General features: G+C 40.1%; 2 protein-coding genes across 3 annotated transcripts; one reads left to right on the forward strand and one right to left on the reverse strand.

Moving 5' to 3' along the window:
* Positions 1-13591: 13591 nt before the first annotated feature.
* htr4 (5-hydroxytryptamine receptor 4) lies at positions 13592-237899 on the forward strand. Its single transcript, XM_033973967.2, has 7 exons — positions 13592-13987; positions 89317-89395; positions 132808-132921; positions 146404-146604; positions 182467-182620; positions 193710-194269; positions 237740-237899. Exons 2-7 carry the CDS (start codon positions 89340-89342, stop codon positions 237822-237824), a joined length of 1170 nt encoding a protein of 389 aa, XP_033829858.2. The 5' UTR covers positions 13592-13987; positions 89317-89339; the 3' UTR covers positions 237825-237899.
* LOC117377521 (E3 ubiquitin-protein ligase TRIM39-like) lies at positions 229595-233648 on the reverse strand. 2 transcript variants are annotated; one of them, XM_033973964.2, is made up of 2 exons: positions 233550-233648; positions 229595-232098 (listed from the first exon to the last, which is right to left on the reverse strand). In XM_033973964.2, exons 1-2 carry the CDS (start codon positions 233561-233563, stop codon positions 230529-230531), a joined length of 1584 nt encoding a protein of 527 aa, XP_033829855.1. In that variant the 5' UTR covers positions 233564-233648; the 3' UTR covers positions 229595-230528. The 2 variants fall into 2 exon arrangements, with proteins under 2 accessions (XP_033829855.1, XP_055080977.1); XM_055225002.1 differs by lacking the exon at positions 233550-233648 and adding an exon at positions 232873-232895.
* Positions 237900-270639: the final 32740 nt, after the last annotated feature.

Consider the following 270639-nt stretch of genomic DNA (forward strand, 5'->3'; position numbering starts at 1 on the left):
TTAAAATACATAAAGATTCACAGGCTACCTTTGTTGATATTTCATGTTTTAGAGGTTTAAAAAAATTATACACGGTGAATTTCAGAGGATTTGATGTCATAATTTGGAACAGAGCTTTATATTTTACAGACGAATATACAGGATTCCTCATAAAACAACACACAACCGCAAGCATATGATAAGACATCACGACATTACAACAAAAAAGTCAATTTTGTCACAGTTCTGCCTGTTTGTCCCCGGTCCAGCTTTGTTTCCCAGCCTATTCCAGTCCTTTGTTTGCTGCCTCCCTGTTTTCCTTAAAGTTAATTGCAAATCAGGGGTGTAGCCTTTATGTTCTCCCTGTGTTCAGTTTGGATTGTCATTTGTTCATTTCGTTTGTTCATCTAGAAGACACGCAGGCTCCGTATTTCCAGTAAACCTGATGTATTCACCAATACAAGGAGTTTGGTTGTGTTTTCTTGTGTTGCACGTGAGTCCAGTGTTCACCTGTGTGACACATTTACCTGAGCGACAATGAAATGTTCTACTGTATATGACTTTTAATGTAAACTTATTTCCACTGAGACAGGCAGATGAAGCTACCAGGCCAAGTTACTGATCAGATCTGTGGAGAAGCACTCGCCACCCTCACAGTAGAACACATGAATTTACTGTATGTATAGAATTCTGAATAATAAAAAGTCTTATAATGAAATCAGTTCTACATGCATACACTAAATGCTTGTAATGCTAATCCATCACATAGGCCTAAGCTTAAAGTAAACGTATGTAAAAATGACAAACGTTTATTACTTAATTGAAATTGTGTCTTGCAGTTAAAGTGACCTAACAGAAAGAAGTGAGTATAACAGTGCCGGTTAATTGCTTGTAATTTAACTGCACATATTCTAAACCTGCGGCTCATCCACGACAGTTTGGCTCGTTCACATCACTCACATTGCTCGTTCATGTCGTACAACGTGACCACTCTAACAAATCACATTATGATCTGAAAATAGGTAAAAAATGGCAGCAAAATTGGACCTTTGTGAAATCTGTAGGTGCACCGACAGCAGTTTGTGAAAAAACCCTTTCTGGGCAGGAGGGATTTTTTCGCTGTAGTACCAATGAGTGGCCACTAAGCCAACTCAAGATAACTATAAGCAGCAATACCCTGTCCAGATATTTTAATAGGTCCATGATTTTTACTTGGCTCTGTTGTCTGCCATCTTAGGTGTTCTCGCCAAAAGAGTCGCTGGGGAACCGGAGTACCTTTGTCATGATCCCTGTCCTGCTCTCCCTGCACCCTGGTCTCCCCCCTCCCTCACCTGTCTGTCACCGGAGCTGGGCAGAATCCTGACTCCTCCCGCGCGCACCTGCCTTCCATCAACGCAATCAACACCACCTGCCGCGGATAAGAGGGGTCTGGACGAGTCACTCGGCGCCGGAATGTCCGCGTACTCACGTGAATATGCTCTTGGCTTTACACGGCTTCTGATCGCTATATGCTCATGCTTATCGGAACTTTTTTACCCTCCTCCAGGAATCCGCCGAGAACCAGCTCCGGATCTCCCCTGACCCTGCACCTCAGCCCTGGTATGGTCTTGTCTCGTCTTGCTCACCGTGCACCTCTGTCTCTCCACGTCCACGATCCCGCACCTACGCTCCCCAGCTCCTATGGATTTTGATTCACGACTTGTTAAAGATTACGGACTAAGCTTTGAACTATTACCTTTGTTATCACGTGTGTGACATTGTTAAACCTTCGTGAGTCTGCACCCTTGGTCCTTACACCACGCTGGTTACGACAACCTCTTAGAAGGTTCTGGGGCAGACAACAGTGTGCTGAGGAGGAAGGGTGTCCAAATATTTTAGCTTTTTGAATCTAGTCTGTTTTCTGCATGGTGCACTGCTAAATGAATATAGCTCTATTTTTGTTATTAAATTTGATTGAAAAAATGTCATCTCTGTTGTGCTAAGGATAACTAAGGATGACTTTTAAACTTACCTGTCCCGGGGTATGGAGGGGCCAATTAAATGAGGGCTCTATTGACGTTATTCTGCCAAGCTCCACTTTTGCCGTAAATGCGACTAAACTGCACTTTCTTTGTGGTGGCATTTCCGAAAATTCCATTCATTTTCATGACAGAAATTTTTGCCTCTAAACTCTGATATAAAGTAGATTGATTTGTTTAAAATGTTCAGTATTCATGAGACCAACAAGTCAACACTGCACTGATTCTCTGGAGGCTTTAAAACAGCTCGCTATAGAAGTTATTTGCTGTCAGGATCGGCAGCCACATGCAAAATAATACAAGCCAAGTGACGATGGTGGAGCCCAAGGCAACTTCCGGAAAAAGGTGAATAAAAGGAGTCGACCTCAGTCTGCTGAGGCTGAGGTGCTGTGTGTACAGGATGTTGCTTCCATGCTGTTTTTAAATTTGTCCCTGGGTTTTTTTTTGTTGTAAATAATAGTCTTTTTTTTTTTGTTGGTGAATAAATGCACTTGGGCCTGAACTGGATAAATCGTCTCAGCTCTGCTTTGCTCCTTGTTAAACCGCTAAGGTAGCTACCCAGGCTATGACAATGCTACACGGTGAAACAGTTTTGATTTGAATTTTGAGCAGACATTTTCTCAACATTGAAAAATAAATAAATAAATAAACGTGTGTGTGTGTGTGTGTGTGTCTGGTTTATGGAGTTTCACAGCCATTAAAAGTGTAACAGCACAAGTGTTAAACCTGGGGCACTTTCACCTCTTGCAGAACACAATGATTTGCCTGTTTCTGTCTGTTCATTGTCCTTATCTGATCTTTTGAAAAGTTTAAAGAGGTCATAAAACCAAAACAACTACTTTCTGTTATTCATTATTATTTCATTGAAGGTCCCCCTACCTGCGTGTCTCCATGGAGATGTTATTTCTTTCACTGGAATGTTCCACAGTATTGCATGAAATGTGTCTTTATTGTATTAATTAATTTTCAGGTGTTTTTATGACTTAAAATTATTTTGAAAAGCAAGGATTGTTACCGTGAGCGGGCTTGCCTCTCCATAGATCTGAACTGTAACTTTGCCTAGTTCCATGATGTGCTTGTCTCCATTAAGATAGACAAAGTTTAATTCTATACTGCTGAATATTCTAGACAAAGCAATGGCATCTCCATGGAGAGCAGCAGGTAGTGGACCCTCCACTAGAAAAGTTACATGTTGAAACTTTAAAAGCACAACAAATGCATGAAGCTTTCAAAGTGAGTGAGTTCTCAGAACATTTCTTTTTCCACCTAGCCCTTGTCTCCACTCTCCACAACCCATCCATTTCTATTCTATTAATTCTATTTAAAAACAAACAAACAAAACACAAAGCAAGTTTTGTTCAGTTACCAGAATTCAACTATTATATTAAATATAATTACAGTTGCATATTAGAATTACTCAGTTGCACATACATTTTTAAAAATCTATAGATTTGTAATGTAATTACATGTACTTGTAATTAAAATTGTATTTGTGGACTTGTACTTGTACAACTAAAGGTGCTGTACCTGATTTTTACTGTCTTAAAAACATAAGCTCTTTTCATAACTTTCAGAGACCAGAGTGAACTTTTGCCGTCACATTAATACTAGTATTAACAACTAGCATGCTAACAATGCACTTCCTGATTCTTGAATATTAAAATGCTTTATAATTAGATGTAGACAGCACACAGTGGATTATTTCAACATCAAGAGCTGCTTCTACCATATATCTGCACTGAGGCAAGAACATTTTTCTCAAATACATGGGGAAAAGATACAGGGCCTTTAATGTGAGTATTTGTAATCAGATACTTTCCACCCTGCCTGAGGCCCATAGCAGCAAGATGTTAGGAGTAAAAGAACAGTCACACAATCAAAAGTTCATTGTCATTTGCCAGGGTGACAAGGTTCAACATCTTTATTGCTTTATTGTTCCTCGAAGGCAAACAGGTGAATGGCGATGAATATCACATCAATAACAAAAGACACTTCCACTGTGGGCCATGTATTTCACTGAGGTCAAAACTCATTAAGACAGTACACGATTTTCCCTGGTAAGAGAACACTCTATCGGGTTGGGTTAGGTTAGCTAGTTTTCAGACAGAAAGTGAGTCCTTTGGTATCTTTGTTGATAGTGCAGTGTCTCAGTTGGTACTTTTGCAGCTGATGTCATCAATATTTCCTGGAGGTGTGACGCTAACTCGAGGCACGGCTCCTTCTGAAGTTCTGTTAATCAAATTAGACTTTAATCTGTGTTTTATTTTAACACAATCTGACTGGAACTACAATAAATTAGCTGATTTGTGCTGTTAAACAAGTCTCTCTCAAATAACATTATAGTCACAGTTTTGTAGTTATTCACTCTCTCCTTTTTGTTGAAAATCAAACACCTAAACAGGACCATGAACAGTCAGGTTGATCACAGGCTCCTGAAAATGTGTTGTTTAAATAAGTTTTGCATTTTTTCTTGTTATAAAATGTCCAAAAAGTAAATTCTATTAGTGACTACGCCATGAAATGTATTACAGTCCAACAAAAAAACTGCATTTTAACAATGTACATTTTAACTGCCCCTCCATTAAGTATAAAATATTATTAGCCTATTGAATATTGTGATGTAGGTTGGGTTCACTTCACATCAAAACATTCTACACAAACACTGACTCTAGATATGTTATGAATCGCCTTATGGAAATGCAAAGTAGATAGGTTTGATGTCACATTGTGGACCATTCCAGGTAAACTCCCCATAGATATATACAGTTTATGATTGAGCTGAAGGGCAAGTTGGACTTCTTTGATCCAACCATTTTCCTCGGTGATCTTCAAACTGTGAATTGAAATTATTTTTGTGATTTTTATTGTGAAGATTTTGTAAGAATAATTTGACAAAGGGAGTCATAATGAAAGTGTCTATTGATGTGGCATTGATTGTGCAATCACATGCTTTATCTTTGTAATACTGATAACAACAACAACAACAACAACAACAACAACAACAGCAAACTTCATTTATAAAGCGCTTTTCATACAAATGTAACACAAAGTGCTTTACAGTGCATTAAAATCAGTCCCAGCCACCAAACCCACCCAACCACCCCACAGCCCAACAACCCAACCCCAACACATCAATAAACACAACCAGACAACCAGTCACCCTCTCCTCTGCATCTTCTGTTCCATCTGACCCTCTCCTCTGCATCCTTCTGCCCATATATTCACTCCCCCTCCTCTGAACATATCTAAACCATAGACTTATCTGATTCACAGTGTCTCGTATTGATTGATGCAAAGAGATTAAAGTTAGGATTAAGGCAGATTACATCAGATTTATTTGAACTATACAACTGCGCTACTGATTTCTCTATAAGCACAAGTCCATAAGGTCTCAAATGTTATGCCAAACCTTTTAAGTGACTTTTTGTCCTTTTTACTATCTAAAGCATGGGGTTGTTTTTACATTCAGGCATGTGAGAGAATTACACTGGTCAACACTAAATTTATTGTCTAAGATTTTTTAGCTGAGTTAGGATCATTTTGATGTGCTGAATCCAAAAATCACATTGGTTTTGCTCAATCAGGTCAACGTTCTGAACTAAGCTACATATTTGTTTTTGGACAATTTTGTTTACATGTGTGCATGAGTATTTTCAAGTCATATGATGCAAAATTCTGTTATATTTCTCGCTATAAACAAATTCTGAAGATTTTGCATGTGCCAATTTATGACTAATTGTTTTTTTATATATTACAAGTGAATGAAATGGCTTCGACTAGAAGCTCTTGCAAAAATAAGCCTGACATATTCTGCTACATCTGCGGTGAATACACCAATGTTCCTAACAGGAATCAAGTCACAAGTTTCATAAAGCGTGCTTACCATGCTTGATTTGGTATTAAACTTGGTGACCAAGATGAAGCTTGGGCGCCACACATGGCATGCAAGTCATGCACCGAGTATCTGCGTCAGTGGACTAAAGGCAGTTTGTCTGAAGTTTGGAATCCCCATGGTTTGGAGGGAGACGACATCAATAGCTACTTCTGGGCTATTGATGTGACTGGGATCAACAGAAAGAACCGAAGCAGCCTCAAGTATCCTGACCGTGAATCAGCACGTCGTCCTGTAGCTCACTGTGATGAAATTCCAGTACCTGTCTTTGTAGAAGTTCCTGACATCAGTGACAAAGATTCCTCCAGTGTGGTTTTAATGATGATGCTCCACATCCTTTTTCCCAAAAGGAGCTAAATGTTCAGGTTTCCTGAGAATCTGGGATCACTGAGTGATGAGCAGGTGGAGAGATTCCATCAGGACATAAAAGAGATGGAGACCAGGTATCAGGGACGCTGGGATGCAGTCATGATGGCTGATTACTGTTGGACTCTGAAGAGAGACATCCCTGCTGCTGAGCATTCAAGGGGTTCATAGAAACAGAAGTTCATGTCCTGAATTTTGCACAATGATAATGCAACATTCCAATTTACATGTACTTACCTTTATCAATTAACATAACGTAACATTTAATTAATACATTCTGTTAGAAAACTATTTTTTATCTCCTAAAACATTTTTTGGATGAGAAATATTAAAGAAAATCAACTGATAATGTCACAAAATTGTAATCAATTTAGTCAGAAGATCGGATTTTCAAAATCAAATTAGCATAAAAACCTGACCTGACTGAGAAAAATGGATATAATTTTTGGATTCAGCGGTGCAAAATGGTCCTAATTCAGTTGAAAAAACACAGACAACTTTCAAAAATGTTTTTTTTTTTTTTTGTAACCCAGTGTTATATATATCTAGAAATTTGAGATATTTTATGACTGAAAATGTTTATTTTTTATATTATAGTATAGGTAATACAGTTGATTCTCCCATATGGGGCTTACTGCATAGCCTATTTTTGCCTCTTTATTAAAAGTAAATCAAAGCCATCAAAACTGAGCTGTATACCACCAGCTGTCGCCATTAAGAGCCCATGATACTTTTCAGTGACATCGTACTGAGTGTGTGCTGCATGTATGTCTATGGCCAAATGTTCAGCAATTTCCACGTTGACGTAATGCACACATTAGCTAACACAGCCACACACGTTTGACACATTTTACCATACCATACCAAAATGAGACTTGTTTAACAGCACAAAGCAGCCCAGTTCTTTATGATCAGATTGTTTTACATTAAAACTCAAAGTCTAACATGAGTAATAGGGCTTCAGACAGAGCAGTGCCTCCAGTTAGGAGCACACCCCCAGGGAATTTTGATGACACCAGCTGCAAAGTATCAGAGGATCATTCTGCTTTCTGATTGGACTGATTGATCACTTCTGCACTGATTTTAATACAGGTTGAGCTGTTTTACTTTGACTTTTTGTGTCTTTTGAATGGAACATTCTTTTCTCTTTATGTAATTATGGATTTGTACCGAACAGCAGTTTGGGCGCCATAGGTTACCAGAGTTTTCTTGACAAACGAAACACTAAATGTAAACATGAACAACTTTTACACCATATAAAATTGCACGTGTAATTGTGAATACGTTTTGTGTGAAAAGTTTTGCTGTCAGGTAAAGTCCATATGACATAAAACATAGTTAACTTCATTTCATATTTGAGAATTTACAAAAAATTTAAACTCATTTTTTGTAGGCTAGTTTTGTTTATTCTGGTGATATTTATCATTTTACTTCCTGATTGGACATGTTCGGCAAATAGGACAAACACGGAGGTAATTCCATAACTGTTACCTAGCAACCATAACATTAACAAAACTAATTTGCACAATAGTTATGAATAGACTAATAAAAATAAATGACAACACATTTCCCACAGGTACTATCCCCCCAAACCAAGTAATAACCAGAATAAACATATTAAAAATGTAATATGCACTTTAAGACATTATTCAATCTTTAGACACAGATAAGTTATGTTTATGAAATATTTAAAGGTTCACTATGTAACTTTTTAAAGGTGTGTCTACATCTGGCATCACAAACTTATATCTCCAGCGACAAGCAGATGACAAGGTCTTATTTACTTATTTGTTCCAATCAAGCAAAACACTTCTAAATGAATGAATGCAGTAACATCTCTATATATACATATAATAAGCTGCTGTCTGTCTGTGTGAAAAGTACATTTTATACTTGCCGTTTGTTTAATGTTGAAATAACACAACCTATAATTTGTGCAAATATTGAGAGCTGACTGCAAAAAAGTCCCTGATTTCTCTCTTTAACCTCACAGTCCCTCTTACATTTGAGCACATTTATAATAGTCTCTCAAACATGCGTACTGTACTTTAAGGACCTGTCATTCACTCAGTCTAAAGCACTCGACTGCGGCTTGAGAGACAAAAGCTCATTGTGTTCTGGCCTTCAGTTGTAGGGAACAAAGAAATGAAATGATAGACTGAATATATAAATGGACATAGCTAACCCGCTAGCCGCCGTGTTCCATATAGGAAGTGAGCATGGGCTAGGTCCATCGACATCGACTCCAGCTCACTTTCTATTGAAAAAACAGCTGCCTGTTACTGTAACTGTCAGGCTTTGGTCTTGGTCTTGTTCAAATTAACCCGCTCTACATGATCCTGGTATTTTTATTTCGCTACTGTGTCCATAAATCAAGATATAAACATTAATTATAGAAAAATCAAGGAGCTAGAGGACCCACTCAGACACAGGGAGGACATGCAAACTCCACACAGGTAGGACCTGGGACCTTCTTGCTGTGAAGAGAGAGAGCTACCTACCTCTCCACCATCGTTTCCTTCACGAGCGAATCCACCAAAACCACAAAAATGTGTGTTTGTACTTTTTTAACTACAATGTTAAAATGATACGGAAATGTAAGTTTGGCTTTATTGTCCTGAGTTTTCTGAAGTGAGCTCATTGTTAGGATGTTCAACTTGTGGAATGAGATTTAAAGAGTCTTCCTTCTCGTTACTCTCCATGCTAAGTCACTCCCCCTTCAGAGTGTCATCATAACACAATCTACCGCACATTGCATCAGATTTGTGAAGTTGTAGTGTATTTTTTTTATCATGCTTTTGTATTTTTCTGGAGAATCGTCGTGTGGGAGCGTGGATGACATGGATGACATGGATGATGTGGGTTTGTGGGCGGAGCATTGGACATACTCTTATTGCAAACCATAAGGAGAGTTAGAATAAGGCTCAGAAGAGATCGCTAGATTACTCAAACATGTGTGGATGACAACTAAAAGCTCTTCAGGCATGTTTTTGATGAGGGAACAATGTTATAGTATGGTAGAAAACATAAAAAAAGAGATGATTTTGCCTAATATTCACTCATTTAACACATCACTTTTGCTTTGATGAATAAATAAATAAATAATAAAATAAATATATTCTCCTTTCCCTGTGTTGCCTGTGTTTCCTGTGTCGCCGTTTCATTTGCCTGCCTGTCCTGTGTGTCCCTCTGTAAACAGTTTGCTGTCTCCACACGCCACTGCTTTTCTGACCCTTCTTTGACCCTGTCACACTCGAAATTGACCTTTGAACTCTGACCCTGGACGTGCTGTGAAACCGGAGGCAACGTTTGACCCGTGAGTCTGACTCCTGCAGGCTGTCTCATGTCACTGCAAGTCTCGTCACAACCTCCTTGGACCAAAGCAGCAACTGGCGTCTAACCCGCAACCTCCTTATTGAGAGCGGACAGGATAACCACTCTCAGAAAAGGTTGATATTCAGTTTTTTGTATTACCTCGGTTTTGGTTTGCAACGTTAAAGTTATTGCATTGCCTGGAATATTTCATAGTATGGCATTAAATGTTGTTCAAATGGTAAACGGTCACATTTTTATACCGCTCCTTTCCACTTTCAAGGCACTCAAAGTGTTTTACATCAAGGAAACACTCACCCTTTCACGCACCGATATACACGGACACTAGGGGCAAGGGGGGTCAGGGTCTTGCCCAAGGACACAACAACCGCATTCATCTGTGGGAGCTGGTTTGAACCTCCAATCTTCAGATCAGTGGACAAATGGTCTACCATCAGAAGACGTTACGGACGACAAAAACGGTCACTTCAATTCAAGAAAGACAAGTTTAATGCCATACTGGGGAACATCAAGGGCAAAGCAGTAACATCTCCGTGGAGACGAACAGCTGGTGGACCCATCACGCAAAAAGTTACAAAGTTCACCTTCAAGTACGTTATTTTTACAGCCTGATCGTAAACCAGGACTTTACCGTATTTGTACAAATCGTAAAATTGCCCCCCAGGAGACAGTGGTTTGATCGAGGCTACTTTAAATTTGATTAGGTTTCTTGTAAAGACTTTGTGACTCAGTTTTGATCCTTTTTGGACGCCCCTAAGTGGACATTTGTTTCGGTTTTAGTGAATTATTCAGGAATGATGTCCAGTGACAGACCTGGGTCATAAAAACAAGACTATACAGAGAGGTTTGGTCATCCGAAAACACAGGATCGTACAAAGGTTTACTGTTATGGGAAAAGAATGGACCGTAATGAGTTGTAATATGATTGGTTTTATAGCGGTGACGTCAAATAGGTTACTTTAAAGTCACTCTACCTGATTTTTACTGTCTTAAAAACATGGACCAGTTCATTTTCGACGGTTGGCAGTAGTCCAAAATGATTCCTCGCTTATGAATTCACAACATTCACAACAATTAATCACCCCAATGAGTTTATAAAGGCTTTTCACAAGGCTCAGAGACTAGAGCAGGGTTTTGCAGCCGCGGTAAAACTAATAACAACTAGCATGCTGATTCACACTTCCTGGTTCTTAGACAATAAAACGGTTGATAATTAGATGCAGACAGGATGCAGGTGACTTATTTTGACCTCAAGAGCTGTTTATACCATATATCTGTGCTCGAGAAAACACATTTTGGTCAAATACGTGAAAACATGCGACACAGGCTCTTTAATGTCTTGTTTTTTGCGGAATAGTATCTGTGACAAATATTTATTTTACAACAGTTAGTGGAAAGTGAAGTAGCGCTGCTTTCTAAAATGTAAACCCTCAATCTACGTCATCAATACACAAAATTTCAGACAGAATGCAGGAATAGTTTGGCACGGAACACAACTTTCAGACAAGTTTGGGTTTAATTTAGCAAAATAAAGTCAATAACAGACACATTTTGGCCCGTGTTTACAGTATGGTTGCTAGGAAACAGTTATGGAATTAAGTCTACATATGTCACATCCGCAGCCCGTGTCAAATTAAGATATAAACTTTGCCAAAATTGTCTAACTAGAGACTCCGTAGAGCCAACTTTCTGTCTGTTTTATTTTTATTTTAATTGCATTTCTTTGAGGAGTGTTTGCCCGCCACCGTGAAAGTCAGCAATCCCAAGCTCTAAGTGCATTCAGCTGTTGTGTCCTTGGGCAAGACAATTCTCCCACATGAATTAATAAATCGTGCGGTACATCAGCTGAGTAAAAAGAGACCCAATTTTCTAATCTCCATTGGTTTAACATTAGGCTAAGTGGTAGTTCTGCTGGTGGAGATGGTACATAACCCTGAGCTCTGCAGTGCTGTTTAGGCTGATGAGCGAAGACACTGTCAGCACAAACTAAGCAATTTCGTCTTTGGTTTTATACATTATCTGTCTGCTTCCATTCGACACGCCCATGTGCCTGTTGATATAGAGAAAATGCCCTTTTTCATTCCTCTATAAAAAAAACATGGATGAATTACAGACTTAATTTTTCTAAGTGCATGTGAAGAATTGATTGAATGTGCAGTATATCAGACTGGAGGTTATCCATCAGCCCTGCCTCCAAACATGTGAAAAAAGACTGAAAAAGCAACTGTATTTTGAGCACTACGGCAAGTTTCTGTTTCAGTTCATTTATAATATTGCCACATGTATGGACCCAGCACAGTCCCTAGTGCTACATGTACAAAATCACGGTAATTCGGAATGTTTATTTTTACCTTAATGTAAAAAAACACTTTATTGTCCTTTTAATTCAATTCAATGTATTTTTGTAAAGCCTAAAATCACAATATTAATCACCTCTTAGGGCTGGACAGGAGAATTGATTTAACAACAGAAAGTTAGAAACCAACGATGAAAGAGAAACAAACACACAAATTAATCAACAGAAAACAAGCAAACGGGTAACTGCCCCAGAACATCCCCCGTCCTTAGACACTCCTTCTCGGCAAATTAAAACTGTAGGAAAAAGAGAAACCTCGAGCAGAACCCCAGTGAAGGAGAGATCCACTCCCATGAACGGTCAGGCTGCAGATGTGTCCAGGACTAATGCGCATTCATTTGCAGATAGAGTTCAATTCTGTAGGACCAGAGGGACAGAGAGGGGCCCACACTCGGCAGGACAGGAGCCACCCCAGCCATGCCCCGGATCAACCAGCCAGGCGAGGGAAGGAAGGGTCCGGGTCCACAGAACAGGATCAGGGCACAGGACGGCATCTAGGGTCCAACAAGCGGCCAGGCATCTGAAGGGAGGGAGGGCAATTCAGCCTCTGCATTTGACCCATCCTTGAATCAAATGGGGATAAACCTGTCAGGAGCAGGTTGCAGGAGCAGAGGCTGGGACCATCTCCAGATCTCGACTTTGTCAGGATCATCAGAAAGATTTTGTCTCTTATTGGTTTGTTTTGTTGACTTTGGGGTTTGTTTCATCATATTTACTACAGTTTTTGTTTTCTTTCAAATAAATATGTTTTGTTTTTTATTTTTATTTTATTTATTTAATGCAAGATACACACACATAGTGATCATACATATACAATAGTGACAAGTGGTGGTCAGACATACAAGACATACAAGACATGTAGAGGCAGGTAAAGTGGAGATGGGAGAGGAAAGTGCTAGTACTAGACATTTGTAAGTGATAAAGGAAGGTATAGAGAATATAGATTGGAAGAAAAAGGAAAAAAAAAAAAAAAAAAAAAAAAAAAAAAAAATAATAATAATAATAATAATAATAATAATGGGCAGATGGAGCAGGTGCACCATCCGCCCCTTCAAATAAATTTGTTTAATACAAAAGCATGTCCTCATTGTGTATTAGAATAATAATAATGCCTTGCACTTGTAATACAGACTTGGCATAGCCTCTCAACACTCTACACTTTAGTCATTATTCACTTCACACTTGGTGGTGGTGAGCTGTTGTAGCCAAAGCTGCCCAGGAACAAACTGAAGCAAGGAAGCAAATCGGCGCCATCAGCCCCTGCGACCACCATCAGTCACACACACACGTACACACCCGAATTCATGGGCTTTCTTGGCGATACCATTAAAGCCTATCGCCACTGCTTGAAGAACTCTCTACTTTTCTAACAATCATATTTAAAAATCTAATTTCATTTGATGCATGTATTGTTTCCAGGACCCCACTCCCACCTCCCCTGTTTCTGTCTCGACTGGCACTTCTCTCAGTCCATTGCGCGCTTAACCACCGTCATAAAACCCCAATCATTCCTGACATTTGTTAAGTGGCCACGCGCACAAAGACGCACCGAGCGAAAGAGAGAGAAGTGGAGAGAGAAGAGGAGAGGGAGAGGGAGAGAGTGGCGGGCTGTCGGACCGTAAACACCGGGAGGAGGGAGGGACCAGTGCGTAGAGCCAGTCCATGTGTGCTGTTATCCGGTCACTCTCGCTGGCTGCGCGCTCGACTGGATCTCCCCACGTCTCCAAGCGCAATCCACGAGCACTCACGAGCCTTCTCCACAATTCTAGACAACGCAAATCGGCTTGTTCCACCTCTCGACCTACCGCAGCTCATGCCATTAACCTGCGCTCCTCCGCGTTATTGCGCACTTAGTTGCCAGACTTTACCTTAGCGCGTTTGGTGCGCTCATCCCCGGACACTGTCGCTTCATACCAACAGTGGTTCAAGACTCCAGTGTCAAAAGACCAAGCAGAGGGCAATGTGAGAATCTACTCCAGGGGGATTTTTTTTTTGTGTCGTGACATGTTCTGCGCTCCAAACCAGCGTCTCCACGTAGAAATGGTGAGTAAAACGCCTCATTATCGTTGTATTTAATGATTGGAACGCGCTGGTGTGTTATTGAAATGAGCTGACCTTTGGAGGGAGCGAAGGGATTCAAATCTGACTTTAGTCTCTCAGTAAGAAAAAGCAAACCGCGTTCTTCCAGTGCTGTAGTCAGATGTGTAGTGGTTTGATAACATTGTGCGCCAATTTCAATTTTACTCCATTTACTTTGAAACTAGGGGCAGTTTTTAGTGCGCAAAGAAAATACATTATTGTGACTTTCTGCACGTGAAATCTAGACTGTAAAACATTTCTCAACACAGGCATAATGCAATATATAACACATAAATGATCCAACAAGACGCGCGTTAAATCCGTTTGGGGAGGCTGTGATTTTGAATGAAAATGTTGGGTTCATTCATAATTTGCTGCTTTAGGCTTTGTGCGCGCGTTTGCTTTCACTGTGCGCTGTTATTAACGTGGCATCATTACAAAGTTTAATTTCAAAATGATAGGCTTTCTGTGAAATAATATCATATCGAGTCAAATATGGTGTCACAATACACTTTATGGCCTGTGCGTTTGTATTTTTCGTATCGTTTTGCAGTTTCTTCATAGTTGCTGGAAAAGCTTTGCCCCTGTTAGACCGTCATTCTGATCTGTGTGTAGAGGTTATGGTTTATATTTAATGATCGTTCAACATTATACTCGAAAGGAGCGTTGAAAATGAAAAATGGTGAGTGGACATAGACGCTCATCTGCCTGACATGTGACAGCTGTCTTATGTAAGGGCGTGTAGTCATTCAAATACATGGCTGCTTAAATGTGTGTTTTCAGTGTTTGTCAGTAGTTGGTACTGCAGTTGTGATGGGGCACATTATGATACATTTCCTGTGATGTTTCATGTTGCAAAAAGCTTTTACGTTTTCGTTGAACCCTGCTCTTTGAACCGAGAGACAGTTTTTCACAGTCACTTTAGGAGACCATGAGTTTAGTCCAGATTGAACACAGGGACTAACACTGGGACTAACACTGGGATTAACACAAGGGACTAACACAGGGACTAACACAGGGACTAACACAGGGATTAACACAGGGATTAACACAAGGGACTAACACTGGGACTAACATTGGGACTAACACTGGGACTAACATTGGGACTAACACTGGGACTAACACTGGGACTAACACAGGGACTAACACTGGGACTAACACTGGGACTAACAAAGGGACTAACACAGGGATTAACACTGAGACTAACACGGGGACTAACACTGGGACTAACACAGGGACTAACACTGGGACTAACATTGGGACTAACACTGGGACTAACATTGGGACTAACACTGGGACTAACATTGGGACTAACACTGGGACTAACACTGGGACTACACAGGGACTAACACTGGGACTAACACAGGGACTAACACTGGGACTAACACAGGGACTAACACTGGGACTAACACAGGGACTAACACAGGGACTAACACTGGGACTAACACTTGGACTAACACAGGGACTAACACAGGGACTAACACAAGGGACTAACACAGGGACTAACACTGGGACTAACACTTGGACTAACACAGGGACTAACACAGGGACTAACACAAGGGACTAACACAGGGACTAACACTGGGACTAACACAGGGACTAACAGGGACTGACACTGGGACTAACACAGGGACTAATACTGGGACTAACACAGGGACTAACACTGGGACTAACACAGGGACTAACACAGGGACTAACACTGGGACTAATACTGGGACTAACACAGGGACTAACACTGGGACTAACACTGGGACTAACACAGGGACTAACACAGGGATTAATACTGGGACTAACACAGGGACTAACACTGGGATTAACACAAGGGACTAACACTGGGACTAACACTGGGACTAACACTGGGACTAACACAGGGACTAACACAGGGACTAACACTGGGACTAACACTGGGACTAACACAGGGACTAACACAGGGACTAACACAGGGACTAACACAGGGACTAACACTGGGACTAACACAGGGACTAACACTGGGACTAACACAGGGACTAACACTGGGACTAACACTTGGACTAACACTGGGACTAACACTGGGACTAACACAGGGACTAACACTGGGACTAACACAGGGACTAACACTGGGACTAACACTTGGACTAACACTTGGACTAACACTGGGACTAACACTGGGACTAACACTGGGACTAACACAGGGACTAACACTGGGACTAACACAGGGACTAACACAGGGACTAACACTGGGACTAACACTGGGACTAACACAGGGACTAACACTGGGACTAACACTTGGACTAACACTGGGACTAACACAGGGACTAACACTGGGACTAACACAGGGACTAACACTGGGACTAACACTTGGACTAACACTGGGACTAACACAGGGACTAACACTGGGACTAACACAGGGACTAACACTGGGACTAACACAAGGGACTAACACTGGGACTAACACAGGGAATAACACTGGGATTAACACAGGGACTAACACAGGGACTAACACTGGGACTAACACTGGGACTAATACTGGGACTAACACAGGGACTAACACAGGGACTAACACTGGGACTAACACTGGGACCAACACAGGGACTAACACAGGGACTAACACAGGGACTTCATCAGCAGCTTGTTATCGTATTAAAGGTACAGTATGTAACTCTGGAGGTGGCACGTCAACTGTATGGAGATAGATACAAATATTATGCCATACTGAGAACATAGCCAAAGGAGAGACATATCTATGGAAACAATCAGGTAGAGACTCTCCTCCAGGCCAAATGAAAGTCAGGTTTGTGGAGATGCAAGCCTTCATACAGTAAGGACACGCATCTGTATAATCCCTCAGTCGTCCCTCATGTTCCAGAGTAAAACTAAATTTCAATTCTGTGATCTAGACAAAAGTTTATTGAGTGAAGATGTTTCGTCACTCATCCAAGCAGCTTCTTCAGTTCTGGCCATGTTGCTGCTGGACACTGCTTTATATCTGTCTGAAGGGAGGAGCTAACTACACTGAAGCTACACACTAAGTTTCTGTTTATTGGCTGGGTCTATTGAACTACACTAAACGTGAACTGTGCCTGAGACATATTTTGCATAATGGTTCAGGGGCCTCATGTTGCTCTCACACCTTTAACATACTGGGTGTCACTGTAGTTTTTCCTTGTTTTGAGTCAGAGGATAGAGTTATAAATAGGAGATAAATGATTTCTAAACTCACCAGTCCTCCAAAGATCGATTGTTTTTCCTTTGACTGCTCTCAAATTTCTTTTAAGATCTGTAACTCACTGTCTTCAAAGGAGTGAGGAGTCTCCAGACCAGAGCTGAAGAAGCCGCTTGAATGAGCAGCACATCTTCATTCTAAAACCTTTGTCCAGTTGTGTTTTTTGTGTAATAAACACAATAAAATACATTTTAAAAGGCTTTTATTTTAGTATACTTTCGGCCAAAAGTGACATACTGTGGCTTTAGAATAAATGTATAAATAATGTGTTGATATGACAGTGTTTCTCAAACTGTGGTTCAAGTGCATCTTTTAATCTATGCTGTTTATGTATGATATATTTACATTTTGAGACAGTTTTCTTTCTTTTTAGTCTGCATTTAGATGTTTAGTTTTAGTTTAGTGCTGGTTTAGTTCTTCACTCCTGTCCTGGTCTGGTCCTAGTTTAAATTCAGTTTAATCCTGCAGTAGACTTGGTTTGGTCCTGTTTTAGTCCTGGTCTTGGTTTAGTCTGGTGTGTTCTGATCATATTAATGCCTCTGTTGATAAGGTGTGAGAACTGGTTTAGTCCTGCTTTAGTCCAGGTTCAGTTCCAGTTTAGTCCTGCTTTAGTCCAGGTTCAGTTCCACTTTAGTCCTGCTTTAGTCCAAGTTTAATCCCTGTTTAATCCTCAATTTGCAACACAACGTTTACATTTTGGAACTGGATTTGAAGTTTGAAATTGCTTAGACCAAACAAAAATCATTTTAGATTTAGAGACACAAACATTTACCAGTGATTATTATTATTATTATTATTATTATTATTATTATTATTATTATTTTTTTTTTTTTTTTTTTTTTTTTTTTTTAATTTATTTTTATTTTTTTTTTTTTCAGTTGGAAGGTCTGTGTCTTGCTTGTCTCTATGGAAATCAGTGATGCTCAATTTTGTTACTGAAATAAAAGTACAGATACCAGAGCAAAGAAATATAATATAGTAAAAGTAAAAGTATCACATGAAAAAATCTACTTAAGTAAAAGTTTTAAAGTACCTGTTTAAAAATGTTCTTAAAGAGTAAAAAGTAAAAGTATTTCATGAGGTCTTATAAAGCTTCAGATGTTGTGATTTTGATAAAGATTTGTGCTGAACAGAAACAACTGAATCAATAGATTGTTTTTCTTTGTATATTTTTGTTGCTCAAACTACAGACGAGTTAAAAATAAACCCCTCAGGATTCTTCAGCAGGTCTCAAACATGTAGTGGAGTAAAAAGTACAGATACCTGCTCTCAAATCTAGTGAAGTAAAAGTACAAAGTATCCACTTTAAAAACTACTTAAGTAAAGTACAGACACATAAAGTGCCTACTTGAATACAGTAATTTGCTACTTTTACTTTATGTGTGTTTTACATTGCATTTTACCACTGATGGAGATGGGAGTGGAGAGTCATATCTGTGGAGAGGCAACCCTGCTCACAGCAAAAATGCCATGTTTCTTTATTTATCTGTAAAAGCATGTACAGTAAAAAAATAATTGGAGATCAGTTTAAAGGCGCTATACGTGATTTGTGCTGTCATAAAAACATAAAAAACAGAAATAGTTCATTTTAAACAGTTTGCAGAAGTTTAAAGTTATTCCTCACTTACTTTATGTATTCAGAGCATCCTAATTAATCTTCCCGATGAGTTTATAAGTACTTTTCATAACTTTCAGAGACCAAAGCGGAGTTTTGCAGTGAGTAAAGCTAACAACAACTAGCATGCTAACACACTTCCTGATTATGGGACGATAATGTGCTTTATAATTAGATGCAGGCAGTACACAGCTGACTTATTTTGACCTGCTTATGCAATATATTGGGTACAGGGCCTTTAAATGCCATACTGTGGAACAAGAAGGTAGCATACCCCAAACAAAAAAGTTGCATAGTGTCTCTTTAATAATAGCAGATATAGTTATAGTAGTTGGTAAGTTTTGTTTTGTTTTTAGCTCAGTCTTTGCTGCACATTGCCTTGTTAGTCTTGTATACCGGACTTGTCTTTCCTCTTTGAGTCCTCGTGCCTTGGAAATCCATTCTAATTCCGGTGCCATTGAACGCCTCATGGGGAGCCGCATTCATATTTTTCCGAACACGCGAACGACGGAGCGCTGTGAGAGAGACGCGCCGCTGTCCGGATCGTTTGTCGATAAAGTTATTGACGAATCAGGTCACATGGTGTTAGCTTTGATGCACTCAAACAGGAAACTGATGGTGAAATGTGATAGAGAGATAGGGAGAGAGAGAAAGAGAGGGAGGAGGGCAAAAGAGAGTGAGAGAGACAAAGAGAGAAGGAGAGAGAAGAGGGAGAGACAGGGATGAGAGTGAAAGAGAGAGAGAGTGAGAGAGACAAAGAAAGAAGGAGAGAGAAGAGGGTCAAACAGGGATGGAGGGGGGAGTGAGAGAGAAAAAACACGGGGGAGAGAGGTGGAGAGAGAGGGAGAGACAAGGAGGGAGAGAGAGAGAAAGAGAGAAGGAGAGAGAAGAGGGAGAGACAGGGATGGAGGGAGGAGTGAGATGAGAGAGAAAAAACACAGGGGAGTGAGGTGGAGAGAGAGGGAGAGACAAGGAGGGAGAGAGAGAGAGAGAGAAAGAGAGAAGGAGAGAGAAGAGGGAGAGTCAGAGATGGAGGGAGGAGTGAGATGAGAGAGAAAAAACACAGGGGAGAGAGGTAGAGAGAGAGGGAGAGACTAGGAGGGAGAGAGAGAGAGAAAGAGAGAAGGAGAGAGAAGAGGAAGAGACAGGGATGGAGGGAGGAGTGAGATGAGAGAGAAAAAACACAGGGGAGTGAGGTGGAGAGAGAGGGAGAGACAAGGAGGGAGAGAGAGAGAAAGAGAGTAGGAGAGAGAAGAGGGAGAGTCAGGGATGGAGGGAGGAGTGAGATGAGAGAGAAAAAACACAGGGGAGAGAGGTAGAGAGAGAAAGAGAGAAGGAGAGAGAAGAGGGAGAGACAGGGATGGAGTGAGGAGTGAGATGAGAGAGAAAAAACACAGGGGAGAGAGGTAGAGAGAGAGGGAGAGACAAGGAGGGAGAGAGAGAGAAAGAGAGAAGGAGAGAGAAGAGGGAGTGACAGGGATGGAGAGGGGAGTGAGAGAGAGAAAACATGGGGGAGAGAGAGATGAGGAGGGAGATAGGGAGAGTAGGAGGCAGAGAGAAATAGGGAATGAACGAGAAAGAAGGGGAAGGCAAGTGAGAGAAGGAGGGAGAGAGAAGAGAAAGAGAGGGAAATAAAGACGGAGGGAAAAAGGAGAGAGAGAAAAGAAAAGAAGGGGGAGAAAGGCAGAGGAGAAAGCTGGTGAGGGAGGCAGAGAGAGATAGAGAATAAGGGAGGAATAGAGGGAAAGAGAGAGAGCAAAAGGGAAAGAGGGACAAAGAGAGAAGAAGATAGAGGGGAGCACAGAGAGAGATAGGGAATAAGATAAAGTGAGGGAGGGAAGAGAGAGGGAGATTGAGAAACAAACAAAGCAAGAGGAAGGGGGGAGATAGAAAAAAACGAGTGAAAGAGATGGAGAGATAGGAGAAGACAGAGAGGTAACTGATAATGATTGTTGGCTAGAGTGTAGATGCTTCTGAGAATCTTTAAAGACATTTTTTCCTTTCTCCTGTCTCTCATCTATCACCATGAGCCAATAACATCATTAGGTGACGTTATCCTCTGCATTTGAACCATCCTTTAGTGTTTCTGGGGTTAAACCTCTCAGTCGGCCGTGACAATTACAATACCAACTTATCATTCAAGCTGGAGCAATATATTTTGAGCTCAGTATTTATCATGTGTACATTTTCTTTGTAGTAATGGAGGATTGTGTTTGTACTATGACACAATTTGAGCTGCCGAGCGTCGACTTATGGGTAATTATTGGATGATTCTGCTGCGGATGGGCTGGAGCTCAGGTCTTTCAATGTTACTGTCTATTTAAATTACTTTAGTGTGATTATTATCCCGCGTCATTGTTGTGTCAGTGCTATAAAGTAGATTCTTTATCATTATTCTCTTATATCTTATCCTGATCAGCCAGACACAATGATATTGATATGGGATTTATTATTTTGAATGTAATTATATTCATTTCTTCCTTACTTATTAAAAAGAAAGGTACTATAAATAGGTTTCATTGACAGATATTTTACTCGCTGAGTCAAACTGCCACAAGCAAAGATCTTTTTTATTTTTTTTTATTTTAACAAGAAATGCTATTTTTTCTGTGTAACTAACCCTAAATAACACAGATGAGACAAGATCCCGTGCCACAAGATTTTACGAAACAGAATATCCATAAGACTATGCACACAAAAAGAAAGTGATGTGTTTACTTTTGCAAAAATGGGTTAAGTGCTGCTGCGTTAAACCTCTTATAGTTCTGAAAAGCAATGCTAGAGTGACAAAAAATATTAAGTAAGGTAAATACAAAATTGTGCCCAATTTTGAGAAGTGAATCACACGATTTGCTGCCTGGGATCCTGAATAAGAAGATGTGAGTCTGGTCACCGTTCCCAGAGTTCAGATGAGTGTGATTGACAGGTGGATTAGCCAATAAGGGACACGCACGGTCTGTCTGTATTAAAACAAATGCAGATAGATGCTTATGAGGACAGAAGACAGGGAAAAAATACATATCACATGGGCATGAAAAACATTGTGGATTTCCGCAGAATCAATGAGCAAAATGTAATTTTGTTGTAAATGATGGGTGACCAATGAGCTCCTTTGTTTCACATGTGGCAATGAAATAAACAAATCTGATTGGTCAATCATTTTGGATCTGGCTCAAAGCATGATGGAGGGTATGGGGACCAGACTGATATCTCTCTGTATAAAAACACAGAAAGATTCTGTGTCAAAATCTCATCTAGTCTCAATCTCTAGTTTAAAACTAATTTGATATTTTAAACTCATGTCATGTTAAACTCGGTAAAAGTGTGTACATCTCTCTCTTCCATATGTAATGTTTGAGATGCAGGTACTGTCTCGTGCCGCTGAGTGAGTGAACTGCAGTGTAATCCTCTGTTCAGCTCAGAGTCAGAAGAATAAAACAGAACCAATGGAATCTGAAGGTTATGATTATGACACTTATGTAATATTTATAGAGCTGATGTGGCCCGATCAAAGGTACAATGAGAGACTTTAGTATTGACAGATATAACGCCATGGGCCATTCATTTTTATGATCGGGATCGGAGATCGGAGAGATAGTTCTGTTATGGGAGACTCGTGGGGGTGTGGGGTGGGGCTTCCTGTGACTGCAGATCCAATTATAATTACAGTATAATCAATAAAAAAAGAAAGAAACAGTATGTCTTTGATTTAAAATGTCATTAATATGATGTATCTGTGTCCCCAGATATGATATCTGTGTGATATCTGTGTCCCCAGATACGTGGTGAAAATGTACAAATCAAGTATAGCTTTTACTAAGAACAATTGTAACACTGACTTATTCTTAATTACAAAAACAAAGTTATTTGTTATGATTTTTTGTTGTTGTTCTCAAGGTGATTATCCAATCAGAAAGCAGAATGAGCCTCACATTAGTCTCTTATTTGGGCTGCCATGTTCCAAAGTTGGTTTGAACTTAAAAGGACTCTGATCTAATGCCTTACGCACGCAGCACAGATTTTGCTCCCGTAACCTAATGAATCTTTCAAATGGGACTTTTTTGGCCAAAATGTTCCAAAAACAATGAGGAGAAAATGCAGATTGTGCTGTTTAGCGAGTGCTGCTTGATTTATCAAGACGACAAGAGCAGAAACTTTGTGGAAATTTACCATGTTGGAAAGACAATACTTGTGTCTGTGGAGGATAAACAGTTCCAGTTTCTGTGCATTAACAGTGGTGTAAAGGAAAAGTGTAGGAGTTTGCATTTGCTGAATCACAAAGTTAAATTAACCTGATAATTACTGGGTATAATAAAAAGATAAATTTTACCTGTGACACTGGCCCTGTCCCTCATAATCCACAAAAGCGTCCCAGCAGCTGGCCTGTCTGCCACATTGGGTCCAGGCGGTATAACAGGCCCAACTGTTATGGGCTGTGGATCACTGTTCTCCTCAATTTGGTGCTGGTAAATGTCCCAGCCGTGCATGTGGCGCGCCTTTGATCATGTCCTTTATTCTCTCACTAATTCAACTCCTCTATAATCTGTCCCGGACTCACCATAGTTGGCAGAAGGCTATGGTGAAAGTTCAGCTTGGGTTTCCTGACTTGTCTCTCATGCATCAGCTGTTTCTCCTTTGCACATCTTTGGACTTGGCTCTAGATGTGGTGGGCTATGTGCTCATAGGCAAATATCTACAATGAGCATGATGTAAAGCTGATGCTAAAAATGGGGAAATTGTAACTACTTTTATTTGCATTTAATGACTGAACAAAAAGCAGAGGACATAAGAGGAAGTCATCATATTGTGCAGGTCTGTGCGTGTGCTACAGAGCAGAGCAGCACAGTCCTTTTGCCCCGACACTAAACTCTCATTTACATTTTAGAACGGCAGTAGGACTAAAAGGTGCAGTTCATGATGGTAAATCATGTTCAACACGCCCACAAATACATGCAATTTTTCAGCACCTGGCTTAGTAAATATGCCCCATAGAGCAGGCTACACAGAGTTCTTTAATCCCAAAAGGACTCTCTCTGATCTGAATCATCACTACATAAACCCCAGCACCTGCAGCCAGTCATAAATCACTCTGAAGATTCTAAAAGTCTTCTGTCAGCATATATTTGTCTGGTTAAAAGGCATTGAAGAAATCTAAATGTACAATAGAAATAATAGGTTGACTACATGACTAATCAAAATACAATCGCTGGAAAAATAAACAAAATAATCCTGCAGCTCTATAGAAAACATCAGATTTGTGTCAGTGTTGTGTCCTATCCTCTGTGCACCTGCTTTAGTCCTAGAGGAAAACCTAGACCCAATTCAGAGTCTCGATCTGGGTCATGATGTCCCAGTGCTGGGTTGGTCTCTGGTCTTCTCTGGGACTTTGGGGGACTTTTGGACTGGCTTTGGACCAGGTGTAGGGAGGACGTCCTGTGACATTCTGTATAGGCGACGCAGAGGAGAATGAGAGTAGAAAGTAGATTTATCACTAATTCATGAAATCTAAATCACAATATGAATAGTAGCAGTTAGCAAAGTGATTATTTAATTATTATTCAAGTAACATCATTTAAAAATACCATGTCTTTCAATGAATACAAAACAATACAGTATGAGTTTTGTTTGTTGTAGTTGAAGCAGTTCAGCAGCTTGTCTTCTCTCAAATGTTAAAGCTGCACTATGTAACTTTTCTGGTGAAGAGTCTACCACTTGGTTGTATCCACTGAGTTACTGCTTTGTATAGAATATTCGACAGTATAGCGTTTAATGTGTCTATCTTGCATTAATTTAATTGCAAGTGTTTTCATTGCTCAAAAATACCTTGAAAAACATGCATTCTTACTGTGAGCGGCGTCGCCTCTCCACAGATCTGACCTGTAACTTAGCTTAGTGTCACCTGCTTGTCACAGTGGAAATAAATATGACTTTGGAACATTTTAGGCATCTCCATGGAAATGGGCAAGTGGTGGACTCGCAGCTGAAAAGGTACACAGTGCACCTTTAATGCTCTTGGATGTGTTTAAAGCCATAGTATGTAACTTTTTAGCCAAAGGATAGACTCAAATTAAACCTTTATATTTATTTATTTATGTAGTTATTTATTTATTTTTATTGTATTTTTTACATTTTGGCTTTGTTTATTGCACTGACAAATATGCATCCTTACTGTGAGCGGGCTTGCATTTCCACAAACCTTGCTCTTATTTGGCCTAGAAGAGGTCCTCCTTCTCTTGTTTCCATGTAAATGTCGTTACTTTGACTATACCAGTGCACAGTATGGTATGAAATGTATCTGTCACCACGGCGAACGTTACAAAGTATGGTTTTATTTCCTTTTTCCATGGAATCAACCTCCAGAAAGTTACACACTGTACCTTTAAAAAGTGAATCTTACTATTAAAGCATAAATCACCAATCTAAGAGTAATACTTGCAAATAAAAATCACAACTCTCTCTATATTTTTTTCCCAAAACCAGCCCATCCATTGTGAGAAATCTCCAGTCTTTGTGCATCTGTCCCATTTGAGAAATATAGATATAGAATCAGTAACTATCATTGATTTTTGCTGATGCCACTTAGAAATTCATTTGACTTTGTGATAAGGATGGATTTTTCTGACATGTCTGATGAATCGATCACTTTTGTTTTTCGACAGTTCACGATGGATTAGGAGCAGTTTATTGGCCTTTTGTGAGATTACACAACCTGCATGTAAAAATAGTTTATAAGATGACTAATAGGTCACATTCCCTTTTGAGAATTTGATGTCATGATCTTAGATGGAATTCAGGGTCTTGTAAAACTCTAAGGGAGATTCACAGTTTTTGAACGAAATATCCAAGCTTACGATCCACAAATATTGAACCTTCTATTTCTTTGTTTGGGATTGGCTCCATAAATTTGCCGTATCAGTGGTAAGGATTAAAGATTTTTCAACTGACGACAATCACGTCTTTGTGTTTGAATAATGGCACCGTTTTCAGAAGCTGTTGTGAATAAAATGTACTGCTATACCTTAATATTATGTTTCAAATTAGTCAGAAGTGCCTACAGGGCTGTTATACTTGTGTCGTAAGAACTCGGGGGACAGTTTAACAATGTTTATTTACAGATAATGTTATGCAAATGAAGGTTGACGGAGTGGACAGTTGAGCGTGGGGTTGTGTGCAGTAGTCTTTGAGCGGGTCGTGGGCAGCGTGGTCAGAAACGAGGAAGTCTGTACCGGTGGAGGTGAACTGAGATGGAGGGTGAGACGTTCGTACCAGTTGTGTAGAGCTGGGTCGGAGACGGAGGAGCGGTGCAAGTTCAGGGAGAGGAACAAAGAAATCCAACTGAGTGATACGTGGACGATCTGGCGCCGAGTGTCAGGTCCCCGGTCTCTTCGTCCTCCCCAGGTGCAGCTTGATTATAGATTAGTTGCAGATGCACATGGGAGGAGCCAGAATCTCCGCCCAGCTCCAGGATCGGACACAGAAGGGAGGGGGAAACTAGGACAAAACACAAGGTGAACTGGGATCTTGACAACTTGTTACACTTTTTCAAATATCTACGCACTTTAAGTCTAATGAGGTTAAGCCAGTCTTCCTATAATTCATTTAGATATTTGAACTTTAAACCGGGACGAGGGGGCCTTTTTACTCTCACACACCTGGGATACTGTCATGAAGAAGTCGGACTGCAGATGGCACTAGGAAGACAGCCCCAAAACCGGTTTAAACCAGCTGAGAGGACACCTCACCGCTACATCACATGACCACTCTCTGTAGTCCAAACGAACTGAACCTTGGTCTGAACAAAGAATCTATTAAAATATATCAATGCCCGATGCGATTCTTCTGATGGAGGATCAACCACCTGCTTTTCTCAATGGAAATGTTGAAATGCTCCACAGTATGGCATTAAAACTGTCTATCATTTATTCAGTTACAGATACACTGATTGCTCAAACAAAATACATTGAAAAATTGCATTGTTACATTGATACTGCTAAGGAAGTATAGAGAGTTTAATGCCACACTGTGGAACATTCCATGCAAAACAGTAACACCTCCAGTTAAAGCTGCACTGTATAACATTTTTAGCAGAAGGTTAACCAACAGCTTGTCTCCACAAAGATGCTATTACTTTGTCAAATGTTTCACAGTATGGTATTCAACTTATTATGGAGACAAGCACAGGTCAGATCTGCGGAGAGGAGACCACAGCATACACACCTGTTTGTTGAGGTATTTTATTAACGCACCTGTAATCGAGTAAACGCAAGATAGATCAGTTTAATGCCGTACTGTGGAACATTTCAGACGAAGCATTAACATCTAAAAGGTGAAATGATGAATGGCCGGAAAAAATGTACATAGCGCACCTTTAAACTGTGCTGCTTAAGTGAAAATGTATAAAAAATTAAGGTCTGCATTTTGTTGTCCAGAAGCTGACAACCACTAAGGAACATGATTAAATATTTAAGAGTTTTTCAGAGTACAACTTGTCATATTTTTCGCTTTGGTGGCAGGTTCAACCCCCCAAAACCACAAAGATGCATAACTGACTTTGTTATAGCCGCATATATCTGACAGTGACAGACAGACCTATAGGCATGAATAATTTAAACACTGACTTCAGCCGCTTTAATGAAATCATATTTAAAATCCCATCACCACGATTTGGAAAAGGAACATTTTTGGCAACCAGATTCCCGTTTTTTTTGTCAATAGTTTTAGAATAAATTAAACGTTAACTTCATTTGGGAGCAGATCGCAGGCTGCAGGTCTGTGGATTTGGGAGGGATCCAGGTTTGCCGTGTTGAATTATGTAAAAATGCAGATGAGGAGTGATAGGTTTGGACCGTATAACGCTGACCTCAGTGCACAGGGAGTGGAGAGCTATCCATCAATGCAGAGGCTACAGACGCTTTACAAAACTTCTGGGAAATGGGAGAGGAAAACTGCGTGGGGCATTTTGTTATACGCAGAGCTGATGGAGTAGCCAAACATTTACTGAAGTCGGAGTGCTGTTACTTCAAAGAATATAATAGAAGTAGCAGTGCACAACTATTACTGTACTGTAACTTGGAATTTCTAAAAAAAAAATGTGAGTTTAGCCTAATATTTAAAGACTACAATTCTGGTACAATTAAGGTTTTATTCATTAAAGAGTGGATAATTTGCAACATCTACAGCAGGGGTCTCAAACTCAAATTAGCTGGGAGCCACAGGAGGCAGTCTGGGTGAAAATGGATATTCCACAAAAAAAGCATTGTTAAAATCTATTCAGACATCATCGCTGTTTTCAACATACATGAGGAAATATGCCGATTCTTATGGATTTTACAGATATACATCATTATTTGTTGAATCTTTTGTGACGCGAGTACACAGCACGAGTGACACGTTTGTTTGGGGTTCTACGATTTGGCGGAACATTAAACTTTCATATTGTCGTGAGGAGTCAAAAAAATAAACTTATTAAACATGCCACCAAGTTGTTTTTTGGCGAATACATCATTTTCAATTACATGGTGATCTAAATATGTTATGTGTTAGCGGTTAATACTCCATAGAAGTAAAATTAATGAGACTCATTTCCTTGACAAACTGTTCTCAGTCATGGGTTCAGTAAGTTACATTCATTTACTTTGGCATTTTGAAGAAGAACCATATAAATGTTTTTGCCAGCTTAGATATTTATAAAGGTCGAAAGTCAAGAGAAGGACTGGTGACAGGAAGTAAAGAAACAACGCTTTATGATGACGTCACAGTTGTGCATACATTATACAATATTCTTAGTCATGTCAAAGTAACTGCCCCAAACTGTGTTCCTGTGTCTCCCACCTGAAGCTGAGCGAGGAGTCACTGATCAGAGCGAACCCAAACATGAGGTCTAGACACTGTTAAATCCTGGGACACAAACAAACATGGACAGACGTGAGAGAACCAACTTATCCACTGAGTAATGATCCTGGTGTAGTTTAGAGACAAGCACAAAAGAGCAGGAGGACGATCGATTCTCTGCTCCTGTCTGCTCCTGTCTCCTCCCCTGTGCTCCTGTCTGCTCCTCTCTGTTTCTGTCTGCTCCGCTCTGCTCCTTTCTGCTCCTCTTCGCTCTTTTCTGCTCATCTCTGCTCCTGTCTGCTCCTCTCTGTTCCTGTTTGCTCCTGTCTGCTCCTCTCTGCTCCCATCTGCATCTGTTTCCTGTCTCCTCCTCTCTACTGCTGTCTGCTCTTCTCTGCTCATGTCTCCTCCTGTCTGCTCCTCCCTGTTTCTGTCTGCTTATCTCTGCTCCTGTCTGATCCTCTCTGCTCCTGTCTGCTCTTGTCTGCTCCTGTCTGCTCCTATCTGCTCCTGTCTGCTCCTGTCTGCTTCTGTCTGCTCCTGTCTGCTCCTCTCTGCTTTTTTCTGCTCCTCTCTGCTCCTCTCCGCTCCTCTTTGCTCCTCTCCGCTCCTGTCTCTAAGTATTTTTACCACCTGTTTCGAGAGAGAGGCGGCAGAAGTAGAGAAGAAAAATAGTGAGACACGGAGAGACAGATACAGACACAGATAGAAAGAGAGACAGAAATAGAGAAGGGAGGGAGAGAGGGGAGAGAGAGAGAGAGGGGGCAAGAGGTGTAATCAATCCAATCAACCTAATGAACTTGATCAATGGCTCTATTTGCATTTAGATGTCCCCAAGTGTCTGCTTGTGTAGCTCTGACGCAAACAGAGTCAAACAGACGACTGACAGGACCAAGCTGACAATCACAACATTCTATTGACCAGTGATATTTCAGACAGATGCACGATGTTAAAAGGCAGATTTTTGTTGCGTGTAGTGACTAAATGATTAGACTAGTAAAGCCCGGGTACAGCGTCATTAACTGTGTAACTGTATATTCACTGGAGCATGTTGGACTCCTCTGTTGTGTTACTTATATCACTTGGCAGTAGCAGTAGTTCTACAACAAGATCTGAAATACACTTCACGCTTCACAATCTGAGTCAGTGCTAAGTCCATTCATCAAATCAGAGATCACAAATCTGCACAAATCTATGTCAGAGTTTAAAAGTGGGGCGTATTTTTACTCCTCTGAGGGCGGAGCGTGAGGCCATGATCCCGGGGTCTGCTACGGGACACGTGACAGCGCTGGATCAAGTACTCAACTGTGTTACTGAATTGAAAGTACAGATACAGAGGTAAAAAGTTACTCAAGTAAAAGTAAAAGCATCACATGAAAAAATCTACTTAAGTAAAATACCTGTACTCTAAAATGTACTTATAGAGCAAAAATTAAATGCATTTCACAAATATTTTGATAAAGTCTTGTTATTTTAAGTGTAAATCTAGTGATATTGATAAAAAAAACAAAACAAAAAAACAAACATATTTTGGCCAACAGTAGCAAAACATATCAATTTCTTAATTTTTTGTATGAATTTTGTGGATTTATTTTTGTTTGCTCAAAACCGAAGCTTGAACTCGAAAACTTTAGTCAGGATGTTACCACGAACAATAGCCCCTTAAATCATACAGAAAGTACTTTTAAATTTTCAGTCCAGTTAAAAAGTTAAGTTAAAAGTAAAAAGTATCCACTGTAAAATGCATTTAAGTAAAGTACAGATATCGGACATTCTAACTAAGTACATTACTTAAATACGACTTTTACTTTTACTACTACCTTCCACCGCTGCCAACTGACCCCACTGTCACACAAACTCAGCAGATGTTTTTTTAATGAATAAAATATAAATCCTACCTGAATTATACATTTAAAAGTCACGTTTGCAGTGCTGTGAGATGCTCTACCCCTGATGCATCCTGATTGTGTAGTGATAGCGCTCTGAAGAGGGGGTGACTTAGTGCGAAGTCCTGGCAAGTCCAGACTTATATCTTCCTGTATTTTTTTATACAGAGGGACATCAGTCTGGTCAGTACTCTCTCCGTTTCATCTTGAAACAGAACCAAACACGGCCATCCAATCAGATTTGTTTATTTCAGTGATGCAGTGATGTGAAATGTAGGAGTTCATTGGTCAATTTAATGCTTCTACAGAAATATGTGATGTTTTCGGTCAGCTCTGACATTTTGTCCTTTCTTTTTCATTCGTAAGCAGCCATATTTGTTTTGATACTGACGGATCAGGTGCGTCCCTGATTGGCTAATCCACCTGTCAATCACACCCAAATGAACTCAGCAAGATTTGACCAGACTCACATCTTCGTAAAGTATGATAAAAGTGTGTAATTGGGGCTTCTAAAATGCAGTGGCAGAGTTGTACCAGAGTTGGCAGCACACTTTTGTTTGTTTGACAGATTTAGAGTCTCAAATTAACCCAGTTTGCTAATCTAGCCTCATTAAATCTGGACCAAACACTTTCCCTGTAGGCGGATGACTGACTCCACATGCTGCTTTAATATAAGGAGTTCCCCAGTGTGCAGTAGACACTAGGCTAATACAGACACTGCAGTTGTTTTCTTGCTTTCATCTGAACAGAGATAAGGAGCTTTAGCCGCTCGTCAGATTAAGACACTCTGAAAGCTACAAACAATGTTAGCGATATCTCTGCTGCTTCAGATATGTGCCCCATAATTTGGACTTTATTTAATTAGGAAAATCAGACTCCAAATTTAACCAAGAGTTAAAAATTTGTTGATGAAATGAAGTGGTTTTAGCTGTGCTCAAAGTGATACAACAATAAGAGAAGTACTTTCACAGTTGAAGATTATAATTACTGTAATGAGCACAGTAAGGACTAATCAGTGTAATCTCCCAAGACTTCTAAAAATACAACCCAAATATCATTTTTTTTTTTTTCCATTTCTAAAACTTCAAGTGATTCAGAATATTTTGCTCCCAAATGTTCGTTTTGAAATTACTATTTTTGCTGGACACATAAGCTGACACTTAACCCTATTGCGTCGGATGCTATTGTCGGTGACAGAGCACGGTTGCGAACTTTCCATTACTGTAACTCCGCAACCAATTGTGCTCTCATGTAAATTCAAACAGCGTCTCAAAGCAGAGACATGGGGCTAGTTTAATATTTTATCGCCATTACTGTAAACGTTGTCCCTCGAAGGTGATGAATGAGAGCGTAGATACCGGAGATTTTCCCAGTCATTTATTCGATGCGTCAAAGAAAAAATGCAGATGGATGTGTAAAATAGAGGTAGATGTGTGAAGTACATTCTGATACTTCCTTTAACATGATTTTTATGGCAAAAAAAATAATAAAAATCTAGGTGAGATATACTGATATATAGTGTGCTCAGTTCTTAAAGGGTTAATAAGTGAATAGTGAACATGTTGTCTCGCGATAGCACGGGGTCTCGCTCATGCACCTTTAAAAGCACTGGCCACCACAATGTCACACCACAGCTAAACCAGCCCCACACTGGAGTCGCAGATGGATGCATGTTTTTCCATGATGAAAAAAACTTTTATTTTTATCTGTTTTTGGCAAAAAGTTACGTACTGGGGCTTTAAAACATGTAAAATTATAAACTAACTAACTATAAACTAACAAAAAACTATACAAATATCATTATCGGCCACAACGGCTAGACAAATATTGTATAGTGTGCAAAAAATAAATAAATAAAATCAGAATACATCGTCGTACATGTTTGAATGGTGAAGATTCACTGTAGCGCCAGTACAGAGGGAAGAAACAAACAAACAAGTAAACAAACAAACAAACAAAATCCGAATGCGCCATCCTACATGTCTGAATATAGAAGATTCGCTGTAGCGCTGATACAGAGGGAACAAACAAATAAACAAAAATCTGACTGCATCGTCCTACGTGTTTGACTGGAGACGCTTCACTGTAGCGCTGATACAGAGGGAAGATTGAAATGCGACGAGACATTTTAGACTGTGACAAAAATAGGTCAGATGTTGACAAGTATCAGCTTACGAGGGAGATGCATTTCATTGGTTAACGCACATGAGTTTGACTCTATGGAGCGTGTGATTGAAAAGAATGTTTACATTTATCATTATAGGTCGATATTAAACTTAAGCCCACTCAATAGAAGTGGATGAATCGATCCTCAACCCGTCCATGTCCATGTGTCTCCTGTGTCTGAACTCTCCAGATAAAATACATCGGAAAGTGCTTCTGTCGAGCAGTAAAGGCCAGCTACAATGAGAGGAGAAAGAGTCAAGAGAGGAGATGAGTAGGTGAGAGGAGAGAGAAAAGAGGGAGAGGACAAGAGGAGAAAGGAGATAAAGAAGGAGAGTGGAGGAGCAGAGAGACAAGGAGAGAGGAGACAAAGAAAGAGAGTGGAGGAGCTGAGAGGTGGAGAGAGGAAACAAAGGAGAGTGGAGGAGCAGAGAGAGGAGGAAAGAGGAGACAAAGAAGGAGAGTGGAGGAGCAGAGAGGAGACAAAGAAAGAGCGTGGAGGAGCAGAGAGAGGAGGAAAGAGGAGACAAAGAAGGAGAGTGGAGGAGCGGGAGGTAGAGAGAGGAGACAAAGAAGGAGAGTGGAGGAGCAGAGAGACAAGGAGAGAGGGGACAAAGAAGGAGAGTGGAGGAGCAGAGAGACAAGGAGAGAGGAGACAAAGAAGGAGAGTGGAGGAGCAGAGAGACAAGGAGAGAGGAGACAAAGAAGGAGAGTGGAGGAGCAGAGAGAGGAGGAGAGAGGAGACAAAGAAGGAGAGTGGAGGAGCAGAGAGAGGAGGAAAGAGGAGACAAAGAAGGAGAGTGGAGGAGCAGAGGGAGGTAGAGAGAGGAGACAAAGAAGGAGAGTGGAGGAGCAGAGAGACAAGGAGAGAGGAGACAAAGAAGGAGAGTGGAGGAACAGAGAGACAAGGAGAGAGGGGACAAAGAAGGAGAGTAGAGGAGGAGAGAGGAGACAAAGAAGGAGAGTGGAGGAGCAGAGAGACAAGGAGAGAGGGGACAAAGAAGGAGAGTAGAGGAGGAGAGAGGAGACAAAGAAGGAGAGTGGAGGAGCAGAGAGACAAGGAGAGAGGGGACAAAGAAGGAGAGTAGAGGAGGAGAGAGGAGACAAAAACGGAGAGTGGAGGAGCAGAGAGACAAGGAGAGAGGGGACAAAGAAGGAGAGTAGAGGAGGAGAGAGGAGACAAAGAAAGAGAGTGGAGGAGCAGAGAGAGGTGGAGAGAGGAGACAAAAAAAGAGAGTGGAAGAGCAAAGAGAGGAGGACAGAAGGGACAAAGCAGGAGAGTGGATGAGCGGAGAGCTGTGGAGAGAGGAGGAGAGTAAATGAGCAGAGAGAGGTGGAGAGAGGAGACAAAGAAAGAGAATGGAGGTGCAGAGAGAGGTGGAGAGAGTAGAGGAGCAGAGAGAGGTGGAGAGAGAGGACAAAGAGGCAGAGTGAAGGAGCAGAGAGAGGAGACAAAGAAGGAGAGTGAAGGAGCAGAGAGAGGAGACAAGGAGGCTCAGTGTTTAAACCAGTGGTCCTCCATCCCGAAGGTCAGAGCATCGATTCTCTTTCAGATCAAGTGCTGTTGTTGTGTCCTTAGGCAAGACTCAACTTCAACCAGCTTATATGAAAGTGATGTGTGAGTGACTGAGGAGAGAGGAGACAAGGAGAAAAGATGAGAGGGAAGAAATTGTACAGATTATATTAACAAGTATATTTAAGAGCTAACCATTACGATCAATTTGGGCAGCAATGGAAAGGCTTAGAGAGTTTAAGAGTGAGTGAAATAATTAATAATGCACAACAAACTAATGTAAATTTCCACATTTAAAAACATTACAACCTTGAAACTCTAACGTCTGCCTCTTGAACCTTGCATTCATGGGGTGACTCAACGCTAATTCAATTTTGGACAATGTTCCTCCCTAAATTATTTAACTACTTCACTTTCTTTTGGCTTCACATGCAGAATTCATGGTACGCCTTGTATATTTTTTATTGCTCCCAAACCCAACAACAGCTATGGATTCCTCTTTAAAACAAATGTTAAAGTGTTAAAAGTGCTTTGTCTCAGCCCTGACCTCCAGCTCATGCTAAACTAAATGTTTTATTCTTGTTTCTCGGCTGGAAGTCATTTCAGTTCAGGTTGTTTTTAAAAAATGTCCCAAAAGTGCAAACGCAAGTGTCGTCTTTGGCTTGTGAATTATGCATTTGTCTGCAGACAGGGGGCGTTGGCTTTCACGTCCAATCAGAATCAGCGAATCGTTCCGAGCTAAAATGATATTTTCATGAGGTAATGGCGCTTTCAGGCCTGCAAAATGTTGCTATGTTTTGCTCTCTGATAATAGCAGCAGCAAAAGTAGTAGTAGTAGTAGTAGTAGTAGTAGTAGTAGTAGTAGTAGTAGTAGTAGTAGTAGTAGTAGTAGTAGCCACATCACATTCAGAACAAAATCTACAACTTCTTTTACATGAGTTTGGTGTTTTGATTGTTGTTTCTGCAGAAATCTGTGCAGTTTCTCAGTATTCTGTTTTTTCTTTTTTTTTTTTTACTCCTAAACCATCATATTTGTTTTGACAAGAATGGACCATGTTTCTCTGATTGGTTAATCTGCCTGTCAATCATCCACCTATCCCGCTTATGGGTCGTGGAGGAAGCAGTCTAAGCAGGGACTCCCAGACTTCTCTCACCCCAGACATGTCCTCCAGCTTCTCACAATGGAACCCCAAGGCCTAAAATCTAAAACCGGGGAGACAAGATACGCTTCCAGACCCACACATCTCTGTAAAGTTTTGTCAAAGTGTGTTATTTGACTGGACTACCTTGGCTGGAGGATTTTACCGATTTCTCCCAAGTTACAGGGAGTGTAACAATGTTCGTTTCTGGTGTAAGCGTCAAAGAGGACCAAGAGACTGAAACATAAAGTCAGAAGGGTTTAAACAGTTCCACACAGGTAAAGTGAACAATGAAGCAACGGACTCTCCAGAAAGGATAGAAGACAGTCCTAAGATGTGCATGTTGACAGCTTTTATTGTGTCTCCCAATGTATGTATGTGTGTGTGTGTGTGTGTGTGTGAGATGGGTCCTGTTCTGGTCTGCATGGCGTTACATATTAAGAAACTTTAAGCAAATTTGGACCAGGTGAGAGGGAGATAAGACGATGTGGCCTTCGTATATTATCCACACGTCCTTGTAATCCTCCATAGCGTTTTGGTGATCCCCCACGTATTCCATATCCACTGTTGGGCACGTGTTATTTACCTTAGCATTAACAAAACAAGATAGCACTTTGATGTAATGCTGCACAGCTAGAAAATACCTTACGGGAAAAACATGTAAACCCCACACAGAAAGGCTCCGACAGTTTAGGAGTCGAACCTGAGGCAAAAGTGCTTTAGTCTTGGGTCAGAGCTGGTTAAGTCGTGGGTGACACTTTTACAAACAGTTTAAAGTGTGTCATTCACATTAATTATAAGTCCTCCGCTGTCTAAGTGAAATGACCTTGTTTAAAAAGAGAATACGAAGAGGGCAGACTTAGACGATGCTCGTGGTTAAACGGTGATGTAATAAAAATACTTCGCATTTTTCTCAGCGCTCATAAATCATTCCAATGTCAAACTCTCCGAAGACTTTATACTTAACGCTTCTCTGTCATTGTGAGGTGCATTTAATAAGACTTTTGTATCTGGAGTCCAATCATTACAGAAATGTGTAATCATATTGCTACTTTGCAGTGACATTCCGCTGGGGATGTTCTTCCTGTGTCCCTATGGTGGAATGTTCAGCAGTTACCATGGCGACACAAGGCATACATTAGCAATAATTACCAAGAAAGTTTTAAGATTGTCTGAAAACTCTAGAAAAAAAATGCAAAATGGATTTAAACAACACATTTTCTGGAGTTTGCGATCAACAAAAAGCTGAGAGTGACTAGCTGAAAAGACGTTTGGCTAATGCTAGCTAACTGTAATGTTATTTAAGAGGGACTTGTTTAACAGTACAAATCGACCTAGCTGTTGTAGTTCCGTCTAAGTCAGGGCTTTCTGGTCAGATTGTGTTAAAACAAAGCTCAAATTACAGTATAACTTGAGTAACAGAGCTTCAGACAGAGCAGTGCCCCCAGTTAGCATCATACCGCCAGAGAATGGTGATGACATCAGCTGCACAGAATCAATTGTTCATTATAGATGCTCAGTTCAGAGTTTTTTCTTTTTCTTTTTGGGAGGTGTTTCACTTGTTTCACTTTGCAAATACAATGTGACTTAAATCAGACGTCAGATAGGCAAAAGTTAATATTTTGTCTGTATCTTTCCCACAATACTTTATTTGCACTTTCTAACTTCACTGCTGTTATCTAGCAGTCATTTTATTGTTGAATTGTGTTTCATTTCTGCCTTTTCCAGTGAAAAAATGTGGCACCTGTAGCATTTCAGAGCTGTAGAAGTCAGAAGTGTGACTTGTGCGTTCACACTGCAATGATTTGATCTGATTGAAAGTGGCCTGAGTCACATTTGAAAAAATATGAGCTGGCCTGTTCACACTGACAGAAAAAAGAATAATTAAATAAATAAACAAAAAGATTTGACCTGCAGTCTGAACCTAGCCATTGTGTCCTTAAGCAAGTCACTTTTTCTGCTTGGAAAGCTTTGTCTCATATCAGCAGCAGGTGCAAATGAATAATGTAATGTAAAATACTGTATAATTAATTATTACATTACATTATCATTACATTGTTTTGTGTAATTAGAAGCCAAATTTCAGGATTGATTCAGACTAATTGACATAAATACATTACTGGTGTACAGTGGTCCCTCGTTTATTGCGGAGGTTATGTTCTAAAAATAACCCGCAATAGACAAAATCCGCAAAGTAGTTAGCTTTATTTTTGGCATTTATAATGTGTTTTTGGCTGTAAAACCCCTCACCACACAATTTATACACTTTTCCTCACAGGCATTAACATTCACTCACATTTCTCTCTTGTTTAAACACTCTCAAAGTTCAAACCTTCGTAGGCGCCTTTGTTGGTGCAGAATGTTTCATCGACATTGTGGGTTTTGTTGGGGAGAAAACTTGCAAACATACAGCACTTAAGAGTCACACTGCGATCCAACATCTATGTACATTTGGCTGAACACATTCTGTACTGTACAGGAGACACGGCACGGAGGAGACTGATGGACAATGGTCTATAGTTCCTTAGCCAATCAGGACGCAGAACACAATGCACGTTCATACACTGCAAAAAAAAAGCATGCAAAATGACACTAAAAAAATCCATGAAACAACGAGGCTGCGAAAGGTGTATAGTAAAATGTGTGTTTTTGCTGGTTTGTTCACACATTAAAGGACCTGCACCTGATTTTTTGCAGGTATTTGGAGCTCTCGTGGTCAAAATAAGTCCACTATTCTGTGCATCTAATTATATCAAGTTTTATTATCTGATAACCATCAAGTGCGTGATTAGCATACTTGTTGTTGCTAGCTATGACAGCAAACCTCCGCTCTCGTCTTTTTGTACTTTTTGCTCTTGTAATGTAAATGTATGGGTTATTTAAATATTTCGTGTTTAAAAATGTAGGCTGGAGCAGACAGGAGAGGGCAGGAGCAGAGAGGAGAAGACAGGAACAGACAGGAGGAGACAGGAGCAGAGAGGAGAAGACAGGAGCAGACAGAAGAAGACAGGAGGAGACAGGAGAAGACAGGAGAAAACAGGAGCAGACAGGAGCAGACAGGAGAAGACAGGAGAAGACAGGAACAGACAGGAGGAGACAGGAGAAGACAGGAGCAGACAGAAGAAGACAGGAGAAGACAGGAGCAGACAGGAGAAGACAGGAACAGACAGGAGGAGACAGGAGAAGACAGAAGAAGACAGGAGCAGACAGAAGAAGGCAGGAGCAGACAGAAGAAGACAGGAGAAGACAGGAACAGACAGGAGGAGACAGGAGAAGACAGGAGCAGATAGAAGACAACAGGACGAGACAGGAGAAGACGGGAGGAGACGGGAGAAGGCAGGAGGAGACAGGAACAGGCAGGAGGAGACAGGAGAAGACAGGAGAAGACAGGAGCAGACAGAAGAAGACAGGAGAAGACAGGAGCAGACAGGAGAAGACAGGAACAGACAGGAGGAGACAGGAGAAGACAGAAGAAGACAGGAGTAGACAGAAGAAGGCAGAAGAAGACAGGAGCAGACAGAAGAAGACAGGAGAAGACAGGAGCAGACAGAAGACAACAGGACGAGACAGGAGAAGACGGGAGGAGACGGGAGAAGGCAGGAGGAGACAGGAACAGGCAGGAGGAGACAGGAGCAGAGAGGAGAAGACAGGAGCAGACAGGAGAAGACAGGAGCAGACAGGAGAAGACAGGAACAGACAGGAGCAGACAGAAGAAGACAGAAACAGGCAGGAGGAGACAGGAGAAGACAGAAGCAGAGAGAAGAAGACAGGAGCAGACAGAAGAAGACAGGAGAAGACAGGAGCAGACAGGAGAAGACAGGAGCATACAGGAGAAGACAGGAGCAGACAGGAGAAGACAGGAACAGACAGGAGGAGACAGGAGAAGACAGGGGAAGACAGGAACAGACAGGAGAAGACAGGAGCAGACAGGAGAAGACAGGAACAGACAGGAGACAGGAGAAGACAGGAGCAGACAGGAGCAGACGGAAGAAGACAGGAGCAGACAGGAGACAACAGGACGAGACAGGAGAAGACAGGAGGAGACAGGGGAAGACAGGAACAGACAGGAGAAGGCAGGAGGAGACAGGAGAAGAAAGGAGCAGACAGAAAAAGACAGGAAAAGACAGGAGCAGACAGAAGAAGACAGGAAAAGACAGGAGCAGACAGAAGACAGGAACAAACAGAAGAAGACAGGAAAAGACAGGAGCAGACAGAAGAAGACAGGAGCAGACAGGAGAAGACATAAGAAGACAGGAGAAGACAGAAGAAGACAGGAACAGAAAGGAGCATTCATCAGGAGACTAAGATTTCCTTCAGAGCTTCCCATCAATGCCAAAGCAAAGAGAGAGGGGGGGGGGGGGGGGGGGGGGGGGGGGGGGGGGGGGGGGGGGGGGGGGGGGGGGGGGTAGAGGAGGGGTAAAGAGAGAGGAACATAGTGGGGAAGAGGGTGAGATGATAGAAAAGAGAGAGAGAGAGAGAAGAGTGCGAGGGTGGGAGAAAGAGAGGCAGAGAGGAAGACAGATTAAAGACCTTCATTGTGTCTGTCAGAAACATTTTTCATTACATTTAATTGAGAAAGAGAGGGAGGGAAAGAGAGAGGGAGAACGAGAAAAACGCCTAAACCAGACACAGATCTCCGCCGAGAGCTGCTGAAAATCTGTTTGAACACTGAGTCTGATTAAATATGGCGTCTCAAATGTAAACAAAGTGTAGAGGGACTCGAGGAAGCATCACAAACACACACGTCTGTGACACCGGAGCAGACAGAGAGGGAGGGGCTGTACATCAAGTCTACGGAGTTTTCTCTTAAATCATATATCAGCTCTCATCAGGGTCGTGGTTGGCTGCTCTTGTGGCTGACTGGCTGGCACGCTGAGCAGTTTTTTATATTTATGTTGCAATTTTATGTAATTTTGGGGGGATTTTGACCAATTAAGAAGGACTAGTGGATTATTGCATTGTGTGATTTAAGCAGTTTGTTTTTACTGTTTCCATGGTGATTCTGCATGGAGATAGATGAGCCTGGATCTGCTAACTCCACCTGTTGAGCTGCACTGAAACTTTTATTTGAGATTTTACTGCTCATTGTGTTTAAATCGCCCCTCTGGAAGAAATAAAGTGATATTGATTGATTAATTATCATTATGGATCATTTCCAAGTAGAATTTAAAGGTGCACACTGTAACCTTTCTGATGGAGGGTCCACCACTTGCTTGTCTCCATGCAGTTGTCATTGCTTGCATTATCTATCTTGGATTTATGAAGTTTCAGGTGTTTTCATGCAAAATAAAATAATGAAAAAAATAAATTGATTAAAAATAAATAAATGCATAATAATAATAATAATAATAATAATAATAATAATAATAATAATAATAATAATAATAATAATAATAATAATAATAATAATAATAATAATAATACAAAAATAAATAAAAAACAATAAAAATAAATAAATAAATAAATAAATAAAAAACAATAAAAATAAATAAATAAATGCATTCTTACTAAGAATGGGCTTCCCTGTGATGTCACCTACTCCATAAAGACAGTTTAATGTCATACTGTGGAACATTCCAGTCAAAGTAGTAACATAACTGAGACAACAGATAGAGGACCCAGTTTTACATATGACATAATGATACCATTGATTTGACACAGTTTACTGAAATGTAGCAAGACCTGGTTTGCCCTTAAAGACGAGGTATTTTACTTCTATGTGGTATAAGCTGCTAAGACATAATGCATTTAGATCACCATTTTACCTTTTATTGTTTTGAAAATGCTGTATTCATCAAAAGCAACATATTAACATGCTTTATAAGTTAAGATTTAGGCTTGCGGATTGAGCAGAACAGAACAGAATCTTACAGCTAACTATAAGGAGGATTCGAATAAGATGAGAGAAAGAGACTAGTAAAATACTCAAACATACATGGATGACATCTAAAAGCTCTTCAGGCATGTTTGTGATGAGGGAACAATGTTATAACATGGTAGGAAGTTAAATAAAATCGATCTTGCGTCATTTAAACACGTTCTCTGCTTTTGTGCAGTCCTAATTATATGAACTTAGAAACTCTCAGTCTGATTTGTACCTTGTTTTTTTTTTTCAAACTCAGCTTTAGTTTCAGTCCTAATAACACAAACTTTCTACTCCTGGACACATTGAGAGTGGCACCAAATCAAAGGCGTTCCCGACTTTCTGTCAAACTCGGCTGCACTGCACGGCAATGATCCAATCCCAATGAGACCGGTGGCTGAACGTTTATGGAAAAATATGTAATTGTGATTTTTCTGTCAAGCGTTGGGATTAGATTTGTGATTTATGTTTTAATAATAGGATAATGTCTTGAAAGTTCACATTTTAAACGCATCCAGGAGAACTGACAAAGTAATTGCTGATGTCATCAACATTCTCAATTCAATTCAATTCAATTTAATATTTTATTTCATTCATTAAAACAAAACAATCCGCATAATTCTGAAAGGGGTGTGATGCTAACCGGAGGCACTGATATGTCTGAAGCGCAGATACTTTATTTAGATTTTGATTTGACCATAAAGAACTGATTTAGCTGGAACTACAACACGTGAGCTGATTTGTCATGTAAACAAGTCTCTCTGAAATAACATTACAGTTACAAGCTAGCTAGCATTAGCGGACAGTTTTTCCGTCATTCACTCTCACCTTTTGCGTTGAAAACCAAACTACTAAACAGGACCATGAATGCTTGTATTGATCACAGGCTTCTGAAAATGTACTGTTTAAATCCATTTTGTATTTTTTCATGAGTTTTCAGATGTAGATATTAAAACTTATAAGGCAGTGTTTGCTAATGTGTGCATTGCGTTACCATGGTAACTGCTGAATATTCCGTCATACACACACATGCACAACCCCCCCCCCCCCCAGCATGACGTCACTGCAAAGTATCAATACAAAAATCACCTTCCAGAACTTTCACCTTTGCTATTTGCTAACTGCGGCTTTTAAAATTACTATTAGATTGCAGTTAATCCCACAGCCCCGCAATCTGTGCTAGCATACTGTGTAATGTGGACCTATAGAGACTAAAACCAGACAGTCCAGGATCCCGGCTGTAGACCAGGGCTACATTCCAGGAGATCCAGATTATTGCTCATTTTCCACTTCAAAAGATTCGCAGACTGTGAGATTAGCTCCAACTTTGAGGTGGAATAAGAACGAAGGGCTTTTGGGAATTTGCGGCATATCACCAGAAACTCAAAGAGAAGAAGGAGCAAAAAATTAAATAAAGGAATAGGTTGCATTCACTATGGATTTCAGAATTATGGAAAATTAGGACCATTGAAATAGTGATTAACAATTTAAAACAAAATATCTTATCTTAAAAAGACCTAAAAATGTTGCGTATAACAGGAAGTCGGAAACTCATGAATAGTTTAAACAGAGCTGGAGGACAGGTCAGAAGTCTATGGTGAAGTTTGCTGTTTAACTGTCAGATTGCAGATTTGTTGTCCTGGTTTATGGTTTATATCTCTGTAATCGCGCGGTCTATCCACATGGGAAACAGGAGCTCATTGTTCATCTATCATCATTTCTCTCACCTCAGAACAAGTTTACTGCTTCGCTCATTGAGTCTGCCAAAATCCACCATGTTTTTCAGCCCCCTGTAATATTTTTTTCTCCCTTTCTTTTTAACTCGTAAGCGGCCATATTTGTTTTCATACGGACGGTCCACGTGAGTCCCTTATTGGCTAAGAGTAGCTCAGTTGGCCGAGTGTTTGTCCACTGATCACAGATGAAGGTTGGCAGTTCAAATCCCGCTCTCGACATCAACATCATTGGTTGAGTGGTAACATCCACAGACCACAGGTTGGTGGTGTGGTTCCAGCTCCCACAGATGAATGCTGTCATTGTGTCCTTGAGCAAAACACTTAACCCATCTCGCCCTCTTGTGTGAAGAAAAAGTGAGTGGTTCCTTAATGTAAAGCGCTTTGAGTGCCTTGATGGTGGAAAGTGCTATAAAAAAAATTGACCAAATTGATTTTACCATTTACCATCCACCTGTCAATCACACATGTAGTCTTGGCTGTTCAGGAAAATAATGTAGTTAAAGTAGAAAGAAAATCACTTCATGTTGAATGGAAACCTTTGTGCAATAAATATTTCAGATTTTCCATTAGAGATACAAAATGTTCAAATTTGATTTCAGTACTTAGAAAAGTAGACAGTAGAGTGTTTCTTCACAAACTGTACTTTCTTTAATGTGGTCATTAGGGTTCGCAAAAGTATCTGATATCTGAGTTTACACAGATGTAAGACCACATGGTAATATAAAAGAATGTAGTATGATTTAATATTAAAAATGGCATTTTATTGTCAACATAAAGTGTTTTTTTTTTTATTATCATTGTGGTATTGAATCAGTATTGAGTATTAAGTCTATTCCTTAGTATTGAAATTGAGTTAGAAATTTTTGTATTGTGGGCACTTAACAACACTGTCAATCAAACCTGTTGCTAAGGCTAGCGAGAGCAACCCAGGGGAAGGAAGAAGTCAGGTTTGTTGGTTCTAATGTTCATATCTTGATTTATGAACACAATAGTGAAATAAAAACACCAGGATCATATTGAGCAGGTTAATACAAATATTTTAAGATCAAAATGATGAATCTGACAGTAGCAGCTTTTCAATAGAAAGTGAATTGGAGCCAGGGTGGATTGCTTCTTATTTGGAATATGGCGGCTGGGAGGTTCGCTATGTCCATGTATATATACAGTGTATGGACAACACTAGTGATCATATGTATTTTGATATAGATCATTCGAAAATTATTCAGAAATAGTCACATTTTTCCTGTTTATACTTTTTTTTTTTTTTAAATCAATGTTGAAATGAGTAGTTTCTATTCTAGTTTCCGTGTCATTTGGTATGGGGGCATCATATTTTCTGTCCTCACTCATAAATGCTCACCTCTGAGGAGAGCTTTATGTTGATCTTTACAAACCCTGAGTTCTGTGAGGTTTACTTAAGCCTGGCTCTGTTTATGCAGCGGGTCAGAGGAGCAGGAGTGTGTTGACTTTTCATTATAGCTTCTGTTGTAGAGGAGATGCACTAACAGGGGGCGCTCCAGGGGACGCTTTCATTTCTTACAGTAATTATGGATTTACTATAATAATATACAGTTAGTCTGACAGTAATACCTCAACACCTTATTTATTTGATTCATAAAACATGAATAATGATTGGACAAATAGACTGTACTATATATCACAAAATATTATAATGCAATAGTATTTAAAAGGGAGCGTAGAAATAAAAAAAATAAAAAAATGATATGGATAATTTTGATAGAGGATCTCATGATTGTCTATGTCTAAAAATGGCCACGCTAGAACTGAAATTGGGAAAAAGTTGGTGATAAACATTTATAATCACACCTGTGCCTGTTTTAATGTTTTAAATGGACCTGTGGACTTGTTTTGTGTTTGTATTCTGTCAACTGCCCAAAAGTTTTAAAGTGAAGATGTTTCGCTGCTGATCCAGGAAGCTTCTACTGCTTCTTCACTCAGGCACAGTTTACATTGAGTGTAGTTCAATAGACCCAACAAACAGAAGCTGTAAACAAACAGGTGTGTTATTTTCAGTGTAGTTAGCTCCTCCCTTCAGACAGATATAAGGCTGTGTCCACCAGTGATCTGACCAGAACTGAAGAAGTTTCCTGGATGAGCGGCAAAATGTCTTCAATGCTTTAAAGGCACTGTACCTGATTTTTACTGTCTTAAAAACATGAAAAACAGAACTAATTCATTTTTAATGGTTTGCAGTGGTCTTTACTTTATGCATTTCACAGCATCCAAACTATTCACCACGTTGAGTTTATAAGTGCTTTTTGCAACATTCAGAGGTCAGAGTGGAGCTTAGTCATCCTATTAAGGACTAAGTTAACACTAACTAGCATGCTAACAGTGCACTTTGAGTTTTGCAGAGAATAAAACACTCCATTATTACATTCAAACAACAGTTATTAGTCTCATTTTGACTTTAAGAGCTGCTTTAACAATCTGTAATGGGGCAAAACAGATTTTAATTAATTACATGAAAAAATCAGGTACAGGTCATTTAAGTTTCTGCAATGAAAAAATAGCACTTTGGGTACCAGAGTCTCACAGTTTCTCACCTGTTTAAACACAAATGTTGTATAAAATCAGGCCTGTCAACAGAAGTTTATGGTCCCCCACTCTAATATAAATTAATAGGCAAAGGTTCCAATTCGGGGCCCCCTATAATAGACCCCCCTTTGCCCCCTCCGTCGACACCCCTGTATAAACGTCTAACATTACAAAACAACAGGCTCTTATTTCCTCCCACAAATCAAATAAAAAAGCTGCTAGGCGTCCTACACGTACCACAGATTAAGAAAATAAAATTGAAGAATTGAGTAAGTATGTCACAGTGGGCGGTGAAAACGGGATTGATCTGCAATATGTTGTTTCAAAAATAAGTGATCAAAGATTGCTCAAACAAGCGCAAATCATTCCAAAAACAACTTCGAGAGGGTAAATGAGAAGGAAAGAATTATAACATGGTTAAAAGTTCTGAAGAGTCAATTTTGCATAATAGGCTGATTTAATAAACATTTTTTTGTATTGAATGAGTGTGACCAAATATTGCAGTTTGGCAAATATAAATATATGCACATATTCTTAATGAAAATGAGTTTGAATGCTAAGGTTCAGATGTGAGGCTGGATAAAGCTCACGTCGATAGTATTGATGTGCGTCAGATTAAACTCCAAATGAAATGGTAAATAAACAAACCTGAGTCATTACAGTCCTGTGGCTCTCTGCTGTGGACCAGAGCGAAGACGAAAGGTTTATTCCACTTTGAGTTCAGTTTAAAAATTAGGTTTGGACCACTGTTTAGTCCAAATTTAGTCCTGGTTTAGATCACTGTTTAGTCCTGGTTTAGATCACAGTTTAGTCCTGGTTTAGATCACTGTTTAGTCCTGGTTTAGATCACTGTAGATCACTACTTAGCCCTAGTTTAGACCTGGTTTAGTCCTGGTTTAGATCACTGTTTAGTCCTGGTTTAGTCCTGGTTTAGATCACTGTTTAGTCCTGGTTTAGATCACTGTTTAGTCCTGGTTTAGTCCTAGTTTAGATCACTGTTTAGTCCTGGTTTAGTCCTGGTTTATATCACAGTTTAGTCCTGGTTTAGTCTTAGTTTCATCCTGTTTTAGATCACTGTTTAGTCCAGGTTTAGTCTTGGTGTACATTAATATTTAGTCCTGGTTTAGTCCTGGTTTAGTCCTGGCTTAGATTACTGTTTAGTCTGGGTTTAGTTCTGGTTTAGATCAGTGTTTAGTCTGGGTTTAGTCTTGGTTTAGATTACTATTTAGTCCCAGTTTAGTCCTGGTTTTGTCCTGGTTTAGATCACAGTTTAGTCCTCGTTTGGTCTTGGTTACATCTTGGTTTAGTCCTGATTTAGATTACTATTTAGTCCTGGTTTAGATCATAGTTTAGTCCTAGTTTATTCTTGGTTTAGATCACTATTTACTCCTGTTTTAGTCCGGGTTTCGTCCTGGTTTAGATCACTGTTTAGTCCTGGTTTAGGCCTGGTTTCGATCAATATTTAGTCCTGGTTTAATCCTGGTTTAGTCCTGGTTAAGATCGCTACTTAACCCTAGTTTAGACCTGGTTTAGTCCTGGTTTAGATCACTATTTAGTCCTGGTTTACTCCTGGTTTAGTGCTGGTTTAGATCACTATTTAGCCCTAGTTTAGACCTGGTTTAGTCCAGTTTCTAACCTCAGTAGTACTGGTTGATCAGGCAGTTCCTTTTGTTTGCTCAAGGGTAAATTCAAGTATTTAAATATTTAGATTGTGTTTCTTCCATTGCTCTTGAATTGTTCGACTCATCTTTCAGTGTAATTGGTTAAACCTGGGACAGAAGTACTTATTGACTGGCCTATACTGCGCATATTTTGTGTCCATGACAAAAAGTTTGGAATAAACCCACACAAACACAGACAGAACATGCAAACTCAGTAAAAGCCTCACAAGTTGCCTTCTGTCAAAAACTGTATAGTGATGATTTTCTAGGCACTCAAAGAATATAATAAAGTCAAATTTCTCTTGCCCCGGTACAGACAAATTGCTCTTAGGATAAAAACGAGACCACCTGCGTCTAATTATAACATGTTTTTATTGTCTGTTAACCAGGAAATAATGCTAGAAATATGCGCTGTTATGCTAGTTGTTGTTTGCAGTAGCGTGACCTCTGACCTCTGAAAGTTGTGAAAAGTGCTTATAAACTCATTGTGGTGAATAATTGGGATGCTCAGAATGCATTAGGAAAGTGAGGAATAACTTTGGACCACTGCAAATAATTTAAAAATGAACCAGTTTTGCTTTTTTTTTTTTTTTTTTTACATTTTAAAGACAGAAAAAACGGTTGATGGACTAAAAGTACTTACATAATGGAAACTACTTACAAAAAGTTTTTAGCTGCAGTTGTCTCTTGTTAATTACGGGACTGGGACATAACATCCTCATTAATTAGAGCTTGTTTTGATACGCTTTGAAACCCATGTGTGGAATTTGGCCATGCCTCTGCTCAGGAACTCTTAGACTGCTGTTACTGCGGATGACACGTGTTATATAAAGTCATTATGAACCTGCTTGGTTTTATTAGTAGACTATAAATGAGAGAAATATAACTTATGTCATGTTTGTAAAATGCTATGCTGGAAACTACTCCCTGTTCACTGGTGTTTTGAGGTATTTTGTGAAACTTGAGGTAAACGAATACACCTCATCATGAACAGAAATATCAATACAAACGCTCATGATCCGATTTAGGTGTTTGACTCTTGAATGCAGGAGAATAAAGATTACATGAACATGTATGAATCACTCTAAATACGACTTTAAATACATACATGCGAAGTGGAAAAAAAAAAAAAAGCTCTAAAAAGAGTCATATGGGAGAGACCCTTTTGTCCTGAGGGCTGTTACTCTCCTCACACTACCCTAGCCTTCAATCTACTGACTCCACCTGCTGAGCTACTGACACTTTTGCTTGAGCTTTCCCATTATTATAGCATTTTACTGTTTATTGTGTCTAAATTACCCCTCAGAGACAAATTAAGTGATATTGATTTGATTGATTTTTTTTTTTCCTATTGATTACAGGCGACAATAGCCTAGTTGGTGGAGTGTTTGACCACTAATCTGAGGATTGGTGGTTTGAATCTCAATACCTGAGGAAGGTCAGAAGGACCGAATGTTGTGTGAATAAAAGTGAACCAAGAGTGAGTCACTGTGTGGGAGTTTTCTTAAAATGTCTGAATTGAATCCCGCTTTTGACATAAACAATCACTGGTTAAGCGGTCAGACCCGCTGACCCACAGGTTGGCGGTGTGATTCCAACTCGCAGAGATGAATACTGCGGTTGTGTCCTCGGGTAAGACACTTTACCCGCCTCACCCCCAGTGTCTGTGTACACTGGTGTATGAATATGTGTGTGAGTGGGTGAGTGGTTCCTTCATGTAAAGCATTTTGAGTGCCTTGAAGAAAAGCCCGATATAAAATGTAACCATGTACTATTGTATTTTCCCATGCAATATCCAAAAGGTAAATTCACAAGTGTTGAACCTGATCATTTCTATTAATAACTAGACTCAAGAACTCACTGATTTACAAGAGAAATCTGCATTTTAACAATATTCATTTCAGTTGGCCCTCATCTGTATTAAATACTATTGGCCTATAGAACTTTGTGATGTCGTCTGAACCCCAGCAATAGGTGTCCTTTAATAAAAAGAACATTTATACAAAAATATGACTTTTATAAGGTTCATGAACAACAAGGCAGACTTTTTACATAAACATCTAATTCTACTTACTACTTACAGGCTGATCTAATAGTATTATTTCTGCTCCAAACTAAATGTTTTTATAGCTCTACGCTCCAATAACCAAACCGATAATTGTAATCTACAAATGATTAGATCTCAGTTTGATTATAATTTGATTAATTGCCTAAACTTTAGTAATAGCCCCACCCGCTGGTTTTAAGGATCACTAAAATAAACCTAACTCTGTTGTTAGCTTTACTGTGATGGCAAAACAGCACTCTGGCCTCTGAAAGTTGTGAAAAGCTTATAAACTCATCATGTTGAATAATTAGGATGCTCTGAATTCATGAGGATCATTGCAAACCATTTACTAGTTCTGTTTTTCACATTTATAAGACAGAAGAGCACATTTTCCTGGTTTAAACATAAATATAGTCCTGTTTTAGTCCAAGTGTAGACCTGTTTTAGTCTGGTTTTAGTCCTAGTTTAGTTCTCTTCTTTATTGCTCATCACTTCATAAGTTTGAAGATTTAGTGGTCTGTTGTGTCCTGGACCGCTTCGGGTCAAGTCCATTTGTTCTGAGTGAGAGTGGAAATTCATTCAGTTTTCATGAGTCCCACATGTTCAGATGTGAGCAGAGAGAGGGAATAAAGATGTCAAAGAAAGACAGAGAGAGAAGGAGAGAGGGAGAGGAGATAAAACTTGTCAAAGAGGCGGAGAAGGAGAGGGAGGAGAGGGGGAGAAAAGGGAAAGGAAAAGAGAGTCATATCGGAATGTGATGTCATTTCGGAATTTGATGTCAACCCTAGCCCTAATCCTCACCGAGCATTTTGGGGACAGCAGGAGAATATCCTCATATTATCATTTCCATCCAGTTATAGCGGCAGTGGAATTTTAAACTCTCCCAGCCAACATGACCAGCAAAATCTCACATAACCTCTGGTCAGAATGTGATGTCATATCAGAATGTAATGCCCAGTTGGAATGTGGTGTCATATCAGAATCAGAGGTTGCGTTAGAGGCATATGCATAAGAATGTCTTCAGAGTTGTGTTAATATTATAAATCATTATCATTCCAGAGTGGAGTTTGGCTGGAGAGCTTTCTGTGAGTCCATGTTTAGGGGAGTTTCCCTGTAATCTGAGCTGCTCTAAGAAAGCATATTATAATATTGTTAAGGTGTAGGTTAAAAGTATCTCCCTACAGTTGATCAGGCTCAGCATAAAAAGATATAGGCCATATGGGTCCTGCCTTTATTCATCTGTATAGTAACTGTACTATAATGGAGTATAGTAGAGCCATGCTGCCATCTCATATCAGATTGGGACGTCATGTCTTATTGGAAAGATGAACATCTCCATGAGTCACTGATAGTCCTGGTTGAGAACTTGGTTAGAGCTGCAAGATTAATCACAATCGAATCCCAACCGTGATTTGAATTGATGCAGTTATCAAATCACAAAGGCTTCACGTACCATACTGTACTCCAGGCACAACCAAATATTATTCTGCATAAAACTGCTAACTCCGTGACCAGATTCACATCTTTGTAAACTATTGAAGAAGTATGTATCTCAAGTTTCATTTTTCAATCCCAGAGCCGCAAACAAGACCATAAACAAACTCAACTTCCAAGAAACAAGACCATAAACCTTTTTTCTGGTTACAATAAAAAATAGTAGTTGACTGAATCATGACTAAAGCTAAAAATACATGTCTAAAACAAACTGTCTCATACTGTCCTGTGTGCGGCTGGTCTCCTGTGCCTCTTGCCTGTTCGCAGTGAAGTATGTGAGCTCAGTATTTTTAGCCTGTAGCTGTAGTGGACATGATTTAAGACGACACATTTCTCCCAATGGTCCAGAGGAGTGCTAGCCTAGCCTAGGTTAGGTTAGGCTAATATTCTGTGGCTACTTTATAAACTGGCTTCCAAATCTGCTTCAGTTTTTGAGACCAAGATATAGACTTAGATGTTAGGAGTGGTCAAAAATAACACGGCAGACAACCACTGACACTCTCGAGGTTGTATTTGGATTGATTCGTCCATCTTTGAGCAATCTTTAATCACTTATTTTCAAGACCAAATTGTCGCTCAATCCCCATTTTCACCATCACCGGTATATGCCCTCTGCTCTGTACTTCGTTCTCCGGTTTTATTTTTTTAATCTGTGATACGTGTAAGATTCGGCAGCGTCAGGTTGTCATTTTGGTACAAATGTTGGCCTGATCAATGACTTCAAGGTTCTTTGTTGTGATGACTTTTACGGCGACGTCAGCTCACATTGGACACTGCAGTTTTCTTTTATTAAGTCGTTTTAGATCAATATTGTGATTTAAAATGTGCAAATTACAACATAATGATCTATGGGTGTCATTGATTATAATTATAGAGCAGACACAAGCACAATAGGTCTTCTTTAAGAATATTAAGAATATGACTTTATTAATACTTAATGAGTTAATTAAATATTTATTAGGCTTGAAAACTGCTTCATCTCTGGACTACATGGCTAAGATTGTGAGTTATAAATTACAGAATAACAGAATATTGCTTTGAATGCTAAAATGGTTTAAACATGGACCTTTGGCTTAGACAACTCATAACAATTCATACTTTACTATTACTTATTATAATTTTTGTGTTTATTCATATGCACTATAATTAAAAACAAAATAAATATATTGTTCGAAAAGGTATTATAATTTTACAAATTAGATCGTTTTACTCACGGTTCAATCCTAGCTTTGATCACTGCAGACTTTTTTGAGTCATTGATCAAGACATTTGGATTCTCCCTCTACCTTGAACTATATATATATATATATATATATATATATATATATATATATATATATATATATATAATCTTGTTATAAGGAACATTGTCTGCTATGTGAATTCAACATTTACACACAAAAAAAGTCTAAACTGGCCTAATTTGCAAATAATTCCAACTATTATTGGTCAAGACGATTGACATTTTTAAAGGTGCGTTCACTTGTGCTTGTTTGGTCCTTGTTTGAGCCAAGTTTCATTTTGATGCAGGCCCTGGTTTAGTCCTGGTCTAGTCTAGGTTTAGTTCTGAGTTTAGTCCCATTGTCCTGTGGTGTTTAATCCTTGTAGATATTTCTCGTGGGCTCTGCAGAAGAAAGCATGTCAGTTTGCACCATGAGGCCTACTTTTGCCTGAGAATTACGACTGTTTATTTAAATTTTTAGAGCTGTGCCTGGCTTTTAGGGGCACTCTAAAAATAATAATCATAAAAATAAATCCAGACATTAATATGGGAAGAATGTGAGCTTCTACTAGAATGGATTACATCAATACAGTACCTAACAAAGAACAGTCTATTTTTAGATTTCATAACTTCAGCAGCTGTGGTTCAATGAAAGTCGTCTCAGTTTGACCTCGTGGAGTTTTCCATTTGTGTCTTAGGATTTATCTCATGACCTTTTGGTGACCCCCAACCCCAAAATGGAGATGTTTGCTTGCAATGTCCCTCAAAATGCAGCTTATGTCATCACCATTTCCTGGGGGCTGAAGCTGGCTAGAGGCACTGCTCTGTCTGTAGATCTGTTACTAAAGTTTGACTTTAATCTGAGTTTTGTTTTAGCATAGTCTGACCAGAAAGAACTAACTTAGTTGGAACTATAACAGGTGAGCTGATTTGTGCTGTACGAGTGCTTCATATTACATCACAAGCGACCTAGCATTATCCAATATTTTCAGCTCAGGCTGCGTTTGCTAATGTGTGCATTTTGTCACCATGGTAACGGCTGAACGTCCCTCCATAGACATACATGAAGTCCCCCCCGTGTGATGTCACTGCAAAGTCTGAAGGGAAACAAAACGGTGACTTTGCATATCTTTTGGGGAAATAAAAACACTTTGGAACATTCCAGGCAAAGCAATATGTTCATAAGACAAGCAGATGACAGACCTCCCTCTAGAAAAGTTACAGTGCACATTTAATGTCTCATATTTTGGTATACCTTTTAAGCTTTTGATGGTGTCATTGTGTTATTCTTCCGTTCCGTGTCCCTTTAAACATGTGTAACAAAATTAATGCAAAGCCATACTGCAGAACATTCAAACCAATAACATCTCCATGGAAACAGGCAGATGGTGAAGATAAATTGTAAGCCTTTAGCAAAATGTAGACTGTTCATGGACAGTGATAAGCAGATGGTATGTGTTTGTATGTAAGCCTAGGATCATATTAAAACGGCACATAGTTAATCACACATTATTATATTACCACATTATCACAATTTAATTTATATTGTTGTAAGTCTATTCTTAGAGACTAGGATTCAATTATACTCGATTACTGATGATGAGGCAGGCCTACATAAGTACTCTTTTAAAGTGCATACAGAGGTTACAATTCTCAGTCCACTAAAACGCAGCTAACGTCATTATTTTTTAAGATTTTACCACACATTTTGCCTATCCATCCATTTTTGCCTCTTTTTCTGGAGCAGGGAGTCCAGACTTCCCTTTCCACACACACTTCCTGCCCAGAACACCTCTCCATTGAAATCTTGCCTAGTTTTTTTCAATCCTGGTGAAGTTTATAATGGTACTTCCTGGTTGGACAAGGGGAGCAGATGTGACATACTGTACATAGATGTAATTACGTCACTGTTACCTAGCAACCATAATGTTAAACGTTGTCTAAATTGCACAATAGTTATGATTAGACACAATACAAATGAATTACCACATATCTATTTTGTTAAACTGGCAGAAAAATGTCGTTGCTGCACGTAAACGGTCCTTGGATTTTGGATGGAATTTTTGGTGTTGATGACATTTTGGTGAAGAGGGATTCTGTTTTAGAACGCAGATCTTCTTCCTGTATTTTCTTCCTCAATGTTTTCCCACAAACTGCCACTTAATAAGTCATAATTAGAAAAACATGAAAACCTGTTATACACTTTAAATCACACAACTCAATCGATTGTATCCTCCCCTCTTATTCACACCATACATCCTTCAGAGATGTTCGATCAAACGCACCTGTTTTTCTGTGGTGTGGCATTTGGAGTGTCTGGGTGTGTAAATGAAGCTCTCCTCCTGTGTCGGATCAGTCTAATGCTGTTTTCTCCCACACAGAAGAGATAACCTGAAATGCGCGCTTGTTTCATGGCACTTCGATTAGTGCTTGGAGACCAGACGAGATTGCCATTGTCTGAATCAAAATGACATTAATGGGATTCTCACAGGAGGGTGATCCAATATCATTATAATCTGTAGCAAAACATGGCGACATTTGGAAAGGCCTTTGTTTTTTTTGATTGTACAAGGCCGTGATGAGAACAGGAGCTTGTATTAGGCCGTTAAGCTGTCTTCTTGCTGTCCATAGGGTTTGCGGTTCAATCCATAGCTACCATCAAGGTTGTACTCACACACACATTCACACACAGGTGTACGCAGACACTCGGGGCAAGGTGAGTTAAGTGCCCAAGGACACAGTGATAAGATTCATTTGTGGGAGCTGGAATCGATTCAGGATTCGAAACACCAACCTTCAGATCAGTGGACAACGCTCAACTCAACCAACTGAGCTACTGTTGCCCCATTAAGGTTTTAACGTTTTGCCGTATTTATCTAATTTAGTATTAAAGTACTAAACTGTACTTGACTTTTCCCATTTTTTATTGTAGCTCTTGAGGTCAAAGGAAGTCCGATACTCTGGAAGTGCGTGGTTAGTATGATGGTTGTTAGCTTTAATGTCATGGCAAAACTCCGCTCCGGTCTCTGAAAGTTGTGAAAAAAACACTTATAAGTTAATTGTTGTGAATAATTAGGTTAGTGAGGAGTAACTTTGGACTACTGCAAGTTTTTAATCCAAAGGCCATAATTGCAACTGACTGAAATCCCTTGTTCAGTACAACGCAAGCTATTTTGTTTAAGATTCCTATTCCTCATACGCCTCAAGCCCATATTATCTTATATGACCCATTGAAACCTGCTTTTTGGCGCTCGGCCTGTTATTGCGGCTAACAGATAATTAGCTACCTGCTTATTAGCTGTAATTGTAGAAAATGGTGGCGTTTATGCTCTCGAAGCGTCCGGTCTGATTTCAGTCTGCTTTGAGTGCGTGGAGTGGTTAACTGTGTCAGACCAGGTTTACAACAATATAATGGTCTTATGATACTGCAGGGACCATGAGCTGAAATCTGATCTTTAATCATTTATGAGGAGAAATGGATGGTTTAAAAGATGTATGCGGATTCTACAGTCTTATAAATATGTGTAGAGCCTATTGGGCCTAAAGATGACTTCTCAAGATTTTTGTGAGTTTACAAAATCGTGAGAATCTGTGTTTTGAGGTTCCAAATGAAGCTTCCCTTGTGATAGGTTCAGAGACTGACCAATCATGGGGCAGCACTGTGGTATGGGTGTAAGCCAGTGCCAGACGAACCAAAACAAATGTGGTGATGCCAGCAAATGTACTGAGGTCTTTTTTTTAACAGAAACAGAGAGTATTTTGTTTTTGTAAAATGTGCAGAAGCTAAGCGATTTGTGCATTTGTGGACAGGAAAGATGTCTGTGCTTTAACTAAAGTTTGATTTCTTGTCCCCATCAATCAGCATGAAGTAAATGCTCAGATCAATGGCTCCGAACACTTTCAGGGAGAACCTTCTCAGATTGATATTCAGAGGGCTATATCAATGAGAGCCAGGTTAAATGGGTTTCATGAGGGGTGTTTAAAATGAGGGTAAGGTATTCTTTATTGATCCTTTGTGAGGGAAATTCATTCTCTGCATTAGACCCATCCTTCAACCAGTGTCACAGAGGCAGCCTGTCAGGAGCAACTAAACCTGCAATGAACCAGGACTGATCCAGGCGTAAAGATTTTTACTTTAAACCAGATCTAAACCGAGATTAAATCATGACTGAAACCAGAATTGAAACAGGACTAAACCAGGAATGAACTAGGACTAAACTAAAACTGTACCAAGACTAAATCTGGACTGAACCAGGACTGGATGAGCACTAAACCACGACTATATGAAGACTTTTCTCTCAGGTCTTGGTTTGATTAAACATCTTCACTTTTTGCTTTTAAACTGATGGGTCTTTAGCCCAAAATAGATTCTGCTCATGTATCTCTGAACACAAGGTTATGCGCTATTTCAGGCCGTTCTCCTATGTGATGCAAAGAAATGTCAAACAAAAGACAAGCGATTCTGTCCTCCTCTCAGTAAGGAGGTTGAGAGTCAGACTCCTGAGCTCTCTGAGTGGAGTGAGTGGTTACCCTGTCTCCTCCTCTCAGTAAGGAGGTAATGGATTATACTCCTGATCATAGATGGAGCAGAGGATGCAGAGGAGAGGGTCAGATGGGGCAGAGGATGCAGAGGAGAGGGTCAGATGGGGCAGAGGATGCAGAGGAGAGGGTCAGATGCTGCTAGGTCTTGATGTGACTCTGAGATATTTTGAGCGTCCCTTTTTGGTCCCATTTGGATTAAACTGTCCGTACACTTTCAAACTTTTCGCCCCTTTCACTCCTCTGTGTCTTTGTTCATCATTAGTGTTTGTAGATGGGACAGACTGTTGTATCTAAAGGATTTCCCAGATATTGTATCGGTCTGATATCGAAAATGTGGCAGATATTTGTTTGTGCACTGCCCCAGTTTCTGTGTGGTCATGTGTCATTCTTAGTTTGCCTTCGGTGCACCACTTCTCTGTCTCTCTTGTCCTCTCTCTCTCCCTCCCTTTCTACTCTCTTTCTATCTCCTCCCTCATCTCTCTCAACCCTTTCTGTTCATTCCCCTCTCTCCTCTGTCCTCTCCCTTTCTCTCCTCCCCTCCTCTCTCTCTCCCTTTCTTACTACCCTCTCTTTATGTTTCCTCCCCCCTCTCTTTCTCTTGTTCCTGTCTGTTCCTCTCCCCTTCTCTTTTCCTCCTTCTCTCTCTGTCTCTCCCTCCTCTTTCTTGTCTATGCCTCCCTCTCATCCCCTCTTTCTCCCCCTTTCTCTTCTCATTTCATCCCCTCTCTTTTTCACTTTTGCTGTCCTCTCTTTATTCTTCTCCAGGATCTCTCTTTTCCACCTTCTCTCTCTCCCTCTCCTCCCTTCCTCCTCTCTCTCCCTCTTTCTCTTCCCCCCTCTCTCTCCCACTCTCATCCCTCCTCTCTTTCTCTCTGCCTCCTCCCTCCCTCTCTTTCTTACTTTTCTCTCTCTCTTTTCCGCTCTCTCTCATTTTGCCCCCTCCCCATCCTCTCTCTCTCCTCCCCCTCTCTCTCTGTATCCTCTATTCCTCTCTTCCCCTCTCCTCCCCCTCTCTCTCCTCCCTCCCTCCCTCCCTCCCTCCCTCCCTCTCTCACTCCCTCTCTTTCTCTCTTCTCTCTCTCCACTCTCTGTCTCTTTTCTGCTCTCTCTCTACCTCCTCCCTCTCTTTCCCCTTCTCTCCCCTTCTCTCCCCCGTTCTTCTCTCTGATCTCTTTCTCCCTGCCTCCTCCCTCTCTCTCTCCTCCTCCTCGCTCTCTCTGTCTCTCTTTCTCTCTCCCTCTCTCTCTGCCCCCTCCCCATCCTCTCTCTCTCTCTCCCTCTTTCTCCCTCTCTCTCTCTCTCTTTTACCCGTCTAATCTAAATAGTCAAATAGTGTGTTTGTCTTGGTGCATTCCTTCTTGTACATAATGATTTAATGTTGTAATCACGCGTCTCTTTACGAGCACTCTCCCTGAGCACTCTCCCTGAGCGTGCAGCCGTGTAAACCAATGCCATCACTGCTCTTAAGTCTGGAATTACAACCAAAACTCATATTTGTTCAACACATAGTTATGAAGTAAATATCAAGAGGAATTTCTGTGTTATTGCCAAAAGTATTGAAAATCAGAGAGTAATTGATACTAAAACTTGTATCAAAACTCGATACTCATTTTAACAGGTATCAATACTCAATCACATTCACAGGACTTTCCTGCTTAATAAAAATATCTTTAGAATGATCTTGAGTTGTATCATAATAAGTATAAGACACATAGACTAGTATACACCCATGGAGCACTATGGAACCTACTGGACGACTGAGGGATTACACACATATAAGACCACATGGGAATATAAAAGAAAGTACCATGATTTTATGCTAAAAATCACACTCTATTGTCTATTAATGCGTTCACACCGGGGTGTCAGAGGTGACTTTCGTGTCCTGCGTTTTTGTGACGTGTCTTCAAGCGTCCGAGCGGCGTGAATCTGGCGTTGATGCAGTGCGTCTTGAGCGTCCAACCGTCAGATGCCCAAGACGTCCTTTCAAAAGTTGAAAAAGCTGAACTTTTTGGCGTTCAACACGCAGCGTCAACCACCAGAGAGTGACAAAGAGACATCATCATTCGGAAGATTGAGGAGCCACAAACACGGAGAATGGAGAGAGGTAGAGAGCCTGTAACTGGTGTCCTGGGACATTATCCGCGCACCAATGCAGGACAGCAGATCATCGAACTGGGCCTGGGACAGACGAAAGTACTGCTGGAAGCGGTGGTCATCCAGACGGAGCTCCCGGAGCAAGTGATAGAACTCGCCAAAATCAGAACACCTCTGAATTCATGGACTGAGACAGGCTGCCGCAGAGCTGATCGCCTCCGTTGACGACTTTTATGCAGTAAATACACCAAAGCCACTCTCTCCACCTGGTCTGGCATTGTACACAAAAAGACCGGAAAAACACTTGCAGACGCGTGACTTGGACACTTGGACGTGTGCCATCTGGACGTGCATCCAAAGCGTCCAAGACGTGCATTGGAGGCATCTGCCCTCAAATGCCTAGAGGAGTCCAGCATGTCCTTGACGCCCCGGTGTGAACGCACTATAAAGAAAGTTTTTTTCTAATTTTTTTATTATAATCGTGGTATCGGAATCCATATCGGGTCTATTCTATTTCTATCAGTGACTGGACCCAAAAACCTCTTGTATTACAACAGAAATCTGGATTTTGACAATCTGTATCTGTATTATATTGTACCATCTGTATTAAATATTATCGTCCTATAGAATGTTGTGATGTCATCTAAAACCCAACATTTAACTAATTTCTGTCCCAGGACCTGGATGTGTAAAGTAAAATAGAGTTTTCCCGGCGGCCCTCATGAATGACACTGGTGTTTTACTGCACAGTTCTAACCCTGTCCTTGGCACAGACACACAGAGCACCTGATAAGAGCTTTGTTCGCACATTGTGTCATGGAGGACATAATAATAAATAGCATGATTCCTGTACAGAGCCATGAAAGATCAGAGATAAAGCCACGCCCAGAAGGGAGCGGTACTTAGTTACATTTACCGGAGTAACTTCTCAATAAAATCCAACTTATCAGACAAACTTTGACCTCTAATTGAGTAACACGTGTAACAGTGTAACAGCGCTATTATTTGAGTAAACGTCTTCCAACTGTAAGTCTACAAGTCTCAAAAAGTTTTAACAATATAAAATGATTTGAACATTTATGTTTCTTGCAGGGCTCTTTCATTTTTGTGTCTATGCTGTAAAATTTTCTCATGCACTTGAGCATTTTTTCTCTCGCCTCAGTACAGATGATCAGCCCTTGAGGTCAAAATAAGTCATCTGTGTACTGTTTTTGTTGTTGTTTTATAATCAGGAAGTGCACGTTAGCATGCTAGCTGTTGTTAGCATGCTAGCTGGTGTTAGTATACTAGCTGTTTTTAGCATTGCCGCGACTGCAAAACTCTGCTCTGGTCTCTAAAAGTTGTGAAAAGTGCTTATAAACTCATTGTGGTGAATAATTAGGATGCTCAGAAATGCCCAGTTACTTGTACTTGAGTAGTAGTTTCCCCAAATACTTTTTACTCTTTGCTTGACTACTCGGATATTATTATATTTGACCCGCGGCTAAGCAGACAGCGGCAGGACAGACAGATAAAACGACTCTGATTCTTGTGTTTGTCACAGCTGCAGACAAAAGGTTAATTGTGACAAGATGAGCTGATGGTTGCTATGGAGACGGTATCCTGACGCCTGATAAAGTTTAGACAATAAGCGGGTTTACGAGGCACAGATATTAGGTGTGGACTTAAGAACCTAGAGAGAGCTTTTTACAGTTTACTTTTCCACTAGGTCCTCAGCTTCTAATAAAAATAGTACTTGAAATTTTACAGTAACAACAGGCCAAGTGAGAGAGAAACAGAGGGGACAGAGAGAAGAGAGAGGCAGAGAGGATGGGGAGAGAGGAGGGAGAGGGTAGAGAGAGCGATGGGACAGAGAGAAGAGAGACAGAGGATAGAGAGAGAGGACAGAGAGGATAGAGAGAGAGGACAGAGAGGATAGAGAGAGGACAGAGAGGATAGAGAGAGGGTAGAGAGAGAGAGATAGGACAGAGAGAATAGAGACAGAGGATAGAGAGAGAGGAGAGAGGATAGAGAGAGAGGAAAGAAGATAGAGAGAGAGGAGAAAGAGAGGGGGCAGAGAGAAGGGAGACAGAGGATATATAGAGAGGATAGAGAGAGAGGGTAGGGAGAGAGAGATGGGACAGAGAGAAGAGAGACAGAGGATAGAGAGAGAGAGGAGAGGATGGGGAGAGAGGAGGGAGAGAGGGTAGAGAGGGGACAGAGAAAAGAGAGAGATGGGGAGGATGAAGAAAAAGGGGGCAGAGAGAAAAGAGAAGGGGGACAAAAAGAGAAGAGAGACGGAGAGGATAGAGAGAGGGGACAGAGAGAGGATAGAGAGAGAGGACAGAGAGATGAAAGAGAGGGAGAGGATAGAGAGAGAAGAGAGAGGAAAATGATAAAGAAAAGGGGGGCAGAGAGAAGAGAGAGGTAGAGGATAGAGAGAGAGAGAGGGGTCAGAGAGAGGAAAGAGAGGGGGCAGGGAGAAGAGAGGGATGGAGAGGATGGAGAGAGGATGGAGAGAGAGGATGAAGAGAGAGGGGGCAGAGAGAAGAGAGAGGGCAGAGAGGGGACAGAGAGAAGAGAAAGATGGGGAGGACAGAGAAAGAGGGGGCAGGGAGAAGAAAGGGGGGGAGGATGGACATAGAGAAGAGAGAGAGGATGGAGAGACAGGAGAGAGAGGGAGAGGATAGAGAGAGAGGGGGCAGAGAGGAAAGAGAGGGAGAGGATAGAGACGGGGCAGAGAGAGAGGAAAGAGAAAGGGAAAGGGACAGATGGGAAAAGAGAGAGAGTAGAAAGGGAGAAGGACAGAAAGAGAGAGAGAGGAGGGAGAATGATGGGAGGGAAACATCCTGAGCAGAGAATGAGAGAGAGAGAGAGAAAGTGAGAGAGGAAAGAGGGAGAGAGAGGGGGGATGGAGAGGGAGAGGAGAGAGACCGAGGGGGACAGAAAGAGAGGGAGAGGAAGGAGGGAGAGAGAGGAGGGAGAGAAAGAGAGACGGTAGGGAGAGAGAGACATAACATCTTCAAACTTCAAGCAGGTGGCAGGAAAGTTCCATAGTGCACCTTTAAGCATCAGTATTGAAAAAAAGTAAAGTCCTTATATGTCACCAGTATCAGGGATGCAGTGATCCAGCTTTTTCAGTTCCAATACCAATTCTGATACTACGGCTTCAAGTATCTGCCGATCTGTTATTTATTTCTCAAGTAAAACCACAGAACAACTTTGTATAAATAAACTTTCAATCATTCAAACACTGAGACTTTTCTGGGCCGATGACAACCAGGAAATCGTCTTTTTACATCAATTTATGTCCAACTGGAACTTAAATTCAACAGATTTTTCAGTATCGGCAGCGATATCCGATGCCAGTATCACATCCGTGCGTTCCTGAGTAGTAGTAAACAAGATGGCGTCAGTGTTTGTCTGTGTGCCTCTCCTCTTTCTCGAATGTTTGTGATTTTTTCTTGCTATATTTGACATGGTCGCACATATTGGTTTAGCTCAAGACCCTTTTATTTAGACGAGTTTATGGTTGGATGATTTTTGAATCTTTCTCCGTTACAAATGGTCTGTAAAGTACTTTTTGTCTATAAATAAACTCTTAGCTCTTACTTACTTAGGTCATATTCTGCTCTAGTGAAACACCACTTTGTGAAAAATAATGACTTCTGCTCCTTCCATGACCTCCAGTGATGAGACCCAGAGTCGACCGAGCCCTAAGCCCAGAGCGGAGCATCAGAGACAGGTCTTTAGTCACAGCGAGATGTGGTCCAACATGGAGGTCCTGACCCAGTAATGCAGAGACAATGAGCCAAAACAAAACAATAAGAGAGGGAAGAGAGGAGAAAGGAGAGGAGGAGGGGGTGAAAAGAGAGGAGGGGGTGAAAAGAGAGAGGGAGAGGGAGAGGAGGAAGAAGGGGAAGAGGAGAGAGGGAGAGGAGGAAGAGGGGGAAGAGGAGGATAGAGGAGTGGAGGAGGAGAAGAGAGAGGGAGAATAAATGAGAAAAGAGAAGAGAGGAGGGGGTGAAAAGAGAGAGGAGAGAGGGAGAGGAGGAAGAAGGGGAAGAGGAGAGAAGATAGGAGAGAGGAGGGGGTAAAAAGAGAGAGGAGAGAGGAGGAAGAAGGGGAAGAGGAGAGGAGAGAGGGAGGATAAAACAGAGAAGAGAGGAGAGAGTGGGAGAGGAAGAAGAAGGGGGAGGAGAGGAGGAGAGAAGTGAAGAGGGGGTGAAAAGAGAGAGGGAGAGTAGGAAGAAGGGGAAGAGGAGAGGGAGAGAGAAGAGAGGAGGGGACAAAAACAGATGAGAGAAAAATGAGGAGGGGGTAACCAGAGAGAGGGAGAAGAGGGGGGAAGAGAGAGGAGAGGAAAGAGGAGGAGGAAAAGAGAAGAGGGAAGAGAGGAGAAAAGAGAAGAGAGAAAAGAGAATGAGGAGGAGAGAGGAGGGGATGAAAAGAGAGAGGGAGAGGAGGAAGAAAGGGAACGAGGAGAGAAGAGAGGAGGTGATGAAAAGAGAGAGGGAGAGCAGAAAGACGGGGAAGAGAAGAGAAGAGAGAGGGGGAGGAGAGAAGAGGAGAGAGGGGAAGAGGAGAGGAGAGAGGAGAGGGAGAGGAGGAAGAAATGGGAGAGGAGAGAAGTGAGGCAAGGGGAGAGGAGAAGAGAGAGGAGAAGGTGGAGGAGAAGAGGAGACGAGAGAGGGGTATCAGAAAAGAGGGGAGAGAAGAGAAGAGAAGAGGGGGAGGAGAGAGGAGAGGATGTGGAAAGGACAGAGGAGATGAGAGAGGGAAGGAGAAAAGAGGAGAGAAGAGATGGGAGGAGAGCGGGAGAGGAGAGAGGGGGAGAGGAGAGGAAAAAGAGAGAGGAGAGAGGTGGATGAGAGAGAAGAGGGGAGGAGGAGAGGAAGGCAAGTTATGTGAAAATTGAGTAAAATGTGTGCAAATGTGCGTGATGTAAACAGCTCACGTAGACAAGAGTCACTTTGTTTAGAAAGAAGAGAGAACGTGAGAGGGAGGAGGGAGAGAGAAAAAGAAACATGAAAGAGAGAGAGGCAGAGGAGGAAGAAGAGAGATAGAGAGAAAGAGAGGAGATGGGGTAGAGAGAGAAAAGGGAAGAGAGAAAAGATGGGATGGAGTGGTTGAGGGAAAGAGGGAGATGTGGAGAGAGAGTGGAGTGAGGAGGGGGGAGAAAATAATGGGGAGAGACGAAAGAGAGAAGGAGAATAGAGAGAGAGACAAAAGGAGAGAGTGAAAGAAAAAGAAGGGAGAGAGGAGTGAGAAAGAGAGAGAGATCAATAGTTACTGAATTGATCTAGACTCCTTAGTTCGCAGTCAGTCATGCACAAATCAACTTTTGTGAGTGTTTAACCATATCACAATAGTGTTTACTCATTAAAGCTCCACTGTGGAACTTTTCAACCAAAATATTATCTAAAATGTAAGCGTCTTTGGATGATTTTATTGCCGTGAAAAGCTTAAAATTAGCTTAAAATTAGCTGGAGGAGAGCATTTTCCTCCTTTTCCTGTTTCCATGGAAATACTGTTCCTTTGGATATAATGTCCCACAGTATGACATAAGCTTTCTATCGCCATGGAGACTATTATCAGGTGACGAACTGCCTCCGGAAAGTTACGCAGTGGTACTTTAACTTCCTGAAAGTTGTATTTTGATTTATAGATATGTACCGTAAACCCAGGAACAAGACAGTGAAATTCCGCGTTAGTTACCGTGACGATGCATGTTTCGCTAACGATCGCATGACCTCAGACGACTTCCCATTTTATTGGCATTACGCAAATAGCAACTTTTTATGATGACGATAAGAAACCCGAGCTAGGCTAACGCTAACACCTGACGATCTAAACACAGACTAAAAGCCGTAAACCGTAGTAGATATTCCCTTCAAGTGCATGTCAGAACACTCAATAACGTTAGCAATAAACGCTAGTCCCCGCGCGGCTAACCTGACCTCTGTGTGTGTGTGTGTGTGTGTGTGTGTGTGTGTGTGTGTGGGGGTGGGGGTGTGTGTGTGTGTGTGTGTGTGTGTGTGGGGGTGTGTGGGGGTGTGTGTGCGTGTGTGTGGGTGTGAGTGTGTGCCAGACTCCTTTGAAGGCAATAAAGGCAACCCCAGCGGACTGAACAAGAGTCACCTGGAGAGAGAAAGACAGAGAAAGAGAGGGAAAAAGAGGGAGACAAAGAAAGAGAGAAGGTGACTGAGAGAGAGGAGGGAGACTGGGAGAGGGTGGAGAAGAGGGGCAGCGAGACAAGGGGAGATAAAGAGGGAATAGGGGAGGGAGGAGAGTTGGACAGGGGAAGAGGGAAGAAAGAGTCTGAGAGAGGGAGAGAGAGAAGGGAGGGATGAGAGAGAGGGAGTGAGAGAAAGACAGAGGAGAGTGAGACAGAGAGAGGGGAAGAGAGAGAGGTAGAGGGTAAAGAGGAGAGGAAGGAGGGAGAAATGGAAAAAGCGAAAGCAAGAGGACAGCTGAAGGGAGAGGAGAGAAAGGGAGAGTGAGAAGGAAGAGGAAGAGAGAAAGTGTGAAAGAGAGAGAGAAAGCAATAGCGAAAGCAAGAGTGAGAGAGAGAGCAAGAAAGAGAGAGAAAGTGGGAGAGAGAGCGGGAGAGAGAGAGGTAGAGTGTAAAGAGGAGAGGGAGGATGGAGAAATGGGAAAAGAGAAAGCAAGAGGACAGCTGAAGGGAGAGAAGAGAAAGGGAGAGTGAGAAGGAAGAGGAAGAGAGAAAGTGTGAAAGAGAGAGAGAAAGTAATAGCAAAAGCAAGAGTGAGAGAGAGCAAGAAAGAGAGAGAGTGGGAGAGGGAGAGGTAGAGGGTAAAGAGGAGAGGGAAGATGGAGAAATGGAAAAGGAGAAAGCAAGAGGACAGCTGAAGGGAGAGGAGAGAAAGGGAGAGTGAGAAGAAAGAGGAAGAGAGAAAGTGTGAAAGAGAGAGAAAGTAATAGCGAAAGCAAGAGTGAGAGAGAGAGAGAGAGAGAGAGCAAGAAAGAGAGAGAAAGTGGGAGAGAGAGTTAGAGAGAGAGAGGTAGAGTGTAAAGAGGTGAGGGAGGATGGAGAAATGGGAAAAGAGAAAGCAAGAGGACAGCTGAAAGGAGAGGAGAGAAAGGGAGAGTGAGAAGGAAGAGGAAGAGAGAAGGAGAGAGAAAGTGTGAAGAGAGAGAGAGGAAGCAAGAGTGAACGCAAGACTGAGAGAGAGGGAAAGAGAGACACTGTGAGTGCAAGAGAGAAAGCGAGAGAGAGAAACCAAGAGAGTACGAAAGCAAGAACGAGAGAGAAAGTGAGAGAGAGAGAGAGAAAGGGAGAGAGAAAGAAAAAGCGAGAGCAAAAGAGAGAGAGAGAAAGTGAGAACAAGAGAGAGAGAGAGAAAGAGAGAGAAAAAGTGAGTGCGAGCGAGAGAGAGTACGAAAGCAAGAACAAGAGAGAGAGAAAGTGAGAGAGAGAAGGAGAGAGAGAAAGTGAAAGAGAGAGAAAAAAAGCGAGCGAGAGAGAGAGAGACAGAGTTAAAGATTGTAAATGTCATAGATACCCAAGTTTATTAAAGTGCCTTTAAAACAAACTGACCGTTTACTTTACTGTGGGTCGGATGAAGTAGGTGTAAAACTATAAAAGTTCAGAAAAGGAGCAGCACTTTCCAAAGCCTTGTGTAAGTCAGGTTCTTTACTGTCAAAAAAGTTTCAGTTATAAAGTTGTATTATAATTCTCCAACTCTTCCAAAGTCTGAGGTCCTAATACTTTTCTCACCGCCTGACCTGAAACTTGTAGCCTATGGAGATAAGGCTAAAGCCATTCAATGGAATATTAAAGGCAAATCAATAACACTTGGAGCAAAATAGAGCAAAATGGAGCAAGGTGGAGCAAGGTGGTGTCTGTGTGTGGTTTTGCTGTGGCTCGATGGATATTTAATCGATTTTCTGCTGTGTTCCTAGTAACTTACGCATATCAGCCCTAGTGCCCTGTACCTGTGCCGTCCTGACCTGTGACTGCGGAGCTCTCTCTAACATCAGACAGTCAATATAAAGCCCATCCAACGACTGGGACGGCTATAAACACATTTCCCCAACCGTGTGTGTGCCCAGTGTCCTCCCCGAACACTCTATTGCAAACACATTCTTTATTCTCAAACATTTGTTTACTGGAAAAAACTTGGACTTTCTTTTCCTTATGGAGACGAGTCAAAGGGACTGTGAGCTCGTTCATCTAAAAGAGCTCTGTCCTGTTGACTGCTTCAATGTAGGAAAACCCCGCCCCTGTTTCCCGGGACAGTCACACATGCAGAATGATTTACACCGAGCATTTCTCCTCCTTTGAATCACAAATGATGAAAGTTGGCTCTTCTGACACAGTGTATTGCTTTGCTTCATTGTTGGGGGTTTTAACCTTCACATTGACATTGACACCTCCAGGTCAGCGTCCTGTAGGGCTGAGGTCTGCAGACTTTAACAGCAAAAGAGCCATAACACCATTTAAAATCAAATGAAAGTGTGAAAGAGGCAAACGTTTTAATGAGACAAAGTGAGAATTAATTTAAAAGAAGTAAATCAACTGTTTGCAGCTATTAAAACATTGTAGAGAATATATAACATTTTGTATTAATGTGAACTAAGTGTTTTTAGAGGATCTGGAGGTTTTGTTTTAAGGTTAAATTATATGTAATTTACTGCATTTTATGTGTAATATCTACTCTACAAAATGATCATTATTTTTGCTAGGATGAATAGTAAAAAAAATATAAATAAACAAAGATAATTTCAATAGAATGAACAGTGTTTTGCTACGAACACTGTCACATACAAGCTTAATAAATAAAGTCCCCTTTTTTTTCTCAAAGTGCAAAGAGCCACACTGGAGGCTTTAAAGAGCCGCATGTGGCTCTTTAGAGAGAGGTTGCAGACCTCCGCTCGAGGGCAAAAAGGAGGATTATTACACAGACCACAGCTGAGAACGTGTTTTATTTGACCCCCGTGCACTAAATGACTGTTCCACTTGAACTCACATTTTAGTTCTGTCGTAGATGAAATGGCTCCTTTCTGATTTAATTTTACCTTCTGCAAACAGTCATGTCTCTGGATTAAAGAAAATGTGCTGAATTTGAGGAGAATATGCCATAAAACTGAATGCACAACAGGCGAGATCTCACTCTTTCTCTCAGCTGATCCTCCAATAAGAAACATCCCACAGTGATATTTGATAACAGGAGTCACTTTGTCTCCTGCAGCGTCTCCTGCCCGTGTCCTTACGGCAGACAGCAGTGACTTTGTGAATGTTTTTTTTACAAACAAGGTCAGACATAAAAAAACAAAACAGCAGTGGCCTGTTGCTGCAGCCCACGACAAACCTCCTGCCCAACAGTGGTCCTCTTTCAGTTCAGCATCACTTCATCACTTCTTCTCTCAAACAGAAAACACTCTGTTCCACCTTGTGATGTCATGTGGTGATACAGGAAGTGCTCCACTGTGTTTTTAAACTCCACACACCTTCACTAGATCATTTCAGCCTAAGAATTTCAAATCTCTACTGAACTAAAGGTAGAAAGTAACTGTAAACTTGAAAACTACCACTTCATGACATCAAAAAGTGGAACAGAGCATTTTGAGGAGGTAACAACATTATAACATGACTTAAAGCTCATGCGTAATATAGGACTTTTAAAATATCTTCAAATTTGTGATAAAATCTTTTGATCTGCTGAGTGTTAACGGTGGCATTTCTTAACTTTAGATGAAAAAAAAAAGAAAAAGAAAAAAGAAAAACATTAGAATAAAGATGTTGCTCCTAAAACGCCCCAAGGCAGAACCTCCAAAAATAACTCTTAAAGGGGAGTGACACTGACGGAGCAGATTTATTGTTCCATTGTGTGTCATTTTACAACCTGCCTTTAATTTTTAGTTTGCAAAAATCAGTGGAATTGCACATTTTTGCTGGAGCTGTAAAAACTCGACCAAGACTGTGGTTTATTAGAGAGAGAATCCCCATGACGACGCTAAACGTGTAATTAGCATTTAAATGAATCTGGAGTCTTTACCTGGAGCGAGGTTTAGGGAGGAGAGAGGGAAGAGAGATGGAGAGAGAAAGAGAGAGGGAAGAGAGATGGAGAGAGGGAAGAGAGATGGAGAGAGGAGAGAGGGAAGAGAGGAGAGAGAGAGGGAAGAGAGGAGAGAGATGGAGAGAGGAGAGAGGGGAGAAAGATGGAGAGAGGAGAGTTGGAAGAGAGATGGAGAGAGGAGAGAGAGAGGGAAGAGAGATGGAGAGAGGAGAGAGGGAAGAGAGATGGAGAGAGGGAAGATAGATGGAGAGAGGAGAGACAGAGAGAGGGAAGAGAGATGGAGAGAGGGAAGAGAGCGAGAGAAAGGGAAGAGAGATGGAGAGAGGAGAGAGAAAGAGAGGGAAGAGAGGAGAAAGAGAGAGGGAGAGGGGAGAGAGAGGGAAAAGAGATGGAGAGAAGAGAGAGAAAGGGAAGAGAGATGGAGAGAGGGGAGAGAGGAGAGAGAGGGAGAGAAAGAGAAAGGGAGGAGAGATGGAAAGAGGACAGAGAGAAAGAGAGAGGGAAGAGAGATAGAGAGAAAGAGACAGGGAAGAGAGGAGAGAGGGGGGGAAAGTGGAGAGAGAGAGGGAAGAGACCAGAGAAAGAGAGAGATGGAGAGAGGAGAGAAAGAGATATGGAAGAGGAGAGAGAGAGGGGGGGGATAGGGAAGAGTTGACCGAAAGAGAGAGGGAGAGAGGGATGAGAGGAGAGGGAGAGAGCGAAGAGTGAAGAAAAGAGAGGGAGGGAGAGAGGGAACAGTGGAGAGAAAGAGAGGGAAGAATGGAGAGAAAGGAAGAGAGACAGGGAGAGTGGAAAGAAAGGGAGAGAAAGGAAGAGAGGGAGTGAGATGGAAACAAAAAGAGAAAGAACAAGAGGGAGGGAGATTAGAGGGGAAGAGAGGGAGCAGAAAGAGAGGGAAAGAGGGGAGAGAAAGAGGGAGAAGAGAAGAGGGAGAACCCCTCTATCTGAATAACTCTGAATGAAGGAAATGGAGAATAGAGGGAGAGAGTAGGATGGAGAGAAAGAGAAGAAGAGAGTGGGGCGGAGAGAGACAAAGAGAAGGAGGGGAGAGAAAAGAACAGAAAGAGAGGTAGTGAGGATGGGGTGAAGGAGAGTGAAAATGAGAGAAAAGAGGGAATAGAGAAAAGAGGGGATAGAGGCAGGAATGGAGGAGAGGGGAAAGAAATGGGATATAGGAGAGAGAGGTAAGGACAAAAAGAAGGGAGAGGAGAGAAGGAAAGAGAAAGAGGGGAAATAAAGTGGGGGAGAGAAAAGTGAGGAGAGAGAGGAAGGAGAAGAGAACAAAAATATAGGAGAGAGGAAAAGGGATGAAGAGAAGGTGAAGGAGGAGAATGAGAATGAAGTGGGAAAGAAAGAGTAGAGGGGGCAGGAGGAGGAGGAAGAGACAGGAGAGGTGTAAAGGAGAGGGGTGAACAGAGAAAGAGAGAGAGAAGGGGGAGGAAGCAGGGAGAAGGAGAGAGAGAGGAGTCCTGGTCTGCTTGGCTGGGTTCAGCCTGGAGTTTAGTTAAAATGAGCCACTCTTGGCTTCACAGATGGAGCTCTCTCAAACAGACTGTGGATTTAATTACTGCTGCTGTCCAATACACAGAGCCAGAGAAGAGAGAGGGAGAGGAGGAGAGGAAGGGAGAAGGAAAAGAAGGATAGAGAGACAGAAGAAGAAGGAGGGACAGAGAAAATGAGGAGGAAAAGAGGTAGGATGGTGAAGGAAAGAGAGGGAGAAAGATGGAGACAGGGCTAGAGGAGGAAAAATAGAGAAAGAGAGACAGGGCAGGGACAGAGGAAGAGAAGGAGAGAGAGAGAAGGTCAGTACCCTGGTCTATAGCTCAGAATTGAAAGTCAACAATCCAATGTTATTAGAAAAATTCCCCATGTGCATCAGCGTAAAACAACCACAGATGCATTAAAACAATATAAAAAGAAAAGAGAAAAAAAACATGGAACTACCTGATAAACTGCTGCGTCTCTACTGGACTAAACACTGATACTGAAAATACTACTGACTGTGTCAAAATACATTTCATTTTTAACTTAAACTCTCCTTTGGTTTAACATCAGACTGAAAATATTAAGTGAAATGAAAATAATTGTGTAATATAAACATCTGACAAGTCCAGGATCAAACATGGTCGTCCAGTCAGATTTGTTTATTTCAGTGACGGTCATGAAAGAAAGAAGCTCATTGGTCGCCCGTCATTTTGAACAAAACGACATTTCTCTCACCTCAGATCAACATTGTTCAGTGTTTCGCTCATTGATTCTGCAAAAACCCGCCATGTTTTTCAGGCACTTGATATTTTTATTCCTTTTCTTTTTGACTAAGTCGTCATGTCTGTTTGGATATGGACGGTCCATGCATGTTCACCTGTCAGTCACACCTGTCTGAGCTCAGGGAGATTGTAAAGTATTGTACAAGTGAGTACACAGTACACAGGAGCAGTACACAGGAGCAGTACACAGGAGCAGTACACAGGAGCAGTACACAGGAGCAGTACACAGGAGCAGTACACAGGAGCTCAGGCAGGAAACAGTGTGTCAGCGCGTTTGAAAAGCAGCTGATCCACGCGGCTCCACCAGACCCCACAGATCATCTTACACGATTTATAATGACACAAAATAAGCTGACAATAGAGAAAGAGAGGGACAAAGAGAGAGGGAGAGAGACAGAGGGAGAGGGGGAGGGAGGGAGAGGGAGGGACAGAGAGAGAGGGAGAAAGAGAGAGGGACAGAGGGAGAAAGGGAGAAAGAGGGAGAGAGAATGAGAGTGAGAAAGAGGGACGGAGAAAGAGGGAAAAAGAGAGAAAGAGAAAGGGATGGAGAGAGAGGGAGGGAGAGGGAGAATGAGAGAGAGGGAGGGAGAGAGAGGGAGGGAGAGAGAGGGGGAGAAAGAGAGAGAATGAAAGAGGGGGAGAGAGAGAGGGAAAAGAGAAAGAAAGAAAGAAAGAGAGGAGGGGACAGAGGATAGTGAGAAGTGAGAATGGAGAGGAAGATGGTAAAAAGGAAAGCAGAAAGACAGAGAAAGGGCGAAAGAGAATGAGAAGGGAGGTGAGAGAGAGGGAAAGCGAGGAAGATATATCTAATTTAAATTAAAGGTGCAATATGTAACTTTTTTGGTTAAGGGTCTGTCACATGCTTGTTTCCATGGAGATGTTACTGCTGGAATATTTCACACCATGACAGTAAGCATATTTATCCTTAATTGAATCTCTTTATCTAATTTAAATATAAAGGGCCCATCACATTCTTGTTTCCATGGCAATGTTTTGTCTTTGCCTGGAATATTTCTCAGTATTAAACATACTTGTCTTGCATGTATCAATTAAAGGCTCAAAACTACATAGAAAAACATGCATTCTCATCGTGAGCAGGGTCAACTCTCCACAGACGTGACCTGTAATGAGGCGTTGTAGCATAGACCTGTAATAATGTTATAATGTGATGTTTCTCCTCTCTCTGACCTCAGCCGTCTCTGTTTTAATCTGTTCCTGTCCATCCAAACTCGATATAAATCTCTATGGCTGTAACATTAGATTTGCAGACACTGTTTGCTCTGGATGAAATGGTTTGGAGGTGAAGTGTGACGTGAACTCTGTCAGGAAATCTCATGACTCACCAAATCATTTTACATTCACATTTTGTTTTAGTCAGGAAATGGTTCATTTTTTATATATATATTTGGTTAGTTGTCCCATTATTTTGAAATGAACATGACCTTTTTGCACTATGTAATTTGAAAATACAAACTCAGTTACTCAGATACGTCGTGTCTATAGTGATACCCAAACTAAAACTAAACCTGCACCATCCAAAACTTTTCAAGAACTAAATTAGGACCAAATCCGGACTAAACCAGAGCGAATCCAGGGTTAAGCCAGAACCAAATCCATCTTCTCATCTCCGGCTCATTTTTTCTATTAATTCCCTTTTTCTGTTTCTGTCTGATCCATTTGAAGTTTTTGATCACACAGACACTTGTCACAGTGATTTGAGAGCTCAGGAATAAAAACAGACTAAACCGTGACACACCTGGGACTAAAAATAAACAAGGGCTTAACCAGAACTAAACTAGAACTAAACTAGAACTAAACTGGGAGAAAACCAGGACTAAATCAGAACTAAACCAGGGCAAAAATAGGGCTAAATCAGGACTAAACCAGAACTAAACCAGGGCTAAACCAGGACAAAAACAGGGCTAAATCAGGACTAAACCAGGGCTAAATCAGGAGTAAGCCAGTACTAAACCAGGACAAAAACAGGGCTGTACCACAACTATACCAGAGTTAAACCAGAATATTAAGAGGGCTAAGCCAGAACTAAACCAGGACTAAACCAGAACTAAACCAGGATATTAGCAGGGCTAAACCAGGACTACACCAGAACTAACCGAGGACTAAACCAGAAATAAACCAGGATATTAGCAGGGCTAAACCAGGACTACACCAGAACTAACCCAGGACTAAACCAGAAATGAACCAGGATAAAAAGCAGAGCTAAATCAAACCCAAACCAGGGTTAAACCAAGACAAAAACAGGGCTAAATCAGGACTAAACCAGGACTAAACCAGGGCTAAACCAGGGCTAAACCAGGGCTAAACCAGGGCTAAACCAGGGCTAAACCAGGACAAAAACAGGGCTGAATCAGGATTAAACCAGGACTAAACCAGGGCTAAACCAGGACAAAAACAAGGCTGAACCAGGACTAAACCAGAAATAAACCAGGATAAAAGCAGGGCTAAATCAAGACTACACCAGAACTAAACTAAAACTAAACTGGGAAATAAACAGGATAAAACCATAACTAAACAAGGACTAAACCAAAACTAAACCAGGACCAAACTAGAACTAAACCATGCCTACATAACAAACATAGTATTGATCAAAGAATAATGACCAAAAGTTTCCCAAAAAAATCCCCAAAACATTTAAAACGATTCCTCCATCTCCTCATCTCCGACTCATTTTCTGTATTAATTCCCTTTTTCTGTTTCTGCCTGATCCATTTGAAGATTTTGATCACAGAGCCACTTGTCGCAGTGATTCGTGATTGGAGAGTTCGTGATTTGAGAAGAGCTGCTCTCCTGCGGTTTAATGTATTCTAATGTGATTGGATGACACCTACTCCACAAGGCTGCCTCTATTTCTCTCTTTCTCTGTCTTTCTCCCATGAATCAGTGATTAGTGTGTGTCAATGCATGCGCTCTCCTCACAAAAAGAGCTGTTGAACATTATCAGGGCGCATTATGTGGCGATGAGCGCGACAAGTGTTGAGGAAATAAAAGTTCTTAAGTTTGTACATTGAAATTAAAGTTGGAATGAAAAAGGCGAGAATGAGACATGATTAGGATCGAGTGATATTTGATGTAATTTGTCTATTCAGCTCCAAATGCCATGTGTTTTAGTGCTGTTTTGTCAGGAATGCGCAGATTTCGGGGAAGTTGGTAGAGGCTGAAGTTGTTCAGAGTATATAGTAGACGCTTATGCTCACTAACTGGAAGGTTTGTGGTTCAAATCTCATCTTAACAGTCAATCCACAGCCTACAATTAATTTAAAACATAACGTACAGACAGGGCCGGTCCAGCCTATAAGCAGACTGAGCAGTTGCTTAGGGTCCCGAGGTCAGCAGAGGGCCCCCTATGAACCCATACATTTACACTGAAACTAATATAATATATCAAGTTTTATTGGAGATTGATTTGTTTGCAGCGGCCTATTTGTTTTACACCTATAGTAGCAATATATCTGCTGCTGCAACATGTGTTTTTGAGTCGGGCAGAGGTGAGGGCAGCTATGTGTTTACACCGGTGCAAAGACCCTTTATAATGTAAATTTAGATCACTGTCATTAACTGGAACACATTAAAATCCACCAGAAACTTCTAGAATTTCAAAAATCTTGACACTTTGGATGTTTTCAGTCTGATGTTGGTCACATAAATACAATTGGTCAAGGTGATGAGAGCAGAGTCAGAATGTGTCAAATCATCAATAACTAAGCCAGGATACATCCGCAGTTGGGGAACCCCAGAGACAAAGTCAGTTTAGGGCCCCCTGAAAGCTAGAGCCGACCCTGCATACAGATTCATATATTATAATACCAATGGCATTGAAGGTTGGGTCAAATACAGAGGACACATTCTCCAGTTATAATCTAAAAAGTCTGTCAGTCTTAGAGTATGTAAAATTTCCACCAAAACCGACTAAAATAAAAGCATTTATTTAATTATGGGGGTTTTATTGCTTTAAAAATCCATCAAAAACATACATCACTACTAACTAGTGGGGTTGCATCTCCACAGATCTGACTTACAACTTGTAGTCCTATTAGAGTGTACGACTCCATCTCAAAGTCTGGTTGGGATGGATGTTTTGCCATAGGGCTTTAAGTTTAATTAAATTGAATATAATTGGTTAAGAGAACAAAGGAAACTGTTACAAATCAGCCTGAAATGCCAGATGAAAGGTCCAGTTTAATTCACCTTTTGGGGTATTTTTTTTATTTTTTTTTTGTAATACAATCACATTTGAGCTGTAGAGGGTTAATTAATTAACTTCTTCTTCTTCTTCTTTGAATATTTCTTGTAGCTCAGGCCGTTTTAATGACACTGTTGATTTAAAAAGGATTACTGGGATGATCCTGTTCTATTGTTATTGGGTCAATGGCGTAGAGTGGTTTCAGGATTATCGTTTATCGCAGTATTTCTCTGTAGCGTTATATTGTGCTTCAAAATGTGTTTTTCCCAGACAGGTCTAGTGTTGAGTGTTCATGGGTCACTCACTTTTGATCTACAGAAACAACAACTTGACAAAAATGAGCAGTCCTGTCCAAAAACTGAACTTTGTGTGTCAGGGTTTTCAAGTTTATGGAAGTAGAAGTTTGTGGAAGTCTGCGCTTTGTCTCTATGTATACTTTCAGTAAGAATTCCACGTATGGTTTTACAAATGAGACCCGGAAACACGCCCACCAGACTGTAAATCGGGATGAGGGGACCCACCAACTTTCGCACACCTGGGATACAATTTTGAAGAAGTCGAACAGCAGATGGCGCTGTCGTCCTGCTGCCAAGTAGGAAGACATTGCCAAAATGTATTTAAAACAACTGACCAGACACATTACTACAATGAAAATGCAATTAACTGAAGATCTAATGAACCTAATCTAAGTGAAAACAGCACTTACTTCAACACGATGTCTGCAAAGATGAATACTTTTCTAGATTTAAGAGGTGTATTTTTGCGGTGCTTGTTCAGAGTTGAGCAGTTCAGAAGTTGTCTTATGTAACTCTGACACTGGCTCAGGTCACTGTGGCTCAGATGGACTGAGTGGTGTCCTCAGGCTCACTGCTCGAAAGTTGAATTTGAACTTAACCAGAATAATGCAATTTTGCTGTAGCTTGGAAAAACACATCTACAATTTTAAGACTTACAGACCGAATAGGATGTGAATAATAAATGGGGTTAAGAAAGATGTTTTATACCAAAATAAAAAATAAATAAAATTATATATATATATATATATATATATATATATATATATATATATATATATATATATATATATATATATATATATATATTTAACTTAAGCTCATAAACAGCAGCATGTAACAATAAATGTGATGAAGTATAGAGGAGGATTAACTGAGACGGGAAAGGGGTTTTTAGCTGTTTTTTCTTCACAAAAATACACTCGAAGGAAAAGCAAAATATGTTAGTGACACAATCACAATTTAATAATCTGGTAATGAACTTTTATACACACACCTGCACCTATTTTTAATCTTTTATATATGGACTTGTATACAAGTTTGTTTTGGTTACTTTTTTGTGTGTATTGTATTGTAACCAGTGCAAAAGAGAGCCCAAGTGCTCTCATTGGGTTCTCCTGTATAAATAAAGATAAAGAGGAGACAGAGAGGCTGAAAAGGCAAATGGTTCTGCTGCTGCGATGGAGGATTGAAGCTGTTTAGATAAATATGTTCGTTTAGAGGTAAAGAAGGTAGGAGGTTGGAACGAGGAGTAACATTTCTTTCTTGAATAATCAGTTAATCGATAAATGCTTTTCTTTATTTATTTATTTCAGGGACAGTGCATATTAAGGCTATTTTTCCTCCGTAGTCCCATGACAGATGTTAATGCCATTTTAAGGTCTCAAGATTGTTAAGGTTACAATGTAGCTGCAAAAAAAATAAAAAATAAATAACATAATAATAATAATAATATAATAATAATAATAATAATAATAATAATAATAATAATAATAATAATAATAATAATAATAATAATAATAATAATAGTAAAAGATATAAATTAAAAAACTAAAATTAAATAAATAATTAAAAAAAATAAAATAAAATGAAAGACGATTTTGAAAGCATAAGGGAGTAATTTCAATTCAATCTATACCCTGAACAAGTAAGCCTAAAAGTACGTCACACAGGATAGACTTGAGTATAATTAACTAGCTGGGACACCCTAAAATATTAAATTAATTACTAAAGATGTGGTTTGTCATGTTAAAGTATTTCTGCTGGAGGACCTCCAGAACTAGAACTAGAATCAAATCAGCGCTAAACAAAATCAGGACTAAATAGGTCTAAACCAAGACTAAACTAGGACAAAACAAGGAACAAACTAGACCAAAGGGAGTAACAGGGACTAAAGCAAAACAATGTTAAACCTTGATTAAACTACCAAAAACCCACTAAACGTGCCCACCTCAAAATGCACATGTGATCCATTTGGCCAACCCTGCATAAAAGTCCTGAGGTGTCCCTGATGTCACGTTTATTTGACTTTCTCATTCAGAGACTTTGAGTTTGTAAAGCTGGTCAAACAGATGCTGATTAATTAGATCCTGTAAATTAAATGAAGTTAGGCATTTCATGGCTGAGTTCAGTTCAGTTTGGACTCAGTGATTGTGAATCATTGTAAACCTGTGATGTTTCCTCTCACAGAGCTGATTCAGTGACATCTCTATTTTGGGCTGTAGCTCACATTTGTTCCGCTCTTCTGTCACTGTATCAGGGACAGTGGATCCGAAAGGCCCAGAGCTGAAATAACTTAGACACAAGCGGCGCACTCCCAGGTTTCCAGGGACTTCCTCAGGGCTACACTCCCTCATCTGCTGGATCCCAAAACACTATTTTTGTTCAAACTTTTGTTCAGTTTTGTGCAAACTTTTGTTCAGCCAAAGATAAAACAGTCAACTTTCTCCTCTGCATCACACTGTATGTCCTACATTTTATAAGCCTGCTTTAGATTAACTCAAGAGCAGATATGAATCAATCATCAGGGATTATTCATGGATTCAAGGTACTGTACATTATCATATTTTCTCCCACCATCACAGAGGTCGCCCCAAGATAAGAAAACACATTTCATTTTTAGATTACAATCAATTAGTTGCATATTTTATTTTTAACAACAAACGTAATCAGGCCCGTCGACAGAAATTTGGGGGCCTGGGGTGAGAAGCCTCATATGGGCTCAGAGGGTCCAATTTTAGGCCCCCTAGACAACAGACACCCCTTTACCGACTCCCCTGCACCTAATTACTGTTACTTTAAAGCCTCACCATGTAACTTAGCCAAAGAATAGAATCACTTTGGACATTTTATTGCCCTGAAAAACAGAAAAACATCCTTACTATGAGCGGGATTGCATCTCCATTGAGAATGTCGTTTCTTTATCTGTAACCTACTGCCATGGAGAATGTTCTGCAATAGAGTTTTAACTTTCTATTTCCATGGAATCCTTCGAGCAACCTCTAGAAAGTTGCACGATACTCCTTCAAAAATGTGTAAAATGCATGAACAGTGTGTCATTTATCTGAAAAACTCTTGCTAGCTTATGATACTAATATATTGCTTTTGATTTAGCACTTTACAGGCACTCAATACCACTTTACATCGTCTCATTTATTCAATCTATTGATTTGTCCTAGTTTTATACAAGAAATGTCCCGAGCGTCTCTATGTTTGACCAATGTGATCCCTGCTAACAGTAAATAGGAGAATATATGGTCATTTGTTTAGCTAAAATACAGAAAACTATGCTTGAAAATGAGCATAGGGGAAAAAAAATGCACCAACAGAAGTCTCTCAGATGATGACTGACCCAAAAGTGAGTCGAGAATGGACAATGTCACATGCTCTTTTCACTATTTTATTCATACTAATGACATCATACCAACCCGGGTATGTCCCACTTTAGAATTTTGAAAATCTGATGGGTGAATGCGCCAACCAATCAAACCTTCCCATAGAAATAAGGTCTGATTTATCCAAGCGATTAAGATGAAATGTAATACAGTGAAAATGTGATTCTTGCTAAAGCGATCCGCGCTTACAGAGGCTATTCATTTATTCTGTAAGTGTCATTTCCTTTTTGTTCCCCATTCACAAGAGCTATGCTAATTTGACACACTCACGTATAAACTTAATCTTTCATTTCATCAGTATTTCTGCTCCCCCAAGGATCATTTAGCCAGATTAGCATTCCGGACATAGTGCCGCATGTGCTAACAGCGCTAATATCGGCAGCAAATGTGAACATCCTTCTTCATCTGGCCCTGTCACATGCATTATGTAAAGTGATCCTAGCTTAGCGTGAGCGGAGACAGCTGGGGATGTGTTTTTAATCTTACTTTAAAATGCTCCATCATCAACATTAGACGCTTGAGTAATTTTTGAACATGCTAAGACGTATTAATAAAACAACGTAAATTCAAATGCATGCACAGACATTTATCTTTTGGACATGAAACAGTGTTTATAGGCAGAAGTTACTCAAAACCATTTATCAGAGTAAAGTTGAGCAGATGCTTTTGCTGAGTGTGTCGCTTGACGATGTGTTCAGGTGACACAAACACAAAACTGCAATACAAAGTTTGTCACAGAGACTGAACCTGCTGATGTGACAAATCTGACAGCACAAAATGTTTCTCCAAATAAGGCACAGACTCAGAAAGTACAAATAGTAGTAGTACTTTAGAATCCTGCTGCTGTATTCATTTGCTGGTACTTCATTGCAATGTGATTTGATACTAATAATTAGTCTAAAATTGGCTATTTAAGACCTGTTTTGATTTTATGGCGTGTAATTTTAAAAACACGAGAGGCTGGGGTCTCCTCAGGATTTTTTAAAACAAAATTAAAGTAATTTCCTGTGATCTGGGGGAAAATTTAATCAACAAATCATTTTTTACACTAGTTAATTTTTGTTGATTATGACTAGGCTGCTTCTCGGGGCGTTAGTTATTATAGGAACGGTTGAAGCTAGCCTCACTTGTGCAAGTCACCTGTGTCTAAATCCTCAGTGCGTGTGTGTGGAGCCACCGCCCCTGCTACAGTGCACTGAGCGCCCCCTGTCTGTGAGCTGCAGCCTCCCACTGGACTGTAGACAAAGCGCTGCAGTCAACAGTCACAGTTGCAGTCTAAACCTCCTGTCCTGTGAAATGTGTGACATGTGTAGAGAAATGTGTCGCGCTTCATCAGCTGTTTGTGTATGTAATTCTGAGAGGAAGACGCGGATTGATGCACGAGGTTACAGGTTACCCACTGACCTTAATATTTTGCCCCAGCTGCATTGAAGGATGGGTCAATTAACACAAAAGCAGGGCTATGAATGGAAAGATGGAGAGATATATTGTTGTGTTTTTTGTTCTTTTTAATCAACAGATCCACAGCCAATCCTAAAAGTTTCTCTTACTTATACTCATGAAATCAATACTAAACGCCATTTTTTTGTTTTGTTTTTGAAAAGCCAAAATAAAATCGATCCATATGATGACTTTTTCCCCATATTCCCCAGCCCTACTCCAAAGTCTGACCTCCACTCCAGCGGCACGAACAGAGAATTGACTGTGGACCTCTCTATTCGAAACAACTCAATCATCTCATTGCTTTAAAAAGTCATTCGCCGCAGAGCCCAGTGCTGACATATAGTACAAGTGCATTTGGAGGACACCACTCTCCTCTTCAGGATTATGCACTTTACCAGAATGTTGTTTCACATTCAGTAGCAGATGTCCCGCATCAGTCTGGGGTTTTGTTTTTTTCTCACAGTGACAGGAGCAGGGAGTTTAGATGAGTCTGCACCTGTCAGCTCCTCGTCTGTGATGCTCGACAGAGACACGATTTCCGCACCAGGCACAACATCAGCCCGGGCTAAAACTCAATGAGCTGCAAAAAGTTACATCTATAATAAATACATAACATTTTTCCATATATCTGAGAAAAAATGTCTTTCCCCAGTGCAGATATATTGTATAAGCCACTCTTTAGGTCAAAATAAGTTCGCTGTGCACAGTTTCAATCTAATTAGGATCAGATTATCAGGAAGTGCACGGTTCGCATGGCTAAAAGGCGTCATAAAGTGCTCATAAAGTAATCACGGTGACTAATTAGGATCTTTGTAACGTATAAGGAATAACTTTGGACCGCAACGTTTAAAATGAGCTACCAGTTCTGTTTTTACACTTTTAAGACAGTAAAAAGGTACAGTGCCTTTAAATGAAGAACAATGATGATGATAACAGTGTAGCTGAATGCAAAGTGACATGAGAAAAGCCTCCTCATGCAGTAAAAGTGAGGGAGACTATGGCTGCTCTTGCCGTAATGACAGGCAAGGGGGACCAAAAAGGACAGAACTCGGGGAATAGTTTAACAGTGTTTATTTACAACAGAAGTGCAAAACGACGGTAGATCGAATGGTGAATCGGGGAGAGTGCCGTGGTCCAAGGTGAGAGCATGAGGAGCAGGGTCTGAGACAGGGGGGCAGAGCAGGTCCAGGTAGCAAGATCTGGTGAGGAGCAAGAATATCCAGTAAGTAAAATCCAAAGAGTGCAAAAAAAAAAACAAGAACGGAGCCAAGAAAGGAGTACCACAAAGATACGTGGACAATCTGGTGCTGGGTGTCAGGTCCTGGCTCCTCTTATCCTTCCCAGGTGTGGTTGATTGGTGATTAGCCCCAGGTGTGCACGGGAGGAGCCAAAAATCTCCGCCTAGCTTCAGGCTCGGACACAGGAGAGAGTGGGGAGGTGCAAAAAGGGGCAGGACCGGCAGGGATCATTACAGCTCTCTACACAACTTTGTCCAAACATAAACTGTCCTTCAGGAACACTGCGGGGCTACACGCGCAGGTGCTGATAAATCGCAGACACCCAACGCAGACCATACAGTTAATTAGTCAAATAATCGAAAAATAATCCTTAGATCAATCAATAAGAAAATAATTGTTAGCTGCAGCCCAACTTTAGTGCAATCTAGGCAAATTTGCAGCGTTTTGATCAAAATGTTTGTGCTGTCTGCAATGACCTTTGCAAGCTCCAGTAATTGGTGACATCACAAAAGACTGCCTTGATTAAATGTACATTACAGGTGTTTCTGATTGCCTACATTTGGCTGCAGGGGCGGAGGTTGAAGTGTAAATACCTGTTAGATCAATCACACTGTTCCTTATTTGTCCTTATTTGTGCTCGTGAGCCGCTGTGAGACAGAAAAAACAACACTTTGAGTTTATGTATCCATTACGTGAAATTAGCTGAAATCAATATGTATTTTCGTAATTTAAGTCAGTGATTAAACTCTAAAGTCACTATCCGTTTATAGCGCACAAGTGGAAAAAAGTGGGAGTATTGATGTCCTCCAGCCAAGAAAGAAACGTGAACTTGAAGAGAACGTGAAGTTTCTCCTGAATGATTTATAAAGTTGTATCGTTACTGCAGCTGAGAATAATTTAACTCTGTGTGACTGGAATTTCTTGAGTTTTAGCGCAACGGTTATTTTGAGAAGAAACATCAAGTTAAACAAATACTCATGCTAAGAACAGTCAAATTCAAGCCAAAGGCACTGTACATGATTTTTACTGTATTGTGTGATGTGAAAAACAGTTTATTTTTTAACAGTTTGCAGTGGTCCAAAGTTATTCCTCATTTACTTTATGCATTTGGAGTGTCCTAATTATCCAAAGTTTGTAAGAGCTTTTCACAACTTTCAGAGACCAAAGTGGATGTCTCTGATGTCACCACATGACATCACAAGGTGGAACAGATTGTTTTTCTGTTTGAGAGAAGAACTCAGCCTAAATATGCAGGATGTGTGTGTTAAACATGTGTGAATGAAACAAAACACAACTCCGGGTCTGTTTGTAATGAGGAAACAACATTATAACCGATTGGAAAACAGTAATACGGGCCGTTTAACATCATTTTTTTGGCTTTGCTTTTAAAATCTTGATACACTGGTTCCTCGTTTTAGGGTTATGTTCTAAACCAGGAGTGTCAAACAAATTTTCACTGAGGGCCACATCAGCAAAATATACAGGCTTTTCTCCTGGAAGCACAAACTTGTATTCACCTTTACCTTTCTTAAAACACCCTTCCATGCCCACAATTTTCCTCTTCCTGAACATTTTGGGACATTATTTGCAAATATTTCTCAGTTCCACTTGTTGGGAAAATCTAATTATTTTGTGGTCAATGCAGACATTAAAACAGCATAGACTTATTTTAAAATGACAGTCAAGCCTTTTAATTTACCTTCTCGCGGGCCACATAAAATGATCTGGCGGGCCACATTTGGCTCCCGGGCCTTGTTCTAAACTAACTAACTTGCACTTTCTGATTATCTGACAAATCAAATGAAAATATATTCCCATTCCTCTTGTTTGTGTTGTGTCCTTGGGCAAGACACTTCACCCACCCTGCCTCCAGTGTTGAAATAGGGTTAAATTCCCACCAAATAAACCAATTAGACTCTGGAGCCAGTTCATTTTAAGCAGGGCCGTTACATTTAGTTTGCAGTGTTTTTGCAGAGCGCTGGAGCAGAGCAGGTCAGAGCGGCGGGATAACGCGGTGAGGGTAATCCCGAGATCATCTGCAGATCATGAGACTGTGTTAAAATGACAGAGAGAGGAGAGGAGGAGAGACAGAGAGAGACGGAGAGAGAGAAAGAAGAGGAGGGGGCTCCAAAATATGATGAGACAAAAGAGACAGAGCTCAGCAGGGGACTGTCTGAGGAGACCAGGGCAGGAGAGATAGAGAGATGAAAGAAGTGGAGAGATAGGGATGAGGAAGAGAGGAGAGGGGAAAGAGAGAGAGGATGGAGAGGAGAGAGACCAGATGGGAGGAAAAAGAGAAGGATGGGAGAGAAAGGAGGGGAAGGGGTGAAAGGGGAGGAGAGGAGGGAGATAAGGGAAGTGGAAAGGTAGAGATGAGGAAGAAAGGAGAAAGGACAGAGGGAGAGGAGGATGGAGGGGAGAGAGACTGGATGAGAGGAAAAAAGAGAAGGATGGGAGATAAAAGGGGGGAATGTCTAAAAAGGGAGAGAAGGGGGAGGAGAGGAGGGAGATAAAAGAAGTGGAGAGACAGAGATGAGGAAGAAAGGAGAGAGGGAGAGGATGGAGAGGAGAGAGGGGAAGATAGAAGGGGAGGGAAAGATGGAGGGAGGTAAAGGGGAGGAGAGCCAGAAAAAGAGAAGAATGGGAGAGAAAGGAGAAATGACGGGAAGGGGAGGAGGAAGAAGAGAGGTGAGAATATTTATTTTTTATTTATTTCATTTTTATTTTTTATTTATTTATTTATTTATTTAGGTTTTTTTGGTGTTGTTAGATAACATTGTCACTTGTACTGTTAATGTAATGTATCAACACTTTTGGATATTTCTTATAATTAAAAAACAAGAATTATTCCACCCGTTCCCATTGTAAAAGTTTAAATAAATAAAGAAAAAAATGTAATGCTATGTCAACTGGACCAGGTCACTATCTAGGACTCAACTCAACTTCCTACTTTTGTCTTAAAAACTGAAGATAAATCAGATAATGTAGTTTAAAACCATCACTGAACGTGTCCGAGTTAACGCAAACAAAAGGTCCACCCATGCACTGTAGTCCTGTAGCTGTGGGCAATGCTAACGCTAAGCTAGTGGAGCCGTTAGCTAGCCGTTTAAAGGTCGAGTGAGACAGCGAAGGCTCCTTGGCATATAAACCTGTCCACATACATTACCGTCACAATAATTCAAATACGCACCACTGTCAAGGAGGTTCAGTGTCTGCGGACTTAACATGACGTCTGTATAGGTCCTATAGACTCTCCACAGAATACATTTAACACCATATTCAACCCGCGTACGTCAGAGGAGCTAAATGTCAGGACAAGATTAGACAAATCGAGGGAAACTTTTTACGCACCTGTGATCCATACTGATTATATTTGATGGCGTCAGAGGTGATCCATGTATAATGCACATAGAAAAATGTCAAATAGAAATGATTATTGTTCAAAAGTAATCGATGTGGAAAATTGTTTTATACATTTGTGAATTTATGGTGCAGAGGAGGGATAATGAATATATGGGACAGAGGAGGGGACTGAATAGATGGTACAGAGGAGGAGGGAGAGTGAATATATGGTGTAGAGGAGGTGGTACAGTGAATATATGATGCAGAGGAGGGACGGTGAATGTATGATGCAGAGGAGGAGAGTGAAAATACAGTACAGAGGAGGGGGGTGAATATATGGTACAGAGGATGAGAGTGAATATACAGTACAGAGGAGGGACGGTGAATATATGGTGCAGAGGAGGAGGGAGAGTTAATATATGATGCAGAGGAGATACGGTGAATGTATGATGTAGAGGAGGGAGAGTGAATATATGGTACAGAGGAAGAGGGAGAGTGAATATATGATTCAACAGAGGAACGGTGAATGTATAGTACAAAGGAGAGACAGTCAAAAGCCCACACTGTTTTGACCTATTTCCCATCAGGCACCTCTCCTGCCCCAGTTCCTCAGCTGTTAGCCCCGCGACCGACCTGTGTGCCTGTGGAGAGCAGGTTAAACGCACGGAGCATATGGGACTTGCCGACTCTACTGCACATATACGACATGTTTGCACCAGTACACAGCTCTGCATCTGTCACCCAGGACATTATATAAGAGGATTACATATGTAGCATGATTAGTACAGCTTATGGTAATGTCACTGCAAATTAATTATAATAAATCAGCTTTGAACAGTCTGTGTATCCATATGTCATCTATCACTGCTTATTAAATCATTGTGTCCTACTTAAAGATCTCAGTTTTCTGAAAGATCCGCAAGGATTTACCTGAATGAGATTTTTACCGTCTCCAAAAACATGAAAAACTAGCTCATTTTAAACATTTTACAGTGATCCAAAGTTATTTCTCGCTTACCTTATGCGTTCTGACCATCCTAATAATTCACCATGATGAGTTTGTAGAGCGGAGTTTTGCCATGACGTGATAAAGCTAACAACAGCTAGCATGCTAACACACACTTCCTGATTATAGGACAGTAAAACGCTTTATAATTAGATGCGGACAGTGCACAGACTTATTTTGACCTCAAGAGCTGCTTATACAATGTATCTGTGCTGGGACAAGGCACATTTTGCCCAAATATGTGAAAAAAAAATCTATTTGTATCCTTGCTTTGAGATAGGTTGCCTCTCCACAGATCTGAACAATAAAAGATAACTAACCATTTGTGTGCTGTCCTAATAAGTTGATCTAGAACAGGGGTCACCAACCTTTTTGAAACTGAGAACTATTTCATGGCACTGAGTCATACGAAGGGCTATCAGTTTGATACGTTCTTCAGAAATACAAATTTGCTCATATCATATCATATATTTGCTTATATCACTACATCTCATAGGAAAAGTGTCCCATTTTCACCAGCCACTGAGAAACCTTTTTACCAAAACATAAACTACGTTGCACCATGTTTCAAAAAGTTATCAATTATGTAATGTTAAAGAAAAATCAACTTACATATTTTTAAATAAATCTCAGTGGCTTTTCGTGACTTTTTTGCCGGTTTTGTGAAAAAAGTCTGTTGCTTACCCAAAGCTGCCGTCAGCTCAGGGCCTTTTCTGCTCATAGTGTGTAGTTAGCATGTTTGTGTGACACATAGTGAAGTGTCTCTCCACATTGTGCAGCTTTGCCGTCGCCACAGTCGCTCCGCAGATGAGACACATGCAGGTTTCTGTTACAGTCATAAAATTTGTTGTGAAAGTGATGTTTTTGCGGTAAGAAACTGTATTCAGCATCTTCACAGCGCTCACTAGCCGAGCACTGGTTTTGTCACGCGCACAATACTAACCTTTGAACTGAGTAGGTCAGAGTTCACCTTAACTTATCTAAACGTCACGTATAATGAACATATTTTTAAATCTATATAAATGCAAGGGTGAAAAAATAGCAACAGAATGAAATTTTAGAATCGGCTCATTTAACTCACCATTTAACTCTATGAGTGATTCACTGCTTTTGAAAGAAATAAACAAACGTATTATATTATCATTAGATAGATTAGATTAGACAGAAATTCACACGTTCAGATTTCCGGATTTACATATTTGTCAGGGATTATTTTATGCGGATTGAGACCACAAATTTCCATATTAATCGTCTTGCTTTCAACTGACAACAATCACGTCTTTGGGGCTGTAAAAAGGCAGCGCTTCTGAAGGTATTGTGCAAAATAAATCCCCTTAGATCATTTGTGCTGACAGTCACATGAGCACAGTCTATCAAAAACATTGTGTTACCTCTATTTCACAAGCAGGCCTCGCTCGCACAACTGCCACACATCAGGCTGCGGATATCACTGTGTAAATCAGTCCTCTGTCCTCACGCAGAAGTGGGCGCATTGTAAAGAAACACAATCTGACAGATGCTCCTGATTTGTTGCAGTCTGACCCGCTCGGATTTTCAGGAGGTAATCCAGGGGCTTAGGGTCAAAGGTCACATGTTCTGACCGTCCTGTCTCTCCATTGTTTATGCTCACTCACATTTAGCTTTGTTTTGTCCAAATGTGGAAAGTATAATCATTTCTTCTATTGATTTACCCCAGATTTTCACATCACATTAATATCATCATTTGAAAGCACGGTTGGAGAACAGATCATTCAGAATAAAATATATGCTTTGTTTACCTCTGATACATTAGAGTTGACAGCTGTTTCTCCGTACTTTTTGTTGATTTTTCTTTTTTCCTCATGTTGGTTGTGACGGACCATGTGTTTCTCTGATTGGTTAATGCACCTGTCAATCATGTCCATCGGAAATCATAAAGACATGGTTCCAGAAGTTTTAAGTACAGTTGTCCCTCACTATAACGCGATTTACCTTTCACGGCCAGATTTTTTTTTTGTGCAATTGCAGTACAGAATGCATCCAGACAAATTTACGTAAATGTTTGACCGCAGTGTGACTCTGAAGTGCTGTATGTTTGCAAGTTTTCTCCACGACAAAACCCACAATGTCGATGAAACGTTCTGCACCGACAGAGGGGCCTACGAAGGTTTGAACTTTGAGAGTGTTTAAACAAGAGAGAAATGTGAGAAAATGTTAATGCCTGTCTGAGAAAAGTGTATAAAGTCTATGGTGAGGGGTTTTACAGCCAAAAACATACATCATAACTGTAAAAAATAAAGCTGAATACTTCGCAGATTTCGCCTATTGCGGGTTATTTTTAGAATGTAAACGATGGACCACTGTATTGTAAAAATGTGGTCTTGTTGGCCAGGCAAATATATGACATACCAATTATTTAATCCCACTGTGGCAGTAATTATTTTTGTAATAATAATTATAATAATAATAATAATAATAATAATGCATGAGTCTATTACATATTATAGTGTTCTGGTGTAAGGAAACATGCAGACACCCACATAACGCACAACCAAGACAAGAAGAAAACAACAGCAATCTCAACTCACTAGAGCCAGTCTCCAGAACGGACCAGTAACAACCTTCACGTCAACTTGTCGGCATAGCAACCAAGTGTCACGTACAAAAGCATTAACAGCACATAAACAGATACAAGAACAACAAAAGGTGTCAGTTCTGAACAAAACACAAGATCAGATCATTAAACTCTGAACACTCAAAGCATGTTGTATTAATTTGTGTATTCGCTCTTCTTCACTATTCTATGTAAGCACCTTGAAAAGAAGCAGGCACTAGACTAGTCATTATAGACCACAATGCATTGCGAGGGTTGGAAGAACAACAGCACGGCAACAGGTCTTTAACTGGATGCAACATGACTGAATGAAAGCAGGAAGAAGTGCTGGTTTATTGCATGATTGGTTAATAAAACACTCTTAAACAAACCGTTGCTGTGTAAAGTTGCTAGCGTTAGCCGGTTATCTTAGCTTGAGCTGTTAAAAGAGCGTTACTTTCCACGTTTTAGATTTAAAAAAAAAAAAAAATTCAGTCCGTTAATGTGAGATCCAGCTTGACAAAACCATGTTAGTTCATAAATGTTTGTGTGCCAGTGAAATCTGATCATTATTTATGACAGAAATCAAGTTTAGCCGATTTTCTTTCGCCCAGACACGAAAAAAGTTGGCTGTTTGTCATAATCGCTCTGTGAATGAGGCACTATAAAGTCTGTCTAATGGGGACATTCGGACACAGCTATGGTCAGTCTTCGCCTATATGGTCTCACGCACCAAATCCCAGCACTGTGAGTGAAGTGTCTTGCCCGAGGACACGATGGCAGTGTGTATGTACGCTGTGATATAGCCTCCAACAATTTGTATTTCCATAATGTTTTGGGGCGAAACCATCGTCACTGTGGTGATTTGGACGTTCGTATGACTCTCTGGCTCTGATTACACATGTTGTATCTGATTGTGTATTTGTGTGTGTTTTGTGTCACAGGAAGTGTGTGTGTTTATGGTGACATGAGCACGGGAGCTGCAGGACAGATGGAGGAGATGGAGGAGCTCGTCACCCAGGGGTAAGAAGCTACAACAGGATTTAAAACTTTTTTTACTATAATACTGCGTTTAAATGTATATCCACAAAACACAGGACCAAACCGCATCACCTACTATAGATATTTTGAGCAGTTATACAAATTATGGTTGTAATCTTTGTTCATTCTCACAGTGTATTTGCTTTGGGACTGGATGCGGGTGCATTTTAAGACCTTAAAGTGAGATTGCAGCTCAATTATTCATAGACCACTATATACACTAAATGCAAGTGCGCTGGAACTGAAAGAATTAAACACTGTTCTGAGAGTTACTGCAGTTTTTAAGTTTTAAGTTTACCATGTTATTCACTGTTTGGGTCACACATATTAAACTCTATACTAACAAATATTGGAACATACATCTGCGTAAAGGTGTATTATGAAACTTTTGTATATGCTCATCAGCACATCTAAAACAAAAAACTAAACAAATACAGTAGTCAGCTTTATTTTTACAATTATTCTATATGTTTTGCAGCTGTAAAACCCCTCACCACACACTTTATACACTTTTCTCACACAGGCATTAACATTTTCTCACATTTCTTTCTTGTTTAAACACTCTCAAAGTTCAAACCTTCGTAGACGCCTTTGTTGGTGCAGAACGTTTCATCGACATTTGACATCGGGTTTTGTCGGGGAGAAAACTTGCAAACACACAGCACTTCAGAGTCACACTGAGATCCAACGTTTATGTAAACCGCGATATAGCGAGGGATAACTGTGTACAGATAACATTTCGGATTTCGGATTTTCGTATTAAATGCCAGGGAGAAGAGGTGGCTTTTTAATCTACTCTTAAACTGCGTTAAAGAGTGAGAGGATTTGGCAGGCAGAGGGCGCTGTTCCATAGTCTGGGAGCTGTCATCTCTGGTCTTGGACTGCAGGGCTCTGGGTGGAGTATAGAGCTGTAGTAACTCCTTCAAGTAAAGAGGACCCATAGAGTGCAGCCCTTTCAACACAATCAATCTCAATCTTTAATGACAATGTTGTTTCTTTGTCTGACATATTCCACAGTATGATATTAACTAGCTTTCATTTACAATCCTTTACAATTATTGACAAAAATACTTCCAAAAAGGTTCCAGGCACTAGCAGCTCCTTAAATGATGGAGAGGCTGAGGAAGCTGATGGTGCTGCTGCTGTGGTGAAGGAGGAGAAAAGGAGGAATGGGGATCAAATGGAAGGATGAAGGAGGGGAGAGAGAGTGTATCCAGATGAATGACTTGAAATGTTATTGGTTGAGAGGCACAGGAAGCAGGCTATGATTGACTGATAGAGCAAACAGGTGACAGGTGAGAGAAGATAACTGTCTGAAATATATTATACTTTTAGTTGTTTTCCATTTGCACAAAGAGACTATATAAACTATGGGATTCCTGTACTAGTGGATCAGATTTCAGTCTTCTCTCAAATTTGGACACTGAATGCTCCTGAATGGGTTTAAAATGGTGAACTTGTCATTCTAAACAAAAATAAATCTATACAATCAATCACAATCACAATCACAGTGTTTGTTAGAAAAATTGCAAATTGATTTTTCTCCCAAAGTTGTTCAGGCCTCAACTCCATAATTTGAACGTTTGCTGGTCTCATGCCTCTGCTTATGTAAATTCCCTCCCTGCTCATCTCTGGGTCCATTCTTTTTGCTCTGTTCTTTTTGCTCTGCTCCTCTGGCTCTGCTCCTCTGGCTCTGCTCTTCTGGCTCTGCTCCTCTGGCTCTGCACCACTAAACCGTGTAATCGATGATGAGACCCGACTGGGAGCCGTTTAGGGTGACCAGATGTCCCACTCTGTGTGGGACTGCACAGCATCTTCAACTCAAATCCCACATGACGCCAACTGGGGCTGAGTCCCACATTTCAGTGTTGGCAGCTGAATCTTTTCATCAGCAGACGTACACAGCACAGTGCAGCAGACACTGTTTTTCTCATAACTGCACATTCCAAGTGTCCACCGTGGTGTCGGGGCAGGTGTTATAGTATGTGATGTGAAACACCAGAGGCACGAGAAAGGCACGCTCACCGGAGCAGAGCGGACCCCGCAGAGAGAGACAGCGGCACATATAGTCTATGGCAGGGCTCTGGCTCTTTAAAGAGCAGCTATCTGTGGCCCACTCGTGCTTTCTCTCTCTCTGCTTTGTTTTATCGTGGGCTGCATAGAGCTATCAACTCCTCTGATTATTCATAAGTGACCTTATCTTATCTCTTTGATAAGTGAAGCTTAGAAAAGTTCCCATGACATTTATGAACATTAAGGCACCGCTTATGACAACGTAAGACCCACTGCGACCGTGTCAAAATAAACCCTCTGCATTTACCCACTGCAGAAAACAGAATGAAAATGCCCGAACGGCTGTCCAGTCCAATGTTATATTTATTGCTTTCATTCCTGGATTTGAGCAAGGTAATGGCCAGAGTGCAGCAGAATAAAGGAAATTGCTCCTCGAGAAGCAATGAAAAAAGAAAAATACTTGTTTTTTTCCAACAGGATGTCCCTCATTGTCACACTTTGTCCCACTTAAACAGAGGTGCTGTTCGACATTTGGTTCATCTCCATCTGGTCATCCTCGAGCTGTTTGCCCTGCGGCTCTGTGGTTTGATGAAAAGTGAAGGAGACTGAGCTCAAATACTAAAAACTAGCTTTAAACACCCAATGCTCAGATCATGCCCACTGCCTACAGCGTTTTGTGCAGGGAATTAGAATTTCTCTGCACATTGTAAAAGATAATTTGTAAGATTTGGAGTTGACTGTGTCCTCAGATATGATGTACTCATGTTCAAATCAAATATAGTTTTTCCACTCCACTCAGAGAGATCAGGATTCTAACCCACAACCTTCATACTGAGAGGAGGAGACAGGGTAACCACTCTGCCACAGTAACACAGGGAAGACTTGCAGACTTTGTTATAAGGTTGAATTTTTATCACTGGCAATTGAAAAGAAAAACACATTGATTTGTCCTTAAAAACAGATTTATGGCATCAGGATTCCAGCTCCTCCTTATGTCTTGGATCTTCTTTGATAAAAATGGTTAAATGTATAAAGTTTGACATTTTGACAGGAGCAGGTCAAGGTTCACTCATGGATTTAGCTGTAAATGTTTTCTATATGTGCTGGTTTATGGTCTGGGGCTGTTTCAGGCGGCCATATTGAAGGCTTGACCCATGTGACCTTGAGCTGATTTACTACATGCTTTGCCCTCCTTCAGTGCATTCAGCTTTAGGGACACTGTAATGTATAAGGATGCATGGCAGGTTTTCATGTTTTTCTAATGTTACGACTTGGTTTGGTGGGATAGTACCTGTGCTAAATATTTATCAGAGTTTTACACCAGTTAATTGTCAGTTTGTGGATAAAAGTAAAGTACAAAAATACAGGAATTAGCACTAAATTCCAAAATAGAATCCCTGGCAGTTTAAATCTTCATTTCACAAATTAAAGATGTCGTAATTTATTTGTATTAATTATAGCCGTGATTATGATGTAGTGTGACTTAGAACAGTTCTGCCCCTTGTTTAGATTATGATTGATAGGTAACAGTTGTGGAATTTTGTCTACATTATGTCGTATTCGAAGTCCTCCTGACGTGCTCCTGAAGTCCTCCCGAAACCCTCCTGAAGTCCTTCTGAAGTCCTCCAGAAGTCCTCCTGAAGTCCTCCTGAAGTCCCACTGAAGTCATCCAGAAGTCCCCCTGAAGTCCTCCTGAAGTCCTCCTGAAGTCCCACTGAAGTCATCCAGAAGTCCCCCTGAAGTCCTCCTGAAGTCCCCCTGAAGTCCTCCTAAAGTCCTCCTGAAGTCCTCCTGAAGTCCTCCTGAAGTCCCACTGAAGTCATCCAGAAGTCCCCCTGAAGTCCTCCTGAAGTCCCCCTGAAGTCCTCCTAAAGTCCTCCTGAAGTCCTCCTGAAGCCCTCCTGAGGCCCTCCTGAAGTCCTCCTGAAGTCCCCCTGAAGTGCTCCTGAAGTCCTCCTCCTGAGGTCCCCTGAAGTCCTCCTGAAGTCCTCCTGAAGTCTCCTTGAAGTCCCCCTGAAGTCCCCCTGAAGTGCTCCTGAAGTCCTCCTCCTGAGGTCCCTCTGAAGTCCTCCTGAAGTCCTGAAGTCCTCCTGAAGTCCTCCTCCTGAGGTCCCCATGAAGTCCTCCTGAAGTCCTCCTAAAGTCCTCCTGAAGTTCTCCTGAAGTCCTTTTGAATTCCTCCTGAATTCTTCCTTAAGCGCTGCTGCTCATTTGCCTCATTAACAAGCGGACTTGGACTTGTCCTTGTCCTTGTTACATTCACATCAAATGATCATAAGCTTGTATTTTCCGCATCTGCATTCCACAGGTGTTCTTAGACACTACTGTCAGATGAGCGGAGCTCTATGGCCTATGCTAACAGCTGCAGAGACACCTCAGAGCAGTGCAAATTATGTATTTTTTTATCATGGCCAAATGGGCTGCTGGACAGATCATACTGCTTGGTGTATTTAGCCCGGGGCCCATCTAACTAGAGTTGCAGCCAGATAAATTTTCAAAATGGATCTCTGTTCACGCCTGAAAACTGTTAGAATTTGGACTAAACCCAGACTGAACCTGGACTAAATCTAAATCTGGGTTGAATCTGGACTAAATCCAGACGAGACCATGTCTAAACCAGGACTAGTACAAGACCAAACTAAAGTCTACATCAGGGCTAAAACTGGATCAAACTTGGACCAAACGGAACAAGTTAGTTAATTAGAGTTCATGTTTGTGTGTCAAAAGTATAATTAAATTGTTACGAAATATATCCTTCACCTCTGCCTGTTTGAAGGATGATTGAAGTTAAGGTGCCCTTTATTACACCCTACTGGTCACTGAGAAGACTGCAGCAACCGTGGTTCCAGAAGTCTCATTAACTTATTGTGTTCCTGTGCTACGGGGGCCATGCCCTCGCCACACTCTCAACATGTGCTTTTACAAGTGGAGAGCCAAGTCTGTTGGTTTAGAGGCCTCTGCATGCATACTGAGGACCACAGCCACCTCAAACAGCACTGAATAAACCCCATGATAAACCCATGGAAGAATCGGACATCTGAGGAGATTTCTAGTGGGTGCACATGTGCAGCAGGAAACAACAGCAGCACCAAGTTTCAACACAAGTGACTGAAATGACTCTTGACATTTTTAGTGATTAGATGTTAGCTAGTAATACAGGCACTTATTTAATCAAACAGTGAGCTGGTTTCAGGGCTAGTTTGAGTGAAATGGAAGATTCGGACAGAGGCGCATCTGTTTGTGAAGCTACAGCTTTAGTGGAATAACAGGACTATTACACATGTGTGGAGGAGCATGTGGCTGTTCTGGACCTGCTCCGCCTCAGGGACATACAGGACATTTCTTCAGGGAAAGACGTGGTTTTGATTTGCATCTGTGTGAGTGAGTGTGAGCGCCCTGTTGTAATGCAGGGCTGTGTTTAAGGAGAGGTTTGTGACACGTGAGGACTTATTTTAGCCTAAAGTCACCTGTCTGACCAGTGCACTGTTGCTGTCAGTATCACTTCATGGTTGTACATTTAGTGTAGTAAGTTCATTCCACATCTCATATGTCATATGTCACTCAGATGGTTTAATTACATAGAAAATAATAGTACTGAGCCCAGCTGCATAAATGAGGTGTATGTTACATACATGTTAATATGTTACACGTTTGTTTGTATGTCACACACACACATTTGTATGTTACATGAGTGTTTGTAAGTTACACACATGTTTGTATGTTACACATGTGGTTGTATGTGTTTGTGTGTAGTACAGTTGAGACACTTGGAATTCTGACGCAGATCTGAGTCCAAACATGAGGATTCAAGATGGCCACCGGAGAGGTCCAGTCTAAATACAACAGAGCAAACAGGGCTTTTCTGGGACAATGATACATAAATACTGCTTCAGTGAGAAAGCACTGGACATTTAGCACAATTGGGTCTGAAACAGTTTAACAGTGTCCTCCTTCAAAGGAATTCTGTTTGTTTATGTAGAAAATGTGCTGAGCAGAGGGAGCAGGGAGAGGGCCTGCAGACTATAGTGGACTTGGCCTTAAAGGGCCTATACTACACTATTTTTTTTTTTTTTTTTTAATGTATGCTATAATGTTGTTTCCTTGTCAACGTCATTCATGAATTGTTTTTTTTTTTTTTTTTTCACTCACACAAGTTTAACACAGATCCTGCATATTAAAGCCGAATTATTTTCTCAAACTGAAAACACTCTGTTCCACCTTGTGATGTCATGTGGTAATACAGGAAGTGCTCCACTGTGTTTTTAAAGTCCATACACTTTCACTAGAATCATGTGGATCATTTCAGCCTTGAATCCAGACTACACACTTCTTCAGTACTTTATGAAGATATGAGTCTGGTCACAGGGGAATGTCTCCATTTTCAAATGGCCGTGATTGACAGGTGTATTACCCAATCAGGGACATGCATGGCCCATCCATATCAGAAAAAAATAAAGGAAAAAATAAATTACAGGAAACAGAAAAACATGATTGATATCTGCAGAATTGATGAGCGAAGCACTAAACTCTGGAAAAAAAAAAAAAAAAAAAAAAAAAAAAAACATCTGATTGCATGATCACATTTGACCGAGCTTGAGGGGCAACGGAGGACGCGGAGACCAGACTGATATCAATCTGTATGAGAAATCCAGAGAGATATCAGTCTGGACTGGGCAGGTAAAGAGCCATGTGCATTGGTTTAAGATGCTTTGGTCAAAAATGATAAATGGTCACACATTAAAATGATTCTATACTGTTTCCTGCTCTCTCTGTTGCTCAGTTAAAAGGAGAGCTGATTGGCTTTGAGTTGATGGTCCCCTTTTCATCTAGAGCTGTTCAAAATCTGTGCATGTGCCCCAAAGACCTCGCATACAAGCACCGCGCCAAAGACCTGGTGAGAGCTGGGAAACAGTTAAATAGATTTAAAGGAGCTGTACCTGATTTTTACCTCCTTAAAAACGTGAACAATCATCTGCCACTCCACCTCCTCTCCTTCCCTCTTCCTTATCCCCTTCTCTCCTCATTGTCGTCTCCTCTCCTCCTCCCTCTATCCTCATCTGCCTATCCTCCTCCGCACCCCCTCCCCACTTCTTCTGTCCTCCCTCTCACTCCCCTCTCCCCTCCTCCTTCCTCCTCTCCACCTTCCACCTCCCTCTTTCTCTGCCTTTCTTTCCTTCATCTTTGTCTCCTCTTCTCTCTCCTCCGCTTCCTGTTTCTCCTCCTTTTCTCTTCTCACGGTTTTCAGTGGTCCAAAGTTATTCCTCACTTACCTTATACATTACAAGCATCTCATTGATTCACCATGATGAGTTTATAAGCAGTTTTTACAACTTTAAGAGATTGACATTTGCCATCACGGTAATGTTAACAACTACTAGCATGCTAACCATGCACTTCCTGATTAACAAATAAAAAAATATTTCATAATCAGATGCAGACAACACTTATTTTGACCTGCTTATGCAATAAATCTGTACTGAGACAAGATTTGCGTAAATGCATCAGGATTTTTTGTTTTGTTTTATATATAACCTTTAATGATGTAGAAATCACATATATGACACAGAGATGGTTGCAGGATTTACATTTACATCCTAGAGTAAAATAGTCTTTATTTTTACCCAGTTATAGAAGTCTATGCAGTAATCTGAAACCATCTGATTTAAGCCTCTGTTATTAGCACTAGTGACTGAACTGGTGTGGTATTGTTTTTGCAGTGATTCAAATGAAGAAAAAAGTCTAAAGTTTGGTGAAAGTTTGTTGTGAATCACAGGCTGACTCACGGTCGTATCTAAAATGGATCTGCTGCTGTCGATTAGTGAGTTTATCTGAGGAGCCAGGAGGAGTTAGCAGCAGGACTTTCCCACACGAGTGCAGGGAATATATTTACTCAAGGGCTATTTTTAAACAGATGCTTTTCAGACTTCTTCTAAAACCAAAATGTTTGGGTTATATGCAAGACTAAACCAGGTCTAAACTAGGTCCAAACCAGGTCTAAACAAGGACAAAACCAGGTCTAAACAAGGACTAAACCAGCACTAAACAAGGACTAAACCAATCCATGTCTAAAGCAGAAATAAACCAAGTCCAAAACCAGAACTAAACAAGAACTGAATCAGGTCTAAACAAGGTTCAAACCAGGACTAAGGTCTACACCAATCCAGGTCTAAACTAGGTCTAAATCTGGTCTAAATCAGAAATAAACCAGGTCCAACTAGGGCTAAACAAGAACTAAACCAGGTCTAACTCAGATATAAACCATAAATTTGATAGAAACAAATGTATTTAATACACCCCCCCCTCTCTTTTCCCTCTCTTTCTCTCTCCCCCCCCCCCTTCCATCTCTTCTTGACTACAATTATTCTAAAACGCTGTCTCTAAATTATTTATTCTACTCATCACTTCAGTCTGTGGCGTTGCCTTGTGAAGACATTACTGTATTTGTTGCACATTGGTCCATTGGAGCTGATTTAAGGGTCAGCTCTGACAGTGACAGCGGAGAGTAAACGTGATCAGACTCATAGACTCGTTGCGTTCACACTGATGATGTATTGTCTGTTTGGTCATTAGTTTTGGAGCAGAGCCGGAGGAGTGACGGTCAGACAGACTTACACCGTGCAGAGGTGAGAGGAACATGAGATATGGACCAAAATACAGATGTATCACTGTGTGCTGTGTGCAGACAGCGTGTGAAATATGGAGCTGGTGTGTCATTTTTCCCCACTTTAAAGCTACAGCGTGTAACTTCTTGGAGGTGGCACATCATCTCCATGGAAACGGAAAGTTAAAACCATACTTTGGAACATTCTCCATGTGGATAGATGCATTTTATGCAATACTATGAAAGATTTTTCACTTTATTCCAGAGGTTGTGTTGGTGCACATGAGCATTGGACATTTCACACAAATCAACCTGCTTTATATCAGATTGTAGCGGCGTAACTTTTCCCAGATTTTCCATTGAAATGAATGGGATTTCTACTTAACAGGAAGTGCGAACACAAAGAAAATGCAGTTTGGTCATTTACGGCAAAAGTTGGCGGGACTGATTAAAGCCAATAGCCAAAGATTCAGCATTTCCATGGAACATAAGCAGGAGAAGAGTCAGGTTTGTGGAGATGTAAACCTGCCCAGAGCAACAACATACTTTTTTTAGTCCAATCAAGGCAAACTTTTTTTTTTTTTTTTTTTTTTTTTTTTTGTGACGTACTGTGGCTTTAAGTAGAGGTTTACTTCTTCTCGTCAAGGCCTTATCATTATCTCTCATGGTCTCACTGCTGTTTGGGAAAAGTTTGAACTTCTGCTACTTTCACATTGTCCAAGAAAGGGGTGGAGATATTTTTTCTTCATATTAATACATTTATCATAGTTTCATATTAGGAAGCAGCACAACCATAGATGGACATGCTACGCTAACGCACTAGCCACCACATTCCAAACAGGAAGTGATCGTGGCTCCATCAACTCTGGATCCAACTTACTTTACATTTACCGCACTTGTACTTGTACTTACTAAATTTATGCAATCAACATTTCCTCATTGAAACACATCTCAAATATCTCCTCTCCTCTCCGATGCCTTTTCATTTGTACAATTACTACTTACGATTTTGACACATTTTTTGGCAAGAACAAAACAGCTTTTAGCGTTGCAAAATTCTCACTCGTCTTTCATCAGCGCCGGTGTCAGCGAGTGTTTTTGCAGCCAACATTGTGCCGTTTTATTTATTTAAAAATTGTTTTCACTTCTGGAGTTTGAAGATTTCATTGAGTGATCCTTATGCAAGCGTCTCATTCATGCGCACAGCTGAGAAAGTGTCAGCGCCGCACGGTTCATTCAGAGCAGCAGGATGTTAGCGGCGTAGCGAGGTATGCTAGCGGCGCTGTCAACGTGCTGCCAATCAAGCTGTCAGATGAAGAGAGGGAGGAGGAGGAGAGAGGAGGAGACGAGGGTGAAAGAAGGAAGTGAGGAGGAGGAGGAGAGAAAGGAAGGAAGGAAGAGGAGGAGAGAGAGGAGGAGATGCGTATGGAGGAAGGAAGTGAGGAGGAGAGAAAGGAAGGAAGGAAGGAAGGAAGAGGAGGAGGTGGGTATGGAGGAAGGAAGTGAGGAGAGAAAGGAAGGAAGAGGAGGAGGAGGAGATGAGGATGAAAGAAGGAAGTGAGGAGGAAAGAAAGGAAGGAAGGAAGAGGAGGAGAGAGAGGAGGAGGTGGGTATGGAGGAAGGAAGTGAGGAGGAGGAGAGAAAGGAAGGAAGAGGAGGAGATGAGGATGAACGAAGGAAGTGAGGAGGAAAGAAAGGAAGGAAGGAAGAGGAGGAGAGAGAGGAGGAGGTGGGTATGGAGGAAGGAAGTGAGGAGGAGAGAAAGGAAGGAATAGGAGGAGGAGGAGATGAGGATGAAAGAAGGAAGTGAGGAGGAAAGAAAGGAAGGAAGAGGAGGAGAGAGAGGAGGAGGTGGGTATGGAGGAAGGAAGTGAGGAGGAGGAGAGAAAGGAAGGAAGAGGAGGAGATGAGGATGAACGAAGGAAGTGAGGAGGAAAGAAAGGAAGGAAGGAAGAGGAGGAGAGAGAGGAGGAGGTGGGTATGGAGGAAGGAAGTGAGGAGGAGAGAAAGGAAGGAAGAGGAGGAGATGAGGATGAAAGAAGGAAGTGAGGAGGAAAGAAAGGAAGGAAGGAAGAGGAGGAGAGAGAGGAGGAGGTGGGTATGGAGGAAGGAAGTGAGGACGAGGAGAGAAAGGAAGGAAGAGGAGGAGGAGGAGATGAGGATGAACGAAGGAAGTGAGGAGGAGACAAGAGGAGGAGGAGAGAGAGGAGGAAGAGACAACGATGAAAGAAGAAAGTGAGGAAGAGAAGGAGGGAAAGGAAGGAAGAGGAGGAGGAGATGAGGATGAAAGAAGGAAGTGAGGAGGAGGAAAGAAATGAAGGAAGGAAGGAAGAGGAGGAGAGAGAGGAGGAGGTGGGTATGGAGGAAGGAAGTGAGGAGGAGCAGACAAGAGGAGGGGAGAGAGAGGAGGAAGAGACAATGATGAAAGAAGGAAGTGAGGAAGAGAAGGAGGGAAAGGAAGGAAGAGGAGGAGGAGGAGATGAGGATGAACGAAGGAAGTGAGGAGGAGGAGACAAGAGGAGGGTTGAGCGAGGAGGAAGATACAATGATGAAAGAAGGAAGTGAGGAGGAGGTGAGAAAGGAAGGAAAGAAGGAAGAGGAGGAGAGAGGAGAAGATAAGTATGGAGGAAGGAAGTGAGGAGGAGGAGACAAGAAGAGGGGAGAGAGAGGAGGAAGAGCAACGATGAAAGAAGGAAGTAAGGAAGAGATGGAGGGACAGGAAGAGGAGGAGAGAGAGGAGGAGACACGAATGAAAGAGGGAAGTGAGGAGGAGAGAAAGAAAGGGAGAGGGGGTGAGAGGAGGAGGAGACGAGGATGAAAGAAGGAAGTGAGGAAGAGGAGGAGAGAAAAGAAGGAAGAGGAGGAGAGAGGAGGGGGAGACGAGGATGAAAAAGGAAGTGAGGAGGAGAGAAAGGAATGAAGAGGAGGAGAGAGAGGAGATGGAGAGGAGGAAGGAGGAGGGGAGAGGAGGAGAGAAAGGACGGAAGAGGAGGAGGAGATGAGGATGAAAGAAGGAAGTGAGGAGGAGAGAAAGGAAGGAAGAGGAGGAGGAGATGAGGATGATAGAAGGAAGTGAGGAGGCAGTGAGAAGGGAAGAGGAGGAGAGAGAGGAGGAGGATGAAAGAAGGAAGTGAGGAGGAGGAGAGAAAGGAAGGAAGGAAGAGGAGGAGAGAGGAGAAGATGAGTATGGAGGAAGGAAGTGAGGAAGAGGAGGAGGAGGAGGAGGAGGAGGAGGAGAGAAAGGAAGGAAGAGGAGGAGGAGATGAGGATGAAAGAAAGAAGTGAGGAAGAGAAGGAGGGACAGGAAGAGGAGGAGAGAGAGGAGGAGGAGACAAGGATGAAAGAAGGAAGTGAGGCAGAGGAGGAGAGAAAAGAAGGAAGAGGAGGAGAGAGGAGGGGGAGACGAGGATGAAAAAGGAAGTGAGGAGGAGAGAGAGGAGGAAGGAAAAGAGGAGGAGGTGAGACAGGAAGAGGAGGAGAGCGAGGAGGAGGATGAAAGAAGGAAGTGAGGAGGAGGAGAGAAAGGAAGGAAGAGGAGGGGGAGAGAAAGGAAGGAAGAGGAGGGGGAGATGAGGATGAAAATGGAAGTGAGGAGGAGGAGAGGAAGGAGGAGAGATGGAGGAAGGGAGAAAGGGAGGACAGAGGAAATGGTAAGGGGGAGCAGACAAGGATAGATATGAAGAGGAGAGAGGAAGGAGGAGAGAGGAAGGAGGAGAGAGAGAGGAGAGGGAGGAGAAGAGGGGATGGCAAGGAGGACAGAGACAGGAGGAGACGAGAGGAGATGAAGAGGCAGATGATAAAAGGAAGAAGGGAGAGGAGGAGAGGTGGAAAAAGAGAGGGAGGATAGGGGAAGAGAGAGGAGTAGGAGAGAAAGGAAGTAGAGGAGAACGAGGAGGAGGAGACAAGAATGAAAGAAGGAAGTGAGGAGGAGGTGGAGAGGAGGAGAGAAAGGAAAAGAGCAACAGAGGAGAGATGGAGGAAGGGAGAGAGAGGGAGGACAGAGAAAATTGTGAGGGGGTGCGGAGGAGGATGTAACTTTGTGTAAATCAGTACCTCTAAAAAAAAAAAAAAACTTCTCCAGACGTGTAATTTGGGCACTTGCTTGTATCCATGGAGACGGCTTAATGGTGAAGCAATAATATACCTTTGGCAGACCCTTCACCAGAAAAGTCACACAGTGCTTCTTTAAGTGAGTTTTTTTTTTTCACAAACTAAAGAAATACGTCTGGAGGATAACTACATTGAATAAGTGAAATGCTGCTTCATAACGGCAGGAGGAGGAGGAGAGAAGGAGAAGAGGAAGAGGAGAGGAGTAGAAATCTAGTCCCTGTTACAGTTTCAGTGGAATTACTCTGTCGACATTTACAACAGCTCTGGGTCTGGAGCCAAAACTGTTCTGACACAAACACAGAGCTGAGACAAGGAGCTAACTAACTGTACCAGAGGAGAGAGGGAGAGGAGGAGGGAGAGAGAGACAGAGAGGGAGGGAGAGAGGAAGAGGGAGAGAGAGAGAGGGAGAGAGGGGGGGGAGAAGAGAGAGAAGAGAGCGATACAAACACAGAGCTGAGACAAGGAGCTAACTAACTGTACCAGAGGAGAGAGGGAGAGGAGGAGGGAGAGAGAGGGGGGGGGGAGAGAGGAAGAGGGAGAGAGAGGGAGGGGAAGAGAGGGAGGGAGAGAGAGGGGGGGGGAGAAGAGAGAGATACAAACACAGAGCTGAGACAAGGAGCTAACTAACTGTACCAGAGGAGAGAGGGAGAGGAGGAGGGAGAGAGAGACAGAGAGGGAGGGAGAGAGGAAGAGGGAGAGAGAGAGAGGGAGAGAGGGGGGGGAGAAGAGAGAGAAGAGAGCGATACAAACACAGAGCTGAGACAAGGAGCTAACTAACTGTACCAGAGGAGAGAGGGAGAGGAGGAGGGAGAGAGAGGGGGGGGGGGGAGAGGAAGAGGGAGAGATAGGGAAGGGAAGAGAGGGAGGGAGAGAGAGGGGGGGGAGAGAGAAACAAACACAGAGCTGAGACAAGGAGCTAACTAACTGTACCAGAGGAGAGAGGGAGAGGAGGAGGGAGGGAGAGGAAGAGGATGAGGGGGGGGGAGACGGGGGGAGGGAGAAGTTGAGTGAGAGGGGAAGAGAGAGGGAGGGAGGGAGAGAGAGGGTGAGGGAGAGAGATACAAACACAGAGCTGAGACAAGGAGCTAACTAACTGTACCAGAGGAGAGAGGGAGAGGAGGAGGGAGAGAGAGAGAAAGGGAGGGAGAGAGGAAGAGGGAGAGAGAGGGAGGGGAAGAGAGGGAGGGAAAGAGAGAGACGGGGAGAGGGGGAGGGAGGGAGAAGTAGGGTGAGAGAGGGGAAGAGAGAGGGAGGGAGATGGGGAGAGGGGGAGGGAGAGAGATACAAACACAGAGCTGAGACAGGGACCTAACTAACTGTACCAGAGGAGAGAGGGAAGGAAAGAGAGAGAGACAGAGGAGTAGGAGCTAAATCTGTCCTGAGACAAACAAAGAGCTGACTCTGGGACCTAAGTAAATGTACCAGAGGAGAGAGGGAGAGAGAGGATAAGAATGAGAGAGGGTAAGAGAGACAGGGGAGGGAGGAGAGAGGGACAGGGTGACTAAAGCTGACACAAACACAGAGCTGAGGCAGGGACTGTAGCAGAGGAGGAGGGGAGAGGGGTCGAGAGAGAAAGGGAGGAAAAGAGAGAGCGAAAGTGACAGAGTGGGAGGAAAGAGGGAGACGGAGTGAAGGGCAGGAGAGAGAGGCACTAACTGTACCAGAAGAGGCTGTCAGAGACTAAATGAGATAAAATGCTAGAGAAGAGGAGACAGGGAGTGGGAGGAGAGAGGGGGAGAGAGATGGGGAGAGAGAAATACGGAGATCAAGAGAGAGAGAGAGAGAGAGGAGAAGAGAAGAGAAGGGGAGAGAGCCAGAGAGAGAAGTGACAGTGAAGGGCTTCTGCAGAGAAGCACTAACTGTACAAGCAGAGGCTGTCAAAGCCAAAGTACAGCCAGTGGAAATGAGGGAGAGAAAGAGACAGAAGCGAGAGAAGGAGGGTAAGGAAAAGATGGAAAGAGATAAGAGTCTGCTCCTGTCTCCTCCTGTCTCCTCCTGTTTTCTCCTGTCTCCTCCTCTCTGCTCCTGTCTCATCCTGTCTCCTCCTGTTTTCTCCTGTCTCCTCCTGTCTTCTCCTGTCTGCTCCTGTCTCCTCCTGTCTGCTCCTGTCTCCTCCTGTCTCCTCCTATCTCCTCCTGTCTCCTCCTGTCTCCTCCTGTCTCCTCCTGTCTCCTGTCTGCTCCTGTCTCCTCCTGTCTCCTCCTGTCTGCTCCTGTCTCCTCCTGTCTGCTCCTGTCTCCTCCTGTCTGCTCCTGTCTGCTCCTGTCTCCTCCTGTCTCCTCCTGTCTGCTCCTGTCTGCTCCTGTCTCCTCCTGTCTCCTCCTGTCTGCTCCTGTCTCCTCCTGTCTGCTCCTGTCTGCTCCTGTCTGCTCCTGTCTCATTCACTTTACCGAGAGCGACAGCAGAAAAGACGAGTTCATTTGTGTTTAAAAGAGGAGCAGGAGTCGGAGTGAGTGGGTTTGAACTCAAAGGAAAACATTTCAGAAGACAAGTGCAGTGAGGGACAAAGTGCTTGGACATCTCCACTCACAGCGAGAGGGTCCTTGGTCAGACAGATATGACATCTGATATGTACATACACATTTACAGTATTTTATTTACACTCAAAACTAAAATATAGAGCAAATGCAGCACTGTTAAATAAGTCTGAGAGGGATGGACAATACCACAATTTTTGGTATTGATCCTACCAAGTACATTTTGGGGTAATCTTTGATACCGATACTCGATACTGATCTACTCTGATTGGTGAAGGCGTAAATAAAAATCTGTATAAAGAAGGTTTTAAATAGGCTCTAACAGGACACACAGATGGGTCAGTCCACAAAACAATAAAACACCAGCCTTAAAATGTGCATAATGTTAATTAGTATTGATATTTGCATGACAGTATCAGTACTTTGATTCCAAAATTCCCATTCCTACTGGCCGACCTAGTCCCATGCATACACACTACCAGTCAAAAGTTTGGACACACCCACATGTTTGTTTGTTTGTTTTTTTACTACTTTCTGTTCACCTTTCGTGGCCTCGCTCGTTTGTGGTTTTTTTAGTACGCTGTATGAACGTGCATTGTGTTCTGTGTCTTGATTGGCTGAGGGACTGTAGACCATTGTCCATCAGTCTCCTCTGTGTCGTGTCTCCTGTACAGTACAGAATGTGTTCAGGCAAATTTACATAAATGTTAGATCGCAGTGTGACTCTGAAGTGCTGTATGTTTGCAAGTTTTCTCCCCGACAAAACCCACAATGTCGATTAAACGTTCTGCACCGACAAAGGCACCTATGAAGGTTTGAACTTTAAGAGTGTTTAAACAAGAGAGAAATGTGAGAAAATGTTAATGCCTGTGTGAGAAAAGTGTATAAAGTGTGTGGTGAGGGGTTTTATTGTGAGTTATTTTTAGAACGTAACCCCCACGATAAACGAGAGAACACTGTACATATAGAAGACATCAAATATATAAAGCAAGATATGTGGAATTATGTAGTAAAGGGAAAAAAAAAACAAAAAACAACAAGTACCTCTTTTTAATATATGTATTTTTATTTTTATATTCAAATCTGTAAAGAAAATATTTTGAAGAGTTAGTTAACTTTTTTTTCTTTACTACATAATTCCGTATATCTTACTTCATAAATTTGATGCCTTCCATATGTATCTAAAATGTAGAAAGTAGTAAAAATAAATAAATAATAAAATAAAATAAAATAAAATAAAATAAAATAAAATAAATAAAATAAAATAAAATAAAATAAAATAAAATAAAATAAAATAAAATAAAATAAAATAAAATAAAATAAAATAAAATTAATAAAATAAAATAAAATAAAATAAAATAAAATAAAATAAAATAAAATAAAATAAAATAAAATAAAACAAAACAAAACAAAACAAAACAAAACAAAACATTGAATAAGAGGGTGTGACCAAACTTTTGACTGGCAGTGTTTCTTTTGAGTACCATATTTTCCAGTCTATAAGTCTCTCCGGAGTATAGGTCAAAAATGCACAATAATGAAGAAAAAAACACGGTTGTCATATTGTCAGTGTGGCCGTAACGAAGATGTGAACTTATATACTCAGATGTGACTTATATTCCACATATAAGTCGCATCTGAGTATAAGTCGTACCCCCGGACAAACTATGAAAAGAAGAAAAAAAGTGCAACATAGTCTGGAAAATATGGTAAATAAAAGATGGAAAATATATTTGCGGCTCCCCCTACTGGACTGTTTTGTCATAAGGTCTTCTATAACCTCAACAGTGTGCGGCATTCAAGAAGGCTAAGTTGACGTTTATCGCACGAGACCCAATCCACCAAACTCATCTGTATGTGTGTTTTGTATCAGTCTCTGTGTCTGTTTTGCCTCCAACAATGAATAATGCAGCAGAGTAACATAAACATCCACAATGTATTCTGTCCATTCACCTCTCCGTCTAAATATAACCGTCTGCAGCTCATGATATTTGAATATGTGAGCGCTCTGGCCCGAGGCTGTGGTCAAATCCTTCTGACTGACAGCGAAGAACTCAAAACTGAACTGGAAACACCGACTGAAGAACAAAAATGATGGAGCGGTTTGATGTAAATGACAAGGTTTAGGTCAAGAGGTGAGAGGGAGAGAGGTGTGATAGAGTGATGAAGAGAGGGAAACACAGAGAGAAAGCGGGAAAGAGAGCGTGCTGACTAGTGTTGCTAAAGCTATTCAGGAACGGTTCATTTCTGTTCTGTGAATGTGACTTTTTGAGTATCGATACCTCCTCTAATGAGTATTTAGTTTTGATACTAGTTTAAGTATCGATTAGTATCTGATTTTCGATACTTTTGACAAGGATTGAGACAGATAAAGAGAGAAACAGGGCTAAAAGAGACAGATAAAGAGTGAAATAGGGCTAAAAGAGACAGATAAAGAGAGAAACGGGGCTAAAAGAGACAGATAAACTGGGCTAAAAGAGACAAATAAACAAAGAAACAGGGCTAAAATAGACAGATAAAGAGAGAAATGGGGCTAAAAGAGACATATAAAGAGAGAAGCGGGGCTTAAAGAGACAGATAAAGAGAGAAACTGGGCTAAAAGAGACAGATAAAGAGAGAAATGGGGCTAAAAGAGACATATAAAGAGAGAAGCGGGGCTTAAAGAGACAGATAAAGAGAGAAACTGGGCTAAAAGAGACAGATAAAGAGAGAAATGGGGCTAAAAGAGAACGATAAAGAGAGAAACAGGGCTAAAAGAGAGGTGAGAAGAGACGAGGAAGAAAGAGAGAGAGAGAATGGAGAAACAGGGAGTGAGGGAGAGAAAGAAATGGTGAGAAAGAGAAAGCAAAGGGAGGGAGATACAGTGGGGAGACAGGGGATGTTAGACTGATGGAGAAAGGGAAAGAGAGAAAAAGGGGAGGAGAGTGACAGAGAGAGAGATAGAGAGAGAAACACCGACTGAGGAACAAAAATGATGGAGCGGTTTGATGTAAATGACAAGGTTTAGGTCAGGAGGTGAGAGGGAGACAGAGAGAGGTGTGATAGAGTGATGAAGAGAGGGAAACAGAGAGAGAAAGCGGGAAAGAGAGTGTGCTGACTAGTGTTGCTAAAGCTATTCAGGAACAATTCATTTCTGTTCTGTGAATGTGACTTTTTGAGTATCGATACTAGTTTGAGTATCGATTAGTATCTGATTTTCAATACCTTTGACAAGGATTGAGGCAGATAAAGAGAGAAACAGGGCTAAAAGAGACAGATAAAGAGAGAAACGGGGCTAAAAGAGACAGATAAAGAGAGAAACCGGGCTAAAAGAGACTGAGAGAAAGCCAGAGAGAGAGAATGGAGAAACAGGCAGTGAGGGAGAGAAAGAAATGATGAGAGAGAGAGATAGAGAGAGAGATAGAGAGAGAGTACGGCAGAATAGAGAGTCAGAAGTTATAGGGAGAGAGAGAGAAATGGACAGAGGAAGGAGAGAAAAGAGAGAGGTGTGGAGAGAGAGGGGGATGAGAGAGAAAGAGAGGAGAGAGGGGGAGATAGAGTGGAGAGACGGGTGTTAGACTGATGAAGAGAGAGAGAGGGAGAAAGAGGGGAGGAGAGTGACAGAGAGAGAGAGAGAGAGAGAGAGAGAAAAGGGATAAAAAAGAGGGGTGAGGGGCAATGTTCCCTCTAATTTTTCACGAGTCTGAGCAAACACACAAACTCCCTGAGCGGTCCCATGGACCACTGTGAGCGACATCAGACGTGCGCACTGTGGTCATGCTGCATCACATCCATCCAAGTTAAATGGTTTATTAAAAGAATCAAATTACCGCATTTACATTTCTGTTATAAGACTTTTAATTAAGTGCTTTAGCCCACTTATACAATGAAAATGACAAAAATCTTGCTCATGACCTGTGTAGTATGTTAATGCTATTGGAAGTATAAATATTTAATTTTAACTATGGCAAAACATGAACTTCCAACCAAACCAAGACAACTGTAAACTCCAATGTTGAAAACACACTTAATATTTTTATGATAAAGCTCTGACTTGTATTATGAGTATAAGCCATTGTGTGAAGCTTTTGCTGTGCACTGAGTGAGATTGTCCTACTGTGTCTGAGCGACAGTCCGTTAACTCTTTTTCAGTATATGACACGATCATTTGATTTTTACAACTCATAGTGTCAGTATTCAATGACCAATACACACTGAGAGGAATCTGTATCTGCACATCCAGCTGCTCTATTACTATACATTTATATATCATATCAAAACACAATATATAATGTGTATTTGTATATAAAATATATTCAAAACAAGTGGTATGGGTCAAAATAAATATATATTTACAAACCACACACTGCAAACAGTGAACAAACACACACACTTCAAAATGTAAACAAACACACACTGGAAACTAAGAACACACTGTACATGTGACAGTGTGACAGTCATTCTGTGACAGAGGTTGGAGGATCGAGTCACGCTCGGACCAACTTCTGTCACTGTGTCCTTTGGCAAGACACTTCACCCAAGTGGTGTGTGCGTGATGATTGGTGGTGGTCGGGGGAGCGCAGATTGGCATTAGCTAATGCTAATGATTACACATAATACACATTTGACCCACAATTAAGTCAATAGCAGAATAAACCACGCTTACCGACCAGGAACAGCATCCAGTCCATCAGCACATCAGGTCCTCTACTCCTCCATCCAGTCCATCATGAGATCTTCACTCGGTTCCACGAACCGCTCCGGGTCCGAGATGCCTCTAGTTTAACTTGTACAAACATCCTCAGTGTCCTCGGTCGCGTACTTCCTTTGTTTTGTCCGTTTCGTCATGTTTAAAACGCAAAACTGCTGCAAAACAGTGCGTAAAATTACGCAATTACGCGCACATAATTTTACGCGCGGATCTTTGCCCGAGGGCGGGCCGTCGGAATGTTAAGGGGTTAAACACTTAGCATCATTAGCGAGTTTTCACTCCACATCGGCCACATCGGCTAAAACTCTGATAGTGGCCCATCAGGAGCCTGTCAATGACGTTGATGAGCTGCGCAAATACGTATGTGAATCACATAATTGTCTGGAGCAGCTCGTCCCAGGTCACACTCACTGACTCACACTGAAAAATAGAGCAGAATGAATTGTTGTGTGTTATTTTATTTTCAATTCCGGTTCGATTTTTTTTGTGACAGATTTTCTGTGCGCGGAGACCGTGTCAGCAGTGCGCAATTGCGCACGCGTGCAACTTGGAGGGAACAGTGGTGAGGGGAGAGGGACAGAGAGAGAGAGTAAGACAAAATGAAGTGTCAGAAGTTATAGTGAGGGAGAGAAAGAAATGGGGAGAGGGAGGTGAGAAGAGAGAGAGGCAGGCCAGAGACAGAGGCTTACACTGGGGAAGTGAGGGAGAGAGAAAAAGGGAAATACATGCACTAATCTCATTGAACAATTCTTGTGAAAATCAACTTTGAGTTCACAGTGTTCTTCTCAAACTGCTGTCAGAGGTTCATAGCTGTGATCTGGACGCACTGTTCTTCCAAAGCCGGTGTTTGTAAATAGCAGCCCCTCGGAATCATGGGTAAAATTTCATTTCTGTGATGTCATCGTTCACTTGAGAGCGTGATTAAGCCCGAGCACCTTATGTCCCCGCTCCGTGTTCAAAGACTTTTAGATGTCCCGTGGCATCGTTGCTGTTGGGCGGTTTTGAACGGTGCATTTTCAGATCATAAAAAGTCGATTGGGACGAACATCACAACCTCATGATGCAATTTGATGCCAAGAAGTGCAAGTGCCGGAGCGCAGTTTGAAAATGCTTTTTGAAAACTAAAGTCAGACTCGAAGTTAAACTGAAATAAATGTTATATGCACAGGACAGCACGACACAAAAACAAAAAGCACAAATGCAATACAGATATTTTTTATATGTAATGTCGTTTTCGCTTTCTCTCTTTGTTTTATTTTTTGAACAAGCGATTATACAAGTGAAAATCTTGAAAATGAAATACAGATGCACAATTTAACTTTGTAATCAACTGCAGTCTTTTATAACAAGACTGAAAAGTAAAAGTATTTTGTATTATTGAGACCTGCTGAAAAGGCCGAGGGTTTATTTTTAACATATACTAACTCAACAACATTCAGAACAAATCTTTATCAAAATCATCACCATCAAGACCATTAGACCTCAAAATCTGCGCAAAATGCTTTTACTTTTTAATGTTTAAGGCCATTTTATAATTATGTACTTTAATACTTCAACTTATGTAGATTTTTCTGATGATACTTTTGCTTTTACTTGAGTATATCTGTACTTTTTATTTCTTTCTTCACCTCTGTTGCTTTGTCTGGTACGTTCTATAGTCTGGCAATGCTACCAGGCCAAGATACAGGTCAGATCTGTGGAGAGACAAACCCACTCACAAAAAGAATTCACGTTTTTCACTGTGTTTTTGAGCAATAAAAACACATGTCATTGAATATATCCAACATTATAAGTTTAATGTCATACTAGGGAACATACTAGGCAAAGCACTAACATCTCCATAAAGACAACAGTACATTTTAGGACCCGATTTCACCACACGTAGACTAATTAGAGAGTTGGCTGAGAGAAAAAGAAAGAGATAAGATGAATAGAGAGAAGAGAGAAAGGATGAGAGGAACAGGGGAAGGGTGAGAGAAAGAAGAGAGAGAAGAGAGCCACGAAAACTCCATTATAAAGAGGTTTACAGTCTAATTACACACAGTACTATCTGCTCAAACACACTGCGGTTCTTTGGTCCAGTTCCTCTTTTGAATTTAGGCTTTTTCTGGACTGGAGCCATGTTGATTAAAGCTGAAAGAATGAAACAGGAAGACAAAACATTTAGACAAAAAGAGTACATTGGGTTGGGCAGCATTGCAGTTTGTATGAGGCGGTAGTCATTATAGTTCTATAGCAATGGGTCAGTAACTTTACTGACTTGGACAAGACACAGTCACCATCTGTGTTAATGAGGCTGAGTGAGACAAACGAGCGACCACTGTGAAATATTATCTGACTGAGTATCACTGCATGGTCAGAAGAATGCAGGGGAGAGGGTCAGAAGGACACAGAGGAGAGGGTCAAATGGAGCAGAGGATGCAGAGGAGAGGGGTAGATGGAGCAGAGGAGAGGGTCAGAAGGAGAAGAGGATGCAGAGGAGAGGGTCAGATGGAGCAGAGGAGAAGATCAAAAGGACGCAGAGGAGAGGGTCAGATCAGGCAGAGGATACAGAGGAGAAAGATAGATGGAACAGAGGAGAAAATCAGAAGAGGAGAAGGGTAAATGGGGCAGAAGAAAGGGTCACATAAAGCAGAGGTGAAGGGTCAGAAGAACGGAGAGGAGAGGGGTAGATGGAGAAGAGGAGAGGGTCAGATGAAGCAGGGGAGAGGGTCAGATGGAGCAGAGGATGCAGAGGAGAGGGGTAGATGGAGCAGAGGAGAGGGTCAGAAGAGGAGACGGGTAAATGGACCAGAAGAAAGGGTCACATAAAGCAGAGGTGAAGGGTCAGAAGAATGGAGAGGAGAGGGGTAGATGGAGAAGAGGAGAGGGTCTGATGAAGCAGAGGAGAGGGTCAGAAGGACGCAGAGGAGAGGGTCAGATGGAGCAGAGGATGCAGAGGATGCAGAGGAGAGGGGTAGATGGAGAAGAGGAGAGGATCAAAAGGACGCAGAGGAGAGGGTCAGATGGAGCAGAGGAGAGGGTCAGAAGGACAGAGAGGAGAGGGTAGGATGAAGCTAAGGATGCAGAGGAGAAAGGTAGACGGAACGGAGGAGACGGTCAGAAGGATGCACAGGAGAGGGGTAAACGGAGCAGAAGAAAGGGTCACATAAAGCAGAGGTGAAGGGTCAGAAGAATGGAGAGGAGAGGGGTAGATGGAGACGAGGATGCAGAGGAGAGGGTCAGATGTAGATGATCTGATAGCAGACACGGGAGTAATCCACAGACAGTTAATTGCTCTTTAAATCCTCAGAGGAGATGGAGGAGCAGATAAAGTCTACAGCAGGTACATGGACTCTAATGGATTCTCATATCTGTGTAGATCTGCTCCTGTTCTGTCACTCCTCTGAGAAACGTGTTGGAGGTTTGTGTCGCCAGATAATGTTAAATGAACTGTAACTAAACAGCAAAAAACCCAAAACAAAACAAATAATTGCTGAAATCTTATAGTGCCAGTTCATTAGTGGGATTTTACAGTATTTTAGAATATCTCTTTCATCCATCCATCTATTTTCTTCCACTTATCTAGAGCCAGTTTGTCCTTTTTCATCATTTTATTTTTCAAAATCACAAATCAGATGTAACTACAGAAATCAGATAAGAGTTTATGGTTATCATGTAAAAAATAGTCACACTTACTTGAATAGAAGTTTTCCAAAATACATTTGTTTTTTACTTTTCCTTTATTTGTTTTCAAGTTGACAGGTCTACACTCAAACTTCTGTCAGTATAAGCAGACCGTGGATGAATTAGAAATCTGATTAGAAGCACAATACAAGAGAGTTTTGTTTCCTCCTCAAATGTGCTCCCTCTCTGTTTAAATTCTCTTCTTACTAAATAATGGCATCGAAAACAAGCCCTGAAGTCCCATTGAGACCTGGGCCCTGGTTTAGTGTTACATGTGAGACAGGACCAGAAATGAGCAGACAGGAGCAGAAGGAGCCGGCAAGAGCAGATAAAAATAGACAGGAGCAGAGAGGAGCAGAGAGGAGCAGAGAGGAGTAGATAGGAGCAGACAGGAGCAGAGAGGAGCAGAGAGGAGCAGGCAAGAGTAGAGAAGAGCAGACAGGAGCAGAGAGGAGCAGACAAAAGCAGACAAGAGCAGAGAGGAGCAGGCAAGAGTAGAGAAGAGCAGACAGGAGCAGAGAAGAGCAGACAGGAGCAGAGAGGAGCAGGCAAGAGTAGAGAAGAGAAGACAGGGGCAGAGAGAAGCAGACAGGAGCAGACAGGAGCAGAGAGGAGCAGGCAAGAGTAGAGAAGAGCAGACAGGAGCAGAGAAGAGCAGACAGGAGCAGAGAGGAGCAGGCAAGAGTAGAGAAGAGAAGACAGGGGCAGAGAGAAGCAGACAGGAGCAGACAGGAGCAGAGAGGAGCAGGCAAGAGTAGAGAAGACCAGACAGGAGCAGAGAGGAAGCAGTTGGAACAAACAGAGGCAGAGAGGAGCAGACATGAGTTGAGAGGAGCAGACAAGAGCAGCCAGGAGTAGAGAGGAGAAGAAGAGCAGGCAAGAGTAGAGAGGAGCAGACAGGAGCAAACAGGAGCAGAGAGGAGTAGACAGGAGCAGACACTGTGCTGTATCTGAGCCCGGGCCGCATCTCATTTCTCTGTATTTAAAACCACGAGCCGTATCCCATTTCTCTGCTGACTCCATCACTTCTCTCTCCATCAGGTTGTGTTATCATCGCTGAAGGCCGTCTGTTGCCCTTAAACACTCCAAATTGGAACAAATGCGTTTTATTCTTGTTTGTTTAATTCGCTCAGAGAATTATTAAATGATTACAAGACAGATGCTTCATTTGAAAACACAACCCCCCCTCCTGCCTCGTTTGACAGGGTGACAGGAGAAACGCGGCCTCTGATTGGCTGAGTTGTTCCTGTCTTGCTGTAGACCTGCGCCAGGTTAAGGTTAGGCATTGGTTGGAAATGGATAAGGTTAGGGAAAAAGGTTGGGAAAGCCAATCGGCAAAGACATAATTAGTCAAAAACAAGCACCTCTACCACAAAAAGCGACTTTGAATCCAAATCAGTGAGTTTTTCAATGTAATACAACTGACCTATGCATTTGATGTATCTCCAGTTACGCTCAGTCTTTCACACCATCCTCCTTGCCACATCTCTCCTCTTTCTTTTGCCTCCTCGTCCTTTCTTTCCCTATCTCATCTTACTCGTATCCTTCTCTTTGCCCTTCTCTCCCCCTCCTTTTTACAGCGTATTCACTGTTTTAAATACTCGACATATTATTATTTCCTTCTCCTTCGTGTTCCTCGGTTATTCCTCCTCCTCAGTGTGTATCCCTGTGGTTGTTCTTGCTATAGTTGAATCCTGGTTGGATCCTGGATCAGTGGTCTTCTTGCACAGACAAGTTTCCAGGCAACAGTTGGTCCTCCTCCAAACTGCAGAATATATTTATAGTCGCTGCTCTTTGTGATCTTAGCGCTGATAACCAAAGGTTGTTTTTTTTTTTTTTTTTTTTCTAAATGGACACAAATGGTCACTTTTATATAGCACTTTTCTACCTTTTCGGCTCTCAAAGTGCTTTAAATCAAGGAACCACTCACTCATTCACACATATTCAGTGGGTTAAGTGTCTTGCCCAAGAACACAACGATTGTATTCATCTGTGGGAGCTGGATCTGACCGCTCTACCAAAGATTTTTACGTCGAGTGCGGGATTTGAACCACCAAACTTCAGATCACTGGACAAACGCACTACCATTCATTGCATTTGTCTGATTGATCTGACCATCACAGAACCTCGGGAGATAAGACCAAAGTCCAGACTACACATCTTTGTAAAGTTTTGACGTTATTCGACCGACTTTTGCCTCTAAATGCTATTATCCCACGCTTTCTTTGTGCTGGCAACTCTGGTTAAGTGGGAATCCCATTCATTTCAAAGGAGAATTTAAGAAAAGTTGTGCAAACATTATATAAAATACTGTGGTCCCTTGTTTATCTCTGGGGTTACGCCGCAACAGTCAAAATCCACAGAGTAGTCAACTTTATTTTTTACAATTATTCTATATGTTTTAATGCTGTAAACCCCTCACCACACACTTTATACACTTTTCTCAGACAGGCATTAACATTTTCTCATATTTCTCTATTTTTTTTTATTAATTTATCATTTATTTATTAATTAATAGTGACTCGTGTATTTCTCAGTTACTCTGACATATGTGCTGCAAAAAAACAAAAAAAAACATGTAAAATTGCATTAAAAAAATCCGTGAAACTGCAAGGCCACGAAAGGTGAACCACGTTATAGCGAGGGACAACTGTAGGTTTATTTGTGTAAAATGTTCAGTGTTCATGTGGAACAACAAGCCAACACTGCACTGATTCTCTGAAGGCTTTAAAACGGCTCTCTAGTCCATATACTGTAGAACTTATTTCCTGTCAGGATCTGTAGCCCCATGCGAAATAGCAGCAACGACTTCGAGAATATGATGAATACGTTTGTTTGTTTGTTTTTTTGTTTTGTTTTTTGTCTCAGACTCATATTAAATATTCACTATTTTCTACACAGAAAAATTCATCTTCTGCATTTGACCCATCCTTCAATGCCACAGTACAGCGACTAGTAGATCCATCTTCAGATTTCATGAGTTTTCAGATTATCTAAAAACGTATTTGGCTGTGTTTGCTAATGTGTGCTAAGTGTCACCTTGGTATCTGCTGAACATTTCTCCATAGACACACATGCAGACCCCTCCTCCCCCGCCCACACACACACATACACGCACACACTTTGGCTCTTTTGGCTGTGGAAACTCTCGTTTCTGGTCCAAATCGTGGTCAGTTTGATGGATGTGAGCAGCCTGGTCACACAGGGATGATACTGGGCAGACGCCATACCTCCAGACCTCCTTCACCTAACGTCTCCTCTTTCTCTCTATCCCCTCTCTTTCCCTGCTCCACCATCCCCCTTTCTCTCTATCCTTTCTTTCCTCTGTTTTTTCTCTCTCTTAATAAAGCTTCAAATGGACCGACTTTTATAAAGATTTGTTCTGAATTTTGTTAAATTTAATTAATCTTGTTATTCAACCCGATTTTATCTGCTCATTTTTGTTATATTTTTTGTTCAAATTATAAAAGTATTAAAAAGAAACCATCAGCCTTTTCTGCAGCTCTCAAATTGTAATAAAAAAAAACAAAACTTTTACTTTGCAGTCTGGTTCAAAAATATAGTGGAGGAGAAAGTACAGATATTTGCTCTCAAATATGGTGAAGTAAAAGTAAAAAGTATCCACTTTAAAATGTACTTAAGTAAAGCACAGATACATAAAATATGTTAAGTACTGTACGTTACTACGTTCCAGCACAGATGAAGACCTGCTGGGGGATAAATACACAAAAAGTAAACTTAACCTAACTCATGTAAAATGTTTTTATTTTATTGTACATAATAGGATATAACATTTGTTTTATATCCTGGCAGGTATTTTGTTTATGAACTCGTGCAGAGAAACACTTTACAGAAAATTTGTGGAGGGAAACACGTGTGCACTTTCAGCTCTTAAAATGCACTTTTTCTCTTTAGCTTTTTATTGATATGTTGACTTTTATAGTGTACAGTTTGTAGTTATTTATTTGTATGTCTGTCATTTATCTGTGTTTTTAAAATGTCTGTTGTGCACTGCACTCTGGTCAACTCTGTTGTTTTTAAAGTGCATTAGAAATAAAGTTGGATTGGATTTTGTCTCCTGATCTCTTTGAGCCGCTCCAGACGATAAATGTGTCATTATTTGAAGCAGATGCTGAAATAAAACTCGATATGTCACCCGTCTATTTTGACTAAATATAGTAGATGTTTTTGTGATCGTTTTTTAAAAGTCGGTCCCAAAGAACACTCTTGAGTTCAGCAGAGCTCTGGTGAAGCTTCTGAGTCTGAAAGGAAATATTTGAGAAGAAAGTGAAAACGCTCCAGTCCCATTGACCTCAGACGCAGAAGGACCAGGGCTGGAAATAAACATGAGGACAGGGACTCGGCTATATTTACTCAATCCTTTTTTTAATAGAGCTACTTAAAAGTGCACTATAGCCCTTTGCAAAGAGAATTCAGCCAGGCCAGAAGAGGGCGCTGTGGTGTATTGGGTTAAGCATTTATTTAAGAACCGGGAGGGTTGCAGAATTTATCCCAGTTTGCATCCCTGGATAAGACTTTGCTTTATTGAAAAAAAAAAAAAAAGTTTTGCCAGATTTTGAACAATATAAATGTTTAAAAATTATATTAAACTCGCCTTCATACTCTACCTGTCTTTGTTCTCTCAAGTTTATTCCCTAATGGTTCCAATGACCCACTAACACCAATCTAGTGTCTTAATGAAGCAGAAACTGTGTTGGCAGAGTGAAAGTACACTGTAGTACTTAGGTTGAGTGCAGCTCGGTGGACTCCTTATGTGAGTTTGTGCAGAGGAAATGAGCCTGCGTCCCGAATGAGGCGTTTAATGGACTGTGACTGTACAGCAGGAAGGTCCGTTTTACCATAGTGACAGTGAATGCAGCACAAACAGAAACAGAAACAAAACAAGAAATCTGGTTTAAATATCTTCTTTAGTATTTCCATTAGTGCAACTCAAAGTGGAGTGTGTAACTTTTCTGGTCTCCATGGAGATGTTATTGCATTGCCTGAATACCTGGAAAAACATGTATTTTTACCTTCTTGTCCACAGATCTGACCTGGAACTTGGTTTGACGGCTTTCATGTGTCTGTCTCCATGGAGATAGATACGTTTAGTGCAGATACTGTTGAACATTCCAGGTAAAGCAAAAACATCTTCATGGCGATAAGCAGGTGACGGACTGTCCACAATGAAAGTTCCATAGTGCACGTTTAGCGAGTGGAGAATTATTAAAACATGTCTGATCCATAGCAAAAGACGAAGTTTAAAACTGTCAGCTGGACAAATCGTTGTAGGAGTGAAGGCGTTTTGTTGCTCATCCAAGTTGCTTCTTCAGAACTGAAACTTCATCTTTTGCTATGGATCAGACTTGGACGATTGAGGGATTACAAAGACATGTCTGATTGATACAAAACAATACTACGACAGAGATAAAAGTTTCACAAAGTCTGTTAAACATAATGTGTAGAAATGCCTTAAAATGTTTTGAGTTTTGTGGACTATAGCCGTGTCCATTTTGATTTTCATGTGTCATCTGGAGGAAGTTAAACTAAATAAAATGTAAACATATCTGTGTTTGTTACAGAGTGACTCAGACATGGAGGTGGATACATGTTTTAATGTGATTCATTTCTCGCTCACTGAATTATAAAGTCCATTGTGTGAGATTTACGGCAGGACTGATTGGTCAGGTGTTGTTTTCCTGACAGTAATACAGTAATGTTGTATTGATGATATATTGTCACGCATGGACTGTCGGGATGGGGATACACAGGTGAATAATGGGATGTTTTTTGCATCACGGTAAAAGCATGTAACGTTGTAAAGCAAATGTTTTCCCTTTATATTTGTGAATTCAGAAAAGAAAAGAAAGCCAGTGGATGGGAGCTGAAAGTGAACAAAAAAAACAACAACATGGCATTGTACTTCAGCCTATTTTGACTATTTTATTGGTAAACCCCCCCCCCCCCCAAAAAAAAAACATGCATAGGGAAACACTTTGAGCATTTGTGGAGGTGAAGATGTTTGTTCTTTTCTCACAAACTAAAGTTACATTTTTCTGTTTTCGGAGTCATCAAGATTCATAATGTGCAGAAGTGTATAGAGCAGGTTCCATGTGTCAATCTGGTGTGAGTCTGGTTAAAACATTAGCAACTAGAGTCAAAGTCTGTAATAATAAACCAAGTAAATTTATATGAGCTAAAAAGACATGGAGGATTTCATACATGACTTATACCAGTAAGCATTTCAAATTCTGAGGAGATATTTGAAAACACAAAACACGAATGAAACAAAAAACTCACTCCAGGTATTTGTTGGGAGTAAAACACAGTTAAAGCCTAGAACAGCATAATACAAGACCGGTGTCAAAAGACTGGAAAACACCATGTACTTCACACTGTACGACTTGTTTTTTCATTGAAGGTGGTTTCAGCTTCAGATCCAAAAACTCACTTTCAGGCTTTGATTCACTGCAGGTGCTCTTTAGACAAATTCCAACCGCACTTTGAAATCTATACTCTCTTTAACTTTCTCTCAAATACGTCCAAAACGCAAATCAGGCTCCCAAACATACCTTTTTGTGGCTTTTCCTTTGCTTTTTTAGAACCAAAATCTAAATGCTGAAGCTAGCTAAACACGTTGTAATTGGCGTGACCTTGCGCTTGACCCGACCTGCTGCTGTGAGGGCGGTTAGCTTAAATTTCCTCCGTCAAAAGAACCAAAATAATGTCCCTTGACAGCAAAAACACATCTCCATTAAAACCAGGGCCAAATGTACAGGTGGGCTGTGAGGTTTGATGGACAGCTCTTTAGAATAAGGTAATTTCAGATCTCAAAGCCGGCGAAGTTTGTGAATTAGCGATGCAAGAATTTGTAATTGAAAAACATACAAACGTCAGCTTACATTGAAGTTCATGACATGTGGAAGAATAGTTTATTTTTGATCAGACAGAAAGTGTTTTTGATGGACACGTGGGTTTAAATGTTGTTATTTTTAACCAGAGTAATTTTAGTGTCAGAGTAGAGCCAGCGCTGCTAATCAGAGGCTTTGGAAATTTGTCCCAAATGATTTTTGTCTGAGTTGACAACTGAATACTTAGTTGAACTGTTGTTAAACATGTCATCCTACTGCTATTGCCACTACTACTACTACCACTACTACTACTACTACTACTACAACTACTGCTTCTACTCAACCCCTCAATCTACTGCACTACTCCTCCTCCTCCTACTACTACTACTACTATTACTACTACTAATACTACTATTACTACTACTACTACTACAGCTACTACTAGTACTACTGCTGCTGCTGCTGCTACTACTACTACTACTACTACTACTGCTTTTATTCAACCCCTCAATCTACTACTCCTGCTATTACTACTACAAGTACTGCAGCTATTACTAGTGCTACTGCTGCTGCTACTGCTGCTACTGTTACTACTACTACCACTGCAACTACTACTACTACTAGTGCTGCTATTGCTACTACTAAAACTACTGCTGCTAATGCAACTATTGCTACTACTACTACAACTACTTCTACTCAACCCCTCAACCTACTGCTGCTGCTACTGTTACTACTACTACCACTGCAACTACTACTACTACTAGTGCTGCTATTGCTACTATTACTACTGCTAATACAACTATTGCTACTACTACTACTACTACTACTACTACTACTACTACTACTACTACTACTACTTCTACTACTACTGGTTAGATCCCAGGTCAAATACTTTCATTCTGTCCTTAGTTTTCTGATGTGGGTGGTGCTACATGATGCTTTGGCATGTTCCACAGTATGGCATTAAACATATGATTTTTTTTATGAGTTTTTATGGATCCAAAATATCTTAAAAATCATCAGACCTGGCTTCTCAGTTATAAAGCGTGTATAAAAATGTTACGTATTTGACTTTCCAGGTAAATTTTGTGAGCTATAAAAGACAACTAAACATAGACATTTGCGTTCCAGTCCAGAGGCTCTGAACTCTGCAGGTTTGGGCTTTCAGAGACGAGACAGAAGAAGGTCTGAGCTCAGAGATGAGAAAAGTGAGTGAGTTTGTGGAAGTTTGTGTAGTTCATATGTACAGTTTAAGTAAGAATTGTTCGTAAAATTATGTAAGTGACACCCGTGACCTGTAACTTTACCTAGAGGCACCATCTGCTCGTCTCCATAGAGAAAGAGACATTTTATATTCTGAAATATTTGGCAAAGCAATAACTTCATCTCCACATCTCGGTCCAACATCTGGTACGTCCTCTACCAGAAAAGTTATATATTGTTCCTTTCACGAGTCTATTTTTAGTCCATGAGTTGTTAATTGAAACCTGAAATAACGTTAGCATTGTGAATCAGATGAACTCTTTGTTTTCCAGCCGTGCCCACTCAAACGTCTGATGTATGGGCTGTCTTCTGGGCTTCCTTCCACCTGTTTTCTCCATTTAGTCTGATACTCGCAGCTCTCCAACGTAATTACACTCCCCTCCCTGTCTACTGTGTGCTGTTAGGGTTAGCCCGGATCCGTATCGCCCCCTCCATCACTCACATACAGATGCCACTAGTTGTTATTGCTGTGTTCATGTGGTCCTAGCTTAGATTTTAGTAAGCCTATTCATTTTTTATTTTAAATGTTGCAAGTTAAAAGTGCATTATATGACTTTTCTGGTGGAGGATCTGCTGTATCTGCCGAAAATGTTATTGCTTTGCCTGGAATATTCTGCAGCATGGCTTTAAACTATCCAAGGTAGCATCACCAGACAAAGTTACAGGTTAGATCTGTGGATAGGAAGCCCTGCTCACAGTAAGATGACAGGTTTGAAATTGAATACAAGTTTAATACCATATGGAAACTCCAGGTAAAGCAATATAATCTCTATGGCACATGTGTCAAACTCAAGCCCGTGGGCAAAATGTGGCCCGTCAGGTCATGTTATGTGGACCGCGACAAAGTAAATTAAAAGGTATGACTGTCTTAAAATATCAGTTTATCAGGAGATACACATTTACACAGCCATTTTTTCATATCTATGCAAATCCATATGCAATATTTGTAACTTGAATAACTAATAAATATACAAACGGTTAAATAACAAAATTAAAAAGTAGTTGCGTTTATTTTACATTACATTTGGTTACGTTTATCTTACAGTTACATCTGGCCCTTTGAGAGCGACATTTTTGTTCATGTGGCCCTCTGTGAAAATGAGTTTGACACCCCTGCTCTATGGAGACCAACAGGTGGCAGATCATCACCAGAAAAGTCACACAGTATATCTTTAAGATTTCAATTGGTTACAACATCTCAAATCAAGTCACATATTTTGCAGTCAAATTAATTGAACATTTTAGATATTCCTTCTCTCTATAATTAGCATTAGTCTTATGTAGCGCTTTTCCAGATGCTCAAAGTGGATTTACAATTTCCTGTATTATTAATTTATTATAACCAGTGGCAATCTGCTGTTGTAGCCTCAGCCCTGGGGTAGACTGACTGAAGTGAGGCTGCCAATCTGCTTCTCCGACCACCAACAGTCTCACACACACACCACATTCATACTAGGCAATGTGGGTGAAGTGTCTTGCCTAAGGACACAACAAAAGTTTTGGCCACTGTGGCACCTGGAACTCCCAGTAGTCTCCCATCCAAGTCCTAACCAGGCCCTGCTCTACTTAGCTGCTGAGAACTGACAAGATCAGGCTTTGACAAAGATGTTTGGCCACAGTCTGATGGTGGAAACTATTAGCCGTTAGCCCAAATCCGCGTCATTTCCTATCCTCTCCCCCTGGCAGATTATTATCAGAAAAGTTACACAGTGCACCTCTAAGACTTAAATTAGTAAAATCTCAAAACAAAACCATTTAAAAAAAATAGTCCTTCTTTATCACTGTCATCTTTTGGTCGATGCTATTAGCCGTTAGCCCAAATCCGCTTCATTCCTTCTCCTCTCTCTCCCTGCCTTGTCCTAACACATGCCTGCTTGTTGTGCCTACTGCCTCGGAGCTGCTTTGGTTCACTGCAGATAAAGACATCTTGTATTCTCCTGCTGAGAGAGAACGCTACAGTCTGGACCCCTTTGTTCCCAATTAGGACGTCCCACTAAGTCTTCCACGTCCTGTGCCAAAACGCTCCGACGCAGCGGGAGAGGAGGGCTACCCTTATATCACTGTTTACCCATAAACCACAGAGGAGAAAAGTAACGCGTCAGGTTGTTTAGCTACAAAGGAATGGGCATTTTAATTAAATCGTGCTAAACAAGATTACATCACTAACTATTGTTGTTTTATTTATACAAAACAACAAGATAAAACTGTCCAATTTTCAGCTATTCTTGTGACGGAATTAGAACATTGTAATTAGAAACTGGAAGAGAGGACAGAGCAGTAACATTCTAGGTTAAAGGTGCACTAGGACGCTCTGTCATCTGCCTCTCTCCTTGAAGTTATGCAAGAAATATTCCGTAGTGCAAAATTAAACTTATCTATCTTCATGGAGACAAGCAGGTGACATCATCAGGCTGAGTTACAGGTCAGATCTGTGGGAAGGCAAACCCACACACAGTAATAGAGCATGTTTTTTTCAAGAACATGAGTTTTTTGAACAATTAAAACAATTTAAACTGTCGAAACCAGTACTAAATAAGGTCTAAACCAGGACTAAACAGAGACTAAACCAGAACTAAACAGAGACTAAACCAGGACTAAACAGAGACTAAACCAGAACTAAACAGAGACTAAACCAGGACTAAACAGAGACTAAACCAGGACTAAACAGAGACTAAACCAGAACTAAACAGAGACTAAACCAGGACTAAACAGAGACTAAACCAGGACTAGACAGGGGTTAAACCGGGACTAAACAGAGACTAAACCAGGTCTAAACAGGGACTAAACCAGGACTAAACAGAGACTAAACCAGAACTAAACAGAGACTAAACCAGGACTAAACAGAGACTAAACCAGGACTAAACAGGGGTTAAACCGGGACTAAACAGAGACTAAACCAGGACTAAACAGAGACTAAACCAGGACTAAACAGAGACTAAACCAGAACTAAACAGAGACTAAACCAGGACTAAACAGAGACTAAACCAGGACTAAACAGAGGTTAAACCGGGACTAAACAGAGACTAAACCAGGTCTAAACAGGGACTAAACCAGGTCTAAACCAGGTTATGCATCTTTGAATTGAATCGTGCATATAACCTCTGCAATGTCAACAAGTTCATGCTCTGGCACTCTCCTGAAAACGTCTTGTGCAACTTCAAACTTAACATAATTTCACTCATTTCTGCAGTCACTTTCCATCTTTGCCTCTTTCTAAAGTTAAAAACATGTCTGAATGCTCTAGAGATTTCCCTGTTCTCGTCTGAGACCACCAACGCTGCCCTCATCAAAGCCCAAAGCTCCAATCAGCAACTGCCACACGATATAAAGACCTCAGACAGTTTAAAGGACATTTGAAGAGACTGAAATCATTGGGTTATTTTACTGACTTTGGGGACTTTTGGGGGTTGAATTTAGCTGTCTGCGTTAGGGTCAAAAGTATCAAAAATCAGATACTAATCGATGCTTACACTTGAAAGTACATATTCATTTGAACAAGTTTTGATACTAAAAAATTCACATTCGCAGGACAAAAACTAGAATAAGAAAATCACTTTCTATTGTCTAAAAAAATGTCTCATTATCATTGTGGTATTGAAATCGGTATCGAGTATTGAGCCAATTCCTTAGTATCGAAGTGAAGTTATTTATTTAGATTAAAAGCATCTATATGGGACAACTATAGAAAGGCGAAGTGAGTGAATGAGTGAGTTATCTTAAGATTTGTTGTTGGGTTTTTTTTGGTATTTATATGTAAAAAGGCAGATTAAACTCATGATTCACACGTCTTTATGTAAATACATTGTTTCCTAGTAGTTTTTGCATGAACTCCCCCTGCAGGTGTGGTCTTTTGGCTGCACTTTGACTCAGATACACAGAGATGCGTAACCATTTTGATCGGGGGGGAAGAGAGCAGTAGCAGAAATGACATAAACACCACTGGATCTTAGCCAAACGGGACCTTTGACCTGCAGAAATCTCAACTTCAGAAGGCAATCAGCGAAAAGCAGGATCAATTAGGATCTGAACCAGAGAGCAGACCAGAGAGCAGAGCAGAGCAGGGGGAGGAACGCACAGCTATGAGAAGAAGATAGAGGAACAAGCTAGACATTTTTATCCTAGTGCAGGTGTTGCTTTTGAATACAGTGATCCCTCGTTTATCGCGGGGTTTACGTTCTAAAAATAACCCGCAATAGGTGAAATTCGCGAAGTAATCAGCTTATTTTTTTACAATTATTATATATGTTTTAAGGCTGTAAAACCCTTCACCACACACTTTATACACTTTTCTCACACACCATAGACTGTATTTAGAACAGGACTAAGGAAGTGTGACGTCACCAGTAGCATTCAGCTTAAACCTGTCGCTAGCGGGAGCAACTTCATCGAAATATATTGTTTTATGGACACAATAGCGAAATAAAAAATACCAGGAGCATGTAGAATGGGTTAATATAAACATTTTAAGACCAAAATGATGAGCCTGACAGCAGCAGTTACAGAGAGAGGGGTGACAGATTTTCAATAGAAAGTGAATTGGAGCCAGAAGAGTGCCCATGCTCATGTCATATTTGGAACGTGGCAGTGAGCAGGTTAGCTATGTCCATTTATATATACAGCCCTGCTTAGCTTCACAAATCAGAAAGAGTAGTCTTACCTGAGAAGATCTACCCACCTTTTGTTATTACTCTATAAAATAAAATTAGTGCCGCCATTTTGTTGTTGTATTGTGCGTTGACAGCCCTGGATCTGCTCCCTCCTCCTCTATCTCCTTCCCTCAGGTCTGTAGTTAAACCTATGACCTCTCCTTGTACTTCATTGCAGCTCATCTTTTCTTATGGACTTTTCATTAAACACATGGCATAAGGCCCTTGGAAAGCTTTGTGTTCAGAACAGTGCCCTGCTGCGTCAGCCTGTACTAAGTGCATCAATCTCACTGTAGTGAAAAGATATTGCACACTAAAAGTTAAGGGGGCTTGAATACTTGATTTAAGTACTCTAAATCGGCGTTCACACTCGTCATGGTTTATGGTTTTAGCCCAGTTGAGTTTGGATGCAGACTAGTCTTGTACTGTTGTGGTTTAGTTCTGGTTTGGTCCTGGTTTAATTCTGGTTTAATTCTGGTTTAGTTCTGGTTTAGTCCTGGTTTTAGCCCTGGTTTAGTCCTGGTTTTAGCCCAGTTGAGTTTGGATGCAGACTAGTCTTGCCCTGGTCTGGTTTAGTTCTGGTTTAGTCCTGGTTTAATTCTGGTTTAGTTCTGGTTTAGTTCTGGTTTGGTTCTGGTTTAGTCCTGGTTTAGTTCTGGTTTAGTTCTGGTTTAGTTCTGGTTTAGTCCTGGTTTTAGCCCTGGTTTAGTCTGCTTCTGGGTTTTTATATTGATTTGCTTAACAGATTGTTTGGTTTCATATATCGATTGCTTTCAGTGTTTACATATTATTATATTTTTGTTTTAAAGATGCACTATGCAACTTTTCAGGTGGAGTGCACACTACCTGCTTGTCCCCATGGAGATATTGTTGCCTGATATATTCTATTGTATGACATTAAACTACCTTGCATTTATCCAGTTACAAGTGTTTCACAAAAAGCTACATTGTCAGTGTGAGGGGGATTGCCTTTTCACAGATCTGATCTGTAACTTGCATGTCTCTAGGGAGATATGCACTGTAAGAGTTAAATGCCATATTGTGGAACATATAAGGACAAGCAATAACATCTGATTTTCCTTTGCAAAGTGATGTGTGATGTGAATGTTAAGACCAACTGCAGAGAGTTGACTACCTGCTTGTCGCTATGGAGATGTTATTGCTTATATGTTCCACTATATGGCATTTATTGTTATCCATCTCCATAGAAACAAGCAGCTGGTGGACCCTCTGCAGTATTAAATGGAAAAAAGTGTCATCATATATTTATTTAGAGCCAACATTTCCCAACATTTCATGCTTATATATGTATCCTGAATACTCAAATACAACTTTAGTCTTAAAAACAAATACATTTCCGTCATTTGACCTCTCATAGCGTCTTCCCTTTGTCCCGGTCGTGAAAAAGCAGATATCCGCTGTGCAGTTGACAGGGAAGTAGTGATATTTAAATCAGCCTGGAGAATACATTGATTCAGAGACAGCATTAGTCATGAGCGGAGCCAGAGCAGCACCGGAGCAAAGCCAGAGCAAACACAGGGATGAAACAAAGTGGAAGACTATTACTGAAATAATGAGCCAATCAAAGCAAAGGACACCCACATATGCTCTTCAGCTCACCGAGGGACTGTGGAGAATACATATGTCCTCCCTCTGTGCCTTTAGTGGCGTATTAACTGCTATAACGTGTGCTCTTGTGCTGCTTTATAAAGGTCAGGACTACACGGATGAAGCTGGGATGCCGTTAACTGATATAGTTGGAACTGAAAACTCGCCTAGAACTCCTGCACTTTATACCATTATTGTTGGTCATTAAGCACTGCCTATGTAATAAACAATTAAATATAAATTAAATATAGACTGCAGCTTATATAATGTAGAGATTTGGATTAAATAAAATACTGGGTTTAGTCGTAGGATTTGGCAACGAAAAGTGAGAAGCTCATTCTGCGAAATGTTTGACTAATCAGCTTGAGAAACAAAACACAGAATGCAAACATGAATAACTTATAAAATGTTCTTGGTAATTGTCTGTTCCACATCATGGCATTAAGCTTGTCTATCTCCATGACGATAAGCAGGTGACGCCAGGCTAAGTTTTAGGTCAGATCTGTGTAGAGGCGAGGCTGCGTAGTAGAAAACATATCTTTCTTTAACAATAACAGTATGAGTAACTTAATAAATACAAGATATATCAGTTTAATGCATTACTGTGGAACATTCCAGGCAAAGCAAACAGGTGGCATAAGCTCCTCCAGAAAAGTTAGTGCTTATAATATTAACTGCTGCCAAACTTATACAAGAATTACATGGATTTCAGAGCGTGTTTCTTGTAGATGTCTATAGTAGTGTTAGCAGGTTTTAAAGACCCTGTACACAATTTTTTCACATGTATTTGAGTAAAATGTGTCTTGCTTCAGTACAGATATATTGTGTACAGATCTTGAGGTCAAAATAAAACCATTGTGTTCTGTCTGCAGCTACTTAAACTATTATTGTCTGTTTGGTAAAGGTTCATTCTGCTTTCACTTTTAAACTCAAAATCTACGATACTTTTTGTCAGACAGGAGCTTTTATTTACTTGCTTTACACAGTTTGTCCAACTCCTGTGGCCTCAATGGTGTAGCGACGTGTCTTGTAGGCTGCTGTACTTTGTTTTCCCGGACCGTAGGAGAAGTTTACGCCTCCTACGACACAGGAAGTAGCCGACACACGGAAAGCAGCCAAAAAAAACGCTCCTGTCTGACAAAAAGAATCGCTAATTCTAATATTATTGTCTAGTAATCAAGAAGTACACGTTAGTATCCTGGGCTCCGGTCTCTGAAAGTTTTGAAAAGTGCTTATAAACTCATCAAGGTGAATACTTAGGGTGTTCCACATGCATAAAGAAAATGAGGAATAACTTTAGACTTTTACTGCAAACCTTTTAAAATGAACTAGTAGTTGTGTTTTTCAAGTTTTAAGGTGTTAAAAATCAGGTACAGCACCTTTAACCTTTAGAGACAAAGGGGTATTTAGTTATAATTATAATCTTTAAATTGAAATTATACTTTAAGATGATTCTTTTCAGCCTTACCTGAAATGCAGAACAAGTTTTATTCTTTCACCTCCAAAACCACCCTTAAATTATGCTTATATCAGTGTTGAAAAAGTCTGACAATTACCGTCCCGTATCCCTTTTATTCCGGTGTAAATGTCTTGTGAAACCTCCGGCAACAGCGGTATCTGTCCTAATGGCCTCTCTGGGTCCTGTTTAAGGTTGAAAGTGCCTTGTAATTGAACATGAAAGCTCCGTAATGTGGCTTTAGTTGTGATTAGAGTCACGGCTCTGATCAAAGATGTGATTATTTGTATGTATCAGTGTGTTTGAAGCCTGTGGAGATAGAATGGATCAACTGATGGAGGGAGAGGAAGATGGAGAAAGAGAGTAGAGTAAAAGGTAAAGAGGGAGAGAGACAGAAAGAGAGTAAAGAGGGAGGAAGAGGGCAGGAGAGATGGAGGGGGAGAAAGAGACAGTAGAGAGTAAAGAGGGAGAGAGAGGGAGGGAGAAGGAGGAAGGTAGACAGAGACAGAAAGTAGAGAGTAGAGAGTAAAGAGGGAGGGAAACAGGAAGGGGAGAAAGAGACAGAGAGTAGAGGCGAAAGAGAGAGAGGGACGGAGAGAAAAAGATAGATTAGAGAGTAAAGAGAGAGAGAGAGAAGGGGGGGCGAGATGGAGGGGGAGAGAGAGTGAGGGAGTAGAGAATAAAGAGAGGGACAGAGAGGGAGAGAGAGAGGGTAGAGGAGAAAGAGACAGTAGAGAGTAAAGAGGGAGAAAGAGAGAGAGGGGGGAGGAAGAGATGGAGGGAGGTAGAGAGAGAGACAGAGAGTATAGAGTAAAGAGAGAGATGGAGTTAAAAAAAGACAGAGTAGAGAGTAAAGACGGAGAGAGAGAAGGAGGGAGAGATGGAGGGGGAGAGAGTGAGAGAGTAGAGAATAAAGAGAGGGACAGAGAGGGAGAAAGAGAGGGAGGGGAGAAAGTGACAGTAGAGAATAAAGAAGGAGAGAGAGTGAGGGAGAGATGGGGGAGGTAGAGAGAGAAGAGAGAGTACAGAGTAAAGTGGGAGAAAGAGAGGGAGGGGGGAAAGAGACAGAGAGTAGAGAGAGAGGGAGGGGGAGAAAAAGACAGAGTAGACAGTAAAGAGGGAGAGAGAGGGGGGGAGGAAGAGATGGAGGGAGGGAGAGAGAGACAGAGAGTAAAGAGTAAAGAGAGAGATGGAGTTAAAAAAAGACAGAGTAGAGAGTAAAGACAGAGAGAGAGAGAAGGAGGGAGAGATGGAGGGGAAGAGAGGGTGAGAGAGTAGAGAATAAAGAGGGGGACAGAGAGAGAGATAGAGAGTAGAAAGTAAAGAGGGAGAGAGAGGGAGGAGAGAAAGGGACAGAGAGGAGAGAGTAGAGAGAGGGAGTTAAAAAATAGAGTTCAGAGTAAAGATGGAGAGAGAGAGAAGGAGGGAGAGATGGAGGGGGAGAGAGAGTGAGAGAGTAGAGAATAAAGAGGGGGACACAGAGGGAGAGAGAGGGAGGGGGAGAAAGAGACTGTAGAGAGTAAAGAGGGAGAGAGCAAAACAGAGAGTAGAGAGTAAGGAGTGGGGACAGAGACTGAGGGGGAGAAAGAGACAGAGAGTAAAGAGGGAGAGAAAGAGAGGATGAAAAGAAGACAGAGAGGGGGGAGAGAGAGAAGCCAGTGAGAGCGAAAAAAAGAAAGAGAAAGAAAAAGGGAGACAGAGAAAAGGGGAGCGAGATGGGAGATTGACAGAGATGAAGGGAGAGAGAGGGACGAGGGCAGAGAGGAGCACTCCAGCTGAGGGGAGCGTGGGTTTTATAGTTTACAAGATAATAATAAGAACAGAGAGTGAACTTTATCTGAACTTTAAAACTGAGTTTGCCCTTGTCCTGGTCTGTCCTGGTCTGAGCCCATTTAGTCCTGATGTAGACTTGGTTTGGTCTTGTTCTAATCCTGCTTTAGTCTCGGTTTAGTCCTGGTTTAGGCCTGGTTTAGTCCTGGTTTAGTCCTTTTTTCACCAGACAATGAAATGAATCAGGATGGACTACCAACGAACAACCAATCCTCGCAACACTTACGGCTCTTAGGTCTCTAGGTTAGTCTCGATACTCAATACTGATACGGATACCAGGATGATACTAAAAAACACTCTTTATTTGGACAATAGAATGTAAATGGTAAATGTAATGTAAATCCCTCAGTCGTCCAGGTAGGTTCCATAGTAGTCCATGAGTGTATTCTAGTCTATGTGTCTTATACTTGTTCTGATGCAGCTCAAGATCATTCTAAAGCTATTCAGGAAAGGTTAACTTCTGTGTGAATGTGACTTTTTTAGTATTGACCTGTTCAAATGAGTATCCAGTTTTGATACTAGTTTTAGAGTCCATTAGTATCTGATTTTCATTATTCTGTTGACAACCCTAGAGTAAACAGCTGCAAGTGAGGCCCCTTTGAGAAAGAGCTATCCAAAGTTGAGCTATTAAAAGAAATTAAAAAATAAAATTTTATATTTGGTCCCGAGTGGTTATGTGAAGAAAAATATTAACAGTTTTCCCCATTCAAGCCTCTCCACAGAAACACAGTCCCAAACAGACTGGTTCTTCATTTTGACTCTTTTTTTCTACCTGTCAAAACCTTCAACATGTAGCGTCCACAAGGCACAAATCTCCAGTATATCACCGTATTACACCCCAATGTCAAACAGGTCTGAGATAAAAGCATTTGATAGATCTTTTACAACCACAGCTCAGTAGGGTTTCCACGACAGCAGCCTGGAGTCAAGGTCAAACTTAAAGTGCATATGACTGGTTAGAATTTTTTTTTTTTTTTAAACTTCCTGGTTGGAGACGGGCAGCAGACGTGACGTACCATAGACTGTATAACGCAGTGGACTAAGTGAGTTTGACATCACCTATAGCAATCGGCTCCAGTCAAATGAAGCTCATAGAGGTTAGCAGTTACAGGGTGAATTTGGAGCCAAGTTGAGCAACCAAAGAGCCAATCCGGAGTCAGGTCGTTGAACGTAACGCACCTTCCCGCCTGCACAGCTGGTTTAGCAGTGCTGCCAATCAAACCTGAGATAAAGCTAGCGGGAGTGAAAGAAGACGCCTGATTTGTCTGTTATTAAGTTCATATCATATCATATCTAAACAGCAGGATCATGTAGAGCGGGTTAATATGAACATTTTAAGACCAAAATGACTGATAAATGTCTTTCTTGTGAGTAAATTGTCCTTGCATTTTGGACGGAGTTTTCTGTGTTGACGACCTAAGTAGACGGACTCTACTTCCTGTATTTTTCTTCTTTTCTTCTCATTTTTTTTCCACAAACTGCCAATTACCTGATTTAAAACTGTGATAATTATTTAGCACAGGCACCAACCCACCAAACCAAGTCAGAATTAGAAAAACGTGAAAAAAACATATGCACTTTAACTAGGTGTGTGTGTGGCTGGTGTATAGCTCTATGGGATTACACAGAGAGGAGCTTAAACATGAAGATGATGTTGGCATTTGACTTACAGGAAGTCAAACTGCAGCAGAAAGGGGCTTATCATAGTCAAGGTGAAGGGGGCACTTAAGCTGAACACGCATGTGAACTTATGAAATGTAATCATCCTTAAAGAACACATATTATGACAAAAACTGACTAGTTTTTGCCATGTTATGTTATGTCTCTCCGTCATTAAAAATACCTGGAGTTGCATTTTGCATCATCACGCTGGTTTCATTAATACAGCAGTCACCAAACCAATGAAGCAGTTTTAAATTTCCCATGATTGTGATGTTATATACATGTTATTAAGGGATAAATCACCACCAGACCTGTTTAAGCATCTCTTCCATCAGATTGTGCTCATTACTACTGCATCTTTATATTAACAGGGGCATGTTCCTCATTACAATTACACAACAGAAATAATGCATAATGTAATATCTGTATTCAATTATACTTGTGGGTGTACAAACTCATAACTGCTCGTACCTTGAGGCTTCCCTTATGACTAAATGTACTGTCTTCTCTTGTCTCCATAGCGACAGCATGCCCAAGCGGCTGGCTCTGATCTGCTTCCTGTCTCTGGTCATGCTCATGAGCATTCTGGGAAACCTGCTGGTCATGGTGGCCGTGTGCAAAGACCGACAACTCAGGTCAGGATTACCTTTGGACTTGCGTGGTTTAAAGTTCAGATGTATCTATCCTTACATGCACAATTGAATCGCTGAATTTTATAATGTTTTTTTACGTGCCATTGTTCTGAAAATGTACGTTCCACCTACCCCCCGTACACACCCAACGCTCTGTATCCTCTATTTAAACCTCGGAAATCAGCACTGCAGTTTTTAATCTGAATTTATCTGTTTCTTTTATCAAATCGTTTTAGATCAAAATTGGGTTTGAAATGAGCAAAGTGTAAAATAATCTGTGTGGATCATAGATTCAAAGTAAAGCTTATATCTTTAGATGTGCAAATTTCAACCACAAAAAGGGTAAAGCGTTTGCAGATTTGGACGTGAAGTGAAGTTCTCCGAGCTCATACAGAGATCAGGTTCGATGGTCCATGCACTTTGGGACAACTCATCAATGAAACGTCTCTTTGTTTTGTTCAGAACAGACGTGGAACATTGGTCTGTAATTTGTGTCAAACTCTGCACGGGTTGGTAGTATTTTTAGGTAAGAAGTTGAGCTTTACAGTGTTACTTAACCATTGTTTCGGACATCACAGTTTCGTAACATTTGTAATTACTCTGTTTTTAGTTCAGTTCTGTTGTAATCCTGGTTTAGGTTTAGATTTGGGTTTAGTTCCCTGCTTTCTGGATGATTTTAGTTGAACTGTCACGCCACCAGTTAGTTCAGCAAACATTTATAGTCCTGGTTTAATTTCAGGTTTAATACTGGGTTTTGTCTCAGTTTATTCCACATTTTGGTTGGTTGTACTGTATTTTCATTCATATTTCCATCGGCCATAATATCCAGACACGTACTGAAAACTCCAGACTCATTGTAGTTCACTAATTGTGATATTTTTAAACCTACACCAGTGCACAAGGCTCTCATGAGGGAGACAAACTTTCTGGTCCACTGGGGCTGATGGAGGCTCAGGTTCACAGACAGGTCACAGACAGGCTATCCCTCTCTCTCCCTCTTCTCTAAATCTTTCTCTCTCTTTCTCTTTCTACTGTCTATTCTACTTTTCCACTTTAATTTTTCCATTTGTTCCACCACTGAAGTTGCGTCTCCATCTCTCTCTTCCTCCCTCCCTCCCTGTGTCCCTCCCTCCCTGTGTCCCTCCCTCTCCTCCTATCAACCCAATACCCCCCCTCTCTCATTCACCCATCTCTCCATCTTACTCCACCCTCCCTCTCAATTCTCTTGCTCCCTTTTCAACTTTCTCTCATTTATTCACTCACCCACTAGTGTTTTTATTGCTCAAAAATACATTAAAAACATGTATTACTGCACTTACAGTAAACAGAATTGCCTTTCCACAGACCTGACCTGTAACTGGTGGCGTCGCTATGGAGATACATTTAATGCCATACTGTGAAACATTTCAGACAACGCAAAAAACCCCCAAAAAAAACAGGTGAAAAGTGACATAGTGGACATTTAAATAAAGCGAACGTTCAGTAGCATAGCGGCTGTGCTCCCGTTACCCTGGCAACGAGACACAGCTTGTTTGTTCCATAAAGACTGTAATTGTTTAGAATGACAGTGCAGCAGCCTGAGTGGAGTTCTACACGTTGTATTTGGGATTTCTCTCTCTAAAAGTGGTCAACAAAAGCCTGAACGCCCAGTCGAATATTTCAAGATAAATGGACGAAGCATCAGCAAAACAAGACAAGAAATCAAACTTGTGTTAAATGTAGTGCGGAGAAAATTACAGATATATTTCAAAATTAATATAATGTTTACGTCTGTCTGCACCGCCATGTTTGTTTTGGTTTGTTTGGGAGCTTCATAGTTGGTCTCTACCCAAACCACAATGCTGTCCTGTGATTGGTCCAATTCTCCCATAAATATGTATATATTTTTTGTTTGTTTATGAACTCTCAAATATTATCTTGCTATAACAAAGTTTATCCTTAAACTGAATGAAAATTGCCAAGTATCTAACTGTTCCCTTAATACCGAAACAAACGCTTCATGACAGCAAGACTTAAAGTGCGTCTAAACACCTAAACTCCGCCCACAACCACATTTCAAATAGATGTGTTAAACTGGGCAGTACCTAAAGGACTAAATAAGGAACAGTGTGATTGGTCTAACAGGTATCCAAGCTTCAAACTCGGCCTCTGCAGTCAAATGTTTATAATCAGAAACGCCGAGCTGTAATCAGAGAAGTCATATGTGATGTCACCACCTACAAATAGTGGCAGTGGGTACCGGAGATGGCACACATTCAAGATTATACATTTTTGACCAGCAAGCTGCACATTTGCACTAAAATGGCCAAAAAATGACTTGGATAATACAGTTAAGTAGTGAAAAAAGTGGATTAAGTATTTAGTTCCATTTTCAAGCTGAAGTACCCAATTTTTTGAGAAAGTTAGTTGGTATCATAAAAGCAGACAAAAAGCAAGCCGCTCCTGCCTTTGATCTGATAAGAAAACAGTTTATCTATAGCATATATATCAGAAATAGCCACGTGAGTTACTTTATGACTCTTTGAGATGAAGAGTTTTCCACGTACTTTACTTTTCTGCCTGAAAAAACTGCTTTAAAGACACTGTACCTGATTTTTACTGTCTTAAAAGGTAACTGAAGTAGTTCATTTGCAGCAGCCCAAAGTTACTCCTCACTTACCTTATGCATTCAGAGCATCCCAATTATTCACAGTGATGAGTTTATAAAAGCTTTATGCAACTTTTAGAGACCAGAGTGGAGTTTTGCTGTCACTGTAATCCTAACAACAACTAGCATACTAACAGTTTACTTCCTGATTATCAAACAGATGAGTTTAAATGGACTGTCAGCATCCCGAGCAACAATACTATGACATTCTATCTGTTTATTCATCTCTCATTATTATTATGTATGCCCCGGGATGATGCTCTGCTCCTCTAACAACTGCTCACAAAGTGCACCAGGGACGGACAGACAAACAGCTCCCACGATGAAAGGAAAGGATGGAGGGATGCGACAGCCACAGCAGAAGGCAAAACTGAGGATATTTAGTAGAAGTCATGATTAACCAACAAGCGTTTTTGTTTACAACCAGACTTTTTGTTCTAAAGTCTAGACAGCTCCTTTTAGAAGTTTCAGAGTTTTCAAATACAGTAAAAACAACTGAAAAAATGTATAGTCCATAGTTTAGCTGCATATTATTAATTTAAAGTTTAAAGCTTCACTATCTAAATTGTAGTTGATGTTGTAGATGCTGGAATTGCTGGAATATCCCACTGTGTGGCATTAAACGTATCCAACATGTTTCTTATTGCAAACTAATGAAAAGAAACATGACTTCTTTATTGTGACCAGTAGCCTCTCCACAGATCTGACTTGTAACATGGCCTGCAGGGTGTCCATGAAGTTCAATGGTGGAGCATAACAAAGGAAAAGTAGTAAAGTATCGTATTTAAGTACAAATTGTAGGTATCTCTACATTATACTGTACTGTACATTTGAAAATTGATACTTTTTACTTTTACTTCAAGGTATCTGTTCTTTCAACTCTACTGAAAAGTAAAAGGATTTTTTTATTATTGTTTGATACCTGCTGTGAGGGTTTATTTTTAACACAGATGTTTAATTTAAGCAAACAAAGAAAAAAATAGAAAAAAACAATTGATTAATTTGTTTCTGTTGAACCAAATTCAGCACAAATCAACATCACCACATCTGAAGCTTTATTAGAGCTTAAAGTCTGAGTGAAATACTTTTACTTTTTACTCTTAAAGTACATTTTTAAACGAGTATTTTAATTATTTTACTCCTATTCCTACTCCTTCATCTACCTTTATTTTTTATTTGTACCTTTTTTTTTGTTGTTGTTTGGTATTTGTACAAAATGTAGCACTTCTTCCAACACTTCCAGGTAAAGCAACACCAGCAAAAAATAAACGTTATAGTTGCAGGTTTATATGGGACAGACTTTCCCTCTCTCTTTTATTTTCAGTTTCATCCTGTCTTCTGATAAGGCCGTTTCTTTTTATAATGCAATAACCATTCAAACCCAATAGAACCCAATGGGAGTGTGCTCTTTGCCTGCTTATATGGCACTTCTCACGGAGGCTGTATCAAAGCTGGACAAATCTGAGCACATTAAAATGATTGAAACATGTTTATAGATGTGTGTGTCCTGCCAAATGTGCTGCATCCCATATGTTTTAGCCATACTGTGCATCTCTATAAGCATTACACAGTATAATAAAAACATCTCTCTGTAGCATCTTCAGTCCAAGTCCAAAAAGCAAAACTAAAACAGCATATTGCAAAAGATTCATTGCAGTGAACTCCGGTTTCCATCCTCAACAGATCATAAATTATAGATATAAATGTCATTAATTTTATAATGCAAAGATGAAACTTGCTTTTCCCCTCCAGACACAACAACAAAAACACAAAAACGGCTCAGATAAAGTTAAAATAAATGAGAGGAAATGTAGATGTAAAGATTTTGCTCATAACTGCAGGCACATTTTTCACTTTATAATGCATGGTGTCTTTAGTTTAATGTCATACTGTGGAACATTCCAGGCAAAGCGATAACATCTTCATGGAGACGAGCATGTCCGCTACATCAGAAAAGTTACATAGTACAGCTTTAAATGTGTTTAGCTATTTATTTCATAGGGACAAATATGTTTCAACTCACGTCACACGCGACAACATTTTTGCAAAGGCTGATTTTGGATGTTTGTCCCACTTTGGGCTTTTACATAAAACATAACATGAACACAACACCATAAAAGACAACACAATAGTAGGAATAGTAGTAGAAATATATGGCTGAACAATTAGTGAAAAAGATTGAATTATGATTTTTTGCGATTTATATTTTAATAATAGGTGAATACACAAAGACACTGAAATAACTAAACTACAGGGTTAGCAGTTCACAGAATAAGATGATATTTTATTGTCTGTCCAGCAAATTATTGTACTTAAAGGTCTTATTTTATACTAAGTGGATTCTTGTGAGATTTAAGCCATGTTATGATGTTGTTACCTCCTCAAAAACATACCTGGAGTTGTATTTTGTTTCATTCACACATGTTTGACTAATCCTGCATTATTAGTCTGTGTACATCTCCAAAGCTCAAAATACTCTGTTCCACCTTGTGATGTCATGAAGTGTTAGGTTTACAGCTACCTTTTACCTGTAGTTCAGTAGAGATTGGCAACTCTAGGGCTGAAATCATCTAAATAATTCCAGTGAAGGTGTGTAGAGTTTAAAAACACAGTGGAGCACTTCCTGTATCACCACATGATTGGAACAGAGTGTTTTCTGTTTGAGAGAAGAACTCAGCCTAAATATGCAGAGTTTGTGTGTTAAAAATGTGTGAATGAAAAAAAAAAACAACAAAACACAATTCCAGATATGTTTGTGATGAGGAAACAACATTCTATACAACATAGATTAGAAAATAGTCTTGCAGCTCTAGCAGAAAGTAGTAAATAGTACCACATTCGTTGGGTCGTATGTATTTGACACAGTCCACTCCTCAGCTCTTTATAATAACATGAGTCTTAAACAGGACTTAAGCTCACACTCTGATAATTACACTGACAGCTCTGTTCTGTGTCCCATTAAGAGCAGCTGCAGTGGAAAAGCTACAGGCTACGTCACCTCCACAAACCCAGGGCCACACCAGCGTCAAGAGAATGACTTATAAAGTACTATGGAATTATGATGTATGGGATTTATATAGGACTAGCTGGAAATATTTTTTATGTATCACTATATATGCACTTGACGAACTAAAATCAGTGGGAATAGATGTGTGTGTACAAAATTGTGGTTAAACATTTTTTTTAATTATTTGAAAAAGTGGCTACATGACCATTTAAAATCCTATGTATGATCGCAGTGGGCGGGGATAGGGGGTAGGTGAACTCAGCAGCGCAGGACAATACAGGGCTACTCAAACATTCAAGAATCAATGAAAATACAACTTTGAGTAAGCTAACAGTGACGGGAAACTATTCTATCGTTTTAATTTGCATAATATGTTCCTTTAAAGGTCCTATAATACACAAAACTCTTTAAACCATGTTATAATGCTGTTACCTCCTCAAAAACATAGCTGGAGTTGTGTTTTGTTTCATTCACACATGCCTGAGTAGCCCTTTACTATTAGTCTGTCCACATCTCCAAAGTGCAAAATGCTCTGTTCCACCTTGTGATGTCATGAAGTGGTGGTTTTTAAGTTAACAGCGACCTTTTTTATGTTTTGTTCAGTGAAGATTGGCTGAAATCATTCAAATGATTCTATTGAAGGTGTGTGGAGTTTAAAAACACAGGTTAGCACTTCCTGTATTACCACATGATGACATCACAAGGTGGAACAGAGTGTTTTCGGTTTGAGAGAAGAACTCAGCCTAAATATCAGAATCAGAATCAGAAGACTTTTATTGCCATAGTCTGTGAACACAGTTCACAAACTAGGAACTTGCTTCGGTGAAAAAGTGCAACATAAACACACTGAATAAATACAAATACAAATAAGGGCATGCACAAAGTTAAAAAGATATGCTTAAAAAAAAATCAAGTGAAATACTTAAAGGGAGAAAATATATACAACAGCAGCATCAGAACAACAGTGCAAAGTGGCTTATTAAAGTGACCGTTATTATAAAGTGTCCAGTTAGTGCAGATATTATAAAGTGTTCATGAGACAAACAGCAGAGGGGAAGAAACTGCAGGATATATGCAGGATCTGTGTGATAAACGTGTAAGAATGAAACAAAACGCAACTCCAGGTATGTTTGTAATGAGGAAAACATTGTAACATAGAAAGAAAATAGCATAATATGTCCCCTTTAAACATGACTTGGCAAGAAATAGCAACAGTTTACCAGGAACAAACTAAACTCGACTCAAGGCTAACGGTACTGTATAGAAAACGCAACTAAAAGTTCACAGTGAAGTTGATGGAACGGTGCCTAAATGTTTACTCAGGTTGTGTTTGCGCAGTGACAGACCTATGGAACAGCCCACAGCCCTGTTTTAAAATGGCTCTATTTATAGAAACAAGAGAGAGTTTTCCCTTAAACCAGATACGGGCTGAGTGATGGGCTCACACTGCTCCAGACCTGAGGACATGGCTCTCAACATGATGGGCAAAAGAATGGCTGTTTGCATGGGAACAATGGATCCACTTAAGTGTGCCTTTTAAAGTCCATGTGACAGGTACTCATGTTGTTATAACCATTACTTTGTAGGGCTGTCAAAAGCAAACTAAAACTGGTATCGAAACTACTTGTACATGCAAATTTGAGCAGGTATCTGTACTAAAAAATTCACATGCACCGGACAGAAATGAACCTTTCCTGAAAGCTTTAGAATGATCTTGAGCCGTATCAGAACAAGTATAAGACACATAAGCTAGTACACTCACATGGACCACTATGGAACCTACCGGGACGACTGAGGGATTACACAGATATAAAACAGATTGGGAATAGGAAAGAAAGTTTTGAGATGGTTTCCGCGGGACAGCAACTCTGTCTCAAGTAGAAATACTCACAAAAGGCCATTTTTTTAATCCACTCTAGACATGACTTGCCCCACACACACATGCACACAAATAGTATTAGCTTGAGTATGGGGCAGAAATGATGTGGGGAAGGGTATCCAATTATTCAGTCAAAGAAAAAAAAAAGGAAGAAGGGAAAAGAGAAAAGGAAAAGGGAAAAGAAAGAGAAAGGGTGGAAAAAGGGAAGAAAAAGAAGAGATGAAGAGGAAGAGGAAAGAAAGGGAAGAAGGAAAAAAGGGAAGGAAGGAAAAAGAAAAAAAAATAAATAAAAGAGAATGGAGACCCTGAAAACTGAATGTCAAAACTCATTCATTCATTTTACCTGCTCAATAGTAATAAAACATTAGCAAATTTTTTCCATAAATAAAATTGTTTAAACACTCTCAAAGTTCAAACCTTGTATATTATATCCCTCTTCCTCGATGATCGCTTTAAATGTGTTACGTCGTTCTGCTCCAGCTGTATCCACAGAGGCGCCTCTCCGTGCACAGAAAAGTCCAAAGCGTTTTTGAAATTTGCCGGTGCAGAACGTTTCATCGACATTGTGGGTTTTGTCGGGGAGAAAACTTGCAAACGTACAGCACTTCAGAGTCACACTGCGCAACAACATTTATGTAAGTTTGACTGAACACATTCTGCACTGTACAGGAGACACGGCACGGAGGAGGCTGATGGACAATGGTCTACAGTCCCTCAGCCAATCAGGACGCGGAACACAATGCCAAGTGATAGTCAAGAGATATTTTGCGATGAAAAGTTGAAGAAAAGTTGGACAAAAGTTAGAGAAAGTATCTCTGAGTAAAAAGGAATGTTCCACATTTCTTCTCAGTCCATAAAACTCCATCCAAAACGCAGGGACAATTTATGCACAAAGAACAGAACAGAAGTTTTGGCCCTTGTGTACTTTGTGGTTGCTAGGTAACAGCTCTGAAATCACCTCTGCATACTGTACGTCTTATCTGCTGCCTGTGTCCAACCAGGAAGTCAGATTATAAACGTATCCCTCCTTCTGTAGCATATATTCACTCTCCTTCTTTTGGATACCACTCCAAAACCTAACTCGAGTAATATCCATTGTGTTTAAATGACAAACTGTTGTTGCACTATACCATCTGGCACTTTTGCATAACTCCCTCATTATGTTGTTAGCTTTCATCGCTTCCAGTGTTTTGAGTTTTTTATAATGGAAATCCGCACTCACAGCTGGAGCATTGTCTTTCACGCAGCCAAAGTCGTCCAAGCATCTGCCTACGTTCGTATTAGTGTTGTCACGATACTACATTTTAAAGGAAGAGACTCGATTCAGATGCCACGACGATAATAAAAAAACACGTTATTTAGACAATAGAATGCCATTTTCCACATTAAATTGTAGTACTTTGTTTTATATTCCCGTGTGGCCTTATATCTGTGTAATCCCTCAGTGGTCCAGGTAGGTTCCATAGTGATCCATGGGCGTATACTAATCTATGTGGTTCTAAAGGTTAATTTCTGTTCTGTAAATGTGACTTTTCTAGTATGGATCCAGTTTCGATACAAATTTTACTATCGATTAGTTTTAGTATCGATTCATTTCTACCCTAATTCATATACAACTGTTTAAAACTCTATTTATTTTAGCTCCAAAAAAATATAGGCATGTCTTTTAACGTTTACCATGCGTCTTATATATTTATAGTTTTTATCTTTGTCCGTGGAGGATTTTGTTGGAGTAAAAATGGTGACTGTAGAAATAAATGGTAACTTTTATAGTAAAATTTGTCTTCTTTATTGAGGCTGTGGTTTTCTGGGGGGAACAGAGGAGGGGCTGACAGCTGGAGGGAGAGATACAGAGGAACAGTTTTTATTTTACAAAGAGACAGAGGCAGTGGGCAAAAATAAAGTGGGCAAAAAAAGTCTGATTTGGACAATTTATTTATTATTTAACATTTTTTAAAGCTACTAATTATTATTATTATTATTATTATTATTTTTTTTTTATTTTTTTTTATTATTATTATTATTATTTTTTTTTTTTTTTTTTTTCACCAGTAGATGGCAGATGTGAAACCTACTGTACACCCCCTCATGTTTTCTTCATTTTATTGTTATCTGTGTCAAATCTAGTCTCCTTCTGATCACCTCGAGGTCAAGATGGATGGAGCAGGACTGCAGCCACTTAATGCCTCATGGCTGCTGTAGCCATGGCTGTGGCTACAAAAATGTGGCTAGTTCATTTTAAGTATTTTGCAGAGATTCAAAGTTATTCCTCACCTTATGCCCTCTGAGCGTTCTAATTAGTCACTGTGATGAGTTTATAAACACTTTCACAATTTCCGGAGACTAGAGCAGGGTTTTGCAATCATGGTAAAGCTAACAACAACTAGCATGCTAACTGCACTTCCTGAATATTGAATAAAATGCTTGATAATTTGATGCAGACAAAACACAGAAGACTTGTTTTGACCTCAAGAGCTGCTTATTCAATATATCTGTACTGGGGCAAGGCACATTTTGCTCAAAAACGTGGAAAAATAGACTACATGGCCTTTAATGTAACAAACAAACATTAGAAAAGAGCCTTCACTGTATTTCCTCATGACAACAGCAGTTCATTTTGTCTCTGTTCTAACCCCGGCGCAGTGATGTGAGCTTGTGGTTAAATACTTTCTTCTCCGCCTTTGTAATAACTTATTTTGGTCGTATTGATGGCGATACATTTTCCTAAAGGCTTATTTCAACAGCCTCCTCTGGTCCAGGAGCTGAACCCAAAACAACTTTCTATAAGATGTATTATGGTGCATTGATTCATTGCAGCTCCAGTTTCCAGCCCAAACAGACCATAATAATAAGACTCATTAATATTGCAGCACTAACTATATTTTTGTTGTGTTATTTCCAAGACAAAATACAGACAGTAGTACAGTGTCCGTGTGCACTGGTGTATGAATGTGTGTGTGAATGTGTGTGTGGTTCCTTGAAGGTGGAAAAACGCTATATATAAAATTGTGAGCATTTACCATATATTAATTCATACTTTGAGGAGTCCTGGTTTAGTCCTGGTTTAGAAACTTTAAACCTTGTTTAGACCTGGTTTAGTCCTACTTTAGTCCTGGTTTAGTCTTGTTTTAGTCTAACAGCAAGCAGAATTCTTGTGATATTTGTGAGTTCACAAACTCACATGAACCCGTCTGGTCAGGCTCCCGCTGTTGTGATTGGCCACGGAACATTGCTGTTCAGACCAATCGCAGAAGACAAACCAAAACACACTTGGCGACAATGACAGATGTACTTCAGCCGGTTGATCAGAAATACAGATTATTTTGTTTGTGAAAAATGTGCAGAGGAAAGAGCTTTTTGCAATTTTGTTGAGAGAAATGTGCATGCTTTTCTTTCATTTGGATCAAACCAATTTGTTTGAATGTCCCGACCACTTTCTGCGAAAGCCACCCCAGACTGGTTAGTTTATTCAGAGTGATACACATATCAATCTGGAGTTAGGTTTAGTCCTGCTTTAGTCCTGGTTTAGTCCTGCTTTAGTCCTGCTTTAGCTCTGGTTTAGTCCCGCTTTAGTCCTGCTTTTGTCCAGGTTTAGTCCTGCTTTAGTCCTGGTTTAGTCCTGGTTTCATACTACTTTTGTCCTGCTTTAGTCCTACTTTTGTTCTGGTTTAGTCCTGCTTTGGTCCTGCTTTAGTCCTGCTTTAGAATTGGTTTAGTCCTGCTTTAGTGTTGGTTTAGTCCTGCTTTAGTCCTGCTTTAGTCGTGTTTTTGTCCTGGTTTAGTCCTGCTTTCGTCCTGCTTTAGTCCTGGTTTAGTCCTGCATTAGTCCTCCTTTAGTCCTGGTTCAGTCCTCCTTTAGTCCTGGTTCCGTGCCACTCTTGGTGAACACTCCCAGTCTGCACTGGTCAGTATCAATAATCCTCCGGTGAAAGAGCAGTGACAGTGTTGGTGCAGTGATGTTTTTCCCGATACTTTTTAAAAATACACTCGCAGTGGTTCATAAAGTTGTTCCTCGTAAACCTCTGTGTTTCTGTTGACATTTCATGATTTTTGGTCTTAGCTGCGGATGACAAATGCCTCCTGTCCTCTGCTGTTTTGTCTGTCTGCTCAGTGAAAAATGGTCCAATATGTGAAGGGGAATGGCGTTTGGACCTGTGTCTCACTATTGGTCCACCTTCTGCTTGGTCTGGCCCTCATCCCAAAACAACCTCCTCCACGACAGCTTTAATCATTTTCGTGGGCACGCCGGTCCATTTCTGCAGCCGTGGGTTTTTATAAGCATCTCGGTACAAATCTAAAGCAAACTGGTATATATTAAAAACGCTGTATTTGACTTTTACTGCCAGAACTAGTTCACTTTAAACAGTTTGCAGTAGTCCAAAGTTATTCCTCACTTACCATATGCACTCCAACCATCGTAAAAAGAGCCGGGTTTTTGCGGTCTTGTTAATGCTAACAACAACTAGCATGCTAACCACACTCTTACAGGAAAACACTTTATAATTAAATACAGGCAGTACACAGCAAACTTACAGTATTTTAACCTGTACTTGCTCAAATACATGGAAAATGATTGGGTACAAGCTGAGGTGGGTAGAGTAGCCCAAGATTATAGAGTAATGTTACTTCAAAATAACATTACTCAAGTAGAAGTACAAAGTAGTGGCCGAAAGAAAGCACTCAAGTAAGAGTAACTTAAAGAGTAACTGTCAAGATGGGACATCTGATTAAATTTATGCAATCTGTAGGACAAAACATGAAATAATGTGCAAAACCTGGTATTTTCAAAGGATAGGCTTTTGTTGACTTTTACTTACTTCCATAAAAAATATTACTCAAGTAGGGGTAAAAGTATGCAGCTGGAGAAGTAAAATTATTGAAAAAAGTACTCAAGTAAATGTAACTGAGTACTACCCACCTCTGAGTACACGGCTTGTAACTATGACGATGACGACAACACATTTAGCTTTATAAAAATAACACTATCCTTGTCAAGCTAATTAGGCGAATGTTCCCATCGTAAAAGCCCGTCTGACATTGACTGATACTAATATGTGCATTGTCCTGCTGAGTGAAACATAATTGTGTGTATTGTCAGTACAGCCAATTACTGTCACTGTGCTTTTGTTCACAAATAAATACATGCACGTCAAGCTGAAATTATACAAAACATTAAAGTGAAAAGTCCATGAAAAACACAAATCGATTTTGTCAGTGTCAACGCTATAAGAAAGTTCATGCTTATTTACTAGTGTGAGCTGTGCCTCGGGCTGTATTTAAACTCAAAGAAAGACACATTGATTTTAGTCTTATTTTTAATTTTAGATGTCTACTTCAAAATGTATTCATCAAAAACAAAATATTATAACCAGAACCAAGCAAAGTCTAAACCAGGATGAAACCAAATCAAAGCTCAGTGAGTGAAGTTTGGAGGTTCTGAGCTTTCACATGAAGCCTGTCCATATACTACAAAGCTAACTAGAAGCACTGCTCTGTCTGAGTTAGTCAAATTCGACTTTAGTCAGAGCTTTGTTTTGACACAATCTGACTATACATTACTGATTTAGCTGGAACTACAACAGGTGAGATGATTTGTGCTCTTAAATATATCTCTCAAATAATATTACAGTCACACACTAACTAGCATTAGCCAATAGTTTTTCAGTTAGTGATCCTCACCTTTTTTGTTGAAATTCAAACACCTAAACAGGACCATGAACTCTCATATTTATCACAGCCTCCTGAAAATGCGTCATTAAGATCCGTTTTGTACTTTTGTTTGTTTGTTTGTTAATCTAAAAACGTATTTGGCAGCGTTTGCTAATGTGCGCATTGTGTCACCATTGTAACTGCTAAATATTCCTCCATAGACATCCATGTAGTCTCCTCCAGTGTGATAACAGAGCAAAGTATCACCAAACCTATAATCTGACTGTGTTCCTTCTGCTGTAGGAAAATCAAGACCAACTACTTCATTGTGTCGCTGGCGTTCGCTGACCTGCTGGTGTCTGTCCTGGTGATGCCGTTCGGGGCCATAGAGCTGGTCCATGAGCACTGGATCTATGGAGAGACGTTCTGTTTGGTCAGGACCTCTCTGGATGTGCTGCTCACTACCGCCTCCATCCTGCACCTCTGCTGCATCGCACTCGACCGGTAAGACGCTGTTATATCGTATGTTCTCAGTAGCGGAATGTCTGCTTGTTTGGAGCACTGCTTTTTACATCTACTTGAGTGATATTTTTAAATGAGACATACTGATACTTTGCAGCTGACATCATCAACATTCCCTGGGGTGTGACGCTAACTGTAGGCACTGCTCTGTTTGAGGCTTTGCTAGACTTAGACTTTATTTCAACACAATCTGACCAGAAAAAAACGACTTAGTAGGAACTAAAACTGATTTGTGCTGTTAAGAATAACATTACAAATAATATTACAGTCACAAGCTAGCTAGCATTAGCCAACAGTTTTTCAGTTAGACACACTTTTTTGGTTAGAAATCAATCATTTAAACAGGACCATCAACACTTGTATTGATTCCTGAAAAAATTTCCTGTGTTGACTTTTTGGGCTATTTTGCTGATAACTGCTGAATATTCCACCAAAGAGGTACATGCCGAACACCTCCAGTGTGATTTTTCTTAAACTCATGCTCATTATGAATTATGTCTTTGTTCATGCTTTAGTAAGGTTAATTAAGGAGTAGTAATTATAAAGTGGTACCATGCTTCCTGGTATTGAGTCATAACCTATCCATAGACTGAATACATAAATGGACAAAGCTAACGTGCTAGTCGGCGTTCCAAATAGGACTTGATCATGGGCGTGCTTCCGGTTCCATCGGCTCCATTTCACTTTACATTGAAACACTGGTCTTAAAATGTTTGTATTAACCTGCTCTACATGATCCTGGTGTTTTTATTTCACTACTGTGTCCATAAATCAAGATATGCACATTAATAACATACAAATCAGACGCATTATTTCACTATGCAACAGGTTTAGAAACAGGTTTGTTTGACAGCGTTGCTAAGCGCCCACTCCGTGCTAAACCAGTGATGCGGGCAGGAAGGGGTGTTACCTTCAACAGCCTCGCTCTTTGGTTGCTATGATACTCCTGGTCGGAATTCCACATATGAAACTCAGCTCCAAATTCATCCCTATAACTTCTAGCCTCGATTAGCTTCATTTGACTGGAGCCAAACGCTATGGGTGAGGTCACACTCCCTCAGTGCACTTCTACACACAGTCCATGAACCTATCACACACATTGATCATTAAAGGACATTTTGTTTACAGTGAAATGCAATATTGACTTTAAAAGACAAGATAATAATAGGAACAGGTCTGCTAACGTCCTGTTCAAAAGTGCAGTACCGGTTTTCTTCTAGCCTTTTTATCTAGCAGCACATTTTCCACGTGATTTCATTTTCGGACATTTTTGTTTGATCTGGAGTCTAAAATTTTCCACAATCAGTTAAAATAATCTAAAAACATTTTTATATGTTATATCTGAAAACAAATTGCAAGTTTTCTGATGAAATTGTTCCAAATTCCACAATTTTCTCCGCCTTATGAAATGTCATGCACATTACTCCATGTTGAAATATTATCAAGTATACATCAACAACAACAGCTTCTACAACTGGAGGATAAAAGTCCATGAGGCATTTTACCTCTAAACCATAACCTCGTCTGTCCTAAATACATTTCATAGATTTACAATACACTATAGTTCAACGTGACAGTTCTTTAATGCATCTCCAGGCATTAGACCGAGCCCACAGCTGCTTGACCTTGACACGGGAGGAGTCTATGTAATGGATTTGAGGAGTGTTAAATCATGGTTTATTGTGTGCTGGGGTAAAACTGGTATTATTAGGTCAGAGCTCAAAACAGGGCAGGGCCTCAGGATGGGGGAGTAGGTGAAGTTTCATTTAAATAGGGGAAGTCTGAACATAGAGGAATGAGTTATGGGTCAGTGGTTATAACATGCAGCACTGTTGTGTGTATGTCTGCATGTGTGTGTGTATTATCCACGCTTATGATTTTATGGTGAATGTGTGTAAACATGATCAGTTAAAGGCTTTATTATTTTTAGTTCTAATCTCTGATCATTATGTTATAATTTGGACATTTTGAATCAATATTGATCTAAAACAACTTAATAAAAGAAACAAGTCACCAAAAAAAAAAGAAAAAACATCACCAATATGTCCCAAAATGGCTACACAATCAGTGATAAAATTAGAAATGAAATAAGTACAGAGTACTTATTTCAGTAGTTGATTAGAGCAATATCTACAGAAGAATAAAGATTACTCAAACATGCACAAATCACACTAAATACAACTTCAAGAGGGTAAATGAGAAGGGAAGCAATCATAACATGGTTAAAAACTCCATAAGAAGAAATTTTCCATAAGAAGTTTGCTTTAAACTGTGCTATACCTCCTCAGGAATGAGTCCGAATAACCAGAGGTTGTGTGGACTTGACTTGAGTCAGACTTAATAATGGAACTTTCGGCTCTTTCATGGGTCTGAATCTTTGGAATCCGTGGAATCTTTGGAATTTCATGTTCATGAAATCAATCTGTGTCAAAGAGCCACTTTTTATATTTATTTATATGACAGAAGCCAATGGTAAATGGTCACATTTTTATATAGGATTTTTCTACACTCAAAGCACAAAGCACTGCAAGGAACCCCTCACTCATTCACACACACACATTCATACACCAGTGTACACAGACACTGGGGGTGAGGTGAGGTAAGTGTCTTGCCCAAGGACACAATGGCAGCATTCATTGTTGGGAATCACACCACCAACCTGTGGGTCAGTGGATCTGACTGCTCAGTCTATGATGTTTATGTCGAGAAACTGCCAGCCTTCTGATCAGTGGACGAACATTCTACCAACTGAGCTACTGTCACTCCAATGTGAAAATTCCTTTTAACAACAAATTAGAAAGAGAAGAAAGAGAGAAATGACCAAGATGTTTTTAATGGTTCAAAGTGAGAGTGGGAGTGTGTTTACCCTTTGAAATGACTAACTTACTGTTATTACGATGCCAAAATATGTTTTTCACAAAGCTCTCACTTGTGGTGCCTACTCTGTATCTGTGCTGATTCTGTTGGTTGAGCTCTGCTCATACACATTTAGACAGTTTGGTTTGTTAGTGTGACATGAACAGAGCTGTAAAATACAAGCTGTATTTGCTCATTTGTTATAAAGACGAAAGGACTTGAAACTCAAATTGTATGATTTTGAACTAGACTTGGGCATGTGAGCCATTGACTTGAAAAATAAACTCTTCTGGTAAATACAAAATATAAAGAGAACATAGTCAAAGTTTAAAGCGGTTGCAGGTTTCCTTTGCTTTAGGCCGAAACACAGAGTTGGTTATGTGACTAAAGAGCTGTTTGGAAAAAAAAGTGATAGTGAAAGTGATAGCAGTTTGTGGTTTATTAGGTTTGAGATTAACTGCTGTAAAGATTTGAGATGAGATTTGAGTTTTTAAATACATTTTCAGATTTCCAGCCTAAACAGGCTGGAAATCTGAAAATACAATTCTGCAGTTTAACAATTAGACTGTCCATTTAACTTAAAATTATGATTCTGATTGAACCACTATATTTGCAATGCAGAAAAAAACATTATGCAACTAATCTGATAAAAGAGAGTCCCATTCTGTTACGAAGGCAAAGTGCAGATATGCAGCTAGTTAATTATTGTTTAATCCACTGTCCAAAAGCATGTACAGAGACAGGTGTGTATATTGGATCAGAATAGGGTTGTCAAAAGTATTAAAAATCTGATACTAATCGATACAAAAACTAGTATTGAAACTACTTACAGGTATCAATACTAAAAAAGTCACATTAACAGGACAGAAATTAACCTTTTTTTGAATAGGTTTAGAACAAGTAGAAGACAAGTGTACACCCATGGACCACTGTGGAACCTACCTGGACCACTGAGGGATTACACAGATATAAAGCCACATGGGAATATAAAAGAAAGTACTACAATTTAATGTAGAAAATTATTATTATTATTATTTTTACATTATCATTGTTGTATTGGTATCGGTATTGAGTATCAAGTATCGAAATCGAGTTTGAAATTTTAAAATTGTGACAACACTAAATCAGAATGGTTGTACTTTAAAGGTATTTCTGCAGAGATAAAAGTACATAGGAGACTGTCAAGAAAATTCAGTTCTCGACGCGTTGGTTTACCAAAAAAGACTCAAAACAGGTATTAGACTTTGATTTACTCTCATCAGAGGGGATCAGAGGGAAGGAGCACAGAGAGGCTACGCAGGCTTCTTCCACGAGGTCTTCTACTGCCTTCTTCACCGTCTCCTCCTCAAACCAGCCTTTTTATTAACAGCTTGACATATCTCAGCAATTTCCTTATTTGTCAGGAGAACAATATCCCAGACCCCTCCCCACATTCACATGGTCTTTCTGTTATTTTAGGTTACCCGTCTGTTGATCCTTCAACTTTTCAACGTAGTAATACTTTACAACTTGTTTATGCAGACTTGTGTTTACTTGTGTCATTTCACATTTGTCTGGTACGTAAACCTCAAGTAAGACTTAAAAGACATGTTTTTAAGACATTTTGGATAGAACAAATATCGCATCCTGTACAATTTACATTTCCTGTGCTCAATATTGCTCATCCTGACTTTTTTTTTGGTTTTCATAAGTGACAGTTCCGATTGCTCTGGTCTGATAATGTTGTCTTATCAGTTTATATGCTCTAATTTAAAGGGCGTTTCTCTTCAAGGAAATAAAAGTTGCTTATAACTCCAGCCTGCATCAGATGGTCTCGTCCTCTCAGCCGTGAGTACACACTTTTATTCAAGTTGCGTTACATTACAAGGTGTATTAAATGTGCTGTGCATGTTTTTAAACCCTTAAAAACGAGTTCAGTTCAAAGTTATTCCTCATGAAATTTTATGGTAGTTTTTCGGTCTGTGATAATTTTTAATTCAGTACAGTGGTTAATCATTTACAAATCACAAAAGCCCTAATGCAGTTTGTAAAGTTATATGAGCCAACTAATTGTTTTAATGTAAATAAAAGTCGGCCTGTCACAAAAAATACTACATCGACTTACCGTTTAATGAAGAAGAGATTTTTGGGCTTCAATATTTATCCTGGGTATTTTTTCTTTTTACTAGTTCTTTGGGTATTTTATTTTTTTTAATTTTTTCTGTACTACATTAAGATCTGAGTTGTCGAGGATTGAATGGGTACTTCTACGATTCATCATAGATACAAACTAAAATGTTTCATATCTATTGCTGCTTAAGTTTTTTAATATTCTATATTTGGAATCAGTTCTTGGTATAATCAATTTCAGCATTATCGCTTATTATGTATATTTTCCTCAGCAATATATCGCGTTTTAAAGCTTGTTAACATGACAGGCCTAATATAAGGCCCAACACAGGCAGCCCTTCATGTGTCAATATTGTGTCAGCTTTTTCTTGTGCTCAGATGGAACCAGAGTATAATAAACCTTTGGAGATGGCGGCTCTGGGTCAAAGTTTCCACCTGGGCATGCTGTACGACTGCAGATCTGACAAACTAATCCCAGGTCAGTTTGAAAGAGAGGGGTTGGGAAGAGGGTCACAATATACAAAATAATAGATATTCATCTATAGACCCTTCCAATTACTGTTAGCCCCCAAACATCACAAACTATGAAAAACCAGGGCTGTTTCGGTGACTTACAACCACTCAACTATACGTAAGTAACATCAGAGCCTCGTTAGAGAACATTATTATGTGTAGCACGGTAGATTATTAAAGTTAGCGATTAGCACCAAAATGAACATATATGCTAATAACCACATAATAAACATTCTTAAATCTTATGTTATGCTGGACATATTTGCACCAAAGATAAATGCCACAACAGTAAAACATTTGTATTATTTAATGAACAGCCACAAATCCTGCATACATTAGTGACCTTTATAAACTCGGGCTGGAAATTAGGTATTCACTGTTCATATTAACTGTTAATTGCTGGCATATATAAAAAAATATATAAACAAGAATCATTTGTCTGCACTGTCTAATGTCACAATGCGTGTTATTACTTTGTTGTCATATTCAAATGAATGGGACAGAATGTTGATATCAGTACCAGGCTGTGTGCGCAAAAATTCTAAACATTTCACTCCTGGAAGGGTCTATGCTCCAACACAACTGCACACACCTGAGAGAACTATAGACTAAAAGCTCACCAATCCGACCTCCCCACCCCTGTCACAGAGTCAGGGCTCGCCTCCCAACATCACCTCACCTGTCTTCATGCTTTTTCTTTCCCTGTCTGTATATGCTACTATAAAATTTTGATTTTCAACATAAAAAATACAAACCAACTCTATTAAAAGATAAAGGTGCTTTAAATCTAAGATCTGAGGAAAAGGCCCACCTCCTCCAACCGGGCCAAAGTCCCGACCACACCATGCCTGGGCTATCCGGGGCTATCTGTGCTCGGTTTGATTAGGCTAGTGTGAGGGCACCCTTAAATGATTGTTTTAATTGACAGTTAAAACAAAATGCATTAATTTACTCGCTCTCATGTCTCCCATCATTTCTGTACAGACTGCTAAATCCAGTGTGAGATGCTGAGGCTGATGTGCTCAGGTCACGCTCTGGTACACAGACCTAAACGCACTGCAGTTCGTATGTTTGACTTTTTTCATCTATATGTGAATGAGATAGTGTATTTACCTTTAAAGAGCAGCATCAAACCTGCAGATCCTCCACACTGTGTTTAGTTATTTAAATGAGGCTACTGTTGAGCAAGTCAAAAAGAAAATAAAACTAGATTGCAAAATTGGTCAAACGTCAACTATTGAAATTGAAATTTAGAGGATTAACAACTACAGTGAACTATAAATAGTATTACTTACTATTAGTGAACTGTAAAGATCCTTAAAAGTACAGACCTCTCACACACTGATTTTAAAGTCAATATTTATGTCATATTTATTACCTAAATAAATGTATAGACTTGTTTGTCTGAAACCCTGATCAATGATATGATTAGGGTTTTTGAATCAAGAAGTCTACAGCCAATCCTCTGTCAGTCAAAGCAGAGTTCAGACTTTTGATGATGATTTGATTTTTTGTGTTAAATTGTTTATGTTCCTGAAATCAATAATAAGAGATTTTTTAATTTTGTTTCTGAAAAGGACAAATACAATTGAAATGGAAATTGAGAGAGATAAATATGACCAATAGTGGACAATGATTCTTAAGGTGGAATGTTCGATCATAGCATGCCGTCTGTTCTGTCAGATCTCGCTCCACAGACTTAAAAAGAGAATGCAGTGTCTATGATATCTACAGCCAAAACCTGTCTGACCAGACCAGATGGGAGATTATCTTCTTGATGTGAAAGAGACTTTAGTTTCTTGTTTCTGCAATCCAGGAGAGCTCTCTGATATTTTCACTTTAATGTGCCCAGGCAAAAGACATATGTCTTTTTTTATTTTTTTATTTTTTTACAATCGCTCAGGGTTTCCTTAAAGCAGACACTTTTCTTCAGTTCTTCTAACTGTGCTCTGTAATGTCTGTCCCCATCTAATTTGTTGTGTAAGGCTGTACTCATGAAAGATCAAGTTACACTTTCAACAGCTCATACAACACTTGCACGTCAACATGTCCCTATTTCATTGGGTCACTTTATTTATTACAATCCAAATACCTCTTTTTTTCCAGGCTTGACGTTCTGGGACAGAGAGAAGCTGGACAGTGATATGAGAGTGACCCCCAAACCCAACACACAGTTTCAGATCGTGACGTCTGACTCCGCCTCTGGGAAGGCATCTTCACTGGGAATGGACGCTGCTCTGAAAGCCAGTTTTCTGAGTGGACTTGTGAATGTTCAAGGATCAGCAAAATATCTAAACGACAATAAAAGCTCCAGAAAACAAGCTCGACTCACTCTGCAGTACAAAACTACCACAGTGTTTAAAGAACTGACCATGAACCAGCTTGGCAGAGACAACATAAAGCATCATGAAGTGATTGACAAAGGTCTAGCGACTCATGTAGTGACAGCCATCCTCTACGGTGCCCAGGCCTTTTTTGTGTTTGACCAAGAAATATCTGAAGATGAAGAGGTCCAAGGCATTCAGGGAAATCTGAAGGCAATGATTAAAAAAATCCCAATGATTTCCATTGATGAAGTAGGGGCTCTAAAAATGGAGGCCCGTGACAGAGAAAAGGTGAGCAAGTTCTCATGCACTTTTCACGGAGATTTCTCTTTAGACAAAAGTCCAACAACTTTTGAAGAATCTGTCAAACTTTATCAAGACCTGCCCAAACTTCTGGGTTCCAAGGGAGAGAATGCAGTCCCTGTGATGGTGCACCTGCTGCCGCTCAGTATCTTAGAGTCCAGAGCATCTAAACTGGTGCGTCAGATCAGTTTGAGGTTAATCTCTAAGGCAGAGAGCATCCTGGAGAACTTCAGTGAACTAGACATGATGTGTAATGATGTCCTGAAGAGTCCCACAGGCCAAATCTTCTCACATATTTCCAAAAAAGTCAAAACCTTTAACAGTTTGTACTCTGAGTTCAGGCTGGGACTTCAGGGAACATTGGCTGAGAAGCTTCCTTTGATCCGTGGAGGAGGGGAGGAGGAGGCCGTATTAGCAGCTGTCCTGAATAAGACAGAGGAGAGTCCATTCAGCTCTCACCGTTTGAACCTGTGGATGGCTGGGGTCATTCAAGAAGCCAGCACCATAAACACCCTCACAAATATGATGAAAAACACAGAAATTATCTCCTCTGAAAATGACCTTAATGAGAAAGTTCGTGGCTCCCAGAAAGCACTGGTGTTTGTTTTCACATCTCTGGAAAGTGCTGAACCATACCTTAAAGAACTGGAGAACCACCTAGAAGGAATTCAAACCAACAAATCTGAAACAGAGCCAAATCCCTGGTACAGGGCTAAAGAAGTGATCAACCAAATGAGACTCAAAGCAAAGGTTTTTGGTGACTTTGCAGAAACCAACAAAGACCAGGACAGACAGCACCTTCGGTTCCTGGCAGTGAGCTTGGCTGATGAGAACCACAAAGATGTAACCATTCGTCTTTATGAAGACGGGTTTCTCACTTGTGAGAACTTCGAGCTCCCTTCTAAACCAAGCTCCGTGACTCTGGTCAGAGCCACAGCGAACAGCGTGACCCTGCAGTTCAGTGCTCCCTCAGTGGGAGCAGAGAACATCTGTGAATATAGAGTGGAGTTCTGTGAGAAAGGACAGGAGGAGACGAACCAGCAGCTCCCAGCTGAAGCTGGAGAAGCCACAGTGATCAACCTGATCCCAAACACAGAGTACAGCTTCAGAGTGAGAGCCGTTACTGAGGCAGGTGTGGGCCCTTCTACTCCTGACACCTCCATAAAAACTTTACCATGCAGCCCACCTGAAGACCCCACTGCCACCTCAACCTCCTCAGAGATTCACATTAACTGGAAAAAACCTGGTGATGCGAGACCAGATGCCCAGATCTTCAGATACTTTGTAGAGTACACTCAGACAGGAGACGGGGCTCAGTGGAAGAGAGAACTCTCTGATTCTGAGAAGAAGGTGATATCTGGACTTCAGCCTGGGACAGAGTACACCCTCAGGGTCCTCTGCGACTGTGGAGAAGATAGAACCAGCTTAGAAAGCTCCACTGTAACCATCACCACCAAAACATTCACTCCACTAAGAGGCTTTTTACACAAGAGCTTTGTAGACCAAGTTATGAAGAAGTTTAAATAATGTTGTTTTTTGGATCTGCTGGGACTGGGAAGACCACCCTCATCAATGCTATGATCAACTACATCCTGGGAGTCAAATGTACCGACACATTTCAGTTTAAACTAAACGAGAACGATGAGACCTCTGAGACAGTGATGTACCAAATAAACTTTCAGGTCGGCTCCTCGCTCACCATTATCGATACTCCAGGGTTGAGAAGCAGTGAGGGAGAGAGAGATCACAGATCAGATCTTTAACCTCCTCAATAATTTAAGGATTAATCATGTTCAAGTCTGTTTTGTGGTTCGGTCTCCTTCCTCTCGACTCAGTCCAACCCAACACTATGTATTAAACTCTACAATCTCTTTTTGTGGGAAAAAAATTTGACTAAGGACATTGTGATTCTGGTGACGTTTGCCGATGCTAAGAAGCCTCCAGTTCTCCAGGCCATCACAGCAGATGGAGTTCCATGCCCTAAAACAGAAGAGGTTCTGCCAGTCCACTTCAAATTCAACACCTCTGCTCTGTTTGCCCCAAACCAGTCTTCTGCAGAAGATATTGATGACATTTTCTGGATTGTGAGAAATACAAACATGGAAAGATTGTTTACTGATGTAGAGAAAACTTAGCCCAAAAGTTTGAAATTCACCAAAGAAGTACTAAAAACAGAAAGAAAGAAATAAAGATACTTGAGGTAGAGATGGAAAAAAATAAAATAAATTTGAATTTGAAGACACCGTCATAGAGCTTTGTCAGGTCAGTGTTTCTGGGTGTGGTTGCTTTTTCGCCAACTGCCGTAAATGTCATATCTGTCATTTTCAGTGTCCCATTGTAGATGATCCAGTTAAATACAAATGTGAGACCATGGCTCAAAATAGAAGATACACTGTGTGTCCTGGGAAATGTCTCTGGACTATCCATTTCAATCAGAAATACAGATGGGAACACAAACAGGTCACAAAAAAGACAGAATTGGAAGAGTTAAAAGACAAATACCATAAACCCAAAGATTGTAAAGGAAATGTAGAGTCTGTGCTTAAAAAAATGACAGAAGAATATGAAGACCTAAAGATAGAAGTCAGAGATTTGAAAGACTCAAAAGCATTAAAGTGCCTGGAGCAGATCACCCCGAAACCAAACAATGGTTAATATTTTCTAAAAGAAATCAAATGACAACAATAGGTCCCCAAAATGATTTATTATTTATATTAATGATTTGTATAACGTGTCTACGGTATTGAAACCCATATTGTTTCCCATACGTGTCTATACACGTGTATTGAAATGACACATTTTTTTTTTACTTTAACAAGCTACAGCAATTAATCGCAGATGTAAGTGTACAATAAAGTTATGGTTTAATTTAAACAAACAAATATGGATAAAACTAAAATGATGTATTTTGGATGATGATATAATAGGATGAATAGTAATCTCATTGGAACTAAATAAGTAAATGAAATTTGATTTTTAGGAGTTGGACAATCAATGGACAATCAAATGAACAGGAAATAACATAGTAGGCATTAACAAAAAGTTAAAAAAAAATACTGCAGTACTTCACAGAATAAAACAAGTTTTGCATTAAAACTCACTGAACATCCTTTACAGTTCACTAATATTACCAAACCTCACATCAAGTGCAGACGTTTGAGCCAATAATTACAAAACACATTTGTAACAGTTTAGTTACACTCCAAAAGAAAGCAATATGTTGTATACACAAGGCTGGATACCTTGATCATGACGCACCGCTGATCCTAAAATCAAAACTATTGACACTTTCTGATGTAGAAGCCTTTCAAACATTATAATTGGTATTCAAGACCAATAACAAATTTCTACTTGAAAATATTATTATCGTATATATCTTGGTCAAATCATAAGGAAAGTGAATGCATTTAACACTTTGATACGTGTTTGACAATGAACAGAAAATATGACACATGTATTTTTTTGTGTGCTGTTTTTTTTTAAATGTTGTGAACAAACATTAGCTTCATATGCATCACATCAGCTCTGTTTCGGAACCATTTGTCTTCCCTGTCAGAAAATAAACCCAGGTGCATGTCCCATCATTGATTTTGCCCTAAAAGATTTCTCTATGACCCTTTTTAGAACATGGGAGCAGAAAATCACAGGCCACTTGCAAACACAGTAGTAGAGGCAGCATTAGTGGCGTGGTCGCAGTAGAAGTAGTAATAATAGCAATAGTGGTAGTAATAGTAGTTGTAGTGTAACTTGTTTATCTCCCATAGAGTGTATAAAGAAATGGACTATGTGAGTAGCAGAGAACGGGCTTTTGCAACACTGTCAATCACATCTGCTGCTAACTTTAGCAGGAGTGGGGAAAGAAAACACCTCATTGTTCTGTTATTAATGTTCGTATCTTGATTTACGGACAAAATAGCCAAATAAAAACAGGATCATGTAGTGCGGATTAATACGAACATTTTAAGAGCAAAATGACGAGATTGACAGCAGCAGTTACGGAGAAGGGCGATGGAGCCGGATGCTCACTTCCTGTTTGAAACACGGTGACCAGCAGGTTAGCTTTGTCCATTTATATATACAGTCTATGTTGTCACCCAAGAATATGTTATTGCTTTATCTGGAATGTTGAGTAACAAAAACACCCATAATCAAATAAGCAACACTGATACATGTAATGCCATAGTGTGGAACATTCCAGGCTAAGCAATAACATGATGGAGACAAGCAGTTTGCAGACTTATAGATACACAAAGATGAGAAACGTGCTATATTTCCCTGTTGGATGCTACATAACTCTAACATTCTGCCATACAAATGAACAGTGAAGCCAATTTCCATTTAAAAGTATGTATTTACATTTAGGTCTCTTCATCAAAGAAAAAAAGTTACAGAATGCACCTTTAATAAGGCACTTCCATTTCTATTTCCATCCCGTAACTAAACTGAATCACTAAAGCAAACCTAACGTCCTAGAGCTGAATTATAATGTGACGAAGTGCAGATGCTAACTCAGCAAACTTAAAGGAGCAATGTTTAAGTCAATGGTGTGAGACGCTTCATTTAAACTCCAGGTGATGCACTGCTCTTCACTCCTCTTCCTCTGTCTCTGCTCTGGTGGGTTTGGAGGAAATTGTTGCATTCATTATATAGACTTCTTAGACTGCTTACAGTAAATGGTGAAAATGTGTTTATTTACTATTTGTTGTGTGCACCATGAGGCAGGTACAGAAGAAAAGACTAAATATTTGTAGTAATAAATAAAATCACTGGATTTATTTATGAGGCTTTCAAGATACTCAGAGGGTTTTGCAGTGTGTTACTCACTGAGATAAGATACTAAAGACACAACGGCAGAACTTGGTCCGCAAACCTCTGTGTTGGTGTCCCACTGCTCTAACCACTGAGCCACTGTCACTCGTGTTTGTGTTGAGTAATCTCTTGTACAGCCACTTCCTGACTCTGTTTGTTTGTGGAATCCCTTGTAAAGAACAGGATAGGGTAGTTATCCAGATGAATTATCACATCTCTCACTCTATCTCCTTTTGTCTTTCTTTCAATGTGTCTCACACTTTCTCTTTCCTCTTGCTTTACCCTTCCAGTTTATCTCCTTCTCTCTCTCTGTTTCTTTTAGTGTCACAAGTTCTCTTTCTCCCACAGTCTCTCATACTCCTTCCTCCCTTTGTTTGCTCTATCCCTCTTCTGTCGCTCTCTTTTGCTCTCTCTTTCACTCATGTTTCTTGGAGTGTTTCTAGCTCTCTTTCTCCAACGCTCCCTCTTACCCCCTCTCCTCTCTTCCTCCCTCCTCTTACTCTGTCCCCCTTCTTTCTCCTCTCTCTCTCTCCCTCCCTCCCCCTGTTTACTCTACCCCCTTCTTTCTTTATCATCTCTCTGTCTCTCTCTTTTTCCCTCCCTGTTTACTCTATCCCCCTTCTCTCTCTCTCTCTCCCTCCCTCCTCGTTTACTCCACCCCCCTTCTTTCTTTATCCTCTCTCCGTCTCTCTCTCTCTTTCCCTCCCCCTGTTTACTCTATCTCCATTCTCTCTCTTCTCACTGTCTCTCCCTCCCTCCCCCTGTTTACATTATCCCCCTTTTTTCACTCTCCTCTCTCTGTCTCTCTCCCTCCCCCTGTTTACTCTATTCTCTTTCTTTCTCTTCTCTCTGTCTCCCTTCCTCCCTATTTACTCTATCCCCCTTCTTTCACTCTCTTCTGTCTGTCTCTCTCCCTGAGTTCTCCTGTTGACTTTCTCCCCCTTCTTTCTCTCTCTCTTCGCCCCTCCCCCTGTTTACTCTATCCACTTTCTTTTCCCCTCCCCTCTCTCTCTCTCCCCTTTTTTACTCTATCTCCTTTTTTCTCTCTCCCCTCTCTGTCTCTCTCCCTCCCTCCCCCGTTTACTCTACCCAGCCTTCGTTCTCTCTCTTCTCTCTGTCTCTCTCTCCCTCCCTCCCTCCCTCCCCCTGTTTACTCTATCTCCCTTCTTTCTCTCTCTTCTCTCAATCTCTGTCCCCCTACCTCCCCATGTTTATTCTATCTACCTTCTTTCTCTCTATCCCCCTCTCTCTCCCTGTTCACTCTATCCCCCTTCTTTCTCTCTCCCCTCTCTCTCTCCCTCTCTTATTCTCTTTCTCTCTCCTTCTCTCTCTAAATAGAATTGTCTGTCTTGATCCAAATCTAACAGAGTCTGTTAAACCTACTCTGGATCAGTGAATCAAACAGACAAACGCACTGAACATTTGAGGCGTGTGACACAAACGACACAAGATGGCCGACTCAGATCAGGATTCTTGGTTTGCTAAATCAAACAGAGGAATCCAAATGTCATACATAGTTTTGCAGCAGAAGTTTAGGCCGAGGATTATGAAACACAACACTTCCTTGCCCATATATAAACACCTAAACTCCGCCCATAACCACATTTGAAACAGAGGTGATAAAGTGGGGAGTACCTGGAGGATTAAAGGGAGAGTGAGGCTGTGTCTGAATGTCCCCCCTCAACCTTCATTCACTTCACATTCCGCACTCTTTAGGACCCTTAGATTTAGGGGTTTCTGACCAGAAACCTGCAAATGTACCTAGATTGCATTAAAATCTCCAAAAAAGGTAAAGGCACAGTAGATAAAGGCACAGTAGATAATGCTATTAAAACACCCTCCCCCTACGCAGTTTAGTAAAAGAGGACTTAGTGTTTAGTTTGTCAGCGTGAGCAGGGCAAGCTCAGTAAATCACGAAAAATTGAACCTCAGGGATTTTTTGGGGCAGTAAAAATGACCTCATTTTTAAAAATAATGCTTTTTAAGTGTCCACCATTTTGGGTTTCACATGGAATAGCTCTGTCCAACACACTTTGCATAACATTTGAAAACATTTCCGGGCTTATGGCTCTTATTTGATATTACGTTTTAAGTCATTTATCATCTGAGGTTTATTCACAAACACCTTTTCTTCAAGATCGCTCCACAGAAAGGAATCAGGACTAGTCAGGTCTGTGGAGATCACATACTGCACCCTGTCTTTGAAAACGACTTATATTATTCCTTTAATGGCATTTACACTTGGGGCATCTCTGGTATTAAAATGTCGACGATAACACTGCTGGGTTTCTGAATCTGACCCATGTGACTCAAAGTACCACTGTACAATGAGGGTTTGTTCCTCGGTGCTACATTTGCTCATATTAATGTCGGAAGGGTAATTCTGAATGCTCTGAAAAAATCACAGAAAAATATTTAGAAACAAAAGAGTTATGAATTTTTGGGCCACCCTGTATAAGCCGCAGGTTTCAAAGCATGGGGGAAAAAATTACAGCTTATAGTCCAAAATTTACGGACTATAAACGAGCACATTTTTTGTCTACCTGCTGACACCTTTCTTGTTGTCAGGAAAATGCAGTTTGGAAAAATCTCTATAAAACTATAAAACGTGTTGCTTACTATTTGCTTCACTCAGACTGAACCAGCAGCATTTGAAAACCTTTAGCAAGCATTTTATAAACAGGTTCTTGAGGGATTTTTGAACTTCTGCATTTATTTATGTCAGATTTTCAGATTCTCCTCTAGCGTACATTAGGCAAATCACACTCAAATTTCATAAAAGTCGATTTTGTAACTAAGTGCTGGGAATCTACACTTTTGCACTTTTTAAAGTGCTCTCAATCTTTACTATGGACAGAGCCACTATAGCGCTTTTCGAACTGCAGATTCAATGGAGTCAAATGAGCCGGGCCTGAGGGGCTTGTGGGGTCATAGTGTGCATTTTAATCAAGAATATGTTATGTGAGGGCTATTCAGATATATTATTCCAATTATTAAAAGCATTTGCAGATACTAAATGCTCTGTACCTGATTTTTTCCCATGTGTTGCTCAATAATCAAGAAGTGCCTGGTTAGCATGCTAGTTGCTAACTTTACCTGGATGCGTATTAGTCCTGGACACATCTGCAGCCTGTCCGTCTCTCCTTTACTGTTGTTCTCCTAAATTTTTCTCTTTTTCCCCACTTTTTTTTTTTTTTTTTTTTTTTAGTTTTTCCATACCAAGAAGGAGGGTCTAAGGACAGGGGACGTTCTGGGACACTTCTCCATTTGCTTGTTTTTTGTTGGTTAATTTGCTTGTCTGTTTCTCTTTCATTGCTGATTCTCTAACTTTCTGTTGGTTAAATTAATTCTCATGTTCAGCCCCAAGAGACATTTGCTGTTGTGTTTTGGGCTTTACAAAAATGAATTGAATTGAAATAAATTTACCGCAGCAGTAAAATCTGCTTATAAACTCACACTTATAAACCCATCGCAGTGATTAATTAAGATGGTTGGTATCTATAAGGTGAGTGAGGAATAACATTTGACCAATGTAAACTGTTTAAAATGAACTAGTTCTGTTTTTCACATTTTTAACAAAAGCTCTCAACATAAATACCATTGGTGGAGCAGTCAGATCCGCTGACCCAAACACTCACCCACTGGATCTGACTGGGTGAGTGGTTCCTTGGTGTAAAGTGACCATTTGTGTGACCATTTACCAACCCCTGAAGCAATGCGACAGATTCAACTTATGCATTAGTTCCAGTCTCCCACTAACCAAAAGGTTGTTACAATGTTTCTGTTGTGTTTGTTGCTTTGTCTAAAATGTTCTGCAGTATGGCTTTAAACTTATCTATCTCCATGGAGACAAATTTGTTATGTAACCATGCCAAATTACCGATCAGATCTGGAGGGGAAAGCCCGCTCACAGCAAGAATTCATGTTTTTCAAGGATTCTCAAAAAATACCTACCTACTTGTACTTTTGATTAGAGACAATACGTGCAGATGGTTGGAGTGGAGGTATTTGTTATGAACCGTTTTTTTTATTTTTATTTTTTATCTCAGTTGTAAAATAAATCATCACAACATAATTACGGTTTTAAATTTCCAGTTTGCAAATACATCCCACTTCCTGCAGTCACTCTGCCTGTCTCCGCGTGTCCTTGTCCCTCATCGGTTTTCGGTCCATGTTGTGCTTGAAAGCTTTGCTAAATTGAAGCTAAATCCACCACATTGGCTGAAGCGTTGACATTGAAAATAATTTGTTTTTATTTAGACCAAATCACAACTGTTAAAGTGGCTGCTACCTCCGAAAAGCTTGAGAAAAGAGATACGCTGGGAGTTGTTGTGAAACTACCAACTTTGTGGGACATTTATTGTTTATTCATTCCATTTAAATGCATGGAACTGTAGAAGCACAACAGATAAGAGTATGGGAGAATGGATTTATTTTGCCTGTATTTTCAGAAGCACAAACCTTCCTACGAACTAGTGTTGTCATGATACTAAAACGTTCAAACTCGATTTCGATATTCGGCTTTATTTGGTCAATAGAATGTGATTTTCAACATTAAATCCTAGTACTTTCTTTTATATCACCGTGTAGTCTCATATCTATGTCCCGTGACTGGGATTTTTTTAGTATCGATACCAGCTCAAATGAGTACCTAGTTTCGATTCTAGTTTTAGTATCAATTTTCAATGCATGAGTTCATTTTTGCTTTTAAAGGTGTAGTGTGCAACTTTTCTGGTCGGGCACCGTCTTGGCGGTATTATTGCTTTACCTGTAAAGTTCCACATTTTCGCATTTAACTTATCTGTTTTGCATTGAGTGTGATTTTATTTAATATTTGCCTTCAAAAACATGCATTCTATACACACTCACCTCTCCACAGATCTGACTTGTTGCTGTGAATCGTGGCACCACCTGCTTGTCTGCTTTGATAGGTTTAATGCCGTACTGTATTTCTGGATGCTGCATCTGAAATGTTATCTTACCTTGGACATGCAGTATGGAACGTACAGCAGTTTTGTTTGTTTAGCTTGGAAATATTTTACGTTCAGTTTCACATGTACCAGATTAAAACCAGGACTAAACTGGGGCTAAATCAGGACTAAACATAAAACTAAACCAGGGACAGAACAGGACTAAACCCAGGTCTAAACCAGGAAAAAAAACAGGACTAAACATAAAACTAAACCAGGGACAGAACAGGACTAAACCCAGGTCTAAACCAGGACAAAACCAGGACTAAACACAAAACTAAACCAGGACTAGAATATTACTAAACCAAGACTAGAACAGGACTAAACCAGGACTAAACCAGGACTAAACCAGAATCAAACCAGGACTAAACCAGGACTAGAACTGGACTAAACCAGGAGTAAACAAAAAACTAAACCAGGACTAGAACAGGACTAAACCCAGGTCTAAACCAGAACTAAACAGGGCTAGAACTGGACTAAACCAGGATTAGAATAGGACTAAACTCAGGTCTAAACCAGGACAATACCAGAACTAAACCAAGGATTAGAACAGGACTAAACCAGGACTAGAACAGAACTAAACAGGGACTAAACCCAGGACTAGAACAGGACTAAACCCGAAACTAAACCGGGACTACAACAGGACTAAACCCAGGTCTAAACCAGAACTAAACCGGAGCTAGAACTGGACTAAACCAGGATTAGAATAGGACTAAACCCAGGTCTAAACCAGGACAATACCAGAACTAAACCAAGGACTAGAAAAGGACTAAACCAGGACTAGAACAGAACTAAACCGGGACTAAACCCAGGACTAGAACAGGACTAAACCCGAAACTAAACTGGGACTACAACAGGACTAAACCAGGACTATAACGGGACTAAACCAAGACTAAACTCAGAACTAAACCAGGACTAAACTCATTCCATAACTAAACCAAGACTAAAAACAGAACTAAACTAGAACTAAACCCAGGACTAAACTGGGACTAAACCAGGACTAAAACAGGACCAAACTGAATCTACATCACTGTTGCTGATGCTTTATGATCAGATATACAAGAGTTTTTTTGCAGACTGCGTTGGAGAGTGCGGGACTGGTCCAAAGTTCTTTCACAGTGATGTAGCAGGTTAATAAAGCCACAGAGGAGGCCTTTATTGTGAGTTGTGTTGTTGGACACGCATCACCCGCTCTGCTCCCTCCTCTCTTCAAAAAATACGTCTGGATTTAAACTTTAAGATCAAAAGCACCGATTCTCGTTTTTCAGTCCAACATGTTTTTCTCCGGGTCTTGAGCTAGCTTCATGGTCCAGAGCAAATACAAAATACAACTTAGCCTAACATGGGAAAACGGGTTGTGTGCAAGTTGGAAGCTAACTGGAGGCACTGCTCTGTCTGAAGCTCTGTTACTCAAGTTATACCTTAATCTAAGCTGTATTTTAACACAATCTGACTATGAAGAGCCGATGTAGCTGGAATAGGTGAGATGACTTGTGCTCTTAAACACTGTCACAGAATCAGGAAGTGCACAGTTAGCATCGGAAGGCATAAGGTAAGTGAGGAATAACTTTGGGAATGTTTGCATGGTGTCACCAGGGAACTTCTGATCATTCCTCCATAAGCATAGAGTACATTTTGGAATCAGAAATAGGACAACGTGAACCTTTAAACCACTTTCTCACTTTCTCTCTTCTTATATTTGTTCTTGTCTGGCCGCAGCACTGCAGGTGGATGTTGACTCTAATTGGCATCTGTAAATATATATATTGCTGTTTTGGTTTTGGAGGTGGCAGTGCCCTCGCTTCAGGTGACCAGATTCCTGTACCAACGGAACAGAAATAATTAGGCTCCTACAGTCCCAAACAGCGTTACAAGGCAACGCTAACTCCTCCAGACTGACCCTGCTCTAATTATTAGCTCTCAAATATGAACATATGTAGGACTGGAGAGGTGCAGAATGCGTTTACTGAAGATTAAATCAGACCTAAACCAGAGCTAAACCAGGACTATACCAGGACTAAAACAAAACTAAACAGCGGCTATAACAGGACAGAACCTGGACTACATCAGGTCTAAACCAGGACAAAACAAGACTTAACCAGGACCAAACCAGGACTACTAAACGTGGACTAAAGTAGGTTAAAACCAGGACTAAACCATAACTATAGCAGGACTAAACCTGGACTAAAACAGGTCTAAACCATGACTAAATGAAGTCTAAAGTAAGTCGTAGGCAGGACTAAATCAGGTCTAAACCAAGACTAAACCAGGTCAAAAATTAATCATAGCCAGGACTAAGCCAAATCTAAACCAGGACTAAACCAGCTCAGGACTAAACCAGGTCTAAACCAGGACTAAACCAGGTCAAAAGTAAATCATAGGCAGGACTAAACCAGGTCTAAACCAGGACTAAACAATTTCTAAACCAGGACAAAACCAGGTATGATGTAAGTCATAGCCAGGACTAAACCAGGTCTAAAAAGGACTAAACCAAGTCAGGACTAAACCAGGTCTAAACTAAAACTAAACCAGGTCTAAAGTAAGTCATCGGCAGGACTAAACCAGGTCTAAACCAGGACTAAACCAGATCAGGACTAAACAAGGTCTAAACCAGGACAAAACCAGGTCTGATATAAGTCATAGCCAGGACTAAACCAAGTTTAAACCAGGACTAAACCAGGTCTAAACCAGGACTAAACCAGATCTAAACAGGACTAAACCAGGTCAGGACTAAACCAGGTCTAAACTAGGACTAAACCAGGTCTAAAGTAAGTCATAGGCAGGACCAAACCAGGTCTAAACCAGGACTAAACAGGTCAAACCTAAGTCATAGGCAGGACTAAACCAGGTCTAAAGCAGGACCGTAACATCATGAGCAGGTGGCAGAGATGTAGCTGTAACATTCCCAGGTGTTGCTTGGATCTTTAGACTTGTTCAGCAGCATTTGTGGGGTTTGCTGGTAGATTATATCCGTTGTCTAAAGGTGAACTCTGTGTTGGGGATGCAGACTCTGAGTTATGAGGAGACTTGCTGCAGTTGCACTTTAATAAGGACAAACTTTTGCACATAATGAATCTGGTCCGGGGGGCAGGACACTGGGCTGCTGCCTATGCACTTTAGGACAGCGAATATCAACAATAATATAGTAGCGAAACAGAACAGGGCGCATAAAAGACTAGAAAAGATTTGTTGTGTAGTTGGATAAAAGCTTACTCAATTCATCTAAAGGCCCCGGACTTGCCCCAGTACAGATATACTGTACAGTATAAGCAGCTCTTGAGGTCAAAATTAGTCCACTCGGTGCTGTCTGCTTCTAATTCTAAGACGTTATGGTCCGATATTCAGGAAGTGTGTGTTAGCATACTAGTTGTTGTTAGGTTTAGCGTGTTGACAAAACTCTCTCGTTTTGGAAAGCGGTGCATGAAGTAAATAAGGGATAACTTTGGAGCCAGTTTGCAAACAGTTTAAAATGAACTAGAAAAATCCAATACAGTGCCACATGCTTGTCCGATGTAATAGCTTTATCTTGAATATTCCACAGTATGGCATTAAACGTGTCTACATCCAGGCTGACAGCTTAAAGGTCAGATCATTAAAATGTTTTTTTAAGTTAAGAATGCATGAATATTTTTCAAGTTTTTATTTCATTTAAATTTTCAGTAATACAACCTGTACCCTGATTAATGCTGTTTTTAATGCACCTGAAAAGTTACGGAATATGCCTTTTAATAGTAATACCCTTTTTCCCCATTACTAATATTTGAAGATTAATTTTCACTTGTACTTTTCTCTTCTACTTATGGAATATTCTTTTAAATTAACAATTTGTGAATGGTTAATGCTCGAGTGTTGCGTTGGAAGGGACGGTCTGCTACGATTGGTCATTTGAAGTGATGAAGTTTAGTAAAGAAGTTATTTTTAAGTTAGGAAACTGATTCTGGTTAAGGTTAAGAGTTAGGTAAATAGTTAAAAGACCCTTCTTCTCACCCTGGACATGGACTATTTGAGCCACTTCCCTCTGGCAGGAGGCTACAGTCCATTGGGACCAGAACCTCTCGTCATAAGAACAGTTTCTTCCCCTCTGCCATTTGTCTCATGAACACTTTGTAATATTTGCACAAAATTGGAAACTTTATAACACTGGTCACTTTAATAAGTCATGTTTGCACTGTTGTTCTGATGCTGCTGTTATATATATTTTCTACCTATAAGTATTTTATTTTATTTTTTAAGCATATGTTTTTTAACTTCGTGCATACCCTTATTTGTATTTATTCAGTGTGTTTTATGTTGCACTTTACAGTTCCTAGTTTGTGAGCTGTGTTCACAAACGATGGCAATAAAAGTCTTCTGATTCTGATTCTGATATTGCACTATTCTCTGATCGATGTTATAATGTTGTTTCCTCATCAAAAACATATGTGGAGTTGTATTTTGTTTCATTCCCACATTTAACATACAAACCTACTCTAGAATCATTTGGATGATTTCAGCCCTGGAATTCCCAATCTCTACTGAACTAAAGGTAAATGATAGCTCTTAACTTGAAATCTACCACTATATGACATCGCAAGGTGGAACAGAGCATTTTGAGCTTTGAAGACGTAGACAGACTAATAATAAAGTGTTACTTAAACATGTGTGAATGAAACAAAACACAACTCCAGGTATGTTTTTGATGAGGTAACAGCATCGGCTTAAAGCTCACAAGAGTCAATTTTGCGTCATGTACGATCTTTAAGGTTATGGTTTAGAATCAAGATTATGGAAAGGTGAGGAACATGGTTAAGGTCAGGGTGAGGAAAATGTTTTGGGTCGTTAAGTCGCCTTATCTCAACTTATACCATAAAAAACAACATAAAACAGCTAACACATTACCATGGCAACCAGAGCTACATGATCACTTAACTTCTCCAGACCCAACTATCTGACGCTAACCTTTTTTTTTTTTAAATACACTTTATGGGCTGCTACCCTCCTCTAATGACACCAGCTTGTATTTCCATTTGGGAGTCAAACCCTGCTCTGGTCCACCAGTTTGGATCATTATTTTATTTACCAGACTCACACCACTTGGACCCAGGGCCGAGAGGTTTGTTGACCCCGCAACAGCCTCTCCTCGCTGGGTACAGTCTTCTCCGGTCACCCTTATTTTTCCTGCTCCAACTTCAAATGCCACTGTGCCCTTTCTCTTCTCGCTGTACGGCTTATTAAATCTGGGTTCATTAAAAAATAAAAGCAAAAAATAAGATTAAAATAAATAAAATTACAAAAGTGAGAGATGGGAAGAGTTTCTAAAAACATAACCAGGTAAAAATAATAATAATACTCAAATATAAGTACAAAAGTGGTCCTAGAAATTACTTACAGAGGGAGTATTATGCAAAATTGACTTTTGGTCTTTTGGGTCTTTCTACCACGTTACAATGTTCCCTCAACAAAAACATGCCCGAGGTTTTAAGAGGTTTTATATGTCATCCGTGCATATTTAAGTAATCTTGCTCCTGCACCGCAACTTTCCATATATATACAAAAGCACGATACAAAACAATACACTATAACTTCCCAAACCTGATACGATGTTGTTTCATTAGTGGGATGCACGCTGATTATAATGTGGCAGTGCTCTGAAGCGGGAATGACCAAGCATGGAGAGCAAAGGGAGCAAAACCAGTTAATATGTTGTTTTCAACAATTATAGCATTTTCAAAACAATAAAAAATAACATGGAACACAAGTGCACCATGTAACTTTTCCAGTGGAGTGTCTGCTAACTGTTTATGGAGATGTTCCAGAGTATGGTATTAAATTAAAGGCTGCACAATATATCGCAAAAATATGGATAGCGCGATATTGGCCGACGCAATAATCGACATTGCAAGAAAATAAATATATCGCAACAACACAACGTTCTTGATTTAACAACGTGCTTTAAAGTTTTTGGAATTGGAAATCCTAACTAGGTCCTACCTTGGACTTGGGTATGTTTTGTCTTAAGTTTTTATTTTAACGTAATGAAAATATCTCAATAATATCGTTATCGCATTACAAAACCGTTAACGTATATCGCATCTTTTTCTCATATCGTGCAGCCTGACATTAAACATCTTGCTAAAAATACTCACTCTGTTGTCTCCACGGAGGTAGATTAGTTTAATGAGGCGGCGGTAGATCCGTTGGCACAGTGGTCGTCCTCTGGTCCAAAGGTTGCCGGTTCAAATCCCGCTCTTGACATAAAACATCATTGGTAGAGTGGTCAGATCCACCGATACACAGGTTGGCAGTGCGATTCCAGCTCCCAGAGATGAATACTGCCATTGTGTTCTTGTGCAAGAAGAAAGTGTCTGCGTATGTCTGTGAATAGATCAGTGGTTCATTGATGTAAAGTGCTTTGAGGGCCTTGAAAAGTTGAAAAGCGCTATAGAAAAATGTGACCATTTTACATTCCGGGCCAAACAGCAGCATCTCCATGGAGACAAGGAGGTCCACTACCAAAAATATTACGTCATTTCTTATTGGCACGCATGTCAATACTGGAATATATGGTAGGAATCAGGAAGAAATTAGTTCTAACTTCTATGTAAACATCTTTGTACACAACAGCTTGACAAACTACTTTAAAATATGTTATACAGACAAAACTAAGCAATTAGCCATGAGTGCAGTGTGTGTAGAATGAACAACAAGCAAATATGACATTATTCCAGCAGCTAGGCATTAAAACTAACATGCCCCGAGCTTCCTGTTACACGTGTGCACTTTAGAACAAGTTTAGAATTTAAAATAAATAACAACAAAGGAGCAGCTGCGGCGTGCATTTTAGCAAAGACTGAAAAGAAATCTGCAGAGAGAAAGAAGAGATAGAGAGATGGAAGAGGATGTTTTCAGACAAAGAGAGGGGAGGGGTGAGAATGAGAGAGAGAAAGAAGAGATAGAGAGATGGAAGAGGATGTTTCTGCACAAAGAGAGGGAGAGAGAGGGGGAGGGATAAGAGAGAGAAAGAGAGAAGAGAGAGATGGAAGAGGATTTTTTAGTCAAAGAGAGGGGAGGGGTGAGAAAGAGAGAGAGAAAGAAGAGATGGAGAGATGGAAGAGGATGTTTTTAGACAAAAAGAGGGGAGGGTGAGAAAGAGAGAGAGAGAGAGAGAGAGAGATGGAAGAGGATGTTTTTAGATAAAAAGAGGGAGAGAGAGAGGGGTGGGATAAGAGAGAGAGAGAAAGAAGAGAAAGAGAAATAGAAGAGGATGTTTTTGCACAAAGAGAGGGAGAGAGAGGGGAGGGATGAGAGAGAGGAGGAGAGAAAGAAGAGATAGAGAGATGGAAGAGGATGTTTCTGCACAAAGAGAGGGAGAGAGAGGGGGGATGAGAGAGGAGAGAAAGAAGAGATAGGGAGATGGAAGAGGGTGTTTTTATTAAAAGAGAGTGAGAGAGACAGGAAGGGTGAGAGAGAGGAGGGGAGAAAGAAGAGATAGAGAAATGGAAGAGGATGTTTCTGCACAAAGAGAGGGAGAGAAAAGGGTGAGGTGAGAGAGAGAGGAGGAGAGAAAGAAGAGATAGATAGATGGAAGAGGATGTTTCTGCACAAAGAGAGGGAGAGAGAGCGAGTGAGGGAAGAGATAGAGGGGGAGAGAAAGAAGAGATAGAGAAATGGAAGAGGATGTTTCTGCACAAAGTGAGGGAGAGAGAGTGAGTGAGGGGGGAGATAGAGGGGGAGAGAAGAAGATATAGAGAAATGGAAGAGGATGTCTCTGCACAAAGAGAGGGAGAGAGAGGGGGGCAGGGGAGAGAGAGGGGAGAGAAAGATGAGGGTTTCTGCACAAAGAGAGAGGGGAGAATAGAGAGAGGAGAAGGATGAGAGAAGGAGAAGTGAGAGAGGGAGAGAAAGAAGAGATAGAGAGATAGGAGATGATGTTTCTTCACAAGGAGGCTCAGGATGCTCAGAGAATGCTTCTGCACAGAGAAAGAGACAGAGAGGAGGGGAGAAGGAGAAGAGGCGGAGCAGAAGTGATGTAGAATGATAGAATAGGATAGGTAGAAAGAGCGATAGGGGAGGGAGAGGGAGGCAAGAGGGAGAGAAAGAAGAGAGCATTGAAATGGGAGAACATACCCCTGCACAAAGAGAGAGAAGGGGAGAAGACTGACAGGGGAAAAGAAAGCGAAAGAGATGGGTGAGAAAGGGATAGAGAGAGAAAGAGCAAGAGAGGGAGGAATGTGGTGAGAGAAAATAGAGGAGAAGGAAAGAGAGATGTGGTGAAGCATGGAAGAAACGATAGAGAGAGGCAAGGAGGAGGAAGAAAATAGGGAGGATGGGGTATGAGAAGATAGAAGAGAGGAAAAGAGCGAGAATAAGGGTGCGAATTGATGAAGAAAATGGAGAAGAGGTAGAGAAAGTGTGACCAAGGAGCACACTTGCCAATCTTACATACCACATTGATACTATAAGGCAACGTGGATGAAGCGTTTTGCCTGAGGACACAACAACAAATCTTGGTCCAAGCGGGAATCAAACCTCTGACTTTTGGGTTCGTGGACGTGCTCTCTAACCACTGAGCTACTGTCGCTTAGAAAGAAAGACAGGGGGGAGGAGAGAGGAAAGAGAAAGTGGAGGGAAAGCAGGGGAGCGAGAGAGCAGTTAATGGGGAGCTACGCGCAGGTGTCTATATTTAAAATCATGAGTCTTTTTATGGAGAACTATGGCAGCCATTTTGAATATTAATTGCTGATTGTTTACATTCCAGTGTCTCAAAATAACTGTGAATGAAATGATTAGTTATTCATGATTTGGAGTATTATTTTTTGTGTAGTGTAACAGCAGCCTTTTGTAGAAGCCAAAACAATAAAAACCTTCCATATATGAAACATTGAAGAAAAGTATTTTAGACCTGGTTAGACCTGAGTTAGTCCTGCGTGGCTAAGTCCTGGTTCAGTCTTGACTTAGTCCTTGTTCGGACACAGTTTAGACCTGATTCAGACTTGGTTTAGAACTGCGTTTGTCCCGTTTTTAGTCACGGTTGAGCGCTTGTTTAATCTAGCAAGACCCAGCTACTTTTCATTGTTTTTTTTGGGTTTTTTTTGCTAGCATCGTTTTTGTGATTTGTTGCGTTTAGTTCAAATTTATCTTTATTAAAGGCGACTTAATCAAGTATATTTTGTTTCCAAACTGCTGTACCATCCTCTATTGAAGTCATCGTCACTCAAATGAACGCTGGTTAAATCTAAAAAGCTGTCAAAACTTCGCTTATACTGTATTTTTGTGACTTTGCTGTACGTAAAGTGCTGTGTGCTTTCGAATAAGCTTTTGAAGAGCTTTTGGCTGTGTTATAATAGTTTTAGCTTCTCATTTACCCTCTCAAAGTTGTCTTTAGAGTCAGGCATGTTTGAGTAATCTTTATTCTCTTGCATTAAAGACGTCATTGCTCTGATCTTTCTCCGTTTTAACTGCCACCGACATACACCCACTTCTCTGTACTTTGTTCCAGTCGTATTTTTTAAATCAGTGATACACATACGATTCATTTTGGTACAAATTAAAGAAGCTTGCAGCTATCTATAGAAGGTTCCGGCTCGTTGTAGATTAATATTGCAATTTAAAATGTCCAAAATACAATGATGATGATGATCCATGGATGTCAGAGATTATAACTATATAGCAGACACCAGTTCAAAATGTCTTTCTTAAATAATGGTTGAATAATAGTTGAATACTTGGCCATTGCACCGTGAAAGCACCGGGGTAATGTGTGTGATCTGCCACGGCCTCCTGGTGCTTGTTATAATTATGTCTGTGCATGTTCTGGTTGAACTGATAGTTTCATGTGGAGAGGGACGACTGTTCTACGGATGCCTACAGAGGACAATCTGGACTCAGCAGGAGAGGACCACATGGGACCAGCAGCACCTGTTCAACACTGTACCTTGGGCTACTTCTGATAATGCACCTTAAGAACTGCACTATACCTGGGCTAAATTAGGTCAAAACCAGGACTAAATCAGGACTAAACCATGTCTAACCCAGTTCTAAACTAGGAATAACACAGGACTATATACTATACCAGGTCTAAGCCAAGTAACTAAGAACTAATACAAGGCTAATCTAGGACTAAACCAGGTCTAACCCAGGACTAAACCAGATCAAACTAAGTCTAACCCAGGTCTAACATAGAAATATTCCAGGAAATTATAGGGTGCCCAGAAGAGGACCCAGAAAACACACCTGTTTTAACCAGGAGCATTGGAAAAATAGCAGTTGATCTAAATTTTATAAATTCCTCTCAAATAGGAAATGTCAGAAATGTCATGGCCTTTCCAGATGTAAACTAGGTCTAACCCAGGACTCAACCACGACTAAACCAGGACTTTAACCAGGACTATAACAGGTCTAACTCCTACCGGATATACTAACCACTGCAGTCTTGGAACACTCTAGATATCCCAAGACCAGTGGCGTACAGTCAGGGCAATCAAGGCAAGCCTGCGTCTGCACGTGTACTAAAGACCACAACAGGCTTAACAGCGCTGAATAAACCCCATGATAAACCCATGGAGGAATCGGACATCTGAGGAGAGCTCTAGTGAGTGCCCATGTGCAGCAGGAAACAACAGCAGCAAGGACTTTCAACACATGTGACTGAAATAACTCACTTTTAGCTTGACGTTTCTAGTGATTAGATGTTAACTGGTAATATGGAGAATCATTTAATCAAATAGTAAGCCGGTTTCTGTGCAAGTTTTTATGAAATGGAGAACCCAGGTGGAGCAGTGGAGTTACAGCAGCTTGTGACCTGTGTGTTTATGAAGCTACAGCGTTTGTGGAATAACGGGACTATTACACGTGTGTGGAGGAACATGTGGCTGTTTTGGACCTGCTCCACTTCAGGGACATACAGGACGTTTCTTCAGGAAAGGCGTGGTTTTGATTTGCATCTGTGTGAGTGAGTGTGAGTGCACTGTTGTAATGCAGGGCTGTGTTTACGGAGAGATTTGTGACACATGCAGGCTTATTTTAACCTGCATGCACCTGTCTGACCAGTGCACCTGTGTGACCAGTGCATTGTTGTTGTTAGTATCACTTCATGGTTGTACATTTTGTGTAGTAAGTTCATTACACATCTGTAGAGCTGTCATATGTCACTCAGATGGTTTCTAGATGCATAATAATTACATAGATAACAATAGTACTGAAGTAGTGAACACTAGTATGTCAGTAAAAATAAATATACTAATTTGAATTGTAGTTTGTGTAAAAAGTGGTGTTATTAATTGTAAATATTGTCCACCTCAAGTCTGCTGCCTACCCATAAACATCACTGCACACTACTGCTGAAGGTGCTGCTTCACTTTGCCGTGTGAAAAAGCAGATCTAAAGCTCAAAATGTGCCAAAAAGTTTGTGAGAACTAAAACAAGTTAAAACTGCAGCTGACAGTTTAAATACCTACGTCCTCCTTTCGCGGTTTGAAAATCATGTTTAAAATATCCCACATACAAACAGAAGAAGTTGTGGATGGTAGGATGCGGGCGCTCTCTCTTTTGTGGTGCCAGCTCATTACTGGAGCTGGGCACGTGGCATTTGAGGAGCATCAGTAATTTAGAACTCCGTTTGCAGCTCGGGCTGTGTGTCCCATGGCATTAGTGAAAGGTCAAGGGCCCCTTCTCCATTCACTCTCCCAAAATAGTAGCACTCAAGGCTGCAGGTGGACCACTCACACGGGAGCCACTGTATTACATTATTTAACGGCCCTGTGCCCAATTTTTTTTCCCATGTATTTCAGCAATTTTTTTTTTTGCCCCAGTACAGAAATACTGTATAAGCAACTCTTGAGGTCAAAATAAGTCAGCTATGTGAGTGCACAGGTAGCATCTAAATGAATAACGCAAGTGTGGAATAACTTTGAACAACTGCAAACTGTTTGAAATGCACTAGTTCTGTTTTTCACGTATTGATACTTTGCAGCCGAACTGTAAGCACTGCTCTGCTAGAAGCTCTGTTACTCAAGTTACAGTTAATCCAAGCTTTATTTGAACACAATCTGACCATAAAGAACTGACTTAGCTGGAATTATGCTGTTAAACAAGTCTCTCACATAAAATGAGTCACAAGCTAGCATTTTTAGCAGTAGTGTGTCATTCTCATTTCTTTGTTGAAAATCAAACACCTAAATACATGAAAGCTCCTACTGATCGCTGCTGCAAATGTGTTGATTAAATCCATTTTGTATTTTTTCTTGAGTTTTCAGACTATCTTAAAACGTTTTTGTCTGTGTTTGCTAATGTGTGCATTGTGTCTCCATGGTAACTGCTGAACTTTTGGCCAATAGAGATACATGTAGAACACCCTCAGCACGATGTCTCTGTAAAGTATCAGTAGCGCCTCATTTAGACCAACTCCGTCACGTCAGAAGTGCATTAACTGTACGGCCATTTTGATTTACATTGAGTGCGGGCGTCAGAGATGTCTCTGGTTATTACATTATATTAAAAAACACATTCAGATGATTGCACTTGTATAAAAACGATATTTAACCAAAGTTTAATAGAGGTGGTTGTGTTCACAGTTTGTTTATAGATTACTTGTGCTGTAGAAGAATAGAAGAAATACAGACACGCCTCAGCCAGGTGTGAGCTCTCCTCTCTTCCTCCCCTCATACTCCACTTCTCTGCTCATCCTCCAATCCTCTCTCTTATCCTCCTCTCCTTTGCCCTCTCCTCCCCTCATCCTCCAATCCTCTGTTTCATCCTCCATTACGCTGTCCTCTCCTCTGCTCATCTTCCACTCCTCTTCCTCTTCTCCTCCACTTCTCCTCCACTCCTCTGCCCTTTCCTCCACTCATCCTCCAATCCTCTCTCTCCTACTCTGCTTATCCTCCACTCCTCTGCCCTCTCCTCCCCTCATCCTGCGCTTCTCTGCTTTCTCCTCCCCTCATCGTCCACTCCTCTCCCTCTCCTTCTCCGCTCATCCCCCACTTCTCTGCCCTCTCCTCTGCTCATCCTCGACTCCTCTCCCTCTCCTCCTCTGCTTATCCTCCACTCCTGTATCATCTCCTCCGCTCATCCTCCAATCCTCTGCCCTCTCCTCCCTTATCCTCTCCCTCTGCTCCTCTACTCATCTTCCAATTCTCTTTCTCTCCTCCGCTCATCCTCCACTCCTTTGCCCTCTCCTCTGCTCATCCTCCCAACCTCTCCTTCTGTTCCTCTGCTATTTCTCCACTCCTCTGCCGTCTCCTCTGCTCATCCTCCAATCCTATCCCTCTCCTTCTCGCTAATCCTCCACTCCTCTTCCTCTCCTCCCCTCATCCTCCAATTCTCTCCCTCTCCTCCTCCGCTCATCCTGCACTCCTCTGCCCTTTCCTCCGCTCATCCTCTGCTCCTATATTCTCTGGTCTCTGTAAATCCATAAAGTCAGCATTCTTTCTCTCCTCGGCATTCAACAAGTGTCACATCATGAAGTAAAAGTACAAAGTAAAGCTGTACGTTGATACTGTTACTTTGGCTTTTGTAAACATCCCACAGCTTTAGTTTACACGATAAAATATGTCCACGAGAGACGCGAGCAAAACTGAAATCCTCCTACAAATAACTGGGCCTGCTGGCATCAGGTCCTTATCTCTTTGGACTAAGGTAATGTTTAATGCCACGCTGTGAAACATTCCAGGCAAAGCAATTACATCTTCATGGAGCGAAGAGATTAGAAACAATAATTATTTCATCAGCTCGGGCAAACTTCTAAAGGTACACTATGTATCTTTTCTGGTGGAGAGTAAATGTCAGCTGCTTGTTTCCATGGAGATGTTATTGCGTTCCCTCTGATGCTCCACAATATGACCTTAGAGAATCTATCTCCATGGAAGCAAGCCTGTGGCACCATGAGACTAAGATACAGGTCAGATCTGTGGAGAGGTGCAGCCCTCAGAGGATGGATGCATGTTTGTCTATGTATTTTTGAGCAGTAAACCATACACTATACTAAAACACAGTTAAGATCATTATATTTAAGATTTTACTAAAAGATATATAAAAAAAATAAACTAAATAAAAATAAATGAATAAATAAAAAATAAAATAAAATAAAATAAAATAAAATAAAATAAAATAAAATAAAATAAAATAAAATAAAATAAAATAAAATAAAATAAAATAAAATAAAATAAAATAAAATAAAATAAAATAAAATAAAATAAAATAAAATAAATACAATACAATACAATACAATACAATACAATACAATACAATACAATACAATACTAATTTGGCAATTCTGTAGGTTTTAATTTTTTTTTTTTTCCTGGTTGGAAATCATGATATCACGGTAGGAAATTCCATTACTGTTACCTAGCAACCATACTGTACACGAGGTCAAAACTCCTTTACTGTACACGGAAATGATTATGTGACAAATAAAACAAACAAAAAAAAAACAAAAAAAAAACACCTTTATCTTGTTGAAACACTGTTTAAAGATGCACTATGTAAATGTAACTAGACGGTTCGCTACTTGCTTGGCTCCATGGAGATGTTTTTTCTTTGCATGGAATGTTCCACAGTCTGGCATAAAACATATCTACCTTGCATTTATTCAATTACAGGTATTTAATAAATTCTTAGAAAAAACATAACATGATTTTTTTGCGTAGACTTGCTTCTCCATAGATCTGACCATTAACATGTCTCCATTGTGATAACCAAGTTCATTTCCATACTGTGGCATAATAATCAAGGCAAAGCAATAACATCTGCATGGAGACAAGCTGGTTGTGGACCCTCCATCAGAAAAGTTACACAATGCACCTTTAAAATATTGGAAAAAAAAAAAAAAGTTTTCTTGTGTAAACTGCATAACTTTTGGATAGAAATCTTCATACATAAATTCACAAATATAGAACTCTCTATAGAACTGAAATTTTCAAGATATTTTTGACTTTTCTTCCCAAATTGCTTCTTGATTGGCGTTAAACTATAATTTACATTTACAAGTATTATCTCACCAAATTACGTCCAAATGTGAGAATCATCAGAACCTGTCACACGTACTTGAATTCTTGACAGATATGTTCAATGCACTACTATGGAACATTCTACGCAAAGCAATTACATCTCCCTAGAGACAAACAAAAACACATAAAGGTTACTCAGCGGTGCAGTTAAAAATACCATGGCGGGAGTACAGTTTCATCCTCAAAATGTGATTATTTTACAAGTTTGATTGACATGCCTCCTCAGTACTGCATGTACCAGCTTTGACCGCTGCATACTTTGAATACACAAACTCCGACGGGGCAGATTAGAACCAGACGCTTCATGGTCGAGTGGCAAAGCTCTGTACCACCCGAGCATGTCCAATGGGCCCTGCTGTCTTTGAACTGAATCAAACATGTGTACCGCTGACGTTTTCACCATTTGTATTTATTTGTGATGTTCTTCAGTGGAGCCCGGGACATGTGCAAGAGGTTTGGGGTCAGAAGTGTCACATGGGGAGGGCCAAAAATGTAGATATTACAAATCCGCTGTATCGGAGTTTTACTGTCTTAGAAACAGGTAATTTTAAACAGGTTGCAATGGTCCAAAGTTATCCCTCACTTTCCTAAAGTGAAGGATCCAGTCCTAGAAGTTAAATACAATAGTGAGAAACATTCCAGGCAAAGAAATAACAAAAAGCTAGCAGAATCTTGTGGAAAAATAGTTGAGAAGTAAATTACAAAGATACAGGAAGTACGCTGAATTCTAAAGCAAAAACCCCTCTACCTCTGTCATTTACACAATTTCCATGGCATTTTTTTATTTTTTTATTTTTCTGGCCACTAAAACTTTGATCTAACAATAAAATAATGTGCTGTCATTTATTTTTATTCATCTGAGCCACAGGTGTCAAACTCAAGCCCCCGGGGCCAAATGTGGCCCGCCACGTCGTTTTATGTGGCCCATGACAAGGTAAAATAAAATGTATGACTGTCTTAAAATGTCAGTATTTCAAGAGATATGCAGTTACTGTCATATTTTTTTACTAGGCAAATTTGAGGGTAACCATTTTGCTAGTGTGGCCCTCAGTGAAATTGAGTTTGACACCCCTGATTCTAATCCTAAAACATTTTGGCAACAGTTAGGAAATGACCTTTACATGTATCACATCTTCTACCCATGATGACTATCTAGGAAGTAAAATAAAAAAAAAAATAATAAAAAAACAAAAAACAATTAAGTAAAAAAAAAAGGCAAGATTTCTTGTTAAAATCTTGAATGTTATGGCATTAACTACTTTTTCGTGAACATTACAAAACAGAATAACAACACTAAGGATGTTTTCAATAATAATAATCCAGTTGCATAGACGTGACTATCCATGGAGTTCAGAATGATGAGAATCTGGAACTGTTGCCATAGCAATTTTCATTTCATTTAACTTTATTTATACAGGGAGAGCCCAATGAGATTATGAGCACATCTGCTAAAATACAGAACAATACAAACAAAAACAAATTTAAAAAAATAGCTGCATAGGTCCATTTAAAACATTCAAAACAGGTGGATTGCAATTGTTATTAGGATTATAAATGTGTATCACCAGATTATTAAAGTCCATTAGTGGCACCAAAGCAAAATGTAGCATATAACAGGAAGCTTAAACCCATGAATACTTGCAATATGGCGGCTTGCATTTACACTAGCGCACATTTGATATACAGCGGTAATGAAGACTTTTTATTGAATCCATATGACCCACACTGACCACTGCTCCTGTCCCCGCACTCTGGACTTTCAGATAAAAGTGTCTGTCATGGCCAATCTCCTACAGGCAGTGTAATGGGCCCAGAGACAGAGGGGAAAACAACCACACATGAGAAATGAAGAGGAAGAGAAAGATTGGGAGAGGGATAAGCGGGGGTGGAGATGGAGCGAAATAAAGAAAGAGCAAGGCAGAGAGGGGGAAGAGGCAGAGAGGGAAAGAGACAGGGAGCCAGTGACATAGATGAAAATAAAAGGAGGTGAGAGTGAGAGAAGGAGAGAGAGGGAGAAGGGATAGAGGGTGGGGGGAGTGCGGGAAAGAGAGGGAGAGGGAGAGTGATTGAGAGAGAGGACAAGGCCGGGCAGCAGTTTAGTAGAAAACAATTGCGAGATAAGGAGAGAGAGTGTCAGAGGAGATGGGCCTCAGTGATGGAGACGTGGAGGAACAGCGGCTGCTCAGAAACGTCAGGACAAAACAAGAAAGCAACAGAGAGACAGATACCACTGACCCAGGGAATACACTTCATCTGTTAGATTTTCAATTTAAGATAAAAAACAAGATATTTGATTTTCTTTTTTCCACAGAGCCACTGTACCTGATTTTTACCATTTTAAAAGTGTGAAAAACAGAACATGTTCATTTTAAATGGTTTGTAGTGGTCCAAAGTTACTCCTCACTTACCTTATGCATCTCTAACCTCCTAATTACTCATTAATTTGCCACAATGAGTTTACAAGCACTTTTCGCATCATTAACAACCAATTCCTGATTCTGATCATTTGGATCATTTCAGCCCTGGAATTTTCTGTCTCTACTAAACAAAATTCAGATTCAGACTGACAGAAGCAACTACCTGTGTGTTCCACTGGCCTCACTTTAATCTATTAAAAAGGAGCATCTGTATTTAAATGTATTGTGTGTCTTGTGTTCAGGTACTATGCGATAAATAGATTGTGTTGTGTTCAGGTACTATGCGATAAATAGATTGTATGGTGTTCAGGTACAGTGTGATAAATGCCTTGTGTTGTGTTCAGGTACTATGTTATAAATCCATTTTGTGACGCGTTCAGGTGCAGTGTGATAAATGCTTTTTCTGTTGTGTTCAGGTACTATGCGATAAATAGACTGTGTTGTGTTCAGGTACAGTATGATAAATGTATTTTGTTTTGTGTTCAGGTACTATGTGATAAATAGATTGTGTTGTGTTCATGTACAGTGTGATAAATGTATTTTGTGTTGTGTTCAGGTACTATGCGATCTGCTGCCAGCCGCTGGTCTACAGAAATAAGATGACTCCCATGAGAGTGGCTCTGATGATCGGGGGCTGCTGGTCCATCCCCACCTTCATCTCCTTTCTGCCCATTATGCAGGGCTGGAACAGCATCGGCATCAACCACCTGGTGAGAGATGTACACAAATATACAACACATAAATATACACACAAATATACAGCTAAAACACACAAGCACATATATGAACACACTGCACACACCATCATGCAGGGCTGGAACAGCATCGGCATCAACCACCTGGTGAGAAATGTACACAAATATACAACACATAAATATACACACAAATATACAGCTAACCACACACATAAATACACCACACACACCATCATGCAGGGCTGGAACAGCATTGGCATCAACCACCTGGTGAGAGATGTACACAAATATACAACACATAAATATACACAGAAATACACAGCTAAAACATACACATGGCTAAACACACGCACACACATATATGCACACACCACACACACCATGCAGGGCTGGAACAGTATCGGCATCAACCACCTGGTGAGAAATGTTCACAAATATAACAAATCTACACAAAAATAGACAAATATACAGCTAAAACACAAACACACACAACTAAACATGCGCACAGTCAGAAAAACGCCGCACACACCATCATGCAGAGATGGAACAGCATCGGCAACAACCAGCTGGTGAGCGTCACAGCTAGCACAACACAGCTAAAACAGGCTAATGCTAAATTCACTGCTAAACTATGTATACGCTGTTTTAATAGCATTATCTACTGTTCCAGGTCTCTTCCAGGTCACAGGTCAAAAACATCTAAATCTAAGTTTGTTCTGCCTTCAGGGGCCACTGCAATTTCAAGTTGCTGGTGACATCAAGCAGCAATGCTCTGATTACTGATATTTTTTTTCTGATTGTAAACACCTGGCTGTAGGGGTGGAGTTTGAAGCATGGATACCTGTTAGACCAATCACACTGTTGGTCATACGTCCAGACCCTCATTAGCCTCACTCTCCACTTTAGTCCCCCTTTAGTCCTCCTTTAGTCCCTCTTTAGTCACCCTTTAGTCGCCCTTTAGTCCTCTTTTAGTCCCACTTTAGTCCTTCTTCTCTTTAGTCCCCCTTTAGTCCTTCTTTAGTCCTCCTTTAGTCCCACTTTAGTCCCTCTTTAGTCCTCCTTTAGTCCCACTTTAGTCCTTCTGTAGTCCCACTTTAGTCCTTCTTTAGTCCTCCTTTAGTCCCCCTTTAGTCCCCCTTTAGTCCTCCTTTAGTCCCCCTTTAGGCCTCCTTTAGTCCCCCTTTAGGCCTCCTTTAGTCCTCCTTTAGTCCCCCTTTAGGCCTCCTTTAGTCCTCCTTTAGTCCCTCTTTAGTCCCTCTTTAGTCCTCCTTTAGTCCCCCTTTAGTCCTCCTTTAGTCCTCCTTTAGTCCCACTTTAGTTTTTCTTCAGTCCTCCTTTAGTCCCACTTTAGTCCCTGTTTAGTTCTCCTTTAGCCCCCCTTTAGTCCTCCTTTAGTCCCCCTTTAGTCTTCCTTTAGTCCCACTTTAGTCCTCCTTTAGTCTCACTTTAGTTCTTCTGTAGTCCCACTTTAGTCCTTCTTTAGTCCTCTTTAGTCCTCCTTTAGTCCCACTTTAGTTTTTCTTTAGTCCTCCTTTAGTCCTCCTTTAGTCTTCCTTTAGTCCCCCTTTAGTCCTCCTTTAGTCCTCCTTTTGTCTTCTTTTTGTCTTCCTTTAGTCCTCCTTTAGTCCTCCTTTAGTCCCCCTTTAGTTCCCCTTTAGTCCTCCATTAGTGCTCCTTTAGTCCCCCTTTAGTCCTCCTTTAGTCCTCCTTTTGTCTTCCTTTAGTCCTCCTTTAGTCCCCCTTTAGTCTCCCTTTAGTCCTCCTTTAGTCCCCCTTTAGTCCTCCTTTAGTCCTCCTTTAGTCCCCCTTTAGTCCCCCTTTAGTCCTCCTTTAGTGCTCCTTTAGTCCCCCTTTAGTCTCCCTTTAGTCCTCCAGCCACTCCTCAGTTTAGCGTCCCTGTGAAATGTAAAGAGGGATGGGACAAGTCTCACAAGATGCACCTATGAAAATGATCCTTTCAAATGCGTTTACATTTGGTTTGGACAGAAACGGGTTGAGCGCTGACGACTATAAATAAAAGACGTTAAATCCAACAAAACTGTCTTAGTAGAGTAAAGCTATGAATATGGAATAAAAAAACACGCAAAATAAGCAGAATCCGATCCAACTTTTTCGATTTTGATTAAACCAAAAAACTGATCCAAAACTGAAATGTGTTATGGAGCTGTTTTTCCTCTCACAAGTAACCACAGAACTACTTTATATAAATAAAAGTTCAAACGTCATGAGACTTTCTGGGCCAACTACAACAAGGAAATAGTCTTTTTACACCAATTTATATATGTCCAACCAAGATATTAGCTGAACCAATATTTGGAAGCCGATATCCCGTCCCAATTGTTCAATATCCCTAATAAAAATAGTCAATAGCACTGAAGCCTTAAGCTGTTTTGCTCACTGTACCGTGACGCGTGGTTAGCGTTATTATATCAGTACAATACAATACAATATGTTTGAATAGAGTTTGAGCTGTGGCCAATCCAACAACCTATTATCCAACACAGAAAACAATTATTTCCCACACGAACGCGGGCACGAATGCAGCACTTACAAAGAGTGGACGTTGTCATGTTTTTCTATGGTAACTGCATCAACATGTCATCAGTGAAGCAGAGGCAGGCCACTGACACCAAACACACCACTCAGCTAAACCGTGATGCTTTCAGGGGCTTACAAAAGGATCAGACAAAAGAGTATTGGGTTTCTAAACAGTGAAAACAATGAGCACATGTTTAATACAATACAGCAGGATTCAGTGTTTATGGGTCAACATGGCGATATTTTTTTTCTCAAAACAAGATGGACGGTTTTAATTACTTTTTAAAGGATCACTGCGTGTTTAGTCTGACATGTTGTAATTGTAAATAAATATATTATGTCACCCTTGAGGTAACAGAATCAAGTCAAAAATGCAGTTTGAACGGTCACAAATAGCTCTTTCTATAAACTACGGCAAACAGCAACATACTCAAAGTCTCTATGGGGCTTTATTCTGTGTGAAAGCTGCTAACCCTGTAGTTTAGACCTCTGCAAATCTGTTTTGAAATGCATGGGAGTCTTGTATTAGTTTAGCACTTCAGATTTCACTTTTCTCAAATGCTGATGCTCCTATGCTTCTTAAAGGGCCCATATTATGCTCTTTTGTGATGCATGTTATAATGTTTCCTCATCAAAAACATACATGCTCCAACTTTAGGAATGCAGATAGACTAGAAATAAAGGATTGTTCGAACATGTGTGGATGAAACAAAACTCCAGGTATGTTTTTGATGAGGTAACAACATTATAACATGGTTTAAAGCTTGCAAGGGTCAAGGCGTAATGTAAGACCCTTAAGAAATGGAGAATGGAGAAGTATAATGACAGCAAGGATGACTTAAAGATTCACTGTTTTCATTTTGGATGATTGAAAAACGTAAAAACATGTGACCTTACTGTGAGCGGCCTTGCATCTCCACAAACCTTTGGCCTGGAAAAGGGCCTCATCCTGCTTGTTTCCATGGAAATGTTCCTTTGGCTACAATCTTCTACAGTATGGCATGAAACATATCTATTTGCACAGATAATGTTCGGAAGTATAGTTTTAACTTTATATTTCCATTATGATGATCCAACCTTCAGTGTTGCTTTAAGGGTTTGCTGTTGAAGTAATTTTTTTTGGTAGTTGATTATTGATTTGTCAGTATTTCACATAGAAAGTATTTCAAATAGATGCATGAAGATTCAGATGGAGGACAGGGGTCAATGAATCTCACTCCATTTGAGATTCATTGTGTTTGAAAAGAAATCTCCAAACGTATGACCCACAAATGTTGAACTTTATCATTCTTTCTTGGGTCCACAAGCTTGTCATATTAATCTCAAGTCTTTTCAACTGACAACAATCACATCTTTGTTGCTAAATAATGGCACCACTTTTTGAAGCTACTGTGAAAAAACGATCCTGACAGAGAAGACGCTGAACTTTGTGCCAGTTTTTGTTTCAGGTGGATAGGCCCATTAATTGCAGTGATATTAACCATGAACCAGGTCAACAAATCTGCAATCTGACAGTTAAACAGCAAACTCCACCATAGAACTGGCTCTGCGCACAACGGCAGCTGGCTAGTTTCAATCAGAGGGACAGTCTGGGCGACCGTTTTTGGCGTAATGTAATGTCGATGAGGTTTTTGCAGAGTCGCACTAAAATCATTAAATCCTGACAGCTCAGGCAGTGGACGGGAAGCTGCAGGTGGATGTCACTGTCAACACGTTAAACACTTTGCAAATGGAAAGAAAACTTGACCGGAGGACTCTGCTCTACTGTTTCTGTCCTGCTCTTCTTCTGTTCTGTTCTAATAGAAGTTAGCATTGACACACAAAGATGTTCCTTAGTAAATATACCTACCTGGCCAAAAAAAAAAAAAAGTCGCCACCTGGATTTAACTAAGCAAATATGTTGGTGTTGCTGCAGTTGGTCAGGTCTAGGTTCAGCAACAGTCTGTGCTCAAAGAATGAAGTCAGCTGACACCTGAATATATTGAATGACCAGGTTATTCCATCAGCAGATTCTTTCTTCCCTGATGGCACGGGCATATTCCAAGATGACAATCCCAGGAATCATCGGGCTCAAATTGTGAAAGAGTGGGTCAGGGGCATGAGACATCATTTTCACACATGGATTGTCCACCACAGAGTCCAGACCTTAACCCCATTGAGAATCTTTGGGATGTGCTGGAGAAGGCTTTGTGCAGAGGTCAGACTCTAACATCATCAATGCAAGATCTTGGTGAAAAATGAATGCAACATTGGATGGAAATAAATATTGTGACATTGCAGAAGGGAAATCGAAACAATGCCACAGTGAATGTGTGCCGTAATCAAAGCTAAAGGCGGTCCAACGGAATCTTTTTTTGTCCAGGCAGTGTAGAAATGTTCTTTGGTGAAGTTTAAGACATCCACCTGCAGCTGATTTTAGGTAAACTTGGCAAAAACCTCATAGACATTACATTACGCTGGAAATAGCCACACAGACTGTCCCTCTGATTGGAACTACCCGGCGGCCGTTGTGCACAGAGCCAATTTTGACCTGACCTCCAGCTCAATTTAAACTGCAGGGATTCTACAGTGTTATGATTGTGTGAACGTATTATTCTTTCTTTATTGATTCTTCCTCAATTAAATTCCCATGTCTTGTTATAGAAAACTACCATTTACTCCTGTACTTAAACCTTGTTGTGATATTCGCAGCTTCTAACCACTGTTTTGACACGTTTGAACAGACATTAATTAAAACTAAACCATCACTTCATGTTTACCCTCTCATTTGACCTATGACCTCTCAGACAGTGTAAACTCCACTGGTCAGACGTGCTAATGCTAGGTAGCGGTGCTAATTAGCTCCATTGAGACTCAACGTTGGCTCTGTCGGTCTGAGCTGCCAAAATGAACTGACCAATCAGAGCACACAAAAGTCCAACGAGGGGCCAGGGGTTAGCGTTAGCGAGGGATGTTTTTTTTCTGGCTACTTTTGTTCATAACTGGAAAGCTGTGTCAGTGTTTTATTTATACATTTGCATAACTGACAACTGTGAAATGTGTCAAGGGGCTTTTATTTCATTCGAGTCCAAGGTTTTGGCATATTTTGGTTTGATTTAACCTCTAACATGGAAATACTTGTCAATCAGGGCATGTTGTTTAGATGCATTATTTATACCACCGGGGCGCGACAAAGCAGATGGAATTCTATGACACTCTGAACAAAACAGCTTGTTTTTTTGTTTTTTTTTTTGTATATCTAAGTCTCACAATTATTTTAAATGGCAAATGTTTAGTTTTCAGAGAGGGGACATTGTGCGAAACAACATGTTATAATGTTGAAATGGTTCATCTCATCCATGCATGTTTCAGTAATCTAGTGATCTTGCCCAGGCCCTATTCAAACCCTTCTTATGGTTAGCATACGATACGCTCCAATGCGTTGCCCACACACCTATATCATCCATGCTCCCGCCCAACAATTTTCCATAAACAAAAGCAGGATGCAAAACAATCAACTACAACTTCACAAACCTGACTTGATGTGCAGTAGTTTCATTAGAGCATCAAAATGGAAACATGTTAATACATAGTTTTGGGCAAATATAGCATTTTCAAAACAATAAAAGGTAACATAGTGATCTGTTTAGTGTTTGTGCAGTTAATACCTCATCAAAGTCTAATACCCCATTGTTAAGGTGGAAAAATACCTTGAAAAATATTACCGTAAATTTCAGATTATAAACCGCTACTTTTTTTCCACGCTTTGAACCCTGCGGCCTATACAGCAGTGCGGCTTATTTATGGAATTTTACTGGATAACGGCCCCTGGGGGGCGCTCTCTAGCTGTAAACGTAAAAGTGAGACAGACGTGGGGAAAAATTCTGCTCTGAAGAATTCACTAGTTTTGATTTTGAACGATCATTTTGCGCATCATGAAATGGATATGATGCAGTTTTTAAGATAAAGAAGGAAATAGAGCAGGGGTCGGCCTTTAACATGCAAAGAGCCATTTGGACCCACTTTCCACATAAAATAAAACACTAGGAGCCGAAAATACTTTTTGACATCTAAAATGAAGATAACACTGTATAATAATAATAATGTAACGGAATAATGTAGGTTTTATTTTCACGGACAAGCCTTCTACACGTGGCAGATAAATATGGCAAAAACAACTTAAGTGCATAAAAAAATACAACTCACCAAACCGCTGCATCAGTGTGAGCTCTGTGCTGATTATGTGATTATGTCTACTCTGCTCCGCAGTTTCTTTCAAAAAAAAAAAAAAAAAAAAAAAGCAAACTCTAAAAGCGTATCGTTTAATCCCAGGTGCTTATTCTCCATGTGCCAAAGCAGTTTTGAAGGTTTCATTGCCTCATTTGCTTTTCCCGCATATTACGCAGAGCGGACTCGTGCGTGAGAGTCACCTGTAGCGACAAACCCAGATTTTAAGTAGGCATTGTCTGTTAAATTTATCTTTGTTTTTCTTGGAGGTCGTAGTCTCCTCTTCCGGCTCTTCAGTTGTCATTTTCCCCTTTGTTAAAAGCTCTCCAAAGACTTTTGTTTTGGCTCATTTTCACTCGGTTATGGCTCTACTTTTGGGTGACATGTCTGATGTGTTATACGTGATACGTCATCCTGGAGACAAGAGCAGATAATATACTTGCTGCTACATCAAATAGATTTCTGTGACGATTTCCAGCAGGATTTTCATGATACATCTACGGACGAGTTTATTAGGGACGGGCGAAAGTTGCTCCTGACCCCTGTGCTCACAGCGTCTGAAAATCAGGGCTCTTTACGCAGGACAGTGAGCTGTGTCTGTGTCTGTGAGACCTGAGACGTGAAACATGAGCGGAGTTTGTTTTGAACATTGTTCCGCGAGTGTTATTTTGAGCAACGAAAAATAAGAAAATATTATTTTATTTTAATAATCTTCCAATTTAAACTACAACAAAAAAGAGCTAACACAAATAAAATACACTTCAATTAAATACTTAAATGTATTTTCCCAAGCCACGCAGAGCCGCAGTATAAGGCTGAAAGAGGCGCATGCAGCTCCGGAACCGCGGGTTGCCGACCCCTGAAATAGAGCCACTGCACGTGAGCTCGGCATCAATGAATCCAACTTGGTCAATGTAAAAAGACGGCAAAAGTTTTCAGAGGAAATAAAAGCAGATTTTCCGTGTTGGTGCAGTTTTATTTTCTAAACCTGCAGGTGTGTTCATCCCGTGTTGATGTCGTGTTGGTGCCAATTTTCAGGCACAGTTTAAAAAAAAGTGTGTCCGTGCACCGTCTTTCTGTGTAAATATCTCATGTTACAATATGAAAACCTGCGGCTTATATTCAGGTGCGGCTTATATATGTACAAAATTGATTTTCTCTTCAAATTTAGCTGGTGCGGCTTATATTCAGGTGCGCTCTGTAGTCCGAAATTTACGGTAATTCCTGCTGTGATTGGGGTCACCTTTCCACAGATCTAACCTGTATCTTGCCACAGTGTTACCATTCATTGTTATTCTTTTATCTTCACTCAAGCAATCCATTCTGGTGTGAATCTGGACCAGTTTGTATGCCAAACCCACAAATAAAAAAATATAAATAAATAAATAAATAATCACATTAATTTAACAGGACTTTTATATTAATTCCATCTGGACTTTTGTTTTTACTTCAACTCTTTACAAGTCCCTAAATATCATTTTTAGTGAGATATGATTCAGCTGTCAGGACAAATAATCATTCTACTGTCTATTTGACGATCCCTCCAGACACCAGCTGCACCTATCATTATATTTAACAAAAATACAAATCCAATGTTCTCTGTGCTGAGCTTGTTCCCACTTATAATGAGAGTAGATCAGACAGAGGCCAAATCTACAGAGTCTCAGCTTCACAACGAGCCGAGCCATTTGTCTGTACTGCAAAGGGTTCAGACACAGATCTCACTAATGAAACTACAGCTCATAGCATCAGGTTTGTCAGATTGCTGTGTATAGTTTTGTATCATGTTTTTTTGTACAGTGGTCCCTTGTTTATCGCAGGGGTTACGTTCTAAAAATAACCCGAAATAGGAGAAATCTGCGAAGTAGTCAGCTTTATTTTTTACATTTATTATATATGTTTAAGGCTGTAAAACCCCTCACCACACACTTTATACACTTTTCTTGTTTAAACACTCTCAAAGCTCAAACCTTCGTAGGCGCCTTTGTCGGTGCAGAACGTTTCATCAACATTGTGGGTTTTGTCAGGGAGAAAACCTGCAAACATACAGCACTTCAGAGTCACGCTGCGATCCAACAGTGAAACAGCGAGGCCGCAAAAGGTGAACCACAATATAGCGAGGCACGACTGTATATTTCAGGAGAATTGTCGTGGGTAACATTGGTGACGTGGGCTTGTGGGCTGAGCGTTGTACAGAGTCTTACCGCCAATCATAATGAGGGTTTGAATAGGGCTGGGGAGAGATTGCTAGATTACTCAAACGTGCATGGATGACATCTAAAACCTCTCTAGCATGTTTTTGATAAGGGAACTCGGTAAAAAGCTAATTATTTCTTCATCTCACGAGAACTAAACAAATTATCATTTTGTATCAAGTGTGTTTTCCTTATATTTTTCTCCTTGAAGTGAGGAGCACTATCTTTAGACCCACTTTATCATCTTATCATACATTGCTATTGTTGTAATAAATCCCACAGGTCCCTGTAGTGTGAGCCTGTCTTTGTATGGATGTGTTTTTGACTGTTCATTCTTAAACTCCAGCTCTTCGGACTCGGGGGAGCGGAGCATCGATCGCTTCTGTCTGCTCTCACGCAGCTTAGATATAAGAAGAACATCAGGTCCACGGGTTAATATGGGTGTCACGGTGCTCCTCTCCCCCAGGACGGTGCACTCGGGCTGAGTGGGGAGGTTTGGAGGTGGTCTGTTTGTTTTTGGTGGTGATAAAATTAGTAGAGTCATTCTGCTATACAGCAACATAAGGAGTCAAAGTCAAAATACAACAGGGCCTAGTCGGGCAGTGTAATTCTGGTCCATTTGCTGCACATAACCACAGTCAGAGCCACTTATTGTACAGACATTTTGTGGCCCTATAGCTTTACTCTAACAATGCAGTGTAGTGTTAGTTTTCCTTTACGTGTCCTTTAATCATTATTTACCTTTATTGCATTATTCTCCTGCTGTTCATAAACTTGGTGTTGCAACACTGTAATTTCCTCATTGTGGGACAAATAAAGGTTTATTTTATCTTATTTCTTCTATCTTTATCTTAATTACAAATTGTGACTTAAAGTGACAGTGTGTCACTTTGTGGAGGTGGACAGTCACCTGCATGGTTCCATATGAATAAAAAGTTAAAACCATACATTCTTCGGAATATTCTCTGTGGAGATAGATCTGTTTTATGCCATACTGTGTAAGATTATAGCCACAGGAACAACATTTCCATGGAAACAAGCTGGAGGAGGCCCTCCTTCAGGCCAAACAAGATTCCATTTTGTGGAGATAAAATCCTGCTCAGACACAAGATTTTCAGTGCAGTAAAAACATCCAACATGCTTTAATTTTGGTCTAGTTTTGGGGCAAAAAAGTTACATAGTGTGGCTTTAACATTTAATCTGTTTAAACTTTTAAAGTTTTAAATATGTCTTGTTTTATTCTGTCCCATTTAAATAAATGTATCTGTATTTGTACAACTTAAGTAAACCATGATGAAACAATTGTCTTTTACATCAAATTTAAATTCACGCATGCCTGGAATGTTGCATAGTCTTGCATTAATTCGAGATTGATATGCTTTATATATATGATTTATATGCATTAATATAAATAAGATGTATATGCATTAATAGAGATTGATATGCTCCACATTATGGTATTATTGTTTCCTGGCAAAGCAAATGGACTCTCCACCAGGCAAATTACGTAATGCACCTTTAACACAATTGAAATTAAAAGCGAGTAGTAAGTCTTGGTTTACTTGAATTACAAATAAACCAAGGCTTTTTGATCTCTAGTGGGACACTGAAACATGCATTACTTCACAGTTGATACTGTTATACTTTCAAAATGAGCTAAAGGTCAGGTCAGAATTCTATTGAAGATTTTGCTGTTTAACTGTCAGATTACAAATTTGTTAACCTGGTTTATGGCCTATCCATGCATATCTGAGTTATCTAGCAATCTCTCCCGGGCCCTATTCAAACCCCCTTTACGGTTAGTAGTACGTTTGCTCTGCCCACAATGCTCTGCCACTGATGCTCCCACACAACAATTTTCCCTAAATATGCAAAAGTATGATACAAAACAGTACACTACAATGTCACAAACCTGATGTGATGTGCAGGAGTTTCTTTAGTGGATTGCATGCTAATTGTGTTGTGATAGCTCTCTCTAGAGGAAGTAAAGGGAGCAGGGACTGAGAGGGTCAAAACGAAAGTAAAAATGTTAGGTTATGGTATGTGTTAGCAGTTAATACCCCATAAGTATAAGCCCCTCTTTAAATGATTTGTCCTAATAGCTTCACAAAGTGGTACCGTTCTCCAACCCCAGAGATCTTTGACCTCTCCTTTCTTCTCCCCAGATCGAGGAGCGTCGGCACAGTGAGGGCAGTAACTCCACCTCGTGCGTCTTCATGGTGAACAAGCCCTACGCTCTGACCTGCTCCGTGGTTGCCTTCTACATCCCGCTGATCCTCATGGTTCTGGCCTATCAGCGGATCTATGTCACCGCCCGGGCTCACGCGCTGCAGATCTCCATGCTCCAGAGAGCCGGAGCCAATGCGACCGTAGACTCTGCCGACCACCAACGAAACCACCGCATGAGGACTGAGACTAAAGCCGCTAAGACTCTCTGCATCATTATGGGATGTTTCTGCTTATGTTGGGCCCCGTTTTTCGTGACAAACGTAGTGGACCCGTTCATTGGTTACACGGTGCCAGAGCAGTTGTGGGCGGCCTGTCTCTGGTTGGGGTATATAAACTCTATGTTGAACCCCATCCTCTATGCGTTCCTGAATAAGTCATTTCGCCGAGCGTTCCTCATCATCCTCTGCTGTGGGAGGAAGAGGTACAGAAGGCCCTCCATTTTGGGGTCCGCGCAGTGTACGACCACGCAGATCAACGGCTCCACGCATGTACTCAAGTAAGGCTTGATTTTCCTATGATATCATAATGCAGTGGCTTATTATCATTGTGCTCATTGGGTACATTTGCTTGGCCAGTAAAAATCAGACCTTATTCAAGAGGTTGCCACAGGAAGCTCTGCCTTTTTATGATTTTGTGTTTGTGCCAATCTCTGCGGCAAAAAAGTTATCTACATTCTTCCAGAGAATTGGTTCTGTGTTGACCTGTTGGCGTACACGGGCATTTAACATTTTACACAAATAAGCTTACTTTATATTTATACTTTTCGCTAAGTTCTCCATTTAAATCTATGGGATTCCTACAGTCTAGAGAAGTTGTTCTGAACCTGGGGAGCAGGACCCCAACGGGGGTGCCAGAGATTGCAGGAGGCCTTGCTTCATGATTAAACTATAACATCAAAAATCCTCTTGCTTTTGTAGCTTGCTATGTATTTGGTCAAACAAGAAATAAATATATCAAGAATAGAAAATGAGATTAACCATATCTCTTTTCAAATAAGCCTCTTTTCCCTTGGCACTGTTCACTTGGGGCCTTGGAGCGGGTCTGTTTGGTGCAGCTCCCTCCAGCCGAGTTGTGTTTTCAAGCTCCAGGCTCAAGGTCCAGGGGCAGAGCTTTGGTCTGTGAGATACTGGCGTCACCGAAACATAACTATTTTTTTCTTAATAATTCAAATTTAGATTGTACCTAAATCAAAAAGCCAATCTCAGTGATTCACAAAGATGTTTAGTAATTCCAAGTGCGTGGTGCTGTGAGACGTGACTAAAGCTACAAAACATCTTCAGGTTTATTGTCATTTTTTTCTCTGTGCCTCATTTTGGTGTCTCTTGATGTAATGCATTGGATTTGGCTCCTGTTAGATGCATTATGCACTGGAAATATTAGATTTTTGATCTTTACACGAGTGCCATGCATCCATAAACTCACTTTGTTTGGCGGAGCATGTCTGCTCAACATTTAAGCTGCCATAACTGGAAAAAAAGCAGTTTATCACAAGATCAAGTCAACATCTGGTGATAAATTATTATTTTATGTTGATATCTGCCTTGTGCCATCTTGTTGCGCTGAGTCTGCATTCTCCCTTGTCCAATCATTTCGCTCTACTTCACTGTGACCGAGCAAAGTACTCTACCACTCTCTAGTTTCCATGTTAGTATGTTTTAACAGTTGACATATATTTTAAATAATCTATTAAAATGGAAAATTCATGCAATGATTAGAAATAATAATGGATAGTGAAAGGGAAATTGTACCTTTCCACCAAGGACACTCCCTACAACAGTCTTCTCTTTACACTATTTTTATACAACAGATAGCTCTAGCAGTGTGACCTCTACTTTTATTATCAGTTTTCTTTTCGTTACTGAATTTAGAAACCTCCATCTTGTATCTCATGTCATTATTTCATTTCCAACAGTGTTGTGGTCAGGCCATGTCTGTATAAAAAAAAGTCTTTAAGTTGCTGCTTCTCTATATTAGCTGTGCGTGGTGCGTTTGTGGTCTTGTTTGTCACTCTGGACTGCCTCCCTCTGAGCCGAGTCCCTGTGTTCTGCTCCTGTCTCAGACTTCGCTGCGGGAAAACAGCTAATAGAAAGATATCTGAGAAAGAGAAGGATGCGAGAGAAAGAGAGAGGCAGAAAAGGCGGAGAGAGGGGTAAGAGAGAGAGAAAAAGAGAGGGAGGAGAGAAAAGAGGGGAGTTGGGGAGAGAAAGAAAAGGAGAAAAGAGAGAGAGGGAAAAGAGAGAAAAAAGACATAGAAATATATATAGAAGCAGTGTTTCCGCTGCATATATTTGTGAGTAGTGACCATAGACTGATATAGAAGTGGACTAAGAAAGTGTGACATCACCATAGCGTTCGGCTCCAGTCAAATAAAGTTCATCAAGGCTAGCAGCTATAGGGGGTATTAGGAGCCTAGGCAATCCGGAGCGAGGCTGTTGAAGACCGGAAGTGCACCCATTCTCTCCTCTTATTTGTAACATGGCTGCAAATAGGTTAGCTATGTCCATATAGATATACAGTCTATGATAGTAATCCACCACGCCTGAATCCTAACTCCACAGTAAAATGCCACACCTTAAAATTGACCTGACTCTAACTCTGTGGAGTTTACATGCTTTCACATCATCAGCAAACTGGGGATAAGCTCCTAGTGTGTAATATTAAACATGTGCTGTTCAGAGACATGCACACACGCAGAGCAGGAGACTAACGTGAGAGCACGCAGAGACAGAGGAGACATAACCAGGATGTTAGCGCTACTTTTAATCACTTTAGCTTCACGGTTTGTTTTGCTGTTGTTGTTGTTGTTAGCAGCAAACCAAACCTAATGCACTAATTACAGTCACAAGAGATGGGAAAGACAAGGGCAAATAACGTGTACGTAGAGAATCAGAGAAAGACAGAGGGGCAGAGAAGAGGGGAGGAATAGAGGAGAGAGAAAGAAGTTGAAAAGGTAAGGCGGAGAACGAGGGCATATCGAAGGACGGAGTGGGAGAGGAAAGACAGATGGAGAAAAGAGAGACGGAAAAGAGGATGGTAGCCACATGTGGTAATTTTAATGACCAAAACCTGCCTCTGATCAGTGCACTAACGCTCTGAACATAGAGAAGATACATAGACAGAAATGTGCACTGTTAATGAGAGGAGTTTCATGTTTACCTCCATTTGGAACATCAGTATACCGTGGCTTCTGATGCTTTTAAAGAAAACATTTAGTGCTTGCGTCTGCCATATAGTCCCAATCTATGACACCTATGAATCATTATATTGTATAGTGATCTTGCTGGGAGCTGACGTCGCCATAAACGTCATTACAACAAAGAAACGCACAGCTGTGGACACCTCTTATGGACAGCTGCAGATCATGGTAACTATTATTGGACATTGTATCATTTGTACCAGAATGACTAAGCGATGCTGCCGAATCTTACGTGTATCATCGATAAAAAGGTAAGTACAGAGCAGTGGGTGTGGACCAGTGGCGATTGGAGCGATTACGTCTTGAGTACAGGAGAACAAAGATTACATCCCCGCTACACATATATTGTATAAGCAGCTCTGCATCTAATATAATAAAACTCCACTCTGATCTCTGAAAGTTGTGAAGCGAGCTTATAAACTCATCCCGGTGAATAATTATAATGGTGCAAGTACGTTCGGAAAGTGGAGAATAAGTTTGGAGCGATACAGACTGTTTAAAATCAACTAGTTCTGCTGTTTTTAACATTTTAAATACAGTAAAAATCAGCTACAACACCTTTAGAATCTTGCATATTTACCCCAAACTAGGATACAGTACACACTTATGCAGTTAATATAAAAGTCGTACAAAGTGACAGATGACATGCACTATATCTGTGACAGCTGTGAGCGGCCGAGGGTTTCGCTTTGAGTGATGAGTCTGTCAGTAAAATGGATGAGTGTCACTGTTCTCCTTTGGGCTTGTGTTTTTGTTGCACGAATAGTCACAGCAGTATTTGCAGTGGTGGTAGTTGCACCAGCAGCATCTCTGTTAATGACTTGTAATCCACTTGTAATGCACTACTACAGGCTCGTTGAAGCTGTAGTCATTATTTATTCACTCCACATCCGGTGCTGGTAATGTAGTATTGTAGCCACAGCTGCCTTGGGACAGAGTGACAGAAGAGCGGCTGCCAATAAGCCTTCAGTCATTCTGACCAACACACAAATACACACACAAACACCACTTTCATACTAGGCAATGTGGGTAAAGTGGACACGATAACAGAATTTGGTCCATGTGGAAACTGATCCTGTGACCTTCGGGTTGGGGGACGACTCTAAACGCTGAGCCACTGTCGCCCTGAGAGTTTGAAGTAATAGTAGTGACTTATAATACTGAATGAATGCACTGTTCTTGTAAAAATTCTTTGGGTATCTTGAAAGGTGCTTTATAGATTATAATTAGTAGTATCTTGTAGTAGTAGTTTTAGTAATAGTAGTTTTAGTTACAGTTGTAGTGTGATGTCAAAACATGTCAAAGTAATATATCATCTCCTATACAATTATATACTATACCTATATATAAAATTGTGTCCGGAGGTGGAAAATGGCAAAAATAGTAGTAAAGTAGTAGTAGTAAACACGACCCGACGTGTCAGTGACAGGTATCAAAAATTAGAACTCAACGAGCTCTAACTGTCACCAAAGACCCACGAGAAGAAATAGCGAAAGACGACTTATGGGTACGACGTATGGGAGCCCAATATGGAAAAAACTCAACGTAAAAATCTGAAACTCACATCAATAACTAGAACAACAAAACATGGTAAACACAGCAGAGCCAGAGCTGCTTCTATATAACCTAGAGTGCTCGTGAAAAACGGTACAGTTCATTTAGACAAACAAATAAAAAATGACTGCTCAAACTTGTATACATTTATCACCGGTTTTAATTAAAACATCAGACATTGTAAGTCAACGTGTTCCATCTGGGCTACCGTAGATCCAAGTAGAGTGGAGTTTATTGCTTTTTAACAGATTAAACATTGATCTAACTAAAATAAAGGAGTTGGCATTTATTTTTATCAGTCTAAACAATAATTATTGTGTGATTTAGATGCGTTTTTGGCTCTTGTTTACATTATGGTTGCTGGTGTCGAAGGCGATTGGGCTCAGTCTTGTTACGGACTTGATTTGGTCTCGCTGGGCTGTGGTTTCAGTCTTGTCTCATTCTCGTTCTTTAAAAGTCTCTGTCTCAACCCTCAGAAGTGTTGCTCTTGTCATATCTTGGTCTTGGGACCCTGTTTGTCTTGGACAGGTCTCGGTCCCGGTTAGTGCGGTCTTGACTCCAACACTAATGGCTGCTATACGTAACATAAAAATTAAAAAAAAGGGAAAAATTATAGTAAAACGTGAACTATGTTTCTGTGTAAAAGTACTCAAACCTGTCACTTAACACACTTTAAAGGTATTTTGTCTTTATATATATATTTTTCACTTCTCATTCTGGAATAAGTTTTATTGATTGCGATGAAAGAACGTCTCTGACAGCTTCATCTGAAAACGAGCTGATGTTTTTCGCACTCGGCTGGTTCGTTTTTTTCCTGGTGACTGCACACGGCTCACACTGGGGTCATCTACTGTAAACAAAACAAACATGTCACATTCTACTCCTCACATTTATATGGCACTTTCACTATAATACTGTTTCACCGACGGGTAGGACTGGCCTTTCAACTGGAGATATCAACTGTGTAAACAAATGCAAGGTTATGGCTCTGTTTTTTCAAGTATTTATCTAAAGGTTTAAAGTTTAGGATAATATTACAGGTGGAGTTGCTGAGGATTGTGGTGCTTTAATCTGTCTTTATATAAATGCATTGTTTTGTAGTGCTTATTTTGCATAAATAGTAGTTTTTGCATGAGCTCCTGAGCAGGTGTAGTCTAATGAGTGCAGTTTGGGTCAGATACACAGAGATACACAATAGTTTTAATAGCTTTTGCCAAGAATTTCTTCAGTCAAATACATAAATAAGCAGATTTATATTTGCTTTAGTCGCACTTATTCCGTGCCTACATTGAATAGACAAAGTGCTACAGCTGAAGTGTTTTGCCCAAGGGTCTTGACTGAATGATCTGGTCACAGTGGAACTGGACAGTTTGGAAGAAATATGTAATTGCATTTTTTCTGATTATCTCAATTTGTGATTTTTTTATTTTTATTTTTTTTTTGTACAATAGGATTATGTTTTAAACACGTCCAAGAACATTAACATTTGAGAGACTGCAAACTGCTGAATGAGAAAGAAACAAAGCAGAACATGTTTGTGGAGATTTATACTACAGGGCAAGGTTACATAAATAAAAAATATGGGATATATTGTTGTTTGCTGGTGAAATCATGTTACTTAAGCCACAGTATGTAACTTTTTTAGCCAAAAAATACACAAATGTTCTTATTGCACCGAAAAACATGCACCCTTACTGTGTGCGGGCTTGCATCTCCACAAACCTGACTCTTATTTGGCCTGGAGGAGTGCCTCCTCCAGCTTGTTTCCATGGAAATGGCGTTCCTTTGGCCATAATATTCCACTGTATGGTATAAAAAATGCTCCAAAGTATCATGACGGTGTCGTGCCATCTCCAGAAAGTCACAGGGAGTGGCTTTAAATAATTGCTGCCATATGAATTACTAATGGCAACTATTCAAATTCTGATTAACCTTGAAGCCCATTGACCCAGAGAAGGAGGAAGAGGAGGAGGAGGAGAGCTGTCAGAAGTCTTACCCCATGTGACCTATGCAGTGTCCTGGGACGCTCCACAGATGTGCTCATTCACATTTAGTGTGGGGTTTGAGAGGAGAGACAAGGAGAGGGAGCAGTCAGTCAAGTAGAAACTGTTGTACAATAGCACTGCTTAGACTCCAGTCATTCACATATATGTCAGTGTCTAAATAAATACAGGATAAAGTAAAGCTTGATGTAGTGACACATACATCTACTTACAAATGTCAATACTTATAGGATGAGGAAATCGGAGTAGAGGTGCTGCTCCTCCACCTGAAGAGGAGCCTACTGAGGTGGCTCAGGCATGTCCCACTGGGAGAAGGCCCCAGGGAAGACCCAGGACATGCTGGAGGGACTGTGTCTCTGGGCTGGTCTGGGAATGCCTGTGGGAAGAACTATAGGATGTGTGAACGAAGATGGAAGGCTGGGAGACTTCTGCCCACACAGCGCAGCTCAGTATAAAGTATCTATTAGAAAGATGCTTCCTCAGCATCACAAAAAGTTGTTTGTCTTTAATAATGAATTCCATGTTTTTCCAACTCATAGTATACGTCTCATAAGAGCTTCTTACTCTCGCACTACCCAGTCTCAGCTTAATGTTCTATACAGAGGATCTAAAATATGGAACAGTTCTCCTCCTTTCTGGAGCGTTCACAATGTCAGTTTAAAAACACTTTAAAATGTCTGCCTCTGAATAAGTGCACTTTTCCATGTGGCATTTCCATGTAGCATAAACTGTGTAACTGTATTGTCTGTGTAATCCCTTGGTCGTCCAGGTATGAGTATACCTGAGTATGAGTATAAGTATTGCAAAAGCAAAATTCTATTCTGTGAACTTGAGTTTAGAATGAAGATGTGCTGCTCATTCAAGTAGTTTCACTTCTGGTCTGGAGACTCATCACTCCTTTGAAGATAGTGAGGTACAGATCTTAAAAAAGATGGTTAGAGAGGAAAGTTAAAGAGGCATTTTTGTTAGGAAAGACAATGCATCTTTGAACAGGAATGAGGGGCTTGGACATCATTTATCTCCTATTTATAACTCCATCCTCCGATCTAAATCAAAACAAGGAAAACAATAGTGACACCCAGTATGTTAAAGGTGTGAGAGCAACATTAGGGGAATACATGAACCATTATGCAAAATATGACTTAGGCACAGTTTCCTCTTAGTGTAGTTAATTAGACCTACTCAACAAACAGAAACTGTAAACAAACAGGTGTAGCTAGCTCCTCCCTTTTGTATTCATCTATTTTATAAGATGCTTTTTTTTTCTTTTTATTAGCACCTTATGCACTTTATGTGAAGGATAACACATTTTAAGTCCCATGAGAGTTTTTGTTAACCCTCCTTCACATTCTATTGTAAAAAGTATCTTATTCTGTATTTTTTACCAAGTCAAAATAAATAAAACTAAATCTTAAATCTAAGTAAAAGAATGACAGATGTACTGTCCTCAGTGGTTTTAATTTAAGCATTTAACCCCATGACATAAATGGGGTTACATACTAGATAACAGATGTGACCTATAATTATATCATTACCATAATTACACTTTGGCTTACAGGGCTATTTCCATCTTATTAGCATGAAATGATTGTGCTGTTGAGTTAAGCGAGATGTTTACATTTGACTCCTGACAATCTGGCATTTTTAGTCCAGGTTAAAATCTGATGCAATTCTTGTTCAGTCTTTTCAGTTTTTTGTTGTTCAGTTTCGTTCTGTTTATTACATATCTTGGCTCAGTTTCACTTCATAGACCTTGTACTTTTCCTGTTTTCTGAAGTATTCTTGTTTTCTAAAGTTGCACAATCAGTGGCTTGCATCACAGAAATCAGTTCACTTTTCCCCGGGACCTCCCACGTCTTGTATCGGGCTCTCGCTGTTTCCCACTGGGTCCGTTTTGGTTCAGAGCCAGAGATCAGACCTCCATCACGCGGTCCATTACCTCCACAGTGTAAAGTCTGAGGAGGCCGGAGGAGACGTGGGCTTCAAATGAGTCCGATACAGAAGAGAAACCCCCACAGAGGAACATGAAGGAGGAGAGAGGATCAAACTGGGCAGTCTACAGTAATTATGAACTGGTCTAAAACACTGGACAAGTGGATAAAAAAATGCAAACTGTGGAAAATTCCAGGTAAAGCAATGACATATCATGAAGACAAGCAGATGGCATGCCCCAAAAAGTTACAGAGTGCACCTTTAAAGTACAAATGTAAGATGATTAGATGTAAGATTTTAGTACAAATCTTGCATAATCTTAGGTTAGATATGACTTATGGAGAGGTAAAAGGTCACATTTTATATAGCACTATACATCAAGGAGCCCACATCATTCTCACAGAAGCGTACACAGACACTATCGGCGAGGTGCTTTAAGTGCCTTGCCCAAGGACACAAGAGCAGCATTCATCTGTGGGAGCTGGAATCGCACCGCCAACTTTTGGGTCAGTGGATTTGACCGCTTAACCAATGATGTTTATGTCGAGGGCAGGGTTCGAACTGGCAACCTTCAGATCAGTGGACAAACACTCTGAGCTACTGTTTCCCAGTGTGTTACCTAGCAACCATAATGTTAAAGGTCAGATGTTTAAATTACGCAATGGTTATGATTTGCCTTCCTTGTGCGTGTATTGTTTTCGCATTTTGGATGGACCTGATGACAGTTAATGATATAGACAGAGGGATTGTATTTGAGAACTCACCACTACTTCCTGTATTTTAACATTTTGGGGTTTTTTTTGTTGTTTTTTATTTCTGACACCTAACTGATGTAAAGCTGGGATAAATATTTACCACGGGTTCTATCCTTAGCTTTCAAATGCACTTTAAGCCGCAGATAGTGGTTTGGGCGAAAGGAAAACAGAAAATGAATCAAATAAAGTTTAAAGCCAAAATGTATTGAAAGTTGCTGCTTGTTGCTTGAACAGTCGCACTGGCAACACTTAAAGTGTAAATGATGGGTTTCCATGTTTTTCTCATTATGACTTGGTTTGGTGGGATAGTACCTGTGGTGAATACTTGTCATACATTTACATCAGTTAAGTGGTGGCTTGTGGGAAAAGGTTGAAAAGAAATAAGAAAAATACAGGAAGTAGCATTGTGAGTTGTGAAAGCCACTGCAGAAGACATTTTTCTGACAGTTTAAGGATTCATTTAACAATATAAACATGTTTTTATTTTCCATTGATTTTTCCCTAGTCTAATTATAACTATTGTGCAAGTATTTGTTCATGACTCAGTGGAAATATAAAGTTAAAAACATACTTCTGAAGATTCTCCATGGAGATATATAAGTTTTATGTATACTGTGGAAGATTATAGCCGAAGAAACAACATTTCCATGGAAACAAGCAAAAAGAAGCCTTCCTCCAGGTAAAATAAAAGTGAGGTTTGTAGAGATGCAAGTCCAACCACTGTAAGGACAAATGTTTTATGTGTATGTATGTATGAATATGTGTTAACCAAAATGAAAAAAAAACAAACAAAAAAAGTTTAGTGAGGAATGACTTTGAACCCCTGCAAACCGTCAAAAATGGTTCAGTTTTTCACATTTTTAAGACAGTAAAAAACAGGTACCGCGCCTTTAAGTATCACATTTTGAACAAAGACGTAGAAAAATACTGGTTGCTTGAATAGAAGCACTAACCATTATATTCCAAGAGAACGTCATCCTGCCTCATTAATCAGCCGTATTGTATATACAGAAACATACTGTCCCGTGTTAGCGTGTACAATGCAAGGTTCACCTGGTTCACCTGGTGCTCACTGGGGACAGGACGCACACTTGATTGCTCATATTGTTGTGGTTATTACGGTGAGAATGGCACTGAAATGGCTGCAGATATGAAAAAGGCCACAGGTCGCAGAAGGAGAGGAGGAAATACGAGTTTGAGATACAGGTCAAAGGAAATTTTTGATGAAATGAAAAAAACATATAAAGTTTTGTTTTTGCTTCTTTGCCAGAGATTTTTTAGAATCTATATAGTTCAGGACTGTAAGATTAATCTCAGTTAAAATCACAATTTGAAGGAATGCAATAAGCAAATAGCAAAGACTGCATTTTTTTTTATATAATGTCCTTCACAAACAACAAAATCTCCTGTCTCCCTTGTGTGTCAAATGCCCTCCCTGTGTCTCCATGGAGTCTTATTCTGCATAAAAACTGCTAAAGCTGTAGTTTAGATCTGTACAATGTTCTGAAATGTGATTCTTGTGTTAGTTCTTGTGTTAGTCAGTTCATTGGTCATTTCCACGTGATGCATTTCAATTGTGAGCTTTGAACAAAATCTTGTTTGTGAATCATAAACTGCAAAGCTAATTGCAATGACCATAAAAAATGCAATTAAATATTTTTTTCCCCAAATCATTCAGCCCTAGTGTCACCACGTTTCATGACCAAACAGCAGGTGTCAACTCAGTTCAAGGCCCATTATTGTCGCTATTATACTATTTTCTGATCTATGTTATGATGTTGTTTCCTAATCACAAACAGACTTTCATTCTTTTCTCAAACTGAAAACACTCTCTTCCACCTTGTGATGTCATTTGGTAATACAGGAAGTGCTCCATTGTGTCTCCCTACACCTTCACTAGAATTATTTGGTTGATTTCAGCCTGGAGTTGCGGATATCTGCTGAACAAAAGGTAAAAGGAGGTGTTAAATTGAAAACTATGACATCAGAAGGTGGAAAAGAGCATTTTGAGCTTGGGAGATATAGACAGGCTAATAATAAAGAGTTACTCACTGTGTGTGAATGAGACAAAACACAGCCTCATGTATGTTTTTGATGAGGTAACAGCATTTAAGCCCACAAGAGTCCATTTTGTGTACCATAGGACCTTAAAACTCTTTTCTCACTGGTTTGTCTCTGCAGCAGCTGCAGCAGCTGCGGGTCAGCGGATGTCAAAGCACTCAGAGCAAAGTAAATGCACAAACATGAGGCTGTGGTGCCGCAGTGGTCGCTCCCTCTCTGTTGGTTTTGGAGATGTTTTTGGACTTTTTAGGCCTCTGTAGACTCTGTTATAAAGCTTTAAGAGCCATATTCCTTCCAGTTTTCCATCACGGTTATTGCATTATAGCACTGAGTACATCCCACCTGCAGAGAGCTGGAGAGAGCGCTCCAGCAACTGTAGCAACTGCACAAGATTTATAGACATACTCAAGTTTATTACAGCAACTTAAAGGAAGGAAGATGTTTTAAAGAGCCATTTTTAAAGCGACAGGTTTTGGTGTTTTTCTAATTATGACTTGGTTTGGTGGGATAGTCCCTGTGTGAATATTTGTCAGAGTTTACATCTGTTAAGTGGCAGTTTATGGGAAAAAGAAGAAGAGAAGAAAAGTACAAAATTCAAAAATACAAGAAGAAGCACTGAGTTATAGAACAGAATCCCTCTACCACTGTCATAAGCATTGAACATTCTATCCAAAATCTAAAGAAATAAATTGATGCACAAGTAACACATTTGTCTAGCAGTCTAAACCTTCATAAGAGAATATAACACTGTTTACCTTTATAACTACTTAGAATTAGGTTTTGGCTCTTGTTACGTAGTAGAATTTTGTCTTTAAAACGTAAAAAAAAACAGAACTAGTTCATTTTAAACAGTTTGCAGTGATCCAAAGTTATTCCTCATGTACCTTATGCATTCTGAACATCCTAATTATTCACGGCAATGAGTTTATAAGCTCTTTTCACAACTCTCAGAGACCAGACCGGAGTTTTGCCATCACAACTAGCATGCTAACTGCACCCTTCTTTGTTCTCGGACAATAAAACGCTTTATAATTAGATGCAGACAGTACACAGTGGACTTATTTTACCGTCAAGAGCTGCTTATACAATATATCTGTACTGGGGAAAGACACACTTTGCTCAAATAGATGAAAAAATGGAGTACAGACACATTAATGTTAACTCTATAATGAAACTTGTAGTGTAATCTGTCATATGCAGTAGAGTGGATCTCCCCTGCAGACTGATGACCTAACCTGTGTTTCTCATCACAGATTAATATCACCGCAGTTATAAATCACACTGAGTGTAGTGAATAAATCAGGCTCTGCGTATGCTCCGGTCTGGACTGGTGCTGTTCAGTCTTATGTGAAGTTGGTCCTCTACAAACACACTCTTTTCTTAAACTCACGCACATGTTTTTGTACTCAGCCCCTTCAAATTATTCAGAACATAATAGCAGATTTATGGAGGATAATAGACCCATAGCTATCACCATACGGCAAGTTACACAAGAAAAAGCCATAGAAAAGGGATGTTTTCACTAGTGTTTAAAGGTACAGTGTGTACATTTCTGGAGATGGCTCATCCCCTGCATAATGCTATGGAAATATACATTAAAAATGATACTTCAGAACATTCTCCATGGACATAGATACATTTTATGGCATACTGTTCAAGATTATAGCCAAAGGAACAACAATTCCATGTCTGATAATCGGGAAGTGTGTGTGAGCATGTTGTGAAAAGAAAGAACTTATAAACTTATAAACTCATTACAACATGCTTGGAATGCATAAGGTACATGAGAAATAACTTGGACCACTGCAAGCCTTTTAAATTCAATTACTGGAAAATGACATGTAAATATACAATAACTAGATTTTAATGAGGCTATCCTTTGAAAATACACGATTTTTGACATTATTTAATGTTTTGTCCTTCAAATTACATTAACTCAGACATCCCAACACTCACTCTTACTTGAGTAGTACTTTTCCCACTCTTTTGTACTCTTCTTGGACCACTACATGGTACTTAAATAATAATAATAATAATAAGTTATTTAGAGGTAACGTTACTCTCACTTGAAAAACACTTTTGGACACTCTACCCACCTCTGTTGATTTGGTCCAGTTCTAGTCCAGGTTCAGTCCAGTTCTAGTCCAGGTTCAGTCTGGGACTAGTTCAGGTTCAGTCCAGTACTAGTCCAGGTTTAGTTGCAGACTCAGAACCAGTTTAATCCAGACTTTGTGAACGTGCACTAAATGAGCCCAAATGCATGTTCTAATTCTCTATTTTTAGTTTATTTGTTTACATTTATTTGGTTCTTGTTACACTCCAGTAGTGACAGATGAAGGTGACTCGGCGAGCTGCAGTTCACACCAGATGTTTACGACTCATGACAGAAAAAACAAGGCCAAACAACTCTTCTCCATCTGGAAACTAAGAGCACCGTCTGCTCGTAACAATTCTGCAAATGTGAGATAGTGAAGTGACTGAGGGACATGTAACAAGCTAAACGCACGTGTTTGTGGAGTTTGGACATTTGGGGGAAAAAAAGGGGGGGTGAAAGAATTGTGCTGTTAATGTAATATTAAACATATTGCTACATAGTTACGAGTTATGTAAATCTACAAATAATGGATATGAGAAAATGCAGTTAATCCACCTGTCAATCACGCCCGTCTGAACTCTGGGAGATTCACCCGTGACCAGACTAACATCTTTACAAAGCATTGAAGAAGTGTAGATCCTGGGCAAGACAGGTCCAGAAAGTACAGAGACATGAACCAGGACAAAACATCAGCATTTTGAATTCCAGTGCTGGATGAAGTACTTCATTTTGTTACGTAGGTAAAAGTACAGATACAGAGGTAAAAAGTTACTCAAGTAAAAGTAAAAGAATCGCATGAAAAAATCTTTAAGTAAAAGTGTTTAAGTATCCATTTAAAAATATACTTTGAGAGTAAAAAGTAAAAGTGTTAAAGTGTAAATGTAGTGATATAGATTAAAAATATTGATTTATCATCAACAGTTGCAATATGAATCCATTTCTTATTTTTCTTATGAGTTTTGTTTGCTCAAAGCCAAAGCTTGAACTTGCCTGGATGTTATTACGAACATGGTAAAAAAAAATAACCCACCAAATCATATGAAAAGTACTTTTTACTTTTCAGTCCAATAAAAAACTATAGTAGAGGAGAAAGTACAGATACTGCTCTCAAATGTAGTGTAAAAGCACGTAAAGTAAAAGTAAAAAAATATCCACTTTAAGATTAAAGTACAGATACCTAAACATTCTATAGTACAGTAATTTACTACTTTGTTACCTTCCGACACTGTTGAATTCTGGCCTGTCCTTCGCTCAATAGCTGTGTGATGAAGTCATTACATTCTACGGGCTGATCATATTTAATACAAATGGGGGGCAGCTAAAATGAATATTCAAATGCAAATGTGTGTTGTAACACTGTGAGTTACTGGGTCTAGCCACTAATAGAAATGATCAGGTTCAACACTGGTCATAAACTGCCACTGTATAATATTTAGCATCATAAAACACACTGAAATAAAACCAGGTTATGACAAGTTTTACAGAGTAAAGCCTGGCCTGGTGCAGTCAGATCATCATCTTCAGATCACACTGTGCAGTGAATATATCAAATATGAAGTAATAATCAAAATAAGTGATCCATGTCTCTTCTTTTGGCAGCATTGTAAAGGCTAGTGCACAACAATACAAAACTCACCAGTCCTTCTCAGCTCAGTGACAAGTCAAAGCAGAGTCTCTGAGGTGATCCTGAAAGTTGAAAAATGTTCAACTTTTCCTTTTGATGTGAAGCAGACATTATTAGTTCAGTCAGATCGAGGACTCCTTCACACTTGTGGCTCTCTCCTCGAATAAGCTACATTCAAATTCTTTTAAACATAATCCCTTAAAAATTCACAGCCAATCAAATCAGTAGGAGACTCGCAAAGCTGCCACTGGCCACTGCACTGCATTTCGTGGTGAATTTTAAACCTGAAGTGTCTCTGTCGCTTGTCATTTCCTGTCGTGTCTATAAATCCTGGGTGGACAAAAGGTTGCATTTGTGTTGTAGAAATTGATTATGTCAGAATCTCATATGGAGGGGAGGGGCCTATATGATTATGGGAGATTTACTGGTTTTGAAAGAAATAGCCAAACTTACGATCCACAAAAGTTGAACCACCTTCATGTGGATGCGCCCAGTAATTACACAGATATTAACCATAAACAAGGCCAGCAAATGTGCAATCTCTAACCTCCAGTTCAGGTTAAACTAGAGAGATTCTACAATGTTACGATGTCACATGAACACAAGTATCATAGCAACCGAAGAGCCAATCTGGAGCGAGGCTGTTGAAAGTAATGCCCCTCCCCGCCCCCATTGCAACGCTGTCAATCAAACCTGTTGCTAATGGTAGCGGGGCCAACCTCGGGGAAAGAAGGCGCTGAATTTCTCTGTTATTAATGTTCATATCTTGATATATGGGCACAAGAGCGGAATAAAAATACTAGGATCATGTACAACGGGGTAATACAAATATTTTAAGACCAAAATGATGAGGCTCACTGGCAATTTTTCAATGTAAAGTGAATTGGAACCAGAGTCAATGGAGCCAGAAGCAAGCTCATGATGACCACATAGCTTATTAGCCCTGAGTGAGATTTCAAATGTATCTTTTTTTTTTTTTTTCTTACAATCTATTACTTACAGAACCAAGAAGTAGGTGGTCACTGTGGTGTTTCATTAGTATAAGTATTATCCAATAGTTTTTGAAGTGTGCCTAACCCATAAATGTCCTGCCAAATTAGGAGAAATTGTGAACAGTAATTTAAATCTATATGGGCCGTTTAGCATATTGTAAAAAAAAAAAAAAAAAAAAACACCCACTTAAACCCATATTAAATTGCATCTCAACTGACTTTAGCCTAATTACAAACTACACAATGCAGACACGAAACATTATACAAAATAGCTTCATGAAAAACCTGACAGAGAACTGAAACGGCCGTTTACATTTGCAGTGTATTAGAACCAGTCTCTCAGAGGAGTAAACATCTAATCCCATAAGCCCACGTAGTCCTATCACTAACACATTGTCTTCCAGAAGGAGGCCATTAGCCGAGTTAGCAGCTCAAATTAAGCAGAAAATGAGTCCCGTTGATGGACGCCGTTTTATTTTATGGGATCATTTAGGAAGTGCAATTTATGTAGTATTTAATGTGTCAACACCAGTGAAATGAGGATTTGAACAGCGTCAGTGCTTTGCAAAAAGGAGCAATTATGAATGAAAGAAGAAATAAAAATCAGAGATGAGACTTAAACAAGACATATTGTGCATTTGTCTGGTGTATAGTTATAATCTATGACACCCATGGATCATTATGTGATATTTTGAACATTTTAAATTGACTTAATAAAAGAAAAAACTCCTAACTCCGCTAACAATGGGAACTGACATTGCTGTTAACATTGTCATAACATAGAGCCACTCTATCAGACCATGCTGTCAGAACCTTATATAGCTAGCTGCAGATCACGCTAATGGATATGTTTTTTTTTCATATGTGACAAAATGGCTACATGACGCTGCTGAATCCTGTAAACCAACCAATTAGGATGGTTTATGGGCTTAAAACTGTGCAAGAGAAGTCCGGGGTTTTATCTATGATGTAACTAAACTGGCAAAATGCAAACAGAGCCTTTTTGAGTTATCAGACAAGATGGCTTGGATTAATGAATTAAAGAAACAATCGTGAATGAGGTAAAATACAACTGCAGGCATGTTTTGGATGAGTGGATTAAGCTCAAAAAAGTCAATTTTTCCTGTTTCTTTAGTGGTTTATTTTCATGGAGTAGAGGAGAATTTGAGTTGTTCCTAGAGTCTTAGTTAGAGTTAGACTGCAGTTCTCTGTGGAGGATTAGGCAAATTAAGCAGAAACACTTAAATACTTGTTAAAAAGAAGTCGATGAACAAAGTGGAAATAATCTGGTGCTGATGCAGAAGGGACTGAGCTGCTGCTCCAGACATGTCAAGCTGTGAATGCATTTGTCATATAGAGACAGAGGTTTTCAGGTTGTGTTGTGCAGTCTTAAAGAGGAGCTATTAGGCAACATGTACTTTTTGGAGTTTTCTATCATGTTATACCATCCTTCAAAAACATGTCTGAACGGGTTTTCGATTTCATCCATGCATGTCTCAGTAATTTTGTGATCTCTCTTAGGCCCTATTTGTTTATTAAGTCTGTTCTCTCTGAGCCTCATAAAAACATGTTATTTTGAAATTGACCATCAGTCATTCTCTTTGCACTATTCAGTGGTACCATAGCTGCCCTGGGAACATGGCTTTCCATTTGCCTGTTGCATTTGTCTTGCCCAAGGCCAAAACAACAGTATGTGTTGAAGATAGAATATGTTGGACTATCAAAGCCTGTCTTCAGGTTAGTTCAATTTTGAAGTGACTTTTATTTGTGATTTTGTAGATATGTTCAGGGCATATAAATGATGCAGCAATGTGTGTGCACTTTCAAAAATTATGTAGTCTATGATGTCAGTGAAAGTGGTAACAATGTTTTTATATTGAATATTCAGGGCCTATGAGTTTTTTTAAGATAGTAGGAAACGTGGCTGTAGGCGAAACCTGAACACTCAATAATGCACAGATCAAATGAGGCAGGTCCCGTGCACACACATGTGTAGTGCAAAAAGCTACATTATTATAATTGTGTAGACACCAATAACAGTGTGTGCACTTTGTGAACAAAAGTCACTCGCTCTGACACTATTGTAGATATTCAGGATAGTAAAGGGACTTGTTATTTCTTCTTGTTGGCTGCAAATGCTAAGTATTTTTGGTCTAGAATTTCCATTTCTGTTTACTAAGCCACTGGAACAAAACAATGCATCTGATATTTGTATTGTAAAAGTCTAAAATAGTATAATTACAAACCTTTATTAACCCCTATAAAGAAACATTTTATATTTAAAAGTAGAGATGGACTGATATGTGTTTTTTGTTTTTTTTTTATGGCCAATGCCGATATAGAGCAACTGATGGTCGATAAACTCTGCCCATATCGTTGAGCTGATATGACGCGCCGAACATTTTCCCGAAATTTGGTCATTAAAATTTTCCACAAATATACCTACTTCCATTTTATTTTATTTTTTTACCATAAGCCTATAAGAGTGCTGTGTAGTCACATTTTGTGCAGTTATGTCTTTGTATTAAAGTGTTCAAATAAAGCTTTTGCATACTCTTTAGGCAGTAGGAGGTCGGCCAAAGCAAAATATGCTGGAGATTTAAGGCCGATAGCCAATGCTCTAAACATTGTGCAAAAATCGACCCTCTATATTGGCAAACCGATATTTCCACTTAAGGGATTTTGGTAGTTTTGGACCAGCTAAAATGACAAATTGCAGATAAATGTTGATGTGATGACTGAACACACAAGCCATAAATCTGCAGACGCCTTGAATTCAGTGGTGTTTTTCTTTCTTTCATTTGTGGGTTTTATGATGTTATCCTCCCTGTGGTCGCTTTTCACTGCAGTCACAAAGGGCCGCCTTATCCCATATTCCACAGAGCAGTCTCCAGCTGTCTGTAGCTTCGACCTCCTGAGCATTTAGACGCTTCAATTTAACAGCAACAAACCGCAATCCCAAACGTTTATTCACTTAAACTATTCCAAAAATGGGGAAAATGAAACGTAATATTCTCAGTAGGTTTGGACAAACTGCGGTGGAATGAATGACAGTTTAAAGGTGGTGAAAGAAGCAGATGTGTTCAGCAGAAACACACTTAGTTGGAAGTTCTGCGACTTGCTTTTGGATTAACATTTAACTTACAAATGAAAACGTAATGCCAAACTATTGTGAATACATGGTTCAGCAAAATCCAAGCCATCTAACCATCCTCTGTTTGCGTGGGATCCAGAATACACACTTCTTCAATACTTTACAAAGATGTGAGTGTGGTCAGCGGTGAATCTTCCCGAGTTCACATGGGCGTGATTGACAGGTGGTCTGTATCGAAACAAATATGGCTGCTTACAAGGAAAAAAGAAAGGAAAAAATATGAAAGGGACCGAAAGACATTGTGGATTTCTGCAGCGCTAAATGAGAGAAATGTTATTTTGGTTGTAAATGAAAGATGACCAATGAGAGCCTTTGTTTCACATGCGTCACAAAAAAACAAAAAACAAACAAAATCTGATTGGACAGATATGTTTGATCTTGTTTCTAAGCATGAAGGAGTATTAAAAATGAGTAAGTCTGGTCCTGATTCATAGTTGTTTCATTTAGCCATTCATTTTTTTCTTAAATTTTGATTATTCTTCTAAATTATAACCATTCGAAATGCATTAATAATACAGAAGAGAGGGCCAGATGTAGCAAAGAATATAAAGGAGATTTCTGGGCCAAAAACACACCTTTAAATCTTTCCTGTACATGATTTTCCCTCCTGTATTTGAGCAAACTTTGTCTTGCCCAGTATATGATAGTATAAGTAGCTCTTGAGGTCAAAATAAGTCAGCTGTGTTCTGTCTGCATCGAATTTTAAAGCATTTTATTGTACAAATCAGGAAGTGCGTTGTAGCATGCTAGTGAAAAGCGCTCATAAATGTATCGCTGTGAATAATTAGCATGCTTGGAATGCCTGTGGGGAGTGAGGAATAACTTCGGACCACTACAAACCTTTAAAATGAACTAGTTCTGTTCTCACATTTTCAAACATCAGTTGCAGCGCTATTAAGCTCATAAGTATTTATTTGACCACGAAGCAGGTTCACATAGTCGCTTTTTAAAAATATAGCTATCTGCTCATTCTTTTGTTTCCGAGGCGACCGCTGTTTGTTCCACCCTATGCTTTTGAATTTGTTTTGTGTTGCTTGTAACCGGGGGCGACTTGTTATGTCCACCATGTCTCTGCCCTCGTCAAAAACATGCCACAACTGCAACCAAGCTCGTCATAAAAAAAAAAAACTAAAAAAACAAAAACAGTTTTGGACAGAGTCACCAAATTACTGGGTGAATTTCAATGTTTTCTGATTGTCATGATGCCTGCATTATCTGTCTCCCTGTGTGCTCTCCCCCTCCCCTCACCTGTGTGAGCCTGGAGCTGGGCGGAGTTCCTGGCTCCTCCCGCGCGCACCTGGAGCGCATCAGCGCAATTACCTCCACCTGCTGCAGAGCATAAGTGGAGCCAGGACCAGACACTCGGTGTGAGATCGTCTGCGTATCAACATCCTGTTCAGTGCCGGATCATACGCATGTCTTCATCCTGCTTGCTGCTCCGACCCTGCTCCGACCCTGCTTCCCAGCCCTGGTACTGTCTTGTCTTATCTCTGCACTCCACGTCACTGGACCCTGGCTTGCACTCTGCTCCCTGCCGTGGTGCTGCCCGCATCATTGTCTCCGCTGCACTCCACGCTCCTGGATCCTGGCCCGCACCTGGCCTCCTGGTCACCACCAGATCAACCCTCGCTTCTGTAATATTATTTCACAAACTGTAAATAAACACTGTAAAATTGCCCCGAGTCTGCATTCCTTGGTCCGCTCCTGTACCTGCCGTTACGACACTGATGTTTTTTGATGTGCGTCTCTAAAGACTGTATGGGTGATAGGAGCTCAAATGATAAGGCCGAGCAAAGAGGGGAGGTGTGAACACAGTGGACAAAAGATTGTTACTTTTTTGTTCTATTTTTAAACTATTGAAAGAAACTGTATGTAGCCTGTGCTTTTAGTTTTATCAAAAGTTCTGCAATTATAACTGAACCTGTGCTGCAGTGCCTTAACCTGCAGATGGTGGACACATACACATGTTTAATTTTTTTTTATTCTCGGTACATAGACAGGCTGTGAAAGCACTTTTTAGGTTTAAAACAGGATTTCAGCAGTGAAATTGGAAACCCAAATGAGAGACTCATGTGAGGCTCATTCTGTTTTCTGATTGGATAATTGTCTTGAGAAACAAAACACCAAATTATGGTATAAACAACTTGGCCATCATTTATTTTAATAGATTCTTTTTTCAGACCGAGGTTTAGTTTGTTTTTCAAATGTGACAGTTTGGATTGCTCATGAGCGCTCTTCCTCTTGTGATGTTTCTATGATGTTCAACGTATAGTTCGTAAAATACAGTACGTATTCTGCACATTTTACCAGGTGTACGTTAATAAAATGTAGCCTAAAATAGATTGGAAAAAGCAGCAAGGTTTATGCTCACTACTTCATTCAGTAGTTTTAAATGTAGATCTAGAGTCTGAGCATAAATGTGCAGTGTGTGTGAAACAAACCAGGAGCAAAGTGGGTTTTCCTGGGGCTCTGGGAGGATGAGTGGATTGATCCACGCTGCGCTTACGATGGAATATAAAATTTATGAACCTGGAGACGGACTCTTCTGTTGTATAGCTGTGTGTAAGAGCGCCCCCTCAGGTGAAAGCTGTGCCTTTGAGCCTCAGTGAGTTAAACCTTGTGTTTCTAAGTGATTGCATGTGATGGAGAGAGTTCTAGTGCAAAATCACTCCCCAGACACTCAGACTGTTGCGCTGATGAATCATATGTGCAGAAAAACTTGTTAAAAGAGAGACAGATGTGGTCTAAGTCTTAACTCGGGCTTTTAAGCTGCTGCGCTGTTACTATAGTGATCTAACTACACTAAAAAGGGAGTCACCTTCTTTATACAGGAAATCTAGGGTTTGACTTTTGACTAACCCAGTTTAGCCACCCATCTGGCTTTGCAGCGTACCCCTTAGGCCAAAACTTATGGCTTGGTTTAGATCTGGTCTTATCTAGCATTACATAATGAAAACACACACACAGCACTGAAAGAATATATAGATTAGAAATGACTGAACTGATGTGTCTCACAGCTCAGAACATTACATTATCCTTTAAAGTGCATATGGTAGGTTTTCATATTTTTCTAAATATGACTTGATTTGGTGCGATAGTGTCTGTGGTCAATATCTATCATAGTTTTATATCAGATAAGTGGCAGTTTTTGGAAAAAGTTGGAATGAACTCCACTCCAAAGCTCACAGCGAATCCAAGCTCCTTCACTGCAGACTGGGAACAGACAAAAGTTTTGAAGCCTTGTCTCCTGTTGTCCTTGCTGTTCCACAGTTTTGTTTAATCCATAAAGTCACTGGGGAGCGTATTACAGCAGGACTTATATCTGCCTCACTGTTAGATGTTTCATGCCGCACGATATATAAACAAACAGCGCCATGTGATGACATCATTGGCCGTGGCTCATTTGGGTTGTGCAGGTGTGAGAGTGGGTTACAGAATGCTCCACAGTCGTGCTTGAGCGCCGCATGGTTCTAAAGGTGTAGACTGAGCGCGCCCTTAGACAAGTTTTGGCCCTTGTTAACATTATGGTTGCTAGGTAACAGAAGTGGATGTACCTCATATCTGCTGTCCATGTCCAACCTGGAAATAAAATTATACACCATCAAAACTAAGCAAGATTTTAAGTAAAGCCTTAAATATAATTATGCTAACTATTAGTGAAAATGTACTTTGACCTGTCGTATGTCGTACTTTAAATGTCCTGTTCTGTGTGCATTCACAGCTCCATACATATAAACCTTCGAGGGTTGTCTTGAGTCCAAAACTAACCTTGTTTTTCCCTTCTCTCTTCCCCTCTCCCTCTCTTCTCCTCCTACCCTCCCAAATGCACAATAATGCCCACTTTTTACTTCCACAAATGATTTTCACCATCACACCATCGTTCATTTTCACTTCAAATTTGCATGGCCATATTCAAATCATCTCTTCTGCATGGCTTTGTTGCATGCTTTACCCTTCAACAAAATATCCCAATTCCACGAAAACTTTTATATTTTATCCATGCTACTTTACTTCACATTTTGGTGTCACCTCCCCTGGTTCTCCCCTCTCCATACCCCCTCTGCCCTGTGCTCCTGCCCGCTCTCGGCTGCTCCTCCTTGGGTGTCCAGTGGCTGCTCCTCTGCCTCCAAGCTCCTGCTCTGGTTCTGCAACACAAGGCCCGTGCCTGTGTGACTGACGGGGGCAGTGCAGAGCCGCTCTGAGCTCCGTACAAGTGAGTCCACCTCATTTACACTTCATATTAAAAACACATTTATTACTCGTTTTAGTACATTTGGATTACAAATTATGTAAACTGTTCAAAGGGCTCATATTATGCTCTTTTCTGATATATTTTATAATATTGTTTCCTCATCACAAACATACCTGGAGTTGTGTTTTCATTCACACGCCCTGCATACTGTATTTAGTCTGAGTTCTTCTCTCGAATGGAAAACACTCCACGTTTTTAAACTACATACAACTTCACTAGAATCATTTGGATGATTTCACCCATAGAATTGCCAATCTCTACTGAACTGAAGGTAAAAGGGAGCTATTAACTTGTGAACTACCACTTCATGACATCACAAGTTGGAACAGAGCATTTTGAGCTGTGGAGATATAGATAGACTAATAATCCAGGATTACTCAAACATGTGTGACCTAAAACACAACTCCAGGTCTGTTTTTGATTACCAGTAGTTAAAAACATTATAACATGACTTAAAGCTCACAAGAGTCAATCTGCGTGATATAAAATAAATAATAATTAGTTAAATGGACTGTATGCAATTTTTTCCATGCACTTAAGCAAAACTTTTCCTGACCCAGTACAGATATATTGTATAATCAGCTCTTGAGGTCAAAATTACTTCACTGTGTACTGTCTATGTCTAATTATAATGCATTTTATTTATTTTGAATCAGGAAGAGTGTGGCATTGCCTTCTTGTCTCCATGGAGATAGACAGGTTTAATGCCATATTGCAAAACATACTTGCAATAAATGATCTGTGCCTCAACCAAAATTATTATACAAAAGCAATTCTTTCAGGCACATCTTATGAACAAACTGTTTTGCTGCTAAACTCAAATGACCTTTTCAGGCTTTACAAAACAATGTGGTTCTGTGTGTCTGCTGGAGGAGACATTTAATGCAGGATTTTAAGAATAAAATGGCTGCGTTTGATAATAAATCCAGGGACATTTTAAATCCCAACATGGTGTACATGTCTGTGGCCAGTGTGCGGTTCAACAACAATATCAGGACCTTTCACATTTCCAAACAAAAGTGAGTTTTTTCTGGGTTTCAACTCGGAGAAAATGTCCAAATGTTTGAAAACCTGTCGCTAACTCTGCCCACAGATGCTGGGCTTTCCCGTTGTCATGTCCGGAGTTTATTCGGTCCAGATTGGGATCTTGGATCACCTTAGGACCAGAACAGAACCAGACCGGGAAAAATCAGGAGTAAACCAGATGGATGAGACTGGGATTAGATCAGAACTGGACAGCACAGAATGAAACCACATCCAGTGTATATTATGAACGATAAGTCCATAGTAACAGTGTAGATAACAGTAATAATAATGACAGGCCTAATTACACCAGAATTAGATTAAGAATAGGAAAAGGCTAAACAAGGACTAAAATGAGTCCAGGATTAGACCAAGACTAGACCAGAACTAGGAAGAGTTCAGGATTAGACCAAGGCTAGACCAGGAGTAGACCAGGACTAGGATGAGTCCAGGATTAGACCAAGACTAGATCAGGACTAGGATGAATTTAGGATGAGACCAAGACTAGACAAGGACTAGGATGATTCCAGGATTAGACCACGGTCAAACCAAGACTAGGATCAATCCAGGATAAGACTGATCCTAGTCTTGACTAGATCAGGACTAGACCAGGACTAGGAACAGTCCAGGATTAGACCAAGACTAGACCTGGACTAAGACAAGTCCATGATTAGACCAAGACTAGGACTAGACCGGGGTTAGGCAGGACTAGACCTGAACTAAACCAGGACACCAGGATTACACCAGTAGTCCGTGATTAGAAGAGGTCTATACTAGGACTAGGGAAAGACTAGACCAGGATTTGACGAGGCTAGACCTGGACTAGACCAGGACTAAACTAGGATTAAGTGAGGGTTAGACCAGAGCTAGACCTGGATGAAACCAGGACTAGACTAAAACTAGACGAGGGCTGGATCAAGACTAGCCCAAGACAAAACAAATGCTATAGACAAGTATTGGATCAGGATTAGATCAGGGCTTGACCAGGACTAGACCAAAACTAGACCGGGATACATTTAGAACTACACCAGGACCAACCCAGGACTAGACCAAAGCTAAACCATGGAGACTTAAGAGCCAATACTGAGCCGTGGGTGCGTCATTTTGTAAAGAAGATCTTGTTGTAGACCATAGCGCCATTTTCAGAGCTATAATTGAATACTACATCATAGCTCTTTAAATGGTACTGCGGTATGCACTCAACCAACATCTGCACCGAAACAGTTAAATATGGTTTATTTACTCAATCTACTTTCTCAGCGTTTTCAACACTATCATATTTTTTCCTTTCCAAAACATCCCTGGAAAAGGTTTTTTGTTCATTTATGCATATTTGAGTTACCTTGTCTAATATGTTTCATGTGAGGAAATATTTTGTCCATTGCCATAGCAGTTGACAATTCATAAGAAACTATTGCATATCTGGAATGGTAAAAGGTCTTCAAACATGCTAACGGCACACACTTGATTAACTAACACTATAACACTTCATAATTAGATGCAGACATGACACAGCTGACTTATTTTGACCTCAAGAGCTGCTTATATCTGTACTGGGGCCGTATACATGTTGCATAATACCTGGAAAAAATCAGGTCAGGACAGATATGACATGTACAGGAAAGGCCTGCGGCCTTGGTTGGCCAGAGAGGGAAGAACAGGTGGATTTGTGTTGCGATACTAAAATTTCAAACTTGGTTTTTCATGCTAAAGAATAGACTCAATACTCAATAGATACTCAATACTCATGATTCTGATACCACAATGATAAAAACAAACAAAAAAACAACTCTTTATTTAGACAAAAAGGCATTCTGGTAGGTCCCATAAGTGGTCCATGGGCATATACTAGTCTATATACCGTATTCTCCGGGCTATACGCCGCGTTTTCACAACCTTAAACTAAACTAAACATTTACAATATTGTTCCAAATGAAAAATTATCACCTTTATGGTCTCATGAATGTAGGGGAAATAAATAAGGGGAAATTAAATATAAAATGTATAAAAGAAAATGAGTCAAGTAAATTTTCTTACAGGTATTACAAACACAACATCACCATCTAGTGGCCACTTAAGTGAACTGTAACATGTATAATCAACCATTACATAACACAAATGTAAACACGTACATGAAGCATAGACAGTGAACTGAATATGTGTCTGGTATGTTAACATAAGATATTAACAGTTAATCAGATAACTAAATCATAAAAAACAAGCTGACAAGTTTACTCTGGATCTCACTCCAAATCAGTAATTCCATTGAATTTTTCATCGTCGGTGTCACGTCTGAACAACTCCACTTGCACCGGAAGTAGATGAAGCATCACATATCTGTGTATGAGTCGCAACCCCAGACAAAGTACCAAAAAAGTGTGATTTATTGTAAATGCGGTAGTCTTATACTTGTTCTGATACAGCTCAAGATCATTTTAAAGCTTTTCAGGGAAGGTTCATTTCTGTCTTGAGAATGTGTCTTTTTTAGTTTCGATGCCTGCTCACATGTCTAGTTTGGATACTAGTTTTAGTGTCAATTAATATCTGATTTTCGATACTTTGGACAACTGTAAGGGGGATATTTGATGTTTATTAGCCATTACTAAACATAAAAACGTGTTGTATATAAGTATTGATATTGCTGAGTGCTCCATGTGTTGTGCATTAGCAGCTGATTGTTCCTGGTTTACACAGAGTTGTCCTGAGTCTAACCACATTATTCCTCTGTAGTCTCTATGCTTCCACTTCCTGATTCAATTGTCTGGTTGTGTGGGCCACTCTGTCGCTCCGGGAGCATTCTCTCTCTCTCTCTCTTTGGCTTCTGTTTCCTCCCTCTCTCTCTCTTTTTTCCCTATCTCTTCCTCTCTGTCTTTCTCTCTCTCCCCATCTCTTTGGCTTCTGTTTCTTTCTTTCTCCTTATTTCTTCCTCACTCTTATTTCCTCTTTGTTTCTCTCTCTGTCTCTCCCTTTCTCTTTATCCATCTATCTGTCTATCTATGTATCTACTGTATCTCTTTATCTACCTTTACTTCTCTACTTCTTTGCTGCTCTCTCTCTTTATTTTGTCTGTCTTTCTCTATTGCCCCTCTCTCATTTCTTTCCCTCTCTCTTTGTCCCTGTCTCTTTCTCTCTCTATCTCTCTGTCTCTCTATCTATCTCTTCCTTTGTTCCCCCTCTCTCTTTCTGCCCTCCCAACACACATGCACACACACACCTGTTTTTGCGTGTTCCTGTCTATAGCTCTCTCTCCATTTTATCTCCTGCTCCTCTTCTCCCTCTCCTCTTCTCACTCCCTCCCCCTCACCTTCTCTCCCTTCTTCTCTCTTTCTTTCCCTTTCTCTCACTTTCTCCTTCCTCTCTCACCCTCCCTTTGTCTTGTCTTTCTTAAGCTCTCTTTCTCTTCCGCTCTCTATGCCTTTCCTTCTCACTCTCTGTCTCTCTCTCTCTCTGTCTCTCTCTCTCTCTTTCTCTCTTGTTTGTCTCTATATTTTCCCTTACACTTTCTATCTCTTCCACTCTTGCTCTCTCCCTCTGACTATCCTTGTCCCTCCATCTCTCTATCTCTGTTTCTCTCCGTCCTGTTCCGTCTCTTTCATTAGTCACTCCGCGGCGCTGGGATTAGCATAAACACAAGCAGAGCGGTGTTAGCTTGTGGAGGACATCTGCTCTCATTCTGAACAGGAAGCACTTTTAAAGAGACATGCCGCGCTACAGGAAGTTATAAAGCGCCTTATGACTTCTCATGTTTGACCTTTGACCCTGAATGAACTTTTGTTTTCCCTTGAAAGCTGCATAGCCATAACTGTGCAAAGAAGTGGAGTAAAGCTCATCATATTTTTTAACTATCTCACATTAGTTCAAATTTATCCCAGTTTAGATCAATTTTGGCTCTTATACATTACGGTTGCTAGGTAACAGTTGTCTAATTACCTCTGCGTTACCTCACATCTGCTGCCTATGTCCAACCAGGAAGTCAAATTAAAAACTTTGAATAAAACTTTACTCAACTAAGAGTACTGTTAATACAAAAATAATAAATAAAAAATAATAAAGTAGAAGTACAAAATAGCCCAAGAAATAATAAATCGATAAAAATAAAAATAAATAAATAAAAAGTAAGTTGTAACTTAATAGAAGAATATTCAATAATGTGAGCAATCTGGTATTACAGTACTAGTCACTAAAATATAGAAAGTAGTAAAAAAAAAAAAAAAAAACATTGAATGAGAGGATATGAGACAAGCAGGTGAATCACAAAGACATTTAAGCTATAAAAGCACAAATAAAATAAAAAAATGCGATGTAGGTAGGTTTAATGCCATACTGTGGAACATTTCAGGTAAAACAACAACATATCCATGGAGACAAGCAGGTCACACAACAAAGCCACGTTTATCTGCCAAAGCACATGTAAATAGATAAATGCAACACAGGTTTAATGCCATGCTGTGGAACATTTCAGATAAAGCAATAGCATCTCCATGGAGACAAGCTGGTGCCACAACAAAACCGTTTAAAACATCTCCATGGAGACGAGCATGAAAAGTTACACAATGCACCTTTAAAACAATGTGAAATTCTCTGGTTTATGTGTCGCAGTTTATTGTTTTATTTGTCTATGTTCATCACAGTTTTAAAATCGAAGAAGAGACGGGGAATGGGAGAGAGAAAAGGCAAGAGGGGGAAAGAAAGAAAGAAAGAAGGGGAAAGAGGGGAGAGAGGGGGAAAGGGCGAGATGTAAGGAAAGAAAGGAGGAGAGAGGGGGAAAGGGAGAGAGAATGGGCAAAGGGGGAAGGAAAGCAAGGAGGAGAGAGGGAAAAGTGGAGAGAGAAAGGGCAAGAGGTAAGGAAAGAGAGAAGGAGAGAGGCGGAAAAGGAGGGAGAAAGGGTGAGAGGTAAGGAAAGAAAGGAGGAGAGAGGGGGAAAGAGAGAGAGAAAGGGTGAGAGGGGAAAGGAAAGAAAGGGAGAGAGGGGGAAGGAAAGCAAGGAGAAGCAGGGAGTGGTAAAAGGAGAGATGGGGAAAGGAAAGAGAGAAGGAGGAGGCAAAAAGATGGGAGGAGAGTTAAGAGAAGGGAAAGAGGTAGGGCAAAGAGGGGGAGAGAGAGAGAGAGAGAGAGCCATATAGATGGAGGTAAGGGGAGGGAAGAGGGACAGGGAGAGAGGGGGAAGGAAAGAGAGAGAGAAAGAGGAAGAGAGATTGGGCAGATAAAGGGAGGGAAAGAAGGAGTGGGAGGGGTAGAAGAATGGAGAGAAAGAAGAGAGGGAAGGATAGAGGTTCAGAGACACAGGAAGAGGAGAGAGAGAGGACAAAGAGAAAACAAAGAGGGGTGAGGGAGGAAAAGAGAGAAAACAGAGGGGGAAATATGGATAGAGAGGAATGGTTTGAAAGAAGAAGAGGAAAAGGGAAGATGGAAGAGTGGAAAGAGAGTGAGGAGAGGGAGGAAGGTTGGGAGAATGAGAAGGACGGATACAGGGAGAGAGGGAAGGAAAGAGGAAGAATAAGAGAGAGAGGAGAGGTGAAAGATGAAAAGAAGAAAAATGAGGAGAAAAGGAGTGGGGAGAGTGGGCAGAGATAAATAGGAATGAGGTTGAGAGAAGGGGACAGGGGAGAGATAGAAGAGGAAGGATGGAGAGGAGACAAGACAGGGGCAGAGATAAGAGACTGGAGAGAAAAGAGGAAAGGGATGATAGAAGACAGAGAGGAAAAGAGGAGAGGGTAGGTGAGATAGGTGAGATAAGATAAGAAATAAGAGAGTGAAATAGAACAGAGAGATGAATAGAGAATGAGACCAACCAATATTAAAACAATAAAACATATCTGAATGTGAATTGTAAAGTGGACATAACAGACTGTACACGTGTGTGGGAGCCAAAAGGTCCAGGAAGCTGTACTGTGCTCACACTGTTTCAGCCCACTGAATTTATGAGTTCACACAATAGACTATTATCTTTTATGAGGGACATACTGCCATTTCACAATATAAATAATTTTTGAATCATTTTAAATAGTTTTGAATTTTATAAACATGACCTGTGTGCCCAGATACGAGGTAGACATGTTCAAATCAAATATAACTTTTACTGATGACAGTTGTAATATGGATTTATTCTCCTCAAGATGATTCTCCAATCAGAAGGCAGAATGAGCCTGACACAGGTCAGCTGGTTGTCATTTTCAATGCTGAAATCCAGGAGTCTCTCTGATCTGAATCGTCACTACCTAAACCCCAGCACTTGCAGCCAATCGTTAATTGCTGGTGCAGCCTCTGCAGCTCAGTGTGTGTCGTCCATATACTGAGAATGAGAAAATCTCTCTGTCTGCAGGTTTAGACACTGACAACCCAGGTTTAGTTGTGTGTACTTCCTGTTTGTAAAACTGTAAAAGCACAGGCTGCATACAGTTCTTTTAACAAAAATGGCATGTTCCACTGGGAGGCCCAAGGATGAGCCAGGACATGCTGCAGGGACGATGTCTCTCTGCTGGCCTGGGAACGCCTCAGGATCCCCTTGGAAGAGCTGGAGGAGATGTGTGTGGAGGGGAGAGTCTGGGCCTCCCTGCTCAGACTGCTGCCTCTATGGGCCCCAGATAAAGAGGAAGAAAACAAATGGACATACTAATATTAGCCTTTGTCATGACTACTGCCAAAAAACAGAAATTTTCCATCAAAAAATATGTAAACAGAACAAATACTGTCCTCAGAACATATAGCAACTCAACTCACAAAGTATCGATTCATTAGAATCTCTACATTAAAGTCTGTTCCCCCATGACTCAAGACCACACTGCACAAACATTATTTTCTCTTAGTAGTCCACAGTATGTGTCTGTCTGAGTTGAGTCGAGTCTGAACAAACCTCATTTGATTCTATGGAAACACCACAGACACAATCACATCATAACAACCCAACACTCCTCATGTTTGTTGATACAAACCCTCTGTGAGGCTGAAGTTTACATGAGGATAATGGCACTCAAGTTTGTGCATATACAGCTTTGTCCAGTGTGTACTGTTGTTGTGTTCTTGGGCAAGACACTTTTAGAGCAGGGTACCTTCATTTTTTTCCACTAGTTGTATACCTGTTTTTTTGGGGGGCTTTTTGTTTTTTGTTTTTTTTTTACACGGTTACCCAACTAACATAGGAGTAAACATAAATCCTGCAAATAGAATATCTTGATAAGTTGATAACCATGCTAGTTGTTATGTTAGCACTTCCGGCTTCTCTGACATTAAAATGCTTTATAATTAGATGCAGACACAGCAGACTTATTTTGACCTCAAGAGCTGCTTCTGCAATATATCTGCACTGGGGCGAGATCAATTTTGCTCAAAGACATAGGAAATTTTGACTTGTTTAGATTTAGCCTATTATGTTGTTAAACCCTTATGATTTGGCTTTAAATACACTTCAAACCAAATTATCTTAAAAATCCATCATTTTTAGCCAATGCAGAGAGGTTTCCCCATTAAAACCCATGAAAGGCCAAACAGTGCATCCAAAGTTCAACCGAGGTAAACTCTTAAAAACCTTTGGAAGCTGGAAAGAGCCTGTTTACTCTGCCGCTGCTGCATGTCCTCAGATTGGCAGCTTTGGGTCGGTAAAATGAGACTCAAACCATAATGAGTTTACAATGGACCAACTAACCAACAACACAACTGTGCCCAGACACTCAATCAATGGAAAACGGTGTATTTTTTTGTTTTCTTTTTGCAGGAATATTGGCCAGGATTTTGAATGCAGACAGTAGCAGATGTTTGGGTAGTAATCAAAAAGAATCACATGCAAATATTCCGCTGTTTTGACAAGTTGTTGGGGACATTGCACACATTCATTACGCTCATTATGCTTTCATTATTATTTGTAACTGAATTTGAATGAAGCCTGTCCTACACTGACCTCAAATCATCAAATCAAGTAATTGTTTTTAGTAATATGCCTCAAAATGTAATCTCTAATTGGCTGATTTTGCAGTATGAATATCCAACTGTAGCATAAAGTCGCTGTACCTGATTTTTACTGTCATAAAAATGTGAAAAAAAAACAGAATTAGTTCATTTTAAACAGTTGCAAGTATGCATTCAGAGCATCCTAATTATTCACAGAGATGAGTTTATAAGCACTTTTCACAGCATTCAGAGGCCAGACAGGAGTTTTGTTGTCACAGAAAGGCTAACAACAACTAGCACGCTAACCTCACACTTCCTGATTATCTGCCTATAAAACACTTACACAGCTGACTTATTTTGACCTCAAAATCTGTTTATACAATGTATCTGTACTGAGGCATATCTTGCTCAAATACTTGGGGAAAAAAGTCGAGTGCAGCCAATTCAACACAACTGTAAATCATGAATAGAACTACTAGTTTGTTGATGGGGCTGTTTGTGCAGAATGTTAGCCTTGTCTCATTCACTCAGTCCCAGGGCAGCTGTGGCTACAAGGGGCGAGCTCCAGAGTGTAACTGTGATCATAAGGATTTGTGTATTTTTATTATTTTTTATTTAATCTTCGTTTAACCAGGAAAGTTTACTACTCAGTTTGTCCTGACCAAAACAGCAGCACAGATCTCAGTTTTGTTACTGAAGTAAAGGTACAGATACAGAGGTGAAAAGTTATTCAGGCAAAAGTAAAAGTATCACATGAAAAAATCAACTGAAGTAAAAGTATTAAAGTACCTGTTTATCTACTTTAAGAGTAAATAGTATTTCACCCAAGTGTTGTTGATTAAAAACAATACAGATTTTCGTCAACAGTTACAATACGAATCAGTCTTATTTTCATTTTTTTTTTTTTTTTTTTGTGAATTTTATGTATTTATTTTTGTTTGTGCAAAGTCAAAGCTTGAACTTGAAAACTTTAGTCAGGATGTTACCACAAACTTGGTAAAAATAACTCCTCAAATCATATGAAAAGTACTTTTCAGTCCAGTTTAAAATGTAGTGGAGTAAAAAGTACACATACCTGCTCTCAAATGTAGTCAAGTAAAAGCAAAAGGTATCTACTGTAAAATGTACTTCATTCAAGGACAGATACATAAAAATTCTACTTAAGTACAGAACTTTATTACTTGTACTTCGTTACCTTCACCACTGAAAATGTGTCTTTTTTTCACTCAAAATTTACTGTTATGAATGTTCATATCTTGATTTAGAGACAAAATGGCTAAATAAACATGTAGGATCATGCAGAAAAGGTTAATACGAACAATTTAAGACTAAAATGATGAGGTTGATAGCAGTGATAGACAGAGAGGCGATAGTTTTTAATGCAAAGAACTAACTTCCTGTTTAGAACGTGGCGGCTAGCGGGTTAGTCATGTCCATTTTTTATATATACAGTCTATCCTTGCTGTATTACTCCGGTGTTCCTGATTCCTCTCCTTCTCCTCAGCTTCAGTCGCTTTGTCAGTGTCTGTGGGATTAAAGCCGTATCAGCAAAGTGTCACTCACCAAATAAAACTTGTCGTGGTGATAACATCTGTAATTTAGGATTAGATTTAAAGCAGACGCTAAACGTTGTAAAAGACCGAATATTTCTTTTTCTTGTGTCCAGCTCCTGTGTTATGCAGTATTCAAGATTTGTTTTTACATTTTTAAGTTTAAAGTTTTTTTTTTATCATATCATGTATTAATGCACTAATTTCGTATAGTTGCACAGTATGATATTAAACATCTCCATCACGCATTAATTAATCCATCGCTGGAAATATGGTGGTTAATTACAACATCAAATCTACATTTTTTCTTTTTTTTTGCCTGAGTCTGTGTTATCTGTTTTCTAAAGTGGACCTGGAGCCGTAGAGAGCCAGATCACCTGGGAACAAGAACGTCCCCGAACTACACTAGGATTAAAATTTGAAATGCTTGAAAAATGTACATATACTTGTCCTGGTGTCCACATATGAGGTCATTAAACTGTGACTTAAAGGTGACAGAAGAGTATAACACATTATAGTTTAGATGGACTTTGTTAAAGGCATGTGTCTTCCTGAACCTGTCAGCAGCTCTTCAAATGAGCCACATTGTTCCAAGAGGCACAATTGTCGTTTCTCATTTTGTTTTTACTCAGGAAAAATGTAGCTGTGTTCAGGCACGTAATAGTTTTTGCAAATCATTATTCAAATGTGATTTTATTTTGTTCTAAAAGTAGAACGAATGTCCTCATATGTGGACATATTTTTTCTCATAATGTAAAAAGGTAATTCTTTATTTTTATACTCATCAGGTCTCAATCAGCCAAAATAAAAAGACAAATTAATTGTCATGCAAGAGCTCGGGTTTAAATCGTTGCTCATCCAAGCCGCTTCTTCAGTTCAGTTCGAACTGAAGAAGAGGCTTGGATAAGCAGCAAAAAGTGTTCGCTCCTAGAACGATTTGTCCAGTTGACAAATTTAAACTTCATCTTTTGTTATGGATCACACCTGGACGACTGAGGGATTAAACAGACATCAAGTCGATTTTGCATAATACTCCCTCTTTAAGCTAAAACATTAAAGCATGTTTAAATACACCCCAAGACAGCAGAGAAGCTCTATCACAATTTTAAAGTTTTTATTCCTCTGTAGTATGTTCACTCGCTGTAAAATATGTTTGTTTGTTTGTTTGTTTATGATTTAATTAAGGGGCAATGCATATTAAGAACAGAGGTATGGGGAACGAATCCCACACCTATAAATATGCAGGATTATAGCCAGTGCTAATTTTCATCCTTTGTCCCTTGCTAGAAAAAAAAAACAAAAACCAGCCACACCATAGCTTATAAAAACAATAAGTACAAAATACAAAGTACACAATACAAACCCTCTTTCAAGGACAAAAATAGCCTTTAGAAAGATCACTGACTCCAGGATGTTCCCAAACAGAAAAACAAAAACTATATTTATGGTAATGTTCAAAGCGTCTTTGCCTGTGACCCTGAGTGACTCTGAGTGGAGATTGTACAGAGATCGAATATGCAGAGCTAAGCACTGGTTCTGCCCCAACAGGAACAGGTGAAAGGGACAGAGCCCAAGTCTTCACCTCAATTAACAGGAAGTTAGATTGGATACAGAGACGATTGGGAACAAGTGTAGTGGAGAAGAAAATGACAGAATGTGAAGTAGAGGATTCATGGACCAAGGCAATCGTGTTTTTAAAACCTCAAAGTCAATCACGTGTTTGTACAGACACAAAAAATGAACACTTGTTGGTTGCTTTTAATTTTTTCATTAGACTTGGTTTTGATCAACAAATTGATTCCAGGAGACATTGGCCCTCACGGCGAAATTAGTTTGTATATTTGGTGCCAAACTGCACCTGCAGCTCAAAAATGCAGTTTCATTGCTGTAGTTTGGCAATCATAAGCATATTTGCTACTTAACTATTGTTGAGGCTTTGCTTTTTGAACTTTAAAACACATCCAGTATCTTCATTCGCTATAGATTGAAGCATAGAACAGCCGCATGCATAACTTTGGAGACCACTCGCGGCACATCAACCCACCGTGCACTTGGTTCTTCTTGGGGAGAAGCGCTGCTCATCCCGAGGCACTTAACACCACTCCCCTCTTAAACTTATCTGAGCTCGGCCTGAATCAGAGCCGCTCTCCGCTGGTTCAGGCTCTGGGTTTGGATCGAGTCCTACTGGAGTGCATTTCTCATAGCTGTCACATGGAGACCACACTTTGCCCACAGTGTTTGGAAGTTGATGTTTTTTTAATTAAGATTTGTTTTCTACAATATCACATATTTTCATATTTACAATGACCCAAAACAACATATTCCTTCTGACAAATGCAGCATTTCACTGTATTCTGCACCCTCATGCTGTAAATGCCTGGAAGGAGGCCATTGAATTTGGCTGTTTAGTTTGATTTTTGCATTTTAAATACCCATACACATTAACCACCGCATTGACTAAAGCAAAACCTATATTACACCTTTACTTTTGGGAATATACAGTATGTTTCAATAGAACATCAGGAGTGCACTATTTATACATTAAAGCTATCGTCAAAGATAATGTTTTTTTTGTTTTGTTTTTTTTCTGATCAAATGTATAATCTTTTTAAATATGGCACAGAAGTAAATAATGCATAATATTCAAGATGCCATTGAAATAGTCTTTATGAAACGACACTAAACACGGACAGGAGTGAGTATCAGAGGAGCAGAGTTGTTGCCTAAGTAATTTTGTCCAGGACTGAAGAGCGGAAGGACGTTCTCAGTGAAGTGACAGTCAGTGATGCAGTGGATGAGAGCTGAAGTTTCGGCATCAAAAAAACAGATCAAACCGTGGCCATAGTCCACAAACACCCCGACCTTCTCCACAGCAGACCACAGAGGTACACTGTGATTCCTCCCACATATGTACCCATATCCATTTTTCAGTGTCATGTCCCCAGAGTCTACCTTTCTGTTCACTGACTCCTCTGTCACTCCTAAAAACCAAGATGTCTTTCCTGTCACTTGAACTTCAAAATAAAACCTGCCAGAAGAAAACTTTTGTTTTCCTAAAACATACAACAAAGTTGAAAATCTCTCAGGGGTGTCAGGAAGATTGTTTTTTTGATGCAAGTATTTCACCTGTTTGTAATCCTGAGACAGATATAAGTTTGGATGAGCTGTAGATGGATCTAGAGTCACAATGACTGGATGCTTCTTTGCTTGTACAAAAACATTATCTGTAAGTTCCTTTATTTTTGGCATGAGCTTTGTGTTTTGTAGCTCAGACACAGCCTTGGCGACTCTGCCCTTGTACGATGGAGCCCTCACAGACTGCTCTGTCCAGTCCTGAAGCGCTGGAGCAGGTTTGACTGAAGTAAAGGTTTGGACAAACTGAAAATGGTCGTCAGAACTCAAGATCACTTCCATCTCGGCTCGTCTCTGCTCCAGTGCAGAGATTTCAGACTTTATACCTAATATTAACTCTTCTGCCTCTTCCTTTATTTCCTCATGCTTCTCTTTGATGCTCAGTTTAAACTGATCCAGACTGTGTTGAACACACTTCATCAGGTCATTAAAGAACTCCCTCCCCTCTTTCATTTCTCTGTCTGCGTTCTTCTGACTTAGCTCCACGGACCTCTGGATTTCGTGGACTTTCTCTCTTCTCTCCTGTATCTGCTGCTGCAGATGTTTGTGCTGCTCCTCACACTGCTCCTTCAGTGGGACCATGTTGTGGTCTCTGTGTTCTGTGTAACTGCACTCAACACAAATAATCTCAGAGTGGTCTCTGCAGTAGAACTCCATAGGCCGATCATGCTCAGTACAGATCCGCTCTTCCAGGTCGGTCACCGCGGCGATGAGCTGGTGCTTCTGTAGGCGGGGCACTGTGAGGTGGGGCTGCAGGTGGAGGTGGCAGTAGGACGTCTGACACATGAGGCAGGACTTCAGCGCCTGCAGCTTTGGATCAGGGCACATGTCACACATGACTCCTGACTCTGCTGCATTCAGCTCTTCACCTCTTGGTTTACTTTTAAACTCAGACACCATGTCTAACATAAAAGTGTTGGTCTTTAACATTGGTCTGGAGCTGAACTTCTCTTTACAGACAGGGCAGTGGCAGTGCGCAGAGCTGTCCCAGTGTTTGTTGATGCAGGTGCAGCAGAAACTGTGACCACAGGGAGTGGTCACTGGATCAGTGAAGACCTCCAGACAGATGGAGCAGAGAAACTGGTCCTCAGACAGCACACAGCTCACACTCGCCATCCTGCAGACACAGAGGCTTAGTTTAACTGTCCATACAGGGAGATAAATCTACCACTCTATCACTCTACCAGCAGACAATAACCTATTGTCACTTTGCCTTATCTAAATTTAGAGGCGGGCCTGTCTCCAAACAGTTGCCACTGCTATTAGCTACTTATTTTAACTCTAGCCTAGCTGGCCAGGCTGAGTTACAGAACAGCATTACCTGTACCTGAGATCTGTACGGCACACACAGGTGTGCTGAACAAGCATGTGTCCAGGCAATAGGAGATATGGCTACACAGGAGAAGGCCAGGTGGCTTAAGTTCTCAAACCTGTCCCATAGCGACAAAACACAGCTCCTTGATGTTCCTGTGAATCCCAAGGTCTTGTTTGAATCTACTATTGCCGCCATGCAGCAGGGAAGTGAGGAAATGAAGTGAGAGGTTAAAGCACTAAAACTCTGTTTCTCCAGAAAGGTGCTACCTTCTCAGACATTGGCAACGAGACTGGCATCTTCACAGCAGCCTAGACGTGCAGGGACTGTAGCTCAACAACACTCAGGCAGTGTCATGCAAGCCCTCTTTTTTGTTCAATAAGTCTATGTTTTCCTACGTATACAAACTCCCGGCCAAGAACACAGCCCCTCATATTGCAAAACTTAAACATTATAAACATAAACACAGAGCAGGTTCTACAGAACCCCCTGCATCCCCTAGAGGGAGCCATGGCACAACTAATGGAGTAGCAGGCCTCTACTCTCCTCTCCTTGCAAATCGACAGAGAGCGTGCCCACCTCCACTGTGGAGCTCCTCAGCTCGCCTGTGCACCACGCCTTTCAGCGGCACAGGTATGGGGCATCACACTGGATTCTGGAGGCTGTGCCCAAGGGAAGAAGAGGTTTTAATCCTGTAGAAATGATTAGAAGCAGGGGTGCAATAAGAATAGTGCCTACAGAGCAATGCCAGACAGGCATCAATTTCAGAATTGCCTAATTGCGCCCCATACTAGATCTGCACGCAGTAGTATCTTAGGGTCTTGGTTCACGAGTGAAGGAAGGATGGAGTGAGAGCTTGGCGGAAGGCAGATCAACGCAGCATCTGCAGTGATGTGGTCACTGTATCAGACTGTTGTGGTGAAGAAGTTGAGAAGAAGAAAACATAAACATTCAAACATTCAAATCTTTCAACTGGACAGAAAGTGTTAGGATAGAAGACATTTCACTGCTCATCCAAGTGGCTTCTTCAGTTCTGGTCAGATCACTGGTGGACACTGCCTTATATCTGTCTGAAGGAAAGAGCTAACTACTTTGAAACTAACACACCTGTTTGTTTACAGTTTCTGTTTGAAGCCTAAGTCTAGTGAACTACACTAAGTGTGAACTGTGCCTGAGTCATACAATCATTCAGACCTCTAATGGCATTAGCATGCTACTAAAACACTATTGTTAGCATAATATAAATGGTTGCTCACCTGATACTTGACATATCGTATATAGATGTTTAAAGTTGTCGGTTTGATTCTGGTTTGAGCAGACACTCAACACCAGCTGCTCTCTCTCTCTTTAGTTTCGTTTCTTATGAAGCGGCAGAGATTTACAATGTTGCTCCACCTCGAAAACACTTCCTGGTTTTTCAGTGATAAGCTGAAATGGACTGTGAACTATGAGCATATGAGCTGGTGTTGCCTAATAAAGTGAAATCATGGTGAAGATGATTAGATAGACCTTTCTGGGTTAAACTGGATCAAAACTAAGTCAAACCCAATACTAAACCAGGACTTAAGAGGCTGATTCGGACTAAACCAGAACTGTCTAGACCAGGGGTCACCAACCCTGTGCCCGCGGGCGCCATGTCGCCCGCAGACCGGTTCTAAAAATAGCACAACTCACTAATGAGCTGCATCTAAAATTTAATTTTACTCTGTTGCTATTTTTTTTTTCTATCACCCTTGTGTTTATATAGATTTAAAAATGACAATATCTTAAACATATGTTCATTATACGTGAAGTTTAGATAAGTTAAGGTGAACTTTGACCTACTTACTTCAAAGGTCAGTATTGTGCGCGTGACAAAACCAATGCTCCGCTCGCGAGCGCTGTGAGGATGCGCTGAATGCAGTTTCTTACTCCAAAACATAGAAAATAAAGAGATCACTTTCACAACATTTTAAGACTGTAAAAGAAACCAGATCTCATCTGCGGAGCGATTGTGGTGACAGCAAAGCGGCACAATGTGGAGGGACACTTCACTACGTCTCACAAAGCCACACTAACTACCCACGGGGACACGCACTCCCCACGGGGACGCGCACTATGGGCAGAACAAGCCCAGACCTAAACGCAGCTTTGGGTAAACAACAGGCTTTTTTCACGACACCGGTGAAAAAGTCACACAACGCAACCGAGATTTATTTAAAAATATGTAAGCTTATTTTTCTTTAACATTAAATAATTGATAACTTTATGGAACATGGTGCAATGTATATTATTTATGTTTTGTTAAAAAGGTTTGTCAATGGAAGGTGAAAATGGGACACTTTTCCTATGAGATGTAGTGATGTAAGTGTCATCTGAAAATTTAACAATTATTAAGATTAGTAAAGTTAAAGTGCTGTATACTGATATCTGTTTCCCTCCTTGTTCATTGTTGATAATTATTTTGAGAAATCATTAATGTGATCAGTGTCTTGCAACATGATCAGTGTGTTCACATAGATGATTATCATTTATCATTATTAATAATGTATAACTAAAGGCAAACTGAGAAAATTTGTTATTTCAGAAGAGCGTCTCAAACTGGTAGCCCTTGGTATGACTCAGTGCCCATAAAGTAGCTCTCAGGTTAAAAAAGGTTGGTGACCCCTGGTCTAGACCAATGTCAAAACTAGACTGAACCAGATCTAAACCAGGACTACACTAGGTCTTATTAAAAAAAAAAAAAAAAGAAAAAAAAAAGTTAATTATTTTTTTTAAAAACAAGTTAATATTTTTGTACAATCTTTAATATAATTATGTTAACCGAATTAGTCTAACCTATATGCACTTTAAACCTGTAACTCTTCCGCATCTGTGCTTACATTTGCAGTCATCCTTTAAACTCCTAATGGTCCTACATCAATGTGGTACCATTTAGTCTGCTACACCACTTTATGCATTACACCGCCTCCGTCTTAGCAGATCTAAACATTCAAATATATTCTCACTGTACATTTCACGGCTAGTTTAGCAGCAGGAAGTGTTTTTGGACCCTATGTTTGTGTAAATAGCTGGTAAGGGTTTTAGCCAGCAGAGAGGCGATGTTAAATGTGTACATACTGTTTACAATGTGAGTTTTTCAGACCTGTGAGTATCTTTGAAAAGCTGCTGAACAAAGGTGAAATGGATTATTCATTATATTTAAGATGACACTAAAATTTTGCCTTTTTGTCAATTTTTTATTTTTTTTTTTCCAATTTTGGTGAAGTTTAGAATTACAGATATAGCAGATATAACATGTATAGGCAGATGTTACCTAGCAACCATAATTTGCAGTGGCCAAAACTTGTCATTTATTTTTTTAATCAGTCACTGTCCAAACCTACCTACTATTTAGACAACACTTGGAAATTAATCTCGTTGCAGAGCTCGGGATTGTGACGTGACACCTTATAGAATTTTCGCTGAGTGTAATGTTAAAACAAAAGAGATTTTAAGATGCTACATGTCAAACTCAGCGTTCGTCCAAATATTTTCTGACTTTATACAGAAACAGATGTATTTACCAGTAACCATAAACTGTACATATAAGTGGATGTAGCTAACCTGCTAGCCGCTGCGTTCCGGCTCCACTGACTCTGGCTCCAATTCACTTTACATTGAAAAACTGTCACCTCTCACTCTGTAATTGCTGCTGTCAGACTTGTTATTTTGGTCTTAAAATGTTCGTATTAACCCGCTCTGCATGATCCTGGTCAAGATATGAACATTAATAACAGAGAAATCAGGCGCCTTCTTTCCCTGAGGTCATTCCCGCTACCGTTAGCAACAGGTTTGATTGACAGTGGTGCTAAGTGCCTGCCCAATGCCATATCAACAGTGTGGGCAGGAAAAAGGGAGTTACTTTCAACAGCCTTGCTCTGGATTGGGTCTTTGGTTGCTATGATACTCGCAATCAGAATTCCAAATATGCAACTTAGCTCCAAATTCACCGCTATAACTGTTAGCCTCGACGAGCTTCATTTAAGTGGAGCTGAACGCTACGGGTGACGTCACACACACTTAGTCCACTTCTTTGTACAGTCTGTGGTAGTGACACAGCAGGTTATCACGTTGTTTCACCCTTTTGTTTACTTTTCAGTGTTATTTTGGCTAATATATCTGTATAAGAGTTTTGCACTACTGCTACAACCACGGCGGATTTCCATGGTAACGGACGTTTTTTCACCCTCCCGACCGCTATTAGTTGACAATATATTGCATATTTCAGATTTTTTTCAATGTTTTTTCAAATTATTACTTTGTTTGATGGGATAGTGCCTGCTGTAAATTTTCAGTACAGTTTTCCATCAGCTAAGTAGCAGTTTGTGGTAATAAAGTTAGGAAAAAGTTGAAAACTACAGATAAGATAATCCTTTATTGTCTCCCATAGAAGAAATTTGTCTTGGGACATGGGGCCACATGCTTTAAAACAGAGAAAAGACATCACAGCAACATAAGCCCATACAAACAACATCCACCACTGAACATAAATAAATAAGAGACCAAGAGTAACTACGAGTAATACACCATCAGGACCTTTAAGTCACTCTTATGTTCTATTAGTAACAGGCTCTGTGCACAATAGCGCTAAGCAACCTCACTGTTAGCGTCACTACTTCCTGTCCAATTTTATCTCTATATTTCTAGGTTTTTGTCAAGTCACGCTAAAATTAATAAATATTTAAAGATCAGACAGTGGACCAGGATCTGTGGGTAGACGTCACAATGTTCGTTGTAATGGTAAAGCTAATTTTGAGGCATAATAAATATTAAAACAGTGCCACACACTCAAGCATTCTACAAATAAAATAATTGTGTAGTCTATTTTAATTAATTAGAATTGCAATAGGTTGTTTATTTTATGTTTTCCGATTGTTGTGACTGCTTTGAGACACATTGAGCTAGCTAGTGTGCGGCTGTGCACAGAGACTACTGCACATTCCCTAAGCCTACATGCAGTTCTGGTTGCATAGGAAGTAGTAATGATTTCTAAAACAGAATCCCAATATTTATGTCACCAAAGCACAAAAGGGGACAATTTACATGCAAATTCATTATCCCAGGCCAAAAAACAGAGATAAATAGATTTGGGACCCTCCACCAAATCTTACATAGTTCATATACACTTCAGTGCTACACAATGTGACCCACTCGCTCCTGTTTTAGTCTCAGTTTGGTCTTTGGTTTGGCTCTGGTTTAATCCTGGTTTAGTCCTGGTTTAGTCCTTGTTATGGCCTCGTTTGGTCCTGGTTTAGTCTTGTAGTCTGCTAACATTTTCCTGTGTGTTTCAGTTATTCAATGCTCCACAGTGGGACCCATTCAGAGCTGATTTAGTCTTGGTTTTGTCCTGGATTAGCCCTGGTTTTGTCCTGGTACAGTCCTGGTTTCGTCTTGTAATTTAATAACATTTCCCTGTGTGTTTTAGGTATGCAGCGCTGCACAACGGGACCCACTCGGAGCCGGACCGGGGTCTACAGACCGACACAGAGTCCCACGAGTCCTGTCTGTGACGGGATGTCCCACTGAACACTGCCCCCTGCTGGAGCCTAGTGTCACTGCGGGAGGACATACACAAGAGCGACAAGAGCCACAGAGAGGAGCAGGTCCAAAAGAATGTAGCCAGGACGCAGTAGAGTTTGCAGATTTCGATAGTGCAGTCAGTAATGAGACTAAAAATCAAACTTTATTGCAGTGATTATGATGAATTAGGTCTGAAGTCACCACTGTGTTGGGACAAAATGACAAAATGTGGCTGCCTTTCCATGCCAAGACCTCTCTATGCACCAATCACAGTACGATGAAAATGACACTATGGAGAGGTGGGACTTTTCCATTCTGCAGTTTTGAATTTCCTATCACTAAACTGTTTTTTGCTAAACATTGGGGTTTACAATGAACGAAATGTACAAATAGCAATGTACATGTTGAGAAATGATTTAAAGTAACGTTTAAAGGTGCAGTATGTAACTTTCTGGGTGTAGAAGGTCACCTGCATGATTCTATGGAACTAGAAAAACATACTTCGAAACAGTCTCCATGGAGAAAGATACATTTTATGCCAATATGTCGAAGGTTATAGCCAAAAGAACAACACTTAAATGAAGCCCTTCTCCAGGCCAAATAGGAGTCAAGCCTTCTCACAGTAAGGAGGCAAGTTTTTAAGTGCAATACACACAACCAAAATGAAAAAAAAAGAAACACATGCTTTTATGAGATCAATTTTTGTGCTAAAAAGTTACATACTGTGGCTTTAAATTTGACTGCGCACATGAGAATTCTGCAAACTCTATGTCAGATCTGGCCACGTTCGATACTACTGGACCATGAAGAACCAGGAGCATCATGACTTCATCAGTGTCCAAAAAATAGGCTGCGTTCACATGACATCACAACACTGTAGACTCTCCATAGAGCTGGTAAGTGTGATGTCACTTCTGGGTCCATCAGCTGATTGAGAACAATGAACACGTTTACAATTTACTTTTTTTTTTTTTTTAGCAACGACGAACCTCACGTTAAAGAGATTGTAGTCGTTTAAAGCTAACAAGGGCTGTGTCTGAATGTCCACCCTATATATATATACATAATAATTTCAGAAAATAAAGCTGACTACTTTGCGGATTTGGCCAAATGCGGGTTATTTTTAGAACGTAACCCCTGCGATAAACCATTTTTCAAGGTGCATTGTGGGATGCAAAAATGGCGTGACCCCACTACAAATGGCGTGACCCCTAAATAAGGAATAGTATGGAATAGTGTGGACATTCGGAAACTGTCAAGGTTATAAATATGGCTGTGATAAAAACTGTATAAGGGGGGTTGAGATATGAAGCTAGGCTAGGCTAAGATAGCATTAGCGGTGAGCGGCAGTTAGTGAGATACACACTGATAATCTTATGTTATGATAGATTATTACTACATTATTTGATACAATTTGTGGTTAAACATGCTTTTGAAAGGTAATTGTCTCTTGTTTGATTAATGACAAACAAAAACAAAGCTAGAAATCAGTTGTCAAGTTTCTGGTTGGACCCAGAAGTGACATCATCACTTAACAGCTCTATAGATGGTTATAGAGGATATCAGAATTCTATGATGGAGTTTGTCAGATTGTAGATTTGTTGACCTGGTTAATACCACTGGGCAAAATAAAAAGTTACATTATTCTTTTTCATCTACAGAAAGGTGCCATTACTCAACACCAAAGATGTGATTGTTGTCAGTTGAAAGGATTTTAAAGTTTAAGATTAATATTTTGTGGAGCCAATCCCAAACAGATTATGATCCACAAATATTGAATCAGAAAAGTTGTTGATATCTCTTTCAAAAACAGTGAATCTCCTGTAGAGTTATATAGGCCTCTGCTCTCCATCTAAAACTAGGACATCATGAAATTCTACATGAACGCAACCTATTTGAATGGTGTAAGGAGGCAACATAAACTAGCAACCAACTAATCTAGTACTTTTATGAACAAAATCGTTTTATTTTTCCCTTTTTTTGGCTGCTCGGAACACTTCTTTGCCTTTTCTGTTCTTGGTCTGTTTTGCTCGTTGAGTGGCGGCCATTTTGTGGAGATCGTCGATTATTGTTCACAAATGGGACTGAATTTGAACATTGTTGGTGAGAATGAAGTTATTTGCCAAAGCTCATTGAACCAATCCCTGGAAATATATAAATTTCCCTCATTTTGCTCCCCGTAATGAGATGAGAACAAATATATTTATATGTTGAGTATTACTGACTTCATGAATTGTCCATTTAATAAACATGGAGGTTAGAGTTTGCAATGTGTCAAAAACAATACGAATCATCCCAAAGTGTAATTCAGCAATGGGTCTCCAAACACACAAAAATATAATAATACATGTATTTTTACTATTTGGACTGTATGTATGTATTCAGTCCAAAGTTAGCTTTAGCAAGATTATGAAGATTTAGGGCACATTTGAAACTTTAAGTTCCTATATTAGGCAAATTTGACTCTTGTGAGCTTTAAGCCATGTTATAATGTTATCTCACCACAAACATACCTGGAGTTGTGTTTTTTATTCACACATCTTTGAGTGATCCTGCTGTTTGCATCCCCAAAGCTCAAAATGGTCAGTTTCACCCTATGATGTCATTAGGTAGTTTTAAGGTTAACAGCTATTTTAGCCTCAACTGACATGCTTTTCTCTCCAAATATTGTAGAATAACCTGAAGTTGTTGCTTTTATTTTTGAATATTTTAGCTTTAACTTTTGTACAGTTGTGATTGTCAATAGAGCATCTCCAATATCGACTGGTGCACCGAGGAGTGAGCCGTTTCACTGAGGCTAAAACAACAACCATAACTTCAGGCAAATCCAATGTTGAAATGATAATGATTCTAGTGCAGGTGTATGGAGTTTAAAAACACAGTGGAGCATTTCCTGTATTACCACATGACATCACGAGGTGGAACAGAGTGCTTTCTGTTTGAGAGAAGAACTATATAAGCAGGTGTGTGTTAAACATGTGTGAATGAAACAAAACACAACTCCAGGTATGTTTACGACGAGGATACAACATCATAACATGGATCGAAAATATTACAATCTTTAGCATACTTGGTTTTAAGATTTTTCTGAAAAGTTTAGATCAGTGTTTCTTCTTTCAAACTAAATCAACTGCCAGGCGACCAAGAAAACACTTTGTATTAGGAAAAGGGAAATAATCTATATTTAAACAAAAGTAAGTAGCGATTGGGAAAACATTTATAATCCAGTTAAAAGCAGATTAACTTAAGTCAGAGCTTCAACTTGGCGAGAAAGTGGCACAGTGGGTAATTATTTGCTCCATCACTGAAGGGTTGCCGGTTCAAACCTGCTGTTAAAAACACTCTGCCTATGTATAAATATGGGTTAGTGACTGAGGAGTAAACAAATAAGGCAATAATAGAAATATACTGAAATATTTCATTGTTATACAAATTCTATCTTCACAAAAACATGTGAAGCAGTCCATTTATAACATTGCACTTAACAATTGAACTTAAACAGGATTAAAGATGCAAGCTGTAACTTTTCTGGAGGGCGGCTCCTTCTCTGCATGGAGAAACTACTGCTTTGCCTTATCTCAGTTATTTCATTACATGTGTTTTTACTGATAAAAACAATATCTTGAATAACATGGATTCTTGTGATTTGGAGGTGACCCCAGCCTCTCCACAGATCTGACAGGACATTTGACACTCAAAGGCAAAGTTACCAACTTTGCCTTTGAGTGTCAAATGCTTGTCTCCTTGGAAATAGGTATGCTTATTTAATGCCATAGCGTTGAACATTCCAGGAAAAGCAACATGTCCATGGAGAGCAGATCGTCCACCAGAAATGTTACATAGTAAGGCTTTAATTAGCACTCTGACACTTTCTGTAAAATTAGCAAATGTGTAGCGTAATAGTAAAAAATATATAGTGTTTATTCCATTATTTTAGGTTTAAAGAAAAATAAAACAATTAGATTTTTAGTGATGAAGAGCCATTGCTTCATTACACTCGGGGATGAAAACTGATTTTTACAAAAATAAACTCTGGCATTATAAAATCACATGTTATTCCATATTTTCCAACTGCACAATTCAAAATTCCTATCTTTGCCCTTTGTTTAACCTCTTAATCTCCAAAGCCTATTCTCCACAGATCCCCATTCCCTCAACAACATACATCATTTTTTTTCCATAATGCAAGAAGCTTTCAGATAACATTGACCTGAACGCATTTAAAATTCAGCCCATGTAAGCGAGATTTCTCAGACTAAACCAAAACTAACCCAGGAGAAAATACAGATTACATCAGGACCAAACCAGGACCAAACATAGACTCATGGAGGACTAAACCAAGACTAAACCAGGACTAAACTCCATCCAAATTCAATGTTTGTGCAAGAGGACTAAACCAAGGACTAAACCAAGATTAAATCAGGGCTTAACCGAGACTAAGCCAAGGCTAAACCAAGACTCAACCAAGAATAAACCAGGACTATACCTAGGACCGAACCGAGACTAAACATTAGCTGAACCAGGTCTACACCAAGGACTAAACCAGAACTAAACCAAGGACAAAACTAGGACTACCCCTTTGTTTAACCCCTTAATCCCCAAAGACTATTTTCCACATCCATACAAACTCAATGTATGCAGTGATCTGATGTAATAGGCAGATAACATTGACCTGATTGCATTTAAAATTCAGCTCATGGTTTCTCTTGAATGGCGTACCCCCTTTGCGCCCGTCCGCCCACGACTCCACGTCTTTATATTTATTATCGCCTACATCTCAACGGATGCAAAGACCCAGACCCGGTTTATTTAAATTCATAGGAACATATAGCTAACAGTAAGCTGCCCTGCTTTACCACAATGAAGCCTCTCCTGTCAGATGAATGGTGTAGAGGAGTCAATGGAGACCAGTCATTTTCACAATAAGTAGTTCAGTTATCAGTTTAAACCAGTCAAGATTTGGTGTATTTTTTTAAACAAACCTGGACAAAGATGAGTCAAAAAATAGTATAAGGTCTGTATTACATGAAACCTTTTGTACTACAAACTAAAGTAAATTCAATCAGAACAAGTCAAAACCAAAGACTAAACCAAGGCTAAACCAGGACTAAACCAGGGCTACACCAAGATTAAACCAAAATTAAAACAATGATATAGTCAAGGACAAAACCATAACTAAACCAGGACTAAGCCAAGACTAAACCAGGACTAAACCAGAATTAAACCACAACTAAGCCAAGACTAAACCAGGACTAAACCAGGACTAAGCCAAGACTAAGCCAAGACTAAACCAGGACTAAACCAGAATTAAACCACAACTAAGCCAAGACTAAACCAGGACTAAACCAGGACTAAGCCAAGACTAAAGCTGGACTACACCAAAGACTAAACTAGTACTAAACCAAGAATAAACCAAGCACTAAATCAGAACTAAACCAAGACTAAACCAAGTCTAAACCAGGATTAAACCAAAGCTAAAGCAGGACTACACCAAAGACTAAACTAGTACTAAACCGAGAATAAACAAAGGACTAAACCTGTATTAACCAGGACTAAACCCAGACTGATCCATGGACTGAATCATGGACTAAATTAAGACTCAACTGAGGCTAAAAAAAATCTAATGTAAGACTACAGTTAAGCCAAAGACTAAAAAAGAACTAAACCAAGGCCTGAATTAAACCAGGACTGCAAGGACTAAACCAGGAGGAGAAACCAAACGAGTCTAAACCAGGACTAAACCAAGAGTAAAAAACTCTAAATCGGGACTACAGCAGGGGACTAAACCAAATACTGAATCAAGGACTAACCCAAGACTAAACTTCTTATAGCTCAGATGCCCTTCCTGGCTCTATAGCAAGACCAGCACTCTTGTCTCACTTTTGCTTAAATAAAACCTACATGATTGAACCCTCTTTTAGAACAGAAATCAGTTTGCATTGCCTCGTCTTGTCAAACTTACATTAACATTCAGGGCCCCGTCTGACACAGTGATGGATGGGAGAGGTGCATTGTGGGAAAGGGTCCATTATAGTTCACTGTTACAGCACTTGATTGGTAAAAGCTTGTTCGTTTTAGCTAAGCAGCACATGTAGCCGCAGCACTGCCATTTCCCTCTTTAAAATCCGATTATTCACATTCACACTTTTTCATTTTATAGAGCGCACTTTTCTTCTCTATAAATCAGTCATTGACTACAGGCTGAACAATAGAAGGTCCAATATGAAGCATTTTTTTAAAAAACAATTGCAACTTTTAAAAGAAAAAATAGTTGGGGTGCAAAGAGGTCTTAAAAATGCTACACTGCAATAATGATTCATCTATTGACTTGCATATATTAATTTAAACGTGCAATGTGTAACTTTTCAGCCGAGATATCCGCAACCTGCTCGTCTCCATGGAGATGTTGTCACTGTGCCTGTGTTTGTCAGCGGTATGGCTTAAATGTACAGTATATGTGTTGCATTCTTACAGTGAGTGGGTTTGCCTCTCCGCAGATGTGATCCATAACTCGGTCTTGTGGAGTTAATATGTGTGTGTGTATGGAGATATTTTAATGCTATACTGTGGGACATTCCAGAGTAACAACATCTGCGTGGAGACAAGTTACATAGTGCACATTTAACTGATCTAAATTTGTCTCAACTTAAAAAAAAAATCCTTTTTATTCGAGTCATTTTAACAATATTCATTTTTTGCAGCGTACCAATGAAAGTGCCAATCATAATTTCACAATTTTTCTGCCAATTTTATTATATTTGTTCAGTTATTTGCCAAATACTTGTAAATCTCCCCTGATATGAAGTTTATTTTTGAATTTTGTAAAACGCCTTCCACTATTGGTTGTCCTGCTTCTAATATGGCCTTTATAACCATCCTTCAGACCCAAAATGGCTTCCGTTGGATTTGGTCGCTCGGTGTTATGAGCGTTTAAAGTTAATACAGTTTATCCAGTCTGTTCTGTTTGCAATAGTTTAAAATTAAGGTTGAAAAATGTGAAAATTGTGAAGCCTGATTGTAATTTCATTTGATAAAAATCTAATGAAATAAACACTTCAAAGAGGGGGTTTAGCAATCTCTCTTGAGCCATCCTTATATTTATTTCTTATTTATAGTTAACTAAGATTCTGTGCGATGCTCCGCCCACAAGCCTATGTTACCCATGCTCCCACACAACAATTCTCCATAAATACATGATACAAAACTACACAGCAGCTTCACAAACCTGATGCAATGTGCAGAAGTTTCATTAGCGGGATGCACTCTATTTGTGTTGTGATAGTGCTCTGAAGGGGGAGTGACTTAGCATGGGGAGCAAATGTACGGGATACTCAAAGCACATAGCATTTTCAAAACAATAAATGGTAACATGGTGATCTAAATATGCTATGGGTTAGTAATGAAATGAATACCCCATAGAAATGTAATACCCCCGCTTTAAGAAATGATTGTGCATTTTCTTTGTTTACAAGAGGACTTAATAATGAAAATTTTAAAATAAATAAATACAATTCAACATTGTGTAAAACTGTGAGCCATAGAAACGACTAAACTTCACCAAATCCAATGAAAAAGAACATGTTTAAAACCCTCATAGTTTGAAGCAGGGCATTCAAAATGGCTGCCGTTTCACTGTCTCATCTCCTCTTCTGCTCCATCTCAACTATTGTATTATTTTATTTATTCATTTACTGCCTAAGACATGAATGTGTATATGTAGAAATATGGAAAACCTACTTCCCATCTAATGTTGAGAGAAAAATACTTTTATAAATCCTGAGTATTTATTTTGACAAAACAAATGGTATTTTCATGTATTAAAATGAAAAAGGCTTCTCTTTCAGGAGCTGACGGTCGATGGAGTTTTTCTGTTGCTATGTGACAGTTTGGATAAAGATAATAAAAGTTTAGACACATTTGGACAATCTGTGTGTGTTTTTTTTTTTTTTTTTTTTAATGCAGTTACTACTACTACTGCTGCTACTGTCACTATTGCTACTACAACTGCTTCTACTCAATCTGCTACTACTACAACTGCTTCTACTCAATCTGCTACTACTACAACTGCTTCTAGTCAACCTGTTACTACTACTACTACTACGACAACTGCTTCTACTCAACTTGCTACTACTATTACTACTACAACTGCTTCTACTCAACCTGCTACTACTACTACTACTACTACTACTACAACTGCTTCTACTCAACCTGCTACTACTACTATTACAACTGCTTCTACTCAACCTGTTACTACTACTACTACTACAACTGCTTCTACTCAACCTGTTACTACTACTACTACAACTGCTTCTACTCAACCTGGTACTACTACAATTGCTTCTACTCAACCTGCTACTACTACTACAGCTACTTCTATTGAACCTGCTAGTACAACTACTACTACAACTGCTTCTACTCAACCTGCTACTACTACTACAACAACTATGATAAAAATATTACTCAATTAGGACTGAAAGTATAGTGCAAGAAAAGTACTCTGAAAAGTACTTTTTTTAAGTTACTCAAGTAAATAATAAACACATAATAAAATGTAAATTAAATAATAAAATGTAACTGAGTACTAGCCACCTCTGCATTTCTGAGCTGCAAGAGGATTAAGCTAAAACTTTTTTTTTTTTATAGCCTAAATATCAAAATAAGTGTAAGTAAGCATAACCCACTACTCGAACCTAAATCCTGCTTGAATGAGGACACAGGTCTGGCTCAGCAGTGGCGGCCTTTCAACACAAAACCACATTTATTTACTAAAAAACATGAATAATTACCAGGAATGCCAGAAAAGAGAGAGGAAGCTGTTTGAAACGAGATGACCTTTAACTAAAGCCTGATACTGGATTTGCATTTGGATTAAAAAGAGAAAATGAAAGCACTATTTTGGTAGAATTATAAAAAGAATGAATTTTAATGACGGTTTTGTTCTGTAATGTTCTGTACTAATTTGGGTTGTCGTTGGAGTTTATAGGTCCAACGAAATGCATAGTGAAATGTTAGATTTTTCTACATATTGCCGAGTTTCACACATTTCAACATTTGACAGATGGAGGAGCTAAAATGGATAATGTTGAGATGCAGATTGTTGGCACATAAACAAGGCATTTTTGGTTCTAATCAGCAATAAAAATGATCAGTTCCAACATTTGTACATTTACATATTAGACATTTCATTGCAAAATATAATAGGAAAATCAGTCTCTTGCCCCCCCATCTGCGACTATCACATCAATCACATTACAATCTGAAAAACACAGATTTGGAATAACTTTAGCATGATGGAATGCATGTTTTTTTTTGGGGGGGGGGGTTGTGCCTGGAACGTTCCACAACTCGCCGGGCAGATGTTATGCAACCAACAACATCTCCATGGTTACAGGCCCCACTGGAAAATGTACACACTGCATCTTTACCTGTTCTAAAATGGCAACTTGTCACATTTATAAAGCACTTTTTTACCTTCAAAGTTCTCTACATTAAGGAGCCACTCACCCATTCACACACACATTCATACACCAGTGTACGCAGACATTGGGGTTGTCTTGCTCAAGGACACAACAACATTATCCATTGGTAGGAGCTGGAACCATCTTGCTAATCTGTGGGTCACTATACCGATGATGTTTATGTCGAGAATCAACTGACTGGACTTCCCCTGGGGTCTGAGGTCATTTACTGTCTGGTGGAACATCTGCAGATATTAATCTTCAGTGTCCTCCTCTACGCTGTGGTCTGAGCAGAAGAAGCCTGAAGAAGAACAGTGTGGCTTAATGATCTGGTGAGGAGGCTCGCTCTGTGATTTGCAGGTGCAGAGCTGGACTTGCTCACATCTGGAGGAAAGCCTTCAACAAACACCTATCCATCAAACCCCCCGCACCACACAGGAGAACATTTAGGATCAATGAAGTACATGACCAGTCAAAAGTATGGACATGCCTCCTCATTCAATGTTTGTTTTGTTTTTTTATACAGTGGTCCCTCTTTTATCACGGGGGTTACGTTCCAAAAATAACCCGCAGTAGGCGAAATCTGCGAAGTATTCAGCTTTATTTTTTACAATTATTATATATTTTTAAGACTGTAAAACCCCTCACCACACACTTTATACACTTTTCTCAGACAGGCATTAACATTTTCTCACATTTCTCTCTTGTCTAATTATTAATAGTGACTCACATGTATTTCACAGGTCCTCTGCCTCTTCGTCCTGGCGCCGCTCGAAAAAATTCGTGAAATAGCGAGGGACCACTATATTTACTACTTGTCTCTCAGCCCGCCTGGGAACACCTTGTGGTCCCATTGGAGGATGTGGGGGTTTTCTGGAGGTCTGAGAGTCCCTGCTTAGACTGCTGACCTCATGACCCAGCCCCAGATAAGCAGAAGAAAATGGATGGATGGATTTACTACTTTTTACATTTTAGATACAGACTGAAGATATGAGCTAGTGATACAAGATATATGGAACTATGTAGTAAGGGAAAAAAGACTGAAATAATTATTAAATATCTTCTTATATTTTAAATTCAAATCCTTAATCCCCTTTGGTTTGTAGACAGCGCTGCAAACCCTTGGTGCTCTCTCAGTGAGCTTCATGATGATGTTTCCTGAAATGGTTTTCACTTCACGACTGTGCCACATCAGGAAGGTCAAGAAATACGAGTGCAAACAGTGATCAAAGCAAAGGGTAGCCATTTTTAAAAAAATCTAAAACCTAAAACAGTGACAGTGGCTCAGTGGTTAAAGTGTTGGTCCCCCAACCCGAAGGTCGGAGGATTGAGTCCCGCTCGGACCAAGTTATGTCGTTGTGTCCTTAGGCAAGACACTTCACCCACATTGCCTAGTATGAAAGTGGTGTGTGCGTGAATGATAGGTGGTGGTTGGAGGGGCCGATGGCGCAGATTGGCAGCCTCGCTTCCGTCAGTCTCCCCAGGGCAGCTGTGGCTACAATAGTAGCGTACCATCACCAAGTGTGGAAATGAATGAATAATGACTATATTGTAGCGCTTTGAGAGGCTTTGACAAGCCTGTAAAGCGCATTACAAGTGTAAGGCATTATTATTAAAACAAGTTTGGAGTTTTTGAGGTTTTTTGTTTACTACTCTCCATTTTTCTTCATTCATTCATAGTTTTGATTCAGTGACAATCTACAATGGAAATAATCAAGAAACATGAAAACATGTGTCCAAACCTTTGACTGTGTCGTAACGGCTAGAGTAGGATGGAGAGCGGGAGCCAGAACAGGAGGCGTGGAGCAGGCGGGGTCCAGGACGAGACAAGGAGGTGAAGGTAAGGAGTTTTGATGATACCAGAACAGGAGCACGAAGTCAGGAGCAGGACCGGAGAACCGGAATCTGGGAGGCAGCAAACTCCAATTAGCATCAAAATAGGTAAGTAACAAGAATGCAAAAAACGGCGCAAGAACAGTCAAGTTGACACGCGGACGATCTGGCTCCAAGTGTCTACTCCCAGTTCCTCTTAAGCACCGCAGGTGGTGGTGATTACCCTGATGGGACACAGGTGCGCGCGGGAGGAGCCGAGGGCTCCGCCCAGCTCCAGGTACAGACAGGTGAGAGAGGGGGAAGAGCACACAGGGAGGCACAACAGCAACAGAAATACACGCATCATGACAGACTGGTAGTATAAGTGTCTCTTTGCCTGTCTGAAGTCCCATTCACACATACACCCTGACCCGGGAATTTGACCAAGGTCGGCTGAAGGGAGGGACCAGTTAAGGGGAGATGGGAACAGGTTTCACATCTGCCATCTACTGGTGAAAGAAAAGCAAATCAACTTACAGATGGTAGCTTTAATGCATAGTGGTGGGTGTGAGGAAGCTGGCCCGATGTGTCGAAGTACGAGGCAGACTGTTACCAAAATTTATTACAGTGCACCGTGGTCCACCGTGGAAAAAGAATACATATTTTCAAAAAGTAACTGTGCTTAACTTAAAAAAAAAGGCAATAGAAATTAAGAAACTAAGGAAAAAATACCCACATGTACCCAGCTATACTGATTCTCCCTGAAAGCCTGATTTGCCTTGCTTATATACTCTCTCAAACCAGAAGCTCCTTCCCCAGGTAAACACCATTTACTTCACAGGTACGATAGGCTCTACTTTAGCAGGATCTCATCTTACACTGCGGACTTACGAGGGCCTAAATCCCTTTAACTCAAAAAGTGTTTAAAATAAAACTAAATACTTAAACATTGAAACAAATACACAAAGACATTGAAACAAACAAAAAAAAAAAAACAGTTCTCCCCTCCACATGGTCGGGCCCACAAGGACACCCAAGCCTGTAAAAATGGCCGACATAGGGCACGTCCCATCTTTATTTGGACCATGTGGAGATTGAGGTAAGAGCAGATGGATGTGTTAAACTGAATCGACAAAATATAACCAAATAAAATATCTTTAAAATAACAGCTATGTGTGGAGATTAAATTAAAGGTCGACTAACTGCAAGACTAAACAAAACAAACCTGGTACAGTTATGATTAGTTGGATATTCAAAAATTATTGGAAATGAACAAATGCGTGAATAAACAAAATTATGGTGATTTTAAAGAGACAAAAGCATGAACAAAGCATGAAAACAGCATGGAAAAAGCATAAAAAGCACTAAAACATGCATGAAAAAAGGAAGTCCCCATTACATTTCTTCAATTAAAGATGCACTGTGTAACTTTTCTTGTGGAGGTTCCGCCAACTGCACCTGCAACTCTCCATGGAGCTGTTGCTTTGCCTGAAATGTTCTACAGTAAAGCATTAAACTAATCTATTTCCATGAAGATGAGCGTAAACAAAACTAGGCCAGGATACAGGTCAGATCTATGGAGAGGCGTCTCAGTGTAAATCTTCTTAGTGTTTTTTATGATTTGTGTGGCTTTCAGATTATAGAAAGTAAGGATGTCATACTCTCAGATGGGGGCAAGTGCCAGTTTTCCCTCGTGGTTACACCGTACTTTGTCATGAAATAATCAAGAGGTAAATTTACAAATGTCGAACCTGATCATTTGAGTGATCGGACCTAAGAACTCACTGTATTACAACACAAATCTGCATTTTAACGATATTCATTTTACTTGCTTCCATCTGTATTAAATAATATGGTTTATAGAATGTTATGATGTCGTCTGAAACCCAGCAATAAAAACAACTGTAATGGAATAAGTGCAAAACAGACAAGTTTAATACCGTACTGTGGAACGCAATCACATCCCCATGGAGACGAGCAAGCCAACCTTTTATGCCAGAGAACTTACACAGTGCACATAGGCTAATGTTTGTCTGCATTTTTGTAGTATTTCAGCCATTTTTCTACTGTTAATACCCAAAAGACCACACAGCACGTTTCGTTTTGAAGCAGGGACCTGTTGCGGATCGTTCTCTTGCGCAGGTGGCACAGCGTCTACGGGAGTTAACGTGGGATGAGGTCTGGTCACGACGCACACATTTTCCTGAATGTGAATGTAACACGTTTAGTTCCTGCTTAGCTTTGACTCCAGATTCAGAGTTAAAGTACTGCACACTCCCACATCCTCTGGGAGAGAGACGGATCCTACCGCCACATGACCAACGCATGCTTCATACGTGTACAGAATAATGGAGAATTATTTGAGCTTTTGACTTGACTGATGCTAAATATAAGTGTAATTTTACGAGGTATTTCAAACCTGTTGAGAATGACAAAGAACAGAGACATTGGCACTGGAAGAGGTGGTGGAGTTAGCACTTCTGCGGCCCACTTCCACTCCGCACAGAATTGCTGGATGGAAAATAAATTCTTTTGTCTATGTCAACTCTCATTTCCCAGTCCCTGCCTGCGCCTATCAGGCCTGTGTGGCTCTGATAATCTGTTTTTCACCCTCTCGAACAATGAACGCACAGATGTGAGGATCTGATTGGTCAGATTTCTCTTATAGGCTTTCAGTGGAGCCAAAGGGCTGTTTTCAGATCGGCCCAGAGTTTAGAGTTGGGGAGGTTAAGTCAACAGCCCGTAGTGAACATGTTTACGGTGCAGTGCAGCAGCGAGGCCTGTAACCCAGCTGCCACTATAAACACCTGTTGTAGCATCGCTTACAAGCTCCATTTAATCCAGAGTAAGAAAACACACACGTTTTACCTCTGGTTCAGTTCTGTTTGTCCAAAACAGACTCATGCAGACCTTATGAGCCAAAACAAAAGTATATCCAAAAGTGTGTCCCATAAATGTATTGATAATTACCTGTTCCCTGTTCCATATATTGCAGAATTTGTGGTACACACTGTAGGCCTTCAGATTCCTTTTCCTTTTCTTGTTACAACAATCTCCTAGTAATGTTTTAATATAATAAAAACAATGCCTTTAAAACGTCTTTTCTGATCATCATTTATCACTATTGTTTTAATAATGAAAACCAGTGTTTACATCAGCAGCTGAAACTGGTAGAAAGCTAAAAAAAAAAAAAACAACAACATTGATTTTGCATAATACTCCATCTTTAATGAAATGCACAATTAAACAACATTTGAAGAAGCTCTGATCCGTTGAGGCTAAAATCCTCTCATACCACTGACTGTTTTAGGCATTTCCATATTTCACAGCCCCTCAGTTCCAGTAAAAGTCCAGAGTGCATCACATTTTCTGGTAAATTTACACGAGCTTTAGTCGTATTAAAAAACAGCCAGCGTCAGATTCACTTCATGTTTTTCTAATCTGTCCCTTTGATCCCTGAACTGAGCTACGTTTGAACACTATTTGATCGTTTTAGGAGGACGCCATGACACCTGTTTGACGTTTAAAACAGTTCTGAAATAAAAGCACGCTGGCTGAATCGGCAGAAGCAGCAAAATACCAGGAGTTTTTACGAGAGCAAATGTCCGTCAAAGTCTTTCAAGCAAAACTGAGGAGTCGTTTTACAAGATATTTTGCCCAGATTCTGTCACTGATGGTTAAGGCAGATGCCGTAAAAACAGTACTTCTTCAGTCACTGTTTGAGCAATGGTAATTTGAAGTAGCACTACTCTTACTAGTTACTTTCTTTGCTTTTCTTGTGAAGGGGTCACCTCTTGCCTGCCTTGTTATTGTTTTGCTTAGAATGTTTCCAGAGGTGGTTAGTATTCAGTTAGTACATTTACTTGGCTACATTAAATGAGATTGTACTTTTCAGAGTACTTTCCTAGCAGCATACTTTTACTTTTAATATTTTTATTGAAGTAGCAGTGCTCTCACTCAAGTAAAGGTTTTGGTTTCTATTTCCACTGTGAATAAGTCTACAAGTGACAAAAGCTTCATGTTGACAATCTGAAATGCTTTGAACATTTGTGTTTTGGCCCTACCTCTCACATATCACAAGTGTTTTAAAGTAACAGTACTCTTTCTTGAAAACAATGTTTGAAATGTTGACTAAACCAACTCTAAAACACATGCCAAAAGTGTTTTCTACCAAAGACAGCAGTGATATTGAACCCAAATGTGTCAAAATCTCAGTGTACTATAGCAGGCATGCCCAAATTGCGACCCGGGGGCCAAATATGGCCCTTAGACCAATTTTTCTTGGCCCTCAAGCTTCCAGGTGAATTGGCCCATACATTTGGCCCTTCAAAGGGCCAGATGTAAAATAAGTCTAACTACTTTTTTGGTAACACTTTAAAATACGGTCCGGGACTTACGGTGGTAGTTAGTAGATACTTGACTGGTAGTTACGGTGGTACTTACAGTGGTAGTTTGTGGTACTTACAGTGGTACTTATAGTGGTACTTACAGTGGTACTTATAGTGGTACTTACAGTGGTAGTTTGTGGTACTTACAGCGGTACTTATAGTGGTACTTACAGTGGTACTTACAGTGGTACTTACAGTGGTACTTACAGTGGTACTTATAGTGGTACCAGAAGTGATACTTAGACTAATAACTACTGGTACTAGTACTGGTACTTACTGCAAAATCATATGAAGTGAATGGTATTAAAGAATATGGTGTTATTAGGCATATGAATCTTTGATTTCATTATAAGTTCATAGAAAATACACAAGACAAAACACTGTGAAAACACAAACACTTTATTATGACAAATTTCACATTAATACGACAATCAGATTTAAAAGAAATTTCCAATAATGACAATAACAAATAAATGACACGTTTTAAATGAACATGACAGTGATACATACTGTAAAATATCAATACTTTAACTGCTATTTTAAAGCGAGACATTATGGTACTTGCACTATTAATTACTGGTACTTACTGTAGTTTATACTGGTAATTACTAGTACTTTCCGTGGTACTTACTGCTGTATGTACTGGTAATTACCATAATAGTTACTATGGTAATTACCAGAACATACAGCAGTAAGTACCACGGAAAGTACTAGTAATTACCAGTATAAACTAAAGTAAGTACCAGTAATTAATAGTGCAAGTACCATAATGTCTCGCTTTAAAATAGCAGTTAAAGTATTGATATTTTACAGTATGTATCACTGTCATGTTCATTTAAAACGTGTCATTTATTTGTTATTGTCATTATTGGAAATTTCTTTTAAATCTGATTGTCGTATTAATGTGAAATTTGTCATAATAAAGTGTTTGTGTTTTCACAGTGTTTTGTCTTGTGTATTTTCTATGAACTTATAATGAAATCAAAGATTCATATGCCTAATAACACCATATTCTTTAATACCATTCACTTCATATGATTTTGCAGTAAGTACCAGTACTAGTACCAGTAGTTATTAGTCTAAGTATCACTTCTGGTACCACTATAAGTACCACTGTAAGTACCACTGTAAGTACCACTATAAGTACCGCTGTAAGTACCACAAACTACCACTGTAAGTACCACTGTAAGTACCACTGTAAGTACCACTGTAAGTACCACTATAGGTACCACTGTAAGTACCACAAACTACCACTGTAAGTACCACCGTAACTACCAGTCAAGTATCTACTAACTACCACCGTAAGTACTGGTAAGTCCCGGACCGTATTTTAAAGTGTTACCACTTTTTTTAACTTAACTGTTTCTGTATGTATTACTTATTCAATTACAAATATTGCATATGTATTTGTCTAGATGTAAAAATATGGCTGTGTAACTGCATATCCCCTGATAAAATGACATTTTAAGACCATCATACCTTTTAATTTACTCTGTTGAGGGCGACATAAAATGATGTGGAGGGCCACATTTGGCCCACGGGCCTTGAGTTTGGCACATATGCCTTAAACAATACTTTTTACTGTACATTTCTGAAAATCTACTTACTGCCCATCTCAAATACTTAATGTGTCCCATTGAGGATGTAAGCATGAATAAAAATCTAGTGATTTAGTGACACGTTTTTTGTAATAAACACCCAGATTTGAAGTATTCCCTGTAGTGGCGACCAGTCTATAGCCCTCAGTCGGCCCTCAGGTTTGTCTGTGTATTTATATTTGGCCCTTAATGAGAAAAGTTTACACTCCTGCACTATAGTAACAAAAAATGTATTAAATATTTGGTTTTGGGTCAAAATAGCCCCATGTTAATTGGATAAACAATATTCCATAACAGGTAATTTATTTGAAAACCAAAATCCCTTATTTTATGCTTCCTGTGTAATGAAAAATCTGACTTTTTTCTGATTTAAGCTTACATATTCACCGTTTTCATCTGCTAATAGCCAAAGTGTTTACAGCCGCATTTACGCTTTTCAGAGTTAAGATTTCTGTTGCGATCAATTTGAGGACAGATGTGCGGTGGGTCAGATCCTTTTAACACTACGGCCAAAAACTGCAGCGTCACCATTCCTTTAAGTCTGTCTAAATGCGAGAGCTGAGCCGCCGCGGGACATTCACACAAACAGGTGCAGTGTTTCATTACAGACGATCAATATGACCCCAAATGACCCAGAATGAGCCAAACATGGACTAGAGAAAGTGAAATAAGGGTTAGGCCTGAACAAACGCACTTGTATACCACTGGGCAAAGACTTATTGTGCTTGTGCCTGCTCTATAGTTATAATCTATGACACCTTTGGATCATTATGTTATTATTTGGACATAAATCACAATATTAATTTAAAACAAGCCTGTCCACGTCTATTAGAAAACTGTGGAGGTGACGTCGCGGTAAATGTAATCACAACAAAGAGCCGTGGAGTCTCTGTCAGTCTCTGCTATGGATAAGTGCGCATCAAGTTAGTAAGAGGACTTTTTTTTTTTTTCCATTTGTACCAAAATGACTCTGCGACACTGCTCCATTGCAGTGGGCGTCTGCTGGGAGCGGTGAAAATGGGGTAGTGACGTCTTGAATACAGGAGGCTAAAGATGACTCAAACATGCATGGATCACTCTAAGTACAATCTCAGAGGGTAAATGAGAAGGAAAACACATAGGTAAAAGCTCTGAAAAGTCCATTTTGCATTATAAGTCCCTTTAATAACACTATTAGTCAGTCAAAATGATTTCTATGTTTGCTTTTGTCTTTGTTTTTTACAGTTATTTCCGTGTTTGTCCAGAGTGACTGCTCGATGAGCTTTTCTGGTGGAGGGTTTGTCACCAGCGTGGGTTAAGGGTGGGGCAGGGGTTAGTCTCCATATTATTACTTTTCCTGGAATGCTGCACAGTTTGGCATCAGATTTTTCAATCTCCATAGAGACAAGCAGATCTGTGGAGAGATGACCCCTTTTCAGCTCGGCAGAGTACACTTTGTGACCAACTTTTTGACCAATAATTGCTTAGAAATGGTCTGTGTTTATCCCAGTATTCATGGAATTTCTTTTTCACTTTCTCTCTTTTCTTTCTCTGTTTCTCTCTCTTTCTCTCTATTTCTCTTACTTTCTCTCTTTTCTTTCTGTCTCTCACTCTCTCTGTCACTCTCAGTCTCTCTTCTCTCTTTCCCTCTCTCTCTCTCACTTGCTCTGTCTCTTTCTCTTTGCTTCTCCTCTCTCTCTGCCTCTCTCTTTCTCTCTCTTTCTCACTTGCTCTGTCTCTCTTTCTCCCTCTGCCTCTCTCTCCTCTCTCTTTCTCTCTCTGTCTCTCTCTTTCTCTCTCTGTCTCCCTCTCTCCTCTCTCTTTCTCTCTCTCTGTCTCTCTCTTTTTCTCTCTATGTCTGTCTCTCTGCCTCTTTCTCTCCCTGTCTCTTTCTTTCTCTCTCTCTCCCTCTGTCTCTCTATCACTCTCTTTCTTTCTCTCTCCTCTCCCCCTCTCTTTGTCTCTCTCTCTGTGTCTCTTTCTTTCTCTTTCCTCTCTCTCTCTCTGTCTCTCCTTTCTCTCTCGCTCTCTGTCTCTCTCTCCCTCTCTGTTTCTCCTTCGCTCTCTCTCTCTCTCTCTCTGTCTCTTGCTTGCTCTCTGTCTCTCTTTCTCTCTGTGTGTCTCTCTTTCTTTCTCTGTCTGTCTCTTTCTTTCTCTCTCCTCCCTCTCTCTGTGTCTCTCTCTCTCAGTACAGTCCATGCATCAGTTTTTTGTCACGTTTTACACATTTGTGGTGAAGTTATTCTTTTCTGTAAGATTTGACTGAAATCACCTCATTTCTATTCACTTGTGTGAGTGTTTTTGCTGTGCAGGCGCCTGGTTCAGACGCCTGGTTCAGACGCCTGGTTCAGACGCCTGGTTCAAACGTGACGGATGTAAGTAATCATTTTTGGTTCAGTGAAAACTGAAATCACAAAATCCATCATAGAAAAGTTCACATATTCTGCATGTGGAATGAAGCTGTGCTGTAGATGTGCAGCTCACGCTTAAATAAGACTGTCTCCTAAGATGTGTTTTTGATGAAATATCTCCATGTTTAACACTTATACATCAAACCCAGAGACGTTTCCATATGAGGGTTAGGCTGTGAACGCTTCAGTTTAACCCCAGCAGCCCTGATGGATGTGTCGCCCTCTGCAGGTGCTCTGAGGAGTGAACAAATGAAAGTTACAGTTAACAAAATAGATTTAAAGTTATTATTTTTGCTGCAGTTTTAGTGTGGAAATCATCACATGTGATTAAGTCAGTGCAGTCCAGATTAGCTTCTATTGTAGGGAGTATTATACCTCTGATGATGTAGGCCAAGATAACAGGACTGAGCTGGCAGTACTTTCTCTAATAATACTGATAATCAGAGATATGAAACAAAATACAGCTTCAGGTATGTTGTGGGGATATATTCATTGTATTTAGCTCATTGGTCACCCACCATTTTGAACAAAATCAGATTTCTCTCACCTCTGATTAACAGAGTTTTGAGATTTGCTCATTTATTCCACAGAAATCCATAACCTTTTTCAGTCATCTGGGATATTTTGGCTAATCCACCTGTCAATCACATCCATATAAATTCAAAGAGATTCACTGGTGACCAGACTCACATCTTCGTAAAGTGTCGGAAACTTGTGCAATTTGGATCCCAGGGAGTATAATTGTCAGTAGACTCCAGATACGGGGTGTGAGCTTGTAGTATTATTCACTTGCCTTTCCTCGAAGCTCAGTCTGTTTTTTGAAAAGCCTTTCTTTGGCATGGTGTGTGTGAACTTTGAAGAGGAAAAATGCTGTTTACAAAAACGTGTGAGCTGAGGTGCTCCAGAAGAGAAGGAGCTCTCCTGTGCACAGAAGTGTTTCCTATGTCTGAAGTCACAAAATGGTGACTCTGCTCAGCTTTTCAGATGCAAGACACTGTAAAAAAGAGGCGTTAAACTGGGGGTCGCAAGCAGATCAAATTAAAGGCACTATAACTCATCTTTACTGTCTTAAAAACGTGAAAAACAGAACAGTTCATTTTACACAATTTGTAGTGGTCCAAAGTTATTCCTTGCTTGCCTTATGCATTATTCACCACAATGAGTTTATAAGCAACTTTCACAACTTTCAGAGGCCAGAGTGGCATTTTCACGTTAATACTAACAACTAGCATGCTAACAGTACTCTTCCTGACTCTCAGACAATTAAACACTTCATAATTAGATGCAGACAGAACACAGCAGACTTATTTTGACCTCAAAAGTTGTCTGTACAGATTTGCTCATACAGTGAAATCAGGTACAGGCTCTATTAACCCTTAAAGGACTGAGCACATTATAGGCCAGTATAGCTCGCCTAGACTTTTGTTTTCTTTTTTTAGCCATAAAGATCATGTTGAAGGAAGTACCAGCATGTACTTTTGCCTTTTTGCACAAAACTACCTCTATTTTACCTATCCATCCTTATTTTTCCTTTGATGCATCAAATAACTGACTGGGAGAATGCTGCCGGCACCTGCGCTCTGATCGGTCATCTTCGAGGGACAACGTAAGCAGATTACCGTAATGACAGTAACATATTTAAAGAGCCCCATGCCTCTGCTTTGAGATGCCATTTTAATTCACATGAAAGCACAATTGGTTGCGGAGTTATGGTAATGGAAAGTCCGGAACCGCGAGTTTATCGGCAACAATAGCATCCGACGCTATAGGGTTAATAAAGGACAGTATATTCTACTTTTCCAATTTAAAACAGTATTGTTTTTCTGAAGGTCCAACAACACAAAGACACAAACAAAAACCTGATTTGAAAATGTGGGCCACTTGAAAATATCACCAATATCAAGGTCATTTTTCAGTGGGAGTCCCAAGTCTCTTTCACTGTAATAGAAAAGTTTGAAACCCCTGATCTAAGTTAAAACGACTTCAGTTCAGATTTCAGTTGTCGGACATAACGACATTCACAAAGGGTTGTAATCTTTTAATGGATGGACGCAGAGAAATTATTACACAAAATCTTGTTGTAGCAAACGCAATGACCTGGTAAGTAATGCCTTTATATGGTAACACTTTTAATAGCCTTAATAAAACAAAGACTTAATTTCACAGTCACTTCACACACTTTTATTGTAGCCACAGCTGCCCTGGGACAGACTGACGAAAGCGAGGTTGCCAATCCGTGCCATCGGCCCTTCTGACCACCACCAACGCTCACACACACGCACACCCACTTGTGTCACCTGATATTCACAGTGATAGATGATAGTGATTGTGGTGATAGATCAGGCTTTGACAAGGACGTTTGGCCACAACAACACAAATACTTCAAAAATAAGTCATTTAAACTGAAGTAGATTCATTTTCGTTGTGTCCATGCTGCCTGAGGGAAGCCATCTTGGGCAGTTCTTTGTGACAGTCGGGCTTTTTCTTCTCAGGTACATGAGTTTTTGTGTTGAGTGAACAGAGAACTGGAGACATGGTTTTACAGCAGGGAGAGGAGAGCTATTGTTAGATGCAGACCACACGATTCAGGGGAAAGAAATAAAAATGTTTCAAAAGAAGTTTGTCAAAAATACAGCATCCTGACTGTCAAACTTTGTAGACTGATATTTGGTGGAAACATATGTAACAGGTTTAAAAGAGGAAGTAAAGGTCAAACATGGAGAAATCAGGACAAACAAGCCCAACGTTTACTGTATATGTATATATATTTTGATTTTCATAATTCTAATGCTGATTTATTCTTAATTACAAAACCACTGGACATGTTGGGCAAGTTGTTTAAATGTTATAATTTGATGCTTTGGTTCGCAATACAATTATCCAATCAGAAAGCACAGTGAGCCTCACATGAATCTCTCATTTGGGTTGCCAGGTTCAATGCTGAAATCCATTTGGTTTAAACCTAAAAGGACTCTCTCTGATCTGAATAATCGCTGCCTAAACCCCAGCACCTGCAGCCAGTCATGAATCAGTGCCTCTTCTGTTGCTGTATGTGCTCGGCTTTGGCAACTCAGGTTCAGTTGTGATTGTAGTACCTTTTTAAAAAGTACAGTACCAAGGCTGCATACCATCCCTTTAGTGTCTAATTTGCATGTGCTTTGAATTTCCTTCTCCACAATCAGATACAGCTCGAACAGCGACCCTCCAATACTAACCACAGTGCAGTAGCTAATGATGAATAAAATGTCTGCTTATTCAGGTTAATTTATACTTGTCTGTGCCTTTGAGCAAGACACTACACACCACGCTGTGTAAGACTCATGCATCGTTCTGTTTTTCATTATGATTTTCTATTTCTGTAAGAAAAGATCGGCCGTCTGAGGGCGTCTGACTGAATTACTTGAGTTTGCCTCGTGTCGTCATCTGGTTTGGTCCGTCGTCTGAACCTGATGCTTAGAGCTGGCCACAAATTGTATTAACAAATTTCTTGGGTTATTCTTAATCTTATTAAGTAGTAAAGAGTAATACTAATATGTATTTGGGGAAACTACTACTGAAGGAGCGGTGCAAGAAACACAAATGTTCAGATCATTTCATATTGTCAACATAAAGCTTTTGTCACTTGTTGACTGTTACTTCAAACTAAATATTACTTAAGTAGGAGTAAAGATACGGTTGTTCAAAAAGTAAAATGTAACTGAGTACTACACATCTCTGCTTATAGACTCCCTCACAGTGGGAAAAGTCATAGGTGCAGGGCTGGTGAGGCTTCTATTTATTCAACATTAGTAACATCATAATAATTGTGATAGGCCTGTTCTAGACTCAATGTGGGTGATGGGTCAGGTGTCTCTATTTTTAACCAATTTGATACCTGTTAACGGTAAAGAAGGGAATATATTGTCATTTGTTTAGCTAAAAATACAGAAAATCATGCATATAATGAGCATAAAGCAAAAATACAGCAGCAGAAGTCCCTGAGATTATATAGTGACCCACACCTGAGTCAAGAATTGACAATGTTTAGCGCCCTTTTCACAATGTAAAACCATAATAACAAACCTAAAATTAAACCAAAACAAGCTAACGGCTGTCATGGTAACCAGATACTTTCCATGGTTGCTAATAGTTGCATATATAAGCCCTTACATTACAATTTTCTGCCATATTCTCTCTGCACTCGGAGAGAAAAGCTAAGCTAAGCTAACTAGCTAATAGCATCAAGCTAATCAGCTAATTCTTTGTTTGTTTTTCAGCGGATCTTGAACTCAACGGGCCTCAAGTTCAACCACTTCAGCTCTCAGCATGTCCCAGGTCAGATGACTTTACATGTTCTATTTTTTTGTGTAGTACTTAATTTTTGCCATTTTCCATGCTCCCGACGCAGTTTGAATGAGTCTCTCGCCAGGACGTTGTCCCAGGCTCAGACCTAATAACAATAATAATTCCTTAGGGGCCGCATTAATTCACTCTTGACTCCACCTTCATTCACTCCATTCATATGTTCATATATAAAAGGGGTCTTGGTCAACGGTATAGAACAGGATTCAAACCTCTAACCTGTTACGGCTCCACTGACACCACAGAGATGAATTATTCTCATCAGCCATTATTCTCATTGAGCCAATTCCGACACCCAGATTTCATTTACACAGACTTGTTGCGTTTAAGTGTCTTGCTCAAGTGCACAACAGCAGCAGTATAAATAGGCTTATAACCCCAGATTGTCATGTTATAAATCAACCTACTCCACCACCTGTCACTGCTGCTTACTCATGTGTGTTTCTACAATGAGGAAGGCACCTGCTCAGGTCCATGTTACTGGCCCTATCTCCTGCAGAAGTGCATTGTGGGTAGAGTATTTCCTGTGTCTGATGGAGCAGAACAAACAGCAGCTGGGTCCAGTTAGCATGGGTCCTGTAGCTCTGAATCATCACTGTTTATGAGGCAAAGAGTGAATCAGATGTCTGCAGTGTTCAGGAGGAACTGAGAGAACAGGAACGTTCAACTATTGTAAAATTAGAATTAAAAGAAATGAAAATAAACTTAAAGGAACTGTAAGTAGCCTGTGCTCTTACTGTTTTAAAAAAAATGCACTACAGACACAAGAGAGCATGTGTTGCCAGAGCCTAAACCTGCAGATAGAGGATACCTACAAGTGTTTCTCATTCTCAGTATATGGACAAGGCATGCATCATGTGAAAGCTCAAAACCTCCAGAATTCACTCCCTGAGCTGAAGAGGCTGCACTATCACTAGTTAATGAATGGCTGCAATTGCTGGGATTTTAATAGCAAAGATTCAGATAAAAGAGATTTGTTTGGGTTTAAACCAACTGGATTTTAGCTTTGAAACTGGCAACCCAAATGAGAGGTTCATCTGAGGTCATTCTGCTTTTTTATTGGATAACAACCTGCGCATTGTGTCCAAAGTTTTGTAATTAAGAATAAAACAGCATCATGATTGTTACCTATAGGAACTATATTTTTGACTATGTCTTGCTTGAGTCAGGGGACAAAGATGTTTATCAGTTTTAAAATCTGAATACTGTGGTCCCTCGTTGATCACGGGGGTTACTTTCTAAAAATAATAACAGCTTTATTTTTTACAATTATTATATATGTTTTGCAGCTGTAAAACCCCTCACCACACACTTTATACACTTTTCTCAGACAGGCATTAACATTTTCTCACATGTTTCTCTTGTTTAAACACTCTCAAAGTTCAAACCTTCATAGATTTTAAAAAATAAAGTAAACTTGCAAACATACAGCACTTCAGTGTCACACAACATCAAACATTTATGTAAAATTAGCCAAAAAGCATGCAAAATTGTACAAAAAAATCCACGAGACAGCTAGGCCACGAAAGGTGAACTGTGATATAGCAAGGGACATCTTTATATTTACTGTACCTTTAATTATACAGTGAACTTTGAGCCTGTTTGTCCTGATTCCTCCATGTTTAACCCTTACTTCCTTTCCTCCTTTAGACCTGTTACATGTATGTTTTCACCAAATATCAGTCTACAAAGTTTGGCAGTCATGATGCAGTATTCAGACAAACTTCTTTTGGAACATTTTTATTTCTTTCTCCTTTTGTGGTCTGCCTTTAACAATAGCTCTCCTCTCCCTGCTGTAAAACCGTGTCTCCAGTTCTCTGTTCACTCACATATAGGCTCAATTCGCCAAAATGCCCTTAAATGCACCATTTTAAACTTGACCGACGAGTGCACCAGACAAATGTGACCTAATTTCACAATAATCTTGCAATCCTGGAGAAAGCAGGTACCAAATTTGTCTGTTATTAATGGTCATATCTTGGTTTATGGACACAATAGTGAAATAAAAACACCAGAATCGTGTAAAGTAGGTTAATATGAACAATTTAAGACCAAAATGATGAGGCTCAATGCAGCAGTTATAGAGAGAGGGGCAACGTTTTTTCAATAGAAAGTGAGTTGGAGCCGATGGATTGGAGTCGATGGAACCAAAAGCACGCTCATGCTCCCATCCTATGTGGAAAGCGGCGGCTAGCAGGTTAGCTATGTCTATTTAAATATAGAGTCTATTTCAGATGCAGGAAACACTTCTGTGGACAGCAGAGCACTTTCTCTTGTGGAGCAGCTCAGCTCAAGTCACTTACATTTTTTTGTAAACAACATTTTTCCTCTTCAGAGTTCACACACCACTCCAAAGAAAAGGTATTCAAAAAGAGTCTGAGGTTCCACATCCACCTGATATTTGGGGGTCTACTGTCATTCATATCACCTGAGATTGCCCCAGATTACACACTTCTCCAATACTTATACTATGAACATGTGAGTCTGTCACCTGTGAATCTCCCAGAGTTCAGATTTGTGTGATTGGCAGGTGGATTAGCCAATCAGGGACATGCATAGTCCATCCGTCGAAACAAATATAACGAGAAACAAAGAAAGTAAAAAAGGAGACTCTTAGGTTTAAACATAAACTGGACCTCAGCATTGAAACTGGCAACCCAAATGAAAGAGGCTCATTCTGCTTTCTAACTGGATAATCATCTTCAGAATCAAAACGTAAACCTGCAAAACAATTGTTCAGTAAAAATAATATTTGATTTGAACATGTTTAGCTCAAATAAAAACAGTTTAGATTTCTTTATGGTTGTGTTTCTTGCACACACAAAAAATCTAAAAACCCGTGTCCATACTGTGAGGATTGCTTTGTTTGGAATGTTGCACAGGACGACATAAAATCTATCATGGAGAATATCCCAAAGTTTGGCTTTAACTTTTGATCTCCTTGGAATTATACGGGTGGTGCTTTACTCAGGGTATGAGGTGACACATCAGCGCACATGAGAGAGAGAGACAGAGAGAGGGAGACTGAGAGAGATAAGGAGAAAAGATGAGGAGAGAAGAGCAGGAGAGGATGAAAAGAGAGAGTAGAGGAGTAGAAGAGGCAGAAAGAGGAGATGAGGAGAAAAGATGCGGAGAGGAAAGAGAAAGGGGGAGGAAGGGGGGAAGAGAGAGGGGAGACAGGAGACAGCAGAGATGATGTATGGTCCACTCTGGAGTCAGGACTCAGGATCCAGATTGAAATCACAGGACCAGTTATCTCCAGTTTGAGACGAGGATCAGAGGAGGAGCTGTGGAAAGAGGTAAAGAGCAAATGAGTAGGGTTTCATGTTTTTATAATTCTGACTCGCTTTGGTGGGATAGTACCTGTGGTCAATATTTATCATAATTTCACATCAAAGTGGTAGTTTGTAGTAAAACAGTATCCCTCTACATACTATTAGGACAATTCATCCAAATGCAGCAGGAATGCATTATTCTGCAGTTTATACCTCATAACTAATCAAAATATATATTAATTGTATTACAAAAATCTCTCTCTCTCCCACACTTCTCTCTTTCCCTCATCCCTCTCTCCATCTCTACTCTGCCTCTCCTTCCCTTGTTTTCTTTCTCTCTCCTACCCTTACCATTTTCCTCTCTTTTCACTCTATTTTCATCTCTCTCTTCTCTTCTCCTCCCTCCCTCTATCCCTCCCACTCCCTCTCTCCTCTCACGTTCTCTCTCCCTGCCCATCCTTTTCACCACCATCCCTCATTCCAGCCGTCTCCCTGTCTATCGTTTCTTTCTCCTTGTCTCTCTGCAATTTACTCTTCTTCTTGCATTACAACCTCTCCTTTCCTCTCTCCCTCTCTTCCTCCACCTTTCTCTCTCCTTACTCCTCCTGCCTCCCTTATTTCAACCTGTTTCCTCCCCCCATTCTCTCTGCACCTCTCTCTACCTCTATCACTCGTACTTTTCTCTTTCATTACTCCCCCTCTCTCCTCTCTCGTTCTGTCCACTCCCTCCCTTGCTTCTCTCTCTTTTTGTTCCATCTCCTAGGCAACCCATCCACCATCACCCTTTAATAGATTTTCTCTCAAATAGATTTAAATTTGCAAAGATGATGACGAGAAGAAGAGCTATTTTTGTGCTTTGTTGTCAGAGAAAGTCATTTCAAGTCTCCAAAATTAGAATTTAATTTATCAATGCACCTTTTCTGTGCCAGATGCCCTTCCACTCACAGCCAGTGGACCCATGAATATGAGCGAAATGCACTGACTAAAGTTTATCTTATGTAACTTTGGTTGTGTGTTTGGATTTGCTCAGAATGTTCCACAGTATGACATTAAACATATAGTATTTGTTCAGTTATGTCTGTTTTTATTGTTCTAGATGTCTCTAAAAAATGTATTCTGTAAGCGGGGTTGCCTCTCCACAGATGTGAGCTGTCTGGTGGTGTCGTGGCCAGTGGTGGAATGTAAAAATGTAAAAGTAGTAAAGTACTGTACTTAAGTAGAAATCCTAAGATCTAAGTATCTGTACTTTACTGAAGTAAATTTTAAATTGGAGACTTTTTACTTAGGTATATTTGAGCAGCTATCTGTACTTTCTACTTCACTATGTTTTTTATCTGGACTGAAAAGTAAAAGTATTTGTTATTATTGTCTGAGACCTGCTGAAAAGGCTGAGGATTTATTTTTATTTTTTCAATCAAGTTCACAATTTGAGCAAACAAAAATCCCCCCCCCCCCCCAAAAAAAAAAAAAAAAAAAAAAAAGATTGATTCAGTTGTTTCTGTTGAACAAAATTCAGCACAACTCTTTATCAAAGATTTGAAATTTTATTATAAAATGTGTGCAAAATACTTTTACTTTTTACTTTTTAAGCACATTTATAAAGAGGTACTTTAATACTTTTACGTAAGTAGATTTTATCATGTGATACTTGATACTTGAATATTTTTTGTACTTTTACCACTGGTCTTCCACTACTGGTCGTGGCTTCACCTGCTTGTCTCCATGGAGGTAGATAATGCCATAGTGTGGAGCATTACAGGTGAAGCTATAACATCTGTATACTGACAAGCAGGAAATGGTGAACAGAATACTTTTAAAAATTATTATTTTTATTTTTTTTATTTGTGACACAGACTTTACTTAAAAGCCAAAATCAAAGCAGCATTTGACCTCATCACGTATCAGCTCTTCTCCAGACGTTCAGAGGAGAGCTCCTTGGACACGAGACTCAATACAAACTCCAGATTAAAGCACATTTAGGGATTTTCTTCACCTCTGTCTGCAATCCAGGAGTCATCAGTGTGACCGCAGCAATGGATTATGGGATTTGTAGTTTATGACACTGTAACTGCAACTTCAAGAGCTTGATGTTTGAGCTGAATAATCAGAGGGTAGAGAAATGAAAAAATGTACACAAGAGTACAGTTACTTCTGAATATTCCCAGTGAATTACTCAAGTAGTTAATACGCTTTTTAAGATTTAGAGTTAAGGAATCAGATGGACAAAATAATTCACACATTTTATTAGTAGTAGGTTTGGGATGACTATATGAAAACAGAAAAAAAATGTTGAAAATCACATTCTTTTGCCTAAAAGGTAGATTTTTTTTTTTTTTAAATGAGCATTGTAGTATCAAATTCTGTATCGAGTATTGAGTGTAATCCTTACTATCAAAATCAAGTTTGAAATTGTAGTATAATATAACAACTCTACAAGAAACACAACTGCTCAAATGGTTTTAAACTGTCAACATAAGTTTGCACCACATAGATTCACGCACAAACGAGCCACACATTTAAGAGCCAGGATTGTTCAAATATTGTAATGATCTGATATTTTATGTTTAGTTCAGAGTTGACACCGTTTGTTGCTCTTGTATCTGTTCATATGTGCTTTTGTATGTGACACTTGGTTGCTATGCCGACAAGCTGACATACATGTTCTATAGGAGACTGTTGTTTTGCTCTTGTTTTGGCGCAAGTTATGGCCTTGTGTTCAGAAAGTAAACAACCAGAGAGCACTACAATATTACTACTAAGTGTAAATCCAAGTCATAACTCATGATGCAAACTGCACCGTTGCTCCCATGCACAAATTAGCAAAACCCGATTATCTTGACATGTAACTTCCTCATTACACTTAATAGAGCTAAAGTCACAAACATAGACGTGGAGGGAGCAGCAGCTGAAACAGAAACAAGGACTGAACACACCCCACTGTTAAGGAGACATACTCTGCAAAATGGACTTTTCAGAGCTTTAAATCATGTCATTTCACTTTTCAAAGTTGTATTTGTGATTTATGCATGTTTGAGTAACCTTTATCGTCCTGCATACAAGACACCATTGTTTTTACCAGTGGTGGGACATAACAAAATTAGTAAAGTACTTGCCTGACAAATCCAGACTGATATCTCTCTGTAGTTTCTATATAGATTGATATCAGTCTGGTTTCCACGTCCTCCGTTGCATCTTGAGCTCGGTCAAATGTAATCGTCCAATCAGATTTGTTTTTTTAGTGATGCATGTGAAAGGAAGGAGCTCATTGGTCTAATAAGTTTTAGTGCTTCATTGATTCTGCATAAATCCGTGATGTATTTCAGCCTTCTGTGATATTTTTTCCTTTATTATTTCTAATACAGATAAATGATGCTTGTCTCTGATTGGCTAATCCACCTGTCTATCAAACCCATTTGAAAAAGGGCAGATTCAACGTTGACCAGACTCATATCTTCGTAAAGTATTGAAGAAGTGTGTAGTCTGGACCCAAGCAAGTAAAGTACTGTCCTTTAGTATACATTTTACATATCTCTACTTTACCTGAGTGCATTTTTAAGTGGATACTTTCTACTTTTACTTCACTACATTTGAGAGCAGGTATCTGTACTTTCTACTTCACTGCACTTTTGAACTGGACTGAAAAGTAAAAATATTGTTTATTATTGTCTGAGACCTGCTGAAAAACATGAGGGACTTATTTTTAACACGTTCACAGTTTGAGCAAACTAAAATATACAAATTAAAACAACTCGGAAAAATATTTATTCAATTGTTTCTGTTGAACAAAATTCAGCACAAATCTTTATTAAAATCACGACTTTTGAAACTGCATTATATCTCAAAATTTGCACCAAATACTTTTACTTTTTACTCTTTAATTGCATTTTTAAACAAGTTCTTTAATACTTTTACATGATATTTTTACTTTTGCTTGAGTATTTTTTGCCCCGGTATCTATACTTTTACCCAAGTAACAACACTGAGTACTTTTTCCACCGCTGGTTCATACTTCGTGCTCTGATTGTTAATTTTTTTATAGACATATTGTGCTTGTGTCTGCTTTATAGTTATAATCTAACACCAATTAAGAGCAGAGCAGTGGGCGTGTACCAGCGGACGTGAAAGTCGAGTTAGATCAGAGCAATGACTGCTTGAATACACAACAATAAAGGTGACTGAACATGTTTAAAAGTTTGATTTTGCATAATAGGTCTCCCTTAAATAACTCATATTATGGTATTTTCTGATCTATGTTATGTTGTTGCCTCATCAGAAACAGACCTGGAGTTGTGTTTTGTTTCATTCATGCATGTTTAACACACAAACCCTGCATATTTAGGCTGAGTTCTTCTCTCAAACTGAAAACACTCTGTTTCACCTTGTGATGTCATCAATTGGTAATACAAGAAGTGCTCCACTGTGTTTTTAAACTCCATACAACTTCACTACAATCAATTGGATGATTTCAGCTCTGGAATTACTAATCTCTACTGAAGGTAAAAGGAGCTGTTAACTTGAAAACTACCACTTCATGACATCACAAGGTGGAACAGAGCATTTTGAGCTTTGGAGATGTGGATAGACTACCGGTAATAATGCAGGGTTACTTAAACATGTGTGAATGAAACAAAACACAGCTCCAGGTGTGGTTTTGATGAGGTAACAGCATTATAACATGACATGAAAGCTCACATGAGTCAAATTGTGTAATATAGTACCTTTAAACAGTGAGACACGTAGGATTCGGTAGCGTTCTGTAGCCATTTTCCCACAAATGAAAAAATAAAATGAAAAGAAATCCACTATTTGCTACATTGAACTGCAGCTATCCATATGAGAGCTGTGCGTATGATGTTTACAATGATGTATATAGTAAAGGTGGAAGTCAGAGATGTACTTTTAAATCAATATTGTGATTTAAAAATGTTCAAAATACAATGACACATCCATGCGTGTCAGGAATTTGAACATTTTTACCACTGAAAAGATATAATATTTTGTTTTAATTGTTTATTGGTATGGCAACAGCCCTATTTTTCTTTTTTTTATCATTCTGAAACCCATGGACAAAAGACAAAAGCATTAAGTATCTCCACACACAGACGATATGGGTAAAAGCATTGAATCACATGGGTGTGGAGCTCAGCAGGGGGCGATGCAGAGCAGAGCAGGGGAATTTAGGAGGATTTGACAGAGAAAAAAAAAGAAAAACATAAAAGGAACAGAACAGATCAACAACAAAGTGGATCTGAAAGAGGCTGGATGTACAAGAGGAAGAAAAGAGGCTTGTAAAGTGTTCCACAGACACAAACAGCAGGAGCAGGGACTTAGTCTGAACCTCCTGATGATGTAATGACGTATCAGGGGACAAACTGGTGTCAGAAAAAATAAAAAATAAAAATAAATAAATAAATAAAACATGAAATAAATAAATTAAATAAAACAAATAAAACAATAAATACAATATAAATAATAATAATAAAAAAATGAAAATGAAAATTTTATCAGTGGGTGTAACTATTTTTCCAATAAATGTTTTGTAT

Source organism: Periophthalmus magnuspinnatus, chromosome 10 (assembly GCF_009829125.3).
Source record: "Periophthalmus magnuspinnatus isolate fPerMag1 chromosome 10, fPerMag1.2.pri, whole genome shotgun sequence".
NCBI lineage: Eukaryota > Metazoa > Chordata > Actinopteri > Gobiiformes > Gobiidae > Periophthalmus > Periophthalmus magnuspinnatus.

What these genes read in the sequence shown, in the direction of transcription:
- htr4 (XM_033973967.2), top strand. Translation starts at nt 89,340, where the DNA reads ATGAGCACGGGAGCTGCAGGACAGATGGAGGAGATGGAGGAGCTCGTC. An exon ending in GCATCGGCATCAACCACCTG is followed by an intron (nt 182,621 to 193,709) that starts GTGAGAGATGTA and finishes TCTTCTCCCCAG; the next exon opens with ATCGAGGAGCGTCGGCACAG. An exon ending in GGCTCCACGCATGTACTCAA is followed by an intron (nt 194,270 to 237,739) that starts GTAAGGCTTGAT and finishes TGTGTGTTTTAG; the next exon opens with GTATGCAGCGCTGCACAACG.